This window comes from Emys orbicularis, chromosome 3 (genome assembly GCF_028017835.1).
Source record: "Emys orbicularis isolate rEmyOrb1 chromosome 3, rEmyOrb1.hap1, whole genome shotgun sequence".
Lineage (NCBI taxonomy): Eukaryota > Metazoa > Chordata > Testudines > Emydidae > Emys > Emys orbicularis.
Window position 1 is genome coordinate 210,980,980 of NC_088685.1, and position 273,919 is coordinate 211,254,898.

Below are 273,919 nucleotides of genomic sequence, written 5' to 3' on the forward strand. Positions count from 1 at the left end.
AACAGCTTTAAAATCTATGAATATGTATTTTTTCTTCTTTGTGAATCACATTTTTCTTCTGGCAAAGGTGAAATAAAAACCCTCTGGTCCTTTAAATATTTTCTTAGTTGCCTTAATGATTGAATATCAGATTTCCCTAAAGTATCTTTTTTTATCTTGTCTACTGCAGCTCCCACTGGTCTTCTCCATTTCCCTCTCTTCTCCCCCACACCCCGGGGCCAAATATTAAAGTTTTAAATAAAGGACAAAGTAGTACAGGTTAGTCATCTCTGTGCAAATCATGCACACACAGGGCCTAGACAAAGGGATGGATTGTATAAAAGGGCCACTGCCAACTGATATTTGATCCCCTACTAAAAATGGTATAAAAACAAGCTTTTATAAAATCTAAAACCCATAGAAATGCCTCCCCCCCCAATTTATTGTTTCACCTCCCAGGAAAACAGTTGTGTTTAAATCAAATAAACATTACCAGGCAGTGTCTGAATACTGTGACCCTAAGGCCCCGATGCAGACAGGTACTTCAATACGTACTTATTGGAAGCCCTACATCGGATGCATATGACTCCCCCATCTGTACCAGCACCACTGTGTTGGCTGGCAGATAGTGGATGTGGCAGGGATGGGGGCTTCACCCATTCCTCACCCTTGCCTGCCCACATGCACAGCTGTCCTGAAGAGGCTGCTATTTTCCTCCCATCCCCCCCTCGGCGTTGTGCTAGCCAGGTAGCCTATGCAGGGGACTCAGGGGGACTCTTCTTTTTCTTTCCCTGCATGGACTTAGAGAGAGATCCACAGCCTTAGCCCATGATATGTTACTATGGGACCATGCTAAGGTCGCACCCTCTGAATGAAAGCTGGTGCACCTGGAAGGGGAAGTAAACAGAACTGAAGAGCCGTGCCAACATAGAATTTGAGCTTGTAGCTTCTCAGTGCCGTGTGAGTCGTGGCTCTGACTGGATGTGCTCACAGTCCTTACTGTACGCAGCAAGTTGACACAATAGTTATGACCTCCATTCTACTCATGTGGATGTTCAAGCTTAGAGACTGTCCAGTGATTACACCCATAGCTGAAAGGCCTTATTTTATACAGTCCATAGAAATAAAGGACATGTTGGCAGGGGGGGAGTGGAGCAGGATCAGCAATACCTGAAACTCTCACTAAACGTAGCTGGATGATGTTGTCTAAAGTGTCCCCTTTTAAGTAACTATTCCTAATTCCTTGGAATTAATGTGTGGTTCCTTGTGCTAACACTTATGGCTGGTGGGGAATGTGCCTCAATTTGAGTTCTCAGTAAACAACGTCATTGATTTGTGCAATACAGGACAAGACTACTGTTATGCAGGAGACCAACATCAATACCCCCTGGGGAAGGGAAAGTTGGTTCTATTGCCGACCAATTGCAAAAGATCACAAATGACTAATAATCGATGAGATTATGAACATACTGTAAATGAATGGTACATGTGGAATGGAATTCTGCAAAAATAAACAATACTAAACAATAGTCAAGAGGGTTGGAAGGGATATAAATCCTCATGCTTCAGAGCTCAAGTGAACCGCTAACTAACGGAGGTCAGGAGGGAACTTCCCCTGGGGCAGTTATCTCATCACTGCCCACTGCTGGGTTTCTTGTATTTTCCTCTGAAGCAGTGGTATTGATCAGTGTCAGACAGGTGTGATATTGGGGACTGTGCTTTTAGGGGTTTGAAACCAGGTTTGAAACCAGACCTAGAATAAAGCAGATATCTTGCTAAACCTTAAGTACTAAGTGCTCACTGAACTAAATGGACCCCTTGTCTGAGCCAATCTGGCAGTTTGTATATTCCTGGGTAACACAGGGCATGGTTAATGCCATGAAACATACAGTACTGCAGTGGAAGGGCGAAATCCTGGCTGCACTGAAATCAATCGGAGCTTTGCCATTGACTTCAGTGGAGTCAGATGTCACCTGAAGTGTCCGGTGACCATTGTTTCAAAGTTAACATGACCAATTCTAGGGAACCTGGGGGAGGGGCAAAAATGGAAAGTCCTCTTCAGCGTTCAGCTAGGAAGAAGTACTCAGGGATACATGTTGGGCCCAGTTCAGGAAAGCATCCCTATTCAGGAAAGGCACTTAAACATCTGCTTAGCACTGAGTATGTGCTTACCTGCTTTCCTGAATCGGCGCCATTATGAACAAACATTAGCGCACAGACTAAGGCTTGCAAAATTGCATTTGCTAAAAATCAGTTTTGCTGCACAGATGCCCACAAGGCTGAAAATGATAAAAAAAAAAATGGATTCAAGTGAAACAAAATTGCAAGCAACCAAATAAAATCTGCATTGAGTCTGACAACCTGTGGGCCAGGGTTCAGCCTGAAGTGCATTAAATAGATGAGGTACCAACCCTTCAACAATGTGACTGCAGTGGAAATAAGGACTGATCCTTAACAGGATGAGTATTGCTACCGCACATCCGTAATGCGTACATCCCCATCTGCAAAAGCCTTTTGGGGAAGGCTGCAGAAACATGCGCATTAAGCATTGGTGCACACTGGGCTGTCCAAATGCACTTCATGGGGTCAGCACCTATTGATGTGAGAGTGGTGATCCCTGAGGATATCCGCCTTTCCGTTGATGCTGCTTGGCCAATTCATTCCCTTTGCCGTGTGATTTTCACATTAGACACCTGCTATTAGGCATTTAGTTTCTGATCTTGGATTTCATAGAACTCGAGGCTTGAGTTAAACACACTGGCACTCAAGGCAAGGGGGAAAAAAAAACCTTGGGCTTTTCACCATGGAAAATATAATTGCATTCTTTGAGCATGGACTAAGATCTGATCCACCTTGTGTCAGACGGATCAGGAAGCATATTGTCAAAAAGCCAATGTCCAGAATTCCAAGGGGCTCATCTTTTATCTCCTTGGAAGCAGGCTTTTGATCAAGCAACACAATGCCCTGAAACGTGTATGTTTGGTAGTCTCCCCCCTGCTCTGCGGGATGGGGTATATACAAACCCCACACAGGCTGGAAAGGGTTAATGAACTGTGGTGAGTACAATCAGCCCCATCTGCTACAGCTGTAGTGGGTCTCAGCCTGTAGGAAGGGGCTGAAAGGGGAGAGTTCACCTACTGGCAGCCAGCTGGCTGGGAAGGAGAGCAGCCGAACTGCTGTCAGTTGGGGAGAGGAGCCTGGCTGGATCCAGAAGCCACATAGTATGGGGGCTGGTCAGAGCCTGCCTGGAGAGAAGGCAGGTCTGACACTGGACTCTTTGGGTTTATTAGGGGCCTGGTTGGTAAGCCAGGAGACTGTAGGTGGTGCCCCATGTGAGGGGAAGGATGGGGCAGGTAGAAAAGCAACTTCAGAGCGGGGGCTGAGCATTAAGCCCAGCTGGGATAAAATCTCCTTTATTTCGTGTAATTTTGGAACCTGCTGCCCTGGAAGGGGCAGGGGTTTAAACGTTTGTAGTGTCCTGGCCAGAGGGTTGAGCCATAAGACAAAGAGATCAGGCTGGCAACCCTGTTGGGGAAACTGAGGCAGAGGAGATGCTACATCGTGCCTAGCCATAAGAAGGCACATGGAGACAGTGACTTGATGAGACCCCCGGCTATCCGTACGCTCGCTAACTTGGGGGCATGGGTAGAGCCATTAAAAACATGAAAGCTGACAACACGACTCCATCCTGAACTCAGAAACCATTTACTTTGAATCCTTGTGGTCATTGCGACTTGTTCTTATTGCGATGGGGTGGGCTGGAATTTCCAAAGGAGACTAAGGAAGTTCAGTGCCTATTTTGGTAGGATTTGAACTTCCCTTAGGCTCCTCTGAAATTCCCAGCCTTAAACAATATCCCTCTCTCTTCTATCTGATTTACTCATTTCAGTTTCGTAGTGCCCATCCTACTACAACGAGTGGGGGCAGTCCATCCCACTACAGAGGGGAGGGGAAGTGGTTGTGGAATGTAATGTATGCAATTATTGGTCAACCAACACCTTGAGATTAATTGCAAAGCAATTTTTTAAATTCAGCAGGCTGTGGTTCCACATCACTTCATCTGAGTCTCGCAAAATTTCAAACACTGCTTAGGCTGATCTCCCCCCCCCCCCCCCCATTTGAAACTTGATCTTTTAAGGGGGAGGAAAAATCTGAATCCAAAAGGGGAGATAAAGAACCAAGATCTGAGCAAAGAAGCTTAAATTATTGTCCGTGGATGCTTGTTGCAATGAATTAATTCTAAATTGTCGCTGGCTCTCCTCTGTAGGGCAGGGTGAAGGGAATACAGATTAAGTTGATTAAGAAAGGATTCGCTTCGTCCACTAAGCTAGTCCCCGCAGCTTGGAACAAAAGGAAAGCTTCAGCTGTTTGAACTCAAAGTGAAAGAATAATTTTTATTACTAACAATAAAGTCATAATTAGAATAGATGGCCTACTAAATGAGGGCCCCATTTTTTGATCCATTTTTACACATGGAAACCAAAACCATACCACGTTTTAGGACATGCAAATCGGTTTATAGCCCTTATGTAAGGATGTGTCAGAATGTCATGGAAGGATAAAGGAGCAGACAGTTAAATATTCAGAACTCCTTACATTGGGGATTGCTGACTGGGGAGGGCATAGATCTACAAGGGCATTCCCTTTGCTTATATTTCCAGTTACCCAAAGATCCTGTGTTTTGATCTCTTGTTCCGCTTATCAGGTAGCGGAGAATGAGTACGTTTGGAAATAGAGTGCTAGCACTTTAAGAAAAAAAGGAATACAAAAAACCAACCCCGTATTGCCAGACTCAAGTGCTCAAAGCTCATGAGTCAGGTCCCTGAAAATTATGAGGTTGGCAAAAAAATCATGACTTTTTTTTATTAAAGTAAAAAATGATGGGTTGTTCCGATTTGGGAATCATATTTTCAAGCCTTTCTGTGGAACCACGGAAGTGAGAAATTGACTCATTTCAACAAAGCGTGTGTGTTGTCCCTTTGACTGCGATGAGACTTAAGCCTGTGCTTAGCGGTGAGCATGCGCTTAAGTGCTTTGCTGGCTATGGGGCTCGTTTAGAAAAGGGAGACATCATTTTCCAGAAATGTCAGTATTGTCACCCCTGTATAGACAAATATCTGCCTTTGAAGTTGAATGACCTTGCTAGACTATGGTAGCCTGACTCTGGCCATTTTTAGTCACACAATTAGGCTCGTTAAAGTTGCTGAAACTACTTGTGTGAGTAAGGATTACTCAGGTAAGTGTGGGTTTGCTGGATCAAGCCCTTCACTGGCTTGGTTGGGGCCCTAGTTGCACAGAGAAAAGTAGAAGTTGCCAAAGAGTCAACGAAGAGCAGGAAGGGGTCTAGAGAGGAAATGCAGCTACGTGCCTGCCACTAGCCCCGCTGTACAGCTCACCCCACTTTGTGGTGAGAAGGAGTGGATGAGGTGGAGGAGTGGGGAGCAATGCCTTTGCATGGCATGTCTCCCGAAGAAACCAATGGCAGTTGCACAGATCTTTACCGTTCAAGTTGTTTCTCCAAGCAGCGTTGACTCTCCGTGTGCGCTCAAAGCTCCTTTAGGGGCAACAAGGCAACCGAGCGCCTGTCAGTGGCACATGCGCAGGTTGCCGCTGTGGCCCTGATCTGCAAGCATGTCTGCGTGTAGAGATTACTCATGTAAGTAGGGTGAAGCGCATACTGCAGTGTATGTGCAACCAGTGGGGGGAGTGTTGCGGGTCCACAGTGGATATGAGGCTGTTACAGCCCACAGTGAGACTGTCTTGGCTCGGTTACTCAAGCTGTATCATCGCATGCCTTTAACTCGGGATGTCTCCAGTTCAATCCCTAGTATGTACCACAGCTAGTGTTTCTGAACTGTCTGAAAAACACATCCAGTGTTTTCTTCTGGCCAGTGAGAATGTATCTATTCAGGTGCTTTCCTAGGGTCTCACGATAAATAAAGGAATTTGTGTTTCATTTGACCGAAATAGGCATTGATGGCTAGGGCCTCCTCTGTCAACTGCTTTTCCGCCGGGGCTGTTGGTTAGTATTTCCGCTTGGTGCGGGAAGCTTGTTAGCCTCTTACGTAGATTACTTTGAGGAAGAAAAGGAACAGTTTGGGTAGTTCAGCTGTCTGATTGATAAGAAAAGACTTAAGAACACAGAGTTGAAGGGCAATCTCACATTTCCCCAGCTGTTCTATTAGAATTCTGCTGAATTTCAGCGATCACAGAGATTCTATGCTAATTCTGCCTCGTAGAGGTCTCGTGGTTTCTTGTATTGTCTGCCACAGGCATATGGCAGCGGTATGAACTGTTGCCATAGCAACCGTTCAGCACTATGACATCACCAGTGCTGTCAGATTTAAGCCCTTCAAGGCTTTTGGATTTCAAGGATTACATAACTTGGGAAGGGTTAGGCTGGGGCATGGATCTAATCAGTTTTCAAGGTTTTAGTCAAATTAAAATGAAATAAAAGTTTCATGGCAGCATCAGCTGTTGATCTGGAGCATTTTACAACCTAGCTACGCATGCACTGCACCATGCTGAGTTATGGGGAGCCCAGCAATAGAAACACTGGATTTTACCCTATTTAGGGATCGTCTCCGCCTTGAGTCCTGTTGCAGACACCTATATGTTGTCCCTCTGAAGCCCAAAGTGTCCCCATGCTGGAGCTGTGGCTGAGAATCACTTGGTCCATGAAACCGGGATTGATTGTCTACCCTTGGTTGTTTTAAAGCACAGAATATTTATTCTGTGGGTTGAGAAGAGTTGTGGGCAATTTAAAAAGACACAACTCTGTGGTTTTGTAATCTCCACCCAACCTCCATGTTTCCCAGCACAGCCACGCTTAAAGGCCCATGGCCTATGTGGTAGCACATGGTATGCCACCAGTCATGATGTGACTAGGGTGGCCAGACAGCAAGTGTGAAAAATCGGGATGGGGTGGTGGGTAATAGGAGCCTATATAAGAAAGAGACCCAAAAATCGGGACTGTCCCTATAAAATCGGGACATCTGGTCACCCTACGTGTGACCCACATGACATCAGTGCATTGCCATTCTGCTGTTGATTTAACTTACAGGTGGCAAGAAGGACCAGTGATGGGGGGAGATAGCAAGATGCCTGCAATGTCCATGTTGGGGAGGGGGCTGGCTAGGAAGCAAGCTCACCGCAAGGAAAGTGAGAGCCGGAGAACAGGGTAATCCTGATGATTTCTGACGGGCGCCCTCTTGGATGGAGAAATCAATTGAGTGGAGTCACTTTGAAGTGGGGGAGAATAAATGTGGGCTGGCAAGTGTGCACATCTATACATGCATATAGGCGCCGTGCATTCCAGTGGGTCCAGATCTGCTGACGGGCTGAACACCCATCACTCCAACTGATCCCTCCCTCCCCAGGAGCTGCCACTATTCCAGCCCCATGAAAGGCAGACCCCTGCTGTGGTGTGGGGAGGTGCATTGAGGCTGAGGGAATGTGCTGAAATTGTAGAGGTCGGGGTCTATGCTCTGAGTCTCAGATCAGCCAGTCATACAAATTATAGTAAGATAATTTGCGTTTTGAGGAGCACTCCTGAAAACAAGTCTATGAATTCATCCTGCTGCCTTCAGGGGCATTGATCGCTGCCTACTGCTTTGATTTAAATGTTCTGACAGAAGGAGACATTTTAATAAGAAAAAATAAGTTTGATGTAGTCTCTTTTTCTTTAGTCAGCATCTGCACTGACCTCCATAAATGGGTACCTAGATAGCTGGAACCTAGCTGTGCTCTGTAATGATTTTATAACAGTATTTCCATACAATCAAGTCTAATTTTGACATTTATCCTGCTAGAAAATGCTATGCAGAGTGGAACGGAGCATTCAAAATATCCCAGCCACCCGGTTACTCATAATGATGTTTTGAGAGTCAGTTTAAGTGAAAGATGGGCATTTAAAACATCTGAGAAACAGTATGATAAAACTATGAGTTTCTTTCTGTGATTGTTCTACTTATCTAGTCTGTGCTTCTGACTGAGTGAACCAAATGATGATTATACAGAAAATATTTGCCTTTACAAGTAACTATATAGTAGAGAGAGAATGTATTTTTCTTGCTTTTAGGTCAATAGGCGACTATATTCAGTGCTGACATGGTTTTATGGGTACTTTCCTTGGGTAGATTTCAGCGTTTTTCAAACGAAGTGCTTCCTGAGGGTAAGAAATTGCCATTAATTGAGAGTAATGCTTTTTAACACTCCACCACCACCACCACCACCACCAAGGATTATAAAGGGTTTATAAGACTGCAGTTGTGGAGTAAGTTGTAGGATTAAAGGGATGGATAGGACTAGAAGTGTCTAAAGCCCCAACTGCTGCAAACATCTAGAGACTTAACTCTAGCCTGCGAGTAGTCTCCTTGATTTAAAGAGGACTACTCATGTGAGTAAAGATAAGCATGTGCGTAAGTGTTTGCAGGATCAGGGCCTGAGCTGATGCTGTTTTTTAAAGACAGCACTATTGAATTCTATGGCATGTTCTTAGCACAGATTTACTCCTGGGACAAACAAGTATTTACTTGTTTTATTTGTGTTACAGTAGATGTTGGGGATCTAATTTCCTACACTTATTAACTGAACATTATCCAATATTCTTGTCATCTTAAAAGCTGAATTGTTTTGCTTGTAAGCAGTTTAAAGTCTTACAAAACGTATGAAACAGCCATTTGACATGGACTGTCTTGGTATATAGCTACAAGATATCATAACGTCTGATGGCTGAAGCGGGCTAGGGGCAATTCTGAGCAGTGGTCAAATGTGTGTGGGTGGTAGGGTTACCAATTTTGGTTGGACATATTCCTGGAGGTTTCATCACATTACATAATCTTTGATTCCTGGAGATTCCAGGACAATCCTGGAGGGTTGGCGACCCTAGCACTGGTTGGGTAGCCAGGAGGTCGGTCAGTATCGGTGGCACTCTGGGGCAATGGCCGGAGTTCTGACAGCGGTCAGTAGCCGGGAGATCCAATTCAAGGCGGCGGATCTGTGGGTTAAGAAGGTGAGGGCAGCAAGGTAGGTCAGGTGAGGCAGCAACCAACAGGCAATGGCCTGCTGCTCAAACAGCTTCCTCTTTCTGTTGGGGTCTTTCTATAGTCTAGGTATCCAATGAGAATCCAGCCAAACGGGAGCCTGGGGTGGGGCTGCAGGCCTTGTGCCCTAAGGTTGTTGACCGGGGCGACAGTTCAACATGCTGTTGTGACACGTAGGCTAGGGATGATGCCTCGGGACCCAGCTTATCGGGGTTCAATAGCAAAGTCCTGAAAGATAGAGAGAAAATATGCTGCAAGGAGAGCGGTAGTGAAAGGAACTTAGAAAAGCGAGTCATGTAAATTAAAAGGTAACTTATTCATTTAGTCAAAAAAGCCACTTTTGGAAACACTGTAAAAAAATCCTAATCAAGTTCAAGTATGTGGTATTTTATGGGGGGCTAAAAATGGAGGCCGAGATTTACAAAAAAGTTACTTTAAGGAAAATCTCACCCATAAATTTGAAATGTTACATTGATTTTTTTAAAGAAAACATTTCTTAACTATACATATAGTTTCTGTGTCCGCCTGAGAACAAAGTATTCTGAGGAGTATTACAGCCTTTGTTTGGTTTTTAAGTATGTGAGTCCACGCAGTGGCCAAGAACGTGAGGAAGTATTTAACAGGACTAGTAGGTGTCCTGCAACCCGTCACACAGCTTTGCCACTGCCCTTGAATCCTGATGGGCAGCAGTCCTGCTCTTGAAATGATTCTATTCAGGCTGAAAGAATGACATTGCTAAAGTATGTGGCGATTTTGGATTGTGAACCAAGGAAGAGTAAAATAAAACCACCACTCTCATTTTTACGTCTAAGTAAGGGCCCAATTCAGGGGAGCACTTACAATTTTAATTGGACTTAAGCACATGTTTAAGTAAGTTCCTGACTTAGGGATGCCTGGAAATGGGGTCTAAACAAGGGTTTGAATTTAATTTGGGGGGTAAAAACTGGTGTACTAACTCCCTAGCTCTGGAACCGTTATACTGCCTTAAATTTAATCTCTGCATACTTTGAGACCCTTTTTAAGAGTGCACTTCTCACAGCGGATAAGGATCAGTGCAACTTAATTAAAGGTCATCCTTGCCTTTCCCTTCTCTTCACTATGAAATACCTCACTGAAGTGTTTGTTTGCTCTTTACTGGCTTAGTTCCAGCCCCATATGCCCTCCATTTTAATTTTTCATAGTTCTTAGCTTTGGTATTTCTTTGTCCACCTTGTTTAGACTTCCGTGGCTCCATTATGTCTTTTCATTTCAAGCTCTTCTCCAGCACTGTCAAAGACTTGCAAAAGCAAGTGTCTAAAATGTGGCTCCCAAATCCATATTTAGCCACACAAATAAGTCACCTGATTTTCAGTGATTTCATTTTCAACTCCCGTTGAAGTCAAATGGAACTTCCAGGTGCTCAGCCCCTAGGAAAATCAGGCTACCTCTTTAAGTGGCTAACCCATAGATTTGGGAACTTAATCAGAATCACCCACTTTAGATCATTCGTGCTAAGACAAGGGTAATCAAATCACATGTTTCAAGACTCATCACCACAAAGAGGAGGAAGGAATTTTTTCCAGTTGGCCAGGTGTATTACGGGGTCATTGTTATGTCATCGTTGCAAGTACCAGGTAGAAGCAGGACACTGCACTTTATGTTCCAATGGTCTGATCCAGCATGGGAAATCTTATGTTCCTTTTACATTAGGGATATTTGTCTTTTACCGGATCTGTTCCTCCTGTCATTCCTTTTTTCCCATCTATATCTGCTGCTTTCCTTCTCTCATAACAGTGAAGATCTAAGTTCATCTAGTTCTGTAACTTTTTGATTGGGTTACAGCTGGCTATAGGATGAACCCAGATTTTTCTCTTGGAGAAAGAGATTCAACGCCTTCTTCCTGTAGTCTATAATGCTGTCTTAATCTTTTGTTTGTGTTTGCCCTTGTATTTATGAGTTCTCATTATATTTGCAGGTAAAGAAAATTATTGACACTTAAAATGCAATTAGCATAACGCTCAACCCTCCAAGACCAAAATTGGTTGCACAAAGCTTTTAACAGCTGTCATAAAGATTCTAAGTCAAGTACACAACAAAGATAATGGTGGGGGAAGCTTGAAATGATGCTGGATTCGTTTTTAAACCATGTATAAAGTGTTCTGTACTCTCGATTCATGATTCAGCATTCTTGATGTTAATAATTTACAGTAATACCTGGTGAGTTAATACCAGGTTTGTCTGGGACAGAAGAATGTCTTGATCTGAAATGAGTGACTTATCTTGGAATCAGGCTGAGTGGAGCGCTACTGTATGGAAATGAAGGGAAACATTGAAATCAAGAGTAAACCAGCATTTCCATTCCTAAGCAGCAGCAGTAGGTTTTCATGTGGACCTGTGCAGAGCTCTGTTCTCAGCACAATGTTGCTAAATGTTTCTTAGAAAGAAATGCAGCAAAACACACATCTCTTGGAAACAGGTACATTGGAGAATTTTCTTTCTCTGCTTACCTGCAAAAGGTGCATTTTATATCTCATGGCACTTAGGCCTCGGTTGTGCATTTGCAACCATGTGTAAGAGGTAGCACATAGCCTTGCTATCCCAGGAGCATCATGGGAAAGCAATCTTGACTCCAAGAGGATAATGCCCCTTTGCTCCAAGGAGACAGTAATCTACTACTAGCCCGGACCAGTAGCAGATTACTACCATGCTTCCCAGTCCAGCTCATCTTTCCGGGCCTGTGCATTGGGAGCAAAGATAAGGTCTCCACTCATTTGCCTGGTAGAGAAGATTGGGTGCGCAACATCCGCTTACCCTGCTCACCCAGATCCAAAGTCCGGGATGGCCATGTAGGGGAATGGGCGTAGAAATGTAGGGCTGAAAGGAACCTCGAAGTCATCAAGTCCAGCTTCTGTACTGAGGCAGAACTAAGCAAACACAGACCATCTCCGCCAGGTGTTTGTTCCACCTGTTCTTAAAAACCTCCAATGACGGGGATTCCACAACCTCCCTTGGAAGCCTATTCCGGAGCTTAACTACCCTTAGAGTTAGAAACTTCTTCCTAATATCTAACTTAAATCTCCCTTGCTGCGCATTAATCCAATTCCTTCTTGTCCTACCTTCAGTGGACATGGAGAACAAGTGATTACAATCCTCTTTATACCAGCCCTTAACATATCTGAAGGCTGTTTCTCTCTCTCACACACACACACACTCACACACACACACACACACACACACACACACACACACACAGTCTTCTTTTCTCAAGTCTAAATGTGCCTTGTTTTTTAACCTTTCCTCATAGGTCAGGTTTCCTTATAGATCAAGTTAACCTTTAAGCATTTTTGTTGCTCTCCTCTGGACTCTTGCCAATTTGTCCACATCTTTCCTGAAGTGTGGCACCCAGAACTGGGCACAGTACTCCAACCGAGGCCTCACCTGTGCTGAGTAGAGTGGGATAATTGCCTTACATATGACATTCCTGTCAATACACCCCAGAGTGATGTCAGCCTCTTTCGCAACTGCGTCATTGTTGACTCCTATTCAATTTGTGATCCATTCTAACCCCCAGATTTTTGTCAGCAGTCCTACTACCTAGCCAGTTAGTCCCCATTTTGTAGTGGTGCAGTTGATATGTCCTTCCTAAGGGCAATACTTTTCACTTGTTTTTTATTGAATTTCATCATGTTGATTTCAGAACAATTCTCCAATAATTCCCCATCGTGCCCCTTCACAGCCATCTAAGCCGGGCCACGACCTAGCCCTTTACCCATAGCCCAGGGTGGAGTGTAAGCCAGTGGGCAAACTCACTGACTGGAAAGGGAGGGGGGGAAAACTCACAACAATCTCCTAATGCAAATCTCTTTCCCCAGGGCTGGGTACTAACCAGCTAGAGCTTTTTCAGCTCCAACAACCGGAAGGGGAAAGGTCACCCCCTTCCTTGTTATTGTGGAGAGACCCATTCTAGGACCTCCCTGACACTCATTCTCTCATCTGTTGCACTTGCCTCAAAGTCAAGGAACCTTCTATTTAGCTTCCTGCAGGTCACATGCTTGCTCCAAAGTCATGTGACCAGCAGCTACAACCCTGAGTTATAAAGGGCAGTAACAGGTTCATTGGAGCATGTATATGGGCCCCAAGGCTTAGAACCGTCTTACAGAGGGGTTGGGCCCCCAACGCCCAATAACATTCCATGGGCGTTGGGCATTCAACTCCCCTTTGTGCCTTTGGAAATCTCTCCCTTATTCAAAGTGGCCACTGGACATGTTCTCCTCAGAAAAAGCTGGAGCCCGGATTCTGTGTGTAGCTGGAGTTTAGGCGCTATTTATCAATTCATGCTGTGTCTGTCTTGGACCATCTTTTTCAAAGCACCATCGTTTTGAAAGATGTTTGATCTGTGCCGCCTACGGAGGGTTGAGCCAGTTTCTAACAGTCTCTGCCGGCAGTTGACAGCTGTCCAGGGACAGGAGACAGTCACTGAGCAGGAAAAACCGAGTTGTATGTATTAATCTGTTTTACGATGTCAATATCTTTGTGTACTTGTCATCTCCTAGCACACGTGATGGACGAAAACAGTGATTTCCACTGGGCCGGGGATTCAGTTTCATCACCACTTTACCTCGCTTCACCTCAGTGGTAATATTGAGCATTTCATGATTATGTCATTTGAGCATAAGAGCCAATAATAGTTAGCATACATTTACTGCTCACCTACTTCAGCAATCACTTATCCGACTCTTTGGCATCATTAAAGTGCACGTGTGTTGCAATACGTACTCTATATAGGCAAACTTAATTCCATATGGGACTACAGATTTATTTTTTTTAACTGCACAAAAATTGCACCATCATGGAAATCTGCCTCTATAAATAAGTGGCTCCACTGCAGTTGTTAATTGCTGTTAGTTCTTTTGCAACGGGGCGTGACTGAACAGAGACATCTAGGGGTATGGTTCCAGAGAAATATAGCCAGGCAACTTTTGCTGATGTTGGTGGAACTCAGAGGGTAGCTCTCTCACAAAGAAATGAAACTATACTCGCTCTCCTCGCTGAGTGACAGGAGCTGCTTGTTGAGCTCACGTGTAGCTCTGCACCTCTTGTGCCTCTGAAACCCCAGCCTCGTTCCTATTCCTCTTACTCCCTTTTCAGTGGAAAGTTTTTAGTAAGATCTCTGAAGTCTCAGCTTTTTCTTGAAAGGCCTCTGTGGCAGGTATGATGCCATTTGGCATCAGCATGAACCTCTGAGATAATGAGGAATTGGCTGGATGGAGAAGGATATGAAAGAGCTCTCCTGACTGAGTTGCTCCTAACTGGATTTATAAGCTCTTCCGGCCATAAACTGCCCTCTATTTGCATGGGAAACTTCTCTTGCTGTTAAGGGAAGGTGTATGCATGTATCAAGGACAATAGATGGCCCTTAGCTTGAGGAGCATGTTAATTATTTAGCCTTTCTGATAGCTGACATTTCTCTGTGCTGCAATGGGGTGTACAGGTTCTTTGGCACCAGGGGAAGGGGCTTGAAAGCCATGATTCAGCCCCCTTCCAGTGCTGCCCATGTGGGGAAGTCCAGTGAGCCAGAGAGTAATTGGGCATTTGGGAGTCAAATAAGCTCAGAGTTGGCTTCTTGAGTCTCATCTATGAGTGCCTGCCTGAGCCAAAAGTAACTGGGGACATATCTAGCCTTCCAACCTGCACCTGAGTAAGGAAGGTGCAGCAAAGCCAGCAAAGTGAGGCTCAAAGCCTTAGAGAAGGTGCTGAATAGGTCTGGGTGAGGGGGTTGAACAGGAGCTGGAATCAAGATCTCTGGAACATGAGTTGTTCTTTTCATATTATTTTGTGTTTACGGACCATTAAGCTGCAGGGGGGAATGTGGTTATGGACTCTGCTGGTTTGTGGTTCCGCACAAAACCTGTAAAATAAATCTGAAACTTTTGGGAGGGTTTTCTCTACCTAATGTGGGAGTCATGGTGCATGGACAATGGGGCCCAATTCACCACTGCATCTTGTGGAGTCATTTATACCCGTGAAATGTGAAGTGCCACTGTTCTGATCTGACAACGTAAAGGAGCAGAAGAATACCCAAAGAGAAACGTGACACGGGTTGTATTGCAAGAGAACTGAGTGGGACATATGAGTTGAAGATATTGGCAGTGAAAGACAAGCACAGGCAAATAATTGAGGATGAACAAGCAGAGAATAAGCAATCAAAATATTCTTTCTAAGAACAGTACAAGATGCGGAACACAGTAGATGAAACAGTCCTGGAGAAGCTTCCCAGTAGAAACGAGGGAGAGCAGATGCTGGAATTCTTAGAAGAAATAACCCTCTTGATAGAAGGTTTGAAAAAGAAAAAGGCACTGGGAAGTGACAACATAGCAGCAGAGCTTCTGCAGGAATTCAAGGAACACACATGGGCCATGCCCAAGCCATTTAACAAGATTTACAAACGAGCAAGTGCCGAGAGAATTGGGGAAAATGAAATCTCCTTTTTTAGAGATGGTACTGTGTGTGAGTTCAAGAACCCCAGAGGAATGAGCTCATAGATTGTTCTGGGAAAAGCGTTCACCAAGATACTGTTGGGGGGGGAATTAGAGATACTTGGAAATAGTGCTTGCAGAGGAACAGGCCAGATTTAGACCAGGACAGAGTACAGCAGATAAGCTATTTGTGATAAGAAAGATATCGGCGAAGTACATAGAACACAATCTCACCTGCTACAACAACTTTATAGACTTCAAACAGGCTTTTGCTTGCAGAAAGGGCTATGGCAAGTTTTGAGAACATATGGCATCCCCGAGAAATTGATCAAGCTGATAGAAAACATCTACAGCAAGTTGATGAGAGTGGACAAGAAGCTGACAGATGGTTCAGGGCGACTGTAGGAGTGAGACAAGGATGCATTCTATCTCCAGATTTCTGGAAGCAGCAATGGTTGAAGCACTGAGAGATGAAAGGGGAAGAGTCATGTGGGAGGACAACGAATAACCTTAGATTCACAGATGTTATTGACCTCATAGCATTGACCAATGAGGATTTCCAGAGAATAAATAACAAGATTGACCAGGAAAGCAGAAAATTTGGATTGAAGATCAGTACAGAGAAAACCAAAATTATGGCAATTGGAAGACAAGAGGAAGTGGCAAAGATCAAAGTCTGAGAACTAGAACATGTGGAAAAACTTCTGTACAGTGGAGGACTAGGATTGAAGAATGGGAATTGTGAAGATGACATTAAAAAGGATTGGACTAGCCACTACTGCATTCGGAAAACTCCGAAGAGCTGGAAGGCTACACTCATTTCAATTTAAAAACAAAAATGGCGTATACTAGACAATTGTGCCAATGCTGCTCTACGGGTTGGAATGCAGGAGTATGAGGAAAGCTGACAAACGAAAAAGATTGCTTGACTGCAGAAATGAACTGGCTGAGGGGAATACTGAGGTTGTCAAGACTGTAGGAAATAAAGAAGTGATAAGAAAAGGGCAAGAAATTACACCGTTACAGAAGATTAAAGAAAGATGACTGCAGTGGTTTGGGCCTGTGTCAAGAATGGATCTGAAAAGGAAACCACGCATGGTGATATATATCAGAGCATAAGGAACTAGAAATAGAGGAAGCCTGAGGATGCATTGGGTAAACACGGTGAAGAATAACATACCACAAAAAGGTTGAGAGATGAACAAAGCTGTGACGCTGGTACAAGACCAGCAAGTGGTGGGAAGACTTCATTTGGCCCCATCATGACTGTTGAGCTATCGGATGGAAATCAAAGATGACAATTCTGGTCTGGCAGCATTTTACACTTGCTTTGTAAGTGACTGAACTGTGGGTAGGCAATGGTGAACTGGGCCCAAGAAGATTAGGAGGCTTATGGCGTCAGTGTACCGTCACTTACAAAAAAGAGATGTTCTTACCTCGTGTTAGCTAACGCATGGGATAAAATCCTAGTGAAGGCAACACAAGGAAGTGTTGTGTTTTCATATGAATTAGCAGGTCAGGGTGAAGACTATGGTGGAACCTAGGGTTAACTCTGGTCTGGTAACTCGTGAAAATAACTCACTTCCTTGTATTGCCTTCACTAGGAATTTACCTCATGCGTTAGCTAACATGAGGTAAGAGCACCCTTTTTTTCCTTGTGAAGACAAGATCTAGACAGGAATCAGGCCCTTTGTGTGTGGCGAAAATAAAACTGTGCCATTATTATTTTGTAAATGTCCACTGTGAAAACTGAAATTATTGGAAAAGTACACTTATTTTTTGGCCATTGTAAGGTTTCAGGTTAATTAAAAGTAGATTTTTTTTAAAAATACATTCTTATTTGTTTAATAAAACTAACTTTCACTGAACACTTATGCTTGTCAGAGCCATTTGCATCACAAGACACAACGCCCAGTAGTGTTTATGGGACTAGCCACTTACTGTTTAAACAGCTGGTCGCACTGGCAAAAAGGGAAGTTGATTTTCCTGCCTTTTGACATAACAGAAAATGTGTAATAAGTAGGTGGTCGTGGGTTTGGATTTTGTTTTTAACGCAAATCTGGCAAAATAGTGTGTGGGGTGGTTTTTTTGGGGGGGGGGGCGTTACACCTCTAATAGCAAGAAATAGTTTGGTTATCTTCTGTCTCTGAATACTGAATATTGAGTGGGATAGCTCAGGTGCCTGTGTCTATCAATTAGAGAGGACATTTAAGATTCCCTTGACAAGGTGGCTTGCACAATTACGTGCCACAATGCACCCGATGAGAAATAACGTGTAACTGAACTGGATTATAAACAAGCGATCTGCTCTTCAGCAGGTATTAATCAACGCAGGCCCTTTGCAGTGAGTGGATCTGCCCTGATTTACACCAGCCAAGGATGTGGCCAGATAACTTTGCGATAATTCTGTTTTTGGTTTATATATTTTAAATTGCACTAAATCTCTGCTGTAAGATTAGCTATCAGCTCCAAACGCACAGCACAATGCAGCCTCTATTTGGTTCCTGTCGTGTCACTTATGTAGATAGTGGGGGAAAGGGGGATAAAATCCTGGATTCATTGAAGTCAGTGCAAAAATGCCCACCGAGTTCAGCAGGACCATGCCTTGTCCCTTACAAAGAAAAAGTTCCTTCCCATGTTTTAAATTATCCATATGTCTAAAGACTCATATGTGATTTTTAGTAACTCTGAGTACATGTAAATGAAATATTCGACTCTCTCTCTATTTTTGTGGCTCTGTAGCCCGTCTCCCAATGTTACAATAGAAAAAGCCATTGCTGTCCTGAAGCGGTACCTGCTACCTGATATGCGATGACTGTCTTGAAATAATACTCCAAACTATTCCCCAAACCTTCGTTCAGTCTAGAGCTTAACCAAAAACATCCGCACTAAATAACCTTAACTGATCATGTCTCATATTGCGTGCGCCAATCAGATTTGCTGGCACTCCACTGATTTGGTGGTGGTGTAATTGGAGGCAGATTTCAACGTTATGCTGTGTAAGATATCACTAGCAAGGAACAAAGACAATCATAAAATTGAAGTTAGTAACTGAAAGTCAGGATTAGGGGTTGCGTGTGTCCAGGTGAAGAACTGAAAGTGTGTTTTTTATGTAGCATGAATTGTGTAAGTGGAGTTGGATATACATTTGATTTTATATTGAGTATGTTTACCTGTGACATTTAAAGACAGCTGGGGAGAGGTTACGTAGGGACCATTGCATCAATAGTCATAACAAATATAATCTCCATCATCAATAGACTCATAGACTTTAAGGTCAGAAGGGACCATTATGATCATCTAGTCTGACCTCCCGCATGATGCAGGCCACAAAAGCTGACCCACCCACTCCTGGAATAATTCTCTCCCTTGACTGAGCTGTTGAAGTCCCCAAATCATGATTTAAAGACTTCAAGTCGCAGAGAATCCTCCAGCAAGCAACCCCTGCCCCATGCTGCGGAGGAAGGCGAAAAACCTCCAGGGCCTCTGCCAATCTACCCTGGAGGAAAATTCCTTCCCGACCCCAAATATGGCGATCAGCTGAACCCCGAGCATGCGAGCAAGATTCTCCAGCCAGACTCTCCGGAAAAAAGTTCTCTGTAGTAACTTTTAATATCCCATCATTGACCATTGTTACTAATTACCAGCGATGACACGTTATTGACCTATTGACTAAAATCACGTTATCCCATCAAACCATCCCCTCCATAAACTTATCAAGCTTAATCTTAAAGCCAGAGAGGTCTTTCGCCCCCACTGTTTCCCTCGGAAGGCTGTTCCAGAACTTCACCCAAAATATTTCTGCCAAAAACCCAAATATTTTGATTTGGAAATGGTGCCTGCTGGCTCCTGGTCAGACTACATCTCCCACGATGCACCATAGTCTCCCATCATGGTGAGGGAAGGTGGCTGCATCATGGGAATCTCTAACAATGGTTCATCATGGAACATATAGTCCGGCTGGGGAGCAACTGCCACTGAGTAGAATGGGGATATGAGGAAATTGAACTACAACTGCCACGAAGCCCTGAAGTATGGTATCTGAAACAAAAGATTTCATGTTTTGGGCAAATTTTCCATAGAAAAACCAAATTTTTTCCATGGGAAGTAGGCACTTTTTGTGGAAAAATTTCATGTTGTTGAATATTTTCCATCAGAAAAACAGTTTTGATGGAAAACTTGGCCCTAGTCATGTGATGACATGAGAAGCTCAGCTTTCATTTCTAGCCTTCATAGTTATGGAGAAAAGCTGGAAAACAAGAACTCTAAAGCTCAGAAATTAGAAGGCGATTAGAAAAACCTCAACTCGATTGGTTTTCAAATCATGCGAATTTTAAACCAATCACTTTTTCAGGGGGTAGGACTCACGATTATCATCGATCGCTTGGTGTCGTCAGTAGCACCCGTCATACTGAGCTTTTGGAAAAATTAGGCCACTTATTCGGGTGAAGTGGGAGTGGGGCTCTATGGAAAAACTGGTCCTAAATGTGGGTGCCATGATTTTTTTTTGCCCTTAGTGTTTCCCCTTCAGTGGAACGTCTCACCGCTAACGTCAGGCGCATGCTTAAAAGCAGCTCTAAAGAGCAAGGAGCTTAACTACTGGAAGAAATAGCTTCTTGAATCTCTAGCAATCCCAAAACAAAACAAATTCCCACTTCTCAAATAGATCCAGGGTAATCAAATGGATCAGTATGAATTGCAGTTTATCCCCATTTGGTTGACTGGGCTATCCCTTAATTGAATTAATCATTTATGTTTTAATTACTAGCTGCCCCTGGGAACGGTCCCCTGTCCTCACCCGAGGGTTATTCTGTTCGTTCCCTAGATTTGTATGTCTGAGACTTTAATTATTGTTTATTGTAATGTTAGGCTTTTAAGGGAGTATAACGAATGGCTTGGTGTCAAGGCAGTTGTTATTAATGATAATTGTCAAGGTAGTAAAATAAAAACCATTTGTTCTTAAAAAATAACGTGCCAGAAAAGCATTGCACCTGGTTAGGGATTATAGAGTGTTGTCAAACGCAAAGCAAATTTTAAGACCACTTTTTGCAAAGCACTTTTTATTTGTGTGGTTAAAAAGGCATATCAGTTGGAACAAAAATACTGAACCTTGGGTGATCCACAAAGCAGATGGCAATTTACTGCCTAAATGAATAACATTTGCATACATTTGCTTGTCTGTGAAGAATGCCCTTTTTTTTCTGTCTACAGCTGAAAAGAAGAGTGTCTCCTCCTGTCGGATTTAGAATTAAGCACAGTGATCCCCACACATCAAGACTTTCATGCTTGATGACTGGAAGTCTCTGGGGGGGTGTCCACACAGCATTCTGGAGCGAGCCTAGGGGAGCCTGCCACCCCAAGGCAACAGACTCAGGCTAAAGGGGCTTGTGCTAGCACTTGAAAAACAGCTGTGTAGACAGCGCTTTGGTCATGGCTAGGCCTGGAGCTTGAGCTCTAAAGTCCACCCCGCTCCCTAGGTTTCAGAGCTGGAGCTCCAGCCCAAGTCCCAACTTCAGAGCATGGTCTATACAGCTATTTTTAGAGTGCTAGCATGGTCTGTCAACCCCGGCTGAGGGGCTCCTTTCTGTGTGCTCTGAAATGCTGCATAGGCATACCCTGTATCTAGTTATGGAACTGACTAGATAAAGCCTATAGTTGGTTCAAAATTTAGAAGTGCTCAAAAATGAAAAAGAAAATTGCAAAAATTGCAAAGTTTTTTTCATTTCATAGGGTTCAAAACAGCCTCTCTTGTCTTTAAAATTTTATGTTCAGTTCTTTTGACGTTCCCCACCAATTTTTAATCAACACGTTATTGGTTATTTGTTCACTAAACAAAAGATGTCCATTAATCCTGTTGATAACATTTTCTATAATGTTCTGATAAGGCACTACTTCGTTGAAAAAAGAAAATCAACAGTGTGTTGTGAAAAAATCTGCTTTAACAAATGTAATGCCTGCCCCCCCCCCCCGAAAAATGAGTAATTTCATGCAGCTCAGTTCAAACACAGCAGCCTGTATGCTCATCAATGCAGGTTTCAGTCTTCATCTTCAAAATCCGTTATTGGATTGGCCCAAAATACCTGAGGGATTATCTCCCGCTGTGGCATCCTGACCTTTTATGACAGTGATGTTCCACTAGAACAGGAAACCTCAGCAGTGAAATTCAGGTGTGCTGGAGATTGTTTCTCCTCTACACCTAGCCTGTGAGTCGGTACTCACTCTCAAATAGAACAGCATGACCAGAACAGAAAGATAAGAATTTAGAAAACTCCACCCTGGAAAACCAAATCCTTGTGTTTCTGTATTTCAGAAATGTGTGAACATTCTGGGAGTGGAGAAATTATCAGGGAAACAAGGGGTCTGACCCCATTAACCATAGGCCCTACTAAATGCAAGTCATCCATTGCCAGTACTGCCGATGCGGTGTTCAAAAATTGTGAGTCGGGCCTCAAATGATGAAATTGGCTTGAAAATCATGAGTTTTTTTTAAGTAACCAATTTGGGGTTCTTTTATATTCGCTTTCTGGTTTTTGAGCCTATAAAGGTTGCACTTTCCAGCTTTTCTCCGCAATCACGAGGGCTAGAAACTTTTGTTATGCAATGGAAGCTGAGATTTTCCAGTAATACTGTGACTCCAGGGGCTGGAACTTTAAGAAAAACACCAAGTATTGAGAGACTCATGATAAAATCACCACAGTTGGAAGCCCTGCATGACTATGTCGAGGTGGGGGGGAGGGGTGTTTAAGGAGTTTTTTGACTCTAGTAAACATTTTTTTGTCATCAGAAACTGCTGATTTGTTGAAACCAAAACTTCATGCAGAAACGTACCAGTTGTGGCTAAACTTTTTCAGATCCAAATTGGAATGTTTGGTGAGAGAGACCCAGGTTCAAGTCCCTGATCTGCCTGATCACATTCAGCTGAGTGCCCTAGCTTAGTTATTGGTTACAACGGGGTGGGTTTGGGTTTCTCTCTCTCTCTCTCCCCTCCCCACCCCCGTTTTTTCATTAAAAAATCTTCAAATGAAACTAAATACCAAAACCTCCAAATCTTTCACAAAACAGAACTTTTGTTTTCAGGCCAGCTCTAAACCGGACCGTATGAATGTATTAGATTTTGTTCCTTTCTGGGATACAAAATAGGTCGGCCATGAACTTAAAACCAACCCTTCTTGACTTTACATTGACCAAGAGTACCCTCCCCAGCACCCAAAATATGGGACCTAATTCTTATATATGCTAGGTTCCCCTTACACTGCTTTCCCCCCCCCCCCATCATCCTCCCCGCCCACCAGAGGGGCGTAAATGAGAATCTGGCGTTTCCCTTTTAAACTCTTCTTAGCTTTCAAGTGTGGTCACTGTCAGAAGTCGCCTTTTGTAAAATATCACCTTGTTATAGTATTTGTCTGCCCCCCTGCATGTTTGATTCATACTGGTCCTAAAAGCTCATGCTTCTGGGTTTCAGACAGCCACCTTCAGGGGTCAGGAAGGGATTTTCCCCCAATGGGGAAGGGTTTTTTTAAAATCTCCTACCTCTGAAGCATCAGGGATGGACGCAGCTGTAAATGGGACACTGGCCAAGGTGGGCCAGGGCTCTGAGTTGGCACTGAGCATTGAGCTGGTTGGCTGGTTCTTGCTCACATGCTCAGGGTCTAACTGGTCACCATAGGTGGGGACAGGAAGGAATTTCCCTCCAGCTCTGATTGGCAGTGGCCTGGATGGGGGGGGGCAGGGGGAGGCGAGGTTCACCTTCCTCTGCAGTGTGTGGGTCACTTGCCAGGATTATCTCGGTGTATCTCACTTAATCATTTCTCTGCCATTGTGGGGGCTTCCGGCATTGGTGTACTTTGGTCCCTCCGATTATCTGCCTGTGGCACATAGTAGTCTCATCTCCTGTGGGCTGTAATGCTTTGGTCTAATTTTGGTTGTTGGGTTTAGCGTGTGCGTGCTGGTGGCCTGTGATAGACAGGTGGTCAGATTAGATGATCTGGGGTCCCTTCCAGCCTTAAACTCTATGGTCTGCTTGGGTTTACTGACATGGAGACTTTTCACTCCTGACATCAGCACAGAGTGAGTAACTTACATAAGAACATAATAAGAACCTGGGAAAGAGCAAAAGGATTTCTGCTCTCCTGTGATGTCAGGATCCTTATGATTGTCTGCTATGCGCATCACTAACAGAAGAGCGCTTGCTTTTGAGCCACAAGGCTCCACTAGTTGTTCTGGCAGCGAGAGATCAATCTTATTTTAACTCATAAACTGATCAGATTCGATGTGGAGGGAGAATGAACGTGCAACCGCAAATGTCAGTTTTAGTCTTGTGAGTTTGGGGTGGGTGTTCTCATTTGGTTTGGAGCTAAAAATCGCAGTTGGGTGACAAGGCTGTTAGCATTTACTGCTGCTGCCACAGACTAGCTTGCATCCATGGACGCACGTTACTGTCACTTGCCTGGATTGGCAGCCACTTGCAGTCCTGCCTAAAGAAGAGACAATGCGTAGCTGCACTGCTCCAGGTGCAGGGCAGAGAGAGACTGAATGGTGCCTGAGAGTCACCATGTCAGCACTGCTTCCCCTTGGCTCTCGTGGGGCAAAGTAAGCAGTGCCAGCCTTTATCCTGGTAGAGGTCACTTCCCACTCGGTGTTGGCTCAGGTATCCTGGCTGGCACATGGGTGGACGGGAGGCTCTAATGTCCAGTGGCCAAGGCAAGGCGGGGGGCCAGTCCAGAGCAGTAGTCAAGTGTGTGCGTGTGGTTGGGTAGCTGGCAGGTGGAGCCCTATCACAGGCAGTCCGGGGCAATGGTCGGAGTCTTCGCCGGGGTCAGTAGCCAGAAGATCCAATCCAAGAGTCCGGGAAGGCAAGGTCAGATGAGGTGGCCGGGCGGGATCGGACGAGGTAACAGGGCAAGGTGGTCTGGGGAGCAACCAGCAGGTACTAGTCTGCTAAAACAGCTTCCTCTTCCTGTTGGGGGCGTTTATATAGTCCAGGTACCCAGTGAGAGCACTGCCTGCCCATCCAGTCAGGGGCCTGGCTGCTGTGGGCATTAGTACTGTGGTCAGCAATGACAGTTCAATACGTCCTGCTGCCTGAGGACCTGGGTTCAGTACCAGGGTCCTGAGAGAGACAGAATCAAGGCTCCCCCCACTCCCTGCATGGGAGTGGGAGCTGTGGCCCTGCAGCCTGTGCTCTCCCCCCTTGTGTTGTGACCTGTGATGTAGGTAACAAGGGCAGGGGCTGCCGTTTATTTCCCTGGGCAGCACACTGCTGGGCTAATGCCCGATCCCATGGGGATTGGCTGGCAACTTCCTGCATCTTGCTACCAGCACTTAACGCGGTTCTCCCATAGACTTCCTACCCCTTCCTGTTAGGTTGGGCGGAGGGGCAGGGTCGCTAAATACAGCTGCGGTGCTGGGGGTTGGTGCTGTGCTAATCAAATACAGATCCACTGCTGGTGGTAACCAGTTTTACAGGGTGGCACGTGGCTTCAGATTTAATTCTTAAAAGCAAAACAAAAGACAACACCTACTTAGTCCTTTAGACTGGGTGAATGGCTGGGGTAGCTGAAGTCAGCAACCCATTCGGCATGTTAGACTTGGCCACGTTTACCAGCCCCCAAGCAGGGACTAGAGCCAAGACTTTCCCTTCTTCACTAGTGCCACATGAATGCCCGACCGACAGCAGTGTTTAGTAATGCCGCCCCTCTGCCAGACCTGACTAAAACCACTTGATAACAGCACCAGCACTTGTAAAATGATGCTGACGATTTATCTGTGTTACAAAAATGAACCGATTAACCCTTCCTGGTAGAAAGGTATTATCATCACAATTTTACAGATGGGGAGGCTGAGGCAAAACAGACAAGTGGCTCCCTCAAGACCCCCGTGCAAAGTCCGCGTCAGAGCAGGGATTGGAACTCAGCGGTTTCTGGTTCCCAGTCCCGTATTCCGTCTGCTAGACCCCCATCTTTGTACTCTGTGTCATATGCGAAGGGAGCACGTCCGCCAACCTTCAGGCTTCTCCCACTCAGCACTATGGCCACAGCCATATATATATCTGTGGATGCAGGACCACTTCATACCAACTCTTCACATTCATATCCCAGAAAATCCTCTCGGCCAGATTTGTAAATCAGCGTAGCTCCATTGACCTCAATGGGACTATGTTGACTTACTTCATCAGTGGATACGGTCCTAAAGCTTTAGATTATTTTTTATAAAACTGGTGAATTATACTATTATAAATATACTATTATATTATTATAAATAACTATTGTATTATTAACTGTGCCTGCATGCTTTACCATTGCTCACAACTACGCTTTAAGTAAAGTAGAGCTGGTCTGATGCAAAGCCGGTTGAAGCCAGCGGAAAGACTCCCTAGGACTGCAATGAGCTATGGAACGGGACTGTATACGCTTGCTGCAATGTTCATCCCATGCAGTCATGGACAGGCATTTCACCAGCCTTGTCACAGGGGTGGGAAGGCATACAAACCACCTCAGGGATGGAGCCATGGCATTGGCAAGGGATGAGGTTCATAGTCGCCAATTCTAAGGCCAGACAGGACCACTGTGATCATTGATCTGACCTCTTGCATAGCACAGGCCACAGGTCCTCCCTGAATTGATTCCTCTTTGAACTAGAGCATGTCTTTTAGAAAAGCATCCAGTCTTCATTTAAAACTGCCAGTGATGGCGAATCCACCGCAAACCTTGGCGAGTTCTAATAGTTAATTATCCTCACTCTTAAAAATGTCTTATTTCCAGTCTGAGTGTGTCTCGTTTCAACTTCCAGCCATTGGAGCTTGTTATACCTTTGTCTGGTACTCAGTAGTCCCCTGTTTATACATTCAAAGATGGTATTAGTCCTTTGGCCACAGCAACTGCACTGGGAACTCATGTTCAACTGATTATCCACCATGACCCCCAAATCATTTTCCGAGTCACTGCTTCTCAGGATAGAGCCCCCCTGTATGTATGGCCTGCATTCTTTGTTCCTACCGGTATGATTTCACATGTGGCGGTATTGACACACATGATGTTGGCTTGCCTCCAGCTGCATGGACTCATGTCACTCCAGTTGTAGGGTTGGGACCACAATTCTTCTCCTCCTTTTTTTGTGTTGCGGGAATCTAGAAGCCAGAGCCACAAGATAGTCCCTGCCCTGAAGAGCTTACAATCGGAGACAATAAGTCCATTCTCCTGTATTTTATATCTAAACTATAAAGGCATTTCTCAACTCAGAGGAGGTCTCATGAACAATTCTTTGTTAGTTTAGAAACAAGGGAAGGGTTACATTGATTTCATTCACTTACATAACATAGAAAACACAGTAGCAGGTATCAAAGGTAACCCACAGCACAGTGTGGATTGATCATTTCATATGTTGCTTTTGCTTAATCTTCAGCATACAAGAAGAAAACAACTGTGCCTTTTGCTGGCAGCCCAGGGTCCCATGTGCTTACCCACGTGTGCAGCACCAGCTTGCAAATAATTATCTGATTGGCTTCTAGCCATTAAACTTCCAGTGACCCGCCTGCTGATGTTATTTTGTGTTCTGCCTTCTCCTGACATATCTCTGCTAAGCACATGGCATTGTTTTCGGGATAAATACAAAGATCAACGAAGAGAATTGGAAACAGCAGCCTGGGCTGGCGCTGAAGAATAAACTTCGCGATCGGTATCGGAAGTACAATCTCTGTTCTGGCTGCCCTCTGTAAAAAGGAGACCAGTTGTTTTTAAAGTGAACAATACCAAAATGAACTGTGCTCCACTTTCGCCACCTCTGCCCCAACACACACACACGTAGCGTCGGCAAAATGCAAACAAACAGCAGTTATTGAAGTATCCTGCTGTCGTGTAGGTGAATAGCCCGGGGCTTGCTTTATAAATTCATAGGGATGCAATGGCCTTTCTAGCTGCACGGTCTAATGGACAGAGCGCTGTATTGGCACTCGGGAGGCCTTCGTTCTATTCCCAGCTCTGCCACTAGTCTGCTTCCTGAGCTTGGGTAAGTTACTTCCCCTCTCAGTGCCTCTTTCTCCTCCCTTGCTGTGTGTGTCTTGCCCATATAAACTCTTCAGGGCAAGGAACTGACTTACTATGTGTTTGTACAGCACCTAGTACAATATGCTCTGGAACTTGGGTGGGGCCTCTAGGTGCTACGGTAATATGACTGATCTATTGACAGTGTAATTTTACTTCTTCTTTGAGTGATGGTCCCTATTGTATTCCACTGTGGGACACTCATACGCCCTGGAGAATTTGAAGGTAGTGTCCGTGGATCCATGCATGCGCCCTGGCTGACCTCCAACCGATGGGATAAACGGTGGGGCAGACTGACCACCTCTCCAGTTCCTTCTCATTCCTCATGCTCCAGGTCGGAACCTTTAGTGTCCGCAGCTTTGGCTTTGTTCTACAAAACAAAACCCTTCTAGTTTTGTAAATAGTTTTAATAGTTTTTAGTCTCCTGCAGGGACACCCACACCCCATCCGTACCCTGCTTGGCTACTGGACTGTGCCCGGTATTCCAGGCTACAAACTCTGTGCTTCCTGCCCACAATCCTTCTTGGTCAGGGATGACCACAAGTTCTGCCTGTACGACCTTGGTGAAGCTCACATCACTGTGAGGTGCAGTATCTGCCCATTGTTCCCCAGCTGTACCCGAGGAGGATGGGAACTTTGCCTCTGCAAATGCCTTCTGGAGAAGGCCATGAAGCCCCAATCAGATCCAGGCTGCGGAACTGCCCCTGTACATCAACCTGATTCAGCAACGAGTGTGCCTCCTGCTGCAAAGTCCGACTCTGGTCCAGGAGAATCTACCCCCACAGAAGCCACGACAGGGTCTTGTTGGGAAGCCGGGACGCACTCCCATAAGCACAAGACGAAATCTTCCTCAAGGTCCACTTCAGAGAAGTCTGATTCAGTTGTAAGCAAGCCTACCAGCTTGGCCCTTGAGGATTTAGTATGTTCTAAGTCTCAGAGGCATGACAAGCAAGCCCCTAAGCATTGGGCTCCTTCGGTTCCAGACTGCGTTCCATCGGTAGCATCATCCCCAGCTCCTCCGAAACCCTGGGATCCATCAGCACTGACAAAGTCCAATCACTTCCAACTTTGGATACCACCGTCCTGGGAGGTGCATGCTTAAAATCTAAGGGAAAAAACTATCGATGGTGCGAAGGAGTGGATGATTGGCAGTGAATAATTTTGTATTTATGTTCCCACACTGAGTTTGGGGGTCAGAGGAAGGTTTATACTACCAATTACCTCTGTTCTACAGTTGCAGGAGTGGGTAGAAACTATTGGACTGAAATGCTGATCCTTTTACATTACTTATTTTTGCTCTGTAAAACAAAACCATAACAAAGAACCCAAAGTCTCTACCCATTGTGAAGTCATTAAGCATTTTGAATATGATCCTGTGCGTTTCCTAGAGAGAGAGCCGGACAACATCAAAATTCTGTTTTAAGATGCATAGGTGAAACATCACCTTTTAAAAAAAGTTCTGCATGGGGAATTTTATCTAGACACTGCCACTCAAGGCAATAGGATTTTGAGGGATAAAATCTCAGACATAGAACTCTTGAAAATTGACCCTCCAGCAATTTAATGATCTCATAATGTTCCAACTTGGCAACAAAGAGAATAATGTGGGGGGAAAATCTCTGCATTAAAAGAAATTTCAAGAACACCTTGGGAAACGTTCCCAAGCAACCACGAACTCGCTCAAGGGTCCTGGCCACATATTCAAGAGAAAGAGCTGCATATCCCAAAGAGTTCAAGAGGACAAATTTGGTACCGTAGCTCTTGGGTGGAAGAGAGGCAGGGTTAGATGTACTGCCAGAGTGCTTGAGGAAAAGAAACGGCTGTGCTGAACTGACCTGGTCACCAGACAGGAAGCCTTTCAGGAAACTAATAAGAAATAATATTAGGGAAGAATTGTAATACTTTCCCCACGTGTCTTGTAGGAATATCCTGCCCATCAAGCAAGCATTGCTACAGCAAAACCAACACTTTCATAGACTATCGCAAGACTTGGTGATGGGTTTGAATGCATGTTACACGCGGCCCAGATTCCCTGCTGGTGCAAATTGGCATCGCTCCATCTCAGCCATTGGGAGGGAGAAGCCTGTAAACGAGTCAAGTTGTGTCCCAGCCTAGATAGACAGACTGACCAGGGGTGGGAGGGGTGGGGGGAGAGACTTGCGCTAGCCTGCCAAGAATACCAGCATGGACCTTGCAGCTTGGGCTCTCAAGCCTTAGGGGCCGGGTGAGCTTAGGAGCCTGAACCCCAGCACCCCTACTGCTGGCTTTAGTGTAATACCTCGAGCGTCACTAGGATGACTCTGACTTTGTCTGGGCAGGGAGGCTTGCTCCCAGCTGCTGTGTGGGCTTACTCTAAGGGGCGTCTGTCTGTAAGCAGGCTGTGAAGGGGCTGGATTCTGACAGCTCCAATCTGAAGCACAAGGATATGACTCTAGAACAGGGGTCGGCAACGTTTGGCACGCGGCTCGCCAGGGTAAGCACCCTGGCGGGCCGGGCCAGTTTATTTACCTGCTGACATGGCAGGTTCGGCTGATCGCGGCCCCCACGGGCCAATGGGGGCAGCGAGAAGTGGCGCAGGCGAGGGATGTGCTGGCTGCGGCTTCCCGCCGCCCCCATTGGCCCGGGACGGCGAACCGCGGCCAGTGGGGGCCGCGATCTCCTGAACCTGCAGCGTCAGCAGGTAAATAAACTGGCCCGGCCCGCCAGGGTGCTTACCCTGGCGAGCCGCTTGCCAAACATTGCCGACCCCGCTCTAGAACATACAAGGGGTGAAGAAGGCCTATAGCAAACTTCCACCATGAGCGTGAGAGATCCCTCTCTATACCAGGGGAAGGTGGAAGGAAGTTAGTGAACTTTTCTTTTTAAAATGCCTCTTGCTGGGATTGCCAAGAAGCCATATTTAAAGCCTTTTCACAGAACTGTCTTTATTTGGTACCATGCTTGACCATATTATTCTTTCTCCATTTAGGAGAAGCAGGTTAGGCTCACACTAAGCCAGTATTTAGTGGTGCAGAAGAAAATGGCAAAAGTCCTTGATTGAGAGGTCTGAGTTAGAGTTACTGTGAACTTAATTGTTTTAATAACATCTGCACCCATGTTACAAGGAACTTTATATTTTTAAAACTGTTTTCCCTCTAATCACCTGGTTTCCTTTTCTCAGTCTGTGCTACTTGTTACATTTTGCATTTCTCTCAGCGTCTACAATTAATATGCGCCAGGGCTTTGGAATTTTTAAATCCAACCAAGTGTTTGCCTGGAAAATATTACAATGATCATTAAAGGGCTGCTGGTTTTTTGCCCTCAGAGGGAACCCAAAATGTATATCATTGACACCAGTGGATTAACTCCAGATTGACACCAGCGTCACTAAGAACAGAATCTGGCCCTGAAGTATTAATGAGCACTTTTAGATTCCCCATCCCATTACTTTTCAAAGGGAATTGGGTATCCATGTCTCTTAGGCAGCTTTGCCAATTCCAGCCTAAAGGCTGATGCTATACTTTGTGGTGGGTATCCTGGAAGCTTTGTAGGGAAACGAACTAGCCTTCATTCCTCCCCCTTTTGCTTCCCAGTGAGCTGTTTTTATAAGGCTCCCCAGTAGAAGCCCTTAGCTCTTGATGGCTCTCAGTCCGCTGCCTTTCTTCTTTACCCCAGCCTGGGATCTGAGCAGGAACCCCTGTCTGCTGGATCCAACGTCAGGCCTCCCCCACGTTGCTGTGCCAAGTGGTTGGACTGGATTTCAGGGACACGCGTGGTGTTGTTAATTACCTGGAAGCTTTACTACTCAGCCAGGACAAATCAGAGCAAACTCAGTTCATCCTCTGAGCCTGGTAGCAAGCAATGAGGAATGCAATGGAGGAAAAACCTGCAGCTTAAGTTCTCTAAGGGCCTGATCCAAAGCCCTTGGAAGTCAATGGAAAGGCTTCCACTGGCTTGGGTGAGCTTTGAATCAGGCCGAAGACTGTAACTTCCAGGAGGGAAATATAAAGACAGAGATGCATAGGTTGAGGGGAAAGGATATTTTTAAACTTCCATAAAAGCAGCTTAGATGGAGTCGTGCTACATTTAATGTTTGTATCGATCCTTGGAAGGATAGGAGTGGATTGCTGGTATTACGCAGAGCCTTGTGGAAGCATTAGTAGGTATTGCAACCATCCTGTATGGACTTTAAACCTTTGCACACTCCCTGCCTGCCTGCACCAAACTGCCAACTGCCTCTCCCACATGTAGCTTCTTGGAATCCATGCCACCAAATCCTGGCCCCTGCCCCCACTACTTCCTGCTGCTCCATGATAGCCACTTCCCATTAGTCCCTCAGTAAGGGAGGGCCCAGGACCTGCCAGTAGAACTTAGGTCACTGTGAGAAGACTGGTTCCTGGCAGAGACGAGGCGAGTTGGGACTTTAGCTAACTGATGTAGTTCTGCCTTCTAGCACCCACACATCTTTCCTACTTCTGGGGAAAGCACGTAACATGCTACGGGCCCGATTCACAATTGCCCGGTGTCTTGTATTATCACCAGTGCAAAGCAGGGCTGAATCCCTGCCGTTCTGATGGGGTAGCATTTTAGATTGGCTTCTTTGAAAATCCCAAGGGGAGTTAGATGCCTGATTCCCGTAAGTGCCTTCAAAACGCCCGTCCTCTCACTTTGCACTGGTGTGAAAGGCTACGCAGCGTTCAGGGCAATAGTGAACAGAGCGGAGTGAATAATGGGTTTTTCCATTTGGGGGGCTGATCTGGAAAAAAATGGTTTGATTTAAACCAAAACCAGTATTTTAAAAACGTGTTTTCATTGAATAAAAAACCTCAAAATTCATTTTAAATTGACTGTTGTGAGTCGACTCAAAGTTTCAAATTTTTTTTGAGTTCTTTCATTTTGATTAGTCTGTTTCAGGGTTCCCCACCACCCTTTTTTATGTTTGGCCAAATCTGAATGTATTGGCCAAATTTGAAATCAAGATTCCTTTTCACATCAATCTTTTTCTAAACCAAATCTTTTGAAAAGGAAACAGCTGACATAAAATGTCTCAACTCTTTTTTTTTTTATTATTATTTTCCCCAGCCAAATCTATTCATTGACTTCAACCTAAATTTGGCAAATAGTTTGGAAAAAACAATTGGTCGAAAAAAATGTTGCCCAGCTCTAATAGTAAATCAGGCTGAAAAGAAGCCAGTCCCCAGGTGAGCACACCTGGGAACCATGCAGTTTGCTCAGAGAAATAATGCAAAAATAATTTTTTTGTGTGTGTGTGTGTGGGAACATTTGAAATCCACACACCCTTCATAAGGAATGGAAAAAGATCATGGGAATGAATGCCACAAAGAATCTGAGAAAATGCATCTTGAAGGCAAAACATTGCACTCATGATGAAACGGTGAGAGATGTTATCACTGGAAAAGCAAAGGAACGTGAATCTGCTGAACCAGCTGCTCCTGCATTCTGGTGTGAGTCAGCAGTTGTGGGCTTTTTATTAGTTCAGCAGCACAAGAGGATGATATGTTTAGTCTTCTTCCAGGTGACTAATAATTAGCAAGTGTTAATTAGAAATTGCAGTCTAGGAAAGAACAGGAGTACTTGTGGTACTCCTGTTCTTTTTGCGGATACAGACGAACACGGCTGCTACTCTGAAACCAGTCTAGGAAAGGTTTCTTGTCTGGTGTTTAGAGCAGGGGGCTAGGAACCATAGCTCTTGGATTGTATTCCCAACTCTGTGCGTTCGGTTCCCTGCTGTATGATTTTAGCCAAGTTACTTAATCTCTCTCTCTCTCTCCCTCCTGCTTTACTTCTTGGTAAAATGAGAAGAAGAATACCTACTTCACAAGTGTAATACTCTTGGAGATCATTAGATGAAAGATGGTCTAGAAGTGCAAAATGTTGTTTGTAATCGGAGTGCTCAAAACTACTCATCCATCTCTGAATTTATACCCATGTTATGTCTGCAAATGTCAAGTGCCTTACACGCAATACAGGAATTGCCTTCAAATTATCTTTGCAGAATTATTTTATGAAATGCCAGTCTCGCTTCTCTGTTAAAAACAGTAATTAAAATATCACACTCGGCTTGATTGTAAAGTGTGCTGTCATATTTTAAATGGTATCCCTTAGTCTGAACTGTACCATTTTGGTTATGAAAACGCCAATGGCTCCAGAGGCTTTCAGTCTAGATGCTAGTACTAAGGGTATGTCTACACCCAGCCGCTAGTTCGGCGGCTGGGAATCGAAGTTCTGGGTTCGACTTATCGCGTCTTGTCTGGACGCGATAAGTCGAACCAGGAAGTGATCGCCGTCGACTGCGGTACTCCAGCTAGACGAGAGGAGTACCGCGGCGTCGACGGGGGAACCGCAGCGTCGACGGGGGAGCCTGCCTGCCGCGTGTGGACCGAGGTAAGTTCAAACTAAGGTACTTCGAACTTCAGCTACGTTATTCACGTAGCTGAAGTTGCGTACCTTAGTTCGAATTGGGGGGTAAGTGTAGACCAAGCCTAAGGGTTTGTGCTGTAATACTGGAGAGTTAATATATAGCCGATTTTTTTTTATCCAGTGTATCCCAGCTAGTTGATGTTTTCTTTCTACTTTTAATCTCAACTGTTCCCCAATTAGTTGTGCTAACGACTGAAGGTGCAATTCTGGCCCCCTTGAAGTCAATCGTAAAACTCCCATTGACTTCAACTGGGTCAGAATTCCACCCCCCGACATGGTTTGTAGGTCTAGCCACCCCTATGACGAGGCTGGTGAAATGCCTGCACAGGGCTGCAAGCGAAGGACGTTGCCATAAGCTCAACTGTAGTGAGCTTTGGAGGAGGGAGTCTTTCCATTGGCTTCAGTGGGCTTTGGATCAGGCCCTAAATGTACTGGGACTTTATTGGAATTAGCAAATTGCCACCCCACCTACACAATCCCGAGAAATGGCTCACTGGCCATGCCCATAGCTCCCAAAGTTCTGCCAATCCCACCCCTTCTCTCTCCTCCCGTCTGTTGCAGTAGCTGCATCTTCCAAACTGAACTCTTACTTAATCAGACTTGAAAATCTCTGAGTTTAGCAGGCTGGGATTTCAGCCCAAGCAAAACAGAGCTTGATTCCTGCGCTCCTGAGAATGGAGCAGGTTGGCACAGCAGGGTGGGGGAGCTGACGCTGTTTCACCCCACCTGTACTTGTTCTGTAGCTAAACTGCAAAGTTCAGTTTACAGACCTGTGAGTCTAGCACTAAATTCTCTCGTTTAAAAACCAAACAGCAGACCCCTCGAATCTATCGGCCGAACACTTGTCTGTTAATAGCCCAACAGCCATTCTTTGCCATTCTTCCTTGCCAATATAGTAGATCTCCTTATTTTGATTCATGTCAAGATCATCAGTGGAGCGGCACCATTCTCTCTGTATTTGTCTAGCAACGTCACTCTTTCTTTCCCATGCTTAGGACCCAGTCCAACTCCCATTAACTTCAGTGGGAGTTGGCTCATACCTGTACATATCAGTTGCCACCAGGGTGGATTCGATTTAAATCAGGTTGATTTAAATCGCTAGTCAGGAAGACTCGATTTAATCATGGATTTCTACATAAAAGTGCATTCTTGTTGGTTGTTATAACCTTAATACATATTCTTCACAACTCCGAGATAGATGTAGGTTTCATTTTTAGAAGATACACACTATACATTTTTAAAGTGATTAATTTTGAAAACTTTTCAGATTAGTTTTACAGCTATATCAGAAAATTTATGATTGTTTGGTTATTTCATTTACCAAAGGTAATTGAAGCAGATATTTATGAAGTCATTGGGAGGTGAACTATCTCCAATTCAACAGGTTAATCATTAATATTTGGAGGATATTCTTGCCCTGCTGTATTAGGAGGAGAACATCACCAGACAGACATTTAAATTGTTTTATTTAACTAAAACAACAACGTTATGTATTCTGGATTTTTTTCTTCAACAGCAAACATATAATATTTTAACAAAACAAGCCTATGAATATTTGAATTTAGTTAAACATTCAAGTTTTTAAAAATCAGGTTTGTTTTTGTTAAAATTGTTCTTAACTAAAATAGTTAAATGAAATATTATTAAAAACAACAACTCTGATCTCAGTCAGTAATATGATGATTACTTAATTTTTTTATATTGTGGTAGCGCTCAGTGGCCTCACTCAGGGTGCGGTGCTGTCCCAAGTGCTATCTATATGTGAAATTAAAAGACAAAGCCTGCCTTAAAGATCTCATGACCTCAGCATATGGCAAAGAACAACAGGTGGAGAAAACAAGCAAGCACAGCATGATCGAGTGTGGCATCATAAGTTGGAGTCACAGCATACCAATGGCAGGATCTTTATTGGAAGTTACTGTCCTGTAACCTGTGATCCGGTGCCCCCTGTATTGTATATTCTCCATATCTGGTATTTTTGCCAGAACTACAGTAGAATGGTCACAGCCTGAATTTTATTTAGAGGTGTCTATAGGCCAGGATTTTCAAAGGTGATTTTTGAGGGCCTCCGTTTTTGGGTGTTCAACCCTTAAAGGGGTCTGATTTTTCACCGGGTGGGTGCTCAGCACTTTCTGCAAATCCGGCCCCTTTCAGGGGTCTCAAGCTAGGCACCACAGACTCAGACTGAGGCCCCCAAAATCAGGAGTAACTTTCTGAACATCTTGGCCTTACAGCTTTTTGTTTCTCAAAGCCCATGAGATGTTATTCACGGTGACCTAAAACGCTACATTATTCACAACTCTGGCCCATCAGATAGCCTGTCTGTCTGTACAATTATCATACAGGACTCATTGCACTAAGAGGAGGATAGAGGTTATGGCAACTTTTGTTCTTGGTTACATCATTGATGCTAACGTGGCATTGCACAAATCACCCTCTGCATTGTCTGTTACATCGTATTGATTGTCGGCCACTAATTGCCTTCCACACAGTTGTGTTGTCATGCTTTTCTCTCTGTCTGAATCATTAAGAAGCTAAACTCACACATGCAATATGTAGCAAGGGAAAACCTTATGAAAACAACCCCCCGGATGTATCATGAACATGGGTTTAATATTTCAAAGGTGTCCGTAATTCCAACACAAGAAGACAGAATATAATATTTTCATCCAGTAGTTCCCCTCTAGCTAAGGGTTAGTCAGCATCCTGCTTTATAGGCCAGATCCTCAACCTGGTGTCAATGAAATCAGCAGAGCTACCCTGATTTACACCAGCTGTGGAATAAGCTCTACCACGTTTTTTTTCTAAAGCACACAAGACTTCCCCGTACAAATGGCTAGAAAAAGGAATGTCTTCTATAGCAGAGACATGCTTCTCCAGGCATGTTCCCTGCTGTGAAACAGTCAATACGTTGAGATTTAAAAGGATACTCTTTTTAGAAAAGGTGGGAGGATACAGAGTGTACGGGACTGATCTGTAGCTCACAGGAACCAATGGGAATCTTTCTCTCCAGAGCCCAGGGGCTGCTCCCTCTAGGTGACGTTAACCCCTGTGTGGAGGACCAAAATAAGATGGTTGAGTCCAGTGGGTGGGGCAGTGGCCAGTGAGTCAGGGCACCTGGGTTCTATTCCAATGTCTGCCACTGACTTGTGTGATTTGGGACAAGCCGTTTTGCCTCCCACCCTTTGAGGAACCAATCATGATTTTCCTGAATAAAAGCCATACCTTTTAGTCTTATTAATATTGCTGCTCATCGATGATATTTTGCTTCATTTAAAGCTCCTTTAGAAATAGTGTGTGATCCTCCTAAATACATACCACACCAACCTAGCAGGATCTAGTTAAGGCATGTTGGAAAGACCTTTTAATTTACAATAATAGAAAAATGAGAGCGCACTTGCTACCTTTTTAATTCTACACAGGCCAGAAAAAGCATCTTCAGTTTGGCTGATTATTAGACAGATATCTGATATCATGTCGCACTGAAGCAGGGACAGCTTGCCTGTAATAAATCTTTCATTTTTTTTAAAGCACCATCTTCAGCATTAAACATATTAACGAGGCTTAGAAAGGAGTTAAATTGCTGGGCAGAATATTATTTAAAATGGAGGAGAGAGAGAGAGACAATACAGCACTAGTTGTTCTCAGCTGTTGACTGGGACCTACAAATCAAAGCAGATGTCAAGCGTGTTACGCAGGGTTCTGTCGGTTTCATCCAATTTTTGGTATGCTTGTATTAGCAATAGTCATGTTACTGAGGCACTGTTGCCAGCTCTGGAGATGTCTTATGATATCTGGAGTTTTTATTGTAGCTCCAACTGCTTGAATCCAGAGATGGCATGAGAACCTCAGCTTTCATTAGGAGGAAAAACAGTAAGTTTCTAGCCCTCGTGGTTGCAGAATAAAAGTTTAAAAACATGAAGCAAGTGTGATCTATAGGGTCAGGAACCAGAGGGCATATAAAAAGAACCTAACATTTATTATTCTAAATCTCATGGTTTTCAAGCCAATCTTATCTTTATGTGAGGCCTGGCTCATGATTTGGAACACTTGAGGTTAACAAGACTGCAGTAGCACCTCGAGGCCTTAAGCAGATCACAAGGTACTGTATATACACTAGGTATGTCTACACCAGGGGTCGGCAACCTTTCAGAAGTGGTGTGCCAAGTCTTCATTTATTCACTCTAATTTAAGGTTTCGCGTGCCAGTAATACATTTTAACATTTTTAGAAGTCTATAATATATATATAAACTACTGTTGTATGTCACGTAAATAAGGTTTTTAAAATGTTTAAGAAGCTTCATTTAAAATTAAATTAAAATGCAGAGCCTCCCGGACCAGTGGCCAGGACCCGGGCAGTGTGAGTGCCGCTGAAAATCAGCTCGCGTGCCGCCTTCGGCACGCGTGCCATAGGTTGCCTACCCCTGGTCTACACTGTAATCAGGAGCTGTGATTGCTTCATGTGGAAATATAACCAAGCTAGCTTTGATTCAGCGGGAGCATGTACCCAGGGTCCTAGGCAGGTGGGCTTAGCATGTGCAGCCACCTATCCTGCTGCAGCTTTGTTGCTGTTACTAGATCAAAGCTAGCTCAGATATGTCTACACACGCTGCAGTCACGCCTTCTGATTGCAGCGTAGACCTACAACTGGCAAGAGACAGTCCCTGTGCTGAAGATCTTACACACTCGTCTGTAGGGCAGGAAGGGAAGTAAAGGTACAGAGAAGTGAAGGGATGTGCTCAATGTCATGTATCAGGGCAGTAGCAACTCCTAATCCATCCCCTCCTTCCACAACACAGGAGGTGTAGCATTAGGGTGACCAGATGTCCCGATTTTATAGGGACAGTCCCGATTTTTGGGTCTTTTTCTTGTATAGGCTCCTTTTACCTCCCACCCCCGTCCCGATTTTTCACACTTGCTGTCTGGTCACTCTATGTAGCATGGAGCAGGGGGGCATTTCTATGGTGACCCCATCTGTCAGAACAACCCTGCAACAATCTTGGGGTTCATTACACAATGAACCGGAGAATGAGAGGAATAAAACTTCTATTAAAAAGGAGAGAACATCCATAATGAACTGCTGTACACAGCTACCTCTGTTCTCCACACTCTTGCTTCCAGAGCACATCTCAAAATTCCTATATTCATAATACTGTCTCTTCTGGGGGAGTCTCTCTAAATTTATCATCTTTCACAAACAAACCCACTGGAACCATGGGCAGCCAGTTCCAACAGCAGATAGGGCCAATGTTACTATAAAGCCCCCTTTGCACACAGCCCCATGCACCCACGCTGCACCGGCCGCACAAAAGTGAGGACTCAGGAATGGCTCATTTTGTGTGGCTTAATTTGCAGAAGGCCAGGGTCTGAAAAGTCCACTTGCCCATTCATATTGCTGCAAGATACAGACCCAATCCTGCAAATAGATAGAATTAATCATACGCGTAAATGTTTTCAGGATCAGGCCCTAACTGATTAACCTTTGACGTACAGGAGATAGTATAATTGAAGCACATACTTTTCATGAGAGTTTAAAATATGTAGGGAAACCTTTGGCTTGACATGAAAACCACAACATTTTGAATATAATGCATTAGAAAGACACACAGCACACAATGTGATTCTCAATGCCAGCCAAAGCCCCGAAATCCAGTAGATGAATAAATCAATTGAAAGGACATTACATTGGAAGGCTGTAATGAGACCCACTACACCGCAAGTGATATGGTATGGAGAAAATTTATGGTATGTGGTATATGTCCTGACTGGAGAAACATAGTGCAAATGTCTCTTCCTCGTGCTGAATAGAGATCTCTTACAGTTTTGAGGCTTCTTAAATGGTGCTACTTAAAATGGTACAGTATGCCCTAAACATATATTTTAGTTCCTGACAGATGAAACTGCTGTCAGAATAGGTTTACAGAACTTTAGACAGACAGGAACATACCGCTTGCACTTCCTATGGCAGCATTTGGAAAAAAGGCATTTGACAGCCTTGAATAACCAAACATTTCTGTAATGTGTATCCTTATTACGGGTAGGCCTGTTACTCAATGTGGGGGTGGGGGGGGGGACAATAACAGAAAATGTGGAAATGGCAGAAGTGCTAAATTACTTTTTTTTTTAGTTTTCACCAAAAAGGTTAGTAGCAATTGGACATCTAAAATAGTGAATGCTAATGAAAATGGGGTAGGATCGGAGGATAACATAGGGAAAGAACAAGTTAAAAATTACTTAGATAAGTCTTCAAGTCACCAGGGCCTGATAAAAAACACATCCTAGAATACTGACTGAGGTGATATCTGAGTCATTAGCTATTATCTTTGAAAAGTCATGGAAGATGGGAGATATACCAGAGGACTGGAAAAGGGCTAATTTAGTGCCCATCTATAAAAAGGGAAATAAGGACAACCCGGGGAATTACAGACCAGTCAGCTTAATTTCAGGGTCCGGAAAGATAATGGAGCAAATAAGCAATCAATTTGCAAACAACTAGAAGATAATAAGTAACAGTCAGCATGGATTTGTCAAGAACAAATCGTGTCAAACCAACCTAATAGTTTTCTTTGACAGGGTAACAAGCTTTGTGGATAGGAGGGAAGCGGTAGATGTGGTATATCTTGACTTTAATAAGGCTTTTGATACTGTCTCGCATGACCTCATAAACAAACAAGGGAAATACAACCTAGATGGAGCGCTACTATAAGAAGGGTTAATAACTAGTTGTAGAACTGTTCCCAGAGAGTAGCTGTTAATGGTTCACAATCAAGCTGGAAGGGCATATCGAGTGCGGTCCTGCAGGTATCAGTTCTGGGTCCAGTTCTGTTCAATATCTTCATCAATGATTTAGATAATGGCATAGAGAAAGTTTGTGGACGATACCAAGCTGGAGCAAGTGCTTTGGAGGACAGGATTAAAATTCAAAATGATCTGGACAAACTGGAGAAATGGTCTGAAGTAAATAGGATGAAATTCAATAAGGACAAATGCGAAGTACTCCACTTAGGAAGGAACAATCAGTTGCACACATACACAATGGGAAATGACTGCCTGGGAAGGAGTACTGTGGAAAGGGAGCTTGGGGTCTTAGTGGATCACAAGCTAAATATATCAACAATGTAACGCTGTTGCAGAAAAAGCAAACATCATTCTGGGATGTATTAGCAGGAGGGTTGTAAACAAGACACAAGAAGTAATTCTTCCTCTCTACTCCATGCTGATTAGGCCTCAACTGAAGTATCGTGTCCAGTTCTGGGCACCACATTTCAGGAAAGATGTGGATAAATTGGAGAAAGTCCAGAGAAGAGCAACAAAAAAGATTAAAGGTCTAGAAAACATGATCTGTGAGGGAAGATTGAAAAAATTGGGTTTGTATAGTTTGGAGAAGAGAAGACTGAGTGGGGGCATGATAACAGTTTTCAAGTACATAAAAGGTTGTTACAAGGAGGAAGGAGGTAAATTGTTGTCGTTAACCTCTGAGGATAGGATAAGAAGCAATGGGCTTAAATTTCACAAAAGGCAGTTTAGGTTGGACATTATGAAAAACTTCCTTTCAAGGAAGTTAAGCACTGGAATAAATTGCCTAGGGAGGTTGTGGAATCTCCATCATTGGGGATTTTTAAGAGCAGTTTGGACAAACACCTGTCAGGGATGGTCTAGATAATACTTGGTCCTGCCATGACTGCTGGGAACTGGACTAGAAGACCTCTCAGGATCCTTTCCAGTCCTATGATTCTATGATTAACTCAACACGACTTGCAGAGAGAGTGTACTACTGTACAGTTAACTTCACATACACTGACTATTGGATCTAACCGGCAATGGGATGGGGTGAGAAGGTAATTTCATTTTAAGCCCTGTGAACGGTATAGAAAAAGTTCTCTGTGTGCAGAAATTTGACTTTCAGCCTGGAATTGATTTCTCGTATGATATTTAAAGCATGCTGTGAAACTGAAGGTGAAAACCTGATGTTTCTTCATTAGTTAAAGTTTTCAGGTGCTATTTTTTTCCCCACCTCAAGAATGACTTCTTTATCATCGTCAAACTTGTCCTGGACTTAGTCTGACATGGAGACAAATGGTGTTGGCCAAACCTGAAGAAATTTTGTTTGAATCAACGAAGTTTTAGAGCATTAAAATAACTAATAGAAAGTAGTGTGCTGCTCCTTACAAAAGCCTGTGAAGTGAGATGCTCCAGACATACATATCTTCTAGACTATCAGGCCATTCTGTTCAGTGTCAATCTCATTGGTCAATCTTAACCTGGACAAGACGTGACCCTATTCTGAGGACTTAAGTGGTGCATAGACCTGTCCTCTATAGAGATGAATTTCACCTACTGTGACTGAGTTTGGGGCCAGACCCTCAGTGGCGTAAATCAGCCAGGTCGATTTACAGGAGCTGAGGATCTGGGTTATAAGGTGTAAACTGGTGACTATGTATTTAAATAAACAGAGTAGGGGTGTGAATGGTTGGGCAGAGAGCAAGAAAGACCAGCACTGACATGGTAGATGGACCAATAATAAATTATCTTGAATTTCACATGCTCTGTAGGCACAGTCCCAGAACATTGTGAGAAGAATGTGGGAGCTGGTGACCACTAATTAAGTTATACATTTTTGTCTTTTGGGGACATGCACTTTCTTTTCCTTTCTTTTTAACGAAATAAGAAATAAAAATCAACCCCCCAGGGGAATCCTGTAAATACAAACAAGCCATGCTCATGAGACATTAACATTGAGATTTCACGCAGAGAATTCTGGAATTCAAAGTTATAGTTTCCATAGCCACCGTCACAACTTGGCCACCTACTGAATGCTACATACACAATGGAACACATCAGGAAAACAAGTCGCTCTTCCTGGGAACCAGAGCTCTGGAATTCTTAACTCTAAAGCACGCAAAATGTCAACCATAAAATTTAAATGCATTGTATTAAGGACTCAACTTTTGCTTGGCCACAAGACCTGAGTACGTAGTTGTGCTGCCCCAGGAGCAGACCAGGAGCCAGACTGCAATCCAGAATCACAATTTAGTCCTAACTTCCTGCTTCACCCTTTACTCCAGGGGGGAAGTAGACTGCTCCAACTCCTATACCTCCCCCAGACTTCTCCCCAATATGTGCCCACTCAAACAAGGCTGTGTCCATTTGCTGCCCCTGCCCACCCATGCCTTGCCCACCTTCATGGGAGAGGGAGTACTAGCCTCACTGTGGCTGCTTCCCCGCACTGCCCTGCTGTCCATAATATGGGTATCCCGGGCAATGGCACTAGGGGGGCATAAGGCACCATTTACTCTATGCACCCACTCACAGGAATAAGTGAGAATCTCACCCTAAATAGTTAATCTGATAGGGAGCAAGGGTGAGCACAGGACTGATCTGTCTACCTACTGGACCTGGAACCGCTTGCTGAGGGAAGTAATCTATGAAGAGGTTCTGATGATAGCTCACAATTTGAGTGGACAGGGAGCGCTGCAGAATTCCAGAGAAGTAATTTCACAAGAGAAAAAATCCTGGAGCAGAGAGAATATTCAGAGTGACTCCTCTCCCACTTAACTGAACAGAGGATAGACATCTATAGCAAAGTCCCCCAACATAGAAGAGTGGCGAGAACTACTTGAGGGAAGAATAGTGCCTGCAATCGGCTAGGATGACACCGCCTTTCCTTGCATGGAATAGGGGCTAGGAAGTTTCAGGGAGAATTCACTCCAGCATACCTATCAGTGACGAGGAGAAATGCCTGTTTGCTCATGTGGCAAAACTTAGCATTTGAAAATTAGGCTTTCTTTAAAGAAAGCTGCCCCAGTTTGCTCAGGGCAGCGTTCGGAAAGCTCACATAGTGAGAAACTCCTCATCCATATAAATTAAAAATTGCATTTGCAATGAAAGGTTGGATTCAAATTGGCATTTCGGAACCTTCTGCTGCCAGCAACCATATTACTGTAAAGTGATGTAATTTATATTTGCAGTGGTGTTGCAGCGGTATTAGTCCCAAGATATTGGAGTGAAAGAAAAGCTTTTGAGCTCCACAGAGTTCTTCTTCAGGTCTGGGAAAGGTACTCCGTTTCACAGCTAAATGCAAGGTGGAAAAGATTGTTTAGCACAAGGAGTTCACATATGGTAAGAGACCATTCAAGTGAAGTGGACAGTTAACACCACTGCAGTTGTAGGACAAAGGAGAGTTAGTGGGTTATAGACTGTTGTAATGAGCCATAAATCCATTATCTTTATCAACTCCATGCTTTTTAGTGTCTAGCAGAGTTATGAATTTAAGCTCCCAGGCTCATCTTTTGAAGCTGTTGTGGACGTTTCTTTTGAGGACGAGGACTGAGAGGTCAGATGTGGAGTAATTATTTTGTGAAAAGTGTTTGCCCACGGGTGATATGGTATTTTTATATTTTATCATTTTTCTGTATGAGCTCATTTGAGAGTGTAGTGACTCTGATTTCACCCACGTAGTTGTTGGGGCATTTAGTGCAATGGATGAGGTACACCACACGTTGTGATAGGCATGTGTAAGACCCATGGATCTTGAAAGGCATGTCATTGGGGGTATTGATCATTGTAGCAGAGGAGATACGTCTGCAGGTTTTGCAGCTGTTTTTCTGGCAGGATCTTGCTCCTATGAGCTTGGCAAGGTTGGAGGGTTGTTTGAAGGCTAGAAGAGGGGGCTCGGGACAGATTTCTTTCAGGATATGGCACTAACTGTTTCTAAGTGAAATTGTGACCCAGTATTTCAGTCTCTTGGGAATTGCCTGATTTTTCTTATCTGGGGCCAGATTCTGCCACACTTACTCTGGTTAAGTAGCATCTTGCTCGGCAGGTAGTCTCATTGAAACCAGAACTAATCAACATGTTTTCTTCAAAACTTTTTTTTTCAATGAATAATGGCTTTTTTGACCACAGCAAATTTTTTTGCAGAAAATTTTTGTTTTGGTCAGAATTCTGTTTTGTTGATGGAAAAAGCAGAAATTGGAAATTGAAACACTTACTTTTGGTTTAAGTTTGGTGGCTCTGGTAAAAAAAAATTGTTTTCATTTGTCTGTAAAACTTTTTGAAACGGAACTATTTAACCAAAAACTGACCTTTTTTTTTTAACCAAAACTAGTTTTTCAAAACCAACTGTTTGTTTTTTGTTTACTGTCAAACTACTGAATGTTTTTCACCAGAAACTGAGGAAAAACAAGAGGGTTTTTTTCAAACGTTCATGTGAAAAATTATTGGTATTTTTTGGTTAATTCCATCTCTGATTGAAACTAATGGGACTATTAGCTAAGTAAGGCAGTGCTCAGCCTGAAGAATGCTAACAGCATCTGGCGCCTTGGGATTTCTTGTTCTGGATAGATGCCCCTTTCTGGGATGCTCTCCATGCTTAAATAGTGCACCTGGACCAATCAGAGGTGATGAGGTTGCTGCCAATCAGGTGTTCTGTGGGCGGCACTTCCTGCAGTGCTTGATCCCCTAGGATTCATAATGCCTGGATCACCCCTCAGCCATGGCTGCTGGCGGGCAGTGTGGAATCATTGGTCACCTGGAGCCCTGCGGATCCAGGCCTCGGGATCCTTACAGTTTCCCTACCTTTGTTCATAGCCCACAGAATCTCTGGTGGTGCTTGTGGCCTTGTTGTGCGTCTTCCCATCTCTGGGGCTCCCTCAGTGTCAAAGGTACACGGTTGATTCTGTGGCTCTTTGATCCTAGTGAACCCAGGAGAGTGAGATTTTAATGAGGCCAGCAGAAAATGCTACTTCTGCTGAATGCCAACAGTGGGAAATAGTTGCAAAAAGAAGGGGAATTTCTTAACAAAAGTGTGTGTGGGGGGTGGGGGACTGAGTGTGTGGGGAGAAGGAAGAGGCATGGTGAGGAATCTAAGCATTGGAAGAGAAGGGTAGATAATGGAAAGAAGCCACCTTTTCAGGCTGTAAGAGGAGGGAAGTAATACAAAGCTCACTATATGGGAGAAAGGGGTCAAAATTAAGGAGTTGGATAGAAAGAAATGTAACCCTTCTGCCCATCTAAGTTGGCAGACACAAGGGCCGGGTTCTGTATCTAGGGGTTCCGTTTCAATAACGCAATGCAAAACCGGCTCGAGCCCCCACCCAGTGACCTGGGACAATTACATACCACCCCCTGGGTGCCTCTAAGAGGCAATACTTCCCCTCTCGCAAGCACGGAGTCTGAGTGTAGCAGAAAATGTTTAATAACATGAGGTAAACGACATCAGCATTAAATTGGAAAAAACACCACAAACAGGATTCATAACACAAACCATGAGCAAAAGACCCACCCCAGCAAATTGGGCTGTGTCCTTTCCCTTTGGTTCTTGAATCCAGCAACCCAAAAATCACCCAGAGTCCCCAAAGTCCAACACCCCCAAAGTCTCTTGGGTCCAGCAACCACCCAAAGTCCCAAAAGTCCAACAAACCCCAAAGTCTCTGTCCCTGGTCAGTGCAGCCCCAGAGTAAAAAGGGGGGGCACGCAGGGTGTTAAGGGGCACCTTACGTGATCCAAGGCCGGCCGTCTCTCCGTGGGGTTCCGCCACAGCCTTCACCACGAGCCAGTCCACTTCCTGCTGTCCCACAAACTGCTCCGCTCCGCTCACCGACCTGCGAGCCGCTCCAGCCGTCCCCGCAAACAGCTCCGCTCGCTGTTCCTTGGGCCGCTCCAACCGGCTCCGCAAGGCTCCGCGCCGCTCCTCCAGTCGTCCCCACAAATTGCTCCGCCAGCTGCTTAGCAATATAGCTTCAGGCTCCCCCACTAGTTAACACAGCACTCAGTGATCTCAGCTCTTAATAACTTTAGCTCTTTTGTGATTTCAGCTCTTAGCGATTTCAGCTCATAGTAGGGGAGCCCCAGTGCTGGTGCACCATTGGCCCAAAGTGAATTCAGCTCAGCAGCCTGTAACTAGACTCCTGATGGAATCAAAGTTAGCTCTGACATTCAACAGTGGAGAGAGGAGGTGGTGCAATTGGTGTTTCAAACCCTCCGAGGGGGCCCATACCATCCAGTACAAATACCTATCCCATCCTCTCTCCATTCACTGGGTTTTGTAACCCATGCCCCTTGTCAAGCAAGTGCTACTTAGGTAATGGTGAAGGACTCACTCAGTCCTTCTGTCATACAACAGTTCCACTGGCCTTGATTCACAGAATCAGGGTAACAAAACTTTATTCTTCCTGCCCCAATAACAGAGAAACTGGGGATCCCACACCAGCCAAAGTAACCACTTTCAGTTGCTGTTGTTTCATGCCAGGCGAGTGGGTGTGCCTATACAAACAAGATCAGCCCCTGGAGTTCTTTTCCACACTCGCCATAATTCACCACCAGATGTCAGGGTAGAGCTCATCCTGACTCTGCTTACAGAAAGAGTTTTTTTTCTCTTACTTAATTGGCCTCTCAGAGTTGGTAAGACAACTCCCACCTGTTCATGCTCTCTGTATGGGTGTGTATATATATATCTCCTCAATATATGTTTCACTCTATATGCATCTGAAGAAGTGGGTTGTAGCCCACGAAAGCTTATGCTCTAATAAATTTGTTAGTCTCTAAGGTGCCACAAGTACTCCTGTTCTTTTTGCTTACAGAAAGATACTGTCAGGAAACAGAGATGGGTTTTCTGTTTGGGTTAGAGAGGGGAAGGGCTGAGATGCAGAGAAGGCCAGTGGATTGAGGAGGAAGCAGAAGTCCTCAGACGGTTAAATGGGCTTGGGTAGGCACTAGGTAGGTAATAGAACCTCCAAAACTTTAGAGCTTCGCCTACCACTAATTAGTGGACTACCCAGAGGAAGGTCCTGGATGATACAGTGCTCACAATTTCTTCAAGCAAAAGGAAGAGTAGCATGGTAGATCCCACCTCACCTTTTCATTGTTAAATCCTATTACCTTGTTTTTCAAAATTATATGAAACAATAACCAGAGAAAGCAATGTCCACTGCATCCACCTTTTGTGCATTCAGATGTAAAGAGAAAACGCCACCTACCTTTGAATGAAGGAGGGACCTGGCAGAATTAGAAATGAATCTGAGTGTGCCAGCAGAAGAGGAAATTGAAGATATTAATGCATGCATTAATTTCATCCAGGCCTGACTTGTCCAATGCAACTTCAGTATGTTCACCCAATAAAAAAGCTGACTTGAAGTTCACAGTTCACTGCCTTTTCCTAACTTTCACATTCCCGCTTCTAGTTGGCTTGGTGGCTATTAGTTGAATGAGAGATTGAATATAAAGTTAATTCACTGGCTCTTTAACCCTTTAAAAATCAATCCTTTGCTACATTTCTGATATACAGCAGGGCCGCTTTTCCAGCTAGCACAGCATTTTCTTCTCATTGCCTCTGAAATGCCTTTTGATCTTGTCTGTCTGCCCACATGGTTTTTGTTTATGGAATGGTCTTCCTGTGAAAAATAGGATGAAATCCTGGCCCCTGGGATGCCATTGGGACCCATTATCTGTAATATTGTAGTTTCCTTTTTCATTTATTCATCAACTCTTTCATTCAGGTTGTGCGTATATGTAATATGGCTCCTTTTTATTGTATGTGACAAATGACAGACATAATGCATCATGATGGGTCATTGTTTTCTTCTTTAAACACGAATACATAGTGTATTAAGCCTCCCATCCCGCACCGACTGGATGGCACATGGGTGTGGTTTGAGAAATAGCAGGGGGAGTGGGAAATTGAAACAGAGCATCATTTAGATGGTGCCAGCTGTCTCCCGCTGTAGGAGACGTAGACACTGATGGTTGAGGGCACCAATTCCACTGAAGTTTGTTGGATTTTTAGATAATGTGTTCTTGCCTCATTTTTTCAGCTACTCCTGATGTTTCAACAGCATGACAGGGTTTTTGTTTAGCGAGGAAACCGCTTTTGCTTTAGAGTTTGGGTTCTCTCCATGAATAGTTAGAGAGCGTGCGTGTTTATACCATGTGCCTCCATATGACTATAATATCCAGAGAGGGGTGTCTAGACACTTTTTTGCTGGATGTCACACAGCGAGTGCACGCGACATGAGGCATCCAATACTTTCAGATACACTAGTAGTGTTCAAACATCCTTGCCAGCCTACTGTGTGTGTGGGAATGTACAGGGTGGAGTTTCCAAAAGCGCTCAGTGTGAGCAGTTACGTCAATACTGAGGTCAGTGGGAGTTTTTTACCATGGATTTCAGTGGGAGCAGAATTAGCCAAAGTGGAATGAGGATCAAAATTTAAGTGACTTCGGAGCACAAGTCCCATTGACAGCCAATGACCCTCGTGCACACGTAGGTGCTTTGGGAAATCCTGCTTTGATGGGGCTCCCCGTCGCCTGCTAGAGAAGAGGAAATAAACACAATTGAGACATGTTCCACAGTGTTGTGGTGATCGATTGCCTCCTGGCCAGAGGGGTGGAACTAGGTGGTGATCAATTAGGCCCCTGGGCCTGGCAAGCTGGCTGAGGGAGTGACCGCATCGGAGACAGGGCTCTTATGCAGGGACAGGCCCAGAGGTTGGGGACTGGTTGTGCCGGGGAAGCTGAGCTGCAGGAACAGAGCTAATTGGAGCCCTGGAACAAGAGGCCAAGTGTCCAGGGAGGCAGTCCTAGGGCTGGTGTTCCGGTAGAGGAACGGGGGATAAAAGAGGAGCAGGGTAGGCTCCTGTGGAGGAGCCCTGAGCTAGGGCCTATAAGGAGCAGAGAACTGAAGAGAAGACCAGGAAGAACTGTGAGCTGAGCCCAGCCCCTGAGGGGCAAAGGACCTTTGGTTTGTGTTGAGCCTTTGAGTATCACAGTAGGGGATTGAACTTTGAACTCTCATGTGACTTGGCTGGAGGGCTGGGCCACGAAAGACCCAGAGTTGGATGGCCTGCAGCAGGTGCTGGAGCCAAGGATACCTGCAACATTCTGCCCTGATTCAAAGGGGTGCTTTAATGGGGAGGGTGCACCATAGCGCCTACCCTAAAGTACCACTCCTTGCGAATAAGGGTATCCTGAACTGGCCCTAAGTGATCCCACCCCCACACAGTTCTCCACTGTCTCAGGCCTTTGGTAGTGACCGTGCTTCTCAATTCGGATAGCTCAGCACTCCGCAGACTTGCGGCATGAATTGGCTCGAAGCTCAGAAATGTTTAGCATCGCATTACTCCCTGTGTCTTCTACAAACACTGTCAGGAGCATTTGCAATCATTTCAGACACAAGTCCCCATGGAACCTCTCCACACAAATCACAACCTGTGGGGCGCCCTTCTGGAATGCCCTTTGCAGATTTCATTTATTTAGGGAGAGATTTTAAAAGGCACAAGCAGTAGCGAGGCACCCAATTCCCATTGGCTTTCAGTAGTAGCCAGGTGCCTTACCCCTAATCCAAGCCTTATCTGCAGCTGGTAACAGCAGAAATAGCCATGTGCAGTATTTGTGCTTCTGCTAATTGTGGCTGAGCTGCTGGTATGCTCTCTTTGAATTCACACTCAGCGTCTCCTTCAAAATGTTCAGCATTTCCAGCTTCGTGCATCAGTAAAATGAAATGTCTATGCAAAAAAGAATGATAGGGCCTCTTGGAGGGGTGGCTGTCGATTACTCACTTCAGAAAACTCTAACCAGTAGGCAAAGGTTACACTGCTAAGGGTTACATGATAGTTAGCAGCACAACGCCCATTGAAATCAGCTATATAAAAGAAACCCACGGATCACCACTCATACCTACACAGATCCTGTAACCACCCCAAACACGCCAAGAAATCTGTTATCTACAGCCAGGCGCTCAGATACCACAGAATATGCTCTGAGGAGAAAGTCCGGGATAACGCTCCTGAACATATTCAAAATTTCCTTCACCAAACAAGGACACTCTACCAGAGAAGTAGATTTCATCATGGAACGGGCCACCCTGATACCCTGAGAGAAACTGCTTCAATGGAGGGGGGGGGGAAATCCTCTGACTGCACACCCCTAATTGTCCCACACTGGAATCCATACAGAGTATCATGAAACAGTTACAACCCATAGTTGATGGGGATCACGTACTGAAATAAATCTTTCCCAAACCCCCTCTCTGGCCTTCAAACAACCCCTGAACCTCACCAAGCTCATCACCAGAAGCAAGCTCCCCACAGTCCAGGGCCTACCAACTCACAGCAGCCCCAATCCCTGCCATAACAACAGATACAAAACTTGCAGACATCTCTCCACTGCTACAACGATCAACACCCCCCATAACACACTTTTCAAGATTCATGGGTCCCACATATGCCTATCTCAATATGTATGCAAGTGTTGGTCCCAGGATATTAGAGGGACAAGTTGGGTGAGGTAATATCTTTTATTGGACCAACTTCTGTTGGTGAGAGACAAGCTTTTGAGCTTACACAGAGCTTGTCTGTCTCACCAACAGAAGTTGGTCCAATAAAAGATTGCCTCACCCGCCTTGTCTCACAACGTATGGTGTATCTCATCCAGTGCAGTAAATGTCCCAATAACAACTGTGTGGATGAAACCAGATAATCACGATGCTCTCAAATGAGCTCTTACAGAAAAATGATAAAAGACAAAAACACCATGTCAACCATGGGCAAACTTTTCACAAAGCGATCATTCCATATCAGACCCCTCAGTCCTTGTGCTCAAAGGAAACCTACACAACACCTTCAAAACACAAGCCTGGGAGCTTACTCCGTATCTTTGCTAGACACTAAAAATCAGTGTCATGATAAAAACACTGGATTTATTACTTATTACAACACTCTGTAACCCACTAACCCCCTTTTTTGTCCTATGACTGCAGAGGTGTTAACTGGCCACTTCTCCTTGAATAGTCTCTTACAATATGCATTAACTCCTTATGCAAACCATCTGTTCTGCCTTGTATTTAGCTGTGACACTGAGTACCTTTCCCAGACCGGAAGAAGAGCTCTGTTGAGCTCCAAAGCCTGTCTCTTTTACCAATAGAAGTTGGTCCAATAAGAGAGATTTCCTCACCCACCTTGTCTCATTGAAATCAATGGACATTGTGGCTAAATCTCCATACTGTGCTTTGGAAATGTATGTCTGTTTCCCCCAAACATGATACAGATGTAGGTAGATATGAACAGGGAATTTTCTAACTCTGATTAAAATTAGAATATTTGTTAAATACTCTCTACCATTATGTTGTGGCAGGTAATTTCACTGTCTCTCCAGTGTGCACCAGGCCTCTTAGCTACCAGACACTGAAACAAGTGTCTTTCTCACATCTCGGCTCAGGGGAGGATCTCCAAAGCCCAGATTCATGGAAGCATCTCCGTTCAAGATAGTACTTAAGCATGTGCTTAATGGGATCCACAATGGAGTTTAAGTGCACACCTAAAATTAAGCAAATACTTAAGGATTGGCCTGAACAAGGATAGATTTCAACACATGCTTTCCTGAGTGGAGGCCCAACATAATGCAGCCTCAGGCTGCATTCACATGCATCAGCTTCCTCTTCAGGTTTCAGGGAAGCAACTGGAAGGTTCCATCTGGCCACACTCTGGCCTTCCTCCCACTTCTGGAACCCCACAAACCCTGCACAGAGGAGCTTCTGCGCAAAGGCAAGCAGGCTGTGAAGGCTGCACTCCTCCTGTCTTCAGGGGTAGACCTCCACCCCCTCCTGTCACCACTGGGTTTCTGGTCCAGTCTTGGGCAATACAGGTGCTCACTGCCCTTTGGCTCAGACTTTCATGGCAACAGCTGCCCCCCTCCCCCCACACACACACACACCTGCCCCAAATCACTTCCTTTTCACTCCTTGTGGATCTCTTTCCTCCTTAGCCCTCTAACTTTACATGCTGTCTCATTGGGGGCTGTATGGAAGCATAAGGAAACTGCATTCTGGCAGGCTGATTTTGCTCAGAGGACATGACCGCTAATCCAATAGGAATACCATGGTGGACACTTCTGAGCAGGTGGAGTAAATGGGAGGCAGGCGGCTATTCACGGCTCAGTCCACTGTTGAGACCTGCCTTCTAATTGCACTGGATGAGCTTGCTATAGGCACAGCAGTGCGGCATGCCGAACCATTGACAGCAGTAGAGCAGTTATCCCTGCAAGCGCAGGCTCTTTGTCACCAAAGTTTTAATTTTCTGCTTTGGCAAGAGCAGTGAAAGATTTGCAAACAATGCCCTGAAATCTAGATATTTGCAACTAAAATATCCAAACTACCCTGACTGGAAATTTCTCGAGGTCGGGTGGAAAGCTATGTTTTTCGACTGGATCCTTATGTTTTATCACCCTGTGCGATATCTTCCTCCCCACACTTTTCAGATGCGAGTGAATTGTAAAGTAATGGTAATTCAAATTCTAACCCAGCATCTCTAGCTACTAGAGTGTCATTCTGCTTCTAGCCTGCTGAAACAGAGAAACATTTACCAATCTCCTTTGCTTTGTGGTGTAGATGTATTTTATCTCTTTGTGTCCATTAAGGCTTAAAAGCCACATGTTATGCAAGTGGATTTTCTCTGTATTGGTGTTTTCAGGAGCCTAGTCCATTTCATGGGTATGTTAAAAAGAAATGGAGTCCCGCTCTTGGGAATCGATGACATTGCAAAATAAAACATTTGAGGCTTATATTACAAATAGCTGCATCTTTGCAACCGATGATTAAGGTTCTCACAAATGTGCAATCTGTCTATAGGTGTGGCAGAATTTGATTTAAAAAAATGTATGTAATTCTGACAGATATTGATTTATTTTAACAAATTTCTATTTAAATTTTCACAGTGGCAGGAAAGTATCAGGTGGGGAGGTCAGGCAATAATTACTTGATGACTAATAACATTGAGATTCAAAAAGTTAAAGCATTATAATGGTTAAAACACAATTTGTTGACATCACCTGTCAAAATATACAAAGTAAATATCCTTAAATCAAACTCTACGTTCTCAAGCAGCATTTTTCTTTCTTTGCCTAGCTGTAAATTTCAATTACCTTCAATGGACATATTTTTTGTTGATTTGTGTGTGTCTTCGGTAAAATTGACATTTACAGATAATACCCTTCTAAGCCTATCTATACTTTAGAAGGGGCAACGTTAAGAACATAAGAACATAAGAACGGCCGTACTGGGTCAGACCAAAGGTCCATCCAGCCCAGTATCCTGTCTGCCAACAGTGACCAATGCCAGCTCCTTCAGAGGGAGTGAACCTAACAGGTAATGATCAAGTGATCTCTCTCCTGCCATCCATCTCCACCCTCTGACAAACAGAGGCTAGGGACACCATTCCTTACCCATCCTGGCTAATAGCCATTAATGGACTTAACCTCCATGAATTTATCTAGTTCTCTTTTAAACCCTGTTATAGTCCTAGCCTTCACAACCTCCTCAGGCAAGGAGTTCCACAGGTTGACTGTGTGCAGAAGAACTTCCTTTTATTTGTTTTAAACCTGCTGCCTATTAATTTCATTTGGTTGCCCCTAGTTCTTATATTATGGGAACAAGTAAATAACTTTTCCTTATTCACTTTCTCCAAATCACTCATGATTTTATATACCTCTATAATATCCCCCCTTAGTCTCCTCTTTTCCAAGCTGAAAAGTCCTAGCCTCTTTAATCTCTCCTCAGATGCGACCCGTTCCAAACCCCTAATCATTTTAGTTGCCCTTCTCTGAACCTTTTCTAATGCCAGTATATCTTTTTTGAGATGAGGAGACCACATCTATACGCAGTATTCAAGATGTGGTCGTACCATGGATTTATATAAGGGCAATAAGATATTCTCCTTCTTATTCTCTATCCCTTTTTTAATGATTCCTAACATCCTGTTTGCTTTTTTGACTGCTGCTGCGCACTGCATGGGGACATCTTCAGAGAACTATCCACGATGACTCCAAGATCTCTTTCCTGATTAGTTGTAGCTAAATTAGCCCCCATCATACTGTATGTATAGTTGGGGTTATTTTTTCCAATGTGCATTACTTTACATTTATCCACATTAAATTTCATTTGCCATTTTGTTGCCCAATCACTTAGTTTTGTGAGATCTTTTTGAAGTTCTTCACAGACTGCTTTGGTCTTAACGATCTTGAGCAGTTTAGTATCATCTGCAAACTTTGCCACCTGTTTACCCCCTTTCTCCAGATCATTTATGAATAAGTTGAATAGGATTGGTCCCATTTTTTAACATTGCATATGTTCAAAGATCTCTGACAAGAAAAAAAAAAAGAAACAAACAAACTACTGGGACCAGGAGCTAAAAGTCCCACAGTTCCTTTGTGATATGTAATGGGGCAATGTCTCTGACCTTGTCAAATTAGCACAGAAAGAAGCATTCTGAACTGTTTAAGGGGCTTCATATGCATTTCTTAAATGAATTTCTAGAGAATAATTTCCTATAGGATGGAACCCAATTCTATTCTGTGCTCTGAAGAACTCTGTTAAACCTTTAGAGGTTTATGAAATATGAAAATGTAGTTTGCTAAAGAGAGAGCCTAGGTAGTCTGCAGTAAATTAACCCAATTAACGTTGTAATTTTTCAGAGTGGATGCTGCATGTTGGAGCTCTCCAACTAAGATGGACAGGCAGCCATGGAGCTTTCCTGCCTTTAATTAATGCATTTTCTTAATTGTGCAGTTGCCTGGAATGGATTACATTGAAATGAATGGATTTCCTGTAGAACAGAAGGTAGATTACTAACGTGTTGGTTTAATTTTCTGCATAGGAACGGTTGAGCTAGGCAGCTAAGGGGCTCAGTCAATCCCCACACATAGCTCTCTCCTGAGCTCAACAGGAGCAGAACTAATTGGAATGGATGGATCTGTCATCTCAGGAGAATTTCTGCAGCCTCTAGATCCCCCCTTCAAATGCATGCTGTAAGCTGTCGGGACTGGCTGCTGCACTTAAGGCATACTTATGCAGATGCTAATGAAAAGCAGGGCATAAAAGGGATTCTTGCAGATTCATGCAGAAAAAGGCTCTCATTTCTTCACCAGCCTCATCACTACCACGTGGCGCACAGACTTTGTACAAAATGCACATTTCATTTCTTGTTTCTTGAGGGAAGCTGCCCGTTCAGATGAGGAAACTTTCTCAAGCCTGGGAATGCTGATTTTATTCAGGATGGCAGAAGGGGGGGTAGGACAGGGCAGAGTGCATTGATAGACTTGAAATAGACAATTAAATAAGGACCATAATGTGGAAAGGTATATACTATACTGCATTTTTCTGTCTGCTGCTGTAGATGTAACCAGTAGGTAAACATGCCAACTCAAGAAATGGTGCCTGAGACCTGACAAAGAAGCCACTCAGTATTGATAGACTTTGCATTAGAAAATAATGTTGGTGCAAGAAAAGAAATAGGACTTGATGTAAGGAGGGAGGGATAGCTCAGTGGTTTGAGCATTGGCCTGCTAAACCTAGGGTTGTGAGTTCAATCCTTGAGGGGGCCACTTAGGGATCTAGGGCAAAATCAGTACTTGGTCCTGCTAATGAAGGCAGGGGGCTGGACTTGATGACCTTTCAAGGTCCCTTCCAGTTCTATGAGATAGGTATATCTCCATATATATATATATATGAGGACCTTCTAGTCCAATGCAGTATGTGTTTGGATTATGCACCCAGAACTTTGACAACATAATCCACAATGTTGCCCTCTGCTAAGACTTGCAGGCTTCTCCAGTAATGCTTTTGGATGATCCTTTCGTGCTTGGCTCTTTATAATCTACTTGCTCCTGGCCAACATTTTTAACTATATGACTCTTAACCAAAAACATAACTTTTCCCTCTGGAATTCATCTGGATTATGCTAGGACCAGCAGCCGTTGAGATGGACCCCTTGTTCAAAAGCAAGAGCTCGACCACAGCAATGAAATGAGAAGGACAGTAGTTTAACCTCTTGCTTGGCAAAAAATACTTTCAATCAAAACTTACCAACCATGCAATTTGATTTTGTAAATCAGGTAAATCCAGTTATACTCTGCGCATTGAAACTGGGTTAAACTTTATGGGTTAAATTCTCTGCCCATGTAAACTGGTGCAGGGCTGCTGATGTCAGTGGAACTGCATCAATTTATGTCAGCAAAGAGTTTGTTCATAGGCATTCTGTATGTGCAATTATTACTTGTTAACTGGGTTGTGTTAGGGCCTGGAGGTGTTGGGTTCCCAATGTGCTAGACGCTGTACAATTAATACTTATTTATATTACCCATAGAACCCATAGCATCATGGGACCCTGTTTTCATAGAATCATAGAACTGGAAGGGACCTCGAGAGGTCATCTAGTCCAGTCCCCTGCACTCGTGGCAGTAATTAGCTAGAGTATTCCTGACAGGTGTTTGTCTAAACTGCCCTTAAAAATCGCAAATGATGGACATTCCACAACCTCCCTAGGCAATTTATTCCAGTGCTTAACCACCCTGACAGGAAGTTTTTCCTAATGTCCAACCTAAACCTCCCTTGCTGCAATTTAAGCCCATTGCGTCCTGTCCTATCCTCAGAGGTTAAGAAAAACAATTTTTCTTCCTCCTCCTTGTAACAACCTTTTACATACTTGAAAACTGTTATCATGTTCCCTCTCGGTCTTCTCTTTTCCAGACTAAACAAACCCGATTTTTTCAGTCTTCCCTCATATGTCATGTTTTCTAGACATTTAATCATTTTTGCCACTCTTCTCTGGACTCTCTCCAATTTGTCCACATCCTTCCTGAAATGTGGCGCCCAGAACTGGACACAATACTCCAGTTGAGGCCTAATCAGAGAGGAGTAAGCAGAAGAATTACGTCTCGTGTCTTGCTTACAACACTCCTGATAATACATCCCAGAATGATGTTTGCTTTTTTTGCAAAAGCGTTACACTGTTGACTCATATTTAGCTTGTGGTCCACTATGATCCCAAGATCCCTTTCTGCAGTACTCTTTCCTAGGCAGTCATTTCCCATTTTGTATGTGTGCAACTGATTTTTCCTTCCTAAGTGAAGTACTTTGCATTTGTCTTTATTGAATTTCACCTATTTACTTCCAACCATTTCTCCAGTTTGTCCAGATCATTTTGAATTTTAATCCTATCCTCCAAAGCACTTGCGACCCCTCCCAGCTTGGCATCATCCACAAACTTTATAAGTGTACTCTTTATGCCATTATCTAAATCATTGATGAAGATATTGAACAGAACCAGACCCAGAACTGATCCCTGTGGGACCCCCTTCCAGCATGACTGTGAACCACTGATAACTACTTTCTGGGAACGGTTTTTCAACCAGTTTTGCACTTACCTTATAGTAGCTCCATCTAGGTTGCATTTCCCTAGTTTGTTTATGAGAAGGTCATGCGAGACAGCATCAGAAGCCTTATTAAAGTCAAGATATACCACGTCTACCACTTCCCTCTATCCACAAGGCTTGTTACCCTGTCAAAGAAAGCTATCGGGTTGGTTTGACACGATTTGTTATTGACAAATCCATGCTGACTGTTTCTTATCACCTTATTATCTTCTAGGTGTTTGCAAATTGATTGCTTAATTATTTGCTCCATTATCTTTCCGGGTACAGATGTTAAGCTGACTGGTCTGTAATTCCCCGGGTTGTCCTTATTTCCCCTTTTATAGATGGGCACTAGATTTGCCCTTTTCCAGTCTTCTGGAATCTCTCCCGTCTTCCATGACTTCTCAAAGATAGTCACTAATGGCTCAGATATCTCCTCAGTCGGCTTTTTCTGTCTCTGTTTTCTATTACTTCTCACTCATTTGCCACCACGCAAAGTTCTCTAATTTGTTGATCCGTAAATGTAGCTTCTTCCAGGGTAACCAAGTTGTGTGTCCTCCGACCTTGATTCTGAGCCTCGCCATCAGTGGTAAGGTATTGTCCCATTTTAAGACCCTTGATAGTGCCAGAGCACTGGTTCCATTTAAAACAAAAAGAATATAATGGGGATAAAGAAGAAGCTTTACTATCTTAATAAAACAGATGATCCTTTATCTAGCCCTACGCTAAATAAAGTCCTGCACGTGTATGGATTTACATGAAATTATAGCCACCCTTGTAGTTTGCTGATTATTTTTTCAGTTTTATAAGTGGGAGGAGACCAAATCTACATGCACCTGTCACTCTAGAGGTTTGAAAGTTCTTAGCTCACTTCTTGTAAAGTGGTCTGTGCAAATGGAACCTGATCAGCCCCCACTGTCCCCTTAATTTCATTGGGACTCCCACGGCTGGATCTCTTTACAGGCTTGGAGCCTGCAACTCGGCTCTCTGTGTCGGTGACATTTCTCAGAAAGTTTGAGCAAAATTTTTTCTGCCATTTTGATGTTAAATGGGAGTGGGGATACATTTCCCCCAGTTTACTAAAATCGTACCTGCTGTTTTGTTTTGTTTTTTGTTTTTTCAGACAGGGTTCTATTTAGAGCTGGTCAGAACAATTCAGATGAATCATTTTTTGTTGGAGTTTGCCGATTTGGTCAAAATGTTTTGCAGAGCCTGTTGTGTTTCGATAAAGTTCAGTCGGACACCTGTCTGGTTTCCTGCTATCTTGCCCACCTGGCGGGTTGCTGGGGAGACCAGCCTTCCAGCTTCCTGTCTCCTTGGTAGACAACCTGGTGGGTTGACAGGGAGCTTGGAAGTCCAAGAAGTCCCAGCTCCCAAGCTCAGGGCTCCTCAGTAGCCCACCAGGAAGATTGCCCTGGAGCTGGGCTCCATTCCCATTTGCTGAGAATTTATTTTTTGGGCAAAGGGAGAGGGTTAAATTCTGAGTTAGACCAAAACCAGACTTCAAAATAATACAATCTGCCACCAAACGGAAATGTCTTCCTCTGCCCAGCACTAGTTCTGACAGAAATGGCTGAAAAGTCATGACCACAGCCCCCACTAAGGTCTAGTTATGCCTTCTGCTTGTTTTGAAAAATATTGGCTAAGGTTTAACATAGGAAGATGTAACTTAGGAATGAGTAATCAATTGCACAAATACAAAATGGGAAATGACTGCCTAAGAAAGAGTATTGCAGAAAAGGATATGGGTGCTATAGTGGATCACAAATGACATATGAGTCAGCAATGTAATACTGTTGCCAAAAAAGCAAACATCTTTCTGAGTTATATTTACTGGAGTGTTGTAAGCAAGACACGAGAAGTAATTCTTCCGCTCTACTCAGTACTAATAAGGCTTCAACTGGAGTAATGTGTCCAGTTCTGGGCATCATACTTCGGGAAAGACGTGGACAAATGGGAGAAAGTCCAGAGGAGAGCAACAAAAATAATTTAAGATCTAGAAAATATGACCTATGAGGAAAGATTGAAAAAACTGGGTTTGTTTAGTCTGGAGAAGAGGCGGCTGAGGGGGGACATAAGTCTTCAAGTACGTAAAAGATTGTTATAAAGAGGAGAGTGATAAATTGTTTTTGCTATCCAGTAAGGACAGTACAAGAAGTAATGGATTTAAATTGCGGCAAGGGCAGTTTAGGTTGGACATTAGGAAGCACTTCCTAATTGTCAGGGTGGTTAAGCACTGGAATAAGTTGCCTAAGGAGGTTGTGGAATCTCCATCATTGAATGTTTTTAAGGACGTTTTAGACAAACACCTGTCAGGGATGGTTTAGATAATACTTAGTCCTGCCTCAGAGCAGGGGACTGGACTAGATGACCTATCAAGGTCTCTTCCAGTCCTGCATTCCTATGATTTGGTGATAGACGTTGGCATTTGAAAACCGCACATTGAGCATGTACAGGAGAAAATGTCGTCTTTCCAATGTACATACTAAGGCCCCAATTCAGCAAAACACTTAGGCCTGGTCCCCACTAACCCCCCACTTCGGACTAAGGTACGCAAATTCAGCTACGTTAATAACGTAGCTGAATTCGAAGTACCTTAGTCCGAACTTACCGCGGGTCCAGATGCGGCAGGGAGGCTCCCCCGTCGATGCCGCGTACTCCTCTCGCCGAGCTGGAGTACCGGCGTCGACGGCGAGCACTTCCGGGATCGATCCGGGATCGATTTATCGCGTCTAAACCAGACGTGATAAATCGATCCCAGAACATCGATTGCCTGCCGCCGGACCCTCCAGTAAGTGTAGACGTACCCTTAAGCACACACTTAACTTGAAGCATGGGAGTAGTCCCAGGGTGCTCATGCACTTAAAGTTAAGCATGTGCATAAGTTCTTTGTTGAATCAGGATCTGAAACATGGATGCATGCACAGCTGACTCAGTTTGCATTTGGATCAAAGAACTTTCATGCTCAAATGACAAAAATTAGTGGAGCTTGTAAAGAATGCAAGTTGATTGCATCTAGATTTTCTTTTTTCTTTAGTTTGTTTTGTTCCTCTATTCCCCCTCCAAACGTCTTAAGATTTTTAAAACAAACAAAGCTAGACTTCATGCAGCATTCATTATTTGAAGTCAACCTCTCACACTTAGAGAATTCCGAAGTTTGAGTTTGCTCTGGCATCCGTTAACTTGGCTACATTGCATATGTGTAGTATCATCTTTTCCTCTTGTTGACTATAAATCATGTTGTATTATTGCTTTTTGTTATTAAGGTATACAGAGCTTTGGCATAGCATGGGATGTGCAGGTTGGCTGAGTTAATGGAGAATCAAACTTTAGAAATTTCCTAACTTGGAGTTCACAACCTTGCTCAGTCCTTTCCTTTAAGTTATAGCTTTAGTCAAGTACATCAGCCTAGCTCCCTTCAAGTCTGTGGCGCTAAACTGATTGATTTACACCAGTTGAGAATCTGGCCTACAGTTTTCATGTCCCTTATAAGGTTATAGGAGCACTGTGGGATCAATACTAAAAATAAAATATTTACATGAGAAAGACCACAGTGTTGCTGTCGCTAATCATGAAAACTTTCTCCTTGGAAACTTCAAAGACAAGCAGGGGGAGGGGAGAAGCTAGGAAGGGATAAAGCATTATAAATGTCTCTAAAATGAAAGCCACTGCTGCCAGAATTTTACAGCTTCTTGCTAACATTGTCATGATGTTATTTTGGAAGAGTATTAAAGGTGACCTGCAAAGACATTTTAAAAAACTTGGACTTCTGCCCTCTTTTTCCTTCTCTGTGATGAACAAAGAAGGCCTGGAAGGTTTTATTAGTTTTTAAAGAAAAAGGAGATTTTCTGCTGGTGGTTTTTTTTTTTTTAATTATTATTATTTTTGCTTTAACCTTAGCAGCATCGGGAATGTCATGTTTGGCTTTCCCTGGCTTGTTGGAGACCTTTTGGGAGGCCTAAGGCAGGTAGTACTTCTAGTGTCCCACAATTTCAGTCCCCACTTCAGCAGAAGATGTTCCTCTGTCCTTCAGGAAGGTCACAGTCTAGGTCAGCAGCAAGTAGTGGAGAATATGACTTATGGAGCACTGGAGCACATGACTTATGAGGAGAGGCTGAGGGAACTGGGATTGTTGTCTGCAGAAGAGAAGAATGAGGGGGGATTTGATAGCTGCTTTCAACTACCTGAAAGGGGGTTCCAAAGAGGATGGATCCTAGACTGTTCTCAGTGGTAGCAGATGACAGAACAAGGAGTAATGGTCTCAAGTTGCAGTGGGGGAGGTCTAGGTTGGATATTAGGAAACACTATTTCACTAGGAGGGTGGTGAAGCACTGGAATGGGTTACCTAGGGAGGTGGTGGAATCTCCTTCCTTAGAGGTTTTTAAGGTCAGGCTTGACAAAGCCCTGGCTGGGATGATTTAGTTGGGGATTGGTCCTGCTTTGAGCAGGGGGTTGGACTAGATGACCTCCTGAGGTCCCTTCCAACCCTGATATTCTGTGATTCTATGATTTAGGGCAGGGATTGTCTTTCTTTTCTGTCATTGTACAGCACTGAGCACGAGGGGTTCTTGCTCCATGCCTGGGGCTCCTAAGTGCTACCACAATACAAATAAATAATAATGCTAGTAAGTGGTATAGCCTTCTAGCCCTCCCCAAAATCTAAATCCAGGTAATAATACCTCAGAGTGGTGAACCCAGACTGGCACCTGGTGGATTAACATCGTCTTCCCCTTGCAGCCTCTTCCATCCTCCTGAATTTCACATAATTTCCTCATCAGCAAAAGGATGGTCTTGTGGGAAAGGCACTGGACTCTGGAGATCTAGGTCCATTTCCTAGCTGTGCCACAGACTTCCTGTAGGGTGGTGGGCAGGAGTATTATAACCTGAACGCACAAAGGGGCCAAATTAAAGTTGGGTAAGCATCCTTCATTCTAGCATTGCTGAACTTCTGTGTGTACAGTGGCAACATTCTTCTAATGTCATTTTTTTTCAATGTACGTTTACAATACTATTAAGCTCTTTTAAAAAGAAAAGGATGTTTTGAGTCATGGCCAGACCAGCTACAGGTGTTAATGTCCTGCATAATAGCCAAAACAACCTTATCTTTGTCCAAAGCATGCTGCACATCTGCACACACCTATAGCATCTTCAGGGGGCTACATTATTTGAAGACTCCTGGGGACGGGAGTAGCTTTCAAGATTTCATCCAAACTAAACAACCTGCTTTCTCAGTACAGCTTTCTCATGACAAATGAACACAGTGATATCAAAAGTATCAAGAGGAGTGGTGGATTTTTCCTTTCTCCATCTGGTTTATATAATAAACAACTCTTCAGTTCTCAAGGCCACCCTCTGAATGTTTAACAACAGACTATTTCTTCATTGCATTCTGTCTATGAGGTATGTAGAAACTTTTACATGCCAAGGACGAAGCAATTCCAGAAGCAATGTATTGGTATGTCACTTTGTTTGTCTGAAAGTAAGATTGCATTTTGATCAAGGAGAAGTCCTGGTCAATAATGTTCCTAGGATTCAGTATTTGCTTTTGAGAGTGAAGAACTGTCCCAATCAGTACCAACAACAGCTACAGGAATGTTTTGCAGTACATGTAATGCAATTTAGCGCAGTTTAGCTCTACTCTTGTTACCTTCTGAATTGCCGCGCTATATAAATAATCGTGTATTTGCAGCATATTCTACTGGTGGAGTTCAGTGACTCTCAGCTGGTGTACATCTAGGGTGGTTGAGTTCTTCTATCTCCTCCCCCAAAATAGCTTCACTCTGAGCAAAGAGCTAAGCAAATTTTTCAGACAGAATATCATAAAAAATTTGGTGTGACACAGGATACCAAAGAGAAACGAAACAAAAGTGATCCACCCAGCGTCACACTCCAAAAAAGACCATACAGATCCCCACAGTAAATTTTCACAAATGTCCTCCACAAAGTTTTGATCAAATACTCTTAGTCAAATATACATGAGGTGTCCAGATGGCAGAAGTAATGTGTTTGTGTTGTAATGCTAATTCCTAGTAATAATACATTTTATGTTCCTTGAATATCGTAGCACTGTTCTCTTCAAAAATGGTAATAAAGTGCACATTTGCTTATTAGTAATGAATGTCAAACCATTCACCATGATGGAAATATCCTATTTCCATGGCTTTGATAAATAGCTGCTGGAAATCATGCATTTTTAATAGCAGTCCTATATTTAGGGGCTTTCAGTTTCTGAGGGAGATAAAAGACTCTTCAGGGACAGAGCTCTGCAAGCGCCTAGTCTTCTGCAACTGCTGGTACCTATTTAAAGCCAGTGTTGTCTTTGTGATGTATGACTGTTATGCAGACTTTGAGATGGTTTTTATGCTGGAGATCAGGCTGTCCATCAGGATAAATCAAAATATGTTTCTGCAGAGGAAGCTGCATAGTATCTAGTTTCATGTGGATGTTTTTGTTTGGTTTTTTATATGCTCTGACCACTCTGATTCTCATTTACACCAAAAGTGGGTATAAATGTAGTATGTCAGATCAATGTAAAGAGGCCATAGTATAAATAAGAATCCAGCCCTAAGGTTTAGGTTTGTGCTTCATTACTTGCCATAGAAAGCACACAGCACATCCTGTATAAGTGAATATGCAAGAAATATCATCATGTTCCCTCTTCACAGCTGCAGCCACTGTGGGAATTTGGCGTATTATGATAATACACTCAGTACAAAAAGGGCATTCTGAATTATAAGCATGGAATGCACTATGTCTTGTATTAATGAATAATTAGTTAACTGATGACCAATCCCAAAGGGGACCCTGAGTGTATTAACCCAACTAAAACAAACTTTGAAGAACAAGATGACCAACCTTATATAAACCCGAGAGTGAGAGTACACAGCATCCACTGTGACCCAGAATTGACACTGGTGCAAACCAGTGTACAGTCCCTAAGCCCTGATCCTGCAAAGTCTCAATGGGACTATTTGTGCGTTTAAAGTTAGGCACTTGTGTGTGACCGGGACACCGACCTCTGAAAAGCTCTCTTGGCCTGCAGGGTGTATTCTGCTAAATAACATTGAGATCCTGTAACAAAGATATTGCCTTCCCTGCAGAACAGAAAGCATTTTGAAGAACTAGCTCTGTGCAGACAATTCAAAAGAGAACAAAGTCATCCGAGCTTTGCCCTGCAGAGTTTAAGTTTTGAATTTTGGGACAAGTGGAGCGTGTGTCCTATCCAGTCTGTGGGTCGGGATAGCCAGCTGTTCCAGTTTCACGGATTGAAGCCCTAAATTTTTTTTTTTTATTTAGTGTGCTGGATTCTTAACTTGTGTGTATCAGTGTAGATCCACTGAAGTCAGTGGGTGAGATTCCCCAAGTGGTGGCAATGTGACAGATTCTCTGATGATGTCAATCAGTGTCGTTCCGCTGAAGTCAGTGAGATGGATTCACAGCTGGTGTCCATTGTCAATGTATCATTGAATTCAATGGGCCAGCTCCTCAGTTGGTGTAGCTCAGTGTCGCTCCATTGATTTAAATGGAGCTATGGAGCTGCACACCAGCTGAGGACCTGCCCCGCTGTGTCAGATACGCACCGCAATATTTCTCTGCGGCTGCTTTAGAGTGTGGTCTGTAATTGCTGGAGGCATAATATGATCAGCGACAATGAGTGAGCTGTGACCAGTGTTCATGTGGCGAGCCCATGGGTTTGATCTCCTGTCCTAGTCTCTCCTCCCTAGGACAGTAAGAGCTGGGGTACTGTAAATGCACCATACACATGGCTTGCTAGAGAAGGAGGACTTTGTGCTGCACCATTGGTGGCCAGTAGAAGAAATGTCACTGACAGGGTCTGCTTCCAGCTTACATGGCCAGAAGCACAGGGAAATGTGTGGCCTGAGTTATGAGACTCAGGGATGTACTTAAACACTATGGGTACGTCTACACTACCCGCCGGATCGGCAGGTAGTGATCGATCTATCGGGGATTGATTTATCGTGTCTCATCTAGACGCGATAAATCGATCCCCGAACGCGCTCCCCGTCGACTCCGGAACTCCACCGCTGCGAGAGGCGGAAGCGGAGTCGACGGGGGAGCGGCAGCCGTCGATCCTGCGCCGCGAGGACGCGAAGTAAGTCAATCTAAGTCGATCTAAGATATGTTGACTTCAGCGACGCTATTCTCATAGATGAAGTTGCTTATCTTAGATCGATCCCCCCCCCCCCCCCCAGTGTAAACCAGGCCTTTAAGTAGGAGCCACATCACTGATTAGTAGATACAAATTTGTATCTGCATCCAATCCGCGATTCACAAACATGATCCGCGGATATAAAGCAGATATCCGCAGATTTGCTGGGCTCTATTGATTAGCCAGTAAATTATTTGTAAAGGTTAGTTGCTTGGGGCAGGTACTGTATCTTGGTATGTTTTTGTACCGCACCTAGCAGTTCTGGTTGGAGCTCCTAGGTTCAATCTCAATATAGGGGAAGACTTTCAAAAGTACCTGAGGATTTAGGAGCACAAGTCCCAATGATTTTCAAAGGGACTTGTGCTCATTCCTTTAGGTGCGTTAGATAATTTCCCCCTTACATTTAAATAATAATCATTTGGAGCGTTAACTACAGGGAAGTGTAATAATACCTGTGGAAAAAACATACTCAGAGAGATTTCAAAAGCATTTGCTCAAACTCTATTCTGCTCATACAAACCCTTAATTTGCTCATATGTAGATATGCGTGCATGCACATTAGAGCTTTTACATGCAATTTGGACATGCACTTTAGTGTATGTTGTTTTAGAAATCTGCCCCACTTTGTCTGAATAGGTTTTAGGTTGCTAATTTCAGTAGCAGTTTATTTCAACTAAATTATCGCTGTTTGGCATGGATTACAATACTGATCATGATGATTGCATTTGGTATTCCAATGAATACTGTAGGTTTATTTCCACAAGAGTTTCCCTGTAAATCAGCATTCATTAATATACCATTAAATAAAGGATTACTCTTAATTTCCCTCTTAAGGCTTCATTAGTTTGGCATATCTTCTTCACTTTGCAGCCTCGGGATGGACATTTAAAGTCTTAGTTTTATATGAGAAAAGCAAAAATATGGATGCCTGCAGTATCGAACTCATTTCTACCTGTGTATTTTCTGTTCTTAAAATTGACCAAAGTAAGTATTGCGAGTGTCTTGCTTGGGACAGTTAGTGTTGGGATGGGAGAAGGAAGTAACAGCAATGTTCCTCTGCTCGCTTGTGAGGCTGATCCATTGAGTGTCTGAAATTTGAAAGAAAAATCCCAATAACCGTTGAGGTGCAACATTTGGAAAATGATTTATAAATCCCTGTGTGTGTGCGAAGTAGCCAAAGTAGCAATGGCCCTTTCAAAGGCTGCTGCAGGGGATGTCTTTATACATCAGCTTTGAAAACATTTGCTCACTGTGAAGTGACTGGTTCACACATTGGTAGAGTGGGCTCAGTCCTTCATCATTCAGGTGGATAAACTGTTTCATGCAATTGACTGGTGATTTTTAAGACCAGACCATACAAACTGAAGCTGTCGTGGCTGTGTATGAGCTCATTGGGCATCTTTTTTGGTAAGATTACGGGGTTTGTGCAGTTGTCGTTCAAAATTTCCCATCTCCAGCTCTCCGCATCCTGTACGTCAGCTGGCTGCCGCCCTCTTACTCAGAGACCGTTTCAATTCCATGATACCCTGTGTGCATAACAACAACAACGAGTCCGGTGGCACCTTAAAGCCTAACAGATTTATTTGGGCATAAGCTTTCGTGGGTAAAAAACCCACTTCTTCAGCTGCATGGAGTGAATCAGGCATTATATAATGACACATGAAGAGAAGGGATTTACCTCACAAGTGGAGAACCAGTGTTGACAGGGTCATAACGTGCAAGATGCTTTGGGTTGGAAGGTGCTGAATAAACATAAAATAGTGCAGTGTACTCATGTTTAACTGAGATGTGCAATATGACAGGACATTTCTCTTATTTATATGTCTCCCAAGAAACTGATGCAGCCTAGTGATCATGAATCATAATGATCCCGGATTAACTGGGATAGCATTAGTGTCAATGGAGCAAAGACAGATTGCTTAGGCCCACATTCTCAAAGGTATTTAGGCAGCTAAATTCCATTGAAATCAATTGGAGTTAGGCACCTAAATACCTTTGAGGATCTGGGCCTTAATGGAAATGAAACCAAGTGTTAAATAGCTTTGAAATTCTGGTTGGTATTTTTAATATACCAATTGCTAAATAAAGATTACAGTTTAGATTTTCAAAGCTAAAATTCATAGGAATTGGGCATCCAAATCTGCTAGATGGCTTTGAAATTTCCCCCTCATGGTATGTTTTCCTGGGCACTCACGAGCCCTTACTGAGGGTTGCTGGGTCCTAGTGACTTTGGTTGAGGGTAACTAGTTTGGGGAGTGTCTAGTCCACATCATGGCATTTACGTGCTGTACTTGCTTTTAGATTTTGCAAGCCATCAAAGCTTCAAAGTCCCGGAGACGGTTTCTCCTGATTTTGAGTTTTTCCTAAACAAAATCAACCAAATAAAAAAACCTCAATTACCACATACCAATGTCACATTAAAAATGACATTCATGGAAGTTTAAGAGTTAAGCGCTCCAAGTCAGGAAATACCAAAGTTAAGGCTGAACGTACAACCTTGTCCCCTTCTGTGTGCCTTACAGTGTTCTAATTACATGGTAAGATACTATTTGTTAAGCAGTAGTATAATATACAAGTTGTATAGATGTGCTGGTACAGCATCTTGTAATAACTATCACAGAAACATAGGGCTGGAAGGGACTTTAAGAGGTCATCTAGTCCATCCTCCTGCTTGAGGTAGGACCATCCCTGACAGGTGTTTGTCTAACCTATTCTTAAAAATCTCCAGTGATGGGGATTCCACAGCCGTGCTTGGTAACCTGTTCCATGCTTAACTATCCTTATAGTGAGAAAGTTTTTCTTAATATCTAACCTAAATCCCCCTTGCTGCAGATCAAGCCCATTACTACTTGTCCTACCTTCAGTGGACACGGAGAACAATTGATCATCCTCTTTGTTATAACACCCCTTGGTCATTCTTGTGTATTTATGCTAATTTCGCTGTCATAATAGTCCAATATATCTTTGTTAATAGCCCTGCTCAGCAAAGCACTTAAGCACATGTCTACCTTTTAAGGGCTTGACTTGAGTCGTCCCAATTAGCTGTTAATATGGTATACTCTATTTTCTTCAAGGGATGCATTTTAATAACTTTGTCAGCACTAACGTACTAGCTTTCAAAGCCTTTTTTTTTTGGGCCATGTTTTTGCAATGTTAAGCCTCAATCCAGCTTAGTCATTTTGTTACTAATGCAATATTTTGCACATTGCAGAAGTCACAGCTGTATAGTGAAGACATCCAGCTGTTGTTGCTTAGTTATTTTGAGCTCCTTTAATGCAAACTTTTTCAGAGAAAAGTTAGCGGTGACTCACTGATGTTGCTGAGAATAGTCAGAAGCGGGGGTCAGAGTTGTTCTCCTTTCCCCCCACTGTTTCCAGAACTCCCAGCACTGCGGTATAGTTGGGGTGCTGGACCTAGGGGTGCTGGGAGGATGGCAGCACCTCCTGGCTTGACATGCTTTCCATCATGTACAGCGTCTACAGTTTTGTTCAATGGCTTTTAGAACCCCCCACTATAAAACTTGTTCCAGCACCCTGGGTATACTACTGGTTCCACTTAACTTAGTTCAGCATTTCACAGCTACCTGGAGCGTACAAATATTGGTAATTCAGGCTTCTGTGCTGGGCTCCCTGGAGGGAGGTGTGAAAGTCCTTAGGCTAGTTAAACCCCAGACTTCGGTGCCTAAGTCCCAGTTCCAGGACCACCATGATCCACAAACCTCCCACTGAACCCTAAAAGCACATTCGCTTACTCAGCACCTACGTTTTTCATAGTTAAAGTTCCTTTGGTGCCTCAGTTTCTCCCTCTGGGCTTGTGCACTGCGGTGTCATTCCAGGCATTCAGCTGCCTATTTCCTGCCTAAGCTGCAGAGCAATCCATGAACCAGGGGAAGGTCGCCATTCAACCATCTAAGCCACATTATCATTCTCTCTCTATCTCTGATCCAGTGACTGTTCACTGTGGATACATACTTGGGGTCATTGGGCTAGAGAGAGAGAATGAGGTGGGAGACCCCTTCTCCAACCACTTTTTGATTATTTAATCCACAGTGGAACAACTTCAACAGGAGGGACTGAGGGAGCCCCCACATCAGAATATCCCATAGCCCAGTGGTTCTCAACCAGGGGTCTGAGGCCCCCTGGAGGGCCGTGAGCAGGTTTCAGGGGGTCCACCAAGCGTGGCTGGCATTAGACTTGCTAGGGCCTAGGGCAGAAAGTCAAAGCCCTGCCACGTGGGATTGCAGCCCGGGGCCCAGAGCTCCACCACCCGGGGCTGAAGCCTGAGCAACTTAGCTTTGTGGTGCCTCCTGTGGTGGGGCCCAGGCAATTGTCCTCCTTGCTACTCACTAACTCCAGCCCTGGCTTTTATATGCAGAAAAACAGTTGTTGTGCCACAGGTGGGCCGTGGAGTTTTTATAGCACGTTGGGGGGGCGGGGAGGCTCAGAAAGAAAAAGGTTAAGAACCTGGGAGATGCAAGTTCAAGTCCCCTCTCAGGTATAGGGGCAGAAGGGAGACCCCTGTTCAAATCCCTTTTCCCTCTCTGCTTGAGGTGGGAATTGAACCTGTGCCTTGCACATGCCATGAGAGAGCTCTAACCACTGGGCTAATAGTTATAAGGTGGGCAGTGGCCCCTCTGTGTGGAGCAAAGCAGGCACCTGACTCATTCCCTAGGCTCTGACAAGTGGAGGGTGCCCGCTCGTGGATCGCCAAGCGCCTCCCTGCAGCCTGGAACTTGGTGTCTGCCTCTGAGAACGCTGAGGCTTAGTGCACACCCCTGTCGTCAGCATCTCCCATTGGCTAGCTTAGGTGGCTCCCTGCCTAGCATGTTGGCTTTTGTGGATCTCATTCTTTGGTGCCTGTCTCCTGCCATTCATTGCACAGGGAGCCTAGGCACCCAACTCGGGCTTTCTGGATCGCAGTGGAGTTCTTGGATTTTCTAGGCACCTGGAAGTTACGTGCCCTGATGCTCAGCATTGCAACACCTAAATCCCTTTGTGGATTCCAGCCCCTCTTACTCTTTAAGGATGACCTGTGGCCTCCATTCAGCTGTGCATACTCTAATTTGTAGTGCAGCATGACAATAAGACTGGGTTAATTCACACCCCAACCTTCACTGTAGTGTAAAGTGCAAGTTCAACAGGCTGGGTGGGCAATTAGCACTAGTTGGTAGAGGTGTGGTTGTCGTCTGGCAAAGTAGTACAGTTGACAGACACTATCTCAGTGTCATAAAGGCAAGATGGATGAAAGACTACTCCAGGGACATGAATGCATAACAGCATGTAAGCCTAGATCTTTGCTAGGTCATAAAGATGCTTTCCCTCACAAGTTCTTCACAGGGGCCAGGGGCCAAGTTTGTGATAAATCGTGTCCTTGTGTCTGTGCTGGCTAATTCTAGCAGGCTCGCCGTGTTATCTTTGTCACAACCTCTTCTGTGTTCATTGCAGTAAAGGAAACTGAAAGGGAATTGCAGCTAAGGGGACTTGCAGCTCCGTCTGCCTGTATCTCTTTCTAACAACTAAATTGGATAAGTGCCATGCGGTTTGCCAGCCCGAGTTTTCAGTTGCAGCTGCCTAGAACACAGAAGGAAAGTTCAATTTGAACTTGATTGAAAAATAGACATCTCAGGGGATATGATGGATTGCATTGGAGACTTTGCTGTCCTTGTCTTAGGATACAGAGCATATGGTCAGGGATGTAGATTTAAGTTGTCTTAATCTTTAATTTTTTATTTATTTTTTAAACACCTCTGAGTCATTGTGGTTCCTTTTCAGTCTGTCCTTGGCTGGATTTTACTTTTTCCAAGCATATGTGTGGTTTTTTAGAGTGCTGCATTAAAGAATTACTGATAAAAGAACAAAACCTTTATAAAATCATCTGTCTGTACCCCAAACAATTTTAGAAGTCATGCTGATTACAAATTCAAATATGAACATTACGAAAATGGGTGATTTTTAAAGACTTTTTTTCATCTATCATATTTATTTGTAATAAGATCAAATGGTCTTGGACAATGTGCCTTTTTGTTAGGAAGGTTTCAGAGATGCAGTTTTAAAGTAAATCTTTTTAAAACTGAATTTTAATGATTAACCAGAGACTTAGAAGAGACCAAGATGTTCTGTTGCATGTACACACAAAGTCTGTACCAAGAATAGGCACTTAACTTAAATAAATCAATAAAACAAAATCTCCTTGACAGCGGTCAGTCCCTTGATGTCCTCTGACACCTGCTTATGCTAACCATTATCCATCATAGGGAGGGATAGGAGAGAGGTCCTGGAGACCAAATTTAGGCTGCTAGGTACGAGATTGAAGTCCAGGACCTCCAGGGTAGCATTCTCTGAAATGCTTCCAGGGCAAGCTAGACAAGCAGAACTGCAGGGTCTCAATGCGTGTATGAGACGATGGTGTAGGGAGGAGGGATTTAGATTTATTAGGAACTGGGGCAACTTTTGGGAAAGGGGGAGCCTATACAGGAAGGCTGGGCTCCACATAAACCAAAATGGAACCAGATTGCTGGTGCTTAAAATTAAAAAGGTCGTAGAGCAGTTTTTAAACTAAGGGCTGGGGGAAAGCCGACAGGGGCAGAGGAGCATTTGGTTTGGACATCCCTTAGGGGAGGATCTATAAATGGAGATTCTCTATGTCCTAATAAGGAGGAGAGGATGGAAGATGATAAAATACAGGTAGGATCTGATGAGAAACAGTCAAATGAAAAAAAGTCCCATTCAATTACATCATGTAATGACAGACAGCTAAAAAGTGACAAGTTTTTAAAGTGCTTATATACCAATGCTAGAAGTCTAAATAATAAAATGGGTGAACTAGAGTGCCTTGTTTTAAATGAGGATATTGATATAATAGGCATCACAGAAACTTGGTGGAATGAGGATAATCAATGGGACACAGTAATACCAGGGTACCAAATATATCGGAAGGACAGAACAGGTCGTGCTGGTGGGAGAGTGGCACTATATGTGAAAGAAAGCGTAGAATCAAATGAAGTAAAAATCTTATATGAACCAAACTGTACCATAGAATCTCTATGGATAGTAATTCCATGCTTGAATAATAAGACTATAGCAGTAGGGATATATAACCGACCACCTGGCCAGGATGGTGATAGTGACTGTGAAATGCTCAAGAAGATTAGAGAGGCTATTAAAATAAAAAACTCAATAATAATGGGGGATTTCAACTATCCCCATATTGACTGGGTATATGTCACCTCAGGACGGGATGCAGAGATAAAGTTTCTTGACACCTTAAATGACTGCTTCTTGGAGCAGCTAGTCCTGGAACCCACAAGAGGAGAGGCAATTCGTGATTTAGTCCTAAGTGGAGCGCAGGATCATGTTCAAGAGATGACTATAGCTGGACTGCTTGCTAATAGTGACCACAAGGTCGGTCCTGGGGCTGGTTTTGTTCAACATCTTTATTAATGATCTAGATGATGGGGTTAATTGCACCCTCAGCAAGTTCGCAGATGACACTAAGCTGGGGGGAGAGGTAGATACACTGGAGGGTAGGGATAGGGTCCAGAGTGACCTAGACAAATTGGAGTATTGGGCCAAAAGAAATCTGATGAGGTTCAACAAGGACAAGTGCAGAGTTCTGCACTTAGGAAGGAAGAATCCCATGCACCGCTACAGGCTGGGGACCGACTGGCTAAGCAGCAGTTCTGCAGAAAAGGACCTGGGGATTACAGTGGACAAGAAGCAGTGTGCCCTTGTTGCCAAGAAGGCCAATGGCATATTGGGCTGTATTAGTAGGAACATTGCCAGCAGATCGAGGGAAGTGATTATTCCCCTCTATTCAGCACTGGTGAGGCCACACCTGAAGTATTGCGTCTGCTGATAAAAACTCTTCCAAATGGTGAGACCTGCACAAGAGATTGGTTATGCTGGAGTACAGACAAACAATCTCTGTACTGTGCACCCTGCTTCATTTTGAACAAAAGTGCTGCAAATGCATCAGTTCTCTCTGATCAATCAGGATGGAGCATCAACGGAGGTTGGAGGAAATTGAAAGACCGAATTCCATCACATGAGAGTTCAACGTCACACAAAGAAAACTGTGTTGCATGGAAATCAGCCAGTAGGGCAGCATCAGCTGAAAGTTCAGTTGAGAATTTACTCTTGACTGACCTCTCTACAGAAACTAATAACTGGAAAAAACTTCTTGAACGCATCCTGAAATGGCATCCTTTTTCTTTCTGAGCGGGGATTGGCTTTCTTTGGTTCCAGTCAACGTATTGGTGATCGTGCAAATGGAAACTTTCTAGGCATAGTTGAGCTCCTCAACAAATATGACCCACTTTTATCAGAGCATGTTAAATGTGTTCGAGAATCGCAAGAGAGTCAAAAGCACATGCAAGTCCATTCTCTCTCCACATGCATACAAAACGAGTTTATTGAGCTATGTGGGTCATTCATACAAACAACAATTCTTGATGAGATTCGAAATGCCAAGTATTCTTCAATCGTTGTTGATGCCACTCCAGATTGTTCTCACAAGAAACAGACTACTATGGGTATTCTATATGTTAAGATTGTAGACAGCTCACAATTTTCAATTGAAGAAAGGTTTATTTTGTTTGATAATTTCACGAGAAAAACTGGAAAAGAAATTGCTGCTCAAGTACTAGCAATTCTAGAAGGTTTTAAGTTAGATTTTCAAGTCTGCATTGGTCAAGCCTATGACAATGGATCTAATATGGCTGGGAACTACAGAGGTGTACAAGCAATTCTGCTTGAGCATAATTCAAACTGTATTTTCTCCAGCTGTGGAAAGCACACACTAAACCTTGTGTTGACTGTGCTGAATCATGCAAGGAAGCAATTACTTACTTTGGAACTGTTCAGCAAATGAACAATCTCTTCAGCAGCAGTCCACAAAGGTGGGAAATTCTGAAGCAATATCTTCCTGTTTCAGTGCCTGGGATGTCCAAAACTAGATGGTCTGCACGGATTGATGGTGTTCAACCAGTTGCGCAGCATTTGAATTCAATGAGAAAGGCTTTAAAAGAGCTTGAATCTCTCAATCTCACTGCACAGGCTCGAACTGAACTTCAGTCTGTTCAGAAGCACGTCTAAATTTGAATGCATTCTGATGTCATCTTTGTGGATGAAGCTACTTACAGTGATCCACCAAACTAATCTGGAATTGAAGCACGCAATGCTACTCTTGATGTTGAGAGGGATAACATTGAAAGTCTTATCAATGACATTCAACAGATTCGTGAACAATTGGATGTAATCCTGACTGAGTCCAAATAAGTAGCACAGAATATTGGCATTTCATCTGAGTTTTCCACCAATCGCAACTTACCTACTGAATCCGATGCCGAGCAGCATTATAGGGTCAATGTCTTCCTTGTCATTATTGACTCTATTCAGTCAGGTCTTACACGTCGATTTGAGTCACTGCGACTAATTTGTACCCTTTGGGGGTTTCTTTGACAGTTCAACAGACTGAGTAATGAAGATCTACTTTCTGCAGCTGAACAATTTCAGGACCAGTACAACAAAGAAATCTCAAAAGATCGCTGTGACAAGATCATCTTCCTCAAACGAATATATTCCACGAACTTTAAATTGGATTGCAAGCCAAAGGAATTACTTCAAGAAATACTCGAACTTGGACTCTCTGGGATGTTTCCTAATATCACAATTGCATTGCGTATTTTTGTCAGTTTGCCTGCATCAGTGGCTTCAGGTGAACACACCTTCAACGTGTTTAAGCAGGTAAAGAACTATCACCGTTCAACTGTGGGACCAAGAGAATTTGAATGGGCTCGCCATGCTTAATATCAACTGTGACATTGCACGAAAGCTAGATTTTTTCCCTCAATAATTAGTGCATTTGCACAGAAAAAGACTAAAAAAGCATTTGTTAAATAAAAAAATATTCAAATTGTGTATCACCCTTTTTTTGGTGCCTTATTTTGTTTTCATGTGTCATCATTTTTTATTTTTATTGTGGCTAGGGGCCTCAAAAACTGGAAGTGGCCCGGGCCTCTCTGGACCTTTGAGAGGGCCTGCCTCTCTGTGTACCCCCAGGGATACATATACCCCTGGCTGAGAACCACTGGCATATCTGATAAATTAATAAAATCTTTTAAAGTAATCCATTGTACTAATGCACCAGCCATTATTTTAATAGTTGACTTTGTAATTGGCAGGATTATGAAATATGAGAACAAGAATATACCATATAATAGTAAATTGTGTTTGTAGAGAGAGAGAGACCCTCAAATTAGGGCATAAAACAATCACTAACTACTGGGAGCTAGGAAGAAATTTTCCCGGGGGGCAACTTATCCCATCACTGCCAGCTACAGGGTTCTGACACCTTCCTCTGAAGCATGTGGAACCAGGGCCGGCTCCAGGCACCAGCGAAGGAAGCAGTTGCCTGGGGTGGCCAATAGAAAGGAGCAGCACTCCGTCTGTTGTTGGGGCGGCACGTCTGGGTCGTCAGCGGCGGCACTTCAGTGGCAGCTCAATCGGCCCGCTTCAGTGTTCGGCGGCAATTCGGCGGCGGGTCCTTCATTTCCTGTCTTCCTTTTCGGCGGCACTTCGGCGGTAGCTCAATCGGGTTTTTCTTCTTTTTTTCTGACGCTTGGGGTGGCAAAAAAGCTGGAGCCGGCCCTGTGTGGAACTGGCCGCTGTCAGAACCAGGCCACTGGATTAGATGGACTGTGAGTCTGACCTAGCCCTGCAATTCATATATCTGACTAGTGGGACAAAACTACAGCTGGACAAGTCTCGTTGGAATAGCCAGAACTGCTTCTTCACAGTGTGATCTGCTAAGCTGTGTGATAGACTTATATATGGAGACATACCTATCTCATAGAACTGGAAGGGACCTTGAAAAGTCATTGAGTCCAATCCCCTGCCTTCACTAGCGGGACCAAGTACTGATTTTGCCCCAGATCCCTAAGTGGCCCCCTCAAGAATTGAACTCATAACCCTGGGTTTAGCAGGCCAATGCTCAAACCACTGAGCTATCCCTCCCCCAGCCATTTGCAATATTTATAACTAGACTAGATAAAACCCTACAACAATGATGTGTGAGGAGCAGGGTCCCAGCCCTGACTGGGAGCTGAGTGATCCAATCAAGCTTTTCCCTTTCTAGCTTCTACGATGCTATGAAATGTGTGCCCCGCGCTTAGCAAAACACATCGTTAACCAGCTCACAGCTGCCAAGTTGTGTGCAGCTCCATGTGACATTTCTCATCCCTGAGCTATGAGGAGGGTATGTTTGGGTGGCCAGCAAGAGGAGGAGGTCAGAACTGTGTCCATCCCACTCTTCAGGACTGGGGAGCCATGCACGACTAGGGATCCTAGTGAAGAGCCAGTGATTGAAGGAAATCAGGACCAGCTTGAGGGAAGGATTTCTGATGGGGAGGGATCCAGGAAGGAGGTTTATAGTGAGGAGAAGGAGACTGAGCCCCAGGGGATGGGGGGTGTGAGGGGAAACAGCATGGAGCATCCTGCCAGGTTGCTAAGGAAAGTGAGAGCCAGGACTCTTGGGAGGTCGCTGAGGGATGACAAAGCTTGGAGTGGTCTGGGTAAAGGACCATGGGTAGCCTTCCTCTTTCTGCCCCTGTCCTCATTAACCTTCCCCCACCCCACACTCTTCGCTCCCTGTTCCCATCCTCCCGCCACTCCTGTAGACTCCATCTCCTCCTGAATCACTGGTGCAACCAGTGGCTGTTGTCTCTTCGTCCCTGCAGGTGCCAACTCCATGTCGGCTCATAACCAGCAGAGGGAGGACTGAGAGCAGAGCAAGAGAGGCCACCTCCCTGCTCTCAGTGGCCCCACATAGCCGGGAGGGTGAATTGGTGGGATCTCTGGGTCACAGTTTCAGGGTAAATGCACCTGTATTTCCCGTTCTGTGGTCCCCACTTAAAGGCTTCCCCCTCCCAGCTGTCACCTCTCTTGGGCAGAGTCCCACCTCTCATGCCCCTCTGTCCCAGGGTTTTAAGACTGCATAGCTCCCTGATCTATACTGTGATAAACCCAGCAAGCCAGACTGCTCCTAAAGGCCTTCGCCAAGGTCTCCTATGACCCATGTATTGTCCTCAGTCACAAGTTACCACCCGGCTCCTTTTAACCAAGCACTTTTATTCTTAAGGTAAAAGAGAGAGCATATAAAAACCTCCACCCATGCTAAAAAGCTGACCAGAGTCCACCCCCAACTCCAACCTAGCATTCTGGTAGAATCCCACAACGGGATTTCCCACGTGGTTACAAGTTCATGTCGGGCTTTAGATCAGGAACCAGAACGAAGGCCCTGAGTCAGCTTAAGCTCAGGCTGTTTATCCAGCGATTCTTGGCCTGCAGATTTCTGGAGAACCTGGTTGGAACCAGAAGATGTACGTGTCCTCAGGAGGTGGTACCTCTCGGGAGGTGTTATAACCTGAGTGATTTGCATTGTTCATTCCCTACTGTTTTCACTTCCTGGAGGAGCTGTGGGAACCCTCCCCTGTGGAGTGCACACAATCCCTGGCCCACAATGACATGCAAACCATTTATACCCTGCATACGATAGGGTCTCCCAAAGATATTGCCAGAAGCTGCCCTGTCTGTCACACCCTGCAACCCTGCAGGAATGCGTTTGTCATCCGCAATGCCTGGTATTTGGCATCCTTGCCAACTAAAATGGACTCTTTTTTTGTTTTGGGGCTCACTCTAGCTAGAGTTTCAAAGCATGTTGGGCATAGCCATAAAGAGAGCACGGAGATAGTGGACACTGGGTTGGTATGACTGTTTTAATAGAGAAACAATTATTTTAACTCACTTGCCTTGTCTGAGCCAGTCTGGCTAGAGGAAGAACAGGCCATGTAGCTTAAACCCCCATACGCTGCTCCGAATTAATCTCTCAATAATGCCAAATACTGACTTTATCAGAATTAAATAGTTAATGGGGATGCTTACTGTAAAATAACCAAGAGATTGTAATAGCTTAAAGCGTTTAGAATTTTGGGGGAGCTTAAAGAGTATTAGAGTTTGCTACGCAGATGAGCTGGACAGTTTAAAAGTCAAATTTCATTTACCAGCTACAAATCCTTGCAATGATGACATGGGCACATGTGTGTGAATGCCAGAATGTATGGGTCACATTGCTGCACCTTCCGTTCGCAAAGAGCAGACATGCTGTTACAGGTGGAGACCTGTCTTAATCACGACTTGGGGATACAGGTTTGCCAGCTGTTTTTTGGTAGGGAAATCAGATGTGCTTTGAAACTCATAGTAAGATCTCAATGTTTGGTAGCCACCCTTCCACTCCCGGGATTTAAACGTCTCCCTGCTGCATATTCAACTTGTCATGAGCATTCACGTTGCTAGCGTTACTGTTTCTTGCCATTTTATCATGAGTCTTGATATTTGGGGGTTTTCTTTAGAGCCTCGTTTCTTCCAAGTCACGTTAATGTGCGAGAATCTCAGCTTTCATTTAAAAAAAAAACCAAGTTGCTCGCCCTCATGTAGGGGAAAGCTTGAAAATGTGCACCTGAAATGGGCCGATGCCAAAGGCCAAGAAAAAGAACTCCAAATGTATTATTTTTTAAATCTTGTGATGGGGGGGGGAGGGGGCTGACACACACATTTTAAACGGTTGGGATTGAGACCTTTCTTGTTTAATTAGTGGGATTCTTCCTGTGCCATAAGCCACTCCCCCCACAAAGAAAAAAAGACATGAGCCAAGAGAGTTGGGGTGACGGGCTGGTAGATGTCTGTACGAGACATTGTGACCTTCACTTGACGTTGTAACCATCATTTTGAAGAACGTGGCTTGCATTTTGAGTGCGTAGCTGTGATTGCGTGGAGATGTCAAGGACAGACCAAGGCAGCTTATTGTAATGCCGGACGCCTTCCAGATAGATTGACACAAGAGTCGTCAATGGTCATTGCCTTAACAATAGCTTTGATACAGGGAATGGCTAGGCTAAAGGAAACTCGTGTCCCAGTTGCACTCCACGGAGGCCAACCACCTGACTAGGGCTCTGTAGCTGACCAGGTAGTTATATGACAGAGTGGCCAGAAACCTTCTTTAAGTTTAGACTAGTCCTGCTCCCAAACTTGTGTAGTTGTAGTTTATTGGGTAGCTGTCTGATTACCATCCTGGCAGAGGGTTTAGTTACTCTCACCAGCCTCTTCTAGACAAGGTGCTCCTCTAATAAAAAAGGATCCTCTTCTCCCATCAGCCCAGCTCTCTAGGGCAACGACTGGAAGTAGGTGACTTCGTAATTCTCTCCCTTCACTCACCTGTCTCTTGCCTTCACCTAGAAGAGACAACTCAGCTGTCCCATCTCCTTGGGGTGCGTGTGGAGGATCAGGTTAAATGACTCAGACTGTTAGGGAACCATTGTGAACTTCAAGGACCAAGTCCTGTACCCTCTGTAAATACATCAGAGGAAGCAACATCTGAAAAGCTCCAAGCGTTGTGATGAGACTTGGGGCCAGAATATGATCCCAGGACAACAGTAGGGTTGCAGTGGCCCCTACAGGGGTGGGAGGGATTCCCCTACTGCAGGAGCAGCATAGGGGTGATGTACATGACCTTACATTGCTCCCCACGTGATGGGGGAAGAGGGAGAGTAACCATAATGCTTTCACTATGCCTTTTCTTCCATTGGAAGCCATAAGGGATGGCAGCATCTCCAGCCGGATCCAGAATCCAGGTGACACAAAGGTGGGTTTAAAACTGTTTGCCCATTTGACCTTATGTGCTGTGCTTCACGGGAACCTTGAAGTATTCTTTCAGCAAGTCAGCACAGTAGGAACCAGCCCAGACCCCTCCATGCTCTTAGAGATCGCACTGACTTGAATGACACTCGAATTCCTGCTCCCACAGCCACCAGGCCTTGTTTTTGACATTGCCATCACGCATTTTGCTTTAAAAGTCTAGCTCGGGCTGCTCCAGTCTGACAAGTCATTCCTGCATTGTTATGTACAGTATCCTCTGATTAATTGCAATCATTCTCGTTTAACAGCACGTCATGCACCTGATGACAGAGCAAGTGCCTACTGCACTGTTTCAGGAGAATGGCACAATAATCTAATGCACTCATACTTTGTCTCTAAGCTCTATTACCAAAGCAGAAACTCTGGTATTTTACATATAACTTCCAGGGGCGGAAGACTCCAGCTTTCTGTGTTTATTCTCGGGTCTTTTGCCAGAAACCGACAATCTCCCGCTTTAAAAAAACAGAAACGTATTCGACTGTTTCCTTGCTATTGCCTCAGCCTCCTTTTGTCCCTTTCTGAATGCTGATGTTAAAGCCATGTCCTGCTTCATTTGCATCTGAGTGTGCGCGTGTGCGTGTGTTGGGGGGAGGAGGTAGCTATAGCTATGGGCAGAAAATGTCTTTGGATGGTTTGAAAGATCTTTCGTTCCTCCCTTGTCCTCTATCCTTCACTGCCCACCCTCCTCTACAGGTCAGCATCACCCAGGGCCAGTAACATTCAATAGTCTCATGTAAAAAGCCCTCTAGGAAAAGACCAGCTCGGGTTTTTAGGAGAAATGGTTTTGGATTTGAAAGAGGAAAGCATACGCTTGTGCTCGGACTGGAATGCTCAAGTAGTCTGGGGTGACCTGAAGCAGGCATACGCCAGATGAAGTCCATCAGAAATGCCATTTCAGGTCAGGAAGTGGGAAAGGTGGAAACTTACATAAGGGATATGCTAGTGCTTCTGCCTGCAAGGCAAAGCGAGGGTGTGTATAGCTTTGTGTAGCTCTCTGATTGCATGACCTCCCCTTGACTGGGCAGTCTGAGTCCTTTACCATCAGCTGCTAGTCCACAAGTCCCATTCTCTAGCCCAGCCCCAAAAAGATCCTTTCAAGTTGCAAGGGCATCCTGACTACATTAGCACTTTGGTCCCAGTCATGGTGTGCTTGTTTGTAGAGTCTTCTACATTCCCCTACTTTAGACATAAAGAAACAGAAGCATCTATTGTGGGCCACAGAGCCTGATCCAGGTTTGGCTGCTGGAAGGACCCATCACTGAAGGGATAACAGCTGAAAGCACTGTGCCTGTTTGAGTACTGGAGGGACAGAGGGAATGAGCTAAGCAACAGCGCTTGCACAGTTGTCTAAGGTGGTGTAGCATGCACCCTCTTTTCCCCCCTGTCACAGTTCATTGGTAATAGTTCGTGCGCGGGAAGGAAGGGCAGGGCTTGGGCGGTTCAGGGGTAGGTTGAAAACTGAGACTAGTTTCCAGGAAATTTTCTAAGTTGTTTCTGTTTAAAAGTTCCTGAAATTGTCTCTTTTTACCACAGTTACTCTGAAGTTGCTCTTCAGATCAGCATGAAACGTAGACTCAAGGTTTCTCAGTCGTTTTTAAAAAGCGTAAAGCAGAAGTGATGGGATTTCTGTTTCCCTGGATTTCACTTAACTGAGGAAGGGACAACATTGGAGGGTGAACTGGAAGCTTGTTTAAACACAAGTGATTCATAACAGTGATCTACAAATAGTAGTCCCCCAACCATCCTCTTCTGACTGCAAATACCAGCTATTATGGACCTGGCTGATTGCCCCTAGTCACCAATCTGTTGAATGGGACCCAAACTTGGGATCCTAAGTGCTTCCAAGCCAGCTGGGTCTGGGCAGCATCTATCCCTGTTTCTAGCGCTGGACCTCTAAGGCACACACCTGGGTGCTGACCTACTGTTTCCCCACTTCCTGGGAAGTGGGACTTCACAGTCCAAATGTTCCAGGCCCAGAAACTGGTGCTAAACTTCTCGAGACTCCCCAGATGCTTATGCATGCTCGCCCCAGAGGTCCATGCTCTGGGTTATACTTCAACTCTTCAGGGACCACAAGGCAGGGAACATAAGGAACACAGACTTTGCATGGGGATTTCTAAAACCAGTAACTTTTACTCTCAAAGCATACAAGAGTTACAGATCTTTAGGCAGAAGAGCAAAACCCTACATGCTCTCCCCTATGAATACAATCACTCCTTCGTGTGAGTCCTTAGGCCCAGTGTGTGTGTCAAGCAGGTAGCTCACTCCTTCCCTCTGCTTCCTGCAGTCCTTCTGTTGCCAGTTGATCTTTGGCTGGTCAGAGAAAGAGAGAAAAAAACTAGCTGGACTGATCCTGCCCTTAAATCTAGTCCTGGTTCTTCATCTGCAAAAAGGCGTGCTTCCACCACTTGAGCTACCAGAGAATAGCCGCTGTTGGACCTATTCTCCATGAACTTATCTGGTGGCCGCTTCCTGGGAGCTTCCATAAGCACTGCCAGGACCCTGCACCCCAATCCCTTGCCCCAGCCCGGAACCCCCTCCTGCACCCCAGACCCCTTATCCCCAGCCCCACCCCAGAGCCCACACCCCTAGCTGGAGCCCGCATCCCCTCCCGAACTCTGGAGCCCCCTCCTATACCCCAAACCCCTTATTTCTAGCCCCACGTGGAACCTGCACCCCCACTCCAGAGTCCACACCCCCAGTCGGAGCCCTCACCCCCCTCCCACACCCTAACCCCCTGCTCCAGCCCAGTGAAAGTGAGTGAGGGTGGGGGAGAGTGAACGACGGAGTGTGGGGGGCAGGGTGTTCGGTTTTGTGCAATTAGAAAGTTGCCAACCCTAGCCTACTGGAGCAAAGAGAACATTGGAAAAACATGACAGAGCTTGCCTTGTAGGTAGACTTCTGTAGCTCTCCCAGCTGTATCTTGTAGGGTTCATATAATAATCCATTCTCTTTGAAAGAAGACCATTATCTGATTGCTTTTGAAGGGGAGTGCTGAGAACAATTAGCTGGAACAGGATCAAATCTGCAACTCAGTGGACTGTGGTTCCTACATTTGCTCCCTAAAGATTGTGAAATTACTTATCTTTATAGTCTCAAAAAGAATTCCTTGAAAATGTTTAGAGATGATGTGGTCGCTTTCTTAAAATTTTCAACTTCTCCCTGACATCCCGTCCTGGCATCTTCAGCAAACGCTTTGCGTGAAAGGTACTGATCATTTTAGGCTACTTCTAATGAAAAGTTATTTTTCTTGTGTCCTGGGAAACATCAGAGCTCACGCTTTGGACTCACGGTCTCCTCTCCATAAAGGGATTTAGAAGCATTTGTCTTTCTTAATGGTCATTGGTATGAGGCTAGATCCGTTCTTGTGTAATCACAGAATGCCACAAGTCACTACCTCTGATGCATCCCCAGTTCGCAGTGGTTCCTGCCACCTCAAGATAGTTAGAGACTCTAATCAACGTGGTTTAAGATTGAAAATCTGTTTTAATTTGGATAAGATGCTTTCTTTATTCAGATCATCCGTTGTTTTGAGATCCAGGCAAAACATCAAAAGAGCTTTCGTAGATATGTTTATTCTTCAGACGCACGCTTCTTTGGACTTTTAGCCCATATGTACATATCCTTATTTAACTTAAAGGTGCTTGTGAGTAATGAAACAGCAATATAACAAAAGAGTTGTGCTCTGGTTTGTTTATATTCTGTAAAGCCTCTGCAATGAGTAGAGCAGCTCTTCATTTAATTTCATTTCTTGGCAATGCTTTTCTTTCAGAATGAGGGCTTACACTTTGGATGTATCATTGGAGGGGCTGGTAGCACTGCTTCCTTATTGAAGTTGCCTGACACCATTATAAAATCTTGTACTCAGTTGCTTTCAGCTTTGCCAAACTTTAACCATTGGTCTGAAATCTTCCATACTGGGTGTCTGTCTCAGGCTGATTTTGAAATTTCTGCCGTTTCTGAAAACGAGGCTAGGGGAAAACTCGTTTTTTCCCATGTAAAAAATTCTGGCAAATTCTTTGATAAGCTCTAGCACCCCCATGCTTTGCAGTAGGGACTTGAAATTTGTCAGTGGGGTGGTCTTTGTGTCAGGGATGTGCCATTTGCTGTCCGCATGAAAATCGGCCCAAATTTGGCCAAATTATTAGCCTTTGAAAAATTGCCGTTTGCACATGCCCAGTTGTGACATCTTAGATTTTTAAGCAGCTAAATTCCCTGAAGATTCCATCTGTACTGGCGCCAGTCCTGGGCTGAGAGTACTCTCCACCCCAATCTCCCCTTCCCGCCATGCTCCTTTGTGCATGTGCATTATGGTACAGTCTTTAATTAGATGAGCACATAGTATTTTTTTCCACAGGACTTCTGCCTCATTCAGTGCACAAGATGGATCTGCTCTAGGGATGAATCAGGGTGGTATATCGCTGGTGGCTGTCCACAGGACCCCGGCTTCATTTGTTGCAGAAGCTGGAAGGTGTGTAGTGAATGAGGCAGGGGATTGCAGGATGAAAAAGCAGGGTCTCCTGATTAAGGTAATTGAATGTTGCCCTGGAGAATTGGATTCTATGTAGCATCTGCCACAGTGTTCTTGTATGATGCTGGGCAAGTCACTTACACCAAACTTTTCACAAGTGGTTGCTGATTGTGTTCCATATTTACTGGGTGCGTGACTTGAGGCTCTGGGGCCTGATTTGCAGAAGTGCTATCTAAATGCTAACTAGTCTGGAAAAATCAGATCCTAGGCAGCTCAAATTGGGCACCCAAATATAGTGGATAATTTTGACCTTAATCTCTTTGTGCCTCAGTTTCCCATCTGCAAAACAGGGATCCACCCTCCCACCTCACAGGGCCATTGTGAAATTAATTCAGTAATGTTTGTGAAGCGCTCAGATCCTGTTGTGGTGAGCACCATAGAAAAGCCCATGAGAAAATTAATAATTCTATATTTCCAGCAGGGTTTGAATCGTGTGTGGTAAATAAGGCCTGGGTCACACAGCAAACAATGAGGAGAAAAGAAAATACTGAATACCTGCTTGTTAAGTAAGCACCATCCATTTGGTGCACGGAATGAGGCAGGGGTCCTGTGGAAAAAATACTACATGATCATGCAATTAAAGGTATAAATAAATAAGGCTTATGCACAAGGGGGCCAAATTAAAGATTGCACAGACAACCTGAATACTGGCATTTCCTACCGCTCGAGTGCTTTACTTTGCAGTCTTAGTGTTGTTGTTTTAATGGAGTTGTTTTGTGTGTAACAAGTCTTAGCCAGACCTGCGCTGCTCAGGGGACAATGTGATTTAATTTCTGCTTGATGATAGAATAGCGTGTTCTGATTTTAAAAGCTGCGAGTTTGGCTTATTACTTTTGTAGTAGAGTAGTTTTGCTTGTAAGCCCATCAGTTCAGCCTGTCCCAAGCACACAAATCACCTCTTTGAGTCCTAGGCAAAAATGAGATTTAGGGTGAAATCCTGACCCTATAGAACTCAGTGATAGTTTTGCCATTGATTTCAATGGGCCTAGGATTACACACACGCTTTCTGTCTCCTCCCAGGAACGGCTATGCTGCCTGGCCTTCACTTGAACCAAAGAACCACACCCTAGAGAACCTATTCCACACGCTACTCTTCTTCCACTTGCAGTTGTTCACAAAGATTGGGCATAGATTTGAGAGTGCTCAGAACCCATCAGAGTGTGCTTAGCAGAATCCAGAAATAAGAAAATAAGAAGTGGCTGTTCTAGCTGCAATGACACTAGCCTGCCTAACAAATGTCTGAGATGTTGCAAGCGTATAATACCGCCTTCCTGAAAATGCAGCTCGCCCATTGCCTGCGATTTTCCAGTGGCTGTGTGTCTCTAGGTGAGCGTTTGCATGGAACTTTCTCTTGTGCAGCTGTGGAGCCATTTAAATCCCTCGCTGTGCTCTTCTCCTGGGAAGAGAGGATGAAGTTTGTCCGTAGTCTGAGCTAAGCCTGTTCCAATTGGCGGAAAATACTGTTACCATATCTGAACAAATTAGGGTGAATGATGGTAGCTATCCCCTCCAGCGGTCTCTATTCAGCTTTCCACTTCTGCAGTGTTATCTTAATTTAGATGGAATCTATGGGCCAAAGGTGTTAACATAACCCAGTCACTGTCCAATATTAAACAGTGTTAAACAAGGTCTGGGGTTTGATATAAAGTACCATGGCAATCACACCATTAAACATCCTTTTAACTTTTTATTAAAGATAAAGAAAAGCAGCAAAAACAATTATAACATCTGAAATGTAAAGTATTAAATAAGGCTTTTATCTTATCAGCTTCCCTTGTTCGCTCCCCTTTAGCTGGAGGGAGTTTTTAGAAGGAAATCCCCTTGTCTGACTGTCTTAGATGGTATCCAGGATGGTAATAACTGTCCTTTTGGGGAAAAGAGAAGTTAGTTGAGATGAGCGGTTGCTGCTGTTGTTAATGTCCAATCCCATTTCATCCCATGGAGTGGCTGGATTCAGCTGGAGCCGCAGAGGTGGTGATGTCATCTGCATCACTCTCTCTGGCCTGGTCTGAGCAGGGCATCCCTCAGGATCAGGGTGATGAATACGTGTGGTCCCTAGGAGACAGTGGGGGTCATAACCACGATGGGAAAGCTTTCTGCAGAGCCTCCATCGGTTCTTTATTCTCCCCTCCCCCAGCAAAAAATCTTCTTTAAGGACCCAAAAAGGGAGTGATGGTGCCCATGCCCCTTGTTATTTTGTCCACCAATTAAGCCTAGTTTCGAACACCCTAATTTTGGTTCAGTGAGTTCTGGTTCCACGCTTTCTTCTCCTTTATCAGGCATTATCTCAACACAGTCCTCATGTCATATCTGTAGGCCTCTTTGTCTGGACTAATTCAATCTTTCTGTCTCCCTTGTGTACCTTTTCCCATCAACTTTTGTCAGTGCAGGTTATTGTGACGTCTTATGATCTTTCCCTTCTTTTTTTTTTTTTATGGTTGAGCTAACACTTAGGGTCCATTTGTAGGCCCAGTTATCACAACAGCAGTGAAAACATTGTCTCGATTTCTGCAAGCCAGGATATATCACTTCTGCATTTCTCTCTGCTGAGAATATCTTTGGCATCCGTACCAAATAGCTAATATTCCTATGTCTCTGGCCACACATTGACTTCAATGAAGCTATGACAATTTACACCAGCTGTGCATTTGGCCCCAGGACATTCTACGGGGTAACAGGGTGGAACCCTACTGTAACCTCATACTCCCTGTGTTCAAAGTCTGAAAACATCAGCACATTTTCCTCTCCGAATGCATGTTGCTTCCCCCAAGATGTGACAATGATCCTTTTTTATGTTCCTGGTTTGATCTCTTTTTTCAACAGTCACTTATAGCCAATACAAGTCACCCCCACCCCCCAAGAAATGAAGGCTGGGTTTATTTTAAAAAAATAAATGAAGTTAATGGAAGAGGAAGCAGATTCTGCTCTTTGTTAAAGTGAGAGCACTGTAGGAACCTAAGAATGGCCACACCGTGTCAAACAAATGGTCCATCTGGCCCAATATCCTGCTTTCTGACAGTGACTGGTGCCAGCTTCTGGCAGTCAGAGGTTTAGGGAAACCCAGAGCATGGGATCATGTCCCTGACCATCTGCCATCTGCCTAATAGCCATTGATGGACCTATTCTCCAAAAATGTATTTAATTCTTTTTTGAACTCAGTAATACTTTTGGCCTTCACAACCTCCCCTGGCAATGAGTTCCACAGGTTGACTTTGCGTTATGTGAAGAAGTACTTCCTTCTGTTTGTTTTAAACCTGTTGCCTATTAATTTCATTGGGTAACCCCTGGTTCTTGTGTTATGTGAAGGGCTAAATAACACTACCTTATTCACTTTCTCCACACCATGCATGATTTTATAGACCTCCATCCTCCCTTGTTCATCTCTTTTCTAAGATGAACTGTCCCAGTCTTTTTAATCTCACCTCAAATGGAAGCTGTTCTATCCCCCTCCTCATTTTTGTTACCCTTCTCTGTACTTTTTCCAATTCTAATATACCTCTTTTGAGATGGGGCAACCAGCACTACCTGCAATATTCAAGGTGTGAGTGTACCATGGATTTACATAGTGGGGCTATCCTATCTCCTAGAACTGGAAGGGACCTTGAAAGGTCATCAAGTCCAGCCCCCTGCCTTCACTAGCAGGACCAAGTACTGATTTTGCCCCAGCTCCCTAAGTGGCCCCCTCAAGGATTGAACTCACAACCCTGGGTTTAGCAGGCCAATGCTCAAACCACCGAGCTATCCCTCCCTATGATATTTTCTGTCTTATTAGCTCTCCCTTTCCCAATGGTTCCTAACATTCTGGTAGCTTTTGTAAAGCCAGAGTAGTTGTATGTAAGCCAATGAAGTTATTCCAGGTTTCCACCGGTGTACTGGGGGGCACGATCTGGCCAAGGGTATTTCTTCTTTGTCAGGGATTTGTTGTGGTCATGGTGTTTGTAGTGAGCTTTGTCAATGCCAGTTTTTACTGACCAGGGGGTCTGGCTGATGACTGACAACCTTACATAAGCATTACGTTTGCTGAGGGAAGCTTTTGGAACTGGGCCTGCATGGACTACCTCCAACAGGCTACCAGCTACTGGCAAGTTCACTTATGCCTCAACTTGTTTTTCTTTTGGAAGAGTAACAGTAAGGGTAGCAGTGAGAAAATCACAGCATGTTAAAAGTGAATCCGCAAAAAGCTGGGGGGCCCTGAAAATCACTGCCCCAAATCTGACTTATGGCAGTAGAAATAAAACCCTTCCTCTTAAAAAATGGCATAAAACCATCTCTTTTGAAAAAGCACCTGTAGTCCTTAGCAAGCCTCCCTCTATGAACCATCCAGCTGTGCCTAGAGCACTTCTCTAACTGCCTGCTCTCACCTGTATTACCCTCGTCCTCCCTTGCCCTCTCCCTCCTTTGTTTAGCAGACTCATTTGTTGCCTGTTTTAAATTAGACTCTGATCCTGGAAGCTGTTCCACATGGGTAGACATTTTGCGCAGAACCCCTTGGCCCTCACTGGGGCCCTAAGCAGGTATTGGGGTGCATCCTCAGGAACAGCTCTCAGGTTTGGGGCCATACATGCTAGGGCGAGAACTGCCTCTCTTTATTTCTGGCCCTGATCAGTATTTAGGACCTGAAGGTGCTACAAATAGAATTCAGATTTTCAGAAGACTTTTTGGGTGCCTGGGAAGGAGTGTACTACCTCTTTAAGGGACAGGCTGAGCCTGCAACCAAGACAGCCTGGATGTAATCAAAGAGGCACCCACTTTAAAGGTGCCTGCATTTTAAAAGATGGGTGCTGTGCACTTTCTGAAAAATCAGGGTGTCTCAGACTCAGCACCCAAAAATGGAGGCGCTCAAAATCACAGGTCACTTCTGGAAATCCGTTGTTATAAATAATGACAACAGCACCGCTCCTTCTTTAGATGTCTGTTAAATAGAGTAGAACTCCAACACAAAATATCACGCTGGTGTAACCTACACATGGCCAGACCTTCACTCCCTAAGGCCTAGAGCAGGAACAGCAAAAGTTGCTACTGAAGTCTGGAGTCGGGCTTATTGGCAGAGTTAATGGGGAGAACATGTACAGACAGGGAGATTTGCTGATTGGCTTATTAGGGAAACCCTGAGCTCTGTTGGGCCATGCTTAGTGCTGTTGGTCTCTTGCTTCTCATGAGCACTTAATTCACCCAGAAATGAGAGACAAGCCATTGCTTCCTATGAGAGTGAACATGTAATTACAAGCAGTACAACTATGCATGTTACATATTGTATACATTCCTATCCTGCGGCCTCACACTCCTCCTCCTTCTCCCCTGCACACACACCTTTTTATTCTTTGAAAAATCCAAACAATTCAAATTATGTTTATCAAACGGTGGATTCAAATTGGCAGTTAGGAAAGGTGGGTAATTGGTAAGGGAAGCTAAAGGTATGGATGAAAAAGATATGATCATTAGGGTTAAGGATAATAAGAAGCCTAAATGAATGTATACATCCAAAGCCCACTGAATCCATGGGACTCTTTCTCCATTGACTTCATTGAGCTTTGGATCAGGCCCCAGATCCTCTGTCCTTGTGTCTGGTCCTTTTCCTTCCATTTGAGGGTGATACTGAATTATTGTTCCTATAGGAAATGTGACATTTTATTAAAATATTATTTCATGCTGCTGAAAAGGATATATAAGTAAATCCCTCAGTGAACATCTAATTAGCTGGATTAAGAGAAGCATTTTTGGACTAATTGGATTGTTTTTTATGGAGAGATGAGGGCTCATTCATGAAACAGCAGCATCATAGTGACTGAGGAAAAGATTGCCGGGGGGGTGGGGTGGGAAGGAGGAGCATGTCTTTGATTGCTGCCTGCTAATGATTTTTTTTCAGGGACAAATTGGCTGGGCAATTCTGATAATATTGCAAGATTTCTCCTTGAGGAATAGGCAAAAAAAACCTAATGGTGTAGTTCCTAACCTGTAGTGCAAACTATCTCAGGGCCAGGTTCTAATTCCTATTATGAACTAACTCCTTTTAAGTCAATGAAGTGACTACAAATTTACACGGCTAGCACTGAGATCAGAACGTGAACCTAAAATGTCTGTGGTTGTTAACATCTTGCCTTCTTTGAAAACAAGGAAGAACTGGGGAATGATACATTTTGGATGGTATTCCAGGCCAGTTAGGATGCAGGAGAGGCATTCTTAATGCATCCCTTTCTGTTCAAGCATGCCTATTTAATTCCCTGTGCTCTGATTGGCTGGCAAGGACTATGGAAACATTTGGTCATGTATAGTTGTTTCTGGGTTCCCTTCCTCATCTCTCAGAGCAAGTACAGTCCAGCATTGTTGCATTGTAAGCATCTAGCCAGCCAATCTAAATGCAAGCGACTATAGGCATGTTGGAATCCAATGAGAAAAATGTTCATCTGCTTAGCAAAAAAATGAGCTGAAACAGTTTGAAACTGACACTCTGCCCATTCTTAAAGGGAAAGCACAGCACATTGGAATGGAATGCAACAGAGAGCAAGTCGCTGCAAATGATTTTGGATTTCTGGGTGTCTTGCAAGAGATGTTTGCATTTACCTGCAGCTACTGTATTGCTATTCTTTGTTCGTTGAGACCAATGCAATTAAACTCCTCACAGTGCCCATCTCTTCCAGTGGGATTGCCTGATCATTTCTCTATAATGGGTGCAATCAGTCCTGGGCTGGAAATCCTTTTAAAAACACACAAACGCAGGGTCAGAGTCTGTGACCAGGTGACTCAGCACAGGGGTAGTCCGGGCAATGACTGGCCCGCCTGGTTTCTGGACTATTCTGGAGCCTGAAACATCCCCTTACTACCCTTGGGCTCCTAAATTAAGAAAAGCCCTAGTCAGACCAACAGTCCATCTAGTCCGGTGTCCTGTCTCTGACAGTCAGGGCCGCCCAGAAGGGGGGGCAAGCGGGGCAATTTGCCCCAGGCCCGGGGCCCCGCAAGCCCTGGCCGAGAATCCCTTCCCTGGCTACTCACCCGGCGGCGGTCCGGGTCTTCGGCGGCATTTCGGCGGCGGGTCCTTCAGTCGCTCCGGGTCTTCGGCAGCATTTCAGCAGCGGGCCCTTCAGTCGCTCCGGGTCTTCGGTGGCACTTCGGCGGCGGGCCCTTCAGTCGCTCCGGGTCTTCGGTGGCACTTCGGCGGCGGGCCCTTCAGTCGCTCCGGGTCTTCGGTGGCACTTCGGCGGTGGGCCCTTCAGTCGCTCCAGGTCTTCGGCAGCATTTCAGCAGCGGGCCCTTCAGTCGCTCCGGGTCTTCGGTGGCACTTCGGCGGTGGGCCCTTCAGTCGCTCCGGGTCTTCGGCAGCATTTCAGCAGCGGGCCCTTCAGTCGCTCCGGGTCTTCGGTGGCACTTCGGCGGTGGGCCCTTCAGTCGCTCCGGGTCTTCGGCGGCACTTCGGCGGCGGGCCCTTCAGTCGCTCCGAGTCTTCTGCAGCATTTCGGCAGAAGCCCTTCAGTCGCTCCGGGTCTTCGGCGGCATTTCAGCAGCGGGCCCTTCAGTCGCTCCGGGTCTTCGGTGGCACTTCGGTGGCGGGCCCTTCAGTCGCTCCGAGTCTTCGGCAGCATTTCGGCAGAAGCCCTTCAGTCGCTCCGGGTCTTCGGCGGCATTTCAGCAGCGGGCCCTTCAGTCGCTCCGGGTCTTCGGTGGCACTTCGGTGGCGGGCCCTTCAGTCGCTCCGGGTCTTCGGCGGCATTTCGGCAGCGGGTCCTTCAGTGCTGCCCAAGACGCAGAGCGAGTGAAGGACCCGCCGCCGCCGCAGACTTGGAGCACCGCCTGGTGAGTACAAGCGCCGCAGCGGGTGGCGCCTTTTTTATGTCCGCTCCCCCGCTTTGCCCCAGGCCCCCTGAATCCTCTGGGCGGCCCTGGTGACAGTGGCCAGTGTCGGATGTTTCAAAGGGAATGAACAAAACAGGGCAATTATCGAGTGATCCATCCCCTGTCGTGTAGTCCCAGCTGCCTGTTAATTTCATGGGGTGACCCCTAGTTCGTGTGTAATGTGAAGGGGTATATAACAGCAGTGTGCCCAATGCTGCCTATGGCTGGCATCACATGCCAGAATGGCGGGTGCTACTGCCCTGCCCCTGGGTCCACCCTGAGATGCCCCACGTGCTGGGGATTGTTGCGGGAGGGGAGACAGTGTGGAGTTACAGAGTATAGGGGCCAGAGCAGGAAGCAAGGCACAATTCCTCCCATTGTCCGTGTGTGTTTTCAGTTTTGCAGCAAAGTTCTCTGGTGCTATCCACCTCGCCTTTAATTTTCATTGTAATTTTTCTGCTGCACTGTCCACGTGAATAATTTGGTGATGAGAGCTGTGCACACACGGCGGGCTAATCGTCAATTCTTAGGACAACGGCTCTTTAAAGGGCATCTAATTAGAAGTCTGTTATAGTAAGAAACAAGCAGGGAAATTCATTGAGGATTTACACACCATGCAGGTCCCAGAGAGGCCATGGGATTACAGAGGGTGTGAATCGTCAATGAATTTGCCCCAGAACCTAAAATCTCAAAATATCACTTCACTAGATACCAGGAACATAGGAATTTTCAGACTGGATCAGACCTGAGGTCCATCTGATCCAGTATCCTGCCTCTGACAGTGTCCAGCACCAGATGCTTCAGGTATATGACTCCCCACAGTAGGCAGATGAGGAGTAATCTGTTCCCCCATGAAGGTCTTATCCTAATTCCTGATAGAGATTGTCTTAAACCTTAAGACATGAGGCTTTCTCTCCCTTCCAAATACTGTTTTAGGCTTAACTTCACGTTGTTCAAAGAAATGTCCAGACTCTTTGAATCTTGCTAAATTCTTGTCCTCGGTGACTTCATGTGGCAATGAGTTCCACAGACTGATTATATCATGTGTGTGTGGAAAAAGTTCCCTCCTCTTGGTTTTGAATTTGCTACCTTTACTGCGGGTTTCCTATGTTGCAATCTCTGCTTTTATGTTGGGAAAGTGGATCGCACCTTCTGGAAGCTGCCAAGATCAAATAAGAACAATGAAAATAACCTTACATAAATCATGCTTGGAGTCGACTATGTCAGGACAGCCACTCCTAGCAAGTCATCTGGTGGTGGCTTGTCCCACCTCCTCACATCCTGGGGCTGGTGCAGGTGCATATACACAGTCAGGGGAGCCTCCAACTCTCCAGCATAGCACAGTTGCTCAGGAAGGAGCTGCAGAAACCTATGGGGACCTTGTGGCTGTCTGCCCTAACTCCTGATCTGTAGAGTCATTCTCACTCCTTCTGGCCCAATGCGTATTTATTTATCCAAACTAGAACTGCTTCAAGACTGAGCGAGCCCCCTCAGCCTGTGCCATAGCCTAATGGTTAGGGCACGCACCTGAAAGCTAGGAAAACCCTGTTCAAATCCCTGCCCATTAGGCAAAGGGAGGAAATGAACTAGGGTCTCCCACATAAGGGTTATAAAGGAGGCTGCTGCCACTTTCTGCCTCCCACAGTTGTTTTGTGTGGAGTTAGGCAGGCCAAATAGATGGAGCCCCGCAGGTGAGATAGGCGGACAGTGCCTGTCTTCACCTGGTTTGAGGATTGCACTGGGCCTGTGGCATTAGATAGGTGTTTGGGTACCTGCCTGAGGCAGCAGCGTGCATACAGAGGCAGAAACATAGGTAATAAGGAACTTTTACAGTGAAAGTGTAGATGCCTCCTGAGTTAGGTGACAGCTGAGTGGGGCCTGTCAGTGACAGGCTGTCATGGAGTGTGGGGGAGTCAGGGCCCTGCACCCCCCACTTCCTGCGATTCACCGTGACTCTCAGCCAGCCAGTAAAACAGAAGGTTTATTAGACAACAGGAACACAGTCCCAAGCAGGGCTTGTAGTTACAACCAGGACCCCTCGGCCAGGTCCCTCTGGGGGGCAAGGATCTTAGACCGCAGACTTGGGGTTCCCTGCCTCTTCCCAGCCAGCCCAAAACTGAAACCAAAAACCCCTCCAGCAGGCTCTCTCCCTTTGTCCAGTTTCCCGGGCAAAGGTGTCGACTCGTCCCACCCCCCTCCTGGCTCAGGTTACAGGCTCAGGTACCGTCCCTCACCTAAAGTCATCCCCTGCTCTCCCATCCCCCATGCAGACAGCCCCAGTAAAATTAAACGACATTCCCAGGTCAATCCACCCCGCTCCCTACTGCGTCACAGGGCCTAAATCTGGTGTTAGGTGGCGAAGTCCCTTTGTTGGTCTGGACCCAAGTGACTTGCCAAAGCTCACATACCAGATCAATGGTCTAGAACCCACTTCTCCCAAATCCCCATCCAGTGCCCTGTCTTCCTGCTCTGTCCAATTCATTTCAGTTTTTTATTAATAAAAACTGCATCCAATCTCACTCCACCTTTGATCTGTCTTAATTGGCACTCTGCCCTCAGTAACGCTGGATATCTTCAGACAGCTAGGAATAGTTCAACACAGCTGCATTCAGCCTGACTAACCAAAAAAACAAACAAACCCCAAACAAAATATACAGCCCTGTGTGATTAAGGAGTTGAAACTGCACTGTGATTTATATTCAGGCAGTATGCCATAGCTCCTTTTCTCTTGCCATAGTTAATTAAAGGGGCTGCTTTTCTAAAGTATGCACCTCAAGCAGCCAGGAAGGTGTGAGTACATGCACAAACAGAAACATTTCAGAAGAGCAATATATGCGATGAGTGCAATTGGGGTTAGAGAGGTTTACGTGAGCAATAATAATATCAACCAGCTCTTATGCAGCAATTTTTACTAGGTCAGTTTCACTATCCCCATTTTACAGAAGGGAAAATTGAGGCACAAGGAAGTGAAGTGACTTGCCCAAGGTCACCGGATGCATTAGGAATAGAATTCAAGTCTCTTGAATACCAGTGCAGTGCTATATCCACTAGGCCACACTGCCACCCAGTTGTTTGCATGAACACACTAGATGGGATTTTGGGTCCCACTATGGCCCCAGGATGCTGCTGCAACCATAAAAGCCCATTAGGGTATGTCTTCACTGCAGGGTTAACCCAGGATCTTACTCGGGTGTTGCCTAAACCCTTCTCCCATCCATATACAAAACCTTCATACTCAAATGTGGTGGTGCTTTCCACGCAGGCTGGCTGGCAGCATAGGTTACAGCCTGGGTGTTGTTTTCATTCCGGCTGGAATCCACCCACTTTGCAGTGAGGACACAGGCTAACCTGAGTGCTGATAACTCTCCAATACCTTCCCACAATTCCCTCCCTGTGCTGAGAAGAACAGGTTAGCTCTCCGACAACGCATGGGGAAAAAATGCTAAAGTGGCTCGACTTACTGCAGCACAAAGAATCATGGGATGTGTTCCTAAAAGTGCCTCACTCACCCGAGTGTGTTGCTGGGACCAGTGAGGACACAGTAACTTTGGGCTTTGCAGTGTGGCCACTCACAGGAGGCCCAGGCTAACCTGGGTTGTCAGGTGACAATCACCTGAGTTCACTCTGCAGTGAAGATATACCCTTAGAGGGGCTAGGGTTGCCAGCTTTCTAATCACACAAAACCGAATATCCTAGCCCCGCCCCTTCCCTGAGGCCCTGCCCCCTGCCCTGCGCTTTCCCTGAGACCCTGTCCCCACTCACTACGTATCCAAAGAGGAAAGAGAACCGTAATGTAGAGTGGTTCCTGGCTGCTCCACTTCGTGGGAAGATGGCGCTGCTCAGAATCAGCCAGGTGTCAAGCTATCCAGAGAGGCTCACGGGCATGAGTGCCAGCCTCGGGGCAGACTGTCCAGGAACAGGGCACCGCCCCAAACTGGCGGTATGTTCTATAATTCAGTTTCACCAACCGAGGAACAAGTGTGAACTCCTAAAGCACTATAACAGCCTTACCATGGAGTCACAGACAGTTCCCATTGGGCACTCCAGTCTATCTTTCCATCCAGACAAGCTTGTCTCTGTGATAGATGGTCCCTTACATCAAAAATCACAACAATATTCAGGTTACTTCCAGTCCCAAAGGACCAGTCACTTACCCCAGGTCAGCTGTACTCAAATCTCAAACCAAAGACAGCACTCGTAGCCAATCCTGTAATAAACCATCTAAAGATTTATTGACTAGGAAAAAGAAATATGAGTGGTGTTTACAAAGTTAAATCAGATAAACATCCACACACAAATGAGTTACAGTCTTAGGTTCCAAAAGGTAATAGAAACTTCTATAATAACTAAACTCTGTATATCTATTAGGGCTAACCCAAGCTAAACAGCTGGGGACCCCTTGCTTATGCTTAGAAATCTTTGGCCCTCAGAGTTCAAGCCACATAGGGATCACAATTTCTCCTTAACAGGAATTTTTATTCCCTTCCTCCAGCGTTCAAGCTGTGATGGGACAAGGTCTTGTGGCTGTACCCACTTCAGGTGTGGGGGGGAAGCAATCTACAAAGTGTTTTGTCCCCAATGGCTTGTTTGACGTCAGTAGACCTTCTTTTGTTGAGGAGGAGATGACACCTCTTGTGGTAAACTAGTATTTCACACTTGGTAATACTTCTCCCCTGACTGTGGGGGATTCACAGTCTTAGCAAACATTTTTACAGTTACAGAGCAAACATTTAAACCAGGGGTTGGCAACCTTCAGCACACGGCCCATCAGGGTAATCCGCTGGCGGGCCGCAAGACATTTTGTTTACGTTGACTATCCGCAGGAACGGCCCCCCCACAGCTCCCAGTGGCCACGGTTCACCGTTCCCGGCTAATGGGAGCTGCGGGAAGTGGTGGCCAGCACGTCCCTGAGGCCCGCAGCTCCCATTGGCTGGGAACGGCGAACCACAGCCACTGGGAGCTGCGGGGGGCCCTGCCTGCAGACGGTCAACGTAAACAAAATGTCTCGCGGCCCGCCAGCGGATTACCCTGATGGGCTGTGTGCCGAAGGTTGCAGACCCCTGATTTAAACTTTACCTTATCACATGGGACACAGATATTATAAGTAGGATTAATACATACAGCATCCTATAAGCATTCCATAAAGTCTAAACACTAACACAGGTGAGCCAGATTGGATTCCAGCTGTGCATTTGTAAGTGTTCACTGAGTCCTGGGGCCTTGGCATGGGCTGGCACTGGGTCTGCCAGCATTACGCCAGGCAGAAAGGCAGATTTTTGCCCTCACTCCATTTGGGCTGGGTCAGCACAGCACAGAATCTCAGCCTCAGTTAGATGTCCAAAAAACTAGATTGTCAGAAAGTTAAGGGGAAAATGTATCCCAAGTGTCCACAGATCAAAGTCCCCTTTGCTCATTAACTCATGTTCCCTCCTAATTCTGCTCTGGTTTATGCTATTACCTCTGCTTCTGACAGCTCTTTCCTTCCTTCAAGCAAATAGCCTCTCTGATAAATAGAAAGCCAGTGACATGGGAAAGGTGGGGTTTTATTGATGCTGAATCGTGTATTATGTTAATGACCTTAAACAATATTAAAAATGTTTCTTCCAGTCTCCTTTCAACTTTTCAGAGAGACTGAATTTGTACCTCTGGAAAAGAGTCTCCCTCTCAGAGAATTTTAAAAAAGAGTTTTGACAAGAAAAACAGGGTTTCTCCTTCCTTTTACAACCACTTATAGTAAAAGCCTTTTGTTCAGTGGGATTTGTATGGAAAGGTTTTTCAGCTCTTTCCTATTACTTGGGCTGTGCAATAGATGATGAATTGGAGCCTTTCTCTAAGAAGGAGTGATTTGTTATCGGAATTTGTGGATGTTCATAATGCATCAGACATGGATAAGCAGATAGAGCTTGCCTTACTCAGGGATGAGTAGGGGGTCTCTTTTGTGTGCATATAAACATAATGAATTTAAAGTCTGTTATCTCTGGCCTTTGCTAGCGCGGTGCTGAGTAAAACTAGTCAGCTGGGAAATCTTGCCTCTCCGGTGATATAAAGTGTAAGTTTCCCATTCAGGTAGGGCACACGTGTTACTCATATTGAAGTCAATGAGAATTAAGCACATGCTTAAGTTACGTGCATTCCTGAATCCAGGCTCCTCTTTCTAGTGGTGTATGTCAAGAGAGAGCAGAGTTTATAGCTGTAACATTTTGGGGTATAGAAATGTTGCTATTGAGCCAGGGCTGATTTCTGCCCATCTCGGGCACTGGGCATAGTGGGATTGGGGGAGGGGGAAGGAAGATGAAAATTTTCAGAGTGTTTTTTGTTGTAAACTTTTTAGCCAGGCACAGTTCACGTACATCGTTCACTGCTTGTTACTTATTCAGGATTGGGTTATGTGACGCATGGCCGGAAAGGGTTAAACATCCTGCAACATAAATAACCCTCAAAAGACGCAGGGAGATAACGTTTGTGTTTTTGTGTATTTACATATGTACGAGTAGGGTCAACGATGGAATCAACAGTCCCTGTCTATGCTGTATTCAGATAGTTCCGAGATCAAAAGAACATCCTAGCATTTAAATGAATTGTAAACACTGGATATCTCGGTATTCATCTCTCTTTGAAATATACTGTGAATGGTGGAGGAACAAGCAAATGGCCTTATGTCAATTCTATAGCTAAGTACCTGTGATGGACCTCCTTCAAAGTCATCCTAATTACCTTTTGTTCCCTGAGGGAATCCCAACTTGTCAAAAGACATGAAATTGCATAAAAGATCCTTGGGTCCCGATTCTGTCATCTCAGATCTGCTTAAGCTTCCTCGGGGGAAGTTTGAGTCACAAGACTGAGGTCCCAGTTATGCTGGTACGCCCTGAATATGGACATTGGACTATAACCTATGAACTATTTCTGAAAGAACTCTTTGCAACTACAAAGCTCACCATCTCTGCTATGAATCTGCACCTAAATGAATTGAACTCATGTTTGTATGTATATTGATCTTTTAACCATACTCTCTCTTTTGTTTTTTAATAACATTTAGTTTAGTTTAGTTAATAAGAATTGGCTGTAGCCAGGGCCGGCGCAACCCATTAGGCGACCTAGGCAGTTGCCTAGGGCGCTAACATTTGGGGGGCGGCGACCACGGTGGCCAGATCTTCGGCCGCCCCGGTCGTCGTCGGTATTTCGGGGGCGGGACCTTCCACCGCCTCTGTCGGGGGCGGTATTTTGGGGGCGGGACCTTCCGCTGCCTCTCTTGGGGGCGGCATTTTGGGGGCGGGACCTTCCACCGCCTAGGGCGGCAAAAAAGCTGGCGGAGCTCCTGGCTGTAGCGTGTATTTGGGTAAGATCTGGAATATTCAATAACCTGGGAGGTAATGTGTCTGATCCTTTGGGATTGGTAGAACCTTCTCTTTTATATGATGAAATAAGATTTTCAGGAATCTTCATCATATTTGACTTAGGTACCTGGATGGAGGCCTGAGGCTGGATCACTTTAAGGGAACTGTGTAGTTTGAACTTCTGAGTAACCAGTACGGTAATAAAGAAGCTGTTTTATGCTGGCTTGGTGAATGTAAGTATTGGAATATCCACCAGTGTTATGGAGATTGTCTGCCCCATTCTTTGCAGTTCACCCTAATTGAGTGACCATAGCTGGTCCCCATTGGGACCCTGGTCACAGGTTAATATTCAAAGAACAGGGCTAAAGATTCTGGCTTGCTGGCTGGGGAGTCACCCTCCTCTGAGTATGCTAAAAAGGGGGACCAAACTTCTAAATGCCTGTCCTCTTCTTTAGCACTTCTCTTGGTGTGAGAGCTCTTCCATGACAGGGACAGACCACGTTTCACTGTGCCTCAATTCCATAAGAGCAAGGATTGGAGAAGGTGGCTATTGAAAACTGCTCAGCTGTATGAATTGTTAGAATAAGTCCCAAGGGAGAGGGATTAGTAAGCAGAAAGAAGGCGAGGTGTTTAAAGCTGCAGGAAAAATGCATCACATGGCTGTGTGATTTGTCACATAAACAGTATTTCGACATGTGTGTAGCTCTATATTATCGGTATTGCCATCCGTAAGTGTTCAAAAATCATGACTCAGGCCCCCCAATATCATGAGATTGGCTTAAAAAGCACAAGACTTAAATGGATCCCGTATGTATTTTTTTTTTTATTTGCCATCTGGCTTTTGAGCTTTCAGGGTTCACGTTTTCTCTGCAGTCACAAAAGCTAGGAAGTTTCAGTTAAAAACAAAAAGCCCACTGAGATTTTTCACATAATCACCTGACTCCAGGAGCTGGGACTTTTAAGAACAACTCCAAATATGGTGAGACTCACCATACAATCACAAGACTTGGCATAACTGTGTTTTACATACTTAGATACATACACTTAGGTTGTAAGCTCTTTGGGGCAGGGGCTAATCTTTTGGTTCTGTATGTATACAGTGCCTAGCACAACGGGAGCTTTGGTCCATGATTGGGGCTTCTAGGTATTACTGCAATTCAAATAAGTAATAATCATTATTAATAATAAAACATATAGGGTCTGATTCTTTCCGAGACTCAGGCCTCTGAGCATCATTTTTGGTAGTGTAAAGGGGCTGTAATGTGGGTGCAAATTACATGTATAATTACTTTACGGCCACGTCATACTGCTAAACAGTGCAAAGGGCCTAAGTGTAATTGAGAATTAAGCCGAGATGATGGATTGATAAAAGCCTCCATAGCTAGGTTATGTGGTTGGGCTCAGTGGAAGTGCGCATCAGACGTGCATGCTAAAAAAGCCACAGGTGCGAACATGCCAACAGCTGTAGCAGTGCAGTGCATCGGGACATGCTGGCTTAAGATATGTCAACCAGCAAGAATCACAAGGGCTTGTTCCATTCTCAGTATAACATTTCTGCTAAACATTCAAAACTGCAAGCATGAACTCTGAGCTGGCTGGTGATAGGACTAACCTTATTTTATAGCCACACACATAATACACGATACTGATTTTGCACACGCGTTTAACCATTGTGCAACAAAAACGACAGTGAAGAAAATGGAAGCAGCTATAAAAGAAGCCTAAGAACAAAAGAAACCCTTTTGTTTGCTCTTCCGGTACCCATGACATGTATTGTGTGTATCTCCAGTATTTCTCTGATCAAGCAGAGCAGTGAGCAATAAACCGTAGAAATGAATCCTTGAATAAACTCACTGCAGTCTGAGCATCTACAATAAATATTTCAGTTTTAGTCATTAGAATTCATTACTGCAAAGGTACAGAGAATCCCATCTGATCAAGCATTGTTAGGCAAGAGTCAGGCCTTGTACCATTGTTACAGTGTATGGGATAGTGCCAACAATGACTCTCGGAGGGGGGGCGGTGCTGCATGATTTATAAACGTACTCAACAGCACTTTGCTAATTCAGTTGTTTGTTTTCAGTAGTTGAAAGTAGAGATGCCTGTAAAACATTAGCAAGATGATTTATGATTGATATGGAAACATAGCTTGGTTTCTTTAAATTGTAACTCATGTCACTCTAAGGTAAATGCCACCCTTCTGTCTTCCATGTAGAAACATTTTCCGCCACCTCAAGGAGTCAGAATGCAAGAATTTAACATTTTTAAATATATTGGGGGCACTGACAGACTCTGGGGACTGGTGATGGAATCTCCAAGGACAACAGTTCTAATGTAAGCTGGCTTGGTTATAGTGGCAGTAGCAAATTGCCAGCCAGTGACTGATGTCTTACAGCATGGGAATTAAGTTGATGGTCTCAACCCAATTCCTAATGGTCGGATGTCACAAGCACAGAGCCCATCATCTTGATGGTCGGCCCCAGCAGAGAAGTCAAGGATTGAATGAGCACAGGGACTATTCGATCTCTTCACTCCGCGAGGTGGTCCCTACAGGTCCGAGTTGTAGCACACGAGTGGGACACCATGAGGAGGTTGTGTTGCTGCTCTCCATGCTCTGCCTGCCCATAAGCTGAGAACTCTCATCAGCCTTTTGGGGGAGCGTCATTGTCTTTATTCAGATATTGCAAATGACCATCCTGTTAATTGATTTGCTAGCCCTGAAGGAAGCAGTTCTAGTTGAAAACTGTGGGTCAGGTGTTCATTTGCACTGAGGCCCCTTGTGACAGAGTGTGAGTAGGCTTGGGCTGACATCACTCTGGGCACTTGGTAAGTGTCCCCACATGGGGCAAATTAGAGAGATAATTGGTTAGGGATGGAATGATTAATCAATGATCATGGTGGCTCAGCTCATCAGGGGAGGACAGCTAAGAGAGAGATGGGAAGAAGAAGAGGGGAGAGAGGTAGGCTGGAGGGAAAGGCCAGAGAAACCCAGGATTGCAGAGAAGTGAGATCGCTTTTCCCCACTCACCCTGTGCTTGGGGAGAATGTAAGAACCATGAGCTGTGGGGAACGTGTTCTGTTATATTCACACTGTAAATAAGGCACTTGGTTTTGCATTTGCCATGCGTTCTGTGTGAGGACTGTTTGCATGCAGAATCCAGAGTGAGGAAATCTGGCCCGGTGATACCCCTTGGCGCCCGTCTGGCCTGTGTGTAACTGGGAATCTGGCTCTGTATCTTGTTGTAATTGCACTGGTTCTAATTGTTTTGAACCAGAATTAGCCCCCAGTGCTATTAAAGACAGTCAAGGGTTTCCATGGGCACTTGCATGTTTTTTGCCACTAGATTCAAACAATTCACTTGGATGGTCTGGCAAGGCGCTGAGCGCTCCAACAGGGGACTAAGCGTGGAGCAATCTCCACCTTGTATGATTGAGTCCTGAAGCCAAAGTATGAAGTTGCAGTTCAGAACCAGTCCTTCTAATGTATTAATAGAGCATCTGGAAGCTGCTGTACCACTTCTTCGCTCTCTTCACACAGCACTAGGCTCTAGCTCAAACAGATGTTATGGGCTTGACGCAGGAACGACAGACTGGGTTAAGTTTTCTGGCCTGTGTTACGCAGGACGTCAGACTAGATGATCGTAATAGTCCCTTCTGGACTTTAAATCTATGGGTCAGATGTAACCTCAGCAGATGGCTGCGTATTCCACATCTTGTTCTAACCATTATTAGCTTTTAGGGGTTGGAGCTTTTAGTAACTTGATGCGCTTTCAAGGGCATTTATTCTGCACATCCAGAGTTTCCCCTTTAACATGGTCTGTACTGAGCCCACATCCTTCTGTACCCTCCCCATGCTGGGGAGCAATCAGAGCGACTGAGGTCTGAGAGCAGCTGGTGCTACTGAAAGTGTGTGTCTGAGCCCTGCCTGGGGCAGCTCTGTTCTGTGACCTCCCACTGCTGAGTGGCTATTTGGAGAACTGAGTTCTGCGAGCAGCTGATGCTATCCTGTCCCTGTGAGTTTGAACTGTATCATCCTTTTCCCTTCTGTGACCTCACCCTGAGGATTGTTAGCTGGGGAATGGAATTCCAAGAGCTAGCTCTTTTTCCTTTGAGTTTTGGTAGGGCCTACAGCAATGTCAAGTTGATAAAACTGAGGAGCTATTAATTATTACTGTTATTGTAGAGGCCTCGACCAGGTTAGGGCCCATTTTGGAAGGTGCTGTATAAACAAATCGTAAATTTAATCACAGTATTTCCAGCCCCAAGTGAGTCAGGCTCCAAAAACCACAAGACTGGCTTAAAAATCCTGAGATTTTTGTAAAAACATACATTTTGGGTGCTTTTTGTTTGCCTTAGGTTTTGAACCTTTATGGTTCACCTAGATCACATTTTCAATCTCTTCTCCACATCTGCCTCTTTAGGCACCTAAATACATTGACTTCAGTAGGAGATGAGTTAGCCAAATGCTGAGTGCTTTTGAAAATCCACCCCTGAATTTCCTGGCTCTGTTTGGTCTGGTTTTCATTTACACTAAGGGTTTGTCTACACTGCCCCGCAGTTCGGACTACAGGGTGTGAATAGTAGCAAAATGAAAAGTGCTGTGCTGTAACTCTCTCATGCGGAACTCTGTTAATGTGAACTAGGAACCTTTTGGTTTGCACCTGCAGCGGCCACACAGGGGAGTTACACTGCAGCACTTTGGTGCACGCTGCTATTCGGACCCCGTTGTCCGAACTGCTGGCCAGTGTAGACATAGCCTTGAACACCTTTTCCAGTTCTCTAGCAACGTAAAGTGTTCTTTTAATGAACGTAAATGCAATTCACCTTAGCCCTCAAAATTGTTGATTAAAAAAAATTTCATCAACATTTTTTTTTGGAGTCTAGGTAATTGAAAATTGTATTTTTAATGAGCAGTTTGGTAAAAATGTAGAATTCAGAATTTTTCAACCCTAATTCGTACCCACTTTAAGGGCCATCTGCTCTGCCATCATGGTGTGGAGGAGCCTTTGTGTAAATGACCATCAGGGCCTCATGTGTTTTAACTCAAAGCCCTAACAGATTAAAATTCACATATGTCTGAACATTTTTTACCTAGTATTGTAATATGAAGTGACTATAGAATCATAGGACTGGAAGGGACCTCGAGAGGTCATCTTAGTCCAGTCCCCTCACTCATGGCAGGACTAAGTATTACCTAGACCATCCCTGACAGGTGTTGGCCTAACCTGCTCTTAAAAATCTCCAGTGATGGAGATTCCACCACCTCCCGAGGCAAATCTCCCTATGGCTGAATGAGATCAGAGGGGAAGAAATTCTTTGTTTATTTTTTAATTTGACAAACACTTGGTGCATAGTCAGCTTCCAGGTCCCCCCTGTCAGTTAAATGTCCCCAGTTTTTTTCCATGGGTCCTTCTCCAGCAACAGGAGAGAGAAAAAAACCCTTTGTATCGATAAAAGTAAAAGGTGGTTGAGAAACCACAAAAATGAGTATGTGTAGTACCTGAAATTACTCAAATAAACGCTTTGGGGCAGGGACTGCCTCTTCATCATATGCAAGGTACAGCGCCTAGCCTATTGGGGTCCTAATCCCTGACTCGGGCATTTAAGCACTACTGCAATACAGATAATAAACTGGCTTTTTGCTCCCTGATGGATTTAAAATTATACAAGCAAAGAGGTTAGTTTAGAAATACGCTGAAGTCACTTTCTGGTTCCCGAGTCTTCCACCTTATCTGACTGCAGAGTTTTGTTTATAAAACATAGACTGGTGGGCCAGCAACCCTAGTATTTTATTCCCCCACCACGGGAGTCAATGTCAAAACTCCCATTGGCTTTATTTGGGACAAGAGCAGGTCCCCGAGTAGTTAGCCTGGCGAGAAAAGAGTAAAGAATTTTGTTTAAAATCCTATTGCCGCTCCAAGAGCTATTGATCTGGTAGAGAATGTTATTCAAATCTTTGCAGTGACCTAATTTTTCATTTAAACTGAGATAGCGAAGGGAGGGTTGACCTGAGTTCATAGGTTTCTCGGGTCTCAATTGCATCTTTGTATATACTTCTCACACAGTCCCTAGAGCTGGTGGATTCCATTGTTTGTAATTAGATTTGACAGCTCTAAAAGTAACACTGCTAATATCTTTTTTTTAAGGCAGAAGTACCCTCTCGGTTACATGAAATCCTAATGTCATTCATCCCATGAAAACAAAGAACCCTCTATAGTACAAATGTAGGAATCGGTACTAGTTCCCTTCAGTAATGCAACTTTGCTATTGTGAATCCTAGGTTTCTATGGAAACCTCTACAGCTCACTTTGTCTTGGGAGCTGCACTTAAAAAAAAAAAAAAGTTTGGAGGGGAACCATCAAATAAATGGGGGGGAAGGGTGGAGGGAGAAGAGAGGTTTCCAGGTTGGTGAGAGCAAATATTTTTGGTAATGTTCAAGTGACTGATGAAGCGTCATGTTCTTTGCGCATATGTTCTCCATAGCAGCATGCAAACCACTCTGAGGTAGCGCTCTCTGCTACTCTGAACAAAGAGGAGGTTCTGTAATACTTTTCCGTTCAAAGGATTTTCACTTGTAATGCAGATGATTTTGTAAGGCAGTTAAAGCTTAGGAGACGATAAGCAGGATTCTGATTTAATAAACGACATGCTGATTTTAAAAAATGGCAAAACTTCATTCCAGCTACCCATTTTATTTTGACTGAAATATAACAGCTCCTTACCAAGCAAGGATAAAAATCCTCATCACATCTTGACGAGGGAATATGCTCTTATGTGTCCTTTTGAACATTTTGATTAAAATTAACAGCCGCAGGATTAGTCCTGATCTCTTCTATGTTAGTGGATATCAATGTGTGTGTTGTAAAATCAATAGCCGATGTTATAACGTGATAACCACCATGTCTGAGATCAAAATGACACCCATTGTCTCTACTGCTGCTCTGTAGCAGCAACTAAATAATCTTGATTATTTGTCGTTAACAAGTTAGTCCATAAAATGCCATCTGGCTAATTCAGATTCTACCACTTCTAATATCTAATAGCTCCCATGTTTACTTTTTTTTAATTGCTAATAAAATGTTGCTTACAACGGAGTGCACTTTAAAATTTGAGCCGTTCAAGCAGCCAGTCCTCTCTGAGGACATCGCCCTTTCATTATTCGCGCCTTCAAAAAAAAAGTGAATTGCAAGCATTTCAACGCTGAAATTCATAGGAACAATAGTAATAAGGGCCTGATACTGCTGACTAATATTGTACCTAATATCTACATAGAAAATCTTCATGGAAAAACTGATCCTGTATGGAAATCTTATTCTCCTGCAGAGTTTGTAAGCCAAGCTTCCTGCAGACATTGAAGGCCAGAATCAGTACGACTTGACAGAAACTCAGCAGGAGTCATTTATTCTGTGGTTTCAGGTTTATTTACAGGTTTTTCTGGTACAATCAAAATAAAAGACTGGCAAAGTCTCTGACCACCTTCTCTCCTTGAAGCTGCACAATCTGAAGACACTGTAATAAACAAACTAAACACCCGACATGCAGTTCAAACAGGGCAGCTGTTGTCTGAGTAGCTTCCAAGTAGCTTCCTCCACTTCTTCAGAGAAAGGAGCTCCTTTTTTAGTAAGACACTGCTCGTATCTGTGTTCATCTGTCCCTGATTCATCCCCGCCAACATCCTCTAACAAAAAATGCAGTAGATAGCTTATGCAAATTTGCAGTCTTTTGTAACTCCATGCATTCAGGTACAAACCATTCAAAGCGCTTGCCTTCCGACTATGTCTTGATAACCTAGTGAGAGACATCTTAGAAAAACCTTGGGTAGAGAGGTGTCGTGCTAGAGAGGTGGGAGATCTGAATTTGGATAGGATTAAATGTTTCTGTTATGCACAAAAGGAGTGAAGTCTGGGATTCCCCATCCCTTTCCAGTTGCTTGCAGCTTGCTTTATTTTTTTCCTACCTGCCTTTACCGTTGTCACTCTTCTTGAATGACTACAGACACTGGATAGGAGACTGAATTTTTATTATCTCCATGTGTCAGAAATTGTCATGCTAAATTCTTTTATGCCTATGTGTGTGCATGGGGGTGGGGTGAGTAGATACTTGTGTGTTAGTGAATCATTATGTACATTCATAAAACCATGCCTGTCATGTTTCCTTTGCAATCCCTGGTAGTTGTGATTGATTGTGAAAATCTCTCAGAAGGAAGATGTGATGTGAACGTTTGCCTTGCACATAACAGCGCTGTAGCAGAGGAAAATTGAATCATTTAAGATAGTTTTCACCTCATTGCCCTTTATCTTTGCCTTCCGTGGTGTTTTTTTTTTTTAACTCCAGTATTAGTGCTGGAATCTGTTTAAATAGATCCTTAGACAGTAAATTCTTTGAGGCAGGCAGTGTGTCTTAGTATGTATTTGTACAGTGCCGAGCGCAAAGGGGGGGGGAGGGGAGATCTTGATTGGGGCATCTGGGTGCTACCACAAAATAAAATAGTAATAATAAAATACCCATTGCGTCGTCTACCTAAGGGTCACAGACGTCAGTCCACATAAAAGGCCAAATTCTGCCATTTGAGGCATTCACGTGGCTTCATTTGTGGCCCAGAGTGGGTGTAGATGAAATGTACAGCCAAGTGTGCTTTGTCCTCTGATTGCTGGAGACAGTGGGTGATACCTGGCAGGATGTTTGCTGCAGATTGCTTTTAGTAAGGTCCTGTTGAATAACTATGTAATTGCACCAGCTCACAGTTACCCTTCAGACTGTGTGCGTTAATGGGCCTGTCTTTGCCAATTATGGGTATATTGTAGCATAGGGCAGTGAACAATCTGTGTTTGCTAGCTACTTCCCCTGCTTTCATTCACCTGATGTCTGGTGTGACAGAAAGACTCTCCTGTTTCACAGGGTTGGACTGTCTATACAGTTTATTTAATAGAATATCAGGGTTGGAAGGGACCTCAGGAGATCATCTAGTCCAACCCCCTGCTCAAAGCAGGACCAATCCCCAATTAAATCATCCAACAGATTTTTGCCCCATATCCCTAAATGGCCCCCTCAAGGATTGAACTCACAACCTTGGGTTTAGTAGGCCAATGCTCAAACCACTGAGCTATCCTTCCCCCCTTTGTCATAGGGTCTCTTTTCCTACACTGTGGGCTTTTCTTCATTGCAACAGTTAGCGTCAGTTAGTACACACGAGGTATTCTGGAGTGAGAGCAGAGCCATCACGCTGCAAAACATCCCATGGGCTCGTCTTATTTGCAGGGGTAGCTTGCACTATAACTTGAGTTTTGTCACAGCCCGACTCCTGTCCACACACACAAATCTTTAGCTCCAGTTAAGTGGTGCTTTAAACTCCAGCAATGAAGACAAGCCCATAGAGGACTCGGGGCATGGCAGCATGGGCTTGGGACTCGGGGTATATAATATACGTGAGCGGCCAGCCTGTACTGCCGCCTCTGCAGCTGTGGTGTCACGGCTATTGTTATTCAAGCTAGCTAGATCAAAACTAGCTCAGGGATGTCTATGCATACTACAGTCACACATCTGATTGCAGTGTAGACGTGCCCTCTGCAGTATTGCTGATACTGCCTCTTTCATGGAAAGATTAATATTAAGATCTCCTCTGTACTTTTATACTGGCTCACACCCTAGTTTGATGATAACTTTGGCAGGACTTATAACAATGTAAGAACGGCAATACTGGGTGAGATCAATGGTCCATCTAGCCTAGTCTTCCGACAGTGGCCAGTGCCAGGTGCCCCAGAGGGAATGAACAGAACAGGTAATCATCAAGCGATCCATCCCCTTTCCCATTCCCAGCTTCTGGCTTATGACACATTATAACATTGCATTTTTACACTCTCTGAAATGTGTTATTACCAATGCTAAACTGCTGTTTTGGTCAGAAAAGTGACTATGTGAAAATGGCAGTTTTTCACCTGACAGCTCTGCTCCCTGTGTGTATTTAGTCTTTGCTGCTTACATTAGTCACATTAGGATGTAGCTTTTTACTCCTCTTACACGGCAGAGGTAATCCAGCTATGGGAGAGTGAGCTGGATTGTTTTTGATGTAATCATCTACAGAATTGTTAATTAAATTCCAACTGTAGAACTTTATTAATGATAATGATGTGAAAGCCAAGAAGAACATAGCTTGATTTTTGGACTCCTGGTTGAATGTGTAGGGCTGCTGGTTAGCAAAAACGACAGCTTTTTATTTGTTAGCTGAGCAAACTCAATCTGGAGTTATTGAGCGATACGACACATTTGGAAGGCCATTTCTACAACTGCTTTTCAGCATATAACTGAAAGCTATTCCGGCAACCTAACAGGCTGACAATCTTTAAATGCTTTTTAATCCAATTAACACATGTAGCGTTAACACAGCATTTCATTAAATGAAAGTAATTTGCCTTTATTTGACTAACAAAACCACATTTGCAATACTAATCATCACATTATCCATCTCTATTACATGCCTCTTTAGATGGTGGTAGTAATTGTCTGCTCACCTTGGAAATACATTGGCTAATCCCGCAAAATACCTTATTTACTGACAGCAAATCGAATGATTTAAGCAAGTGAGAGGTGTGGGTTTTGTTTTGTCTTGTTTGCACTCTAGTTAGTTGATAGTTTTCCATGACACTTGTTATGTTATTGGAGAGAATCAGTAAGTCTGTATTATACTGTAATAAAGGGTACGTCCACACTACCTGCCGGAGCGATCGATCTATCGGGGATCGATTTATCGCGTCTCGTGTAGACGCAATAAATCGATCCCCACCGCGCTCCCCATCGACTCTGGAACTCCACCAGGGTGAGAGGCAGAAGCGGAGTCGACGGGGGAGCCGCGGCCATCAATCCCGCGCCGTGAGGACGGGAGGTAAGTCGAAATAAGATACGTCAACTTCAGCTACGCTATTCTTACATCAACACCCCCCCCCCCAGTGTAGACTTGCATCCGGGGCTGGTAGAGGCGAACTGCAAACCGTTGATATATGTACATTCAATACACTAGGCCTGATACCTCCCCTCCTGCTGTAAGGAAGGAGGGAAGCAAAAGCAGGTGCAACATGGATATAGGTGAGGAAGCAGTGGCTCCACTCCATTGGCTGCAGGCTTGTGACCGAGGTAGCTACGAGACAATCTAACCTCTTTCAATTGTACTGCAATTAGTGTCATTAGTGGCTTGCAACACCAGCATTTGATTGGCCAAAACGCATTAATACTGAACAGATTTTAATCTATTTCTTTTCAGTTTCAATATTAAGGATACAGATTCCTAAAGAATCCACAACCCAAAGCAGTCTGACCGAGCAAAGAGACTGGGGCCAAATTCTGATCCCTGTTATGCTGCTGTAAGCCCTCTGTTTTCAATGAAGTTATTCTAGGTTTACATCAAGAGTAACTGAGATCAGAAAGTGGGCCTGTGTTTTCTCGTGATGGACAGTTAAAATGCATCTGATTTGGTATTTCTTTCCGTCATCTTATTTGAAATAATTATGTCTCTGCATGAAGTTTCTTCATGGTTCACTTCTACCAACAGATGCTCTCTTCTAAGCTAATTAGACCATGGTGTTTGCCTGAATCCTACAGCATTACTGCAGAGTAAACATTCATATTCTTCATTCAGAGCAATAATAACTTTGCCTTTGAGTCTGCTGCAGGGAAAAGCTATTATTTGAAATGAATACAGAACAGCCAATGGAATCTTCTCTCATACAGGCAAATACATCTAAATATAGAGCAGCTGTTATCTCTGCAGAGTGTGTTTACTGGACTCTGCAACTGGGGTTTGGTTTTGAAAGACACACCAACCCCACACAAACTAGCATGCAAGCTTTGATTAGGAACAGTAGGAGTAGGAGGTGAAACTCTTACCAGAGATATTGGCCCTGAAACAGGACTTATTTCCAGCAATTTATTTATGCACTGGAATGCTACTGAAGTGAAGATATAAGCAGCTGGTAGTGTCTTAGCCCTTAAAAAGAGGGCACACATGTTCAAATGTGATTTGCTGGCCTGCTGGGTGACCTTGGTCAAGGCACTTACCTCCTTGTGCCTCAGTTTCCCCATCTGTAAAATGGGGATAATGATCCTGCTCTCCTTTGTAAAGCACTTTGAGCTCTATGGATAAAAAGTGCTGTATACGAGCTAGGTATTATCAGTGATTACAAAAATGAAAGAAATAATAATATTTAGTCCTCATAATACTTCTAAGTATCAGGTAATGTTAAGTGCATTTACCTTTTTCCTGGGGAGTAGCTTGGCAGTCAGCAGCATATGTGACACACTCACTTGATGAATAATGTAGTGTTGGCACCATGCAACCTCCAAGCTGCTCTTCTCCAGCTATGTGTTTCATATTATGGCCGTGCGGGGTGAGGTTGTAGTGTCAATAAGTGTGTCGCACCAGTAAGGCACAGTGAAAATCCTTGCATTCAGAGTTCTTTGCCATTTTTCAGCATAGTTTGCTCTGAGAACTAACAAAGCTCCTGGTAGAGCTAGTGTCATACAGAAAGAGTCTTGCTCACCTTGGGGACATGGAGAAATATTTTAGGTAAAAAGGAATTTGGTTCTGATCCACGAATAATAAGTTCAGGGCAAAGTTCAGAGGTGAGATCAAGGATGTCTACAGTGACATAATTTGCACCTTTTTCGTGCCTTCTCAACATGTAAATGACACCGTCTGACACACCTTAGATCATCCTGCATTTATCTAGAGCTAGTTGAAAAATAGGAATTTTTGTCCCATGGGAAAGGTCAATATTTTGACATTTATTTTCGCTCTGAATCAGTCAAAATTTTTCATGGGACAGAAACTTCTGAAAAATATTGGCCTGGAAATGTTGAAGCATTTTGCTTCAACTTGGTTCAACAATTATCCCCCGGAACTGCCATGGTGTCTCATGGTAGAGTTGAAAGGATTCGATTTTTAGTGGTAAATATTGGCAAATGTCAATTTCACCATATATACACGATCCAACATAATATTTCCATCCATGATGATTGAAATTTAATGATAGGCAACGTAAGAAAAGTTCTGCTTGAGAACTTACTAAAGTCAAAATCCAGTGCTTTAGGCTTATTACAAATGGACTAGTGAATGAATAGTGAAAACAGGTATGATTTGTTGATTTAAGGGTTTTTACTTTTATTATTGTGACACAATGTTGACAATTTGTGTTTTAATGGTTTATAAAGCTTTAACTTTTTGAATCTCAGCGTCTACTGTCATTAAATAACTCTGACCCACTGCCCCCAATTTCGCACAACTGTGAAAATTCAAATCACTATAATTCTAAAAAACACTTACAACCTAGCATTTTGCTGAACTGTGAACATTTACATTGATAAAAATCTAAAAAAAAAATGCTTAAAATAAACATTGATAGCATCCATCGAAATTGTTATTTAAAAAAACAACAACCAAGTTCTGCCATGTCTATTCATGGGAATTGTAGTTCAAGTACTTCATGGCTCATTCTCACTGGGCCATACCGCTTTTCCCATTATACACCATGGTTATGTGACTCCCATCATGCATCACCTTGGTTCAACCAAAGGAGAGACCTATGTGAGCTTGGGCAAGGCACTTTGGCCCAGATCCATAAAGGTATTTAGATCCCCAGCTCCCAGGGGCTAAGTACACTAAGTGAACTAAGTACAATTGCTAGATATGAAAAACAAACATGACCTCAGGGAAATGTCCTTTCTGCCAGAAGAAGAACTAGTTCGAAAGTATATAGGCAGGTACATGTGCAGATCTTTTATTGCTCCAGAGGGAGATGGGGCCAAGCAGCCATCTGTTCATCAGGACAGCCCAGGGGATAATGCTATAGTTTATAGTGCTGTTAGTGCTATCCTACCATTGGAACTGTGACATCTCCCCCACCCAGCAGAATACACAGATGACGGTTCCTGTCACTTGTGGAGAGGAAACTGCCTCTATTGTACATCCACCCATGATAGCTGTGGGTGTCCACTTTGAAAATGATTGCTTCACGCTTGGTATGAATTGCTGTTCTCCCTCCTGTGTGTTCAGATCGGATGGATGGTGTTTTCTGAGGGTGCAGATTACCGTCTACATTTATTTCACTGTGGCTCAAGCATCCACACCCCAATCATATCGTTAATGCCGTCTCTTAATACATCTCTGTATTATGTTTATTCCCCTGTCCAGACCAAAATGGTGTTAGGAGAGGTCTGACTCAGAGACAAGACCCAGCTGTTCCTAATCATGATGAGTTTTGTGTATTCCAGGAGTGTATTATGCTAAGAAGCCCATGGCAATAAATCATTTTGACTTTAAACATTTCTAGCACCTGCCATTCTTCTCCCCATCCCATTCTGAGGGTTTTCCCTTTTCAAATACAAAACTTTGTGTAAAAAATGCTTTGTGATCTGTATTGCTGCACATCTGCTTAATCCAGAATAGAACATTTTCCTCTTTAACATTTTATGGAGTATGATGCTGAGCTTAGAATTTGTTCGGTATCTCCGAGGCATCTTCGTGAGATATAATGTTATGGTTGCTATGGCTCTGAATTACACAGTAAATATACACAGATTTATAAATGGCCAGAGGACAGATTAAGCAAACTAACATAACATAAAGCAGTAGCAAAAACCCATGGCACGGGATCCCATATTCATGTCTGTTGCAAGATTACCAACCTACAGAAGGACTCATCTGTTTTTATTACCTTACTTTGCCATAAATTGCATCTTTTCAATATCCTGATTAAATGTTTCTTTTTTCTCCTTTCCCAGCTCTCCATGAATTCCCCAGCGACATCTTTACAAATGAGGACAGAAGACATGGAGCTGTAGTCCTGCATGTCTTCTGTGTAAGTGTTTTGACTTCATTTGCACTTTTTTTAAACTGGAAGTAAAATATTATCGGACAAGCTGTTGGCATTTCTTATTCATCTGGTTTTCTGTTGTTGCAGTTTCTTCCCTTGGATATATGCTTATGCACAGAATTCCCAAGAGCCATTCTCAACCTCGTTTGAGAATGGCGAGTTACAAATAATTTTGATTCTTTAAAATTACATCTTTTCCTTTATATACGTTATTATGCTTTTAAAGGCCCCGATCCAGCATGTAAGCACATGCTTAAATTTGCACAAGAATAATCTCATTTAAAATCAATGGGACTGTTCATGTGTTTAAAGTTAAACATTTTATGTGGAAATCATTGGGAGATAAGAACTATACAGCTTCAGGATCCCACTTTTACGGGCTGCTTTTTGGCATAGGATCTGCCTTTAATGTTCTCTGCCCACTTGCCATCTTTTTGACTTTTGATAGCTCTTCTTTGTGGTGTTATTATGCAGTAGGCAAAACCCCCCCATTTTTTAAAATGAAACATCAGTTTACATGTTACAGTCTTCCATGAGAAACGAACAAGTAGAAGTGGTTTCAAGGGAAGGTACAATTGTAAGGCTGAAATGCCAGGCAAGCTTGAGGGAATCTGACAACACAATGTTAAATCTCGGAGCTTTTCGTGGCAGGGACCACGTCTGTACAATATGCCGCCAAGTCTGGGCTAGTGTGCGGTACATCATGTGAGCAGGGCCTGGCCCAGGAGTCAAACTTCTATGGGCCTGAGGTGCTCAGAATGAACATCCTTTGAACAGAGGAAGTTTGTAAGCAACTGGTGAGTGTGTGGTACAGGTCCCCCTCGGTGCCAGATCCCCAGAGGGTATAAATCTGTTACAGGCCCAGCTGGAAAGCCTGCACTTAAGCAATAGTAGCATCTTATGCTTTTATAGGGTTACCATACGTCCGGATTTTCCCGGACATGTCCGGCTTTTTGGTCCTCAAATCCCCGTCCGGGGGGAATTGCCAAAAAGCCGAACATGTCCGGGAAAATACTACTCCCCTGCTTACCTTAGAGCGGCTCTGGCAGGCTGCGAGCTGCAGGCGGATTCCTCCGCAGCGGCGGCGGCAGCTGCTGCTGCTCCCCCCAGACACCTCAGCTTTGTGTAGCTGAAGAGCCGAGCTGCCCGAGCGCTACCGGCTTCACGGTTTGCCGGGCAGCCCCCAGACCTCCAGACCCTGCGCCCCCGGCCGGGCGCTTCCCCTCCCAGGCTCCGGCTGCGCTGGGGAAGCGCCCGGCCGGGGGCGCAGGGTCTGGAGGTCTGGGGGCTGCCCTGCAAACTCTGAAGCCGGTCGCGCTCGGGCAGCTGTTTCGCGTGGCTGGGAGGAAGGAGGGGGAATGCGGGGTGCTCAGGGGAGGGGGCGGAGTTGGGGTGGGGACTTTGGAGAAGAGGCGGAGTTGGGGCAGGGAAGGGGCGGAGTTGGGGTGGGGAAAGGGTGGGGCCAGGGTCCCGTGGAGTGTCCTCTTTTTTTTAATTTTTAAATATGGGAACCTAGAATTCCCTGGTTCTATCCCAGGTGTATCACCCAAGATGGTGGCCATTACATCAGGATACTCCCAATGCCTCACTAATTGCAATGTCACTGCCAGGCCTCTATAACTTTATCTTTTAGAAGTAATTTGATGTATTTTTGTAGTATTATGAGGTACTCGGATACTTCAGAGATGAGCACCATAGAAGTATCTATAAATAACAACAAATAAATGTAGTGCCCCACATTCTGCGGCATCATAAATACAATATTCTCTCTCCAGTATTGCCGAAAGCATTGCAAAGTCAGAGTCAGGCCTGAAAAATCATGAGATTTCAGAGGTAACACTACGATGGGATGTGTACCCCACACAGGCCCTGAAAGGGAAATGAGGGCCTCAGAGGCCAATTACGTTATCTGGTTGCACCCGGAGAATGGACAAGGCTTAATTAGGGCTGAAGCCCAGCTCAGGAGGAGCTGGGGAGTGATTATAAAGGCAGGAAGTTTAGAGCGGAAGAGGGCTGCAGGGAGAGAGTCTGGAGTCACTCTGGGATTAGAGAGGAGGAAGTCCAGAGGGAGAGCGACCTCTGGATCCTCCCCTGAGTAGACGAGGCTGTCAACTGGCCAGGAGTTGCATAGAACAGCCTCACTGGTGGGGAGCCCTGGCAAAAGGGCAGGAACTGGATTCCCCGGGAAGGAGCCCTGAGAGGCATTTACTTGAGAGGGATGTAAGGTCAGGCTGGGAGTTTGCTAGGGGATTCCAGGAGAAGGCCGTGAGAGAAGGGACGACTTAGAGTGGTTGTGGGGAGTAGGCCTCAGGAAGGCTGCACAGGAAGAACCCCAAGGAAGCAGCCACAAGGACTTGGCCTAAGCAAATCTTGGCTGCTGGGTTTAGGGTCCCTAGGCTGGAACATAGTGTAGCGGGAGGGCCCGACTTCCCCCACCCAGCCACTGGTATGGTGGCATGAGGGACATGGACAACGAAGAGCCCTGAGAAAAGGGAGTGAGGCCCACGAGGCCCAGAGTCAAGGCCAAAGATGTGATACAGGGTCTTGGACTGAAAGGGTGGACTAAATCATACCCTGGCCAGAGGGCTGAGTCACAGGAAGAGACAGCCACTGGAGGACCAGAGCGGCTGTCAGCAGGAGGCACTAAATGGAGCAAAAGCTACCATGCCACACCTGGCCACAAGAAGGTGCTCCCCAGAAGTGAGTCCATTCCTTACCAGCACATTTTGGATTTTTTTTATTTGCCTTCTGGTTTTGGAGCCTTTGGGTTCTAGTTTTCAAGCTTTTACCCACAACCATGTGGGCTAGAAATTGTATTTAAATGAAAGCTGAGTGTCTTGTATAATCACATGACTCCAAGAGCTGGGGCTTTAAGAAAAATGCCTAATATTATCAGGCTCAGGATACAATCTTGAAAGTTGGCAACACCGTCTTTCAAATACTTCTAGTAAGAAAGAGCATGTGCCACAATTTGCAAGACTGAGATATTTGAAAATTGTCACAAGCAGCACAGTTATCATGGGAGTTCCCCTGCAATTACAATTGAAAGCCCAGATTTCGCAAAGTATTTAAGCACGTGCCTAGTTTTAACAGGTGAATAGTCCCATTGTAGTCAATGGAATTGCTCATGTACTTAAAATTAGACGTGCTTAAGTGCCTTTCTTTATTGGTGCTTTGAAATACTAAAGTAGTAATTATTGTACTCTAGGAACTGGGGAAAAATAATGAGTGTTTTGAAACTGGAATTGTGTGACGTAAACTCTGGTCTGCCAATCCATTATTCTATGCGTACAGGACCTTATGCTCAACAGCTGCTGTAATCTCAAAGAAATAGAAGTGCACTTCTCCCTCCAGAGCCTCTTATTAACTTCTGTACTGTAGATGAAAGACCATTCTTTTCCTTTTAATGTCTTCATAATTGATATAGAAGTGCCAAATCGTCCCTACTTCTCATGGGTGAGAGGCATTTTCAAACAGCCAAGAAAATACCTGCTTCTGATGAATATTTAAAAACATTTTATATCTTTAGTCAGCTTAAATGAACAGTCACTGTTAGAAATGTGTGATTCATGATTTCCTTTCCCTTTCAAATTACAATGTATCACATTCTGTCATCATGCAAATACTCTGTGTTATGATTTTTTAAGAGCTAAGTGACTCCAATTATAAATTTGTTGTATAGCGTCATTATTGGAAAGCTGAATATTTCCAAGGATTGGTGGCAAAATATTTGACTATGGGATGTTCTGGACTGTGTATCCTAAACCAGGGTTAGAGAAAGAGCTCATTTAGTGGCTTAGATTACAATTTTTACACCTGGGTGCCCAAAGAAAGGTGCTTAAATAAGGGTTCAGATTTTCAAAGGTGCTGTACCCAGTTGTTCCCGTTGATTACATAATGATTTTTGAGTGGTCAGTGCTTCTGATCATCAAGCCATTTACTTTAAGGTGCCTAAATATGGATTTAGGAGTCTAATTTGAGGCATTCGGTTTGAATGTATCTACTCTTTGAGCAGCCTGAATTTTTTTAGGGTATTTTGGTCATGTGCAAATATTCTAGGAAAAGAAATAGATGATCAAAAAAATCCCACTTCTCAGAAAGTTTTGCATGTGCCAGAGCAGGAAAAAGAATCCTGATGTCTGGGGAGGCCTAACTCTCACGCGACACTAGCTCTCCGACAGATGGCACCAAATCTTTGTACTTGGGCCAAATGTAAAATCAGGCTGATCCTGCTTGCACTGACCTTTTGTAAACAGCTTTGAGATCTGCCGACACCTCTGTAAGCAGGTGTAACCGAGGGCCGGACAGGTGCAATGTCTTTGCTGGGAGTCAGTGCGGCCTTGCATGGTAGGGATTGGCTGTGGAACCCAAACTATGGGTTTGAATCTTAGGCTTGATGCTTAACTCGCAGTGATGGTTTTAATTCTACTTACCGTCATTTGGTGACTATGCATGCTGATGCCCTCGCTATGTAGGATGGGCTTTCCAAACTCCCTCAGTCCTACCTCTGCTCCATTGAAGTCCATTGTGGTTTTATCACTGACTTCAATGGGATCATACTTGGCTGAAACTGAGCACTTTGGGAACTTTCACCTATAGTGAGTGTGCACATCTTGTGAGGTGGAATGAGGTGAGGCTGTCGAGTGTCCCTGTACTCTGTCACAGTGTGCTATACACAATCTACTAAGGATTGAGGGAAATGGGTCATCTAGGGCCAGTCCCCTGCGCTGAGGCAGGGCTAAAGATGATCTAGACCATCCCTGACAGGTGTTTGTCTAACTTGTTCCTAAAAACCTCCAGTGACAGAGATTCCGCAACCTCCCTAGGTAATTTGTTCCAGTGCTAAAATACCCTTACAGTTAGAAAGTTTTTCCTAATGTCTAACCTAAATCTCCCTTGCTGCAATACCATCCCATGCCACCCTTTCTTCTGTACTGCTGCTGGCAGCGGTGCTGCCTTCAGAGCTGGGCCAACGGGGAGCGGCAGCTGCTGGCCAGGAGCCCCAAGGTGCTGGGGCTGTGAACTGCCAACTGGAGATGCCAGGGCTCACCCCGGCAAGCCCTGGCACAAATTAAACACTGTAGGCACCTAGTGGGATTTTCATAAGCACCCAGGCATCTTTAGGTGCTTAAATACCTTTGTAAAACTGGCCCTTGGTTACTGTGTCTTGAGTGATATGCAACTTTGCTTTGTCTGAGTATTTTGTCAACCCATATTACCTTCTTTAATCGCTGACCGTAAATTTACTCCTGAACTGTAGAAATGACTTTACTGGAAGCCATTCACTCCACCCTAGGACAAAATATGTGTATGCGTGATGTTCCACAATAAATTCCTATACTGTTCAAGTTTCTAAGGTCTTAATCAAAGAAAAAAGATATTTTAAAAAGCGAGCTAGACCCAGAAATTGCTTCATATTGAACCCATTGTAACAGTGAGATAGTAAAATCGTTATTTTCCATCTCTGTGCAACAGAACACATTTGCTCAGGCTGCTTAAAGCAAAGAAGAGAGAGCTATATTTTTGATTTATTAATTACATTGAACTCACATAAAGTTTTCTGGATACAAGGAACTGAATAAATCATGAGTCAGGTTCTTTTCCAATCTACCCATGATTTGGGCTTCAGATTTTCTGCTCCTAGGACAACTTAATATTTTATGACCTTTTATATTATTTTTGAATAAATGCAACTGAACATAAATCAAAACAAATTATGTTCATTGTTTCTTGCAGGCCTAAAATTCAAGGTATAGCAACTATATCAGATTCAAATATAGCAAATATTCAAAACAGGTGTACTTGAATCTGATATAAGAATATTTAAGAATCTGCTATCCCAATAAGAGAATATTTGGTTTTTTCTCTACAGTGACACATGCAAAGTGGTGAAGCAGATGTCTTACTCTACTGGGGTACTGTCATTCCATGTAATTAAAAAAATCAGTATTTTGTGGAGGGCAATGATATTGTTAAATTATGGAAGAAATTAACCCCCCAAAAAAGAATGCATGTCACACCATGTCTAAACACCACTCATTTCATCAGCTAGGCATGGTTTTAACAGTTTAATATTTTAACATTTTTAATAATATATTGGTTAATATTTAGTTGCCAGTACGTGAAGGCCTATTAGTCATATTTTGCTTTAATTCTGCATAATGAATGTGTTTATTATGTATAAACCTTGTTATGTATAAACAGTCAAAACCCGCTGGTTTGAACAATGGACTCGTCTAAGTCAGAGTATTCTGTTTTGTTTTTTAGTGTAAACGTTCAGCCCAGACCACAAGATTTTAACATTAGAGACTTGTGGTCACCCCTCCACAGTGCTGAACTGTCATCTCCAGAGGCAGTGACTAGAACAGGGGTGGGCAAACTACAGCCCGGGGGCCGCATCCGGCCCTTCAGATGTTTTAATCCAGCCCTCGAGCTCCTACCAGGGAGCGGGATCCAGGGCTTGCCCCGCTCCACGCAGCTCCCGGAAGCAGCAGCATGTCCCCCCTCCAGCTCCTACGTGTAGGGGCAGCCAGGAGGCTCTGCACACTGCCCCCGCCACAAGCACCGCCCCCACAGCTCCCATTCGCGGGGAACCGCGACCGATGGGAGATGCAGGGGCAGCACCTGCGGACGGGGCAGTGCGCAGAGCCGCCTGGCCACACCTCTGTGTAGGAGCCGGAGGGGGGACATGCCTCTGCTTCCAGGAGCTGCTTGTGGTAGCGCCGCCCGGAGCCTGTGCCCCAACCCCCTCCAGCGCCCCAACCCCCCGCCCCAGCCCTGATCCCCCTCCCGCCCTCCAAACCCCTCAGTACCACGGTCCTGCACCCCAGAGCCCGCACCGCCAGCTGGAGCCCTCATCCTCCCACCTGCACCCCAACTCCCTGCCCCAGTCCAGAGAACCCTCCCACACACTGAACTCCCTCATTTCTGGCCCCAACGCAGAGCTGCACCCCCGGCCAGAGCCCTCATTCTCTCCTGCACCCCAACCCCCAATTTCATGAGCATTCATGGCCCGCCATACAATTTCCATACCCAGATGTGGCCCTCGGGCCAAAAAATGTTTGCCCACCCCTGGACTAGAAGATGGTCAGTGGCAGTTAACTTTTGCCCCGCATCAATGTGCTGACCGGTGTTTGGCAACTCTGCTAAGAAGTGTTAACTGACAGTTCCTTGTGCACGGCTAGATACAAAGAGGAGACTGTACTTAGTTTCAGCTTATGATGGCAAAGGAAGAGTTTAATATTAGTCATTATTGTCCAGGGCTGCAATATAGCTCCCTTTCCAGTGCCCTTGAAAACATCTTTAAGAAGATAAGTGTTCCACTTTCTGCAGCCAGCTCCCTTGTCACTTTCTGAACTTCATGCATGTCGACAGCCCAACCTGTCACATGCAGACTCCAAGCCCATGCAAGCCTGCAAGCAGGATTGTTGAAATCTGGAGGCTCGTCTAGGAAACCAGGGAACTCCCTGTGTAGAATTTCTTCATTTGCTACCCCAACAGCAGACCTTGGACAAGAATTTGGGATGGAGTCTCCTCTTCCTTATGCTATGAGCTGGCAACCTGTTGGAATGAGGTTTTCCCAGCTGTCTTTCCTCATTTAAGGATTCGTAATCCTTGCCCAACTGACATTTACCCAAACAAGATTGTGAGCAATTTTAAAGTTGTGCGTCTGAACTGACTCTGTAACTGAAACTTCTGCAGCTCTGTCTAGTTAGGAACATAGGAATTGCCAGATTGGATCAGACCCAGGCTCCAACTAGTCCAATGTCCTGTCTCTGTCAGTGGCCACCACCACATGCCTCCAAAGAAGGTGGGCAGATGTGGGCTAATCTACCCCCCATCCCAGCCTCATCCTGACTTCCAATAGATAGATTCATAGATTCTAGGACTGGAAGGGACCTCGAGAGGTCATCGAGTCCAGTCCCCTGCCCGCATGGCAGGACCAAATACTGTCTAGACCATCCCTGATAGACATTTATCTAACCTACTCTTAAATATCTCCAGAGATGGAGATTCCACAACCTCCCTAGGCAATTTATTCCAGTGTTTAACCACCCTGACAGTTAGGAACTTTTTCCTAATGTCCAACCTAGACCTCCCTTGCTGCAGTTTAAGCCCATTGCTTCTTGTTCTATCCTTAGAGGCTAAGGTGAACAAGTTTTCTCCCTCCTCCTTATGACACCTTTTTAGATACCTGAAAACTGCTATCATGTCCCCTCTCAGTCTTCTCTTTTCCAAACTAAACAAACCCAATTCTTTCAGCCTTCCTTCATAGGTCATGTTCTCAAGACCTTTAATCATTCTTGTTGCTCTTCTCTGGACCCTCTCCAATTTCTCCACATCTTTCTTGAAATGCGGTGCCCAGAACTGGACACAATACTCCAGCTGAGGCCTAACCAGAGCAGAGTAGAGCGGAAGAATGACTTCTCGTGTCTTGCTCACAACACACCTGTTAATACATCCCAGAATCATGTTTGCTTTTTTTGCAACAGCATCACACTATTGACTCATATTTAGCTTGTGGTCCACTATAACCCCTAGATCCCTTTCTGCCATACTCCTTCCTAGACAGTTTCTTCCCATTCTGTATGTGTGAAACTGATTTTTTCTTCCTAAGTGGAGCACTTTGCATTTGTCTTTGTTAAACTTCATCCTGTTTACCTCAGACCATTTCTCCAATTTGTCCAGATCATTTTGAATTATGACCCTGTCCTCCAAAGCAGTTGCAATCCCTCCCAGTTTGGTATCATCCGCAAACTTAATAAGCATACTTTCTATGCCAATATCTAAATCGTTAATGAAGATATTGAACAGAGCCGGTCCCAAAACAGACCCCTGCGGAACCCCACTTGTTATGCCTTTCCATCAGGATTGGGAACCATTAATAACAACTCTCTGAGTACGGTTATCCAGCCAGTTATGCACCCACCTTATAGTAGCCCCATCTAAATTGTATTTGCCTTGTTTATCGATAAGAATATCATGCGAGACCGTATCAAATGCCTTACTAAAGTCTAGGTATACCACATCCACAGCTTCTCCCTTATCCACAAGACTCGTTATCCTATCAAAGAAAGCTATCAGATTGGTTTGACATGATTCGTTCTTTACAAATCCATGCTGGCTATTCCCTATCACCTTACCACCTTCCAAGTGTTTGCAGATGATTTCCTTAATTACTTGCTCCATTATCTTCCCTGGCACAGAAGTTAAACTAACTGGTCTGTAGTTTCCTGGGTTGTTTTTATTTCCCTTTTTATAGATGGGCACTATATTTGCCCTTTTCCTGTCTTCTGGAATCTCTCCCATCTCCCATGATTTTCCAAAGATAATAGCTAGAGGCTCAGATACCTCCTCTATTAGCTCCTTGAGTATTCTAGGATGCATTTCATCAGGCCCTGGTGACTTGCAGGCATCTAACTTTTCTAAGTGATTTTTAACTTGCTCTTTTTTTATTTTATCTGCTAAACTTACCCCCTTCCCATTAGCATTCACTATGTTAGGCATTCCTTCAGACTTCTCGGTGAAGACCGAAACAAAGAAGTCATTAAGCATCTCTGCCATTTCCAAGTTTCCTGTTACTGTTTCTCCCTCTTCACTGAGCAGTGGGCCTATCCTGTCTTTGGTCTTCCTCTTGCTTCTAATGTATTGATAAAAAGTCTTCTTGTTTCCCTTTATTCCCGTAGCTAGTTTGAGCTCATTTTGTGCCTTTGCCTTTCTAATCTTGCCCCTGCATTCCTGTGTTGTTTGCCTATATTCATCCTTTGTAATCTGTCCTAGTTTCCATTTTTTATATGACTCCTTTTTATTTTTTAGATCATGCAAGATCTCGTGGTTAAGCCAAGGTGGTCTTTTGCCACATTTTCTATCTTTCCTAACCAGCGGAATAGCTTGCTTTTGGGCCCTTAATAGTGTCCCTTTGAAAAACTGCCAACTCTCCTCAGTTGTTTTCCCCTCAGTCTTGATTCCCATGGGACCTTACCTATCAGCTTTCTGAGCTTACCAAAATCTGCCTTCCTGAAATCCATTGTCTCTATTTTGCTGTTCTCCCTTCTACCCTTCCTTAGAATTGCAAACTCTATGATTTCATGATCACTTTCACCCAAGCTGCCTTCTACTTTCAAATTCTCAACGAGTTCCTCCCTATTTGTTAAAATCAAGTCTAGAACAGCTTCCCCCCAGTAGCTTTTTCAACCTTCTGAAATAAAAAGTTGTCTGCAATGCAGTCCAAGAACTTGTTGGATAGTCTGTGCCCCGCTGTGTTATTTTCCCAACTTATATTTGGATAGTTGAAGTCCCCCATCACCACCAAATCTTGGGCTTTGGATGATTTTGTTAGTTGTTTAAAAAAAGCCTCATCCACCTCTTCCACCTGGTTAGGTGGCCTGTAGTAGACTCCTAGCATGACATCACCCTTGTTTTTTACCCCTTTTAGCCTAACCCAGAGACTCTCAACACTTCCGTCTCCTATGTCCATCTCCACCTCAGTCCAAGTGTGTACATTTTTAATATATAAGGCAACACCTCCTCCCTTTTTCCCCTGTCTATCCTTCCTGAGCAAGCTGTACCCATCCACACCAGCATTCCAATCATGTGTATTATCCCACCAAGTTTCAGTGATGCCAACAATGTCATAGTTGTATTTATTTATTAGCACTTCCAGTTCTTCCTGCTTATTACCCATACTTTTCGCATTTGTATATAGGCATCTAAGATACTGGTTTGATCTTGCCTCCCAGTTTTGTCCTGACCCTCCTTTCTCTCTGCCAATATAGCCCACACTCCCTCTCGTTTCCGACCCATCTCCCAGGTCTCCATGTTCCCCACTTACCTGTGGGCTTTGCTCACCTGTCCTCGTCGAACCTAGTTTAAAGCCCTCCTCACTAGGTTAGCCTTAAGATTGGCTTAAGCTCTGAAGTTTAGTTATCACTTAAAGTGACAGTGGCAGGTTGCATGATACAAACCACAATGTACATCTGAGCTGTGTCTGTGCTGTGGATCTGAATTGTATAAGTGAAGGGACCAGGTGGGCTCATGAGGTGTGTGTGCTTACTTCCTACACAGGGCTTGCTGTGAAACCAGACTTAATTGGCTAATACTAACAGAATTCCTAGAGACAGCATTTGTACACGTGAGGGAAGATCCTCTGCTGGTATAAACTGTCATAGCACCATTTGGAGATATGACAGTTTATACCACCTGAGGATCTGCTTGCGTCTTTTAGTGGGCCAGAACTGAAGCCCACTGAAATCAGTGGAAAGATTCCTATCCGCACTGGTAAATATATCACCTGTTCTTCAAATGGGTATAACTGTTATTTTAACATAGTGTCATGGTGAAAGCTGATCTTAACAAAAATGGAAGACAGTAATGGGCTTTTATAAGGATGCCTCTTTCGTCTCAGTCAAAAGAAGTTGTCATCTGGCAAGGATTCTAAATCTGTAATTCTGTTTTGTTTTCTTTTCTTTTTCCCCCCTCCAGCAATACACTTACCAAATGTCTGATCAAATCAGAGAGTGTGCACATCAATGCACTTTTTAAAGAAGGTTGTAACCATAGAATCAAATTTTTATTAAGGTTCTCTAAACCTGTGGAGAAATTTGAACTTCACAAAGTGGAGTTTTAAAAGGGGATGAAAGAGACTTTTCCTCACATTTGTTGATTTTCTGTCAAACTCTTTTGTTACTAATTTTAATGAAAATGTGTTTCCCTCCTCTTTCCTCTTTATCCTTATTGGTGACTATGTCTGTAAATTATGCTTCAGCTGAACTGTTTTTAGGGCTTGGCTGAAAATTGCAAAGCAGCCCAGGTAAATACTACAAATTACTGAGTATTTTAGAAGGAGCAATATACAGCCTTTCTAGGGAAATCCAGAGGCATCTTCCTCTTGGCATTACAAAACTATCAATCAATAACACAAAGAAATAATAATATAAAATAAGTTGTTATAATTTGATTCATTCCAAAGGCAAGAATTAAATTACTCTTCACAAATACCTTTAAAAATCCAGGAATCCTGCATGGATGGTTTTGCTATGCCCAGAGAAGGGGTGTCACATACACACGCGCTTCTTTCCACTGTGGCAAACTGCAGCTGTGTGCAGTTGTGATTAGCAGAGATGTCTGAGCTGGAGACACCACAGTTTAAACAATAAGAGGCTGCTGGCAAAATGTTCTTCATTGTGAGGTGAAAAGGTAAACTCACATGGTTCAAAAGGTTTGGCGAAGCTATAAGCAAATTAAAATAGGATCTTATAAGGGGAAGTATCAGGCAACCTTAATAATAGATGGTACAACCAGCCCTGCCTATAATTTGGCCACATCCTCAGTTGGTGTAAATAATTCATTTGCAGTCAATAGAGCTACACTGATTTACACCATCTATGGATCTGGCCCCCACTATGTATAGTGTGTATACGTGTATAAAAAGATGCTAGCATTCAGTATTAAATAATGCTTTCCTTCAGAGTTCAAGTATTGTAAAAATGAGGACTATATAGGCACAGATTTTCAGAATTGTGCCCACATATAATTTGCACGTGTAATTACAGTGATTTGAGCACAAGTAAGCAATTGTATGTGCATTTACAGGGCATTTATATGTCTAATTTGTCATTTTTGAATATAGTCATGGTAAGTGTGTACACAAATTATGCACCTGCTTTAGTGTGAGCAGTTCCTAAAATCTAGGCCATTATTTATAGAGATTGTCTTCTTTTTTTCTTCTGTATGAAACTAGAGACCATCCACACCTCATCTGTATGACCTGTAATTGTCTCAGCTTGTTGATTTTTATATATATATATATATATATACTTCCTGAACATTTTTATTTAGTTGATTGGAGACCATTATGACTAGTTGTTGGTTCATGAATTGCTATTTATCATGCACTGATACAGCAAAGTCACTGCTACCCCGAGTTGACTTTGGTCTCATTTTTTTTATTCCCCCCCCCACCCCTTATGTGGACTTCAAATGGCTGAGTAAGTATTTGGAATGAAACAAAGGAAGGTCCAATCTTCAATTACTGTAACCTCAGTGTTTCATTATAGAACGTTTTCAATGCCTGCGTTGTATAAGTTTGCAAATATTTTTCTGTGGAGGTCATGTGGTTAGGAATGGGCAAATTGGTTTAGATAAAATATAAATTCAGATCAGCCTTTGTCCTTTGTTCAGGGCTCAAAACAAATGAGTTCTAAGAAACTTGTTTCCTCTTTATTCCCTCCACATGTTTTTACACGTCCGGGTTTATGTTGGCACCAGAAGTGGAGATATTGAGACATAGTTAGAGAGGCCATTCTCGTGGAATCCCTGACCCAGTTGGAACCAGAAAGTACCAGAAACTAAAAATAGTCTTACAAGACTCAGCTTTGTTTCTAAAACAAAGAGGTTTGGTTATGCAACAGTTGAATTTTCTGAGGTACATCAATAACTGCTAGGAAGCAAATAACCAAATACCTTTGAGCTACCTTGAATTATTCCCTTCTCTCTCTCTCTCTTCCCTCCCTCCTCACCAACTATATTTTTGGCTGTGTTTACTTTTAGATCTTTCTCTGGACATGACAGAATTTTAACATCAAACCTTGTAGGCATAAAAAGGGACTGAAAATTATGGTGCATAACTAATACTCTGTGTAGTGGGGTATAGCCTTTGAAAACAGATATGGTTCCTCCAAATTTGGTTCCGAGACACTCTGTTATTATCGCAGTGCCTTCCCGCCATAGGGGAGGGGCGGGAGAAGAGCACTGGAAGTAATGCTGGGTAGAGATGTATTTGTGGCCAGTCTGACTAAAATCCAAGGAAACTTTGGTTGTCTAGAACTAGATGACAACAGCTTTGTCAATCCAGTGAGACACCAAGTGGCTAAACTACTGCAGTGATCTGGGGGGCAGATCTAATGATAATTTGATAGTAGACTTCCTGAGAGAACCATGGACAGCACTCTTTTGAGTTCTTTCCCATTGGAATGAAGGGTTTTTGGTAATGTAGATCCAGAACATTTGAACAATGTTCAACTTGCCCAAAAGGGATATTTTGGTTTTAGTTTCTTTCTTTTTTATTTATTTATTTATTTATTGGCTAATAAATTTGGATCCTTTGGCCATGGAACAGCTGTAGCTCCAAGCCCTGACCCTTGACCACTAAACAACACCTCTGCTCTCCCAGCTTATTTCCATATATTCCTTATTTCTTATGTTAGATCGGTTGATTGACTTTATAGTGCTGTGAAATGGTAGTACTTCTCAGCAAATGGTTGAAGCAGGATATGGTACTGGACAGGGAAGAATTTGGGTTATTATCCATGTTGGGTCCTTTCTGTTGCTTTGTAAGATAGTTATTGTGGTCCCACTGCCTGTGAATAAATCAGGGTGTTTTTTTTTTCCAATACTGAAAGAGAACTGGATCAGGAAGGAAGGAAAGTATGTCTTCAAATGCCCGGTTGATTTGGTATGGCCTCTTATTCTGGAGACACAGCAAAGAGAGGGGCATGTTCTAAGGCTCTTAGAAAATTACTTTTTATTCCACATGTTAATAATAATACATGGGGAAACTTGATGCCTTCTCTTCTTCTCCATTGTATCTGCAGTGCGTCCAGATGCAGAGCCTTTCTATAGTGCGAGCAGCTTTCAACCTGAATACAGGAGGGACAGGATATTAACTTCTCAAAGTCGAGCAGGATCAACACATAATATCTCACTGTCATGCGGTGAGCCGTACACCACACCTTTTCTATATCACTCCCGCCATACGAAAGCTGGTCCTGAAAAGGAAAAGAAAAAGATGAGGAAAGACATTAATTACTTGTTGACAGATTATCCCCAATGACTAAAGAGTCAGCACTTCTGGGAGCCTGAGGTTCGAAGCGCAAACAGTGAGTTTGGAAAAACTGTACAGACATCTGCATATTCAACTGAAGCTAGTGGGGAGGCATAGCCAAAAGCAGTCTCCCCCACCTCCCCTAACCTAAGCAGAGCTCCTCTGCAGTCAAAGAAGCAGGATTTCCTCTGGCAGGTACCCTGAGGAAGAAGATTCGTGAGTTCCAATAACCCTCATCTCGGCTAGGCCGGCTGTGCCTCTACTACTTACAGAGCTTTTGGTGACAGCAATGTGACCTCCTTAAAAATGTAGAGCCTAGATTCTCATTTGTGCCAGATAAAAGAAGGGGCAAAGGTGGCTTTAAGCTGCCTTTGCACTCCCACATTCTTTGGAGCAAGAATTCAGCCTCTGTGGTAAATTAGAGCAGCCTTATGGCTGCTCTAAACTATGCTAACCTTGTAACAGCCCCCGAAGGGCTGTTATTCTGGACTGGAATCACCAGCACCGTCTTAGATTTGGCACACCCCCAGGAGGGGTGGTGCAGAGCTGTAGGAATCCCATCATGCCCATTTAATAGGGCCTTGTGGCCCTTCCAAACCACTGAAGCCATGCAAGGAGGTCTTAGCATGGGCCAGTATCTGGCCCTATGGGTTTTAGGCTGTATGCAACTAAATATAGGAAACGTCAAGATAATTTGAGTGTATCTTTATAATTGCTTTGCAAGTTGTGCGGCACTCTGATATTATATCAGTTTTCTACATTTTTATAGTATGGTAGCCTTTGATGCTCTATGTACAGCCTTTTAGTCATTGGTGGTTAAGTCTGCTCGCTGGTCATCGACGAGCCCTTTGGCAGAGTGGCGCTCAGAGCTACATTGTGATACACACACCTGGCTCTTCTTGCCTTTTAAATATTCCCATCTGAGACTAGTTCCTTCCTTTCACCACATACCTGCCAATGTGGGTGATTAAGGAGTCCCTTTTGTTGGCTAGGAGGCAGATATAGGTCGTAGGAAGTGAAAGTGAATTAATGGGACAGAATGGAGTTAATGAGTTCTTAGTCCTGACTAGCTTTGGCAAGCAGAAAGGTGTGTGTGTGTGTGTGTGTGTGTGTGTGTGTGTGTGTGTGTGTGTGTGTGTGTGTGTGTGTGTGTGTGTGTGTGTGTGTGTGTGAGAGAGAGAGAGAGAGAGAGAGAGAGAGAAACTGATACGTCCCTCAGGGACACAGAGTATTTCTTCTCTTCCCATATCCTCTTGGAAAAATATCACTAAATGCTAGAGCATTTCAATATTTCTTTGATGGTTTGTTTCTTGTGCTAAGTCTGTAAAGCAGCAGTTAATTTTAGTATAAGTACTGTTATGAATAACTAGAAGATATATTGGACAAATATGGTAAATTATCATTTGTAATCAGCCAGCCCAAGAAAACACATTTCAAATAAAATATGTGATCTGCTCTGATGTAGAGAGACATGATTATTTTTCCTGTCCTTGTTTGTTAGAAGCATTTTTTATAAAATGATCCGAATGTATTACTTTACTCAATCTGGCATTTGTAATCCTTTTATGCAAAGCATTGTATCTTCATTTTTTAAAATGCCCTTTTAGGGAGGAAAAATGCCAGATAAATAGGCTGCCTATTTAAAGGCTTTAAGACGTGCTGAGCTAAACGTTGCTAAATGAAGATTGACCTGAGCCTAATTTTTTTGGACGTCCTCTGCTATCGTTGCCTCCCCCTGTGCGCCTTCTTCTCCAACACCAACCTTGACACTTAATTTCCTTCTTTTCTCCCATTCCCACCCCAGTCCATGTTTTCATGCCCTTTCCTATGTGTGGAAGGGCCTCTGAGTCCCAGTTCACCAAGCTACCACCATCTCCTTGTTCAGATGCCGCCTCAAAACCCACTTCTTCCGTGATGCCCACAAGGACTGAACTTACCATAAATGTAAGGGAAGAAGCGAAGAGATGAAAATTCCCCTTGATTGTCTCTACCTCTGGATTCACTAGTGTGTCTTGGCTTCTGTGTGTCGAGCTTTCATATCATATCTGGATCAGTTATTAGCCAGCTAGCTCTCATGCAAGCCTCAGTTTTGTGGAGGCACTAGGAAAGCTGGGAAGACTGCACCATCCAGTAAGGAGAGTGGATGCTGCCTTTGATCAATACATTGATGACACTGCAGCCCAAATCATCTCACTATCTCCCTTTACACGTTAAACAGGAGGGACCTTGTGTTACCCCACACAAGAGAGTTCTCGGGGCACAGAAACAATTGCCCAGTACCGCCCTATGTTCTCTTCCAATTGCAACTCTATCTATCCTTGTCAGGTTCTGCCTCTGGGAAAGTCTACACCAGGGGGCAAAGCTGATCAGCTACCAGAGAGAGCGCAGTAGGCGTCCTGATGCAGCAGCAAGCCAAATTTGGGTTGAATGCAAAACCTGAGACCCTCCAGGTCTGCTGTCAGATTTCAAAGCCATGATGTGTGGGTTGCCCATATGGCCGTGTTTCAGTTTGGGAACCAAATTGTTTTCTGATCAGCCACTCTATGTGCTTTATTACACCACAACCGCTGCCTCGCTACCGCCCACTAATTTTAAAAAAGGGGCCGAATCCCAGCCAAAAACAGCATTTCAGCAACACCGAGCTGGTTGTAAGAGAATAATCAAAGTGATGGGTCAAATCTGCTGTGCTGAGCGGGCCCGATCCAATGCCGGTTGAAGTCAGTGAACAGACTCCCATTGTCTTCTGTGCACTTTGGGTCAGGTCCTGTGTCCCACCACACCTTGCATTTCCAGTAGGCACAACAGCCTGATGTCCAAAAAGGTTAGAGGACATACAGCACTCCATGTTAATTTCCCCACTTTTATAGTTTTATGTCACTACTTTTAATGTTCTTCTAGGCCCTGACCAGGCAAACACTGAAGCACTTGTGTAAATTTACTCATGTGAGTAATCCCACTGAAATCTCAGTGCTGTTTTTGGCTGCAATTCTACTCCTTTTAAAAAAAAATCAGTGGGCTGCGGTGATCTATGGTTTATATGTTCTAAATACACCAGGACTACTCACATGAGTAAAGTTATGAACATGCTTCGAGTTTGCAGGATCAGGCCCTTATTGGTTGTGAGCGCTGCTTTTCTGTACTGAAGGCTGGATGCACTTTCATTCGAAAAGGACATTGAATTTCATCTGCTTCAGTTCAGCATGGAGGGGTGAAACCTATTTTTTGAACAGGCATTGCATGGATTCCCCTTGCTGCTTCTCAGAGTCCTGTCTGCATTTGCAAATGATGTAAGTACAGTTCTCACTTCATTTGGTTTTCATGTAAAGACTCCCACAAGGATTTTTATGCACTTCATCAGACGGTCAGTTTTAAGTACGGTATCTGTCCAAACTAATTGCTGACAGTATCTACTGCATGTAGCACAGAGTAGAATAACCTTGTGTGACCTGGAAAAAATAAAAAAAAGCAAAAGCATACAGTAAGTGGAGATTCTGTGCCTCATGTTGAGACAGATGCTGACATGGACAATTTGCAGAGCTTGAAATGACCTGATTTGCCTTTTAAGTCTTTGCTTTTTCTCAGGATGAGAACCACGGTACTAAACAATAGCAGATTGTAGGAATCCCAGGCATGCATATGTATCCTGTGCTCTGTGCTGAATATACATTATATCAAATACAGACAGCACACTCAATTAAGAGTGGTGATGATGTGTAGATTAGTGCTTCTGGAAGGCATTAAAATGCATTTAAAAAGGGAAGATGCCTAGCATGGCGGAATGAACAACAGCAGACTGACTATATGCTGAGAAATGGATAGTAGCAAGACATAAATAGCAGGGCATCTTTTTAGAAAACAAAGTATCCACGAAGGAGTTCTATTTCAATGGGATGTAGGCACTTGAACTCTCTTAGGCTCCTTTGGAAAGCCCACTTCTCGTTTCTCAACATCTTTTCTATAAAGCATAATGTTTGAGCTTCCCTGTTGTGGTTGTTGTTTATTTGTATTGCAGTAGCAGCACGAGACCCCAGTTAAGGATCAGGAAGCTCCATCACGCCAGGTATATTTGTAAGACCAGATTCTCATTTTCGCATAGGCCCCTTTGCACCCTACTGGCAGTGTAAAGGGTTCTTAAAATGGGCATAAATTCCATTTATACCTATTTCATATGCCCAGTATAAAGGGCACTCAGAGAAAATGAGAATCTGGCCCATAGTCTTCAAAATGGCTGTTATTATTTTGACACCAAACTCCAGTCTGCCCCGGTAGAAATTTTCTGTCTCAACTGTTTTTTCGATGGAAAACTGGGTTTTCAACAAAATGAAAATTTTCATGGAAAGTATGTTTTTCACAGTAAATTTTGACATTTCCTTGAAAAGCTGAAAACCAAAACCTTTTTCTGCCAGGTTTTTGATGAAAATTCAAATTGTTTCGTGGAAAATGTCAACCATTTCCCCCCGAAAATTTCTACAAAAAAAATCCATTTGCCGACCAGCCCTATTTAGAGTATCAAAGCCTCAAAGGTGAACAAAGCCGAGTTACCCATTAGTGACCTGGCACTCCGTTTACACTTCATAAGTACAGGAGTTATGACTTGAGGGCAAGAGATAAAATTCAGCGATGTGAGGGTGCCATCTGAACTCCATTGTGTAGATAGAACCACACCACAGAGACCTGGGTAATAAGAGCAAACACACACAAAGTTAATGGTGAAAAATTCCCTCCTTCCACTGACCTGAGAAACCTACCTACCTTTGCTTCCTAACCCATCCCAGGAGAATATGGGAATGAAGAGCAAACATCTTTGTAGGCTGGGAACTATGGCAAGATGAAGATTACTGGAAAGAAAATACCATTTCCTCCCTCCTTTCCTGACAGTGTGAAGCAAGGGAAGAAACAGTAGGATTAAAAGAATGTTTTAAGATAAGACATAAAATTTGAGGTCTGCAGGAAATCCGCACCAAAGGTTATACAAGCCCAGGCTCGGAACTCCCCTTGAAGGTGCCGATTCAGCAGCAGCATGTGCCAGAGTTTAACTGATTGACTTCAGTGGGGCTTCTTGTGTGCTTAAAGTTAAGTCTGGGCTTGAATACCTTGCTGAATCAGTCCAAGTAGGGCTCTGAGGTAGCTGCCAGTTCCAGAGACAGTGACAGCTCATTAGCAGGCAACCTGACAGCCGGCAGAGAGAGACAAAGCCTCGCAAGGTGGTTCCGGCCTACTGCAGGTCCCACCAAATCAATATAGTATTTGGTGGCTGAATCCCCCCTACCCATTCTATGGAGAACAAGGGAAACCTCCACCATGGAGAGCTCTTAGGAAACTCCCCTGAGGGGTTTCTCTTGGAATTTTCCTCTCCTCCCAAGTTTCAGTCCATGCTGTAACAGTATGTAGCGAAGTCCGTGGATTCTGACCCATGCCCATGTGACAAAGGCATGGTGACAAGGGAACTGTTTTGGCTTACACACACCACAGATGTGGATTCTACTGCCCTGACCCTGTTTACAACAAAGTCTTGGTTTGGATTTAAAACTCAACAGATGTGCAGTTATAAGTGCAGTCACAACTCAGATGGATGGATATCTGTGCTGCTCTTGAATGGCTACGGACTGCACACATCCTATTACTTTCATTAGTGTTAGCAAACATTAACTACTTAAGTAGTAGTTTACACATGGCCCTGTTGTGAGGGAAGTAGAGCCTTATTATCCTTATTTCCCTGATGTGGAAACTGAGATACACTTGACTATATTTGAACCTTGGGTCTAGTGGCTCCTCCCCTTAAGCTGGGGGAGGGGCCTTCCAATGCTTGCGCCCGCCCACTCCCAGAATTCAATGGGTACACTTTACTTCTGTGTCTCTGTTTCCCATCCCATCTTTTGTCTGTTTAGACTGAATCCAGTTTATAAACCTACTTATTTGCTTTGTTATAACTTTCTTATCTTAAAATTGACATGACACAATATCAAAAAGGATGGAAGGATGAGAATTTAGTATTAAGGTTTACAATTCAGATAAATAATTAGAGCTGAGGAGAGCAGCCAAGGTTTGTGGAAAACAGCAGTTTTATAGTCTTCCGTGCAAGATTTGCATTGGCTTTATTTTCATCTAAATTAAAATAACTTTTAAAATGTATGAGAAAATAATGATCTTTCTGCTGTTTGTCTTTCCTTTTTTACCAGTGTGTCTACAAAGGAAATTGTATTACTTTTTTATTGGGTGAGTTATCAGAGTCATTTAGATTGCTTCCTGAGCCCACGCCATTTTATAATTGGAATTATGTGGATTCTCACATAACAAATAGGCAATTCATTTCTTGCTTATCTCTAGCATTTTTCTTTTGGTTTTTTGCTGGAGTAAAGGTCATGTTTCAGAGGTATTCCCACTTGCCATTTTCCTGCTTGAGTGCCTGCATTAGCATTTCTGCGTTAATGTAGATCAGACAAGGAATTATCATGAAAACATAATCAAATATTTAAAGATATAAAAAGCTACACTGAAAGTTCTTCAGAAAAACCTTTGTGCCTTGGTGTCACACATTCTGCATCAAACACTTGAATACTGATCCAAATGTTGGCCTGGATCCCACAAAGACTTATGCATGGTTTTCACCTTATGCACCATGAACAGACCCAGTGCATATAGTTAAGTATGTGCGTAAATCTTTGCCTTGGGCTTTCTTCAGCATTCCTTACTCAGCAAAACTCCCATTATAGTCTAAGGGTACGTCCAGACTACCCACTGGATCGGCGGGTAGCGATCGATCTATCGGGGATCGATATATCGCGTCTTGTCTAGACGCGATATATCAATCCCCGAACGCGCTCCCGTCGACTCCAGAACTCCACCAGGGCAAGCGGCGGAAGCAGAGTCGACGGGGGAGCCACAGCCGTTGATCCCGCGCCGTGAGGACGGGCGGTAAGTCGAAATAAGATACGTCGACTTCAGCTACACTATTCGCGTATCTTACATCGACCCCTCCCCTCCTCCCAGCGTAGACCAGGCCTAAGTCCCAGGAAGGAACTAGCCCCACTGTGATATACTGTTAACGTCAAGACATTCGGGCATCCTTGTTCTACAAACGGACACTGACTAGGTGCTTGCCCCGTGGTACCTAGTGTACTGATAATAATCAAAAGACTTTCCTTATTCCTGGTGAATGTCAGTGGGCTTTGCCTGAATAAGATGGGCTGAACGGTGCCTTTGGGGATTTGTCAGTCCAGATCAGAGACGGCTTTTGCCGTCCTTGCAAAGCCTATGGCTGTGGGCTTCCCCTAATTTGTGGGACCCAGAAATGTAAGCAGGAATCTCAGCTTTCATTAAGAATAAATAATGTTTTTAGCCATTTTCCCACACTAGTGGCTAGGGTTGAAAGCTTGTCTCTGATTTTTTCTTGAAGTCCGCAAGTTATGATTAGTGTTGTTGTTCACAATCCCAGCACAGCCACCGAGGGCTGAGCTTTGGGTTCTAGAACAACCATAGCCAGACGAACCTGGATTTTTGGGAAGACCCCAGATGTACAGTTGTAGGTGACAAGTGCCACCCAGGATATCACTAGGATGACCAGAGAACAAGTGTGAAAAATCGGGACATGGGGTGGGGGGGGTAATAGGCATCTATATAAAACAAAGCCCCAAATATCAGGACTGTCCCTATAAAATTGGGACATCTGGTCACCCTAGAGATCACTGAAGGCACTTGGGCCACTGCAAGTTGCCTGCCAGCCATCTGCGTATAGCTGAGCCAGTTTCTCTTCTGAGCATCCAGCCCCCTAGCAGTACCCCTACAGTTCTGGGTCTCCCTCTCCCAGGGGAACCCCCACCCACTATCCCCACCTCGCCTCAGTATAAGGCTACTGCCAGTCCTCATCTAGCCCCACGCCCTGGGGCAGACTGCAGTATCAGCCTACTCATCACTGGCAAGGTTGGGTTTGGACCTGCTGCCTTGGCCTACCCCTGGGCTGCCCTCTGCAACTCCCAGTACCTTTTAGTCCAATGCTAGGCCACAGCCTGGGGCTTTCCAGGCTGGAGCTCCCCAGCTCCTCTGCCTTTCCCCAGCCCTGCTCCACTCAGGTACCCTGTCTCTAGCTCCCTGCAGCCAGGCCCTTCTCTCTCTAAATGCAGAGAGAGACTGCTGAGCTCCTGGCTCCCAGCCTTTTTATACAAGCCAGCTGTGGCCTGATTGGGGTGTGGCCCAGCTGCAGCTGCTTCCCCAATCAGCCATCCCCAGGCACAGCCCTCTCTAGGGCTGCTTTCAAGCCCTTCCAGGCAGGAGTGGGTGTCCACCCCACTACATGCCCCTAGAATGCTGGCACCCCTAGGCACATGCCTACTGTGCCTAATTGGAAATCCGGCCCTGCTGATCCCAGTGCTCACACAGACTCCTTCTCTTGCCTTGGTCAAATCACATACCTGGCATAGGCCCAAATTTTCAGACTTGGGAGCCTAAAGTTAGGTATCTAAATCCAGAAGTGCTTAGCTCCTCCACCTGCCATTGACTTCTGTGGGAGATGTGGATGTGAAAATCAGGTAATTCTTATTTTGGTATCTAAATATGCATTTATGTGCCTAGTTTCATGTACTCAAGCTTAAATACTTTGGTTTTCACTTCCGTGCCTCAGTTTACATATCAGGGAAACAGGGATAATAAGGCTCTACTTCTCTCACAGCAGGGTTGTATGTAAACTACTATTTAAGTAGTTAATGTTTGTAAAGTCTATATCAGTCCTGAACCTCTCCAAAATGCATGCTAAGCCCTCCAGTGTCTGAGGACTTAGCAGCCCCCAGAGCCTCAGCTGACGTGGACAATAGTCCTGTGCAAAACTTTTCAACATATTGACAACTATTGGCACAACCCAGCACAAGCAATTGGGCTTTACTTCTGCAGTTGTAGCCCGTTGGGAATGGGGCCTAAAGATCCACCTTGCATACATAAGAACTGACATATCGGGTCAGATCAATGGTCCATCTAGCCCAGTGTCTTGTCTCCAGCGGTGGCCAGTACCAGAGCTTCAGGAGGAGTGTACAGAACAGAGGAGTTGGAGTGATTCACCCCTGACTTCTCCTCCCAGCTTCTGGCAGTCAGAGGTTTAGTGTCGTCCCAAGCATGGGGTTGCATCACTGACCATCTTGACCAATAGCCATTGATGGACCTATTCTCCGTGAACTTATATGGGTTTTTTTTGAGCACAGTAATACTCTTGGCAATCACAACATCCCATGCCAATGAGTTCCACAGGTTATTTGGGTGAAAAAGTAGTTCCTCTTGTTTGTATTAAACCTGCTGCCTATTTCACCAGGTGAACCCTGGTTTTTGTATTGTGGGGAAAGGGTAAATGATAATTTTTTGTCATCATTCATGATATTATAGACTTCTAAGATATCCACCCTTAGTCACATCTTTTTTAAAAGAACAGTCCTAATCCTTCAGGTCTCTTCTCATATGGAAGCCATACTTTTGATCATATTTGCTGCCCTTCTCTGAACCTTTTCCAGTTGTACTATATCCTTCTTGAGATGGGATCACCAGAACTGCACACAGTATTCAAGGTGTGGGCAAAGGATGGATTTATATAGTGGATTTATGATATTTTCTGTCTTATTTTCTATTCCTTTCCTAATAGTTCCTAACGTTCTGTTAGCCTTTTTGACCGCTGCTGCATATTGTGTTGAAGTTTTCAGAGAGCTATCCATGGCTATCCAAGATTTCTTTCTTGAGTGGTAACAGCTAATTTAGAACTGATCATTATTAAGGCTAAGATTTTGTCATGGTTATTTTTAGTAAAAGTCACGGACAGGTCACGGGTAATAAACAAAAATTTACGGAAGCCGTGACCTGTCTGTGACTTTCGCTGCTGCGGCTCCATAGTTTCCCCCACCACCGTGGTGGCTGAGAGCTGTAGGGTTCCCCTCTGCCCATGGCAGCTGGAAGCTGCAGGGGGCCCCCTTTCACCCACGGTGGCTGAGAGCTGCAGGGTGACCATTTTTCCCAAAGAGAAAACGGGACACTCCCCAGCCGCTTGCCCAAGGTGTCCCCCACACAAGCCTGTCGCCTGTCGCTGGAACCCTGAGGAGGGCCCCCTCAGGAGTCTGTCACCAGAACCTTGCAGGAAGTCCCCTGTCTCCTGCCGCTGGAACCCTGCCAGGGCCCCGTTGGCTTCCAGCTCCAGTATCCTGCCGCCCCTGGGGCTGAAGCAGAGAATGTCACAGTGGTCTCTGGAAGTCACCATGGCCTCCGTGACATAAGTGTAGCCTTAATCATTATATATGTGTAGTTGGGATTATTTTTTCCAACTACATGTTTCTTACATGATGATTGTTGTCATTTAACATTGCTTGTATTAAGATAGGACCCACAGTGGGCTAGGTCCGGCATACAGTAAGTTGGGCACTGCTATAAAGAGCTCACAAGCTAAGAAGGCTGGAGGAAGAAGGGTAAAACATGCGTATTTTTTCCAGCTGGGCCTTGAGTTGGTGAATTTTACAGGAGATATGGGCCTTGTGGGAGGACTTAGAAGAAGAAAGAGTACTTGTCCTGTTGATCAATTCAAATAGGGCATCCAAGGCATATGGGATAACATGGAAGAAAACATAAAGATGGTTGTGGAAGAGTCAAACAAATAGAATCTTGAGACCAGGATCATCGGCAGGGTCAGAGAGGAGCGACACAGTGAGAGGTGAATAGGCAAACACGGAGGGGCAGAGTTGCGAAGGGACAGTTAAGTGGGGGGGGTTTACTGGCGGCAGAGGGAGGTCAAAGAATCATCTCGCTAACTCCATCCCAAATCCTCAGTCTGGCCCTGTGAACGTTGCTGTGATCAAAGACTTTACATTTGTTGGGGTGGCAAAAAATTGTTTTGCAACCTCTCCCCCCACCCCCACAAAAAAAATACTAAGCCGGATTCTGCTGGGAAGCGCTCAAAGAAACAGTTATGCACAAAACCAACAGGCATCCTGACTTGGATGAGGAACAGCCAGAGAAGTTGTGCTGAAATGACACAGATGACACCTCCCCTCCACTGAAGTCTTCACTCTAATGTTAAAAATAGACCAGTCACAGATTTACTGTCAACCGCAGGTGTATCATTATGCATTCTCTCCACTGTTCCTATGCGTGTGGCTTCTGCAGAACCAAGCTTTTACGGAACTCATCAAGAACTTCTTGAGATCTTGAGTAAGTCAAGAGAGACTCGGGGTTTGCAATAGTGTCAATAAAACACCAACTATCAAAAAGCCAGAGTGCGACTGTCTGACAGATGAATGCATATGCAAAAAGTCAGAAGGTCCCTCATAAATGTTAGGCTGCTTGAGTCTGAGTCACTGCAAATGTTTACAGTAGATAAATAGTGTGAGACAGTGTTTACATTTAAAAATGGTTTTATAAAGCGACCAGATTTTCAGTATTTACAGCAAATTAAAACAGCCTTGTATGCGGTAATTCCTAATGGAGATTTATGTAACTTCATTTGCATCTCTTTAGTAAGATACAGTAAAGGCTCCTAAAAAATATCTTTCTCTGTGACCAGCAATTCTCATTTTGATATGTTTATCTTGAAGAAATACATGATTTTAATATAGATTTTTAGAACAGAGGCTCTACCAACAATCCATGTCTAGGTGTAAAATGTTGCCTCATTAAAATTACCCAGAAAACTGCAGTCAGTGACAGAAGACTTCTAGGATGTGAATTGCACCTACAGAATCAACCAGCCACAGGTTGGAAGGAATTGCTGTTGAATTCTCTGAGAGAACACAAAGCATTCGGTGACTTCCATGTTATGGAACAAAACCTCTTCTAAATTATAATCATGAGTAAAGGTATTGGGTGTCCTAGAAGCAAATTAAGATACCATCAGAATAGTGGCAGTGACCATAGAGGCAACCTGTTTTACTAGCTACTGTGGAACATTGCATAGGGCCCCCAGTGGCAGGAAGTCCGCTGCAGGATTGTTGTCATGGTTGAAAGCAGATTAAACCTCCCTTTTGGGAAGGTCTGTAGTTCCTAACGGTGGGCAGGGTTTACCCAGGTGCAAAGCATGGGTGCCAGGGTAGCATGGGTGCCAGGGTGGCCTGGTTCCCTGGAACCATCTCTGGCTTCAGAGCTCCCCGTCCTGAGCATAGCTGGTGCAGTTGGAGGCCAGGGGGCCCATGCAGTGTGTTCTCTGCTGAGTCCTCATTCCTCCACTGTGCTCGTGTTAAATCCCTTGAAAAATAACACACCTGTCCTTAGTAGCTAACTGCTTACCATGGAGGGGCGGTACACTGGTGCTGTGAGAACATTGGCATCCACCATTCCCAGGGGAGCAGTGCCACAGGCGTGTTAAAGGCCCAGTGCATGGCACATGGTATTACACATTCTTAAATGGCAACCTCTCATCCCTTCAGTAGCAGCCAGTGTAAAGCGAGCATTCCGGGGAGGCCATGTGCACAGCCCATGGGCATCACTACTGTCTTCTTCAGGATGGGAAAGGGAAACTAAACTGAGCAGTCTAGGCCCCACTTCTGCTTTGCCGGGAGCTGAGGAGCACCGCAGCACCGAGGCCTGCCCTCTTGCTCCGTAAAGGAGGGGCAGCTGAACATTCCAAGTGCCCCTACTGATTTTGCTGTAGGGGAAGGGGAAGAGGCCCACTCCACTTTATTGGGGAGCAGGGGAAGGCAGGAGTGAGCATGTGAGCAGATGGCTGCATAGAGTTGTGTGTGTGTGAGGAGTGGGTGCATGTGTGACGGAGGGGGCATGGGTGAGATGGATGTGAGGGAGTAGGTATGTGGGAGTGGGTGCACAGACTGGATGAACACAATAGATTAAATTTGATCTTTCCTATGCAACAGTTCAGGAACCCTTCGTTCAAAACCGCTTCAAAGCAGGTATAAAAATCCTGCCTTGACCCTGGATCTAACCTACCAGCTTTGAGGCCCATATTCTTATGTCTGTGAATTTTAGACGGGGCCTACAGTTGGGCTTCTAAAGAAAACTTACCTGCAACCTTAATCATGGAGCAGAGTAACATGCATTTATCTGTGGGAGCATCCTAGCTTCTGTCTCCCAATTCACTTTCAAAGCAGGACATCAACCATGTTGTATTTACTTTGCGGGATGGGGGGTGGGGAGGAGAGGCTTGGTGACCAGGAGAGAGCGAAAAGGAGAAAAGAGGGGAAATGTGGCAGAAGATGAACAGGGAGAGGAGCTGTCAAAAGCATGTTTACCTTTTGTTCTAATGATTCCCAAGCAGCCAATTCACTATCCCATTTTGGCTCTTCTTGGTTTTTAGGGCTCTTTCGTTCCAGTTTGAATATTGAATTTCAAATGTGCGTATTTCAGCTTGAGGGCACCTTCTGTTAACTTGGCAGTAGCCAATCCTGGCTATAAATTCCTTGGCCTTCCTCTCAATACTTCAGCCCCTGGGTTATCTCATATATAGGCAGCAAGCCCAAGTAACGCTTAAATATGGTCTCTAGAGTTCTTTGGGTAGCTCCAAAATGGATTTCTTTTTCAGTTGAGCATCAACCTAAAATTCTCACTGTCAACAATATAAATATATTAAAATGTTGTGGGGTTTTTTCTATATTTAATTCATTTTGTTTCTGTTGCTTTCTCCTTATCATTAAAGATTTCCATTTGCCCAAACCTCTCCTCATTTTAAACCGGGCCCTTTTTTCCAGTCAAACATGGGGATTCTTTCTTGCATTCATTTTATTTTACGATCAGCATTTCCTCTTTATAGAAAAGCCTGCTGGCTGAAAAAAGCCAGGGAGAGAACAGGCAGATGGGAATAGTGGTTAGATCATGTCAGCAGGGTGAGGGAATTGGGAAGGCCTAGTTTAGCCCCCAAACAATTATCAGGCTGTGTGGTTACTGGGTCATAGGGTTTGTAATGGAAAAAGATGACCAGAAAATAAATATGACTGTGTGTGATCATTTAACTTGCAACGGAGAATGAAGCCAAATGAGGACAAATAATTGACTTTATTCAAACATAATTCCATCAGAATTGCAGATTGATTCCCACAGGTCTCTATTCCACTTCTCTAAAACCACCTTATAAACAACCATCAAAAACCCACAAAGAAACCTGGGAGGTATAAATTCAGTAAAGAGGCATATGGGAAATTAGTCTATTGCGGCTAATGCTGAATAAAAGTGCCACAAACAGCTGTGGTGCTGAAGTTGCACAATTCAGATAAATTAAGTAATGCAATTAACGATCCCTCATATACAGTAGAACCTCAGAGTTACAAACACCTCGGGAATGGAGGGTGTTCGTAACTCTGAACAAAACATCATGGTTGTTTGTTCAAAAGTTTACAACTGAACATTGACTTCATACAGCTTTGAAACTTTACCATGCAGAAGAAAAATGCTGCTTTCCCTTTATTTTTTTTTACTAGTTTACGTTTAACACAGTACTGTACTGTATTTGCTTTCTTTTGTCTCTGCTGCTGCCTGATTGCATACTTCCGATTCCAAATGAAGGGTGTGGTTGACTGGTCAGTTCTTAACTCTGGTGTTCATAACTCTGAGGTTCTACTGTATTTAGATAAGTGCAGCCGAACGCAGTTAACATTGATGACATCACTGTCCATACTCATTTCCTACTGCTTTTGGGGATCATTGATATGCTGTGTGATGGCACATCCGTGCTTTGTGGTTTGGGGTACGTCTACACAGCAAAGAAAAACCCATGGCTGGCCTGTGCCAGCTGTCTCAGGGACACGGGGCTCGGCCTGCAGGGCTGTTTCATTGCTGTGTAGACTTCCAGGCTCGGGCTGGGGTCCCATAGCCTGAGCGCCAGCCCGAATACGGAAGTCTACACAGCAATGAAACAGGCTTGCAATCCGAGCCCCACGAGGCTGAGTTGTCTGGCACAAGCCAGCTGTGGGTTTGTCTTTGCTGTGTAGACGTGCCCTTTGTGTGATGGTGGTGGTGGTGTTTTTTTAAAATGCTCTTCTTTCCTTGATACCAGTGGAGAGCTATGATCATGACAGCCTGTTCCTAGGTACTCACGCTGGTAGAAAAGCTGCACTGAGAGCAGTGTTGTACCGTTGCACATTCCCTGCTCCTTCTGTGGAGCCTACAGCCCTGATCTTGCAAACATGTATGTGTTTAACTTTAAGCACATGAGTAATCCCATTGGGCCAGAACTCCGCACCACTGAAGTCAATGGGAATTTTGCCATTAATGTCCCTGATGCAGGATCAGGCCCTCGATGCATAAGTGTTTGTATGATCGGGGCCTGTGCTTCTTTACCTCTTCACCATGCCTAGTCATCACTAGCTCTCTGCAAGCCACCATCGGCAGTCCTGTCCAGAAATCAGTCTGCATCACAACACAACGTACCACCCCAGGGCCCAAAGCTTGCTAGAGCTTTTTTTTATGAGTTCAAACCAGTCTTGTCTTTTTTTCCCCTGTGCAGCTTGTAAAAATAATGCTATCAAGGGATATAACAGGCAGCGCAAAATGTGTAGACTGCTTTGAACTTTAAAACAGTTCAGTCTCACTCCAAGGTTGGAAAGGCAACTGAGGTTGTAATGCCTTCAGTAGAAATGTAAAAAGAAGGGAATTCGGGATACAGTGGTGCGCCCTATGGGCCCAGCTGTAAAAAGCACTTATTTCTGGGGATCTGTACTGTTCACTTTCAGACATACCCAGTCAATTTTACTCCATCTGACAGGCTATGTGTTTAAAAAAAAAATAAGGAAAATTGCAGAGAGAGAATTTCTAAGGTGAGGGTGATTTCCTTAATCAAGTGAGACGGGGGCCATAAACAGTTGGCAGGATGGAACTGCAGATGACAGGGGCTGTTGTGGTACTATAAACCAGCCCTGAAGCAATGCAATGTTATCCTAACGTTAATGGTTCATTTTGATACTCCAGTGAACGATATACGCAATTTCATTTCCAAATCCACCCTAATACCATTGTTAATGACAGTAACCCCATGCAACTGTGATCATTACAGTATTATTTATTGTAATACCTGAAGATCTCCCATAGTACTCCCTGTGAAACTTACAGATACTGGAGTCTGCTAGGAATGAGATCCAGGAGAGAAATGTTGTATCCCAATACACAGTGGGGCTGTTCCGTGGCAGCTGATTGAGGCAGACCATTTCCTAATCTCTTTGTGGGATGCCAGGCTCATAAATGCAGCATATACCTCATTTTCCATAAAACCGGTAGAGCTAAATTATTGTGGACCCTACATGAGTGCACTGGATGGGGAGAGAGCAGTCATAATTCGGCTGCAGGCGCCCAAAGCGCGAGGAGGAGCACACTAGCCAGATTTGGAGAGAGGACTCTGCCTTTCCTCTTGTGTCTCCCCTTTCCACACTGGGAGAAGCCCTGGCTAACCCGTCACCAAGGGAGTCCAGCATCTCACTGCTCTGACCTCAGCCCCACTGGATGCATAAGGCTTTGCAAGAGCATAATAAGCCAGATCCTTAGCTGGTGCAGATTGGAGTAGCTCCACTGAACGATTTAAACCATGCTCCTGTGTCACATGGCTCTGGTCTCCCCAACTCAGTTCAGACCCTGAGGAGCCATAGTGGGCCCTATGATTTTAGTTAACATTAAAATGACGAATTTACATCTTTTCCAGCCACTCATTTGGCGGGGTGGGGAGGGAGTTCTTTCTAAGACTAGCATTACTTTGGATTAAATAAAATCCTAGGATTAGAATTCTAGGTATCATTCCAGGGAGTCTAAGCACAAACACACTTCTTTGCTCAGCACTGAAGCACTAGCAATTGAAAACCCCTTCTGGAGAGTTCAGATTTTCATGGGACACACTCATACTTTAAAAAAAAAAAAAAAAAGACCTCGGATTTATGGAAAAGGGGGATAAAGGAGATATTGAACGTGTTTCAGCAACATCTAGAGAACTTTAAAAAAGCATCTGTCACTGTCTGACGCTAAGTGACGGTGGCACTTGATAACTTGTAAGACGTTTTGGATAAATACTTCATGAGCCTTCCATTAACTACTAAGATGCCCCATAAATTGCTCTAGCAATACAATTTAAAAACCCAAGCTCAAGTGGGATTTTACAATCTGTGTCTTTCCCTGGCACCTTCTAAACTCAATGTTATGTTTTCTCTTTCAGGCCATGTATATGTTCTACGCTTTGGCAATTGTCTGTGATGATTTCTTTGTCCCTTCATTGGAAAAGATTAGTGAAGTAAGTATCTGTAGATATTTCTTGGACCTGCATGTCACTTTAGTAGCAATTTCCCTTGAAAACCTCAAGATGTGTCCATAGTAGATAGCATTATATTACAGTTTCACCTTGTATTTTTTTTTTTTTATTTAATGGGTAAGAAAACAGATGTTTGTTTACATTGGATTATAATATCGTGTAAATGATTGGTTCAGCTTTGTGTGTTTCTGTTATGGGAGCCTGCGTGTGCCTTTCTTACTGGGAAAATAATGTTTGTAGGGTACCCTTATAAAGCTTGTGATTGCCACTTCAATAACAATAAGAACAGTTATATCTGCAGAGCACTCCTCTCTTTAGCAAATAGAGGCCCTCTACAATAGAAAAAGCATAAATACTATATAGTTAAAAACATACCTTAAGAGGTACCCAGGAAAAATTGGTCTTGTGATTAAGTTGCTCATCTGGGACTCAGAAGTTCAGTTCCTGGCTCTGTAACAAACTTCTTGTGTGAGACCTTGGGCAAGTCACTTAACCTTTCTGTGCCCCACAGGTTATTGGCGTTTCTTCTCTCCCAACAGGTGAGGTGGATAAGGCTTTTTTTAAACAACTAACAAAATCATCCAAAGCCCAAGATTTGGTGGTGATGGGGGACTTCAACTATCCAAATATATGTTGGGAAAATAACACAGCGGGGCACAGACTATCCAACAAATTCTTGGACTGCATTGCAGACAACTTTTTATTTCAGAAGGTTGAAAAAGCTATTTAACAAATAGGGAGGAACTCGTTGAGAATTTGAAAGTAGAAGGCAGCTTGGGTGAAAGTGATCATGAAATCATAGAGTTTGCAATTCTAAGGAAGGGTAGAAGGGAGAACAGCAAAATAGAGACAATGGATTTCAGGAAGGCGGATTTTGGTAAGCTCAGAGAGCTGATAAGTAAGGTCCCATGGGAATCAAGACTGAGGGGAAAAACAACTGAGGAGAGTTGGCAGTTTTTCAAAGGGACACTATTAAGAGCCCAAAAGCAAGCTATTCCACTGGTTAGGAAAGATAGAAAATGTGGCAAAAGACCGCCTTGGCTTAACCACGAGATCTTGCATGATCTAAGAAATAAAAAGGAGTCATATAAAAAATGGAAACTAGGACGGATTACAAAGGATGAATATAGGCAAACAACACAGGAATGCAGGGGCAAGATTAGAAAGGCAAAGGCACAAAATGAGCTCAAACTAGCTACGGGAATAAAGGGAAACAAGAAGACTTTTTATCAATACATTAGAAGCAAGAGGAAGACCAAAGACAGGGTAGGCCCACTGCTCAGTGAAGAGGGAGAAACAGTAACAGGAAACTTGGAAATGGCAGAGATGCTTAATGACTTCTTTGTTTCGGTCTTCACCAAGAAGTCTGAAGGAATGCCTAACATAGTGAATGCTAATGGGAAGGGGGTAGGTTTAGCAGATAAAATAAAAAAAGAACAAGTTAAAAATCACTTAGAAAAGTTAGATGCCTGCAAGTCACCAGGGCCTGATGAAATGCATCCTAGAATACTCAAGGAGCTAATAGAGGAGGTATCTGAGCCTCTAGCTATTATCTTTGGAAAATCATGGGAGACGGGAGAGATTCTAGAAGACTGGAAAAGGGCAAATATAGTGCCCATCTATAAAAAGGGAAATAAAAGCAACCCAGGAAACTACAGACCAGTTAGTTTAACTTCTGTGCCAGGGAAGATAATGGAGCAAGTAATTAAGGAAATCATCTGCAAACACTTGGAAGGTGGTAAGGTGATAGGGAACAGCCAGCATGGATTTGTAAAGAACAAATTGTGTCAAACCATTCTGATAGCTTTCTTTGATAGGATAACGAGTCTTGTGGATAAGGGAGAAGCTGTGGATGTGGTATACCTAGACTTTAGTAAGGCATTTGACACGATCTCGCATGATATTCTTATCGATAAACTAGGCAAATACAATTTAGATGGGGCTACTATAAGGTGGGTGCATAACTGGCTGGATAACCGTACTCAGAGAGTTGTTATTAATGGTTACCAATCCTGCTGGAAAGGCATAACAAGTGGGGTTCCGCAGGGGTCTGTTTTGGGACCGGCTCTGTTCAATATCTTCATTAACGACTTAGATATTGGCATAGAAAGTACGCTTATTAAGTTTGCGGATGATACCAAACTGGGAGGGATTGCAACTGCTTTGGAGGACAGGGTCATAATTCAAAATGATCTGGACAAATTGGAGAAATGGTCTGAGGTAAACAGGATGAAGTTTAACAAAGACAAATGCAAAGTGCTCCACTTAGGAAGGAAAAATCAGTTTCACACATACAGAATGGGAAGAGACTGTCTAGGAAGGAGTACAGCAGAAAGAGATCTAGGGGTTATAGTGGACCACAAGCTAAATATGAGTCAACAGTGTGATGCTGTTGCAAAAAAAGCAAACGTGATTCTGGGATGTATTAACAGGTGTGTTGTGAGCAAGACACGAGAAGTCATTCTTCCGCTCTACTCTGCTCTGGTTAGGCCTCAGCTGGAGTATTGTGTCCAGTTCTGGGCACCGCATTTCAAGAAAGATGTGGAGAAATTGGAGAGGGTCCAGAAAAGAGCAACAAGAATGATTAAAGGTCTTGAGAACATGACCTATGAAGGAAGGCTGAAAGAATTGGGTTTGTTTAGTTTGGAAAAGAGAAGACTGAGAGGGGACATGATAGCAGTTTTCAGGTATCTAAAAGGGTGTCATAAGGAGAAGGGAGAAAACTTGTTCACCTTAGCCTCTAAGGATAGAACAAGAAGCAATGGGCTTAAACTGCAGCAAGGGAGGTCTAGGTTGGACATTAGGAAAAAGTTCCTAACTGTCAGGGTGGTTAAACACTGGAATAAATTGCCTAGGGAGGTTGTGGAATCTCCATCTCTGGAGATATTTAAGAGTAGGTTAGATAAATGTCTATCAGGGATGGTCTAGACAGTATTTGGTCCTGCCATGCGGGCAGGGGACTGGACTCGATGACCTCTTGAGGTCCCTTCCAGTCCTAGAATCTATGAATCTATGAACATTTTTTAAATTAAATTAATGGAGATATCCTATCTCCTAGAACGGACCTTGAAAGGTCATCAAGTCCAACCCCCAGCCTTCACTAGCGGGACCAAGTACTGATTTTGCCTCAGATTCCTAAGTGGCCCCCTCAAGGATTGAACTCACAACCCTGAGTTTAGCAGGCCCGTGCTCAAACCACTGAGCTATCCCTCCCCTGAGTTTGGTTGTCTTATCTATTTAATTCACAAGCTCTTCAAGGCAGGGACTGTCTCATAGTGCATGTTTGTTCAGCATCTTGCAAAATGAATTCCCAATTTTGGCTGGGACCTCTCAGTGCTACTGAAATAAAAATTATAGTAATACAGTTCTAAAAATACAATCTAGCGTACTGTAATTCAGACGAAGATGGCCAACAATTGCATATTTTTAGCCTTCTGATGAAAAATGTCTGTTTGAGCCTGGATTACATTAAAATAGACATTTTTCCAGTTAAAGCTAAGTTTTAAAATTTGCAAAATTACAGCTTCTCAAACTTGTGCACTCTAAATTCTGATAAACTTCCAGTAAATCATTCCATCAGCTCCACTGGCCAATTCTTGGGAGGGAAAATGAGAGAAATTAAGATGTATCTTGACTTTGACATGAAAATGTTGATCCACTGGATACTTCCAAGTTTCAAATGATGTTTTAAACCCGCTCTGCATCACATTGGGGCAAACAGGTCACCCAAAGGGGCAGAGTCTGGCCAAAAGAGGACTATTTTGGTCCTACACACACCACAAATGTGGATTCTACTGCCCTGACATTGATTACAACAAAGTCTTGGTTTGGATTCAAAATTCAACAGATATGCAGCAGTCTCCTTATATGTGCAGGCACTCGGCAGATGGATGGATATCTGTGCTCCTCCTGCTTGGCTAAGATCTTATTACTTTTGCTACCTTAGTCCCCACCCCAGCCAGCTTCTCTGCTCCACCCACCTGGTGTCTTGTCTTTTAAACGATGAGATCTTTGGGGCAGGGCCTTTCATTTTCTATGTTTTACAGCACCTAGCATTGGGAGCCCTTAGCTCGCTGGCATGCACATGCTACTGCAATATGAATGTATAATAACAATAATAATTAATGGTAAAAATTCTGCTGAGTGCATGTCACATTGCAGACTTCAGTTTAAAACACTGGACCAGATCCTCAGCTGATATAAATTAGGAGCTATAGTTGATTTACATTAGCTGAGGCTCTGATCCCTTATTTGGATTTCAGACCTCCCTGCAAGATTCTAATTCCATTTTAAATTGTACAGCAGCAGGGAAAGCTGCTCTCACACATTTCAAGCAATTGCAAAGGAAACTATCCCCATTTGGCTCAGGCCAGCAGGATGAAATTTTAGAAGATAAGGAGTATTTCCCAGCCTGAATAAACACAGAAAGATAATTATTTGTTGAGCGTGGGCCATATGTTTGAAGTGTCTTCAAGTCTTTCCCAAAGCCAATTCCATGCAACGAAATCTGTGCTGCAGGTAGAAAATACAGATTGGTTTTGCCACTTCGAGATCTTTGTCAATTAGGAAAGACACCTGCAGATCTCCTCTGATGGTAGAACCACAATTATCCATCTTCCTGAAAACGGAGCTGCTCCTGAGCTGGGAGAGGAGGTGTGGGAGGTTAGTTGCAATATCATTTCTATCTGACAGCTCTGATGGTAGCTGATTCCTAAACTGTACTGGTGTTTCTGGTTCATCAGAATACAGCACAGCAAAAACCATTTGGATGATCAAAGGGGTGACTGGGCAACTGATCCATGCCAGAGATATAGTTGTGGTGCAGAGAAGAGGGAGTGTTGTTTAACAAGTATTAGATAAATGTGATCATACTGCAGACCATAGCAATGTGATATAGGTTAACAATACATGTTAACCATGATTATCCAAAGATGCCTTAACTCTCTCAAAAACATGAGGGTTGTTTTTTTTTCAACATATTTGTTCTCAGCCCAAAGGTGACCTTTTGGGGACACAAAGTCCTTTCTTTCCAACGACATCAAGCTGTTCTCGAGTTCTGTGACGATGAAAGAAATACATGTTCCTCTTTTCAGAGTTGCTCCAACTTTTTTTTTTTTGTGTGGTCTTAATCTGAAATGGCTTTTCTTTAAAACTTCAAAGTTGCACGGACATAGCCTTCAGTGTTAGCATTCAGATGTTCATGGGAAAGAGGCCCAGCTAACCTGGGAAGGGTCTCCATTGCCTTTTCTCCTGGCGCCCTTGTCTGCCTTTTTCAGACTAAAGGGGAAATAGTTTGATCACACTTTTGGATAACATCTGGGGCTGGATTCTGCTGCCCTTCCTCACACAAAGTAATCGTCTGCTCCACAAGAAGTCCCATTGAAATCAATAGGACAGCTTTGAGAGCCGGGGATTATTCAATGTCACTAAAGGTGACAGATGTGCAGCCCTATCGGATGATGTGGTATGCTTTGTATATTTTTAGTAGCTTCTCTCACTTGTTAACTTGCAAAACTTTGTCATTGGAAAGAGGTCTCGCTGTCATTCAGTCACATTAGGGAAGTCCTATTGCCTAAGGGCTTGTAAGCACTTGGAAATCAACATTCCACAATAGTTCCTCATGTGGACATGCTTATTCCAGAATAAGAATGGCTTTTTCCGGTTTAGTTCCATCAGCACTGGAAGTGTATTAATATTAGGGTTATAATAGCATATACAGGCCCCAACTGATAGCACCGTGGAATAGATTTTTACTTCCTTTTCCACATCTTTGGACTACCCAGTTTGTCGTGGCCATTTGAATACATTGCCTCAGATTTCTCTGCTAGGGAAGCCACTGTTATAATAATCTGTCTTTAGGAAGTACAAACTCAAGCATATCCCTTGACTGATTATCCCTCCTCCGAAGGCATCAGCGGGGTGCAGGCTGTATGTTATACGATGAGTGAATCTGTGTTTCCACTGAGCCTGGTGCAGAAGAAACTAGCCCTTTGGGAGATCTGCCTTTGTTCCTAGATACGTCTTTCACAATATTTTTAGTCCTGGTTAGAACACTTTCAGAAAAGCTTTTGTTTAATCAATTTGTCACACGTTATTATGATAATATAACACTTTTAAGCTTTCTGCCTCCAATGGAGGCCAGACTCTGCCCACACACCTCCTCTTCCATTGCCCCCCTATAACATATATGAAAGACTGTATAATTAGCATGTGAGGGGGCAGAGTTAAGGGTATCTGGTGTCCTTGTGAGAAAATGAAGCTGTGATTGGACTGTTAATTGAGGATTCGATTGCTTGTTCTGCATTTTTTGCAAAGTGAATTAACTCTCTACCGTATCTTTGCATATACATAGTTTGATGAGGTAAATATTTATGAAGAACCCTCGGAGATTCTTGTGGTAAAAGTACAATGCGCGATGGGATTTTTTTCAGGTTTCAGTGGGAATTAATGGAAGATAGAGGAAGTGTTTAGATCGCCTGTCTGCATGCTTGCTCTTGGTTGTTTTAAACGACGAGTGCTGTCTGGAAAGCGTTTCTTCACATTCCACTGCCCCTCATTCCACTGATGACCCATACCCAGGCGCTGCAGCTTACGTGTTTGGGTCTGTTTTGTGTAGAAACAAAGTAGCAATTTGCAGGCGTACTAGAGGGGGGTTGTTTTCTAGCTTCTTCGCATAAAACAATGGGCGGTGCCAGCTGGGCCTGTTAGTTTTAGTAGTTTGGTCCCATTTACTGAACTGTAGCTCGTACCGATGGAATGGTGGGACTGCACAAAGCATATAGTAAATAGTTAACGAAGCAGATATTTGGAAAAGGTTTATACCAATGAAATCTGTATACAGTAGTGAGTGCTTTTCCTCTCAGGAAATAATGTTTTAAATAAGATCAGCCCCCATATGTCTAGGGCTATGAAGGCTAGAAGTGGGCTTTTGGGTTTCTTACAGCTAAAACAAATTTGGTAAGTATGGGTATTTTAAGAGAATGCCAGTCCTTGATTATCAGTGGAGATTATGTTAGCTGTGCTGGGTAAATCCCATACAGCGAAGTTAGCACCTTGGGTCTGGGGTACTCACACCCTTACATACTCCCCAGAGCACATGGGCAAGAACTTGGCTCCATCCCCCAGCCCCCACCATGTACTGGCCAGACTAGGTGAGACAGCGTGTGCATGGAGACAGGAAAGGAATTGTGACTCAGAGGGGTGTCATCATGCCTTCTGGGGTGGAGCAGCTAATATACCTTGCCCTGCATGGGGCAGTGCCCAAAGGAACAATCTAGCCCTCTGTCAATTGAAATCAGAAGGCACAACCATCTTGCTTTTTTAGACTGAGAATGCAATATTTCCCCCTGGTAACTAATGCCTCTCTGTCCTGTTGGTTCGTCCCTTCTTTCTATTTAAGCATATAAGCAATTTCCTGCTCAGACAGACAACTTCACTTTTTCAGTTGAATTTCTTCTCACGTGCCAGTGTTATAATCATGGACTTCATTTTGTTTCTCTGCAGCGCCTGCAGCTTAGTGAAGACGTGGCTGGGGCAACTTTCATGGCAGCTGGAAGCTCCGCTCCTGAGTTGTTTACATCTGTTATAGGTAACTAACTAACCAGCCATTTCTTCTTTAAACAGTTTTTAAAGGCATTAAGTACAGCTGGAATTGCCAAATGATATTAAGAGTTGTAATAAGTCTTAACCTGTTCTCTCATGGATGCATGGAAGATTAATTGTGATAAATCCTTATTAAGTCTAGGAGCTATATGTATAAATCTCCCGGTGTGGATGAAAGAACAAACTCCTGAATTTCTGTTTTTATGTACAGTGTGCGTCACCGAGCATAATCCAGGCTCTGTGCACCGTGAATAGATTAACACGCCACTAAAGTGTACCTACACACACAATGGCCATGCTTTGCGTCCATTACAGATGACTAAGCACAGTTTGAGAATGGGCCAGTCCCATCTACACTGCAAGACAGAACCATGTTTTTAACTGTGTTGAGGGGCTACATAGCTCGATTACAGTGTAGATGGAAATTTTAGTGCTGATCAGGGGGGTTTTATGTTTGGTCTTGTTTTGGATGAGAGGCTGGAGCCCAGGGGTATAGCTGTGTGCACTGGAGATCTATGCAAGCAGTTCTCCCGCATGTCCAACCAGCCCCTCTTCCTCTTCCAAGAACGTGGTGAGAAATTCCCGACCCTCTCTGTGACGGATACAAGGGCATGCCGTGAGGGCTAGTGGAGACTGCTGGCTTGTGAAGTTGTGGATTCAAAAGCTTCATAGGGAGAGATTAGTTGAGAGCTTTAAAAAATTGTCCTTCATCCCACCAGAAGGCTCAGTTTAGGAGAGAAGGATGCGTAGCCATATTGCTTAAGGCACTGCAGGAAGGTGCTCAGATACTACCTTGATGAGCACAATATAGAACAGAGGAATGGAGGGGCTCCCTCACAGCAGCACTCAGCTCATGGGGGGGCAGAATAGGGGGCTATCCTATTGCAGCAATGCTCAAGAGTGAGGGGCTTCTTTCTTCTACACAATTGGTTCAGAATCAGCAGAGCCTGCTAGTTTCAACCACGTTTCACCACTGTTGTTGTTAGCACAGTCCTAGCAGTGGTTCCTTTGACCAGTGGGGACATGGATTTTGGTCTGAGAATCATGCTATAAACTACCTGGGTTGAGGGAAGTGCCTAGCCCTGTTTATACCCATCTGTGGAGCAAGAGAGTAATTAACCACTGGCGCAACTTACCAAGGGTTGTGGCAGATTCTCCGTCACTGGAAATATTTTAATCAAGATTGGATGTTTTTCTAAAAGATCTGCTCTCATTCAACCACAACTATTGGACTTGAAACTGAAATTCATTCAGGGAAGTTCTACGGCCTGCATTGTACAGGAGGTCAGACTACACGATCACAGTGATCCCTTCTGGACTTAAAATCTATAAACCTAAAATTGACCAAAACGGGGACCGTGTTATAGTAAAAAGGTCAGCATTGTAAGCTGGTTTCAACATGATTTGGCTGTACAGGTGGGACCATGTTCCAACATGGTCAGGTCACTACTTTGTTATAACAAAGTCCCCGGTTTGGTAGAATGAGCCCCTTGTGTAGCATGGTTCTGAGGGGGAAAAATCCCAGGCCACAATGGTCAGGGAAACTCTTCTAGACCCCTGCTAGCAACAGCTGAATTTCAACAGACTTGTAGCTAGCAGGTGCCCTTGGGGTTTTTTTTTTTATTCTCTGACATTTATTTCTATAGTACCCATTACTGTAGCACTTTTGATAACATTCTCACTAATCCTATCAAAGAGCCAGATTCTGCCTCCTTATTCACCCTTTTACTTTCCTCCACAAGTTGTCCTATTAAATTTGAGTCAAAGTGGCAGAATCAGGCAAATGACTAAGATCCAGGTACAGTAGAACCTCAGAGTTACGAACACCAGAGTTACATACTGACCGGTCAACCGCACGCCTCATTTGGAACTGGAAGTATGCAATCAGGCAGCAGCAGAGACCAAAAAAAAAAAACGCAAAGACAGTACAGTACTGTGTGAAACGTAAACTACACCTCTACCCCGATATAACGCTGTCCTCGGGAGCCAAAAAATCTTACTGCGTTATAGGTGAAACCGCGTTATATCAAACTTGCTTTGATCCGCCGGAGTGCGCAGCCCCGCCCTTCCGGAGCGCTGCTTTACCGCGTTATATCTGAATTCATGTTCTATTGGTTCATGTTATATCGGGGTAGAGGTGTATTACAAAAATAATGGGAACGTTTAAAAAAAAGATTTGACAAGGTAAGGAAACTGTTCCTTTGCTTGTTTCATTTAAATTAAGATGGTTAAAAGCAGCATTTTTCTTCTGCATAGTAAAGTTTCAAAGCTGTATTAAGTCATTATTCAGTTGTTGTAAACTTTTGAAAGAATCACCATAACATTTGTTCAGAGTTATGAACATTTCAGAGTTACGAACAACCTCCATTCCCGAGGTGTTCGGAACTCTGAAGTTCTACCGTATACAGCAAAGGGGTGCAGTTTTTTGGAGTCGGATCCCTGTTCTTTTCGATTTACTCTGTTTGCCTTGAACTTGTTTTTCAGGTGTTTTTATCACAAAAGGAGATGTAGGAGTCGGAACCATTGTTGGCTCTGCCGTATTCAACATTCTCTGTATAATCGGTGTGTGTGGCCTTTTCGCAGGACAGGTAAGAGCAGCTAACGAGGTCTACAAGGCTCTCAGTTCCACTGGCTCTCCATATATCCCAGCAAAATACCAGTGCAAGGCAGCAGCTCATGCAGACTGAGGTTTCCGTTCATGGGGGAGCTATGGGTGTGCGAAATACAAGGGAGCTTTATTTAATTGGGGGTCTGAAGACAGCTTTGAGGACACCAGCCACAGCGTGGAAGGGAACAGCGTGAAATACTGCTGCCGAAGTAGCTGGTTCAGAAATAAATGGGGGAGAAGGGAGGAAAAGCTACATTTTCTGGAAGTTTTGAGTCTCGACTTTACTGGAAGGAGCAGCAGGTCTGAAGACCATTCCCCAGCATCATATAAAAAGAAAAAAAGAAATAGGGTGCAAGCGAGACATACTTTAGTGCTTGAGCTTGTGCTAGTTGAACTCAATGACCCAAAGAAATATGCCATCCTTCCCTTCTTCCCTGTTTTCACTCTTACTTTACATTCTTCCCCCACTTCCCCTTCATTTAGTGCAGGCTAATTGAGGCTTCTGTCACCAGCCGAGACATGACCGAATTAGTAGCCAGTAAGGCCTTTGAGGTTTGGTTGCAGATAACTTTTGTGTTTCTCACCATTTCGTACAAAGATATTGATAACCACATCCTGGGCGCTAAAGCCTAGTTGCTAAAACAAATCTGAAGTTATAGAAGGAATGCAACAAATGATATGAAAATATCTTACAAACAACATCCTATAAGCAACTGCACGTCAGCTGTATTGGCATCTTAGACGACAGCTGCAAACACTGGGAATGTTTATGGCAGAGAGGACAGGGCTTTATCAGCAGTGAGACCTTGCCTATGGAATGCAATCCTACCAGAAATGAATGAGCCCAGATCTCACCTCTTTCAGATCAGAGGGGAAGAAACGTCTCTTCCCACAGCAACAAGAACACAATGGCCTGGCAACACCACACTCCAGTTAAATAAATAATGATTTAAAAGAATGACTTATTTTTCTCATACAATCAGACCTTATAATCGAAGGGTGGAAAGGAAAACACCATCGGGCCAGATCCTCAACTGGTGTAAATCGCCATGTCTCTGTCGAAGTCCATGGAGCTAGGCTGTTTTATACCAGCTAAGGACCTGGCCATATAGTCTTGACAGAGTTTTCTTCTGTTTTGTCCCACGAAGGATGGTGGTGGCTGCACTATAAAAACCTAGACAGATTCAATTCAGACTTTATGAAACAGGTTTCAGATCATTAAGGGGGATGGAAATATTTTATATAGGTCAACCCTGTGATTTCCTCCGCCAGGAGCAGCGGGGATGGGGAGCCGCTGGAGGTGAGCGCCCCCCATCCAGCACCCCGAGACCTCTTCCACACCCCAAGCCCCTGCCCCAAGCCCCCTCCCAGACCCAAACTCCCTCCCAGAGCCTGTGCCCTGCAGCCCCTCCCATGCCCCTGCCCTGCACTCCAAACCCCTCCCTCTGAGTTAACTGGCATTTTAAATGTACCGGCACCCCCCATTCCCCCAGCATGCCGGTTAAAAAAGCTTTTACTGTATATTGCTCCAGGCATAGGCGCTGACTTCTGCTCATGCCAGTGGGTGATCAACTCCCCTCTGCCCCCGGCCCCACCCCGACTCCACCCTGACCTGCCCCCTCCTGCCCCTGACCTGCCCCATTCCAACCCCTTCCCCAAAGTCCCCGCCCCAACTCTGCCCCCTCCCTGCCCCTATTCTGACTCCTTCCCCAAATCCCAGCCCTGGCCCCACCTCCTCCCCTGAGCGTGCAACGTTCCCACTCCTCCCCCCTCCCTCCCAGAGCTTGCTACACTGCCAAACAGCTGTTTGGCGGCGGCAAGTGCTGGGAGGTAGGCGGAGGAGCAGGGATGTGGCGCACTCAGGGGAGGAGGTGGAGGAGTGGGTGAGTTGGGGCGGGGGGGGGGAGCTTGGCTGCCAGTGGGTGCAGAGCCCCCACTAATTTTTCCCCATGGGTGCTCCAGCCCCGGAACACCCACGTAGTCAGCGCCTATGGCTCCAGGTCAGTGCTGCAGGGCCAAGGAAAAAATAGTATGTGATCATGTAATTAAAAACTGTATTATAATGAATACTCACAGAGGCTACAAATTTAAGTTTGCGCAGGCAAGTTGAATTCTGACATTTCCTAGCTTTTGGGTGCTTGGCTTTGCAACCTTAATGTTCTTTTAATGTAGCTTTTGGGGTGTAATATGTATTTAAATGCACCCATATAAAGCTCTGGGCATCATTGAAAAGGGGTGCCATCAACTCTTGGTATTATTTCTTGAATGCTTTTTGCATGTCAGACTACCTATGGTTTCCTGAGTTATCCATCCGAACTTAAAGTAATTACATTGTGAGATTTGAGTTCCTGTCTGAATTAGACAGGTGATTGATTCTGTGTAATTAAATATCTGAGTATTGGAGTTTGCAGAAATGCCAAATATTTTCATATTCTTTAAGGTAGTCTTTGAAATGTCACTGTATGATCCTGTCTATAAATGGGAAGTGAAGAACAATAGTGCAGGCAATACAAGGCAATGGGTCAATTAACTCTGAAAGACCAGACAGGGAGAAGGGGATTGGATACCTGGATCAGTACGAGAAAGTGAGCAGGCAGTTTGAGTTTTCACCAGAAAGTTTGGAATTCAGCTTTTATCATTTTTTCAAGATGAAACTGGATATTTTCACTATTAGGAACATTTCATGGCTAAGCTGTAGATGGATTCCCTGAAGGAACGTGCAGTTTAAAGCTCGCTATGTGTGCTCAGTGTTTAAGTGGCACCATTGTAATTCGTACTGTGAAAGCCCATATGATTCAGGCCAATTATTAATTACCAAAGCTTTCCCAGGGCATTGAGCAATGTTCCCTGGAGGTGTTCTCTTTTAATCAGCAGGAATTTTTCTCAGTCAGGTTGCCATGAACAACATTCGAACAGATGGAGATTAACTGTGCAACACGATGACCTAGGAACAACCAAATATTTCTTCTCCCTCTATTTCCTGGCATTGTTGTCCAGCAGTCTGAAACCTGCTCCGAAAACACAACCACAAACCAGAATTCTAGATGAAAAGAAGTTGGGAAGTCCAGAAAAAATTGAAAATATTTTGGAAGCCCCATAGATATTTTTTTTAAAAGACATATCTTAGAACCAAAAAGTTCTGTCTCAACTCTCCTCCACCCTCCTACACCGGATACATTTCAGAAGTTCAGGAGGGACTTGGCTGCACTAAATTATTGTGTGTGTGGTCTAATGACTACAGTCCTAGGAGTGTGGAGCTCTACTTGTTCCTTTAAAGGTGTTTAGGGGCCTAACTCCCCTTGATTTCAATGGAAGCAGGGCTGGCTCTAACTTTTTTGCCGCCCCAGGCAAAAAAGAAGAGCGCCGCCCTGCCGTACCCCCCCCCCCCCGCGAGCGCCGCCGAAATCCCCGCCCCCCCCAGCACCACGCCACCCGAAGCTCCGCCCCCCCCAGCGCCGCGCCGCCCGAAGCCCTGCCCCCCTGAGCACCGCCTGAAGCCCCCGGCCCCCCTCCGAGCACCGCGCCGCCCGAAGGCCCGCCCCTCCGAGCACCACGCCGCCCGAAGCCCCCGCCCTCCCTTCGAGCGCCGCCCGAAGCCCCCGCCCCCCCTCCAAGCACCGCGCCGCCCGAAGCCCCGCCCCCCCGAGCACTGCCCAAAGCCCCCGCCCCCCCTCCGAGCACCGCGCCACCCAAAGCCCCGCCCCACCAAGCACCACACCGCCTGAAGCCCCCGCCCCCCCTCCAAGCGCCACGCCGCCCGAAGCCCCGCCCCCCGGAGCACCACGCCGCCCGAAGCCCCCGCCCCCCCTCCGAGCGCCGCGCCGCCGAATAAAAATAAATAAATAAATAAATAATCGAGCGCCGCCCTGCCCCAAGGTGTCACCCCAAGCACGTGCTTGGTCGGCTGGTGCCTGGAGCCGGCCCTGAATGGAAGTTAAGTGTAACACCGAGAGACCCCAGTCATTGGTGGGCAGGATTGAACCTGGGACCTCTGGAGCTAAATGCATGAGCTAAAAGCCACAGGGCCCTTAGGGAAGGCTGTAGCAGACTCATTAATCGCTAAGTGGTCTCGGTGGCACTAGATGGGACAGAGCACCAAACCCAAGCGGTATGTGGGTTACATACTTCCCATAGCTGAGGAAGCGCACCCCAAGCTTCAGAGACTTTCCAGTTGAAATCCAGGATGAGCCCCCACTTGTAACACCGACAGACCCCTATCGTCAACAGGCGAGATCAAACCTGGGACCTCTGAAGCTTAGTGCATGAGCCTCTACCGCATAAAAGCCACGTGGCCCTTTGCTAAGGCTGTAGCAGACTCATTAATCTCTCTCTAAGTGGTCTCGGTGCCATCAGACGGGACAGAGCACCACACCCAAGCGACGTGTCGGTTACATAAGCACCTTAAACGTTAGACCTTTAACCTTTGTTTGCTTAAGTTTTTTCATCTGTAAGAGAGCAGGTATAACCATACTTACTGTAACAGGGTAGCTGGCCCCTTAAATGAAATTGGGCTCAGCTCTCCTTTCCCCATCCAGGTGCTGAGCCAATTAAGAAGGTGGGGCAGTGCCTGGGGGTGCTATCTGAGGCCTGGTGAGAAAGAGTGTTAGAGCAGACTGAGTCAGTCAGGAAATGTCAGCTCCTAGAGAGAGAAGGGGGTTCCTGGGGGAGGTCTGAAAGCAGGGGAACAGTAAGAGGGATTTGCTGGCTGGCATCCCCGAGCCAGGGCCAGAGGGCTGAAGGCAGGAGGAGCAGCGGCAGAGGGAGATGCCTGCTGGCTCTAAGCCGGAGAGTCAGAGCAGAGGGGGTTCCCTGCTGACTTCCCTTTGCCAGAGAGCTGGACTCTAGAGGAACCATGACAGGCTCCCAGCGGAGAGGCTGTGCGAGCTCCTGCTGGTAAGAGCGGGGTTGTGCCCCAGAAGGAAGGGCTGGGGGTGGCGAAAGATGCCGGGATGGTGAGATTGAAGCTGGGTTTTAAAGAGTACAAGTCCCGGGGGATATGGACTATGTTTGGGGACTTTTGCTTATGGATTGTTTGCGCTAAGTGTTAGTTAATAAACTCTGTTGATGGATTGGAAGATAAGTTCATATGGAGGTAGCAAGGACCCAAAAGGGAAACTGAAGTGAGGGGCCACTTGCAGGGTGGCCCTGAGGCTACTTGTTTACATTTAGTTCATGAAGCAATTCTGACCATTACCTTCCAAAGCGCTTTGAAATCCTCAGATGAAAGGGACTGTAGCAAAGCGAACTATTATTTCCAGTTCATGAGAACTTGGGAGTAGAATGTCAGTGGATGGGTTTTTGAAAAGTGCTCAGCTTTGGCATAACTCTGCTTCCATTGAAGTTAGGGAGAGTTTGACCGTCCCCTAAATGGGAGCAGAGTTAATCCAACACTGAATGCTTTGAAAAAACCCCACTAGCTTTTTGCAAGGCTTTGTAAATTTGACCAAGGATACTGATTCTGTTTCTGCTGAAGAACACAGTATTGTGTGGTAAACATGGCCAAAATTAAGAGTTTTCCCAGATTTGTCCAATAATGAAATGGTTGCCATTTTCGCTGTATATTCTCAGAGATCTTCTGAAACAGACGATGTGTATCGGAAGAAAAGGAGAGTAGACTTTTGGTTTTGACATTGTAGCACACAAATCTCAGATGCCTCTTCGCATGGCTTATGTTCAGTGAGGGAAACGGAACTTTACAAGGCAGCTTTTCTATGCCAATTTCAGTCCCACAATGTTCAAGTGAGCTTCAAATTCAGGAATTAACCAACTAACCCATCCCTACTCAACCTTCCTTTCCAACTGTGGCTGTTAGGAATAGCCAGTATGGACATAGGGTTTAACTATCCTCTCTGGTCATGCTGTCTACCTCATTATTCTACAATTGCCTCAGTGGGTTAATAGACCCTGTGGGTCTGCGAATTAGGAAAAGCTGATTTAATTTCAGCATTTTGGTTTATTGCACTATTCCCGGTTTCTAGCACCTTTTCCTCTTTACTCTTTTTCCTAGTGAGACTATGTGCATTTAGAAACAACCGTTATTCCAGCTCATTATTGTAACTACTTGAGTGCTACCTCAGTACCAGGCACATCACTTTGAAGAGCCAGCTTTCCATTAGGAATATGTTGTTATGTGTCAGCCTCCCTCTCCCTTGCCTGATAACTTTTCCCTATGTCATTCCATGTAGCATCTAATTTACATTGTACACTCCTTGGGCCAGAGAAGCATGGCCCAGATCCTCAGATGCGGCTGAGGAGCGGTCAGCACGTGTGTGTGTGGGGAGGGGGGGAAATATGCTGATCTTCAATCAATAAAATGCTTTGCATACCTAGCTACAGTAAGTCTGTGCTGCTGCACTGTATAACAAGCTAATAATTCTTGATGAAGTTGAATTCAGGAAGCGAAGTGGTTAATCTTTTCCTTCCTCGGGGATTTAGTCAGCTTCATCTTAGAGGGAGTGATATGGGGGCCTTGAAGGAACTTAGAGGACAGTGGAGAAATTGAAGCAACCAAAAACTAATGACCGATATAAATGGATCAAATCTTTGGCTAGCGTAAATTGGCGTCATGCCATTGACTTCATAATGTTGCTGTGTGACTGTGTATTGCAACCCCTACTGAATCTTTATGCAGTAGCACATGGCAGATCCATGAGACCCAGCCACTTCAGTGCCCTAGATGAAATCAGAACTGGTTTTTAACTATGCAGCAGTCCTTGGGGGAGCAGTTTGTAACGTTGCTAAATGGAAAGAAACTGGAGAGACATTTCCAAGCATAATTCTTTGACTAAGGGATTCTCTGATATGACGGGTTTTGTTTGTTGTGAGGGATGGGGGACGTTATTTAGGACCCACATAAGCAATTCAACAAACAGCTGTATTGTAAATTAAATGAGAATCCTTACATAAAACATACAGGGCTGCTAATCCAGCCACAGAGCAAGAGGCTCTCCTCACATCTCAGGGAAGATGGTTCTTAAGCTAATGGCCCATCTGGGCTCTGGGGTGCCATGACCTAACCTGGATAATTACAGCACTGATGCGGCAACAATTTTGAAATGATCACATAGCTGTTCCCTGTAAGGGTGGTTCCTAGGTCATCATGCTGCACAGTGGGCATAGAAGTGCTCTGGGAGTTATTTTTCTGCACTGTTTTCCAGCAATGGGTGTGTTATTTTATCTTAACTAAAACATAGGTAGGAGCCTATATTATTATGTGTTATTTCTATTGCAGTAGACCAGAACCCTCTTGTGCTTGGAGCTGTACAAACACAGAAATGAATCACAATCCCCACCCCAAGCAGTATATGATCTAAGTAAGCTTGCAGTCTAGGTTTACCAATGAACAGAACATGCTTAGAGAGTGAGAGATACCATACTATGAGCCAGATTCGGGCTGGCTCTTTGAGATGGACAAGTTGGGGAAGGATTCAAGGAGCACTCTTCCCTATACAGGTCAGGCACAAATGCAGCCCCTGATATCTTCTGAGTTCAGGGACTGTTCTGTTGTATTCTCTCTGGGGTTAGCCCTTTGAAATCGCCCGGGCCTCTGGGCAATTGCCCCCTTTGCCCCCCCAGTCGGCGGGCCTGGTCAGGGACCATTGCTTAGTTACATGGTTGTATAATGCCACTGCAGAACAAATCATGAACAATGTGCACCAGACTCCTGCCTTGGCTCCAGGAATGCAGCTCGCACTGCTGGGTAGGGCACTTCTGAGGACAGAGTCTGGCCACACAGCATGAGGTCTTATTTTGATTTCACCCCAGAGAAATGAGTTTATTTTCAGAGGACTGTTTTTATAACTATGACAGTCTGAGTACATTCCCAGCCCCGAAGAAGAGCTCTGTGTAAGCTCGAAAGCTTGTCTCTCTCACCAACAGAAGCTGGTCCAAGAAAAGATCACCTCATTCACCTTGTCTCTCTATTTTTATAACTGCAATAAATGTGGAAAAGAAGTCCAGAATTAGCAAGTCAGTATCACATTTGTCTGTCTTTTCAGAGCTGGAATGAAAGCCATCTAGAAAGAGTTTGTCCAGATGTGTTTATAGGATCTTGTGATTAAAGCGGCTCAAAAAAGTGGTAAAAACATTTAGAAATTTGTTGGTTTTCTTGGGGATTTTTTTATTTTATTTTAATGTCAACAAAGTATTTTGAAAATAAAAAAAAAATGCAGCCAGCTTTTTATCCTTGGGGGGGAAATGGATCGTTGCCAGCCCATTAGTTGAGCACCTTACCTATTACAACAGAAGACCTAGGAATTATCATTATTTCATTAGTAGATCTCAAAGCACTTTATAAAGGAGGTCAGTATCATTACCCCTATTTTACAGATAGGGAAACTGAGGCACGGAGCCATGAAATGATTTACTCAGGATTACCCAGTGGGCCGGTAGCAGAGATGGGACAAGGACCCAGGTTTCTGGAGTCTCAGGCTGTGGTCTAGGCAACACTGCCTTTTATATTTATTTATTATTTGTATTGAAGTAGCTTAGTCATGGTCCCTATTCTGCCCGGAGGCTGCACTTTACTGTAGGGGAAACAGGCTGGTTGTGTTCTCCCCACAGCACACTCCAAAAGCCAGGCCTGACTTCCCATAATGGGAGAAGACTGCGGTAGGGTTCCATGGTACAAAGACAACAAGAAGGTAGTAGGAAGAAATGCTTCACCTAGGAGGGAGCTTTTGGAATTTGAATAGGATAGTAGAATATTCAAATATAATTATTAGTGTAAAATAGCATTCGGGAGTGTGCATCTGACACCCTAAGCCAGTGCAATAATTATACAGACTTCCTTTTGCTTTCTTTATTTATGTATTGAATGTGGATTTTCTAAGGTAGTTCTTAGCTGGGTAGCTAAGACCCCAGTCCCGCAAGTGACTCCATCCAGACACAATCTGGCACTCTCACTTTGGTTTCCATCGCTTACAGAATTAGGGCTTAACAGGCAAGGATAGAATCTCTAGCCTACCCAATTCTTCCTTGTTTTATTATCTCATCATGGCCCTACTAGATAACTGAGCGTTAATGTCACGGGTCCTTTTAAAAAACATTCTTAAACTAAAACTCAGTCACCACTGTAGATGAAAACCATGTTCAATATTGCATTGTGCTCTTTGTTCATTTTTGGCCCATGTCACGGAGTCCCCGGGCGATGCTCTGGAACTGCTCTCCACATAGCCAGTCAAGACTTTGGGGAGCCTCCTCTCCCATGGAGCAGACTGTCTTCAGGGCAAGAAGCTCACACGGCTTCACCTCCTGGGTCTGACCTTGGAGCATTCAGCATATGCCCCTCTGTGCGCTTCCCACAGCGAGTCCGCCCAGGCGGGGTCCTGGGGAAGCCAGAGGATCCTGCACGCACACCCAACTTCGCAGTCAGACGTGACTCTCAGCCAGCCAGTAAAATAGAGGTTTATTAGATGACAGGAACACAGTCTAAAACAGAGCTTGTAGGTACAGAGAACGGGATCCCTCAGCCGGGTCCATTCTGGGGCCCAGCGAGCCAGACAACCCCATCTGCACTCACTCCCCGTCCCCAGCCAGCTCCCAACTGAAACCCCCTCCAGCCCCTCCTTTCTGGCCTTTGTCTCTTTCCCGGGCCAGGAGGTCACCTGATCTCTTTGTTCACCTTTAGCTATCCCCTTGCAAGGGGGGAAGGGCCCTGGCCATTTGTTGCTAGGAGACAGATTGTTGGCCATTTATGCACACTGGAGACTTAAGAAATGCATAGGGGAAACTGAGGCACCCACACAGTATTCAGAGGAAACATTAAGAACAGTCCCACTTCGTCACAGCCCACCAGAAAGAACTAGGTGGACTAGAAATCAGAGCACCTTAAACAAGGTCGGCGACTAAGAAGATTCACTTTGTGGCTCTCATTTTCCAGCAGAGCTGCAATTTTTGAGTTGCAAACACTGAAAGGAGGAGAGATAAATATGAACAAAACTGCTTTCACTGAACACTTTAAAAATCATAAAGACATTTCTATTAATATTAGGCCCTGCCTCCTCCCCTTGCCCCTTTTTAAAACAATACCTACAATTTGAAAATGCAGCTTGTGTACTGATATTTATAGGTGTACAAAGGAAGTGTCATCTCTCCCCGTCTGACCCTAAAATTGGCTGGTTTCTTTTAGACTTCGGGGCAGAAGTGGATCAGAGTACATCAGAGCTAATCAAGTTAGGGTGTGTTCTGAAATGTAAGATATGGTCGCCTCAAAGTGAGTCAGTTTTCTCTTCCAGTGAGTGATGTGACCCATTATAATTTAAGAACAGTGAGAATATTGTACGTAGGGGCAGTGATGGAATTGATCACTGGGAGATGGAGAGGCCCAGGGGGTATAATAATACAAGAACTGGAGCCACGCTTCCTGCTCCCCAAGACCAAACTGACCCCTGGGCGATCACAGGGCTCAGTGCCCATCGCTGGGGGCAGAGGAGGGGAGGGAAGGCTGCCCTACAACACAATCAGGGTTCAGGGCAGAGGCTGGAAGAGGTCTGCGTAGCTCTGTCTGGGGCTTGGACCCCCCGCTCCAGAGCTTCACCCCATCGGGTTCCCCCACACACTCCCCCCAGCGGCTCCTGGTCCCTCCTCAGTCTGGGTGGTTCCATGGCACAGCGACTGTCTGTAGGATCGTGTGCTCTGGGCCCTGCCCGTTGCTGACCCAGCCTAACATGGAGCTGCTGAGTGAGGCCAGGCTGCTGAGCTTCCTCCATGGCTTCTAGGGCGGCCGTGTCTGCAACGTGGAGCTGCTTGAGCACTACAGGCTGCTGATCCAGCAGGGGAGCTCGGGGACAAGGGGGGTGTTTGAGGAGATGATGGTCCCTAGAAGGGGAAGCCCCCGGATTCCTATTCGGTGCGGGGAGCATCTATCTGTGCCACTGGGGATGGGGGTGCCCCCTGTGCGTCACTGGGCCCCTCATGGCCGCAGCACAGAGCGGGCCTGGCCACTGCCTCAGAGACGTTGGGCACAAAATCAGTTTCTAAACGAGAATTTCAGGTGGATCTGACAACCCAGGGAGTCTCAAACATGCTCTTCTCCCCCCCCCCCCCCCCCCCCCGCACCCGCGGTCATATGCTCAGCCCCAGGGCAGAACCCCCCAATCAGCCCTTCCCCTGTGCCCGTTCCTTAAGAAAATTCTGATTGCCCCCTGCTTGGGGGTGGTTTGTGTATATATTGTTCTCACCGAGATGAGCAGTGACATTTCCCCAGGCCTTTTACCCTGTTACCCGAGGGCCAAGTTTTGCACAAGTGACTAGTTTCTGAGCGCCCAACCTGACACACCCGAAAGGGCCTGGATTTCAGCAAATGCTGAGTGCCCCGCACTGAAGATGAGGCCTCTTTGGGCAGCGAAAAACAGACACATCCAAAATCCCTCTGTATGTTGAGGCAAGAGAGAAACTCACTCCCTTGAGTTACCAGACACAATCCCGTGGACTGAAAGAGGATTATGCACCCAGAAACCTTTGTGTTACCTCTTCCCTGGAACCTCTACAATATCACTGAAGTAGTTTGTCACTAACACAGAGAGAGACTGAGTTTGCCCGGACAGCGCTATACCACTCGGGGCTCTAAATAAATTTTCCAAGGGGCCTCCACAGGTTCGATTCATGGTGTCATGGCTCCACAAATGTGCTGGCTAGGCTGCAGGATGGGTATCAGAGAAGCTGTTTCCCTCGTTGTCTCTGTAGCTCAAGGAGCTCGTGTCTATTCCGCTTCAGCTGTAGAGATCTCAAAGTCATGTAGCATTAACACTGTTTATTTATCCGCTGTCTGATTTATTTGTACACTTGTGAGCGAGGGAAAATGAGGAGGAGTGGGAGAAATCTGAGAACATTGTGTGCGGTGAAAGCAGGATATCAATTCCACCCTTAAGACACAAATCAGGCAACATTTCTTGATGATGTTTGTTATACACCAGGACAGAAATGTGAGAGTGGGAGACTTCCCTTTGAGCTGGTGGTGGATTTAATTAGGATCGTTCCTTGATTGTCAGTCACATTTGTAGAGATGTGAAGATGATGCCCCAACCCATAATTCCACCCACACCTTATTTTCAGCCCCACTGTCCTCCACTGTACACTCGACTGTGGACCTGTGCCTCCTTCTTACCTCCTTCGTCCCACCCTCTCCTCATCCTTGGCTGGAGTGGTGTGGAATTTTTGCAAGCACACAGTATTGGTCTACCTCTGCTGGCATTAAAGCCAGTGGGAGTTATACCCATTCGCTTCAATTGGAGCATCTCGTCTGGATTCCCCATCCTGACCTGCAACTTTGCTGTGGTCTTCAGTGCCTGTCTACTGATGTTCCTCAGTATTCACTCAAAATAGAGAAAGCAGCTGTAATAGCATGAGCTACAGACAGCTCACGGTGTTGTCATATGTAGCAGAATTCTTATATTATCATACAACTCGCATTTGTTAACTAGGCACCTAGCAGCTGGGTTCTTGTTACACCACTGTACCCTTCTCCGTAATGAGACAGGAGACTGTTCTGAATGGCATTAGACTCGCAGTTGCAGTCATGTGCTGGAGATTCTACAGTTATCTGGTTGTTCAGCATTGACTTTGTTTTTCTAATTGTGGGTATTTCATAGATTCATAGACTCTCAGGCTAGAAGGGACCATTGTGATCATCTAGTGTGACCTCCTATATAACACAGGCTATAGGAATTGGATTAATTCCTGTTTGAACTAGAGCGTATCTCCTAGAAAAACATCCAGTTTTGATTTTAACATTCCATCTGATTGAGAATCCACCACATCCTTAGGTAAGATTTCCCAATGTTTAATTAACCTCACTGTTAAAAATTTGAATCTTATTTCTAGTCTAAATTTGTCTAGCTTCAGCTTCCAGCTGTTGGATGTCATACCTATTCCTTCAGGGCTCTCTCAGATAACTGTGTTGAACTACCTAATTTGTTAGGGTGGATAAGCAGTGCCTACTTACCCAGAATCTTTCAAACACCCCATTCAGAGGTAGCCTAGTTCATTGCATTAATCTTATTAGTCTGTCTCTCACTAAAACGCCTCAGAACCTAATGGTACATTTTCATTATTGTGTTTAAGAGACAGATGCTGTCAAGTGCCAAAATCAAGTGCATTGGGTCGGCCACATTTCCGCCTCAGTGGCAATCTTTTGTCTGAATAAATAAAATGAATGCTGAGGGTTTTCCATTGTCTGAGCTATTATTAACATATGTTTAACTGAGGAATGCTTCTGAAAAGTTGTAAACTAGATAGTGCTTTGATATATCTGGACATGTGAAAACTTTCCCCATGAAATAGGTGTTATAAATAAAGAAGAGTAAGAAAAGGAACCTGTGAACAGGAATTTAATAACCAGGGGGAATACTGCTTATTGAAGAGATTGGGATTTTGCAATCTAATTTTGTATAGTTTGTTCTTCCATACAGTTAGTCTGCATGCATCTTAATCTTTTAAGCTTTAATTTCACTGTCTTCATGCATTCAGACTGGCCCAGCTATTGACCTCTGTTTTTGTGATTGTATTTATGAGATTCTTTCCCTCTGACTTTTTTATTTTATTTTTTTGTATTGGAAAAGGGTTTATAGACATGGAACAGTAGTTTAAGGATACTGTGCTGTTTTAGTAATATAGGGCAACATTTTGTGTCAGAAGCTGTGGGCCTGATCCTCAGCTAGTATCAGTCGATGTAGCTCTGGGAAAATTAACACAGCTAGACCACTTAACACCAGCTGAGGATCTAGCCCTGAGGATTTTAGTTAAATACAAAATTTGTCCCAAAGCTCAGCACATTGACCTTAATGGAAATATCCAAATAGCTGCACATCTGGCCATATATGCATGAAACCTGATATAAGACTAGAGAGAAGGCAATATTGTTCATTACATACTGTAGCATGGGGGGGGGAATCAAAAAGGGGCCACAGCAGAACATAGAGAGGAAAGGGGGTATCACTAGGGTTTTGGAACAATGGGGCATCATCTGATATAAATACATTGAAACAGGAGCCTGAAAAACAAAGAATCACAGTGTCAAATCACCCAAGCAGTGAGCCCTCAGGGTGAAAGGAGGTGATGCAGCGGCTGCAACTTCCTTTACATGTTGCCCATTAGCTGTACAGAGGTATTGCTGAGTGCTGTGGGACTTTCCATCTCTTACCCATACTGACCTCTTGAAATGGTTGAGCTGTATTTTTCCTCTTTCTTCGCTTTTCTAGAATTGCGTTTTCTCAATATTTCTCCCTTGAGCAGCCCCTCCAAAAGGACATTCACCGACTGCAAATGCAACAGAATCTTTCTGGTGCTGTATTTTCCCAAGAATGCTCCTTTTTCTCAAGATTTTCCCCCAGCAGGTTTGGCGCTGGTGACTTCACAAAGAACAGTTAGACCAAAGGCGAATGATCCGGCAAGTTAGATTTCTCTTCAGCTTCCACTCCCTATGCAACAAGCATTGCAGCCCTGGGAATCAAATATTTATTGATTTCTGACGAAACTGTGCCAGGCAAAAAAAATGTCTTTACCTGGTACCAAAAACTAGTGGAGAAGATGGTTTTCCCAGTTCTATAGGTACAGCACTACGCCCTGCTGCTTTTGTCCCGTCCACTCTAGCACATAGAGAAAACTATGCCAAAGGTGTCCCTGAAATCTGTTCCTTCTAACAGGTTACATCAAGCGTGTTCCTTAAAGAGGAGAATCTCTAAAGGGTTAGATGTGGAGTTTGAATAAGCACTAAAGGAGCTTTTATGCTTATCTGACCCTTCTCGAATTAGAGAGACAAGATGGGTGAGGTAATCTCTCTTATAAAACCAACTTCAGCTGGTGAAAGAGACAAGTTTTCGAGCTCCACAGAGTTGTTCTTCAGGTCTGTGGAGCTCGAAAGCTTGTCTCTCTCACCAACAGAAGGTGGTCCCCCTTGTCCCCCTCTCATCCTGGGAGCAACAGGGCTACAAGAACACTGCAAACATCTTCTCAAATTACCCATACTACTTGAGAACAGCCCCCCTCCCAGTACTTCTGCATGGGCTTACATGCTTTGCTGTGTCAGAGCCTTCGCTTCTAGTTCTAAACTAGAACCACAATGTGAAGGCATGTTCATTCGCTTTAACGGGGGTAGGATCAGGCCCTTCATCCTCTTCTCCTGAGGGTCAAGTCTATTATTTTTGCAATCACACATAGGAACCCTAGTCATGGACCGGGTCCCCATTGTGCTAGGTGCTGTACAAACACAGAACAAAAATACAGGCCCTGCCCTGAGGAGCTTACAATGGAAGTATAAGACCAGAGACAGCAGGTGGCTTAACAAACAGGGAGCACAAGGTAATAATGAGACAATGCTGGTCAGCATGATAGGCAGTGGTCTCACCACACCAGCAGCCTGACCATTAGTTGTCAAGTGTTTTGTAGGCTGCATGGGAGAAGAAGGGTTTGAAGGAGGACAGTGAGGTGGCCTTGCAGATGTTTACAGGGAGCTCCTCTCATGCATAGCAGCTGGCCTGAGAGAAAGTGCGTAGGTACTTACTGAAAAAGTTAACCCATGGACCATGAAGACTGGCACCACTGGCAGAGTGGAGGCAGGAGTCAACGTTTCAGTAGCAGATTACAGATGATTTTGGATAGGGACAGGCCGTGAAAGTTCTGCCATCTTCTCAACCATAAGCCCCTTTATTCAGTTCATCATTTGTTGCCCTAGAACAGTGTTATCAGCCAGGGAGGTCATGAAAGGCAATGGAGGTGGGGGTGGAGTGGCGAGGTGTTGAAAATTTTGTTATGGTCTAAAGCAAAGAAAATGTCCCTCCCCACAAACCCAGACCCTTCAAGGTCAAGTACTCTCTGTCAACCTCTCGAAACACACACTCATAGAATCATAGAATATCAAGGTTGGAAGGGACCTCAGGAGGTCATCTAATCCAACCCCCTGCTCAAAGCAGGACCAATTCCCAACTAAATCATCCCAGCCAGGGCTTTGTCAAGCCAGACCTTAAAAACCTGCTATCAAATCCCCCCTCATTCTTCTCTTCTGGAGACTAAACAATCCCAGTTCCCTCAGCCTCTCCTCATAAGTCATGCGCTCCAGACCCCTAATCATTTTTGTTGCCCTCCGCTGGACTCTTTCCAATTTCTCCACATCCTTCTTGTAGTGTGGGGCCCAAAACTGGACACAGTACTCCAGATGAGGCCTCACCAATGTCGAATAAAGGGGAATGATCACGTCCCTCGATCTGCTGGCAATGCCCCTACTTATACAGCCCAAAATGCCGTTAGCCTTCTTGGCAACAAGAGCACACTGTTGACTCATATTCAGCTTCTCGTCCACTGTGACCCCTAGGTCCTTTTCTGCAGAACTGCTACCTAGCCATTCGGTCCCTAGTCTGTAGCTGTGCATGGGATTCTTCTGTCCTAAGTGCAGGACTCTGCACTTGTCCTTGTTGAACCTCATCAGGTTTCTTTTGGCGCAATCCTCTAATTTGTCTAGGTCCCTCTGTATCCGATCCCTACCCTCTAGTGTATCTACCACCCCTCCTAGTTTAGTGTCATCGGCAAACTTGCTGAGAGTGCAGTCCACACCATCCTCCAGATCATTAATAAAGATATTAAACAAAACCGGCCCCAGGACCGACCCTTGGGGCACTCCGCTTGAAACTGGCTGCCAACTAGACATGGAGCCATTGATCACTACCCGTTGAGCCCGACAATCTAGCCAGCTTTCTATCCATCTTACAGTCCATTCATCCAGCCCATACTTCTTTAACTTGGCAGCAAGAATACTGTGGGAGACGGTATCAAAAGCTTTGCTAAAGTCAAGGAATAACACATCCACTGCTTTCCCCTCATCCACAGAGCCAGTTATCTCATCATAGAAGGCAATTAGGTTAGTCAGGCACGACTTCCCCTTGGTGAATCCATGCTGACTGTTCCTGATCACTTTCCTCTCCTCTAAGTGTTTCATAATTGATTCCTTGAGGACCTGCTCCATGATTTTTCCAGGGACTGAGGTGAGGCTGACTGGCCTGTAGTTCCCCGGATCCTCCTTCTTCCCTTTTTTAAAGATGGGCACTACATTAGCCTTTTTCCAGTCATCCGGGACCTCCCCCGATCGCCATGAGTTTTAAAAAATAATGGCTAATGGCTCTGCAATCTCATCCGCCAACTCCTTTAGCACCCTCGGATGCAGCGCATCCGGCCCCATGGCCTTGTGCACGTCCAGTTTTTCTAAATAGTCCCGCACCACTTCTTTCTCCACAGAGGGCTGGTCACCTTCTCCCCATATTGTGCTGCCCAGTGCAGCAGTCTGGGAGCTGACCTTGTTTGTGAAGACAGAGGCAAAAAAATCATTGAGTACATCATTGTTAGCGTCAAGACACTTTACTCTTACAATAAATGTAAAGGGATCACAAACATTATTGCTTCTAATAAGGGGCCAGCTGCCTGAAAAGATTAGGAAACACTGTCCTTCGCCAACTAGTCTCCCAAATATCGACATCTCTCTGAACTTGTCTGTGAATCCTTCAGAGAATGCATCTTTGATTCAGGAGGCCTCCCTGATACACAGCACAGGGACCTACCTACTGACCTATCTGCCTAAGAACTCCAGGAATTTTAGCTGAAAGGTTGCATTAATCTGAGCAGTTCACTGGGGATTATGACTGTCAGTCGAAGAGGAAAGTATTTTGTTTACCTAGTGATGTTTGGAATTAGCATCCTCCCTGTTTCCATTCTGAGCATGTCACAGAGACAGATTGCTGCCACCCTAGCAGAATACCAAGTGCTGCTTAAAAGAACCGAACGTACACGGAGAAATAATCAACATCAAAGGAGGCATTCTGTGCTGATCATCACATGCAACCCATTGGATTCTACAAAGAATAAAAGGCCAGCAGCAGGCTGAAGGCCTGATCCAAAGCCCATGGAACTTGGTTCATGAACTTGGTTCACACAGTGCAGTTAGTGCAGGTGGGTGCCTTAGTACCATAGAGCTATCTAAAGGACAGCTTGAACAGCTAGATCCCAGGCATACAGCCCACAGGCCTGATTCTCCTCTCATTTACCCCGGTGTAAATCAGGAGGAACACTGTTGAAACCCCTGGAGTTATGCCAGTACAAAACTGGTGTGAGAACAGAATCGGGGCCCCCAGTTCAATGACTGTATCTCTCTAAGGTCCTTATGGCCGCCACCACCGTAGTATCTGAGCATCTCAGAAGCTTTAATGTATTTATCCTCACAGCACCCCAGGAGATAGGGCAGTGCTATTATCCCCACTGCACAGATGGGGAACTGAGGCACAGAGAGACCGAACTGGTTGTTTGGTTTAGTGCTGCTGGTGCTGGTGGCCTGTGATGCACAGAAAGTCAGACTAGATGATCTGGTGGTCCCTTCTGGCCTTAAGCTCCATGACTTTGACAATGGTCTCCAAACAGTGGGGTGTGCCCTCTTAGGGGGCATGGAGGAATGTTTGGGGGGGCACGCAACAGGGCCCGGGCCAGCCCCCACAGAGGGGTGGGGAGGGAGCACCACCCAGCTGCCCCCCTGCCCTGCCCACAACCCGGCCCCAGCCACCGCACCAATCCATCCCCTGCTCCAGCCCAGCTCTGCCCTCGTTCCCTCTCCGCCCCCAGGCCAGCTCCACCTCTAGCCCCAGCTATCCCCCCATCCCCAGCTCCACCTTCAGCCCAAGCTCATCTACTGAGCCGACTGTGCAGTGGGGGAGCGGGGGCATGGAGAGATTCCGTTACTGGTAACGGGGGGGCGTGACAGGAAAAGTTTGGGCACCACGGCTCTACGACTTGCCCAAGGTCACACGGGAAGTCTGTGGTGGAGCAGGAACATGAACCCAGGTCTAACACGCTAACTATGGGCATATCTTTCCTGCCCTGTATGTTGTATATTGACTTGCGCCTAAAAGCACTGCTAACCCACCCCCCCAAAGTAACTTATACACTGGCTTTCTGCAGTCATTTCTTATTGTGAGTTATAGGCAGATTTGCAGTATAATTGAATACTAATAACAAGATGTCACTACCTTAAATTAAGATATAGTGCTTCATAAAATAACGACACATTGTGATTAAGAGACAGTTAGTGGAATCCCTTTAATTTTCTGAATGTAACGAGGAATTGTTCGAATAATAAATGTCAAGCACGGAACTGTAGATAATGCCCTTTGGAAGTGAATTGAGAATGCCTGAAAAATACCTTTGTGTCTCTCTTGGGTCTGAAGCCCTCCACATAATCACAAAAGAGAGAGAGTGGGGGAAACCCTGCCCCATTGAAGTCAACGGCAAGACTCCCAGCTTTCACTCAATGCCGGCTTCCCTTCATTGCCCCATTAGTGTGCCTCTGCCCTGGTAGGTAGAGTAATTTTATTTCTGTGTCTGTTCCGTCTTTTGGCTCTGTCTAACGAGGCTGCCAATAAGGCTGTTCCTAGTGACATGTATAGTGTGGACCACTGGGAACTGTACAGCACCAACCAGGTGAAAACCTTCAGCCACTAAACATCTCAGTTTCATTCAACCTGGTGACCCAGCGTGAGAGTATCTGTAAACTCAGTTGGTAGTGCATCAGACCTTTAATCTGAGGGGCCAAGGTAAAAGTCCCTGTTGAGGCAGAAGTGCATTAGAAAGGAAGGGGTGAACGAGTAGCTAGGGCACAATTCTGGGGATTGGGAGATTGGTGTTTGAATCTCTGCTCTTTCATCGACTTCCTGTGTGATTTTTGGGTAAGTCACTTAACCTGCATCTCAGTTCCCCATCTGCAAAATGGGGTTAATAGAATTGCCCTACCTTACAGGGTGGTGTTAAGGATAAATACATTAAAGATTGTGAGGTGCAGTAGCTGGACACTACTCTGGTAATGGGGTCCCCCCCAAGTCGATAAATGAATAAACCATAACCAACCCCTTGTGCCACTCACCTTCCCATTTTTACACACTTGCCAGCATGACTAACACTTTCCAGTTCTACCTCCAGAAGCTTCGTAATATAATTTAGTTGGTATAAAATCGCACCCAAGCATTAGAATGTCTCTGCAACTAGTAGCTAGTTGGCCTTTCATTTCACTGAGCTAAGCCCTGGGGTTAGAGGGCAAAACAGAACTCTAGGCGCTCCAACTCTTCCTAAATGCCAAGCGAAAGTATGTAATTAACAGATGGATCCCAGTATGCTGTGAGTCCAGGGGGTTGGCTTGGGCTTCTCTCTAGTCTCATTTGTCATGGGGTGTAACATGCTGCATTTACATAAGAAAACAGAAGAGCCCTGGCATGAGACAGTTCTGTACACCTGTGTGTCTTCAGGGGGTTGCATCTCTTTTCTGGACACCAGTGTTGTTTCATTGGTGCCTTTCTTCGTGTGTAAAGAGAGATGAGCAAAGGGCCCTAAGATATTGCACTCGGCTTTGCTTCACCTTGCAAGTAAAGCTCCGTGACATTTGATTGTTGTGGTTTGAAGGATCCGTAAGAAATTTTTTAATTCTGTTCCCCTTCAGGTATTGGTTTTTAATCCCCAAGTTACAACTGGAGTGCCAGATTTGAACAAGCCGAATAAACTTCAGCAGAAACTACACCGTTTTGTGTGGAATGCCTGCGAAATGGAGTTTCACGTGATTTCCACCCAAAACAATGATAGCAAACCTGCTGCAAATTTGAGCTTTGCAGCAGAAGTTTGGGCACAGGTCAGATTGCCACCTACCATATCGCGTTTGTTAACATTACAGTCTAGTTTACCGCGACCTGGCCTTCTTGTAGGTATTGTATCACTGTGTCAAATCAAGTCGTTACCTCTTTCACAAATAGCTGTCAGGAAAAGCACCAATCATTTCATGTAGATATTTTAATTTTCTGCTTGGATTCACTGAGCAGCTGTGATTTCTCATCTTTGGACCATTGGTTGGATTTGCATAAGGCCATTAAGGACTGTTAATGATGTTTATCACCAATACAGCTGCCATTTATATTAGTGTGGCGTAAGTAGAATTAAACATCACTAATATTAGTCATTATTATTGCCAGTGCAATTAACGATCCTGAAACTTATCAGCAAGATGATGATCTCTCAATGTACTGAGTGTATATTACCTCTGCAGAAACAAAACTAGAAGCACTAAAGCAAAGTTATCACAACTTTGCTCGCACTGAATGTTAGAACTGCTGCAATACAAGTGAATCCGAATGATTATCAAACTAAAGAGCTCTTGTGCCAGTTACTGACCTGCCTGAAAGGGATTTGAACAGTCTTGTGTCTAACGGTTTGTTCCACGTTCCCTAGACAAAGGGAGGATTTCAGGACAGGATTTAAGGCTTTTGCATAATGAAATGATGCAGTGTTTTAACAGCATTTGCTGCTTCCTGGGGGGATTTAGCTGTATCCTAACCCACCCCATTTTAATAAGGAGTTTGACATGCTGCAGTGTCTATATGAAGGATTCTGTATGGCCATACAGAGGGACACATCCCCTGTGGGGTTCAGAATTCAGCTTTTCCTGAGCACTGCAGGCGGGAAAGGGCAAATCTAGATTTACTGCCACGCAGATTGTAAGCTCTTTGGGGCATGGGGCCGCCTTTTCGTTCTGTGTTTGTACAGCAGCTGGCTCAGTGGGGTCTTGGGGCAGGACTGGAGGTACTAGGCATTATGGTAATGTAACCCACACACCTCCTGGGTGTGCTGTTCTGGCCCATCTAGTGGCACCAAGAGCACTTAGAGTTAAATGAGTCTGCACTACAGCCTTAGCTAACAGCCAGTTGGCTTTTAGCTCATGCGGTAGAGGCTCATGCACTGAGCTCCAGAAGAAGTCCCAGGTTCGATCCTGTTCTCTGACAACCGGGGTCTGTCAGCATTATAATATATGGAGATATACCTATCTCATAGAGCTGGAAGGGACCCCGAAAGGTCATTGAGTCCAGCCCCCTGCCTTCACTAGCAGGACCAAGTACTGATTTTTGCCCCAGATCTCTAAGTGGCCCCCTCAAGGATTGAACTCACAACCCTGGGTTTAGCAGGCCAATTCTCCCATCCTTTCTTCTCTCCAAGGAGGCATGCAATTGTCACAGTTCCTTTCTCCTGTTCCATGGAGCTGTCCAGAGCAGCGCCCTGGTATTCAAGTTGTGCTCTACCTCTCTGAATTTGGCCCTGGGACAGATTAGTTTTGGTCTACCAGTAATTCAAATTTGGGGCCTCATCCAATGCCCACTGAAATTCATGGGAGTGTTTCCACTGGACTTTGGCTTGAGTCCTTAATGCAAAGTCGGGCCTTGTCTACCCTCAGAAATTGCACCGGTTTGACGCAATCAGTGTCTAAATCGATTTGGGTAACTCCGTGCAGCCCCCCCAGCACAGACACTCTTAAATGGGTTGAGGAGCGACTAATGTTCGTGTAGCTTAATTCGATTTGTTAGGGCTTTAGGTGCTGGTTGGTTGATATCACTTTCCACAGGACCCTAGACTTTTCTTAGACATCTGTCAGTCAAGCACCAGGCAAGCCCAACCCTGCCAGTCTGAGGCAGTCAGAGTACAGTCAGCTGTTTAATTAAAAACTTAAATACTGCTGCAATTCAAGGGGATTAGCAGATATCCACAGTAAATGCTGAGCAATAATACTACAGTATTCCCTTCCTAAAGGATGTATGGACCCACACTGTGGTTAATTTAACTATGCACTTAATGCAACTGCCTGGGCAAACAGTTAAGCAGGGGAATTTTTCCATGCAGTTACTCAGTATTCATACACGGTTGTGCTGTTGGGATATGCAGTCCTTTTTCCTCCTGCCACAGGACCACACGTGCAGTCAGCTGGCTCCCCCTCTGTTCAGAGAGCAGGCAGGTGGCTGGTTCTCAGCGAGGTGCCCTCCGCTCACAAACTAGTTTTCCTGACCCTCCTCTCTGTGTTTCCCCCACCCCAGCTCCGGGATAGCGCTGGTCTGTTGACCGTCAGGGCCTGTTGCAATGTCTATCTGTTTACATGGGCTGCTGCAGAGGCTGGGGTTTGGATCTGCATGGGGAGAGGAATTCTGTGTGGTGTTGGACACTGAATTCTGCTGGCTGTTAGGAGGTACAAGTGCTATTTAATTTTATTCTTGTCATTTGCACTGGGGGTGCCGACACCTTGGAGAGAGGTCCCTTCTTATTTAAATTAGACACACATTTTAAATGGGCAACTGTGAGCCTCAGTTGCCTTAAAATCTGGCCCAGAACCTCCATCTCAGTTCATTCCTCACGGCAACACTGGCCAGCAATTAATCTTTTGACTTCCATCACTCTGAAATCCTATTACGATATCCGAGGACTGATTAGCAGCTTCCATCAAGGATTTGAAGAAATATGCATGTCAGACATGCCACTGGGCCCAGAAAGCCATCTTCCACAGGGAGCTCCCTCTAGCTTTAAAGGGACTTCCCTGGCTCCTAGAATAGCTCACACAAATCAGAAGTAGCATGCAAGGAGATTCCCAATTTATATCTTGCCACAGCTAATTAAAGAGCCTGATACTGTGTGTGCTCCCTGCAAATTGCAGGGCTTCGGGATGCTTGTAAATTACCATGGATAGCAAGCAATATGTCAGGCAGCACAGAAAGCATTTAGAAACCTGATCTCGGCCTCCAGCTGTGTGGCACAGACGCAGCTTCACTGACTGCTCCCATGCAATTCCGACCGGAAAGGGAAAAGTGCAAAGAATGATCCAAACCTCTGTGCTTCTGAGGTTCCTTTAGATCATTGTAACGCTTATTACAGGCTTATTAAGAGTACTGAACAGCTGAGGTAGCCGTTCTAGCTCGCCCTCTTGCCTTTCCTGTAGCCACTGCAGGATGGATGTGTGGCACGATGGAGATCCAGCAGCAGCAAACCTTTCAGTATATCCCTTTGTGCACGTCTCTAGTACACTTTCCTTCATCTTCTCTTAAGAACCTGTTTGTTGATACAATTACCTTTCTATTTTTGCCTGCTATTAGCGGCATGGAAGTGGCTTGAATCTGGAATTTGTGTAAAAGAGCTATTCCATCATGGACAGTGGGAAAATATTATTATTATTATTATTATTTATTAAACATGTATAGTCCGGCAGTGCCTAGAGGACAACCAGATCACAGCCCCTTTATGTTAGACACTGTACAAACGTATAGTAAATGATAAGGCACGCCAGTGGGCTGGGATGGGGATTGTGGGAGGTGGGATAACGTTCTTAGCCAGAATCTGAAGCTGTAATCAGCACCCACCTCCTATCCAATGGCATCTACTGGAATCAACCACTGTTCATTTCACCACGTGGCAAGCTTTCTCTTGGTCATTTTCCTTTTATGTTTACAGCTGCTTCGGCATGCATCATACTGGCAATCAGTGTAAAGAATGAGTGAGAGGTGACTTTATAAATTAATTGTATTTACAAAGTAATTTCACATACACTTAGGGCTTGATTATGCATTTGCACAAAGCCCTGGGCTGGGGGCAGTGTGGAGTCGCACTGCCCAGCGAGGAGCAGCGTGGGAGGCTGTGCGTGGGACAGTTTGGTGGCACGTGGGGAGGAGGTGCGCTCTGCACCATGGCACTGAGATTGGAAGCTCTTTGAGGCAGAGACTGTTGTTCTGTGTTTGTACAGCACCTAGCACAACGGGGTCCTGATGCACAACTAGGACTCCTGCGCTCTACAGTAATGCAAATAATAAATAATAATAATAACAGCACAGACTGCTTCCCCACTGCACCAGCCTGGCTTTGTGGGCCAGTGCCGAGGGGAAGCAGGGCAACAACTACGTCTCACCCTGCCCCTGGTAACTTGCCCCCGGGACAGAGTAAGGCAAAACCACTCCCCATTCACAGGGGCTGCTGTGAATATGCCACACTTCTTTCCTGCACCCCGCTGCCTGGGCACCTGCACGCGGACAGTGAACAGTCTGGCCCTACATGTCCAAAGCACACATGCCATTGTTCCATCTTATTGCAGGTCAAGCTTGAGATTTTCAAAACCACCCAGTACTGGCCTAACTCTGCTCCCATTGAAATCAACTCCAGTGCAAGCAAAGTTAGGTGGTCCCACCCAAACGATTAGCTGTCTGTAAGGCCTGGTCCACACTAACCCCCCCACTTCAAACTAAGATACGCAACTTCAGCTACTTGAATAACGTAGCTGAAGTCGAAGTATCTTAGTTCGAACTTACCGCGGGTCCACATGCGGCAGGCAGGCTCCCCCGTCGACTCCGCGTACTCCTCTCGCGGAGCAGGAGTACCGGCGTCGACGGCGAGCACTTCCGGGATCGATCCGGGATCGATTTATCGCGTCTAGACAAGACGCAATAAATCGATCCCAGAAGATTGATTGCTTACCGCCGGACCTGGAGGTAAGTATAGACGTACCCTAAGAATACCACAGAAATGATCTAGCCACTCAAGTTAAGTCATCGCCAGGGAGAGCCTAGTGTTGTCTTTTATCCATAGTGTCAGGTAAGGAAACATTTTGCTGACTGCGACTCAGTTTTACAATGTGTGTCTTTAAAGGGAAAACTAGACACTGTCACTTCAGCAGAGTGAGCGTTTCATCATGGAGTTTAAAAGTTTCCTTTAAATGAAAAGTGCCCTGCTAGTCAGTCTAAGTGCAAAGCAGATGAAAACCGTCACTCTAGTCACATTAAAAAATGGAAGCCACCATATTGTTTGTGACAAAGGAAAAGCTGCTCAGCAGATGAATACTAAGAAAATGGTTCAGAGAACTATAATATTATGCCTAGCACCTACTGTCCAAGGATCCCCAGGCACTTTCCACACATTAATGACTTAACCGAACAGCGTCCCTACGTGAAGCGGGGATTGTTACCCCTGGTTTACAGATAAGGATTCTGTGGGCCAGGCACTTTCCCAAGGTCACTTAGCTGGTCAGTAGAAGAGTCAGGACTAGAACTCAGAGCATATGGATTCCAGTCCTATTGCTTATGTGATGGCTCATGGCTGCCGTTGTGGCCAGCACACTGGGGACTGAACCAGGGACTTCCAGAGATAAAGGCATGAGCTGCTGCAGCTTGAGCTAAAAAAGGCACAGCCCCAGCTGAGGCAGTAACAGAGTCACACCCTCTGTGGGTGAGGCACGCACCGATCAGTGGGTTACATTTAACCACTAGATCAAACTCTCAGAGTTTGGGCTGCCAGCGTGGCTTCTTATGTAATCTTGGGGTGAAATTCTGGCCCCACTGAAGTCAGTGCAAAACATCAATTGACTTCGCTGCGCCAGGATATCACCCTTGGCGCGCAACACTAGGAAATCCATGAGGATTGCTTATATCAAAGCTAATTTAAATTACATAAAATCTAGAACGGCCCTTGAAACAGCTCTCAAAGTCTCCATCTTTTCTCCAAACTCCATCCTGCTGAGCAGGGGTTTCAATATCATAGACTGCCAGCAAGGTAAACTTCTTCCGGAGAAGCAGCAACGTTCACTGAGAGTCACCAGGGAAAGACATAGTCACAGCTATGGAGACTCTGAAACAGAGACGAACAATGTTCTGAAAATCCAGTGTACATGTTGGGTGTTTTATCAGTGTAAACTATTGCAGCTAATCACAGTAAAGTTTTGCCTTTAATTTCTGAGCCCCCGTGGCCAAGAATTCCTGCCCCTCAGCGTTAAGAAATGAAGTCTTAGTTTTTGGTACCTAGAAAATCTAAACTCTTTGTGTCAAGGCGTTAATAGAGAAATCAGATTAGAAGCTTTCAAAGCTCAGGATTTCAAGTCAGTATTTACCACCAATCATACTGCATAAGAAAGGCTAGGAAAGGAAAGGAGGAGAATAACTGGAATGTTTCTGAGTGAAAAATGTGTGTGGTACATTCACACAGAGAGCTTGGATAAGCTTGTAATGTTTGATACAGTGTGAACCAACACCTGTTTCCTCTAGCAAATTAAACAGCAAAAATACTCTTATTCACCAAATAGCGTGCACATGTCAATACAGCTTTATAGACTTTTGGTAGCAGAAGCAGCAGGCACAAATATCCCTTATACATATAGTACCTTTAGATAAAGTATTACAGCTTGCATCAGAGATTCTGTAGTGATTTGCCCCATTTCCTGGAGTTAGCTATGCTACTGGGCCAGATTCTCTGGGTGCAGCAGAGGAGGAGATGGTCAGCTTTTCTGCCCAGCAAAAGGTGTAAGTTAGAGCAGCCTGTGGGCTGCTCTAAACTGCACCCACTGACTATGGTCCCTAAAAGACTCTGCTCCATCTAGGGATTGCCAATTCACTTGCCCACCCTTCCGATCCCTTCTTCGCCCTGATACATCTTTTGTGCCTAGAGATGTGCTAATTATGTGAGCTCTACGCACTAGTAATTCCCTATGCCAAGGTAATCCCAGCATGGAAAGTAGGTGCAGTCTCCATTCTCTTAGTACTGCCTAAGCCAACAGAGGAACAGAGCGGAGCAAATCTGGCCCATTATTTCTATAAGGAATCCACAGTGAACAAGCTCTTGCTTTTCCTTTCATGCCCTCTTGTAGTTTTTGTATGATCAACCGAAGTTCTTGCTAGTAGCAAAGCTGTCAGTAACTGGTTATCATTTTCATCCTTCTAGACTCTCTCTAGTTACCATGTGTGTACTTTGCATTTAGAGCCAGTTGGGAATTTTTCAACAAACGTTTTTCATCAAAAAACACCAATTCACAAAGTTTCAGGTATCGCAAAACAGGGTTGGTTTCAGTTAATCTCGCAAATTGAAAAATTGCGTTTTTTGAGGTTTTGGAAACGTTTTGATATTTTAAAAACAAAATATTCTGGTTTTCGGATTCAAAACAACTTTGGGTTTTGAAATTTAAGCTGATTAGAGTGGGAAAAAAGTGTTTTAAAAAGAGAGAAAATAGTTCAAATCAAAACAACATTTAGGAAATGATCAAATAAAATGTTTCAATTGACCCAAACTGAGGTTTTTTTTCATTTTTTTTTAATTCCCAAAAATACTGGTGGGACTGGAAGACTGTTTCCTCCCAGCTCTACTTGCATTACTTAAGTTTGCTGCGTGCCACTTTGAAATGCTTAGTACTACACATGCCTGGGCTGAGCTATTCCAACACACTTGTCCCTTTCAAAGTCTACCAGATATTTTGGTGTTGCTCCGCTTACCGTACCTTTCCTTCTAACAGCTGAAATTCAATGTCATCTTAGGTGTGAGGCTCTAGTGGTTACTAACCTAAGGGTTAACTACCAGCCACTGCATTCTGCACCATGAACACTTCACTGCCGTGTAAGTTTTCAGTGCTACACACAGGGCTGACGGGTCCAGTTGAAACCAAAATATGTTGCAGACATGGAGCTAGCTGCAAATCGGGTGACAAGTCTGGCCAGCTCTCTTCTTCTGGGGAATGCCGGGGGCTGGCAAGAGGGTTTTCTGCCCCAGCTGGGAGGAAAGGAGTAGTCAGGAAGAGTGATGGAGGGGCATGTCTAAATAGAGGAGACAGATGGCCGTGTGGGTAAGACACTGGAATGAGACTCAGAAGCCTTGGAGTAAGGTGCTGATTCGTCCACAGACTGTGTGATCTAGGGTAAGTAACTTACTCTCTCTGCCTCAGTTCCCCATTTATAAAATGGGGATAATAACGCTTCCTTGGGCTGTTCATACTGTGTGCTCTTTGGGCCAGGGACTGTCCTACCATGGGTGTGTGTACAGCACCTAGCACACTGGGGGATGATCTCAACTAGGGCCTCTTCGGGTACATCTCTAGTGCAATTAAACAACCGTAGCTGGCCCAGATCAGCTGACTCAGGCTCACTGGGTCTGATCTACAGGGCTAAAAATTGCGGGGTAGACATTTGGGCTTGGGCTGGATCCCAGGCTCCAGCCCAAGCCCAAACGTCTACACAGCAATGATTAGCCCCACAGCCCTGTGAGCCTGAGCCAGCTGACCCGGGCCAGCTGTGGCTATGTCCGCGGTTCCTTTTTTCCAGTGTAGACATGCCCTTAGTGTTACTGTAATATATACAATGTTAGTACTTGGAGGTAAGGATTGGTGGGAGTGTTTTCTCCAGTGGCTGAGAGGGTAGGGTAATGATCATCATTTTGCATGGATCATAGCTTGGACTAGATCATTGGATCTTAGACTTTTTCCTTTTGCAGCCCGTGTTCCTGAGCTTAGCTCATGGGCATGGGTGCTGGAACTAAGGGTGCTGGGGGTGCTGCAGCACCCCCCAGCTTGAAGTGGTTTTCATTATATACAGGGTTTACAGTTTGGTTCAATGGCTCTCAGCGCCCCCACTATCAAAACTGTTCCAGCACCCCTGCTCATGAGAGACGGATTGGGTTTCCCTCTGCAGGACACACAGAAGCACTTTACACCTGGAAACTGACTAGACTAGCAAGTCAATTGCCCTCTGCAGTAATTCTGTGGGTAAAGTGCTAGTGTTTTGCCTCTGTAGAGAAGTCAGAAAGCAGGGAAAGATGCAAAAAGACTCATAAGAGGAAAAGGGAGAGGAAAGAAGGCACAAAAAGAGAAACAATGGGGGAAACTTAGATGCTATCAGAGTATAAACATTTAATAATAAATCATAAATTAATTGCCCTGATTTTAAACTATCCCCTGCTTTCCAGAACTTCATAAGGTAAGTAGCTTGGTGGTAGCAGTGGCATGATTGTGCACTGCATGCTGAGGTCCTTTCTTCTGGTGACCCGATTGAGTGGGGAATGACCACCCAGACCTCAGCACATCCCAGCAACCCTACCACTGGGCCCCAGACAGTTGTAACTGAGTGTCCCTGTGATCCAGAGATCTTGAGTACTCTACAGCTAACAGCTTGGTAGCAGCAACCGCTGAGTTTACAGAATCATCAGCGCAATGTTAACTGGAGGAAGGGGGATTTTTGTAGCCCTTTCAAGTGCAGCTTTGCTCTGGAGAGTGGCTTTGCAAAGACAGCACTGGTGGGTTCGACATCTCTTCTGTTTCAGTGATGTCCATATCCGATTGCTTGGTGTAGGAATAAAAGAACAGATTGCCCATCGGCCCTCCAGTCTGAGCCTAGGCTCGAGAGATGTTTGCTTTTTCTGGCTCATGCATCTTCATTAGTATAATAAAGACGTTGCCCTCAGCTACACCTGTGTCCCTCTGTTGTCCCCGTTCTTCTCTCAGTTGGGATGCACGGGTGTAACTGGCAGGATTTGAAGAAAATGAGGCTTCACAGATGGCCTCACAACTGGAAATTAGTTAACTACTGTAGCCGAACAGGCTCCCCATTCTCCGATGAGTCAACAGGTGCTTGTCAGACTGACCAGCCTGGCTACCAAGCATACTATGGCGCTTGGGGATTTGGGGTAACCCCTGATGACCTTCCTAAAGCTCACAGGTTGGGAGAGCCGACAATGAGCCTAAGGCATGGAAGAGTCCTAAGGATCATTTGGGATTCCTCCTTCCAATAAGTCTTTAGGGGCATCTAGGGAGCTGGTTGGGGCATTCCCCTCCGTCCTGTGGACCTACTGAGGTCTGCAGGATGAGAGAACCTTCAGCCATTGGAAGGAGACGGTCAGAGCCCCTCGTGAGCCTTTCGGTGGGAAAGATCACTTTTTTTCCTTTACCCAGTCAGCGAGCCTCCCTGGTGATTGGTTTACGTGTTGAAATCTACATCTGTGGGAATTCATTTTTAATTTTAGGTGTAGTCTCCAGTACTCGTGTGCTTTGCTTTACTAGTATCAGCAATGCTTGTGATCCCTAGTCACGCCCCCGGTTCAGAAGTTAATAACTTGTGAAATTAAAGTAAAATGAACTAAACGTTAGTGCTGCGCACTAGATCTCAGCTAGGGGAGCCCAGTAAACTAGGGTGACCAGATGTCCAGATTTTATAGGGACAGTCCTGATTTTTGGGTCTTTTTCTTATATAGGTTCCTATTACCCCCCCACCCCCTGTCCCGATTTTTCACATTTGCTGTCTGGTCACCCTACAGTAAACTAAGTGTTCTCTCTCTCTCTCACTTGCTTTCATTCTTTCTCCTACCACAAAGGGAAAACGTTAGCAGACTTCAAGACATTGTCCCTATAGGGCTCTGCATCAGGATGTGCCTGGGCCTGTGCACTCTTGATCAGAGATTTTGTCAGCAGTGTCCAATGCGTTTGAGGTCTTGACAGCAATAATCAAAACTAGGAGAGTCTTGACACGGGCTGGATGTAGTGTCTTCCTTTCTTGCTAATTAGTTCCTTTCTCCCCTCCCCTGCACATGCTGTCTGTTGCCTTGTGAGTATTTCTTTCCTGTTTGTAGAGTTCTTTTCAATGACTGAGCAGTCTAAAGCAGTGATACTCAGACTGAGGCTCGCGAGCCGCAAGTGACTCTTTAATGTGTCCGCTGCGACTCTTTGCAGCACATATTAAAACACCATGTGATTTAATTATTAACCAATCCAAGTTATTAACCAATCAGGATGCGTTTACTATGTTATTAACCAATTGTAGTTGATAAAATAATAATACTTGGTCAGTCATTTTGCTGTGAGAATTTTATACATATTTTATATAATTTCTCCTGTCATACTGTTTAAATATGAATACATAGTACTATAGTAAATGAAACAATGAATGCCCACTACAGTGGGTCTTTTGGGTAATGTTGATCACTAATTTCACTTCTGAACAGGGGGAGGGATAGCTTAGTGGTTTGAGCATTGGTTTGCTAAACCCAGGGTTATGAGTTCAATCCTTGAGGGGGCCACTTAGGGATCTAAGGCAAGAATCAGTACTTGGTCCTGCTAGTGAAGGCAGGGGGCTGGACTCAATGACCTTTTGGGGTCACTTCTAGTTCTATGCAATAGATATATCTCCCTCTCCATATATATATATATATATATAAAATAACCACTGAGGTCTGAGTATCACTGGTCTAAAAGGATCAAGATAAATAACTACATTTTAGATACAAGAAGAGAAAAAATGGTATTTCCTGTTTTCCTTTTTCTAGAGTGTTTTCCTCTCCACATCATTTCTATCCCTACTCTCACTGTCGCTCGCCAAAGATTTCTTCACTGTGGGACACTTGGTCATGCTGAGCCAGATATGGGTTTCAGGAGCATTTGTAATCAGTCCCCATAGGGCAACTTTTCCATGCTGCATGGACTGACAACTTGATGCTTATATTGCTTTGGTTACTATGGTTGCAGTGCATAACTTAAATGGCAACACCAGGAATTAAGTTGTCTCTTGGATACATTAAGATGTATGTGTCAGCGTGTGAAAGGTTTAAAAATGTAACTAACAGCCCTTCACATTTTCCACAGTAACTCTTTAGGGATTGACCGTAAAGAGACAAGGAGAGTGATATATTTTTAACTGAGCAATCTGTAATGTCATAGTTACAGTTCAGCTGTACCCTATAATGAAATTCTTCATCTCACAGAGAAATATAGGACCAGAGTCTCTCCCCCATCCCAATCCCATTGCACTGCTCCAGCAGCACAAAGGAGACTGAATTTGGCCATATATGGCCTGCTGAGAATTCGCCTGGGGGGTTCTCATCAGGCATAAATCTGCTGTAACCTATGCCATCCCCACCCCCAACCCAGATCTCGGCTTTACTTTGCAATAGCAGCATAGATGTGTCATGAGCTATGTGAAACATGAACTCCTCGTACAAGCCCAATTCCTTATATAGGTCCCACTCAACTTGGCATCAGAAGCTAGGTTCTTTCCAGCTCTTAAAGCATCTCCAGTCTGCCATCGGGTACATGTTTGTAATCCCATTTGAGATAATGGGGTTGTTCAGGTGTGATGCAGGGCCGAATCTGACCATCTGTGGGATAGCCCGGCTGTATATGAAGGTCGATTTTGACCTTCAGGATTGTTACTACATATGATGATCTATGAGTCAGAAAAAAGCCAGCTTGACTTTCAGATTCCAACCTGAGATGGACCCATGAAGCTTACATAAGGAGTTCACAGAAAAAGCTATGTGAATCAGCTGATACAGGGTATTATCCCTGTATAGTGATCATTCATTAAATGGAGGTTCCATGGCAACCAACAAACTTCTTTACTTGGGAAATGGTAGAAATGTTACCACATCTTTAAGTAACGCGAATGATTATAGGGGTAAAATGTCCAGCCCTGATTCTGCCCACCCCAGCACAAGGATGTTATATAGCATCATAACAACAAAGTTAAATAGAATAAATGTAATTTTATAAAACGCTTGTAAAAATTAAAAAACAAAGTCAAATGAGGGAGCCCAAGAAAAAAGACCATCTAGGAGCCTAAATATGGATTTAGGAGCATACCTCTAGGCATCTAAATTTGAGTATTTCAATCATAACCTACAGATGTGCATAGAGACAGACCCTCAACTGGTGTAAATCTAATCTGACCCACCGATCGCATGGGCCTGATTCTCATTTCAAATAAACGTTCTTTCCACGGCTCTGGCAGTGTAAAGCGTTGTTAACTTGAGCATGAATTACACTTACACCTACGTAAAAAGTCACAATGTAAAGAGGCCTTAGAGTATGACATTTCAAACGATTTGTTTTGCTAGCAGTCTGGAAAATGCCAGTAATGGAAGGGTTAATACCAGAGATCTCTGGGGAACTGTTTTCTTTCAGCTTTCTGAAACAGGACCCTTTGTCTAGATAACGTGGAATGAAAATGAAGCTACTGTTGATTGGATTGAATTCTTGCACAAGCATGACTTGAGGATGTGGCTGGAACACGTATTTATAAAGATAAAGCCAGATCCTCCGCTGGTGTAAGTTGGCCCAGCTCCCTTGACTTCACCAGAGCAGTGCTGATGTACACCAGCGGAGGATCTGGCCCAGAATGTTTGAAGTGCACTGGAGAAATGGAAAATAGAGATTTGAGGAGACAGTTCAGCTGTGGGGACATCCTAGGGCTGCGGAAAAAAATAGAGCATAGTTTAGCAGATTGTAGATGTTACAGCCCCGTGACAGCTTTTAATCTGCCCTTTTGAGACTATTAGCTAATGAAGTCAAGGACTGAATTACTCAGTGGCCTTTCTCTTCTACAGTCCTGTCTAAATTGGCCCACAGTGACCCAAATTCCTTCCGATTTCTGTGGCTTTGAAAGGTATTGAGTGAGAAGAACTATGCAGCAATCCTGTTTTATCCTCTATTGAACGTGTATTGCATGTCCTTCTATTCTTAAGGCTTGTCTTCACGGCACTGCTAGCTTGAGGTATAACTTGAGTGCCGCCCTTAATGCAACTCCTGTCCACACAGTGAAATCTCTAGCTCAAGGGAGATGGTGTGTTAGACTTAAGTAGCTGGCCTGTGGGGGACGAGGGGAGGGTTTGAAGCTCAAATGCTGCTGATGCTGGAATTAATAATACGGAGGGGACAGCTGCAATGGGCTGCTAATAATTAAGGCTGTAAGAAAATCACAGGCCATGAGTCCGGTGCAGAAACAGCAAATTATAACACTCACCGCAACTGTCAAATCACACTGCAACTCTTTTGAAATGCCACTTGCAAATTTGCCCCCGCCACCACTCCATCACTGCCCATTGGGGGCAGGGATGGAGGAGAGTGGGGCCAGGGACCCGTGTGGGTCAGGGCCAGGATCTCCAGGGGCTCCCCCCACTCGGTACTCCGGCTCTGTTGGCCTCACACTTTGTCCAGGTGCAGTTCTGCCTCTGTCACGTGACACGGGCCAGGTCTGCTGAGCAGCAGTGGTTCCTGCACAACCTTGAGGACTTTGCCTTCCATAGCTGCCTGGCCACATTGCGGGATGGGCTCGGGGAGGGCTAGGTGGGGGTTGGGGCGTGTGCCTCTCACAGAGCACAGGGCTGTGCCAGCCCCACACAGGACCTCCAGCAGTCTGAGCTGGGGCCAGCTCTAAGATGTGGGGTCTCAGCCCCACCCCACCCCACCCTATCGACTGGAGAAATGGGAGGATAGCCAGCCACTGTTGGAAAGTAAAGGACCCAACCTCTAGTCAGGTACAAAACAAGTGTTTAGGTCCTGCACCCTCCCCCACACACACGCAGCACCCCAAACCGCAACTTTAACAAACAGTGGCAGCAACTTTTGAACCAAAATATCACAACTTTCTGACAGCCTTACTAATAACACAAACACTGTGTGGGTATATCTACATCACAGTGTAAGGTGTGATTGTAGCACAGGTAGGCCTGCCTGTGCTAGCTTTAATCTAGCCAGCACCGGTAACAGTAGCAGTGAAGATGTGATGGCACAGAATTCAGCGCAGGCTAGCAATCTGTGAATACTCAGGGCCTGATTCTCAATTACACTGTCTCTCTTTACATTGCTCTGGTGGGCTAAAGGGCGTAGATTGGGTGTAGGTTGCAGTTACAAGGCCCCTTTATACTGCCTGAATGGTGCAAAGAGGCCTTCGTGTAAATTAGAATCATGCCCGACATCTTCCAGAACATTCCTTGGGCCAGCAGGCTGCAAAATGCCCAGTGTTCTAAGGGTTAATCGTTGACAATGTGGGCACACAGTTACGCTTCAATCTTCTGTGAAAAGAATGGGTTTTACAGATAATGAAAAGTGAAAATGAAGTTTCTTTTGGTTTGATTGAATTCATGAAGAAACATGACTCGGGGATGTGGATGGAAACCATATTTTATTAAGGGAATGTCTGACGTACCCTCTAGAAATGGAAAATAAGGATTTAAGGAGACAGATTAGTTATGGGGCTGTGGAAGAAATAATCATAGTTAAACTTTAGCTGATTGAAGAAGTTAACAACTGTATGAGCATTTGTCATTCACCCCATCAGTGCTCTTAGTTAAGAAAGTCAAGAACTAAATTAGCCTTCTGTCTTCATGGATCATGGTTGTCTCTGACATATATATTTTAACAATGTGTGTGCGTTGTGTACTGTACACAGAATCGTCACCTCTCACAATTTTATTCATAGATTTTAAGGCCAGAAGAGAGCATTGGAAAGGCACTAGCTCCCCCGAAAGTGGGCAGGCAGAAAGCAGGACCATGTCTGTGGAATGAAGGCTTCCTCTAACAATGTCTATCAGAACTACCCCTGCGCTTGTACAGCGATGCCCCACCTCCATCACAGACCTGTGTCTTATGGCACCATCTGGCCTTCGGAAGTTCAAAGAGTCCCTTCTCACAGTTCTAAAATTGAATGCAACCACTTGAATGCAATGGCCCCCATTAAAGTCAACATTTGCCAGCAGTGACCACAGAGCAAGACAGGGAAATACTGCAGTGTGAGATAACTGACAAATGTTGCCTTTTTCATGGCAGCCATTGTGCATGCATATTGCAGAGTTTTCCTAAGGAGAACTCAAAACAGAGCAATTGCTAGTCTTTATCTTGTGTTAGAGGTTTAAATAACCATCCAGTACATGTTGTGACAGACCCAGACCAGTGGGGTACAGGAGTCTGGTAGAGGGCAAATATACTGGTCACTGGATGAGTAGTTTTCTGTTCCCTGAGTGACCAGAGCAGGGGCTGCACTAGAGTAATCAGGAACCTGCTAGAACCAGTTAAGGCAGGCAGGCTAATTAGGACACCTGGAGCCAATTAAGAAGAAGCTGCTAGAATCCATTAAGGCAGGCTAATCAGGGCACCTGGGTTTTAAAAGGAGCTCACTTCAGTTTGTGGTGTGAGTGGGAGGAGCTGGGAGCAAGAGGCGCAAGGAGCTGAGAGTGAGAGGGTGTGCTGCTGGAGGACTGAGGAGCACAAGCGTTATCAGACACCAGGAGGAAGGTCCTGTGGTGAGAATAAGGAAGGTGTTTGGAGGAGGCCTTGGGGAAGTAGCCCAGGGAGTTGTAGCTGTCATGCAGCTGTTACAGGAGGCACTATAGACAGCTGCAGTCCACAGGGCCCTGGGCTGGAACCTGAAGTAGAGGGTGGGCCTGGGTTCCCCCCAAACCCTCCAATTGACCTGGACTGTGGGTTCTTCCAGAGGGGAAGGTCTCTGGGCTGTTCCCCAACCCACATGGTGAATCTCTGAGGCAAGAAAATCCACCAATAAGCGCAGGACCCACCAAGATAGAGGAGGAACTTTGTCACACTGTCCAAAGCTCAGGAGAATGGATGGACTATGAAAGCTAAAATACCAATAGCTCAGTCAAAAATGTGAGAGCCTAGTGTTATAGGGATAATTCCACTGATTTTTGCCTTTGGACTGTAATTCTGATTGTGACCGAGTTATGCTGCTTTAAATGTAAGCCTTCCAAAACGGAGATTCTGAATATAAGACTCGGTAGTATATCTGATCTTTCCCCAAGTATGTTTGTCCAGTGCGACCTAGCTAAAGAAAGGCTTTTCTGTTTCTGAGAAATATTATAAAAATATTCTCCATGACCTTGCACACAGTTTTGAAAATGTGTGTGTTGCTCGAGAATTGAATCTTAAATTCAACCACCTTCTAAGGTAAGTAATCCCTATTCTAAGGACTTGATCTAGATATTTCCAGATTAACTCATCCCGTTGTTGTTGTGTTGATATCATCTCATAACTTCTGAGTTGTTATGCTTGATTAGATCACCTAGTCTGATCACCTAGTCTGATCTCCTGTATAACACAGGCCAGAGAATTTCACCCAGTTACCCCTTCACTGAGCTCGATGATTTGTCTGACTGTTAAAAATGTGTGCCTTATTTCTAATTGGAATTTGTCTAGCTTTAATGTTTTAGGTGTCTTCTAATTTAACTCTGTAGCCAGGCACTTTGCAGACTTAATTAGGCTTAATTCAGAGACCGAGGCAGTTAACGACAAGCTAATATCCCTGCAAACTTAGCTCCCAATTCTGCAACCTTCTCTCTGATGGAAAACAAACCACTGCATCTCATGGAGCTCCATTGAAATCAATGAAATTCTACGTAGTCTGTATCTGTAGCAAATTTTCACTGTTACTCTATCCTATATACTAATATGGAGCACCTAACGATATGGTATACTGTGTTCATTTCATATACATGACTTTGTTATCAGCAAATCATTGGTGGATGATATGAAGTTGTGAAGCATTGTCAATACAGAGGAGGATCAGAATATTATACAGGAATAGCTGGATGACCTTGAGTCACAGAAATGAGATGAAATTCAATAATAAGGTCCTGCACTTAGGATCTAATAAAAAAATTTCTCCCACAAGCTGAGGCAACAGAGGAGAAGAAAGACTTGGGTGTGTTGGTGGAACACAGGATCACCATGAGCCACCAACATGATGCATGGTGGAAAAGGCAAATATGATCCCAGGATGTATCAGGCGAGGCATTTCCAGTAGAGATAGAGAAGTACTAATGCCATTGTACGTGGCACTGGTAAGATCTCAACTGGAATACTGTGTACAGCTCTGGTCACCCATGTTCAGGAGAAATGAATTCAAACAAACAGGTGCAGAAGAGCTACTAGGATGACCAGGGGAATGGAGAGTCGATCTTATGAGACTGGAAAAACATGGCTCGTTTAACATAGCAAAAAGAAGGCTGATGGGGGGGGGGGGGAATATGATTGCTCTCTGTAAACCCTACGGAAAGTGAAGAGCTATTTAAGCTAAAAAAAAAATGTTGGCACAAGAACAAATGGACCAGGAACAAATTGAGGCTGGAAATTAGAAGAAGGTTTCTACCCATCAGAGGGATGAGGTTCTAGAACAGCCTCCTAATAGGAGTTGTGGGGGCAAACAACTTAATTAGTTTTAAGAGCGAGCTAGACAAATTGATGAGTGTGATTGTATGTCCTGATTGCTTGTGATGGTAGGTGGCAGGGCTCACCAGCCCTCAGGCTCACTTCCAGTTTACACCTTCTGTTCCTAAAAGCTCATGTTTCAGGGTTTCAGCCAGACACCTGGAGGGGTCAAGATGGGATTCCCCCCCACAGACATACAGTATACTCTGGATTGGGTCTCCTTCCTCTGAATCATTAGAGATGGCCATGTTGGAGATGGGACACTGGACAGGGCCAGTGCTGTGAGGTGGCACCAAGCATTCTGTCCCTAGGGTGCTTGGCTGGCTGGTTCTCGCTCACATGCTCACAGTCTAAGTGGTCGCCGTGTGTGGGGTCAGGAAGGAATTTTCCCCCATGTTAGGTTGGCAGTGACCTTGAGGGTGAGGTTTCACCTTCCTTTGCAGCAAGGGGTGTAAATCACTTGTCAGGATTATCTGGATGTATCTCATTCAGTCAGCTCCCTGCCACTGGGGGGACCTTGGGCACTGGTGCAAATAGTCCCTCTTATTTTCTGCCTGTGGCACATGATAGTGTAGTCTCCTGTGGGCTGTAACCGTTTGGTCTAATTTTGGTTGTTGGGTGGTGGTGGCCTGTGATAGACAGGAGGTCAGACTAAATCATCTGGTGTTCCATTTGGCCTTAAACTCTGACTTTCATGACTTCTGTTTTCCTGTCCTACTCAAAGTCATTATACACAGCCCTACAAGAGTCTACTTAACTATCTAAGTGTGTAGGAAAAGTCATCTTCATATTATATGGTACTACTTGCATATGTGACCATACAATTCAAGACTAAATTGTACCAGATATGCACTAAGGGGCAGAGTTAAGGTTATGTTACTTTAGCATTTCCTGATTTTTCAGTGCTTAACTTTGCGACCATAACACAGTATTTTGTATGAGATTTCCTAAGTGTGTTTTTGTTTTTGTTTTTTTAAGAGAGAGAGGTAATAAAAAAAGTAGGAAAAAAATAAGAAAAGAGAGTTTCATTGTCCAGGACTTCAAACTCTGTTGGTTTACAAAAGTTTGTGAAGAGTGGTTGTGATTTTTGACTTTTAGAAGCACAAATCAGATTGACTGCCACTGATAGTTGTGCTCCTGAATCCCATTGTCTTTCACTGTGCCTCGTGTGCCTAAATCACTTGCACCCTTTTAAAAATCCCATCTGGAGTGTGTAACTAGTTGACTGTTGTGCACCAATCGTGTATGTCTGAAGGTGTTTGGCAACACACCACCAAAATGCCCAGCATGGTGCATTTTCAGAGATCTACAAAAGGCAGCTCCTCTCCACACTGCATTAGGAGTTGTGCTGCATCTCAGATGCATTGGAGCAAAACTCCTTTTGTGGGCTCTTCACAAAATGACAAGTAGCCTTCCTCACAGGTCTCTTTTGAAGTTAAATTAATTAATGTTGGTGAATGCTTGGAGATCCTAGGGTGGGAGGTGCTTTCTGTACAGTGTTAGTCTGCGTTTCTCAATCACAACCCAAAATTGGGATGGGGAGGCAGAACATTTCAAAGGGTTCACGCGATGGCTCCGGTCCTGCAGGATTGGCTGGGCTCAGCTCCCTACTCTGGGTGTTGGGATCTGCAGGGTTACAGCGCCACTCAGATTTGGACCAACCATCCCTCAGTCAGGAAGATGCAGGGGTGGGGGGCTGGGTCAAACTTGAGTGAGTGGCACTGTGAGCCCATGCACCGGGTCACAACTGTGCTCACACAGATTTGGCCCAGCTGCCCCCACACACAAGGGAGTTCAAGGCCAAATCTAAGCAGCACTGCAACCTCAGAGGTTGCAACACCCAGAGTGAGGAGCCGAGCCCAACCAGCCCTACAGGACTGGAACTGCAGGAGCGGCTGCTGCGGGGTGACTGCAGGGTGGGATCTGCAACAAAGACCCCCAGGCCTCCTGCCCCGCCCCCTGGGGCCAGGACCCAACACCCCACCACCAGCCTTTTTACTGGCCTTGTGACGGGCCCTCAACCTTGACAAATGGGTCCTGAGCCTGAAAAGTTTGAGAAGTTCTCATGTAAATGGCTCTGCAGGGTGGGAGGCAGCAGAGAACCAGGGCCCCCTGCATCCTCCCAGTTTTCTATCTATTCCTTTCCATTTAAAATATAAACATTCCCCACGTTTCGCCATTAAAATCGGATATTGTGTGGTCCTGAGCCCATCACACAGGGCGCCGAAAGCTCTCTCAGGGGGCTTGCAGGGTTTTTAACAGAAGATCAATACCTCAAAGGATTGGGCCCTCAATCCCTCCACCACCCACACGTCTTACAGGACTCTAGAACTGTGACTTTCTCCTAACCAAACGATTTGGGCCCAAGTTCTGCCTTCAGTTACAGCTATTAAAAAACCTACAGATACACAGGGATGATTAGACCTGCCTAGAAGTAACTGAGGGCAGAATGTGACCCTGGATAAACAATGCAAGTGCTGACCATTACCATGACTTTGCCACCTTTAGGTGCCAGAGATTCAGTCTCTCCTCTGGCCTTTTTGTGCCTCTGGGTAGTGGTCTCAGAAATGCAATGCATTCCTAAACTTGGATTTCCCATATCACGTGCTAATGTATGGGGCCAGCTAGCACTATGAAATGACAGTCCATCCTTTGACACAGAGAACTTGTGATGATGAGAGCCTGGCTCACTCCTCCTTTTTGTGTATTTTCTCAGGTGGTTGCACTGTCATCGTGGAGTCTGCTGCGAGATTCAACCTATTACACACTGTCTGTTGTTGCACTCATTGTGGTAAGTTTTTGAAGGCTATTATGACGGTGCTTCTGCTCAGTGTCTCCTACGGTCCTCATCATTATTGTCACTGGGGACAGATTAAGACATAGGCACTATAATCTTGTGCCCTGGCTCCAGGAGTCATGTCACAGCTAAACCTCAAATACCCCCCCCCCCAAAAAAAAAGCTGCTTCTAGCCTTCCTGGTTGCAAAGGAAAGCTTAAAAACGCAACATAGGTGTAATTGATACAGCAGTGCTCACTTGAGTCTGCAGAGAGCATGAAACAATAGCTCTGAGAGGAGTGGACAGCCCCATTCATCTCAATGGGATGGTAACTCTGAAACCCACAGTACATCTATACTGCATCTGGGAGAGAGCCTCCCAGCCCGGGTAGACAGACTTGTGTTAGTGGGGCTCACATTAGCCCACTGAAAATAGCTGTGTGGGTGTTGCACCAGTGGAGGCTCGGGCTTGCCACCCAAGCTCGGACCCCTCATACCCCCAGAAATGCACGAGCACAGGTCCCGCTAGCACAAGTCGGTCTACCCAGGCTGGGAGGCTTGCTTCCCGCTGCAGTGTAGACGTACTCCCAGAGCTCTGGCCTCCAATCAGGCCATGGAGTGGGTGCTTAGTCCTGTTTTGTTCCTTATGTGGGGAGAGGATGGAAGGATCTGTGCATTTCCGACTTCAAATTTGAGTCATTCCCCCCCATCCCCTTGGTCCTCTGGCTCTGCTACCAAGAAGCCCTCCATACTCAAGAAGGGACATGCTTTGCCCCTGTGGGAAGGAAATCAATTCATGAATACAAAATGTTACTATGAGTCATATACATGCACACAGACTCATGGGATTTAGTGGGTACTAGTGCCAAACCCTACTGGTGAGGGTGCAAGATGGTTTCATTGATAACACCTTGTGACCAATTGTTATAATTCTCCAAAATATTTAGCAGTTGTGAAAATCAGGCCACTTATATAGCACCCTAACCATGGATTTAGAAGCCAATGGCCTGGTTATCAACAGTGCTCCCTGTTCAGCTCCCATCATGTGCTGTGGGAAGTGTAGGTGCTCAGAACGGCTGAAAATCAGGCCACAAATGGAAACAATGTTAGCATAAGAATTGAAATGTGAAAACGACAGCAGTTAAATGGCACATTTTCATCCAAACTCGCACAAAGTCAGGAAATACAAAAGTTACATTTCCCAGAGCAAAGCTGCATATTGCATAAATGTTGTTTTCATCTATACATTACTGTCGTCTTGGACATGTTGCCTAAAATAAACTATTCCCTACTAAATAGGGGAAAGGGAGAGCGAGATCTTCTTGTGTTCACTTTAATACATTTGTAAGGTCAAGTCAGCGTCGTGGTGAGAAGATGAACGTTTGCAATTCCAGAATTTGTGTGACTGTAACTAGGCAACATGAAAGTTTCCTGGCTGTATTTTCTTTTGCCGTTAGCATGTGTGCGCCTGCATACTGGGTACATATTCCATGTGCATAGCTAGTCCCTCCCCCTGAGACTTCCAGCAAAGAGTTTGCCTCAACTTGTTGGAGCTTTGTAATCTCAACACTGCAAGGTCAGCCTTCTGCAATGTATGAACAATAGCTTGTCTTCAATCTAATTCATACCTCCACACCCAGGCAAGAATAAAAGCAATGTAATTGACAGCAATGATGTGTGAAACCAACAAAGGCTGCTTTGTTACTTTCAGGGCTTAAGAATAATGAAGCACAAGAAAGTGGCTTTTCAACAATAAACCAACAACCCCATATATTGTAAAAAATTACCTCCCAAGGGCAGAAAGGCACGTATGCAACATCCCAGCCCTTTGATTTATTTATTTGTTTATTTTTAATCCAAAGGAAGCGTGGCTATAGAAAGTCGCTTTGCTTCTAACCTGATAGCGTTTGGATTGTGTGTTTCATTTGCAGAACTGTTGCAAATCAGTCAGGGGAGGAGGTGGGGTTTTTTTTGTTTGTTTTAAAAAACCTTCCAGTGATCTTTCTGCTCACAGGGCTTGGCAGCTTTATTTTTGGATGCTTCTCAGCATCCTAACAGTGGCCTGATACAATCATACCTTTTGTGCCATATCTAGCATATTCCTTAAACTAGGTATATAGCAAGAAACTCAGACAGATCATTAAACAGAACTCTGGTACCTGTAAACAAGGTATATATTACTCTTTCTTTCTGGTTCCTTCTCTCTTCCCTCACAAATGTCTTCCATGGAGGGCTATTCTTCATGGCTACAGAACTACAAAAGTCCCGTTCCTTGGGATCTTCACTCCAAAGGACTAGGATATTATCATTCCTTCTTGGGCCTGTACCCCACTTGCCCAGAGTCAAGCCCAATCCTCGGCAGCTCCTTGCTATCAATAGGGCTATGTCAATTACCATTTGTTAAATGCACATAAAGGGAAATGGGGGAATGGGGAGAAAGGAAAAACAGTTAAAATATTTAACCCCTCTGCTTGACATTTTCTCTGGTGGCATTAAAAGACCTTGTTAGGTCAAACAGAGTCAGATTTCGGTGGTAGCACTTGTTTGGTTCTTAAAATATGTAGCCTGCCTTCCTCCCCTCTAAGACCCCACCTCCACCTAGAGACAACCACCTGACAAAGAATACACCATCACCTTAACTCTGCCCCACAAGGGATGCTGGATTTCCAGACCCCCGTACCCCAGAAGCGAGTGGGTGCTGCCCCAGAACTATACCAAAGGGACGCCCACTGTTCTGTGCTGATGGGTGAAGGAAAAAGGGGGATGTCCTGCTAGGTGGCTTAACTTTTCATTTCTTTGCTTTTGAGGTTTTGCATCAGGTTGGTTACACATACAGCACCCTTAAGCGTGCCATCCTGTAGCGTTTATTGCCTGAATTTTAAATAGTATCACTCAGTTGCGGAGGAACATGGAAGCCTCCTTAGCATAAACTCCCAGGGTAAAATCCTGGCCCACGGAAGTAAAAGGCAAAACTCCCATTTATGTCAGCAAGATGAGGATCTCACACACACACACCCAGTCTTTAGATGCTGTTCCAGTTCAGTGCTGTGCTCCCTACTTGAAATCATACTGATCATAAATTGTACTTGTGTAGCACCTTCCTTTCGCAAGGCACGTACCTGCTGGAATGAGTTCAGCCTCAGCACGCTCCTGTGAGATGAGCTAAGACAATGCATTGTCTTCAGGCCCAGGCACTACCTTTCCCCCACCATGCAGGGTGAGTTGAGGACAGACATTCCTAATGAAATGGTCCATTTTACTGGCTGCTCTGTGATTTGAAGTGAACCAGTTTCTCTCTTGCCTTCCAAAGACACGGTCGTGCTGAAATGAACATTTATTTCACATTAACCATGAAAATAACTAGATTAATGTCATAGAGAAGAAAAGGGAAAAGTGGTAAATTTCACAAAATACAGGTGCAGACTAGTTACACTTATAACTGATCATTCTTGCTCTACCAGTCATCTGAATGTTCCCTTAGCCACTTTTTTCTATGAGATAAAATGGGCTTCTTGATCATTGAAAGAAGGAAGTAAATTTGCTTGGGTTAGAATAAATAAATCCCATATGATTATTGTTAATTTTGAGACATGAATGTATACAAACAAGAAATGTCCAATCACATGTAGGTCCCAGTTCAACAAAGGACTTAAGAACATAAAAAGCACATAAGTATGTGCTTTATAATAAGTCCCTTTGATTTAAATGGGACTTAAGCACATGCTTAACTTTTAGCAAAATATGGGATCTTCTATAATGGATGGTGTTGTGTGTGGAAGGTATCCCGTGTTCTTTTAATAAATAGACTGTGATGATCTCATAGATGTGAATGCTCCACCATTGTTTTGCCTAACCATATATGTGTCCCCATTGATACTGAGTATTTTAAAGTTATGGGTTTAACATTAAATCACGTAAAAATCCAGGGATTAGATGTAAACTGGCTTGGCTTCATTTACACCAGCCGAGGAGTTGGCTCTATACCTCTTTTCCAAATAAAAAATCCACCAAGACCTTCTTTTAATTAGAGCTTGGCAAAACAACATCTAATTTCTCAAACTGTTCCAAAGTTATTCTTCATCCTGCATTAGAATGAAAAAAATTCAACAATTCCAAATTTTAAAGGGATACTAGCCCAAATCCTCAAAGGTATTTAGGTTCCTAACTTCCACCGATTTCCATGGGAGTTTGGCACCTAAATACCTTTGAGGATCTGGGCTGCTGTCAAAGTTGTTAGGCCAAAACATGTGGCCCACGGCTTATTTTCATTTTTATTCGCAAAGATGAGTGCGCGTGCTTGCGTGTCCTGTCACACCAAAACATCGCAGCCTGAAACTATTCTTGCCACATAAAACCCTGGTGAGTATGAGCAATAACCTGTGGTGTGCATGATATATCACAGCCATGTTATCTTCTGATAACCAATATTACTGGTGTACATTACAAAGAAAGAGATGTTTGCACTTTACAGAGTGTGCAGACTAAGGGTGTGTTTCCCTGGGGTTTCCCTTTCCCTTGGTTGCTCTCTGGTACCATAATAGTGCTTTTTCATGATGGTGTTTTCCTAATTAAACTGTATCTCTTCATGTAGTGTAGAGATGAGGGCAAATAAAGAGCCATGAAGCTTTAGAATGGCTGAGCAAAAGTTTCCCCCAATCTAATAAAAGTTGAAACCAAGTACAACACACAGTCATTTCCTGGGATGTCAAGTTGTAGAGTGGCTATGGACTGAGGCTGCAGGCCACACGGCCCAGAGAAGTACAGCTCTGGCATTGAGGCGGTGGCATGTTGGCACTCAGCTATTCTGGGAGGATGCCCCTGGTCCCAGGTTACTGTAAGCATGTCACCTACGCAGCGCTGGACTTGACAGGGTCACATTCTAACAACAGCCGTGGTCTGACACTGAGCCAAAGGGCAATAACCATGGGGCCTCTTTCCTAGCTGTCAGGTAACATAAAATATGTTACACGATGTGACTGTTCAGCAGAACAGGAAGGCTGGATGGCGCCAAGGGATGGAGAAAGCAGGCGCTTTGGCAGAAGACTTCAGGATAAGCAACCCAAGGAAGCCCAGCTATCTTCTTGACATTGTGTTGCCACAACATCTTGTCATGGCGCATTACAACGTGATACCGTTCCACTGGCTGAAAACAATTTTGAAATGAGGCCTGGGGTTGGGGGTGACAGTGAGGAATCAGCAGGGAAGCCAGTAAATTGCAGATGTCCATTTAAAGTAAGAGTGCATGGAAAGACTGGCACCGCTGACTATTACCAGCACCATATCCACTGGCACTCTTTCAGTCTCCTCTCCCATCTCCCAGAGGCCCTGTTGGAAATAAGCTGTGGAACATGAGGGCCATCTAGTGGTGACTAGGAAAAGCTCACCTTTAAGTTTCTACTTTAAAAAGTGAAACCAAGGATAAATTGACAAAAGTCAGATGTAACAACTTTTGTGACATGATGTTATTGTTACTCAGAAAGATACCACACTCGGAGAAAGACATGTTCCCTGCCCCAGAAGGTTTTGTGTGGTGTTATTGTGAGGACCTATTTTCACCGGTGTTTTGAGTTCAGTTGGAATAGTAGGTGCAGCTCAGCACCTATGAAAATCAGGCCCTGGGCCAGATTCTTAGCTGGTGTAAAATGCATGTAGCTTCATTAACTTCATTGGTGCGATGCTGATTTACACCAGCTGAGGATCTACCCCCCCCCCGCCAATGGTACATGTTTATCACATGATTTCCATGGGACACCCTTTTTCCCACATAACTTCATGTGCTTTACCGCCATTAAATCACTCTCATCCTTTGGACACTTGCTCTGAATGCACCTTTTATACAAAAATCTCAGAGCACTTGGGTAAGTCTGTCATCCCCATTCTACTGATGGGACAGACTGGGGGACGGAGAAGTTAAATGAGCCCAAGAAAACAGCACCCGCGTGGTACCTAGGCCTCGTGCTTCTGTCTCTCGCTCTGATCACTAGATGATGCTGCCTCTCCGTGCCACGTGTTCAGGTAACAGGGTATTTTCAGCTCTAATGTACGCTGTCGCATTTCATGGATAACATGACTTTTTTTTAATTTCCTCCACAGTTTATTTATGATGAAATCGTTTCTTGGTAAGTGTATCCAGCTGTCACTTTCTGATTATATTGCAGGAGCTGAAAAATCAGGGTTAATGAGAGCGGGGAAAACTAAAGTTCTGCAGAGCAATTCAGGCACCAATTTCCTGCTCAGCAGGAAACCCCATTAGCAGGTGGACTGGCATAACTCCTTTTCTAAGCTAGGGAGGAATGCCCAGGAGAGGTTCATTCAGAGCATCCCCTGATGCAAGGAGGCAGTGGTGTCGGTCTGCACCCTCTGTCCACCCACATACACTCCCCCAGAGGGCAGTGGTGTCTACGTGGGCAGACTGGCAATACAGCATGGCCCTTAGTCAGAGATTTGCTGCCAGGGTGAGGTCAGAGCGACTGGGAAGGGGCAGTGAAAGCCAGAGGGGAAATGCCATGAAACATGAGCATTAGAAAGGTCTTCCAAAATGTCTTCTCTGAGTTTGTCCAAACGTTTGAACTTTTAAAAAGAAATTGAATGGTAGAAAAGTATCTTTGTAATGGTGGTGTTAAAAATAAAATGACCTGAGATAGCATTAAAGGGGCACTGTCCAGTTAAAAATCATATATTAAAATGAATGCATTTACCTGTGTTATTAATAACACTGCAGTTTAGTAATGGTGAAAATAGAAAAATCTAATTTACTTTCAGCTGTTTATTGTGTTTGCTGCCTGTCTCTCAGATCGGACAATGACATTAGTCAGTTTAACTTTTGCTCATAGTCAGTTAAACTTCATTTTCAGGTTTTCTATAATGTTTGGGTTACAAATGTTGCAGGGAGTTGGGGGGTTTAATTTGTTCCCCCAGGGATGTTTACTTTTAATTTAATTGAGACATTTCCACAGTTTTGCAGAGGGTTTTTTTTTTCCTTTTTAAACTAAAATTAAATTTGAGGGCAAATTAGACATAACTGCTTCCTTTTAATGAAATACATCAACGGGGAAGCAGAGCGCTGGACTGTCAGAAACAAGGGAAATGAATTAATATGGTCAGTGCTAAAGCTGAGAGATCAAAAAGCCACAGCTCGACTTAAAAGAAAATGAACAATGAGTCTTATTGTGTAGAACTGTGGTGCTGTTTATTGCTGGAGCTAGTTGTTTGTCACAGTAAACTATACAAAATGTAAGGGTCTGGTTAGAGGGGCGGGGGGAAAACTCCATAGTGAGAAGTATCAAAAGCCACGGGCTGTCTAATTTTAGTACAAATGTCCTTTATTTTGTAGTAGAAACTGCTACAAAAATCATTATGCTAGTTCATAACATGTAACTAGCCGTTTAAACCATGCAGCGCTGCTTGTCCAGTGCCTGCCAGCTCAGCTGTGGAGAGAGAGCTGGAAAGAACTGGTGCTACCTCTGGTTCAGTCTCTTCTCAGCAGCAGGAGCGCTCTTAAACCAGCTCTGGGAGCTCAGTGGGCCTGATTCGCCATTTGCTTTGCACCGTGTGTCAGCATTCGCCTTGTGCAAAGTGGGCATAAAATATCTCCACCCGCTCCACTGCACCCCATGCCCCAGTCTGCCCTTCCCGAAAGGTCCAAGTTGCTTAGTGGATGCACACCTACATTTTATTTTTTTTTCAATTGCTTTTGATTTTTTTTGCCAAGCAGGATCAGAGTAGGAGTTAAAATCCCGGTGCTTTGTGTGCAGCTTTCTGTGTATGCAGTACAATGTCCAGTGGGTTGAACATTTCCATGTGGGTTTACTGAATGACTAAAGCCGGGAGTGCCGTCGGGCACAGGTGACCTCTCTCTGCTCCCCTGTGATTTGTCCCTCATCTGCCTTTGTTTGCAGGTGGGAGTCCCTCGTCCTAGTGTTGATGTACTTCATTTACATCCTGATCATGAAGTAAGTCAAATATGCCCTTGGCCTGTTTAAAATGCAGGGCTCTGCTTTCAGAGTCTGCAGAGGTAATTCCAGAGCAGAAAGAGGTGGAGCAGGGTTTCTGTAATGCCATCTAGCCCAGGTGCTTCTCTAGCTCTAGTGTCTGAGCACCTGGCAATCTTTGGTGTATTTATCCTCACAACACCCCTGTGAAGTAGGCCGGTGCTATTCTCTTTATAGTGTATCGGTGGGGAAACTGAGGCACAGAATGACCAAGTGACTTGCTCATGGTCACACAGAAAATATGGGGAGGGTCAGAGAATTAAACCCAAGTCTCAAGAGTGTCAGGCTAGTTCCCTGACCCCTATACCATCCATCTTTTGACCAAGAGGCTGATTCCACTGACATGGCGGATGGTGTAACAGAATTACAATCTGTATTTGTTTTAGCATCCAGGACACTTTTTACACATTCTGTTTTATGGACTGTCATGTTTGAGGACACAGAGATTGTTTTGCGTGTAACTAAGCTACAGCTGTCCTATTCTAAGGCTAGATTTCTTTAAAACCACCGGGCCTTCCTTGCCCTCTAGAATGCTATAGTTTGGTCCTACGTGGTCTGGCTCAAGAAAAGAAGGGCAGTTGAGAAAGCTGCATATAGGGAACAGAGATACAACAGGCGTTTGTTTTCTTTGCATAGGTTTAATTCCTCCATACATCACTGCTTTGAAAGGAAGACAAAAAATGCTGCAAATATGGTGAACGGATTAGCAAATAACACAGAAATGGACGATAACAGCAATTGTGACGCCACCGTGGTATTACTAAAGAAAGGTAACTGTTCCAGTAAGTCACGCTGCTTGTTTGCATCATTCTGAATAATTCTCACTCATGTTTGCTAGTAATTGAGCTACCTGGAATGGTTCTGTACTGTCAGGGATTGAGATGAAAGGGAATATAGAAGAACTGGCCCGTTTGTAACCCACACCACCAGATGGCAGTGTAGTTACAGTGGATGCAGGTCCATTTCCAGTTGTGTGCATCCCATCCTTGGAGAACCCCTTCCCTGAAACTTCTTAGTTTAGGATTCCCTTCCCTGGGGCAGTGTGCACAGAGATATGCTCCCAGAGAAGAGTGAGAGCACATCTACAAATGATGCAGTTCAGAATTCCAGACGGAGCTCTAATTACAGTCCTCATCCAGACAGTGAGCACCATAGAAACCGAGCATATGCGGAAACACAGCAGCGGGAAAACCGCTCGAGTTTTTCCGCTACCCCCAGTTAAAGTAAGGAAGTGGTTGCTTATGCACTTCCTTTCCTGAGCTAGAACTGATTTGCAGTTAGGGAGCTATGCATGTGCGCTTGCCACTGCTGCAAACTAGGGTTTTCCTTGTATTAGACAGCTGTTTCTTCCAGCTAAAATTACTGCTCTGGATCAAGAATTTGAACTGCTGCTGCTCTTCTCAGTCAGTTCCTCAGCTGGTATAAACTGGCATTAATTTCAATGGAGCTACACCAATTTACAGCAGCTGAGGGTCTGGCCCATTACGTTTGCAAACCTCTGCGTGGACCCTCTCATTTCAGATCAGGGTTTGTCTACATGGGAGATCTTTTCAGTTATCCCAGTATAATTATACTGCTATAGTTATACCAGAATGACCCCTTCTGTGGACACTCTTATTCTGGAACTAGAGTGGCTTTTTTTTTTTTTTTTTTTTTTTTTGCCTTAATTTAAACATCTTCCATATTGACATAAGCTTAAACTGGAAAAAGACCATTCTAATATAGGGTTGCCAGGCGTCCAGTTTTCGACCGGAATGCCCGGTCGAAAAGGGACGCTGGCGGCTCCAGTCAGCACTGCTGACTGGGCCGTTAAAAGTCCGGTTGGCGGCCCCAGATTGGAACCCCCTCCTGCACCCTAACTCCCTCCAAGAGCCCGCACCCCAAACCCTCTGCCCCAGGTTGGAACCCCCTCCCACACCCAACCCCAGCCCTGAGCCCTCTCCCAGAGCCCGCACCCCCTCCCACACCCCAGCCTGAGTCTCCTCCCGCACCTATCCCCTGCCCCAGCCCTGAGCCTGCTCCCACACTGCAAACCCCTCGCCCCCAGTCCGGAGCCCCCTCATCCCCAGTCCCACCACGGAGCCCGTACCCTCAGCTGGAGCCCTCACCCCTCCTACACCCCTGCCCCAGCCCAGTGAAAGTGAGTGAGGGTGGGGGAGAGCGAGCGACAGAGGGAGGGGGGCTGGAGAGAGTGGGGGCGGGGCCTCAGAGAAGGAGCAGGGCCTCAGGACAGGGAAGGGGGAGGGGCAAGGGTATTCAGTTTTGTGCAATTAGAAAGTTGGCAACCCTACTGTAATACCAAAATAAGGGTGTCTACAGGGAGAGTTACAGTGGTACAACTATAGTGCTTTAAATTCGCACCCTACCTTATACTAATGTAACTTCCCTTGTGTAGACAAGCTCTTTGAAGGGCTTATTTCAGTTTAATTTAAACCTGTTCTCAGCTGATTTAAACTAAACCAAAAAAGCCACTAGTTGCACCAGTTTAACAAAATCAGTTTAAATTCACACTTTAGGTTAACCTGGTGCCACTTTCTCTTGTAGATGAGGCCTGTATAGTGTCTGAAACCATCCTGATTTGTGTGTCTTAATGACAAAGGGAGGTCTCAGGGCAGAAAACCACTACCTCGTGCCTTGTCTATGTTTAATAGTTTTGACACTTAATTATGCCAGTATACTTAAAGCAGCAAAAATACAGGGTGGCTGGTCCCTTTTAAGAGGAGACGGGGCTGAGACCCCACCTGTGCCAGGATCAGCTCACCTCCTCAGGTGGGGAATAGTCCATGAGGAAGTAATGTGGCTGTGTGATTAGCTCAGGCTAGGCTGGGGACATAAGGGAGGAAAGACAGATTCCTGGCTAGTCTCTGGGGAAGGAAAGTTGTGTGGGAGCCAAACACTCCAGCTAGGCGGGGCTGAGAAAACCACGCAGGATGCTGGCCTGAGAAAGCAAGACTGGCTCCTGGAGGGAATAATAAGGGTCTGTTTGATTATAAGCCAGCTCTGGGAAGGAGGGCTAGGGGCTCCTTACTCAAGGAGAGAGGAGAATGAGGGTATGTCTATACACCACCAAGGCCATGCTGCGGGTCATTTATCCCAGTGTAGAGCAATGCTAGCCCATCAGGGGCCCTAAGCAAGAATATTTTTGCCCCGCCCCCAAACACACAACACATACTAAAAAAGTAAATAAAGGGCCCCCTTGAGCTGCTCGGGGTCCTAAGCAATTGCTTAGTCTGCTTATGCCCAGCGCTAGGTCTGCCTGAGAGCTAGAGGCTGGAGCAGAAAGGAGGGAGAAGGCAGGACGGGCCTTGTGTCTGCTCCAGCTGCTCAGGGAGCAGGATCTTAGCGTATGCACAAGGTGCCTCGGGCGGACTCATCACCGAATTTGATCAGCTGGTTGGATCATTAGCTTCCCTGGCTTGGGCTGGGTACTGAGCAGGATGAGACAGTCCCTCAGGGAGGAGGGGCAGGGCCCAGCTGAGGTCTGGACGGAAGAGACTTTATTTTTCAGTGTATTTGGACTCAAAGTAGAACCCCAGCAAGGGACTTTTGCCTTCCGTCTTTGGACTGTGTGGCGTTCTTAAGGGACCCTAAACAAAAGGGGAAATTGTGGTATGGTATTGCAGAGCCCTCTGTTTTCCCTCTGGCCCAGCGCGCACACATACAGGCCATGAGGGGGCGCAAAGGAGACAGCTGATCCTGTTACATACTGGTATAAAAGTGCTTATGCCAATATATTTTATTCTGGTTTGAGGAAGTGAAATAAGCAATACAAGCATATAATTGTGTCTGCGCTGTGGCCTTAACCATCATAGCTCTGTCTGCAGAAAATCACACCCCTTACTGACATAGTTAGGCCAGAAAAAAAATTAAGCGTAGACCAGGCCTTAGTCATTCAGGTAACCTGCTGACAACAGGGTTACTAACACAAATCAGAGAGTTTCGGTTATGGATTCGTTTACGCACACTTCTTTACAAATATTTCCTTTTTGCATGACATTTCTCATGTTTGGATAGCTTTTTTGTTTTGAAACTTTGTGGTTACTCGGACAAGTCATTTGAGAGAAGAGATGTTTCTTCACTTTTTGAAAACGGTTTCAAAGTTTATCTGGCAATTGGCCACTAGTAGCCGAGAAATGACTGACTGTAAATCTCCAGTGTTGTTTGACACGCTAATCTGCAGTATTCGCTCGCACACCACACTGTTTTTACCAGCTTAGACAGGAAACTCTTTGGGGCAGGAACTGTGTTTTTGTTCTGTGTTTGTAAAGTGCCTAGCACTAGGGGGCGCTGTTTCATGACTAGGGCTCCTAGGTGCGCCAATAATACAAATAATACATCATACGCTGGACTGCAATTCTATTGCAAGGGTCTCGGGTTTCTAGTCACTTTCTGAGCCTCTGCTTTTCTGGACACACTGAAATAAGAGAGTCATTCTGTATTTTGAACTGTGAAATCTTTTTGGATCATTTTGATTAATTCCTGAGTTCTGCCCGAAAATCGAAAGCCCCGTGGGCCTGCTGTGTTTCCCGTGAGCGCCATTCTTGAAATACAGATTTGACAAAAGTTTCAAGCAACAACAGTTCCGTCATTTTGGTTTATACTAGCATAAAAACAACATCTTTTCCCACTTCAGTAAAAACAAAGCAAATACCCAGGCAAAATGTTTCCTTGATGAGTTAAGGCTGAGAACATATTGTTCTTTGTGGCAATATGGATAAAACAACAATAATAATAGTTATTAATTGTGGCCAGAACCCCATTGTGCTAGGATCTGTGCAAACACAGAAGCACACTGCCCAAGGATACAAGAACCTGCATTGAGTTTCCCCTATTGCGCCGCAGATACACAGCAAAAGCTACCTGCCCCAATACATGATGAAATGGTGGGTGAGGATTATATCCTCGTGCATGTAAAGATTAGGCTCTTGGAAGCGATGCAGCCAGTACCACAGGCCTAAGCACCAGATGGCATCTACTGCACTGGGACATCTGCTCTTTGGTGTGTAATCATTGTGTGTAGTAAGTGTGTGATAAATTCTTGAGAGTAGGTTAGATTTTGCAATGAAAAGCCTCAATGGTGGGCTAAGTGAGATTTATTTCAAAATCCGATTGCTCAAGGACAGAAATGAATGAGAGAAGAGGCCCTTTTGATGCCAGTGTCTGAAGTTGAGTGTCTCACCCTGGGCCCACGAATCTTTATGGTTCACTGAATTCAACCTTTTGAGAACCATGTAGTGTGGGGTGGGAGATAGAGGTCATCTTTCCTGGCCCACTCTTGCCAAATGGTTTCTAAGCTCCTGGGGGCTAGGGTGCTGAGAGGAAAGGGTCGCTCTCTTATGGGGTGGCTTGCAGAGTGAAAAAAAGACGGAAAACCTGTTGCTCTAATGCAAAGTTGACTGTTCAGGCTGCTAGCTTTGAAAAGAGGGAGGATTGTAGAACTCTCTCATTCTGAGAGGGGCCACTGGATCAGCAAGCAAGGTACCTCACCCCTTTCTCTGTTAATTCTCTGCAGGGAATTTCCGTCGTAAAGCCTCGGTGATCATGGTGGACGAGCTGCTGTCTGCCTACCCACACCAGCTTTCCTTCTCTGAGGCTGGGCTCCGGATAATGATCACCAGCCACTTCCCTCCCAAAACCCGTCTCTCCATGGCCAGTCGCATGTTGATCAACGAGGTACGTGTTACTCCTTGCTCCTCAGTCTGAGTCCGTGTCCATCCTGAACTCTACTGCCATAGCAATCTTCAGACTGAAGGGAGACTGACTGACAGGCATTTCTGTGCTCTGATGGAGTTTCTCATCTTCCTCACCCCTGTCCAAGTGTGCTGCTAAGCCATCCCTTGACACTATTCCCTGATGAGATACCTGAAGAGATTGCTTTTTCTGCACAATGTACCAGATCACACTAAATGGCAGAAGAGTTCCATTTCCCTCCCCACAGCCGCCCCCAGGAGAAGATGCTCCCAGACATTGGTCTTATTCTGATCTCACTTACACTGATTCTACAAACACTGTAATTCCACTGACTTCAGTAGACTTCAAATTTACCCCAATGTAATTTGGATTAGTATATGGCCCGTGCTTTCAGTGTCAATCTGTTTTAGATTCCAGTATACTCGGTCCTTCATTTACCGAAATGATAGTATTTGTGTCAGATCCGCAGCAGGTGTAGATGTCAAATTTACACCAGTTGAGGATCTGGCTCCATATTTTTTAAAACTTGCTTTTACAAAATTCTTCAGATCTCTCCTTATTTTTGTTATCATCTCTTTTTCACCAAGACTTTGTAACTCTGTTTCCAGAGGCAAAGGCTGATAAACAGCAGAGCCTACACCAATGGGGAATCGGAAGTGGCTATCAAAATTCCTATCAAGCACGCCCTGGAGAACGGGACAGGCCCCAGCAACTCCACTGAAAGGGGCGTGAATGGGACCCGAAGAGACGAGGACATGGCTGAGGCTGGAAATGAGACCGAGAATGAGGACAATGAGAACAACGAGAATGATGAGGAAGAGGAGGAAGAGGAGGATGATAATGATGGACCTTACACTCCTTTTGACCTACCCTGTAAGAAGCTCCTTGGGCTTTCCTTGTTTCAGTATAACTCTGAAAACACCAAACAGCATGACAGTTACATTTGAAATTCTAGGTGCTTCTCTGATGACCCCATTACAGTTTAATTCCTCATCATTGCTGAAATGGGATTGTGTCCATCTGGTTTAAATAGATAAGGCCCCCTCCCTTCTGATGGAAATAACAATAGAGTGGAATGTGACAGAACCCAACCAGGCTGCTGTAATTGCTGCAGACACCTAAAACTTGTCTGGACTAGGAAAAAAGGTGTGTTCTTAGCTGTGTTATCTAAAACCTGGTAACAACACATGGTGAAAGCCTACTGAAGACAAGGCAGTGGTATTATTAACAGGTGTTAACAGGTCAGCGTAAACACCTTTAAAAACTACACACTGCCTTGTCTTCAGTAGGATTTTTCCTCATGTTAGGTTAAATCCTAGTGAAGACAAGGCAGTGTGTAGTTTTAACAGGTGATAGCAGGTTAAAAGTATAGGGGAGCCTAGGGCCTACATCTACCTCGACATGTTAACCCCCTTTTATACTAGTTCACTAACATGAGGGAAGAACAAACCTTTATTCCTAGTGTAGATGCGCCCACGATGAGCTCCGTAGTCCGCCTGGACTGCACAAACAGTCAGAACCGTTGCATTTTATCATCACTTTGCACTGGTATAAACAACTACACAAGATGCAGGACAATGGTGAACCAGACATCAGGGCCTAGTTCTCAACTGCACCAAGCCCCCTTTGCGCTCCTCTGGCTGTATAAAGGGGCATTCAAGTATGTGTGAATATAGTTTACTCCTATTTTATGTCCCCATTTATACTTCCAGAGAGGTGTAAGGGGGCCTTAATGCAAATGAGCTTTTGGCCCATTATGTTCAATATCCTGAAGTCCTGAGTGTCATTTATACCACTCCGGGAGTGTAGATGGGCCTTAAGTGGGCACATCTGGGGTTTATTTTCCAGTCTTGGTCTCTTGTTCCCCACTTTGACATCTTCCCAGGGCTGCCAACATCCTAGTGTCACCTCATGATGCAGTGCTGCCCTGTTACTGTGCCTTTACCAGCATGCAGTAACACTGTGTGGGTGTAGAAGTTACATCAGTTCTACCCTTTACCACCCTAGTACTAGGTGTGCCAGCTCGGGATTGGCCCTTTGAAAACTGGGATGAATTCCATAAATCTGTGATGAGTGACAACTCTAGGCACACACAGACCTGGAGTGCTGCAAATTAGCCAGCATACTCAGCCCCTATAAGGGACTGCTCCTGCCAAATACAGAGTGGTTTCACAGCAAGTCCTTTTCCAGGGCTACTTACCCAGAAAGCCGAGCTGTAGTAGGAGGGTGGTGCTTAAGCAGGGGAAAATGAAGGCTCTAAGAATGCTATCAGAAGGCTCTGTGAGCCAGGGCACTAGATCAGATCCCTCCTTAAAACTCTCTTCTTCTGTGATACTGTGATACAAAATACTTGACACCAGCTAGGCAGCTGATGTGCTATGACCATGGCTTATCACAGTAATCGGGATCATCTCAGTCCCCTTGCATCTCCCTGCCCCTTGTCTTATCCTCAGCTTGTATATTCTTGGGCAAGGACTGCCTCTTTGTTATGTGTTTTTAGGGGGCTCAGCAGCGCTCGCTGTGAGCACAATACACGTAATAAATCCTGCTCGGGATTAAAGCAGAGAGGATGGGGCAGAGATGTATGGTTGTCCCCTTTTGTTTTTGGCAGCTGGCAAAATGGAAATCCTGAAGTGGCTGTTCACCTGGCCACTGAGCTTCCTTCTGCACTTCACGGTGCCCAACTGCAACAAGCCCTACTGGGAAAAATGGTTCATGGTCACCTTTGCTTCCTCTACCCTCTGGATTGCAGCCTTATCCTACGTGATGGTGTGGATGGTACGTATCGAGCCGGGTGGGGAGCTGACTCGGGGCTGGGTCCAGAGTCTGTTGAGGTCAATGCCTTTCCATCAGCATCAGTTCCCATTTATACTACAGCCCCTTTACAGGGGGGGGTTCCAATGCTGGCCCCATTGAAGTCAGGGCAAAACTCCCATTGATGTCACTGGGGCCAGAATTTTGCCCCAGGTTTTTAATTTGGGAGTAAATTCCACTTACATACAATTTAAGGCCACGTTACCACCAGAATAGTGTAGACCGGCCTTAGTGTAAATGAGAATCAGGCTCTTTAATTGCTTTCTCTCTCTTTCTCCATGGAGTAAGCAAGTTTGAAAGGCAGGGCTGACAAACGCTACAGCCCAGCCCCTGTGCATGGTAAGCCATGAAACTCAGGCTACATCTACACTACAGGGGGGGGTCGATTTAAGATACGCAAATTCAGCTACGCGAATAGCGTAGCTGAATTCGACGTATCAGATCCGACTTACCCTGTTGTGAGGACGGCGGCAAAATCAACTGCCGCGGCTCCCAGTCGACGGCGCTTACTCCCACCTCCGCTGGTGGAGTAAGCGCGTCGATTCGGGGATCGATTGTCGCGTCCTGATGAGACGCGATAAGTCGATCCCCAAGAGATCGATTTCTACCTGCCGATTCAGGCGGGTAGTGTAGACCTAGCCTCAGCCTTTTGCTGCATTACTGCTCTACTCAATAGGAACTACTTAATCTATTTCTAGCTTGTTATTTAAAAGGTGGTTGGGGATCAATAAAATGAACAGAAGCCATCCAAATGTAATTGGCTTATTCTCTGCAATTACAGTCCCGTGTGCTTGTTAGTTCATTAAGCTGCTGCAAGCCTCATTAGACAATTGGGTAGATGATAACATCTCTGTAGCCCCATTTATAATAATGCCAGCATTGCAGCATGGATCATGCTTCCTTTCCAATCCCAGCTGGCTTGAGGAAAAACCAGGCAGTCATGGGGTGCGGAGAAGCTTTGGGGGAACTTGGAATAGAGCCTATGCACTTGTGACTGAGCATCTGAGCACTTGACCACTTATTCTAATTTTAGAACTACAGAAATACATCTAATCTATTTCTAAAGAACTGAACACGCCTTCTTCACTAGAGATCAGAAATTAGAGAAAATCTTCCAGTCCATGCACAGTTAACTCCTGTACTGAATACAAAATTAAGGTCAGGGTTTTCTCTCAGAGCCAAGCCAAAATCTTGCGAAAGAAATGTTAAAGAAAGCCTTAATTCCCTAAACAGGAAATGGAGAGTGACTAGTCTCCCCCGTCCCCCCCAAATGTTCATTTGAGAGGATGAACTGTTTTTAAGAACGAGTACCTGTCCAAGCTTTCCAAAGCTGGAATACCAGAAGACACGGGATCTCTGGGTTGCTTATAACATATGGTTCAAATTTGTTAGACTACATTTTAGAGAGCATGGAAATCAAGTATTATCCTGAACTGAACTTTTTTATGTCACTCCTTGCAGGCAGAGATGACCGCTAGTGTAACTTGCATTGATAAGTTCTGTGTTAAGCAAGAGCTTTCAACGTTCCAAAATGCATAGTGATTCAAAGAACACTAATAGATTGTAACATGCATACCGAAATATCATTAGCAGTATCTCCTTTGTGTTAAGTTGCCTGCACTGACTTGAGGCTATACCCCTGAATACAATATGCTTATGATATAATTATCTGTGGTTTCCATGATTATTTAACTATTATTTGTATTATAGTAATGCCTAATGGCTCTAATTCATAGATTTTAAGGCCAGAAGGGGCCATCATGATCATCTAGACTGACCTGCACATCGCAAACCACAGAACCTCGCCCACCTACTCCTGTAAGAGCCCCCTAACCTCGGGCTGAGTTAAGGACATCCTCAAATCATGATTTAAAGACTTCAAATGACAGAAGCTATGTCTACACTAGAAACTTCAAAGCGCTGCTGTGGGAGTGCTTTGAAGTGTGAGTGTGGTCAGGTGTGAGCACTGGGAGAGAGCTCTCCCAGAACTCCTGGTAACCAGCCTCCACAAGGGGAATAGCTCCTAGCGCTTGGAGCCTGTCCACACTAACGCTTTAAAGCACTCAAATTTGCTGCACTCGGAGAGAGGGGAGGGGATTTTTCACACCCCTGAGCCAGCAAGTTAGAGCTCTATAAAATGTAAGTGTAGACAAACCCAGAAAATCCACCATTTATGCTAGTTTAAACCTGCAAGTGAGCGGTGCCCCATGCTGCAGAGGAAGGCAAAAAACCTAGTGAAGCTCAGGCCCCTGTTGTGCTAGGCACCGTACTGACAGTCCCTACCCCAAGTAGTTTACAGTTCAAATAGTCACAGCAGATAAAGGGCGTAGAGAAACGAAAGGCCTTGTGAGGTGAAGTGGCTTGTCAACGGTCAGTGGCAGAGCGGGGAATAGAACTCAGGTTTCCTGATCCTATGCCAGTTGCCCTGCCCACTAAACCCCTCTCTCTCTTAATTTTCCCTTTTAAAAAAGTTCTTTTGCATCACCATCAAACTTAGTTATAGAAACTGACCCAGAACATATTGCAATGTAGGGACAAGTTTGATTAGATTTTAAATGAATTTAAGCCTCTTGACCATTCCATTTATTTCCCTAGGTTACGATCATTGGCTACACATTGGGTATTCCAGATGTGATCATGGGTATCACATTCCTGGCAGCTGGAACCAGCGTACCGGACTGCATGGCTAGCCTTATAGTAGCAAGACAAGGTAGGTTTGCCTCCTATATCAGCAAACATGGATGTAAAGCATCTCCTTCGCGTCCACTGCCTTTTAAGGAGGTACAGAGGAAGTATGGATTGCTAGCCTCCAGATAAGCTTTCCCGATAAAGGGGATGATATGAAAGTGCATCTTCCCTGAGGTGTCCAGATGCTATTCTCAGGGGGTCCAAGCTTTGAAAAAAAAACAAGCTGGGGCTGAAGGGCAAGACATGAGCATTCCCCAGCTCTCCCTTACTAGATCAACTGGAAAAATGGGCATGATGTTTAGTGTGCCTGCTACTCAGGTTCTGTAATACAGGGTTTCCAAGATGTGGCATGACGTAAGGGTTTCAAATAAGACTCCAACAGATCTGTAATAGGCATAATTACTTGAAGCCATTGCAGCCTTTGGACATCCACTCTATTATTCAGAACCATAGGTTTCCAGATCTATTCTCTGGGCAGGGCAGAATGGGCAGAGGGGCATGACACAGATGAGAGAGAACAGCCTCTGTCCTTTTCCGGTTCTTATGCCTCTAGAGGCAGATCATCAGCTGGTGGAAATTCTCATAGCCCCATTAGAGCAGAGGAAACTGGCCCTTGGAGTATTGTGTTGGTTCCACTTAACATTTGGGGAGGGCCGCTTATATCAAGCAGTCAAATTTGTGGGTGGGCTGGACTACTTTAGTGGCATACTAATATGTCCAAAGGAGCAGCAGGGAGTGGTTCTGAGGAGTGAAATCAACGCTGATTTGAAAATTAATATTTGCAGAGAAGAACAGAAGATTGTCCTAGAACAGGGGTCGGCAACCTTTCAGAAGGGGTGTGCCGAGTCTTCATTTATTTACTCTAATTTAAGGTTTCGCGTGCCAGTCATATATTTGAACGTTTTTAGAAGGTCTCTTTCTATAAGTCTACAATATATAACTCAACTATTGTTGTATGTAAAGTAAAGAAGGTTTTTAAAATGTTTCAGAAGCTTCATTTAAAATTAAATTAAAATGCAGAGCCCCCAGACCAGTGGCCAGGACCCGGGCAGTGTGAGTGCCACTGAAAATCAGCTCGCGTGCCGCCTTCGGCACGCGTGCCATAGGTTGCCTACCCCTGTCCTAGAACTAACTTGCCATCACAGATGATAGTAAAAGGCCATTACTGAATCTGGACCCTGCTTTAGCAGCATAGCCAATGCCAAGCACTCAAAAAAACATGTTTAACTTGAAAATTAAGGATTTTTTTTAATTGGGCTTCTGTTTATTTGCCTTTTGGTTTCTGAGACTTTGGGGGCACTTGAGTCATTTTCTCCAGCTTTTCTCTGCAACCAGGAGGGCTGGAAAATTATTTTTAATGAAAACAGATTTCCCATGACTCCAGAAGCTGGAGCTTTAAGAAAAACTGAGTTGGCAATACTGCTTTAGGAGGCCAAGAGGATGTTTCTTGGTGAAACATACGCTTTCCCAGTATGCCCATTATTTTTTGGAAGAAATGAGCATCAGTTATAAAGAGAGGCCAAATCTAGCTAGTGTTAATCTATGCAGAGTCAGGAGTAATTCAGATGCAGATATTCTTGTTGAAGAGCAAGAAGCCTTTACTAAAATGACTGATTGTATCCGGTTTCCTGTTTCTGCAGGCATGGGGGATATGGCTGTGTCGAACTCCATTGGAAGTAATGTTTTTGACATTTTAATTGGCCTGGGTCTCCCATGGGCTCTGCAGACTCTAGCAGTGGATTATGGTTCATATGTAAGTCCTACGTTTGATTGGTTTTTTTTTTATTAAATACAAATATTTCTTTTAGGCTCCTTCCATGTTTTCTGTCAGGTAAAAGTTCTTTCAGTTGAAATTTGAGTGAGCAAATAGCAATACCTATGTATGATGTAGGAAACTGTAGTTAATTCTGTCTAGGATTTGTGGCATGAGTACTTTTATTTCCCGTTGAATGCAATAGCCCAAACTGCAATAAGATACCATATTATACTGTATTTTGAATAGATACATGAGAGAGACAGAGGTAAATTGCTTAATAATAGACTGAGAGCTCTACTCTGAAGGGATAAAAATAGAATGATAAAACACATAGATGAAAAAGTTTGGATAGGAACAAACCAGGATAGCTTCTCGAAAGGAAAATCATGCCTCACTAAGCCATTAGAATTCTTGGAGCATGTCAATAAACTAGTAAATGAAGGAGGCTGTTAAGAAAACTAAGTAGTCACCGGATGATGGGTAAAACACTACCATGGATCAGAATATCACTAACAAGGCAGAAAACAAAGTGTAGAAATAAATGATCAGTTTTCAGCATAGGAGAAACTGAACAGTGGGGGTGCCCTAAGGAACTATATTAAGACCATTGTTGTTTAATAGATCAATTAATAATCTGGAAAAGGGAGGGAATAGTGAGGTGGTTGTATTTGCAAGTGACAAAAAATTATTTAGGTGAGTTAAGACTAGAGAAGACCGTGAGGATCCAGAGCAATCTAACAAAGTTAGGTGACTAGGCAACATGATATCAGATTAAATTTTTTGTTGGCAAGTGCAAGGTGATGCACATAGGAAGGAATCATTTGAACTGCTTCTTAATATTGCAAAATACTAAGATAACTACTCAGGGAAATGACCTGGACATTGTTGTGGATAGTTCCATGAAAATATTTACTAAATGTGTGATGGTGGTCAAAAACCAGAGTGTTAGGGTGCCCATAAAGGGAGAGTATCAGAGACTCCCTCAATTCCTCTAGAGACTTTGTATTGCTATTAATTTTAAATGGAAGACACTAAGATACTATGGTGATCATGTAGATATAGATTGTATCATAACATATACCCACAAGATGGACAAATTAAGGTTGCCCAGGCAACCTTAATTCTGGCATTTCCTAACATTTGAGTGCTTGACTTTGCAACCTTAACATTCTTTTAATACAGATTTTTGTATATAACATTTGTACAGCTTTACCTGTGGATCAACCTTTTGATACTTGAGCGTAGATCCTCATTGGGTGTAAATTGTCATAGCTTCATGGATGTCATTGGAGCTATAACAATACACCCGCTGAATATCTGTCCCTTATTGTCTCATGCTCGCCTTCACTTTATATCTTTCTGTGTAGTTGAATGGTGAGGAAAAATTTGATAATAGATTTTTTAGTGCCTGGTTCCTCTATCTCCTAGATTACATTTGGTATTTGTTTGTGAAACTGCAGTAATCATTTACGTTTGAGATTATGTTCTGTTTCTTGCGAGGGGGAAGAACAGAGGAATCACTCTTTTTCTGCAATGTGGGAAGTGTTAGAAAAAAATCATTGACTAATTTTTGAGACGTTGGTGCTAAATCTGATCGATGAACAGTGCATTTTTCATACATGTCATACGTTGTAGTAATTATGGAAAATGTAGGGAGAAAAACTGTTGTGCCTAGCCCCAAGGTCACCCCAACAGCAATTGTTCTGATATACTTCAAAATAGCTTTTTAAATTATTCTGAGGAAACAATTTTTCATTATGCTTCATTCCTTTGTGGAAGTCAGTAACATAACTTAAACTAGTTTAGAGACAGACACTAGACCGGGTAGTTCTGTTGCAAACCCCCATATCTTGTACTTCAGATATTCAGACTAAAGACTTTTGAAAAAGGAAAATGCAGTTTTGAAATCTGACTTTTCCTTTTTCTCCAACGTTTGTCACTGAATGACACAATTACACTATCTCCTTTTAATTCTCATCGTTATATATGTTACCATACCACCTACAAGCCCTAGTCATGGACCAGAACCCCACCATGCTGAGCACAGTACAAACACAGCACAAAAAAGACTGTCCCTGCCCCAAAGACCTTACAAGCTAAGTAAGATTTCAAGGCAGTTACTAAGGGTGCACTTTAGTGGAACCAGCAGCAATGTCTATGCTTCAGGCTGTGAAACATTTTTCAGTCTAATCCTTTGTTTTCAAGCACATGTAACTTTTTAAAAATTTCACCTTGTGGGCCGAAATGTTCCTGACTACCTGTCTGCCTGAAGGTGACTTGTTTGCAAAGTTGGAACAAAGAGTTCTGACGCTTTCCCTATTAGAAAATGATTCTCACAACATTATTTTGAACATCTCTGCAACTGAAACGGCTGGGGGTTGAAATGTGAAATCAGGCATAGAAATAGTCCTCATTGAGCAGATGTGCCTTTGGATGTTCTGAAGATAGCTGTGTTTGATTTGAGAGTGTACAGAGCCTTGGATAGGGAGGGATAACTCAGTGGTTTGAGCACTGGCCTGCTACACCCAGGGTTGTGAGTTCAATCCTTGAGGGGGCCACTTAGGGATCTGGGGTAAAATCAGTATTTGGTCCTGCTAGTGAAGGCAGGGGGCTGGACTCAATGACTTTTCAAGGTCCCTTCCAGTTCTAGGAGATAGGATATCTCTATTAATTTATTTATTTTAATTTATTATTTACTGAGCAAGTACAGTCCTTTTTATACTCCCACTAACTACTCATGGTCATGTGCTTAAAGTTAAGCATGTGCTTAAGTGCTTTGCAGGATCAGGGCTGTGTTGCTCCAACGTCTGTCAGGAAGGAGTCCTTGACACACTTAGTGGTAAAATTCATACAAAATACACTGTGCCTGCTCTGGGAAGGATTGTCAGAGGCACAAATCCAAACAAGTTTTCTTCAGAACAGCCAAAGTGTTTTGACCTGCCTGGCTCATACAGTGTGACTGCTCCTGAGCTTAATTTAAGCATGTGCTGAAATGTTTCACCAGGTTGGGCCCAGAGCGCTCAGCACGTTGCAGGATCAAGCCCAGCGTTCATGGCTAAGGAGGGCTGTACTGTGCTTCCCTCTTGCTCCTGAGCCTATCTCAGCAGCAAAGGTTTGCACCCCTGTGCCGGCTCAGCTGGACAAAGTTTTGTGGGGACAAAGTCAAGGCTGTAACCACACCCTGCCCTATCCTTGCCCACCTGCTACAAGCAAGGGCTGGGATGGGCCTATGGCATCCACTACCCCCTGCACCCACAGACTTAGGAACAATCAAGACCATAGTGAAAAGCCCATAGGTCTTGTAAAGTGCAAAGGGATTAGGGAGTCCTAGTGAGCAGGGCTTGCACTTGCACGGTTGTACCTTTGCTCTGCCACTCTCCAGCAGACCTCATGAGGAGTCAGGAGAGGGTATCCCTCTTAAGGTGCACAGGAAAGTGCTTTCTGACGGCGTTGAGCCGAACAGTTCCTGATTATGGAATTGACACCCGCCATTGCCAATTCCTGCCAGCCAGATGAGCGTTCAAGTCCTGCAGAGTGAAGCTACTGCTTCTTCGTTTCATGGGTTTCTCTCCCCGCCTCGTACCCTCATCTACCAAAAAAACCCAACAACCCCAAACAACAACCTGGGAAATTCCTTATCAATGTGATAAGGGAACATTAAAGGCACACGGTCAGGCACTCAAGGGTCAGGAATTGCCAAGAAGGTTTTCCCACCCCCACAAATGCATCCAGGATGAATTCACAAGAGGAACAAAGACACCTTTGCACGTGGATTAAACGTTGGCACCCTATTGGACAACGCCAGTAGGCGTTGTTCATTGCTTTAAGTGAATGCAGTGCATATTACCTGGCATCCCTGAAGATTGCAGTCCCCTGTCTGTCTTCAGGGCATGTTTGTTATTTAGAGGCAGTGTGGTCCAATGGATAGAGTACTGGGGCTCAGGAGACCTGGCTTCTGTTCCCAGCTGTGCCAGTGACCTGCTCTGTGTGTGACCTGGGACAAGTGACTGCCCCTTTCTGTGCCTCTATTTCACCTCCCACCCTTTATCAGCCTTGTTTATTTACATAGGAAGCTCTGTGGGGCAGGAACTTGCTCTTACTATGTGTCCGTACAGCACGTAACCAGATGGGGCCCCAATCTAAGAAGGGGTCTCAAGGATCTGCAGTAATACAGAATCCTAGAAATGTAAGGCTGGAAAAGACCTTGAGAAGTCATCAAGTCCAGCCCCCTGCACTGAAGTCTAATATACAGAGACTATCCCTGACAGGTGTCCATCCAACCAGTTCTTAAACACCTCCACTGGCGGCACTACATTCACTTAAAGCAATAAACAACACTTAGTGGCTTTAAAATATGATTCTGTATTACAACAGCACCTAGAGACACCCCCCCACTCAGCTCAGGGACCCCTCAACCTCTCCTGGAAGCCTATTCCAGAGTTTAACTACCCTTATCTGTAGAAAGTTTTTCCTAATACCTAATAAAAGTAGCAGCAGGGCAAGCTCTCCTGCCCCACCCCACCCACATGGCGCCAAGAGAGAGCAAAGGACTAATTAAAACTCAGTACATAGCAAAAAGATCTGTGCATCTATTTCACCTATTCATCGTTTTATGCTTCAACGTATGAAACATCTTCCATGGATAATGATACGTTCGATCTTGACTAAAGATCCAAAGCTAAAGTCTCCGTGTGGAGGAGTAGTGACCTTATGACCGAACTCTGACATTTCACTTGGACTGGGAAAAAAGGCTGGGGTTAAAAACAAAACTAAATTAAATGTAGTAGGGATCAAATTCATTTTTCTAGATCGTAGTTCATCCCTATATTTGTTGTGTTTTTCCTCTAAAAGGGACATAAACAAGAGGCTGAACATGAGTAGCCTGCTTTCATCCATGTGTAACAATGTCCTCACTGTTTAATTTATCCCGATTATTTGTTATGCAATGTGGTCACATGTTTAAAAAGCAGTTTTAACAACAACCCTATAATCCGCAATGAGCGTTTCCTCACTATTTACTTCAAGTTAATGGATTTAGCCCAGAATCCACAGCCAGCTAAACTAAAAACTGTATCTGGCGTGTAAGGACTTGGCTCAGATATAGCCTGCTGACACTGACAACACTTGTGAATTATGATTGTTCATTATTTATTCAGCCCCATCGGTGTGCCTGGTACTGGACTAAATATAGAGAAGACAACCACACGAAGCTTACGCTGAGGAATTTGTGAAAATAAGTGTTAGGACTCCTCACACGAACAAGGCTTACTCAAATTATTCAGGCCCTGCACAACTGGGCCCATGTTTTTAACAGACAAATATGACTTTGCTTACATGTTAAACACTGGAAGATTTCAAAGCTAATAGTTACCATTTCTATAAATGTTTGGCAGGTTCCCAACTTCCCATTTGGATTGCCTCGTCCAAAAGAGGAAGCCCCAAAGCTATTTCTGAAGCTTTGAAGCATTTCTTCCTCCGCCCCCCCCCCCCCCCACACACACACACAAGAAAAGATTAAGAAAATAAAAGCCGGTTTGAGCATAATTACTTTTAAATTACCATCCAAAACTGCAAATTACCCCACCGGAATGAGCAAGATAACTGAATCATGCCACAGCCGGATGACGGGATTTGAAATCAAATTTGAGAGAAAGCAGAGGGTAAATGCATTTTAATAAACAAACTGTTAAGGCACTTGTAGCTTTAAGACCAATGGAGCGAAGACACTGGTGGAAAGAGTAGATGGGCTAAAAGTGAAGCCTCCAGTCCAGAAATGCGCTTAAGTGCATGAGTAACTTTAATCATGTGAATAGGTTCGTTTGCTTCAGTGCCATAGGAAAATTAAGTTTAATATTGAACAAGACATTTCAGGTCATTTCAACAAATCAAAATCTTTCAATTCAGGACAGCCTGATCCAAAACAAAATAATGTTTCGGTTTTCCTGAAAGAAATTTTTTCTTTTTAAATGTTGGCAGAATTGAAGTTTTCCTGTGGAAAAATTTTGATTTTGTGAAACCACATTTTCCATAGAAAAACCCTTTTGATGGAAAATTCCCAACCATCTCTTCACTTGAGTACATGTTTGTCACATTAAGTCAATGGGATTTAGGTCCATGCTTAAAGTTAGGCACGTGCTTCCATGCTTTGCTGAATCAGGTCCAGGATGAATATCTTAAAACATATAGGGTGAAATCCTGGGAGATTAGCCATTGATTTTGGGGGAGGGCAGGATTTCACCCATATCATATGCTCCTGGGGCCAGAGTTAGCTTGGGCTCATGCCATCATCCATCAGAGGAAACCCATCCACAGGGTCCCTGAACTGGTTAGCCTGCTTGCCGGGAAGGTACTGGTGACAGAAAGCAGCCAGAGGGTCTGTGATGACCAGTGCAGCCCAGAAGGTGGAAGGATCTGCTGGTTGGGATGAGGTCCTGGGCAGAGCAGCCAGTGAAACGTTGATTCAGTACATCCCTTCATCCGTCTCTGCCAGGAGGGCTGCTGTGGCACCGAGGGTACGTCTACACTGCATGGCAGTGAGTCTGAGTCTACAGTCTTGGGCGCTCAGGGCTTGCACTGTGGTGCTAAAATCAACACTGTAGGTGTTGCTTCTTGTGGTGAAGCTTGGGCTCTGACCCACCCCCCACCCTGGGCTTCAGAAACTGTGCTTCAGCCCAGCGTCTACTCAGCTGGTTTTAGTGCCATAGCACAACCCCTAGTCTGTAGACCCTGAGACTCGCTGCTGTGGGTTTTAAAACCCAGTGTAGACACAACTCTAGTCACATACTAATGCTGCCGCCACCCCCTTCCTGAGGCTAGGTCAGTGAGGCTGCCTGTGGGGAACCCTAGAGGGATCCTCCTGATGGAGGAGAATGGGCAGGGCAAGAATCCATGTGAATGATGTGCTCTGACATTCAGATTGACATCTGCTCCTAGACTGTTCTCCTATGTAATGTCTGGTGAAATCCCTCTGTCTGTTGTTTTGTCCCATCTGATTTATAATCATCAGTGGCCAAATTCTGCTCTTATTTACACTGGTGTAAATCCAGAAGAAATCAGTGGCATTACGCTGGTTTTACACTGGTGAAATGTGGAGCAGAATCTGATTGCTTTTTCTTTTGTCTATGTGACAAGCTTTGGTATCGTGATGTGTGTACACAACTGGCAGTGTGCTGTGCTATGATTTTATACATGCTGACATTTTTTTAACCTTATGTGGTAATGTGGTTTCACCCACTAACCAGCCGATCAAGTGCTCATAGCAGGAAATAGGTTTAAGTGGTAAAGTTCTGAATGTGAGGCCCCATTGTATTGTTAATACTGTGTTGTGCTTCATCCAAGGATCTCCAAGTGTCTTACAAACAGTAAGCCTCACAAAACCCCTGTAAGGCAGGATTCCTGTGCCCATTTTACAGAGGGTCCATTGAGCCACAGAGATATTAGGACATGAGGTCGGCGTTCTCTTGTTTGCTGAATTGTAGCTCGCTAGCATTGTAAATACTTCTAACATATCACAGCAACTCTGTATAGATTGTACTGATCAATACTAACAGTGCTGTGATGAGACTCATCCCAAAAGGTCCCAGTTCTGCCTCCTTAGTAATAAAGTAGTATTATTTATTATGTGTATTACAGCCACACCTAACGGCCCCAACTGAAATCAAGGGCCATCATCCTAGTCACTGGAGGCACCTAACTCCAATTGAAATCTTTGGCACCTAAAAATCTTGCTCAGTACAAACACATAATATAAACAGAGTCCCTGAAAAAAAATCTTCCTGGTAAAGGAACCAGTCAGAGAGAGATGAATTGACTTCCCTAAATTCACAAAGTAGGTCAGAGCTGGGAATAGAAGTCCCAGTTCAGTGCCCAGGCCGCCCCATTGTAAGTGACACTGCTGGTTCTGATGGCTTGTTTCCCATGCTCTTTGCTTTGGTGAATGTACATTTTAGTGCATGGATTATCTTATTCTTCAGCTTTTATTTCAGAAAAAAATCTCTATCTCTTGTCTCTTGTTATGTGTTTGGAAGCCCGCGCCATATTGTCTGAGTTCGTGGAAGTTCCCCTCCTCCCACTTTCCCAAGTAGTGTCAAGCATGTCTACATTTTGAATGCAGGCTGTTGGTACCCATCAGCATAAATGGAGACCTAATCCAAAACGTCACTCATCACAGAAGGCATTATTCCAGTGCCCTGAGAATCTATAAAATCATTCATCAAAATCAAAAAGGAATACTTCAAGAAATGGAAACATGGACAAATTGCTAAGGAGTACAAAAGAATAGCACAAGCATGTAGGGACAAAATCAGAAAGGCTAAGGCACAAAATGAGTTACACCTAGCAAAGGACATAAAAGGCAATAAGAAGAGATTCTTTAAATACAGCAACTCCTCGCTTAATGTTGTAGTTATGTTCCTGAAAAATGAGACTAAGCAAAACGATATTAAACTAATCCAATTTCCCCATAAGATTTAATGTAAAGGGTGCGGGGTTAGGTTCCAGGGAAATTTTTTTCACCAGACAAAAAACTATATACACACACAGTATAAGTTTTAAACAAACAATTTAATACTGTTCACAGCTATGATGATTGTGAAGCTTGGTTGAGGTGGTGAAGTTAGAGGGTGGGATATTTCCCGGGGAATGCTTTACTGCTAAATGATGAACTAGCATTTGGCTGAGCCCTCAAGCTCTCTCTGTCCTGAGCCCAGTCTTGTCCCCACCCTGCTCTATATGGAGAAGGGGTAAGTGGGGGGCAGGAGCAGGGAGGGAGGGGGACACCCTGACATTAGCCCCCCTCTTCCCTCCTCCCCTGCACAGCAAGCAGGAGGCTCCCGGGAGCAGCTCCAAGGCAGAGGGCAGGAGCAGCACATGGCAGTGGGGGGAGGGACAGCTGAACTGCCGATTGATAGCCTGCTGGGCAGCTGCCGCACAGGGAACTTAGGGGAGCGGGGAGCTGATAGGGGGGCTGCCGGTCCACCCTGGTTCCAAGCCCCCACCAGCTAGCTCCAACGGGCTGCTCTTCCTGCAAGCAGGCGGCTGCCAAACAACTTTATAAGGGAGCATTGAGCAACTTTCAACGAGCATGTTCCCTAATTGATCAGCAACGAAACAACATTAACTGGGACGACTTTAAGTGAGGAGTTACTGTACATTAGGGTGTAAAAGAAAGATAAAGGAAAGAGTGGGTCTTCTACTTAGTGAGGAAGGAGCGCTAATAACTCATGACATTAGGAAAGCTGAGGTGTTTTATGCTTATTTTGCTTCAGTCTTCACTAAAAAGATTAATGGTGACCAGTTAATATTAGCAACAAGCGGGAAGGAATGCAAGCCAAAATAGATAAAGAACAGGTTAAAGAATATTAAGTTAGATGTATTCAAGTTGGCAGGACCTGATGAAATTCATCCTAGGGTACTTAAGGAACTAGCTGAAGCTATCTCGGAACCACTAGCAATTACCTTCAACATCTCACGGAGGGCAGGTGAGGTCCCAGAAGACTAGAGAAGGACAAACATAGAACCTATCTCTAAAAAGGAGAACAAAGAGGAACGAGAATTATAGACCAGTGAGCCAAACTTTGATATCTGGAAAGATACTGGATCAAATTATTAAACAATCAGTTTGTAAGCACCTGGAGGATAATAGGATCATAAGGAATAGCCAGTGTGGATTTGTCAAGAACAAATCATGCCTTCTTTGACAGGGCTAATGCCCTAGTGGATGGAGGAGTAGAAATAGATGTGATATATCTTGATTTTAGTAAGGCCTTTGAAACAGTCCCACATGACAGTCTCATAAGCAAGCTAAGGAAATGTGGTCTAGATGAAATTACTCTAAGCTGGGTGCACAACTGGTTGACAGACCATGCTCAAAGAGTAGTTATCAATGGTTTGCTGCCAAACTGGGAGGGTGTATCTAGTTGGGTCCCCCAGGGGTCAATCCTGGATCTGGTACTGTTAAATATTTTAATTAATGACTTGGATAATGGAGTGGAGAGTATGCTGCTAAGGTTTGCAGATGACACCAAGCTGGGAGGGATGGTAAGCATTTTGGAGGACAGGATTAGAGTTCAAAACAACCTTGACAAATTGGAGAAGTGATCTGAAATCAATAAGATGAAATTCAATAAAGAAAATGCGAAGTACTACACATAGGAAGGAAAAAATCAAATGCACAACTACAAAATGGGGAATAACTGGCTAGGTGGTAATACTGTGGATCACAAATTGAATATGAGTCAACAATGTGATGTTGCTGTGAAAAAGGCTAATATTCAGGAGTATGGTATGTAAGATATGGAAGGTAATTATCCTGCTTTCCTCAGCATTGGTGAGGTCTCAGCTAGAGCATTGTGTCCAATTCTTGGTGCCACACTTTAGAAAAGATGTGGACAAATTGGAGAGAATCCAGAGGAGAGCAACAAAAATTATCAAAGGTTTTAGAAAACCTGACCTATGAGGAAAAGTTGAAAAAAACTGGGCATGTTTAGTCTTGAGAAAAGAAGGCTCAGGGGAGAGCTAATAACAGTCTTCAGTTATCTTAGGGACCGCTATAAAGAGGACAGTGATCAATTGTTCTCCATGTCCACTGAAGGTCGGACAAGAATTAATGGGTTTAATCTGCAGCAAAGGAGGTTTAGGTTAGATATTAGGAATAACTTTCTAACTCTAAGCCCTGGTCTACACTAGGGGTGGGGGTCGACCTAAGGTACGCAACTTCAGCTACGCGAATAGTGTAGCTGAAGTCGACGTAGCTTAGGTCGACTAACCTAGCCGTGAGGATGGTGGCGAGTCGACCGCTGCCGCTCCCTCGTCGACTTCGCTTCTGCCTCTCGCGAGCTGGAGTTCCGGAGTTGACGGGGAGTGTGTTCGGGGATCGATTTATCCGCGTCTAGAAGAGACGCAATAAATCGATCCCTGATAGATTGATCTCTACCCGCCGATCCGGTGGGTAGTGAAGACCTGCCCTAAGGGCAGATAAGCTCTGGAATAGGCTTCCAAGGGAGGTTGTGGAATCCCCGTCCTTGGAGGTTTTTAAGAACAGGCTGGACAAACACCTGCCAAGGATGGTCTAGGTTTATTTGGTCCTGCCTCAGCGCAGGGGGCTGGGCTTGATAACTTTGAGATCCCTTCCAGCCCTGTATTTCTCCGATTTTATCATTTGGTTTCTGGTATCATTCTCCCTTTCTCACTCAGCACTGGGAAGATCTTGGAAAAGATGGGCTCAACCGAGGTGATCTTTAGTTCTTTGCCTGGAGTGAATCTTGGCTAAAGTGAATCTCCCTTCTTGGAATCATTTGTTCCCATGTGGACTACAATGTGGACTGCTCCTTTACAATGTCAGACAACCTCATTGTGATAATTTCTCCTGGCACCCAGGAGGCAAGAAGCCACCCTGATTTTTTTTTCCCTCTGGACACAGATGCCTGGAGCCAAATCTCTCCCTGTGCAGTCACCAATCTGGGTTACTGGATCTTTCTTTCTTTCTGTCCCTGGCTTACTTCTTGGTCACAGATTGACAGGAGTCTGGTCAAAGCTTACAGTTAGTTCTCAATCTAGTTTTCCTCTAGGGCAGAACAGCTACTGTTGGTGACCAGATTGAAAGGTTCCATAGTTGTTTGCTGTCTCCTCCTTCAGGAGGATTATCCATGATCTCAACCTGTGATATCCCTGGTGGTTCCTTTTTTTGCCTCATCCATCTTGTCTTCTTAGGTTTCTCCCAATGCCTTCGGCTGTTGCTCAAACCACCACCTCCATCCTTTCTCGGCCAGAAAGTAAAGCAGCTTGCAAATCAGATGCAAATGAAACCCTCCTAGCCTTTGTCTTAGAAAATAAATATCAAGAAGCTTCCTCACCGGATTACCTTGGTTCCTTCTGTATCTCATCTATATCCCAGTTATATTAATTCGAGGTAGCCTCTTTACTTGTTAAGACCTGTCAGTCTTACTTCTTCAGAGCTCGCCTCATCATTGCTCACAGAGTTTGTTTGGTCACACATCCTTCTACCTGCCTCTGTACTGGCCCTGTCACTCATCCAGCCCTCATGCAGAGCTTTCCAGCAAAGAACCATACGATCCTTGTCCCCGGCAGCCCTCACATTTTCAGTTCTTCAACACTCGGCGTCCTGAACTGGTTGTTGCTTCTGAAATGCCATTGGACTCAATCCTTGGGAGCCAAGTAATGCAGGCCTAGCAAATGCAGAACAGAAACAAAAACCGTCCATGGAAAAGGTTTCCTATCTTTCTTCCAGGTGCTTCTCAGGGTCTCCATCTGGCAGCCTTAGTGAACCTGCAGCACCTTCAGCAATCAGAACAGGTTTGGGCCAGGACTTTTTTTTTTAACTTCCTTAGAAGAGCAGGATCAGCTCCACCTTGAAATGGAGCTGTCAGTGATCTCACCCCACTTTCCCCTCCTGTATCTATTTTCATCCTATGTATCTGTATAGCGAGTATACTAGCTGCACTATGGACTGTTGATCAATCTCCCCATCAGCCACTGGGGCAGGCTTTAACTGCGCAGGCTGTTGAAAGCTGATGTCTGGCTCTTGTTTTGGGTATCCCCCAGGTGCATCAGAGAGAACTGCCTGTGAGATGAGAGGTGAGGCTAGCACTAGCTCCTCCACAGAAGAACGTTCTTGCCTCCAGCTGTGGGACTTGTGTCGTTTCTTTGGCCAGGCGCTCTCAAACAAAACCTGGTCCTTAGGCCTATTCAAATTCAGATGTATAGTACTAATAGTCACCTGCTAATGTCCTGCATACGCCTTCCTAATGAGTGTGCTTTGCAAAAGTGCCGCCAGTGACCACGTGTTGGCATCAATTCATATCGCAGTATAACAATGACTGACCGGGCATGTAGCCGTTTTGTGTAACTAGGTCCTGCCTGACAAAGTATTGTTCCACCAGTGGAGTGTGCCCTCCGACTCAGCCTCCATGGTGTGAAGTCTTGTACTCTTCAGAAGCGCTAGCAACCATAGGGCCAGTTTTGCAGCCCTTACTCATGTTAAGTCGCATCTGTTCACATGGGGCAGGATTGGCCCTTGCAGTCCAGTCTGAGCAAGGCCCTGTGCCAGGAGTAGGGCACAGACTGAGTGGTGTGACAGAGTCACAATTGGGTCTCTGTTTCAACATTGCCTCAGCCTTTGCAGTGGGACAACTTCCTTCCCACTCCGCGCCAGCTCAACTGTGTTGGACTGGGGGGAGTGAAGCCAATTTCCCACCCGTCTGCACAGGCAGGGGAATAGCAGCTGCTCTCCCCCTCACCCAGAGCCTGATGATATCCATAGCCTGTGACTGGGAGTAACAGAGCTCATGACTCCCCTGGGCAGGGGCATAGCCGGCCTAGAATTGAGCCCTGCGGCTTCCTTTACCTAGTTTGCATTGATTGATTGATTGATTCTCTTCATCACGGGCTTTTACGACTGGGTGCTGGAATGATGTACAGTGATAAAAGCTTCCAATTAGGGTTACCAAGCGTCCGGTTTTTGACGGGCCGGTCAACGGCACAGCGGGGCTAAGGCAGGCTTCCAACCTGCCCTGGCTCCACACAGCTCCCAGAAGTGGCCGCTAGGTCCCCTGCGGCCCCTAGGCACAGGGAGGCTCTGTGCGCTGCCCCCACCCTGAGTGGCAGCTCCACAGCTCCCATTGGCCAGGAACCGCGACCAATGGGAGCTGCAAGGGCGGTGCGCGGAGCCTCCCTGTCCGCCTATGCACCCAGGGACCGCAGGGACCAGGCAGATGCTTCCTGGGAGCCATGGTAAGTGCCGGCGGGACCCCGCACCCCCTCCCTCACCCCAACCCGTGCCCCATCCCGGTGAAAGTGAATGAGGGTGGGGGAGAGTGAACAACGGAAGGAGGGGGGAATGGAGGGAGTGGGGGGTGGGGCCTCGGAGAAGGGGCAGGGCAGGGGGCAGGCATGGGTGTTCGGTTTTGTGCGATTAGAAAGTTGGCAACCCTACTTCCGATCCCAAAGGGATCTCTCAGCACAGGATCCGGTCCTCCTGTACTCCTGCATTCATTCCTTATTACCTTGAGTTTATAGATGCCTGCATTGTTCAAAACCAAGCCCTTGGTGATACGAATTGTGTTGGATTGTACAAAGGAAATTCACACAGCAGCCCTACTCAAAACTATCCAGTAAGGAAATGCACACAGACAGGCAGGAATGTAACATATGTCCTAAATTACAGCTGGGTTTGTTGCGCTCTGGAGACCCCGTCATATTTCAGGGAATGCAGAGTTCACTGACTTGTGATGCCAACCCCAGCACTGCAGGAGAAGCTATACCAAAATTAGGTTTGGGAGCAGACTTAGAACCCTCAGCTTTTGCCAGCAGGGAGGGCTGGAAATATACCAGAGCCCTTGCAATCAAATGAGATAATTTCTTACATATATGGATCCTGGAGCAAAATCAGTTTGGTTTTGGCAACAGCAAGTCCTTTTCCTCTCAGCAATTTCCAGAACAGAACTGGAGATTGGAATTACATTATTTCCCTTTTATCCCCAGTGTTCAACTTCAAATGCTGCTAGGCAGGTTGCTCTTCAGTGCTCATTACTGCAAGAGCTATCTGGATTCATGGTAGCATCCTTGCATGTGCGGTGCAAGAAAGGGGAGAGGGGAAGCACCCTGTTTAAATTCAAGCTGTATGTATTTTGAACTTGCAAACCTGTCAACTATAATCAGTCAACACAGAGTATTCTCCTGTTCTGCTTAGCTGTGTGATTACAAGCCAAACCTCGAAGGAGAGTTTATTTCTCCTGATTTCAATACCAGACCGTGCTTTGCTTGTAGACAATTGTCTCCCAGGAAAGGATTTCCTGTTTTTAAATAAAGGGAGGGAGTTGAGTTTTTCTTTCCCTCTATGATTTAGAAGGAAGCGGTGTTGGTTGGAAGTAGGGTAAATCCAACTAAGGATGCGTCTACACTGCAAGTCAAGGTGTGATTGCAGCATGGGTAAGCATACCCGTGTTAGCTTTAATCTAAAACACAGGTGACAATAGTGGTGTAGACGTGGCAGCATGGACTTCTGCACAGGCTAGCAACCAAGAGTACAAGCCCACAGGGGAGCCTGGGTATGGACTCTGATTCCTAACCTGTTCTGAAGTCCATGCCAACATATCTACTAACTCTTGTTACCCAGGCCCTACCCATGCTACAATCAAACCTTCACTTGCCGTGTAGACGTACTCTTAGACCCCGTCTCCCACTCTGCTCAAAACGCAAACAAAGCCCAAGCCCTGTTTGAGTTTTTAAAACATTTTGCTGGCTTTATTTTCTCTAGAAATAGTGACATATGCCAAGCAAGCGTGTTTTTACAGTATTCCAGAGCTAAACTGGAGGAGCAGGAAATACCAGTAGTCTCCTGAGAGAGCTTGGTCTTGGTTGATTTCCAGCTAGGGTGACCAGATGTCCCATTTTTAAAGGGACAGTCCCGTTTTTTGGGGACTTTTTCTTATATAGGTGCCTATTACCCCCCCCACCCCCTGTCCCTTTTGTTCACAGTTGCTATCTGGTCACCCTATTTCCAACTTAGTTTTGAAAGTTGGGGAGGTCTGAACACTTTTGCCTAAGCATTTGAACCAATTTTCAGAGCCGTTGAGGCTTCCCCTGTGGCTAGTGGGAAGCTGAATGGGGAATAGGTCAGGCTGCAGCATTATAGTGACTGGCGAAAGGAGACAGTGAGAAGGCTACAACAGTAAAACTATGTGCCGTTAAAGCCAGTGAGAAACTGAGCCATATTGTGGGCTGAGAACAGCAGTGTATGTTACATGTCGGAAGTAAGTTGGCTGGAAGACGATAAAGCAGTGTGACCTGCATCACTCTGGCCATAGGTGTGTATGTAAAATGGGCGTAACTTACACCCCACATGACAGAAGCGGGTGTGCCAGGGAAAACATCTAGCTGGTTAAGCAGGTAAAATAAAGCAGTAGGAGCCCATTTACACCTGCTTTGCTTTCCTGCCCTATTGTCACATGTCATGGGACACCACTGTTTACATCACCAGATAATTTGGCCCAGGCAGGCACTTGCAAGGGAGTGCAACCTGCTTACACCAGGTCTGAATCTGGCCCCCTGAGCACTCATCTCTTCTTTCTTTCAGGGATAGAAGAATCACAACTGTGTCTTTTGGAACAAAAGCTACTGTGTTTTCATTGATATTAGGGGAGTGGGTTTAGGTGTCTTCACGAGAAGTGCTGCGAGGGCTAGGAATGGGCTGGCTAAGTGTGCAGCTGCAATCTCTTTCTCCCGTGCTGCTCAGGCAATGAGCTCAGCCCTGCTGGGAAGAGACCTTTCTCTCCTAGAGTGAGAACCCCGTCCAACAGCCCCTCAAAAACTGGAACAGCATCGCACTCCAGATCCAAATGCCCTTAATCTCAAAGAGGCCTGGTCCTTTTCTGACTGCCCAATGTAAAGCCCGTGATGACAGAGTCCTGTAGGATCCTAGTATTCAGTGACACTTACACACCCCGCAGCAGCAGGAGGGAGGCAAAAACAGGAACTGAAGCTGGAACAAAAAAATGGATTATATCCATGCAGCGGGCCAACTCCTCAGCTGATGCAAATCAATGCCGCTCCTAGCCAGAGGAAACCACAGGAGCTGTGCCTATTTACAAAAGGTAAAAATCTGACGCGTGGGCAGTTTTTTATTGGTAACTTTCTTTGCCTTCTGTTGTTCTCAATTCACCTACTAGCAGATTCTTTCCAGTTTTCCCCTTTCCAGTCTGAGTCCTTCCACTTCGCTGGGCCCGCATGTGGCATACCAGAGACACATTTCCGACTCCTGAACCACCATGGAAACTTCTTCTCAGTCGCTTGTATAATGCTTTGCGTTTTCCAACAAAGTTTTTGCCCAGTGAATTGTAGTTTTTGTTCCAGAAAATACAGCTGCGATATCGATTCCAGCCAACTGAGCTTCCTGACAAAGTGCATTCCATGGCGAGCATTGTTTTCCCCAAGGAAACCATCCCTCTCTGTTTACATGGAAGGGGTTTAATCCTGCCGTCAGAAAAAGGCTTGTGTAATGATTTTCATTGCAATGAGGCTGTAACACTCAGCAGCACTTCCTCGGGCCTCATGTGGGGAAATCCTCGCCCCTGTCCGCACCCTGTCCAGAAGCCACTCAGCCCATTGCTCCAGTCAGTCGCTCTGCACCTGCTGTCCTGCTAGTCCAGAGCTGCAGTGCCTCTCCTTCGTGGCTTAGCCCTCCAGCCAAGTCACCATCATCCTCTCCTTCTGGGATAATATCCTCTCCTTCTGGGATATTATCCTCAAAGTCTCAGGCAGTCTCCACTGTGCTGACTCTGCCACTCTTGCAGTGGTTGGTAGGGGAATCCGGGCCCACCCTCTGCCCCGGGTTCCAATCCAGGGTCCCTCAAACCAGCAGTTCAGATCTATCCCTCTCAGAACTGACTGTTTCCTACCCTGCCTTTCTCAGGCTCCTGCTCTCCCCCTTGTCTCAGGGAGTGTGACCGCAGACTCACCTGACTGCAGCCCCCTATCTACTGCTAACTTCCTCTCTGTATAGACCCTGCCCAGCTCCTCCCCTAGCTGGACTTCATCAGCAATTAGGCCCTAGCACTCCCTGGCTTTCCTCCAGGTGCAGCCAAGAGGTTAAGTGGCCTAATTTACCCCTTCAGGCCTCGTGTGGGGGTGGATACCCCATCACAGGGGCATAGAGTGCTCAGACATGAAAATTAAAGTAGATAAATTAGACAAATATTCTCCCATCGCTTCCAAGAAATCATCCTTTTCTAGGAGGATGCCAAGCCTCACAAAAGAAAAGCTGTTGCAAGGTTGCCTATCTACAATGGGTCATTTTACTTGACTCAAGGATAGAAGCATATCTAGTTACCTAAAGGTGAAAACAAGAACTGTCAAGCTGGAGTGAGAGTTCATCTCTCCTAATCCAACTCCATTACATGAAAACTGATGCTCAAGTCTCCATCTTGAGGAGTTGCGATGGGTGGCAGTTGATTGGATTATTTGATTTGCTGTTGTGAGGTGAGACACACTTTATACTGTTAATAAATAATTAAAAGACGTTGTAAACATGTTACAGTCTTGAGTCATGTGTGTTATAGGGGGTTGTTACCACATCAGTAGAAGCTGTTACAGTGGTCATAAGCAATCCATTGCCCTGTAACAGTTGAGTAATCATTTAATAAAACATTTGTTAATCCGTATTAACCCTTTATAAACTCAATCTTCTTGTAAGGCCTGCTGGATTTTAAGACCAGTAGATCTTATGGTCATGCCTTCTATTAAGGCTCCATTTGTAAATAGTGTATAAAAGATTAATAAATGATTAACATATGTTTAGTACATTTTAATAATTCTTAATTAATTAAGAAAAGGATTTTTTTTTGCAGATGGGCTGAAAAACAAATCCCTGTAACAATTGTCCTTTTATATGTCAACATTTGGCCCATTTTAGATGTAGGTTTAAGAACTTTTCTGCTTTCAAAGGTACATTTCCTCTTTTCATACCAGTCCAGTCATGTCACTGAGAAGCACCATCTGTCCTTCATGTTGAATGCAGGTATTTTCCATGCTAAAAACATCCAGCTGCTTCAGTTTATTTCTTTTTCGGCTAGATTCCACTTTAGTTGGTGTATTTAATACCACCAGCTATGAAATATATTGGAGCCTGTGAGAAACCGCTTCTAATCAAAATCCAAACAAGAATTATTGTACAAAAAAACTAGCGATTCTTGGTCAGCCACTGGCAGCTCTGTAGGAGCCTAGGGGCTGGATTCTGAGCTCAGTTACACCCGTGTAAATCCATACTACTGTCATTAATTGAGCCAGTGAGACTACTTGCTGTTCTAGTTTAGGGTCAGGAAAGGATGGGAGTGGTCCAAAGGCAACAAGCCTAGCCTCAACAAAGGGGAAGTGTCAGCCTGGTCAAAAGGCCAGGAAGGGAATCTTGTCCAGACCTCCTTCCCCATAATTACAGCATGCACAATGTGAGGATCTCAGAGGAGAGCAGACAGGTTTAGAGAGACGTATTGGAGAAGGTCCTCAGAACTCAGACAAGGAGGCAGACACTCCTTCCAACCCTAGGAGAAAATGTTTCAGAAAAACTGTGAGGGCTGTGAAGAAGTGGTAATTGATGCTGTGAGCAGAAATGGCTCAGGGGCCTTCTTCCGTTCTCCATCCACAGCAACGCAAGCACACAGCTCCCTGGGTGGCACTCGCAGCCTGCAGTTTACATTAAAAGCAAGATCAGTACTTTTCCCTCCTTCCGTGACATGGGCGATGCCAGATTTGGCCTTACTGTTTTGAAGCAATCCATGTTCTAGTTTCCTGGGACAGTCAGACTACTGAGAATAACACATGATGGTCTCGTTAATCTGGGGCAGCAACAGAATTCCAGAATTTGATTGGGCTACAGGTCATGTATAAAAACCGTAACCTCTCCAGTTTATAGCAGCAATACGAATTTAATGAACGGTTCTCATTATTATAATTTAGTTTCATTCCAGTGGTTTCCAGAGGTTCCATTGTGCTGGGCTCTGAACAAGCACGAAATAAGAGACAAGCCCCTCCAGCACAGATGCCCACTTCATAACTGTCGGTATTAAATATGCCAGTTGAAGTGAAATCTAGCGGAAAAAGAAATAGTGCCTGCATAGAGGGATCTGCCTTCATGGAGTTTATTGCAGGATTGTGACTGCCAAATACCAGAATTGAGCTCCCCTTTCCAGTCAAATTCTACTCTCAGTTGCACTGGGGGACTGAAATCGATGGAGTTATTGTGGATCTACACCTGTGTCACGAGCACAGAGTTTGGCCCAGCGGGCGGCCAATCTGTTTTTCCTGGGTGTATCTGTAGAACTCCGTGAATGCCTTAGGAGTCCTGTGCCATGTAGTTCTTGAGCTTTTAGCTATCCCTTGCATTTGCAATTCCTAATTCTCTTACAAATGTGCCACTTTATAATCCAGCTGAGAGGATGTGAGTGCTGAAGGATGGCTGGTGATACACTGTGTACCATTATTTCCCCTGTTGGCACTTGAGTAAATTACATTGTCACAGAAAATTCTCATTTGAATTGCTCATTGGATTAAGGACAGTTTTACAAATCAGAAAGAAATCCAGCTGTTAAAACACAAGGCCCACATTGTTAGAGGTGTGTGAACTTTTATCCTCAGAATTATTTTCTGCTCTGCAAATCATTTGCAGTAATGGACTAATGCTTTTGCTTTGCTCTGTATACATCTGTAGACCCAGTTGAGTAATTAAGAGCTGGAAATCAGCCCACTTAAGGAAGAACACTGCGCTTTCAGCTGTCCCCTTGGATCCCAGTAACAAGTAGAGTTATGCTATTGGAAATATTCCGGCACTAAATGAAAATAAACACACCCAGACAAACATTAGAAATGTCCTCATTCGAAGTATCTTTTAAAGATGCTTGTAGTGTGTAAAGTGACTACAAAGAATCTTAAACTGAGCGAAATGATTTGCCTTTTGGAGGCCTGTTGATTCTAACTGAACTTTGCTAATGATTTCTTTGCACAGAATGAGCCAAATTCTTCCCTTCTGTAACTCCATTGATTTGAGTGGAGGACTAAATTTGGCTCAGTTACTTTATAATGCTCTGTTGCTAGTAGTGCACTGTGGGAATACTGCTTTAATAGACTGCAGCATCTACCCAGCAAAAATTCTCTACATTAACTTGCTTTTATGTGATAATATAAAATAATTTTTTTAATGAAACTTATTCCATGAGGTGTACCCAGGAAAGCATAAGCAGAATTTGAGACCGTCTTAGATTATTTAGGCTTGAAGGTTTTAACTGCATGGAGAAAATAAAAAAATCAGGAGCCTGAAGGGTTAAATTGCAGTAGCCTATGCTACCCACTCCACAATGGCCAGCCGCTTTGCTTCCAATTGGGAAGGTATTAACCTTCCAGTGAAGGAAAAGACTCTTGTACATTTCTCTCTCATTGAAATCCTAGTGCAAACACCTGGCCTTCCAGGTACGTGGGCCAGTTGAAGCAGAGAGTTTTGACTCAACCAGCCTCAGTCCGGAACTGAATTCTCCGATATGCCAGTTAGAAAAAAAACAATTAAAGTACCTAAAGGAACAAACAATAACAGCTCTGACAGACTCATATGAGCATAAAGGGAGGAAGGATGATCCAGTGGTTAGGGGTTTATCCCAGGACTCGGGAGAGATGAGTTCGATTCCCTGCTTCTGGGTGACTTTGAGTAACTCGCTTAATCTCTGCACATCAGTTCTCCAGCTGCCCAATGGGGATAATAGCACTTCCCTACCTCACAAGGCTGTTATGAGGATAAATTCATTAACAACTGTGAGATGCTTGCATACGCTGGGTGGATGGGAGCCTTAGTTAGATAAACAGAACCAAGAGCCTTAGCACTAGATAGTTGAGATCCCCACTGCGGTTTATGGCTACAGAATAATTAGCAGAGATTAACTCTATTCTTCAAACTTCTCACACAGTTTTAATAAAATTCCTTCTTTTCAGATCCAGTTAAACAGCCGAGGACTTATCTATTCCGTTGGCTTGCTGCTGGCATCAGTTTTTGTCACCGTATGTATATAATCTCTTGTTTTTCATTTCCAAGATAGTAATTTTATAGACGTTTGCTTTTTCTCCACGTGCTCCTTTTCTCTTAGAGCAGCAGCAATTGCTGTGAGTCCCGTTGAGAGGTACTGCCGATTCCTACTGTAAAATTTCCAGGGGCCTAATCTGGTACTTTGCAAGCAATTATTTGGCCTGACACAAGATGGCTCATACATTGTGTATTTTTTCCTGAGAGGAGCCCCGGGAAATTCACTAGTAATCGTTCGTCACTTTCCGTGGTAGAAATGAAGCCAGACTTACTCTTGTGCACAATCCACTCTCCAGCTGGGCAGATATGAGTTTGCCATAAAACACAGCAAAACTGACATGTTCATATTCAAGCATCAGACTGTTTAAAGCATACAGAGGTGTTTGCACCTGCAAATTGCAGGCCCAGGTACACAGGTGAAAGCCGTTTTAGACACACAGAAGGGAGCTGGCCATTGAAAAGTTTAAGGGGTATGAATCTCGTAGAATTAAATGGAATTGTTCTTGCCAGAATGAACTGACTATTAAAATATTGGGCCAGATCATTAGCTGGTGTTAATCAGTGCAGCTGATGTAGCTACGCCAGTTTACTCCAGCAGTACATCTCGCCCACTGTATAATAATATCCTAAAATGATAAGTTGCAATTGAGAACAGAATATTCTTCAAGCAAGTCAATGGCACTCAGCAACTGAAAAGTAAATTTCATGGTCACGCTATTGAGAAAGGTGCTTGTCACTGATTGTAAATGTTTTTGATGTTGCTGTTTACTCTGAGCAAATGACTGTGTGTATTGTAGGTACTTGGTGTCCACATGAACAAATGGAAGCTGGATAAGAAGCTGGGAATTGTGTGCCTTTTCCTGTACGGCATCTTCTTATGTTTCTCCATCATGACAGAATTCAATGTTTTCACTTTTGTGAACTTGCCGATGTGCAGAGATCACTGATCCAGGTGGCAGACTGTCGAGAGGTACTTCCTTCTTACCTGTGCAATACAAAACACGGCTGGCGTCTCCAGAACACGGTGCACCCGACGGTCGTGAAATATATCCTGCTCACTGTTCATAGGATTCTCCTCCCATCTCGGTTTACCCTCTTCCGACCCCGAAACCTGGAAAAATCCTGCATCGATGTGAAGATAATTTTTTTTCAACATTAATGTGATTTCCAAGTTCAGTTTTTGAACAGTGACTGGGATTCTAAATGAACTGGCTGCTATCTGGCGTTGAGCCAGGCAAAACTGGTCTGCTACAATTCCTTCCTTTTTAAGTTATTTGGTGGAAGACTAATCTAATTTATGATTTAAGACTATTGCTAGAATGCAGAAGAAGAGGGTACATTGTATATGGGGTGTTTTTCAAGCAGAACTGTGGGAATCTTTTATTTTTATTTTTTTCAGAGATCAACAGCCTCTCTTTGCAACTTCTCCTTCTGAGCGCTGGATTTCGTGTAATGATCCAAAGGTCACAAGTGCAGTGTATTATGGGAACTCAATTTGAAATACTCAGCATATGAGTGGATTGACTGTTTATTAAAAAAAATGACTGGCAAGGCAGTGGATAACAACTTTATACTATGATTAACGCATCTCTTAAAGGTGTTGTAAAGAATGCAAGGTGAACATGGATTCAAAGGGTAAACACTGCTACCATTTTCATTATTAATGTCAGAGTTTTATTGCTAGGTTATTTATATGTCCTAGGTTATAAGCAATGGTTTAGGACTGCCAGCCTCACGAGGGCTAACGAGGAGGGGTCCTGGTTTTTAATGATCCACACATTGCGATGCAAGGTCAGAAGCTTCAGAGGATCATCCAACTTCTTGTAGCTTTTTGGGGGAGTGTGTAGTTTTATGTCTTATTCGTTGTGAGAGGAACATAAGCACAGTCACACATTCTCAAAATGAGTTGTAGACACTGGTTTCTTTAAAAGGAAAGAGGCATATTTTGCACCGACATTGTTACTGAAGTCATAATTTGCCACTCTTTAAAGAATACACTGGACCTGGCCAAAAAAGTTTTACAGCTGAACTTACCTGATATCAGAATGTTGTGGATTTATTCCACCTCCTTCTGGAGGAAGAAAGAGAGAGAGAGAGAAATGGCACTTTTAAAATGCAGAATATCTTTAATGCAGATTCACTCACAAATCTAAGTTATGATGAAAGTTTTGCCATTCGCTGTTCTAACAGACCTGCAAGGTTTTGTATAATACTGTATTAATATGCAGGCAAATTCCACTACATGAGGAACACCTATGATTGCCACACTTGTATGTATTGAAATTGTGGATTCTTGCCAGTGCTGGCTGTTGTATTTACTTTAAGCATTGATCACTTCTGATTCATTTGGTATGGTTTTTTCCTCTTCCTTGTATATGTTCTTCTATGAAGCGTAATAAGATACTACCAACAAGGTGAATGTTTTTGTCTATGGCACAGACAGTGGCCAATATTGGTAGACAGAACACAACAAAACAGGGCCCTAAGAGAAAAAAAATAAATCTGAACTAGCGGAAGAAAAACAGTTCAGAGTGAAGACCAGTTTAGCAACTCATTTGCACTTGATTATTTAAGATTAATTCTCTTCGGACAAATAAACGTTTCCAATCTGTGATCTCCATTCGACACAGCACGTTACTTTCTATCCTTTTCACACGGAACAAACGAAAATACAAGTTTATCAGGCAAGTTCCATGGAAAGTTGATGCACATCCACCTTGGGTAAAAGCAGACTGGTGGGTCTCTGGAGGAAAGTAGGTGTGAAGACAGAGCAGATGTGGATAAAAGGGAGAGAAAAGAGGGGCTCCATTTTATATATGTGTTGCTATTTTTTCTTCAGGAACATAACTGTGATCCCACTTGTTTCGCTAAGCAGCATTCTAAGAACAGCATGCTAAGAACTACACCATATGGAAATTCCATTGCATTAGAAATCCCCATTGTACCTTCTTAGTGTGTTTTTAATTAATAATAACCACTAAAATGTCTCAAAAGACTTCCTTAAATTAAAAAATAGTAGCATGATGTGATACATTTTAATAAATTCCAACCTTGAGGACAGTTATAAGCTTATAACAAGATATAGTAGCTCCTAAGCTGAATCTTTCCTTACTCACAGAAGAGACAATATTTGGGGGGAAAAAAAGTTTCACATCAGGGCCTATTATTATTTCTATTTTGAATATTTATACTGCTGCTCCAATGGAGCCAGTTGGATCTATTTCTACGAAATAGCCATTATCTATCCCATGGCACAAAAACTGCATGACTGGTTTTTTAGGAACTTTTCCTGTTGACGTACATCAAATACTGTAGTATCGTAGCTTTGCATTGTATGTGTATCCTGAACTTCGTGCATTTTGCAAGAATATTCTGAAAGTTGCTCATTCCAAGTGTAAGCAAAGAGGTATCTTAGATGCACTGAACTGCTCTTACCTGTGCCATATTCTTACGAGATGTGATAGAATGTTTTCTTTGATTACCGTTTGAGTTAGATGTACTTGTGATCTGAAACCAAAGCACATGATGCAAGCTTGATTTGAAATTGAGGGCCGGTTGAGTGTGTGAGTTCTCATTTGTTTTTAAAAGAAAGAGCCTTTCAAACTGATAGCTTGATTAAAGCCCATGGAAAAATCTCCAAGACAAAAATGTAAGCACTTTTCTGTGCGAAGTTTATTCTGCCATCACTCTTCATGAAAGGTCTCCCTAAGGCATACAATAATAAGATCGCTTCATATGCTGACTGATACAGTGAGTATTCACAGCTTTCATTTTGTTTTCCTTCCAAGCTTTCACTTTAGTTTTCCTTCCAAGCAATCGTAGACAATTTTTAATGAGCATTTCAAAGAGAGCTTAAAGAGTCTTCTCCCCAGTAGTGAACACCTCACTGCAGCTCTAACTTTTGACCTGATTTTGTCTAGGCTGACACCAAATATCTGATCCCATAGTTTCAACTCTGTTTGATACATGGTTAGCCCTCCCTTGACAGTGATTAAATGCCAAAATCTTGTGACATGGGTGGTCTTAAGAGACAAAGGAAAGATTGCTTTTGCCCTGCCAAAGTAGAATTCTATACCTGCATTTTTTTTTATTATTATTATTATTATTATTATTATTATTTTATTTTTAAGAAATAGTGCATTTTTGTAGCTATAGGTACCTACAACAGAAAATATCTCGCGTGGAGGGCATTTACACTAGTGTGGTTTGGGAGATTTCTGTGTTGCTCTGTTCCTTTGTGTTTGACTTTGTGTCCCGAGCTGTGTCATTGAAGTTAGTGAATTTGCATGCTTTGGATTTGTGGCTTTTGCGCCTGTGAAACAGCAATTTATGCTAATTTTAAGCACTCAAATGCCTAACAAAAAATTATTTTAAAAACAAAGAAAAGAAAGTGGGAAAAACACCCACAAGTGCTGAGGACATAACGTTTAATGTCAGTGTAAGAACCGGAGGTTAACATCTAACGTGCAATGACAGTAGCCCAGATTTTCAATGACTTTTCCTAATAATCTGTAAAATAAAATGTAGGTAGCAAATACTGTTGGATACAAAAACTACAACTTTCTGGCTACTGACAGATGTTTCTTTTACCAAATTTATCTTTCCAAATTAAGTATGAGGACATGTCAGATCATGCTGCAATGTCAGGCCTTGTCTATATTCAGAGATACACCATTCATTTGATTCATTAATTCTCCTGCTCATCGAGAGTAGAGTACACACGTTGGATCAACCATTTCTAGAGAGCTCAGTCTCCTGTCAAGGTTGTGGCCTGCTCCGTATTAAGGCTGTGGCAGGCGAAGTCAGAAGCCACAATATCCTTCCAGCCTGTGCAAGGCCATCCACAAGGTCTTCACCGTCCTGCTTTTGTTGAATCAAATGCATAAAGCTGGTGGACTGGTATGGACTCCAGTATATGAAGCAGATGGCCAAGCTAGCTGAGATGGTGTTGAGTCACTTGGGAAGACACTGGAGACTGATTGGTCTGACACCTGACATCCTCATTTAGAACATGATGAAACCACCTTATACTTTCAATACGACGTTACTGTTTCATGTCGAAAGCATCCAGTTGGCACATTTGCATCTCTGTGGTGGCCCAGGTTTCAGAGCCATACAAAAGGATGGAAGTCACTGCTGCTTGATAGATACTCATCTTAGAGTTGATATGTGGTGTTGATGCCACAGAGGCTTCCAAAGAGCATGCATAACAACCTTGACCTTGCTGAGTTGATGTTTCATGTCAGCAAGGCAACCTCCCTCCCTAATGACGATGGAACCAAGACAATCAAATGCGTTGACAAATTCAATCTCTTGCCCACTGATTATGATGGATAGGGGTAGAGGTCCATCAGCCACTTTCATCAGTTTGGTCTTCTTCCAATTGACTTGAAGACCAGTCTTACTTCTTACTTGCATCTTCCATAAATATATTCAGGGCATTGATGAGATTAGTATTTGAGGATGAGAATCTAGCTGTGGTATCTTCATATTCTAGGTCTGCTATGCAGGAGTCATGCAGTACCACCCCTGGTATGCAACTAGTGACAGTTTCCATCATTCAGTCAATAACAGTATTGAGCATATCAGGGCAGCCAAGCATCCGTGATGGACACTGCTGTTCTATTCAAACCAGTTGGAGATCCTGATACCTAAGTGGACACAGCTCTCACTTTGGTAGTGTATTTCTATGAGAAGGTGGAAGAGCTTACCAGGCACACCAGCAGCTTGCAGACAGGGAGCAATGATCAACAAAGTTGGAGGCAGTGTTTAGATCAATAAAAGCTGTATACACCTCATATTCTCTGTGCCAAAACTCTTGATCTTTTCCAATAATTTGTCTAATGGTAAAAATCTGCTCTGTGATTGATCGGCTTGCTGTAGGTAGCGTAGATTCTTTATCGGGGGGTTAGCATGCTCACGAAGAATCAGCGTGAACAGTTTACTTGCAATGGAAAGCAAAGTCATGCTGCAGTGATTGGGACACACCAGACTATCGCCTTTTCCTTTCTAAAATGGGAAAATAATCCCATGGCTCCAGTCATCGGGTAGTTTCTCATGAATCCATACTTCATTGATAATTTGGGTCAGCCATCCTAAGACAGAATCCTGGCCATTTTTGATCAGTTCAGCAGCTATCCCACAAACATCGGCAGCATGGCCATGCTTGAGCTTACAGGCTGCGCTTCAAACCTCCTCGACAGTGACATCCTCTGCATTACATGGAGGGGCTCTCATTGGGCTCTTCTCATCCTCCCGGAGTTGTGGAGCTGCAGCTCTGATAGGATGGTTATAAAGCACTGGAAAATGTTTTTTCCATCTACTCAGACATTCTGCCTCAGTGCACACAACACAATACTCAAATGGAACCCAGAAGAGACCCCCCTCTTCCCCACTGGCTGATGGAACCAACATGTTTGGACCTTTGCACACAATGTAGATTTGCAGTTTGGAACGTACCCTGAAAACCATTGGTACTCCTACCCTCTCATCACTGAATTGAACCTATACAACATTTCTGTTGCAGGACGCACTGAGACCTGTTGGAGCTGCACCAGCAAGACAATTATTAACAGCAATCATTATGTATGGTCAGGCCTCAGCAGTGTCGCCTTGGCCTTGTCAAGGAATGCTTGTAAAGCCCTCATAAGCTGATCTCCCATCTCCAAATGTATCATGTGGCAAGGACTTTCTTATAGACATGGCAACATCCCTGTCATTGATGCTTAAGCCCCCACTTACCTTGCCAGTCAGGAGGACAAGGACCAATACTCATGAGCCATGTATTATGTCATCAGAAGAGTATCCCCTCATGACATTATCATTGCGCTATGCGATGCCAGCACTACACTGGGAGCCAATACTAGGAAAGCGTGGCCAGAAAGCATTGGGTGTTTTGTTGCGGATGCAATTGTGAACAGCAATCGTGAGCGACTGCTTGAACTTTGTGCTGCAACTGGACTCCATGTTTCTGATACCAATTTCCAGTGGAAGAACATACACACATGGACTTGGTATTCCAATGAGGGACAAACCTACAAAGCACTTGATCACATTCTCATATTTTAATTGGTGGAGAAGTTGTATGCACCACTATTGGGTGTTCAGGTGTGCTGAAGTGGTCAATATCGATCACAGGTTGCTTGTGGCCATGGTGGAACTGAGGTTGAAGGCAACTCAAACCAAGCCTTCCATTAGTCATTTAGACTTACTGAAATTGATTGACTGCTGCTGTCAAAATGGAATGCCAGCTGAAATCTGCAACTGATTTGACACTCTAGCCCTTGCAGATGAAAGCCTTGAATAGGAGCAAGTCAACAATTTATGAGGCTCTTTCCAGTCTTCTGTTATGGATGCCATAAACAAAGTGCTGGGGAAAAGGCACCCCAGGCCTAAACATAAATGGATCAGTGAACAGACCCTGGGCATCAAAGAAAAATGCCATGTGGCTTGCTAAAATAGGAACAACCAAGAATACCAATGCCTCAAAGCAGGACATTTGGGGCAAATAAGGCTCAGTTGATGGAAACTGCATCAGCCAGAAATGACTGTGGGACTGTCTATAAAGAATTGTGCACCTTAAAAGCTGGTCCAGGGAACAAATCCTTACTTGTCAAAGATGGATGCTATAACACGCCAGTTTAACTTTAAAATGGTTTTTAAAACGATATAGTTAAATCAGTGCAAACTCAATGTGGACAGACATTCTTAATTGGATTTAAACCTGCCTTATAGCAATGAAACTTCATTTGGTAAAGCATTGGCTTAAGCTAAATCAATATAAGGTAGCTTTAAATCCAATTAAGAGCATCCACACAGGGATTTGCATGAATTTAACTGAATCAGTTTTAAATCACACATTTAGGTTGAAGTGATGCGAGTTTGAATACAGACATGGCCTTGGCAGCTTTGTTTCAAACATAAGGAATTATGCCTGGTAATGCGTGTAGTTTGAATAAGCTATACAAATGCATTGGGTATATTGTGAGGCTCTAAGTTGAAAGAAAGATAAGTGTTTCCAGTGCGCTAAGACTCTGAGCGAAACCTTGGCGCTGTTGAACTCAATGGCAAAAATGTCATTGCTTCAGTAGGGCCAAGATTTCTTCCTATATGTCTTTACAACAGCACATCCTGTTGGTCTTAAAAACAGTTACACCTCTACCTCGATATAACGCTGTCCTTGGGAACCTAAAAATCTTACCACGTTATAGGTGAAACCGTGTTATATCGAACTTGCTTTGATCCACCGGAGTGCGCAGCCCCACCCCCCCATCCCCCGGAGCACTGCTTTACCATGTTATATCCGAATTCGTGTTATATCGGGTCGCATTATATCAGAGTAGAGGTGTATTTAAAAATATGAATAAGTGAATCAGACACAGAACTCTTTTTTTTTAAGCCAAATCAACAAACTAGTTCTTTCTAATACAACTTGGCACAAAGAAGGAGATTGCACATGAAAGTGTTATAGGAGTTAGGAACTGTAGGAGCCTGAACTTGGAGCATATTTCACTTGGAGCAAATTCATTTACTTTATCCCTAGCTCTGCTGACTCATTGGACAGACAATCAAAAGTTTTTAAGTTTCCAGAACTGGAGTTGTAGCCAAATTTATGCTACGGGGGGAAAGGCAAGGTATGCCCAACGAGGCAAGCATGGAAGAAAAACACGTTTTTGTTTTGTTTCTTTGATCACACATCAAGTGGTATAATTTGTAACATTTGGCTGTGAATCTAACTCTATCCACTTCTAACAGCCCACTAACTATGCCAAGTCTTTGAAGCGTGCGTGGAGTCAGCTAATTTCATGAAAGCTTTTAGTAAAAGAAGCACAGTTCTTGTAAGGTTCCAAATATTTTAATAGTTTTTAGTTGTAATTTTAAAATGATCAGTAAAACAAGTTTTAAAACTTCCACACCAAAAAAAACAAACAAACCCCAAACCCCTATCTATTTTGTTCTTTTCAATTGAGTAGTACTTGAATGTGCTAAAATTAACATGGAAGTTTTTAATAATAAACGTGACTTTTTATAGCAAGTTGGAGAAATGAGGTTCAGTGTTAAGTACCTGAACTTTCATGGACAATCATTATAGGCACAGAAGTTTGTTCAAATGCTGAATATTTTCCCGTTAGCCTTGTGGTTTCAGATCAGCATATCTGTGACAGGTAAAGCAGGTAATTTAGGAGGTCTCTGTTATTGGATCCCATAGAGCAGTGTACAGATTTCATAATAGAATCAGCTGTAAGGTAGTTACAAATCGTAAATGTTTCTTTCTTACCTCTTCTTGCAAAGAAAAAATATCTATCAACATAAATGGGCTTCATCAGCAATAAGAAAGCTAATCTTAGTTACTATGTTACTAGAAGTGTCCAGATAAAATTCTACATACAGATAGATTTAGATTTGAAGATAAGTAACTGATACTGGATGGTTTTGGTAAAATAATTCTTTGGACAGATGATCTGTTTACAAACCATCATATAGCTGGTTGTCTACCTACAGAATGGCAAGATTATAAGGATTCATGCCAAATTTTTGAGCCGTTACACTAGATGAGAGCCTTAGGAAAGAACACTCCTTTACCGTCACTATTAACAGAAGAGGCAAGAAAAGAATGCAACTGCCAATGACATTAAGTTAATAACATCAGGAGTATTTTGAACAGAGTAGCTGTTTTGAAGTTTCAGTACTTCCGTAGTTTTAGATTTCATTCTTCACATTTAATATACATTACCTGAATGTTACCATCTTTGAGAATGAGCCAAATGTTTTGATTCCTATAAAGAGTTGCAGTTATAACTCTGGCAGATGTATACAATACAGTTTCATTTTGACGGGGGTCAGGCTGCAGTTACTTTGCTGTTCAGCAGAGTGTTAGAGGGAGATAACCACAATCAGAATAGAGTTTCTGATAATATATTTCCTTTCAGTTAGCCATGACATTATGGAAAAGAAAAATGTGCTTAATGTTCCGCTGCTGTTGGTTTCTGAAATTAGATAGGCTTAAAGTATTGGGGGAGAGGGGGTGTGCATAGACATGATTCAGCCCAGTGTCATGATGGTACTTATGGGCTTAACGCCACACACAGGGCTTCTGAGGCAGCCAGCGCATCAGGAAAGCTTGTCTGGGAACCTGCAAAGACACAGTGAAACCCAAAAAATGTGTGGCATTGAACAGGGATGGGGCATGACTAGTATAGCTAGGAATGTGCTGATTTTGTGTAGCACACATCCCCCCCCTCCCCTCTATCAGCAGCACTCCTGTGGAGGTCCAACCATAACTTAAAGTTCTCTCTCCACCCAAGACCCTGAGGTTCATTGGGGTAAATGCCCATAAGGATATAGGGGGCCAGGCTGACACAACATGGTGTCATTTACACCTCCCTATGGGCCTGATCCAACTCCCATTACAGGCTCTGACAGGAGTCCCATGTACTATAATGAGAATTGCATCAGGCCCTAAAGCCTCAATTCAGCAGAGCATTGAAGCACGTGCTTAAGTTTCAAGGAAGTCAATGGAGCTTAAGCGTGCACTGAAAGCTAAGCATATGCTTATGTGCTTTGCTGAATTGGGGTCTAAAGGTCAGGTTCAGTGGATCTAACCCATTGGCATCAATGATTTTTTAAAGTGTTTCAATGAATACAGTGTCTGCACCATAGTCGTGTGGATTTTATAAACCGTGGATGCAGTATAGTATACCCATTCCAAGCAGTGCTGTAGAAAAAAGTCATTCAGTGATGAATGAGCAGAATACAAGACTCCAGCAAGGAGAGTCTTTACCGAATGTGCCTTTGACTGAAAAGAGAGAAGTGACTTTGAAAGGCTTTATAGATTTTAACTAAGAGTGAACTACTGAGCAAGCTTTTTACTCTTTATAGTATTCTTTAGGAAAGTAGATTTTCCCTGTTAAGTTTTGCCATGAGTTGGCATATCACATTCCTGGATTTTGCTACACAAATGAGGCAGCATGTCGGAATGTTTTTAGCAAACATGGCCTGATCTTAAGCCCACTGAAGCCAATTGAATTCAATGAGCTTTGGGTCAGGCCCACAGTCAGGAAAATCAAGAATGCTTATTACTGTTTTCTCCTACAGATAGATCACAGTTCAGCTGGTCTGATTAGCAAAGTTTGTGTGTCACTGTTCATTTGATTCTGAGTAATTCATAAATACATACAAGGGTGTGAGATAGCACAGGCTGTACGTTCAGTAAGCTTGGCAGTTTCTCTGTATTCCAAATGTTCGTTGACTGACTTGGAGCTCTTTGTTGCATTTTAGTGTTTATAGCCTAGTTTGAAGGAGAAAAGAGATTTCTGGTATGGCTGACAAATTTTGGCCTCAGGTACTGCAGTGATAGTTACCCCTTTTCTCCTTCTGTGTATATGGCTGCATCTGTAGGTGTGGAGGCTAAGATATAACATAAGAGAAGAATCCTGGCCCCACTCAAGTCAATGGGAGTTTTGCCATTGATTTCAAAGGAGCCAAGATTTAACACAAAATGTTGAAAGCACTCTTATGATAACATTCTAAGGTGAAAGTTCTCCCAAAGTCTGAGTCCAGTCGTTACTTACACATACAGACCCATTTGAGTCCATAGGATTACTGTAGGAAGGGCTACTCTTGTGATTGAGTGTTTGCAGAACGAGTCCTTTATCAGTACAAGTCTCATTGTCCCCGATGCTGTTCAGGACAGTCTTTGTCAACTGAGGAAAGGTTCGTTTCCTTTAGTCTGATGGGGAATGCACCTTGCGATTTATTTATGAAGGTCCTTATGGGGTGGGTGGTACAGAATCCATCCACCAGTCTCAAAGCTATAAAATGAGGTCTATAGCACAGGAAAATGTCATCCCTGTTGTAAGAGTAATAGAGTTACACCAAGGATGACTATAGCTCCATGTCATAATATTTGTAGCAAATGATAATAATAACTGAACAAAAATATGTGGGGGGGATGGAGTGGGAGAAATACATTTCATAGCACGCACGCTCTTGAATGTTTGAAAGGTGAAGGATCAAATTTCCCTGATTTCCCTACAAATATATGACTGACTGCACGTCCCACCACATTTTTAGGACGCAACAACCCGAGTGATGGCTGGTTGGTCCATAGACCATTATATCAGAAGACTTCTGATATAGTTTGAGAGGTGGAGAATTTGAAAGATTAGCAGATGTAAAATAATGTTGGGCAAATGCTGTGGATTCTGTTTCAAAAGCAGCTTCCCCTCTGAATCTGGTTGGTTGCTTGTAGATGGGTATTATTGGTTTCCTTGTGTCAAAAGGATGTGAGTTTGTGCTCCCATAATCCCTTTATTAAGTATAGAGTCAGCCTGTGGATTTAAATGTTTACAAGTGCACTACCTAAGACAGAATTCATGCATTGGACTAACAGAAATAGGAGGCAGTTTTGGGCCCAAGAATAAGTGAGAGAAAATGCAGAGTGGACCTATTGCTTCAAGTACCTGTCTCGATACCACGCTGGTGTAACTCACAGTGTACCCTTACACTGCACATGTTCATTGAAACATCAGCTCATTACACAGGCCATTGGAATCCTCTCCCAAAATCTTTTCCCAAAGAGAAATCAGTGTCTCTTCAAAGTGAAATTTGCACAATACGCAGGTATTTTATATCCGATCCTCTTCCTGGGGATCCCTGTTTTGTTCATTTATAAACAGACAACACATTCTGTCCACTGTAAGCGAGTGAAGTGGACAGGATCCTGGCTTTTTTATAGACAAAGACCATGATTACACTATGAGCGTTACTGATCCAACTGAATGATTATAGTTTTGACGTGGATATTTTAAGCTTCCTGAAGCCAGGCCATCCCATATTTAACTATATTCATTAAAGGATTTGGTCATGAATATGACAGATTTTGGGCCTTATTTTTTTAAATTTTTAAACAAAGATTTATATTATGTACTTTAACCCAGTATGTTCTCTGTCATTTAAACAAAGCCCTGTGGTAGCTGGCTGCCATGTGAATAGGAAAAGAAATCTATTATGGCTATTGAGAAGACAGAAACTGATGTCAGTATTTAAGATACTTACACACACGCACACACACATGTTTTGTAAGTGCAAAAGATGGTTACTTGTTTTTAATTTGTTTCCATGTTTGTATCAGCAAGTAAATATTAGTGTTGCATGCCAATCATATATGTATATAAGAAATATAACAGGACAAGTCGAAACAGCATATCTTTGTAAATTCAATAGTATTTCCAATTATTGTTATTACTACTATGCTAAATTCTAGTTCCCTATCCTGAATGTAAGAAAGTTTTAAAAAAATGATCAAAGAGGTCAGGAAATTGTGCACTGAAATATTTATACACTTATTTATTTATTTCTCTTACATGAAGAATTACGCCCCTGAATCAGGAAAGCATTACCTTGTTCAGGAAGAGCAGTTAAAACCCAGGGCAGTCAATGGAATTTAAGCCCACGCTTAAAGTTAAGTGCAGGCATCGGTGCTTTCCTGAACCAGGACCTAAAGTTGGAGCTGTTTAAACACATTAGTACCATTCTTTTTAACTTCTGTGAAAAGCGGTGAGACATTTAATTTACTGTGATTTTTTAATCAGCTTGCTGGTCCCCTTCCTGCAACCTGTATGGTGAGGGTAGTTATCGAACATTGAGAGAACCTGAAAAATGTCTCTGTGCTGGTCACTTGTACTGATCGCTGGAGTAGAAATGCGTAAATATCAAACCTTCACCTCCATCTGTCAATCTATCATATTTTGAGGGCAACCATACCTGTTTTTTCTGAGCACCATTTACAGTCATTAAAATTTACATTTCGTGAGGTGCCAACAGGTATTTTATAAAAGATCTTCCTTTCCCAAGTTTGCATCAATTTCTTCCGAAAACTGTTTTTAAAAAAAGTCTAATTGACGTCAAGTTACATGTGATGACCTCCATTTTTGTAACATGAAAGTAAATGTTTGGGTGCAGATTATCAGCCGGTGTAAGTTGTCATGGCAACATTGACGGAGCAATGAATCAGCCCCTTGAAATCTTGCAATAAAATGCTCTTGCTACTTCCAAACATGCAAGTGGGTACCCCCATTTCAATAAACCTGTTTTTTCATGTAGGTCAGTACATCTCCATTCTAGGAGGATGTATCACCTGGCATTGCTGTCAGGGGGAATTATGGTAGAGCTCAATGTGGAGGAGGCAAGGAGCAGTGCAGGAGTCTTCGTAAGAATGGGACAGTGGAGAGGAAAGGTCAGAATTTTATGCTTGAGGAAGCTCTTAGACACTTAGGTGTTATTCATTTTAGGAAAAAAGCCTGCAAATCATAATCAGCCTGCATAATCAGGCTGATTATGAAGCAAGAAAATTGCATAAAATGAACCTCCATTTATTGTAGAGTTCATGACTCAACTGAATTCTTCTTCTTAAGTTCTCACAGAAAACATCTTTCTTTCTGGTAGCTCTCCATAGTGAGTCTAAATCTTCACGTACAACATACATTTCTTTGTATCAAAATTGGGATTTGAAATCAGAACATTCCTAGATAAACCAACTCCAGCTAAAATATTGCATTTGTTGAGATCTTGAAAAAAGACAAAAATTAATTCTTGATATCTTGGTCATTAAAGCTTTCTAATTTTAAAAATGAATGACATATCAAAAGGGCACAGCAGATAAATACATGTTTTATACAGCACAAGCGGAGAGCAAATGCAAAGGAAAGTAAAACTGCATTATGAAACACAGATTCTTGTGTAATGAGAATGTTGGCAGGTTTTTCAAGGATTGCATTTATGTTGTGATGTGTCTGAAATAATATTTGATCTTTACAGTTCACTTACCAGTTCTGAAAAAGGGTTTGGTTTTGGTTTTTCCAGTAACAAGTACTGTATTTCCTTACCAGGCAAAATGGGGAAGATGAGTCCAAAATATTGCATGCGTCAGACTTGATTCTTACATTAGGTAAATAAGTGTGTATCACTGATCATGAAAATCTACTGTGCACATGTGTCAGTATAGACCTATATACCTTAGAGACGAATTGCACCCTTGCAATTACTGAATTCTCAGGGCCAAATTGTGACCAACTTCCTCATAAGAGAAGCCTCACTGAGTTCAACATCTACTCTCATGAACAAGGAAGTCACAATTAGGCTCTTAGGCCTAGATCCTCAAAGATATTTAGGTACCTAACTCCATGGTTAGCTGATTAAATAAGTTTAAGAACTACTTTAATCCCCACAGTGAAATACAAGATGGAAAATAAGCTAGAAGAGACATATTCCCCTCTCTGGCAGTGTCCTGTGCAATGTCAAATTCCCCAGTAAAATGCTGAAACCATGGAAGTGTTCTCATGATTAGAAAGCACAAGCAAACATTCAAAAGGGTGTGTACACACAGGAAGACAGTACTGGTGCTTTTTTTAGTGCATTGTTATGTATCCAGAAATAGGCACAGGATAAGCAATTCTATGGGGTGAACTTCACCCCTGTGCGGAAAGGCAGTACAAGGCTGATGAGACATTTAAACCCATAAATAGGATTTAAGTAGGACTTAAGTGCCACATAAGCCTAGTACTAACCCTCTGCAGAGAGGTGAATTTCAACCATCATAAGTAGCAGTGCTTTCAGGGTCAGATGTTCATTAGCGCTCAGCATCCCAACAGCTCCCATTTAGGCACTAAATAAATGGATGGATTTAAAAAATAAATAAATACTGAGCACGCAGTGACTCCCATTGAAAGTAACGGGTGCTGATGAGTGTGAGCCCCTTGATTTTTTTTTTTAGTGGCACTGGCTTGACAGCACATGCTTCTGTGGCTAGAATGAGTTTACAATTACATTGTTGTAAGAGATAAAGAATAATGTAATGTATTCCCTGGAACTCTTAAGGAAAACTTTTTTGTTTTGCTAACCTTGCTAAAGTCTCTAGACCACTGAATGCAGTCTCTGGTGTGGCTTTTTCTAAACTAAACAGTGATCAAACTGTATAGCTTTCCTTAAACTCTTGTGTGCATGCTTAATTTTCTACTTAATGGTGCATCAGAAGCACAGCAATAAAAGTGATTGATCTGAACATCTTTTATTCAAATAACGTTATCTGGGTTCTTTTCCATTGAGTTTGAAGACTCCATGATGCTTCTAACCATAATGAAGAAAATGTAGGTGCAACTGAGTGTAAATCTGAAATGCACACAACGTATAGTTCACTTATAGCAGCCGGGACTCACCAGCAAGGAGAAAATTCAACTGTTTATAGTAATAAAGTTCTATTCCAAATAGCTTCTTATTAACGTGCTTTTGAAATGTCAAAATGGCGGCGCCACAGACAAAACATTTGTTACCTTTTCAGATAAGTTACAATAATTTTGTCATACTTGTACAAGTATTATTGTCGGTCTTTCTGTACGTTTGTTTTGCAATTTGTTATAGAGTATTACTTGTATGCATAGTTGTTCCACTTGCCTGTGTCAGTTAGAAATTTAACAGAAATGAGAGCATGCATTTCTCTATTTGCTGGTAACCTATGAATTAGAAACTTGTATTTTCTGTGTTTTTCAGGTGTTATAACTATAAACAAAAATTCACATCACTGTTGTCTAAGGAATATCAGAAAGTTTTAATAGATTGAATTACTTTAAATGTTTTGTCATTTGATTTGATACTGTCAGATATCTACACTAAGACAATACGTTTTATCAATAAAAAAAAATCTTCTCTTGGTACTAACGTAACACTTTAGGGCACATTGTGACAAATAGAAAATCAACTGTGGGTCAGTATCCTACTTTTTAATTTTCTGACTTATTCTTCTAAGGACACCCAGTACCATTGTTTTGATCTGAACATTTGAATAAAAAAAAACCAGGGAAAAGAAATGTAGTAGTATTTATACTTTACATTCCCTTCACTATTAAATTTTCACCCTCTGGGACTTCAGAAGCTCTGTTGGACATAGTGCGGAAGGAGGCTGCTAGATTGTATGTATCTGACTGCCATATAGAAAACAGACACTGAGGAATTTTATTTGCCTAATAGATGGCCAGATTCTGCTCTTTTACATCCATATAAATCTGCAGTCACTCCACTGAAGTTAATAGAGTTGCTCCAGATTTACCCTGCTTTAACTTGGAACTGATCTAGTCCAATATCTTTGTTTTGGGACCAGTCTTCCACCACTGAAGTTGATGGCAAAGCTTTCATTGACTTCATTGGTGCAGATTCAGGCCCCATGTAGCCAGCCTTAGAAGACAAAACTTAGGAGGTGCTATTAGTACAGCAAGACTTGTTGTAATCAACTTTTGTTGGGAGCCAAGCTTCAGGTACCTTGTGAAAAGGAATATTATAGCTAGGAAGGGTTATACATACTTCTGGAATAGTGAAGTACCAGTAAGTAACTTGAAGAGGAGCAATTTTTGTCTTCCATGAATGAGTCAGACAGTAATTTCTTCAGGTATAAAAAAAATACGGTGATGACAATGTTGTTATGTAGGATAGCCCTGTGATCAGATGGAATTTATCCAGTGTACATTCTGCCCTGCACCAAAAAGAACTTGGATAAAGGTTAGATTTCTCTTGTCCCTATTCAAAATGTTGCTTGGATCTCACAAAACATTGGCATCTACAGTTGCCACAGCTGAGCTGTCCCATCCATGCAAGGACCACAAAACTGCTCATCTTTCACATGGTCCCTGCATCTCCCAACTTGTGGAATTTGTCTCTCTGGTGATGCTGATCTCTGTGGACCTTCTTGGAAAGCATTGGTCATTGGGAATGCACAAGCTGTCCCTTTGCAGCACCAAGGATTCAGAGCCATAGTTATCAGTGCCAAGATCTCCTTGGATATGAGATCTGACTCTCCTCTGCCCTCAAGCACCAGGATAAGACTAAGCAGAGCTCAGGTATAGTCTCCACAGCATGGGACTGGGTGTTATCACAAAGGAGGGACAGCACCTGCAGCGAGGGAGCTCAAGAATAGATCAAAAGTTTCTGTTCCAAGGGCACCTCCCGCCCTTACAGTCATAACAATGCCTAGGACTCTGTCAGCTGGCCCTGCTTGGGTGACCGGTTCTTTGTGGCTTCTACTCAATAGAATTCTTTATTCATGGGCAGCAGTGTGGCCTACTGGATAGTGCACTGGACAGGGGTTCAGGACAGTTGGGTTCTATGCCCAGCTCTTCTACTGACCTGCTGGGTGACTTTGGACAAGTCACCTCACTTGCCTGTGCCTCAGTTTCCCCATCTGTAACATGAGGGTATGTTACTGACCACTTTGGAAAGTGCTTTGAGAGCTACAGATGAAAAGTACTGTATAAGAGCTAGGTAGTAGTATTCCAGCGAGCTGAATAGGTCTCATCAGAAATGTCTGGCTCCACATGCTGACTTTGGCTTTTCTTATCATTTATCCTTTCCCTAAGAGGTTGGTTTAGGGCTCTTCACCTATCAGGCTAGCTTGTCTCAGATACTTTTGTGTGTGTTGGTGACAGCCACTACCACAACAAAGTCTTTCCTTTGGCCATTCTGAAGCACCATAGCTGTTCACCAGTAGTGGCTGTATATCTCTTGCATCAGGAAGAACCCATATACCCATACATGGACAGCTTGCTGGCTGATTCAAGCTTACACAAGCTTACACCCTTTGAGAAGTCCCTGGCAAGGATAAATTATCTGTTTCAATCATGTCCATGAATAAATGGAGAATAATCTGCCTTGATGTTCTTCATCAATTCAAGACAGACACAGACTGGGGAAAGAATTGGTGTATGCATTTCCAGTCGTTCTGTTGGTACTCCAGAAAGTGGTTGGCAGAGGGCCCAAGCCAGTCTGATGGCTGTGTCTTAGGCCAGACTATGTTGGTGCACAAATCTGCAGGGACACCCCATTGGACACCCCATGTTGTTTTTCACTATCACTAGACCTTTTGACTCAGGAAAATCTAGGTTCACATCCTCATTTGGAGCCACTCCACCTGGCTACTTAGCTCATGGGACATTAGCTCAATGGACTCTGTCTTAAAGGTGCGCTGCAAAGGACTTAATAGCCTAAGCCCAGGGGTTTTTTATTTTATTTTATTCTGTATGATATATAAGAGCCTGGAAGTTTGGGGAGACAGTATTTATTACTGCTGCTTTTTTAACCATAGAAATATCAGGAACATCCAGACTGGTCTTTCCTGGTTTTGCTGGAGAACCTTTGAGAGGTGTCTCTCTCAGGGATGTTGATTGTAAGTTCTAACACTTTAACTGAAGGAGCAAGAGTGTTGAATCTGTAACAGAACTTTCTTAAGTCAAAATATTAATCAGTCGCTGAAGTTTCATAGGTGTAAATAAAACACAAACTACAAACAAAGTTTTAAGCATTCTCACTCAAAAATACCTTCCTCACCCAGCCGCTTAACTTCTGTCATGTCACTGTTGCACTTATTCTCCAGTCAAAGTCTTCCAGCCTTGACAGGACCTGAATTTCTAGGGTTACACACTCACACCCACATGCAGGAAGGAAAAACTAGGGCACAACCCCATTTTATTTGTCTCTTTGAAGGTCACCTTTAGCCTACTCCGTGGAGGTTCAACCTGTATTTTTGTCATCTGCTTTGAAATGTTACACCCAGAAACTAAAAGGCCTGTCTCTCTAGAGGGAGCAGATAACATCCTCTCTCCATGCTCTGCCACATTGATTTGGGGCTGTTTATTACACCTGAAGTATCTCTGCCTCTGCGTGTCATGGATCAAATTGCACCTGTCTGTAGCCTCATCATACAGCCTCCAGTTGACAAGGTCTTCAGCCATCTCAGCATCCTGGAGCACCTCAAAGGGCTAGTTAATTATTTCCTCTGTTGCCTTTTTTTTCACTGAAAAAAAAACTATCTGCAAGAAGTGTTAGATGCAGGTTTTGATGATTGGTCCTCCAATCTCTTTATTCTACAGGGACAAAGTTGCCCTATATTCACATCCAAAATGTAGTGTCTGAATGCACCTGGACCAGAATGTCAATCTGGTTTTCCTTCCAAACCCTCATTCTCACCCAGAGGATACTAGGCTCCATACCCTCACCAGAAAGAAGACTTACGTTTGTTTATTTGGGTAGGACTAAGGCCTTTAGGCAATCACCTAAACTTTTAGTTGCGTTTGGGGTTCTATAAGGGGAGTGCAATTTCCACCCACTGCCTATCAAAGTGGGGTAGGCTTGGCACTGATCCTTGTTCTACCCTGGCAAGAGCATTGGTATCTGCAGGTTTTAGGGCTCATTTGACCAGGACTAAAGCAGCATTGACGGCCTGTCACTAGTGTTCCAGTTCCAGATACGTGAAGGGCTGCTACCTGGGGTTCTGCACACAGCTCTGCTCTCTCACCTTGGCAGCAGAGCTGGTGCTTGTTGTGGGAGGGGAAATCTACAATACTTGTTTAGTTACAACACCTCAGTCCACCTTCCTGGGGGCTGTACTGGCAGCTAGACTCCCACAAGTGAGAATAGACAAAGGCCACCTTGCAGAAGAAAGAATTATTACATACCGGTAATGGTGGCTCTTGGAGAGTGTTGAACTTGTATATTCACACGCCCTGCCCACTTCCTCAGGTTTCTGCTCTCTGGGACTATGTGATTTTTAGCAGAAGAAACTGAGGCAGTTGGAGACCTCTCAGCCCTTTGTAACCTCAGCTCCTACCATTTGGTGCTGTGAGGTAGGGGCTCTCATGCAGTCCCAACAGGCAGTCTAGAAAGTTCCCGAAGCTCATTAGCAAATGGGTGGCCACATCTCCCAAGTGGGACTATGCAGAAGCAAGACTCAGGGGAAACCATGGGTACCCTTTTTTGTGGCTGTTGCTTCAGTAATCATCTCTCCTTAGACCAGCTCAACATCTGCCCCATTTCCCTTACATCTGCTCTAATTGGGATGGAGTGCATCTTAAACCGCCTGTCTGTCACGACCAAGCATGCTCTGAAATTGGTGTGACCCTCTCTATAGGGCCAACCAAATCACTAGAGATGAGCAGCATCGAATATTAAAAACAAGCAAAAACCACAGTGTTGAGAGCAGGTGCAGAGAAACCACTTCAGAACTAAGCAGTCACTCTATGCCTCTCACACAAGAAGATTTTACAAGCGATCCTTTTTAGAGAATGCATGAAAATAATGCAGCATAATTAAAGTATCAGCTGTGGTAAAAATGTGTCATGCAAATAGCATTGAAAAGAAACTCAGTTATATTTCTTAAATCAAAGCTTTGTCTGCTCATAGAATCATTTGCTTTAGTTGCAGAGAAAGCTGGTTTTCAGCATTATATTTCCTAATGTTGCAGAGCAATGCCATCTGGTGCATACACACATACTGGTGAGTATTTTTTCCCCCTTAAATTGGATAATAATATATATTAGATCTGGGTGGGAACAGTTTTTCTGTACTGGGAAAATTTGAGATTTCAAACCTTTTTCCGATCCCAAATTGGGACAAAAAGATGAAATCTCAAAAATTTTTGCAACCCAATAATCTGAGGAAAAAATTAGTTCAAGTCGATTAAAATGTTTAATTTCAGTAATTTCATAATTGTTTTGTTGTGCTTTCAACTTTTTATTTTTATTACCATTTTTTTCTATAAATTAACTTAAAATTTCAAAAATAAAAGTCCTTTCAAACCAAAATATGGTACTTTATGTTTAGAAAATGTCAAAACAGGCCACATTGACAATTTAACACCGTTTTTCAAAAAAAAAATTTTTTTTGAAAGGGCAAATTCATTGAACTGGACTCTTTCCCAGAAAATGTTTTGGTTTTGATAAATGGACATTTTTTTGACAGCAAAACATTTTGTCAAACATTCCTGAGCATCTCTAATACTTATTTTAATGCAATTAGAATTTGCTCATGTCATACTTATTATTGGTAGCTGCTTTTGATTTTCCAGGATATGTTCTTTGTCAGATAGTAAATGACAGCTTTCTCTTGGTGAAAAAGAGTTGGAAGCTAACTGAGCTTGTGTGTGTATAATAATACACTTAATAATTTTAATCTGTGTGGTATAGCCACTTTATTGATATTCTTACTAATCATCAACCATTGGAGGCCGCTACGGCTGGCAATGATTAGCGCAGTGTGGGGGTAGAAAAGCTCAGTGTGGTAATTACCATCTTGTATCCTTGGATGACAACTGAAAAATGTATGTATTATAGGCCACATTTTGGCACCCGTACTCATGGTGAGTAGCACTACTTGAATAATCCCATTGAAATCAACATGGCTATATGTAGAGTAAGGTGCTGTTTAGCGTGAATAAGGCAATAAGAATCTGGCACTATTTTAGCTATATCATTACCCTGGATATCACCATTACCTGGGCTGTTTTATATCATAAAAAATTGGCAGAAGTTTAAGGGCCAGATCTTCAGCTGCTATAAATCAGCATGGCTCCATTGGGGTCAGGGGAATGACCCTGAACTGGATGAGCAGGAGCTATACTTTCTTACACTCTTGGGCCATGCCGACGTTTATGGCAGCATGTAGAATACATACACTGCACATGTCCCTAGCACTGCTTAAGCGAGTGGAGCACAAACACACCAGAACCCTAGGGTGTGTATCCTACACAGCTCTCAACACACCCAAGCAGTGCCTCACTCATCTACATTGCTATTTTTAGCAGCGTAGTGTCCCATTGGAACCTTTCACTGCTGCATGTAGCTACATACCGCAGTGCGGACACAGCCTACTTTTCACTGTGGTATGTACCCTGCATGTGGCTGCCATTGTAGACAAGGCTTAGGGGTACAGTCCTGGACTTTCACTCCAGTTGCATCCTCTCATTTGGCATAATTAAATGCAGCTGGGTCTTCTTTGTAAGGGGAGGAGTTCAGCGCACTGATGAGGAGCTGGGAGGCCTCGTCTGTGGTGGGAACTCTGGCCAAAGGCCAGGAGGGTCATGGAGAAGACGCTTGTGGAGAGAGCCCTGTGGTAAGCCTTGATAAAAAAGCAGGAAGTGGACCTCCAGGGAGGAAACTCTAGGACAGTGTTTGTCAAACTGGGGTCTGTGGACCCCGGGTACTCCAGGGGGTCCGCATGCCCTGCTGATCAACTCCTCTTCCTCCCTCCCAGTACCTCCTGCATGCTGGGGAAAAAGCTGTTGGGGGGGGTGTCCCTGTAAACTTTTTAATCAAAATGGGGGTCCTGGAATTGCTAAAGTTTGAGGGCCGCTGCTCTAGGAGAACATCCCTGGGTACAAGAAGCCAGAAAGAACTCTGCAGAGCCCAGAAAAGGGCCTAGAGGCAGGCCAAGGTAGGAAGATATCCCCAGAGACAGGAAGGAGTCTGGGACTCCGAGAAGGCAGGCCTGGGCCCCTCGACTGGCCCCAAGGAAGGTGATGTGAAATTCCTCCTGACAGCTGACTCTCAAGAAGAGGGAGACCGCTGATGTGGCTGTTGGCAGAGGGTAACTGAAGAGAGCCTTTTGCACCATGCCTGGCCATGAGGAGGCACGCTGGCCGGTGACTCACACTCTGTTAAAGCCTTTATTCCTCTCTTACTATGTTACAGCTTGCATTACATGCACACAACCTGGTGGTGGGGTATCATGGCTACAGGATTAGCTGTATGTTTGACCCATCTTGAGTCTCTCTGAGGTCTCTTTGTTTAAGCCTCCAGCCTTTCCTTCTCTGGGGTGTAATCCCATGATTCTCCCACTTGCAGACCGGCCCCTAGGGTACAGCCCCCTGTGTACCAACAGTGATTTGTCAGCAGGTTTGACTGGGTTCAGAGCATGCAAGTCTTCCTACACGAGCTATGAGCAATGGTTAATACAGGGAGTAGAGAGCTTTCTTTTAGCAAAAAGCAACAGAGGGTCCTGTGGCACCTTTAAGACTAACAGAAGTATTGGGAGCATAAGCTTTCGTGGGTAAGAACCTCACTTCTTCAGATGCAAGTGGGTAAGAACCTTCACTTCTTCACTTGCATCTGAAGAAGTGAGGTTCTTACCCACGAAAGCTTATGCTCCCAATACTTCTGTTAGTCTTAAAGGTGCCACAGGACCCTCTGTTGCTTTTTACAGATTCAGACTAACACGGCTACCCCTCTGATTCTTTTAGCAAAGCACTGTTTAATCTTAACAGCAGGAACACCACAAAACATAAAATAGGACTTTAGAACAGTGGTTTTCAAACTGGGTCTGGCACTGTAAGGCACTGGATCGTGGCGGCTCTGGCCGTTAAATGTCCCGTCGACGGTGCTGCCCAGCTAAGGCAGGCTAATTCCTACCTGTTCTCCACGCGCTGCCCCTGCCCCGGGCTGCCGTGCCTGCGGACGGTCAGTGTGAACAAACTGTCTCGCGGCCTGCCAGCGGATCACCCTGACGGGCCGCAGGTTGCCCACCACTGGTCTACACTCATGTCTACTTACCTGAAGCTTACCATTCCCTGGAAGTTTAGGAAGGTCCAATGACTTCAGGAAACCAAGCCAGCGTGAGTGTACCTCATGGACAGTCCCTGTCAACTGCCACCACCTCTGGACACAGGGAGAGTTTTTAAACTGTTTATGGTCCTTTTTGATCTGTTTGTTCCCAGGCTTGGCAAAACAGCTCTATATCTTTGGCTGGAGCCTCCAAGTAGTAGCTCCACAGCTAACAGCTCAAGTATTGTTGCTTAACCTCCTGACAAGTTTACCCAGAGGTGCTTTATCTGGATCCATAGTGTTGCCTTCCTGCTTGTTTCCTAACAACCCTGTTATTAAACTAAAACATTAGAATGGCCATATTGGGTCAGACTAATGGGCCACCTAGCCCAATATCCTGTCTGTGACAGTGGCCAATGACAAATCCTTCAGAGGGCATGAACAGAACAGGGTAATTTCAAGTGATCCATCCCCTGTTGTCCAGTCCCAGCTTCTGGCAGTCAGAGGTTTAGGGACATCCAGAGTTATGGGGTTGCATCCCTAACCATCTTGGCTAATAGCCATGGATGGATCTGTCCTCCATGAACTTATCTAATTCTCTGTTGAACCCAGTTATACTTTTGGCCTTCACAACATCCCCTGGCAACGAGTTCCACAGGCTGACTGTGCATTGTGTGAAGAAGTCCTGCCTTACGTTTGTTTTAAATCTGCTGTCTATTAACTTAATTGGGTTACTCCAAGTTTTTATGTTATGTGATGGGGTAAATAACACTTTTCTGTTCACTTTCTCCACACCATTCATGATTTTATGGACGTCTATCATATCCATGCCTTAGCTGTCTCTTTTCTAAACTGAACAGTTCCAGTCTTTTTAATCTCCTTGTATGGAAGCTAATCATTTTTGTTCCCCTTCTCTGCACCTTTTCCAATTCTAATATATCTTTTCTGAGATGGGGAGACAGAACTGCATGCAGTATTAAAGGTGCGGGCATACCATGGATTTATATAGTGGTATTATATTTTCTGTCTTATCTTTCCCTTTCCTCATGGTTCCTAACATTCTTAGCTTTTTTTGACTGCTGGTGCACATTGAGCAGATATTTTCAGGGAACTATCCACGATGACTCCAAGATCTTTCTTGAATGGTAACAGCTAATTCAAACTCCATCGTTTTGTGTGTATTGTTGGGATTATTTTTTTCAATGTGTGTTACTTTGCACTTATCAACACTGAATTTCATCTGCCATTTTGTTGCCCAGTAACGTAGTTTTGTGAGATCCCATTGTAACTCTTCATGGTCAGCTTTGGACTTCACTATCTTGCGTAGTTTTGTATCATCTTCAGATTTTGCCACCTCACTGTTTACTCCTTTTTTTTCCAGATCATTTATGAATATGTTGCACAGCACATGTCCCAATACAGATCCTGGGGGGACACTGCTATTTACCCCTCTCTCCGTTGTGAAAACTGACCATTTATTCCTACCCTTCGTTTCCTGTCTTTTAACCAATTACTGATTCATAGCAGAATCTTCCCTCGTATTCCATGACTGCTTACTTTGCATAAGAGTCTTTGGTGCGGGACTTGCTCAAAGGCTTTCTGAAGCTACCATATGCATACAGTGAACTAACCTAGTGTAGCCATACAGTAAAAATTCCAGTGACCCGGTCCTGGAAGTGCTAGTCCATTCCCTGCTTCATGGAGCTATGTTGATTTACACCAACACACAGTCCTCTTCCTATTTCTTTCACCCCAGCAACAAGAAATTATTTTTGTATTTAAAAGGGTTGATCTGGTTTTCAGAGCCTATATCCCCAGCTGCACACAAGGCAAGCCCATATTTAAGAGAGCACCAACAGAATAATTGAAACTCTTTTGGTGCCTTGAAAATAGCACATTTAGCATCACACACACAATACCAGAAGAGCATAGTAATGGAAGTCCTGGAGAGCAATGAGCAAATGTTAGCTGCACTAATTAAATGTGAATCTGATTAACACATCTTTGTTAGGTTCAGTTAAAAAGCAATTTGTGTTAAGAGGTATATGTCAAGGTGACAGATAATTAGTTAAATGTTGTTCTCTCCAGTGATTTGTTTTCCTTTAAATTAACAGCCTGTGTATTGTTTTCCCCTTTTAACTGGAGGTTTAAATCACTCTCATTTGCCTTTAATGGAATAGCTTATGGGCCTATCATAACTATAAAGGGAAGGGTAACAGCCCTCCTGTTTACAATACTATAAAATCCCTCCTGGCCAGAGACTCCAAAATCCTTTTACCTGTAAAGGGTTAAGAAGCTCAGGTAACCTGGCGGACACCTGACCCAAAGGACCAATAAGGGGACATGATACTTTCAAATCTTGGTGGGGGGGAAGGCTTTTGTTTGTCCTCTTTGTTTGGGGGAGTTTGCTCTTGGGACTAAGAGGGACCAGACATCAATCCATGCTCTCCAAGTCTTTCTGAACAAGTCTCTCATATTTCAACTTGTAAGTAAACAGCCAGGCAAGGCGTGTTAGTTTTATCTTTGTTTTCTCAACTTGTAAATGTACCTTTTACTAGGGTGTTTACCTCTGTTTGCTGTAACTTTGAACTTAAGGCTAGAGGGGGGTCCTCTGGGTTCTTTAAGTTTGATTACCCTGTAAAGTTATTTCCCATCCTGATTTTACAGAGATGATTTTTACCTTTTTCTTTAATTAAAAGCCTTCTTTTTAAGAACCTGATTGATTTTTCCTTGTTTTAGATCCAAGGGGGTTGGATCTTGATCCACCAGGAGTTGGTGGGAGAAAGGAGAAGGGATGGTTAATTTCTCCTTGTTTTAAGATCCAAGGGGTTTTGGATCAGTGTTCACCAGGGAATTGGTGAAGAGTCTCTCAAGGCTACCCAGGGAAGGGAATTAGCACATTGGGAGTGGTGGCAGCGGACCAGATCTAAGCTGGTAGTTAAGCTTAGAAGTTTTCATGCAGGCCCCCACATCTGTACCCTAAAGTTCAGAGTGGGGAAGCAGCCTTGACAGGGCCGATCTCACAACCTGAAACGTGGCCATTTTCCTTTCTTTTCTTTCATAAAGTTTTAAAGATGAAAGCAAGGCTCAAGTTCATTAGTGTTCTGCAAGTTAAGACTGTCCTGACTCCTGATGACTGGAAAGGCCAGCATGTGGTTTGGGGATGGAGGCAAAGAAGCTGAATAAGATCCCTGGTGTGAAGATGTATGATAATATAATGGTGCTACTCCATCATGATAATTAAGGTTGAGACTAAGGCTTGGGAGTCAGGTGCCTAAATACCATTGAGAATCTGGGACTAGCTTTCTGTTTAACTCTTTTCTAAGCACTCTAAATCCTGGCATACTCTGTCTTGAAAATTGCTGTGCTTAGTGAGGGTCTGAGATGGGGGTAGTGGTCCAAGTTTGAATTGTTTAATTAAGGGTTTCTGAGATACATACAGCCCCCCTGTAACAGGGCAGTCTGCGTTCAGGGCCAGGAGGTCTGGGGCCAGTGATCCTACTCTGCTACACCTGTCCTGGCATTCTGGATTTAAGAGGAAAGTCCAGCAGCTGGGGGGTGACTAAGGAGGAGAGTTGACATGCTGCTCTTACCTCAGGGGAAGAAGCCTAGGTTTGAGGGCCAGGAGGACTGTGGCAGGCCAGGGTCCTTTTGTAGGGGGTGTGACATTCCTCTCTGGTGTTATCTGGGCCGGTGATCTGCTAGGTCACTCCAATCCTTGACTCTGGGAGCCAGCCTTACCTTGCTTTGCTGTGAGAACCCCCACTCCTGGACTGTTCACGCACAGCCTCTGGCATGTAAGCTGCAACTTGGATTGTGGAACCGAATGACACTAACCAATATCTCTGGTCCCAGACACAACCCTAGGAACCGCCGTCTTGCAGTGTCCAGTTATGCCAGCTGGACGCTGCAAAGTTATATGAGTTCGTCAATTTAACAAAGAAATTGATATGTATCAGGCTTGTTATCCCAAGGGGAGTCTCTGAATACTTCAGAAATATTGTATGGGAAAATAGAATTAATTAAATATAAGGAAGATGAAAGACTTTAGTTAGCTTTAGGGTAATGCAATCATGCTGCATGCTCCTCACCCATTGCCTGAACAATGGCACTGAGTGTGATCAAAGAAAAGCAAGAAACTGCAGTTTTCATCAATAGCAGCATGTTCATAGTGACTGCTGAGCATCAGAAATGCACTCCCAATAGAGAACCCTATTCTAAGGACTGGCACATGGTTGACGTTGACTAAGGGCTTGTCTACACTTACATATTATAGCGCTCTAACTTGCTGGCGCAGGGGGGTGAAAAATCACCCCCCTGAGCGCAGTAAGTCTAAGCACTTTAAAGCCTTAGTGTAGACAGGCTCCGAGCACTGGGAGCCGCCCTCCCAGTGCTCAGAGCTAATCCCCTCGTGGAGGTGGATTACTAGGAGTGCTGGGAGAGCTCTCTCCCAGCACTCGCGCGTGACCACACTCGCACTTCAAAGCGCTGGCGCGGGAGCGTTCCCGTGGCAGCGCTTTGAAGTTTCCAGTGTAGACATACCCTAAACGGCAGCACCTGGATATGTCGTCAGACAAACCAGTCGCTTATGTTTTAGAATGAAAAACAAACATAAAACAAATTTGAGCGCTCTACAATAATTCATCCAATCTACACAAACTAAGGGATCACATCTATCACTCGCAACCCTCAGTGCTGTAGTTTCTTGGAAGGAGGGGTCCAAAGGAAATATCAGACACCAGAAAACATTCAGTCACATGTCCCTTTTTGAAACAGTCATAGCAAACCTCCAATTACAAACCCTCCCCCCCCCGCCTCACAAACCCTATCGAAAAATCAGGCAGTGCATAAACAATAAGCATGTGTAAATCCTACTCTAACCCAACAGACAGACCATCTGTAGGCTTTTTTCACCCCTGTTAAAATGGAAACCCTGGTGTAGCCTGAACAGTGGTAACACTATTGCCCCACAATAATATTGCTGTGCCACAGAGTTAGTGGGTGCAAATTGATGTCATTTTGGTCAAGGCTCTTCAGGGCTTGTCTCCATGGAGTAATTGAGTGGAATAGCAACTTTGCAATAGTTCCCCCTGTAGACACTCTTATTGTGGAATAAGTGTCCACATAGACAGTTATAAAGGAATAGCTATTGTGTTTTAAATTCACACCCTATGTTATTCTGGAATAGCTCCCTCATGGAGACACGCCCACGGATACACCTCCCTCAATAAGGACCTGATTTTAATATTTAAATTGCTCTAAAACCCACCTGGATAGTGAGATTATTTTGAAAACTGGTATTCCTTAACAGGGGGTAGAAGCAGAGGAGACATGAGACAGATGGTTCAGTTCATGCCTCCGGAGCTGTATTCACTTCCATGTGGTTTTCTGATTCATCTGAGAACATCCAAATGAGATCAATAGGCCATTTCACACCACTCTTGTCCCACTGTGCTGCTGAGGGGTGTGCATCCCTTCGCACACTAGCTGTGGAAGTGGAGCGCAGAGTCTCAGGCTCCCTTCCCCCACCCCCATCACTGCCTCCAGCTGATAATGTGCTCCTCCCAGCCCATCAGTTACCACCTTCCTTCCTCCTCATGGTGCTGCCCATCCTACTGGGGGCATGGAGGACCAGGACAAGGGCAGAGTTGATATTTGTGTGGCAGTGAGGTATTCCCAGGGGGCTTCTTTATATCTCCCCCCCCACACACACAGGTGCTTCCCAATCATGCCCCCCTCACTTCTATCACTTCCTCAGAAAACCAGGGAAATTCAGTGCCCAAAAATGTTATGAATGTGAATAAATGATGTCCCAGCCCACCCTGACTCACCTCATAGCACTCTGTCCTTCCAGAGGGTATGGCGCACTGCAGAAACTCAGCATGTGGGGTAGTAGGAGCAACTGTCAGATCATGTTCTCACTAAGTTGTATCTAGGGCAGGTTATGCATGACCTATAATTGACCCCTTCCCCTACTCTGCAAAACCACCTTAGTGTTACCACCTCTTGTCCTTTGTCCCAAGGAATCCTTCTGGAACCTCAGCTGCACTTATCTCTGCCTTATAGTGCACTGCCAAGTATGCTACAGACCGCCCTAACTGTCTACAGCAATAATAGACTTCTGTGCTCCTCTACTCGCACAACAGACATCACTCTGCACAGAAACCACAGATCCAACATCCCCTGGAGGCAGTTCCCCATTACAGACAAGGACCTGAGGCACAGTTACTTGCTCAAAGTCATACAGGCAGCCTGTGTCAGAGCTGGGAATTGACCCAAGATCTCTGATTCTCAGCCCAGGCCCTCAACCATAAGCCCATCCGTCCTCTCCTCCCTAGAAACCACTTTTCAGCCCAGGCTTTCATTGGCAGCCAGCAGTGAAATGATATAGGAGAGTTTCCGTGCTTACCTGGCTGCCTTGCCACGCCATATTTTCATGGGATACGGTGATGTTCTGCTCAGGACACCCAGAGCTGTAAGCCATGGTGCTACCCCTCTGCCTCAACAAGTAAGCGCTTTGCTGCTACTAAGCTGTGTGCCTTACTGGCAAATGCCTCAAGAGTCTGACAGTGTAAACCTTGCCTTGCATGTAACAATCGGTGAATCCCAGTTCCCCAGAGATGTCATTTTGCAGTGTCCAGTGTGATGGGTTGGATCACAGAAACCCCCTTGGGAGCTGCCACCTAATGTACCAAGACTACCTCTGCTCCTGTTTTCCCTGCCAGCTCAGGACTCCAGCACCCTGTCTTGCAGAGCCAGACACTCCCGTCTGCTCCAACAAAGACCCAGGGTCTGAATTACTTGCCCCAAAGCTGCAGGTTTACCTGAAAACAGCTCACAGAAGTGTGCTTGTCTTTAACACTCAGATGCCCAACTCCCCATGGGGTCTAAACCCAAATAAATCCATTTTACCCTGTATAAAGCTTATACAGGGTAAACTCATAAATTGTTCGCCCTCTATAACACTGATAGAGAGATATGCACAGTTGTTTGCTCCCCCAGGTATTAATACATACTCTGAATTAATTAATAAGGAAAAAGTGATTTTATTAAATACAGAAAGTAGGATTTAAGTGGTTTCAAGTAGTAACAGACAGAACAAAGTAAGTCACCAAGCAAAATAAAATAAAATGCGCAAATATATGTTTAATCAAACTGAATACAGATAATCTCACCCTCAGAGATGCTTCAGTAAGTTTTTTCTCAGACTGGACACCTTCCAGGCCTGGGCACAATTCTTTCCCCTGGTACAGCTCTTGTTCCAGCTCAGGTGGTAGCTAGGGGATTCTTCATGATGGCTCTTCTCTCCCCTCTTTGTTCTGTTCCACCCCTTAATATATCTTTTGCATAAGGCAGGAACCCTTTGTCCCTCTGGGTTTCCACCACCCCACTGGAAAAGCACCAGGTTAAAGATGGATTCCAGGTCAGGTGACATGATCACATGTCACTGCAAGACTTCATTACCCACTTGCCAGCACACACATATACAGGAAGACTCACAGGTAAACACAGCCATCTGCAGACAATGGGAGTCATGAAGATTCCAAACCACCATTAATGGCCCACACTTTGCGTAATTACAATAGGCCCTCAGAGTTGTATTTCATATTAATAGTTTTAGATACAAGAGTGATACATTTATACAAATAGGATGATCACACTCAGTAGATTATAAGCTTTGTAATGATACCTTACAAGAGACCTTTTGCATGAAGCGTATTCGTTACATTATATTCACTTATCATGTTTTTATAAAACCATATAGACTGCACAACGTCACATCCAGTCCTTCCCACTGTGACTCTTACAGGAATTATTAAGATCCCTGCTTCTGAAGAGACAGTGTACACACCAGCCTGTTCATCTAGCTTGGAGCCTTACACTTTGCTTCAATACACAGCACTGAGCTAGTTTTTTGTAGTAAAACAAAA

General features: G+C 44.3%; 1 protein-coding gene across 1 annotated transcript; it reads left to right on the forward strand.

Moving 5' to 3' along the window:
- Window positions 1-115,500: 115,500 nt before the first annotated feature.
- Window positions 115,501-242,582, forward strand: SLC24A3 (solute carrier family 24 member 3). Its single transcript, XM_065401305.1, has 15 exons — window positions 115,501-115,569; window positions 147,501-147,575; window positions 155,097-155,181; window positions 157,680-157,783; window positions 199,062-199,136; window positions 205,215-205,240; window positions 207,020-207,073; window positions 207,749-207,882; window positions 212,625-212,785; window positions 213,412-213,676; window positions 215,415-215,581; window positions 218,213-218,327; window positions 219,946-220,058; window positions 241,548-241,613; window positions 242,433-242,582. The coding sequence occupies exons 2-15, from the start codon at window positions 147,504-147,506 to the stop codon at window positions 242,580-242,582; spliced, it is 1,587 nt and encodes a 528-aa protein (XP_065257377.1). The 5' UTR covers window positions 115,501-115,569; window positions 147,501-147,503.
- Window positions 242,583-273,919: the final 31,337 nt, after the last annotated feature.

What these genes read in the sequence shown, in the direction of transcription:
- SLC24A3 (XM_065401305.1), top strand. Translation starts at nt 147,504, where the DNA reads ATGTATATGTTCTACGCTTTGGCAATTGTCTGTGATGATTTCTTTGTC. An exon ending in CATTGGAAAAGATTAGTGAA is followed by an intron (nt 147,576 to 155,096) that starts GTAAGTATCTGT and finishes GTTTCTCTGCAG; the next exon opens with CGCCTGCAGCTTAGTGAAGA. An exon ending in CGTGGTATTACTAAAGAAAG is followed by an intron (nt 207,883 to 212,624) that starts GTAACTGTTCCA and finishes AATTCTCTGCAG; the next exon opens with GGAATTTCCGTCGTAAAGCC.